This window comes from Amblyraja radiata, chromosome 1 (assembly GCF_010909765.2).
Source record: "Amblyraja radiata isolate CabotCenter1 chromosome 1, sAmbRad1.1.pri, whole genome shotgun sequence".
Classification (NCBI taxonomy): domain Eukaryota; kingdom Metazoa; phylum Chordata; class Chondrichthyes; order Rajiformes; family Rajidae; genus Amblyraja; species Amblyraja radiata.
Window position 1 is genome coordinate 21,173,257 of NC_045956.1, and position 245,220 is coordinate 21,418,476.

The 245,220-nt window shown below is 45.0% G+C and overlaps 3 protein-coding genes and 2 long non-coding RNA genes across 7 annotated transcripts; 3 read left to right on the forward strand and 2 right to left on the reverse strand.

Annotated features, from left to right (window-relative positions):
* The first annotated feature begins 8,791 nt into the window (after nucleotides 1-8,791).
* Nucleotides 8,792-9,535, forward strand: LOC116978912 (proline-rich protein 2-like). The gene has a single exon (XM_033030621.1). The coding sequence runs from the start codon at nucleotides 8,792-8,794 to the stop codon at nucleotides 9,533-9,535; it is 744 nt and encodes a 247-aa protein (XP_032886512.1).
* A 453-nt stretch (nucleotides 9,536-9,988) lies between these two features.
* On the forward strand, nucleotides 9,989-11,433 carry neurog2 (neurogenin 2). 2 transcript variants are annotated; one of them, XM_033018706.1, is made up of 2 exons: nucleotides 9,989-10,201; nucleotides 10,413-11,433. In XM_033018706.1, the coding sequence occupies exon 2, from the start codon at nucleotides 10,426-10,428 to the stop codon at nucleotides 11,062-11,064; it is 639 nt and encodes a 212-aa protein (XP_032874597.1). In that variant the 5' UTR covers nucleotides 9,989-10,201; nucleotides 10,413-10,425; the 3' UTR covers nucleotides 11,065-11,433. The 2 variants fall into 2 exon arrangements, with proteins under 2 accessions (XP_032874597.1, XP_032874592.1); XM_033018701.1 differs by having other exon boundaries at nucleotides 10,422-11,433.
* Nucleotides 11,434-74,120: 62,687 nt separating this feature from the next.
* LOC116971493 lies at nucleotides 74,121-75,654 on the reverse strand. Its single transcript, XR_004411506.1, has 2 exons — nucleotides 74,512-75,654; nucleotides 74,121-74,356 (listed from the first exon to the last, which is right to left on the reverse strand). It is a non-coding gene; the product is annotated as an uncharacterized LOC116971493 (long non-coding RNA).
* A 208-nt stretch (nucleotides 75,655-75,862) lies between these two features.
* On the reverse strand, nucleotides 75,863-213,846 carry alpk1 (alpha kinase 1). 2 transcript variants are annotated; one of them, XM_033018729.1, is made up of 14 exons: nucleotides 213,523-213,846; nucleotides 157,875-158,041; nucleotides 146,459-146,613; nucleotides 121,421-121,619; nucleotides 114,171-114,230; nucleotides 112,698-112,784; nucleotides 111,827-111,903; nucleotides 102,211-102,306; nucleotides 100,937-101,041; nucleotides 95,035-97,180; nucleotides 87,939-88,092; nucleotides 85,957-86,119; nucleotides 81,558-81,744; nucleotides 75,863-76,300 (listed from the first exon to the last, which is right to left on the reverse strand). In XM_033018729.1, exons 2-14 carry the CDS (start codon nucleotides 157,981-157,983, stop codon nucleotides 76,092-76,094), a joined length of 3,747 nt encoding a protein of 1,248 aa, XP_032874620.1. In that variant the 5' UTR covers nucleotides 157,984-158,041; nucleotides 213,523-213,846; the 3' UTR covers nucleotides 75,863-76,091. The 2 variants fall into 2 exon arrangements, with proteins under 2 accessions (XP_032874620.1, XP_032874628.1); XM_033018737.1 differs by lacking the exons at nucleotides 146,459-146,613; nucleotides 213,523-213,846 and having other exon boundaries at nucleotides 157,875-158,037.
* A 4,091-nt stretch (nucleotides 213,847-217,937) lies between these two features.
* LOC116971510 lies at nucleotides 217,938-222,243 on the forward strand. Its single transcript, XR_004411512.1, has 3 exons — nucleotides 217,938-218,251; nucleotides 220,925-221,044; nucleotides 222,214-222,243. It is a non-coding gene; the product is annotated as an uncharacterized LOC116971510 (long non-coding RNA).
* Nucleotides 222,244-245,220: the final 22,977 nt, after the last annotated feature.

Genomic DNA, 245,220 nt, shown 5'->3' on the forward strand with positions numbered 1-245,220 from the left:
AAGACAGCGTGTCGCCGCGTCTACCCCGTGGCCCGCACCGATATCCGTCACCGACAGGCAGGCAGCGACCACAACAACGAACCCTGGACAGCGCTCAGGACTGAGCTGAGGCCACAGCCAGAGGAGCAACACTGCGTCAGATTAGCCAGAGCACCTCGTCAGCCCCGCTCCTTAAAAACCAAGAGAGTTCCAGCCTGGAGAAAGAGAAAGCGAGGAGAAAATAGAGCACTCCCTTCTAACTGTTCCTCTCTCTCTGCAGGCTCAGACCCAGACTGAGCCGCCGGGAATAGCCCGAGACCGCCAGCGCCCCCTCACCTGCCCACAGACGGCGGGGAACTAGCCCCCACGTGGACTCGAAACTGTACCCACACTTGTGGTCGGGTAAACTCACACGAAGAGGTTTAGTTTCATGAAGATAACAGTGTGGTAATTGTTCACCCGGCGTCTTCTCTGATGCCACATTAGCCATACTTTCCTCTCTGCTCCTCCTTTCCTGCATGTATTTGTAGAATACTGAAAGGTTTTCTTAACTCTTTTTAGCCAATATTTAGTTTAGTTCCGTTTAGGAATACCACGTGGAAACAGACCATTCGGCTCACCGACTCCATGCTAATCAATGATCAGTATGCCAGTACTCTAGCTCTACCTCACACCCTAGGGACAAATTGACAGAAGCCATGTAACCTACCAGCTGTCCATCTTTGGGATGTGGTAGGAAACCAGAGCACCCGGAAAAAAACCCCACGCGGTCACGGGGAGAACGTACAAACTCCGTATAGACAGCACCCATAGACTGGATCCAATCTGGTTCTCTGGCGCTGTAAAGCTCACCGCCGAGCCGGACGGAGGAGGCCCTACAGTACTCCAGGGCTTACCTGGGATTACATGGACCAGGCACTCCACTCATAGCATGTGGACCGAACTTTTGACTTTAGACTTTTTCTTTTGTGAATGGTGCCAAAATATGCGACTTGCAAAAAAGTGACTCACTGTGCAGTGCATACGTGATAATAAAGAACCATTGAACCAATAAAGAAATTGCCGAACTTTGTTGCATTTCAAAAGGGTTTTGATACGCACATCACGCTCTGCCGTCCTTTCATGTTCATCCCAGAAACAAACAAGGAGGCTAGTTTCTTTAACACGACACTTAAATAGTCCGATTTAGTAGCTGGGGACACGATGTTGTTCATGAATTATATGCAATAACCTGGTATCAATAATCAGAAGAAAGGCTAATGATCATAGACATTACAGTGGCTTTAAGAGGCTTTTAGATGGGAACATGGATACGCAGGGAATGAAGGGGTATGGCTCATGTGCAGGCGGAAGAGATCCATTGGATTCCTTGGATGGTCGTCTGCTTCACCAGAAGGTATATTTTATTGAATTCAATCATGTACAATTGTACGAGGAAGGGTCCTGACACAAAACATCATCTATGTCCATCCACAGATGCTGCCTGGCACGCTGAACTCTGAACTCTCTGGCACTTTGTTTTATTTTACTCAGGTTTCCAGCATCTGAAGTCTTTTGTGTTTCATCCGTCTAATTTCGTTGTTCCATTTGTCCTTCGAATCCCCCCTTTATAGTATAGAAACAAGGAACTGCACATTCTGGTTTCCAAATAAAGACAAGAAGTGCTGGATTAACTCAGCGAGTCGGGCAGCATCCCCGATGAACGCAGATGGGTGACATGTTTTGGTGTTATTTTAGATATGCTCTGATTTTCGGTGTATGAATATTGAATTATCCAATTCTCTCCAATGTGTGGGCGTCACAGCGGTAGAGCTACTGCCTTACAGCGCCAGAGACCCGGGTTTGATCCTGATTACGGGTACTGTCTGTGCAGAGTTTGTCCGTTCTCCCTGTGACCGCGTGGGGTTTCTCCAGGGACTCTGGTTTCCTCCCATATTCCAAAGACGTGCAGATTTGTAGGTTAATTGGCTTCTGTAAATTGTTCCTAGTGTGTAGGATGCGAAAATGATATAACATAGAATAAATGTATGGGCAATTGATGGTCAGCGTAGATTCGGTGGGCCAAATGGCCTGTTTCATAGAAACATAGAAATAGAAAATAGGTGCATGAGTAGGCCATTCGGCCCTTCGAGCCTCCACCGCCATTCAATATGATCATGGCTGATCATCCAACTCAGTATCCTGTACCTGCCTTCTCTCCATACCCCCTGATCCCTTTAGCCACAAGGGCCACATCTAACTCCCTCTTAAATATAGCCAATGAACTGGCCTTAACTACCTTCTGTGGCAGAGAATTCCAGAGATTCACCACTCTCTGTGTGAAAAATGTTTTCCTCATCTCGGTCCTAAAAGATTTTCCCCTTATCCTTAAACTGTGACCCCTTGTTCTGGACTTCCCCAACATCGGGAACAATCTTCCTGCATCTAGCCTGTCCAACCCCTTAAGAATCTTGTAAGTTTCTATAAGACCCCCCCCCCCCCTCCCCCTCAGTCTTCTAAATTCTAGCGAGTACAAGCCGAGTCTATCCAGTCTGTCTTCATATGAAAGTCCTGACATCCCAGGAATACCATGCAGTATCTCGAAAACCTTGAATGCTTCAATTTTAGATACCCTGAAACAACCAACTCCCCTCCCCTTTCTTCTCCACCTCTTCAATCCATTTGTTTCACACCTTCCGTGTGGTTATCTCCGGCCTTCGTCCAGCCATCTGCCTATCAACCCCCCAATGCTCGTCTGTGTTCACCTGTTACCTGCCACGTGTTGTTCTCTCCTCTCGTCTAGCTTTCCTTTCCTCTACACTTTCTTTTCCCCGACTCTTGTTATCACTGTTGTGCCGAGGCGCGAGTGGGTAGCCTTCGATGGGGTTATTTGGACGTGACTTGCGAGCGCACGGCCAACAGCCTTCAGTCGGTCGTTTATTGTTTCGCTTGCCGCAGGTGAGCTGTGGTGTAATTCCAGCCTGCTTGACTGTGAAATAGTCAAGGGGATGTTACTGCATGTCCGAAGTATTTGTGCCTGGACGCCGCGACCTCGAACTCTCCCAGCTCTGCAACTACCGTAACTACGTGTAAATCGTTGCCTCCAGTCGTTGCTCGATAGGACACTTTAAAATTCAGGCCGACCTTTCTCCGTGAAGAAGGGTCTCGACCCGAAACGTCACCCATTCCTTCTCTCCAGAGATACTGCCTGACCCGCTGAGTTACTCCAGCATTTTGTGTCTTCCTTTTGCGATGTCAGTTTCTTTCGCCATTCGATGATCCTGTCCTGCGATTGTGCGCCACCACCGCTCCCCCCACCCCACCAATAATAGGAAGGATGTCACCAAAATAGAGAGAGTACAGAGGAGATTTACTAGAATGTTGCCTGGGTTTCAGCAACTAAGTTACAGAGAAAGGTTGAACAAGTTAGATCTTTATTCTTTGGAACGCGGAAGGTTAAGAGGTATTTAAAATGATGAGAGGGATAGACAGAGTTGACGTGGATAAGCTTTTCCCATTGAGAGTAGGGAAGATTCAAACAAGAGGACATGACTTGAGAATTAAGGGACAGAAGTTTAGGGGTAACATGGGGGGGAACTTCTTTACTCAGAGAGTGGTAGCTGTGTGGAATGAGCTTCCAGTGGAAGTGGTGGAGGCAGGTTCGATTTTATCATTTTAAAATAAATTGGATATGTATATGGACGGGAAAGGAATGGAGGGTTATGGTCTGAGTGCAGGTAGATGGGACTAGGGGAAAATAAGTGTTCGGCACGGACATGATGGGCCGAGACGGCCTGTTTCCGTGCTGTAATCGTAATACGGTTATATGGGTCAGACTGCATCTTGGGAAGGAATTGGATCTGAAGAATAGTCTGGGCCCGAAATGTTGTCGCCTGTTCATTCCCTCCACAGATTTGCCGGACCCTCTGAATATCTCCAACACTTTGTGTTTTACTCACGATTCCATCGTCTGCATTTTCTTGTGACCCTTGTCAGTTTATCGGAGCTTTCTACACGTTTGTTCTTTCTATGATCCAATGTTCCTATTTCTTGGACTTCCCTTGTGTTTAACTTTGTTGTTCCTTCATTACTTTTCCTGTGTCCGTTTTCTCCCATTGTCTTTGTTCTTACTTCGGACAATCCGATGCCTTTCTATTCTATTTTTCCAATCAAACAATTAGCTTTTCATTACTTCGTTGTGGGCCAGAGTCTATACTCGTCCCTGAATCAGAAAGTTGTGACTTAAATTACATCATAATTATCTAATCTGTTCAGCAGTTCATAATCACTTCTTAACAATTTTTTTACGCGAAGGGTGGTGGGTGTATGGAGCGAGCTGTCGGAGAAGGTAGGTGAGGCAGGTACTATCACAACGTTTAAGAAACATTTCGACAGGTTCGCGGATAGAATAGCTTCAGAGAGATATGGGCCAAACGCAGGTATGTGGGACTCGTGTAGATGGGACATGTTGGCCGGTGTGGGCAAGTTGGGCCGAAGGGCCTGTTTTCCACGCGTCATGACTATGATTCTATGTCTCAATAACACCTCGATTGAAGAACGAATGTGGTGAGCAATTGAAGATGAGGTCCTTTGGTTGAAATGGGAAACAGAAGCTCCCTCTTATTTCTCAGGATGGCACATATGCTAAAAAGAGAAATAGTAGCGAATCTTGTCAATATTTAACCCCGAAACAACACCTAAAGTTGACAGTTTAGTCATTTGTGTCGCTCTTTGTAAGAGATTGTGTTGTGTGAACACCCTCGGCGTCTGTCCGTCCACCCCCGCTCCCCAGCCCCCCACCCCCGACTTAATGAAGCTCACTTGCAAAGTAATGGCCTTTCCCCGCCTTTCTAGTATTAGCATTCCTGACAACCTCTGCCCACGTCCATAGCATCTGGGGCCAGGCGTTTAGCCAGATCATCACTTAAATAGCGTGCTAGAACGGCAAGAGAAAAGACGGAATATTCAACCGAAATAACTCACCTCCTAACTCTCCCAAACCAGCGAGTCAAAACTGCGAGAAAACTCCTTGCTGGTAGGTGTGTGCAATTCCAGCAACACTTCCAACAGACACAGGAAGAAAGCCATCGATTCGACTGATGGCCCACTCGCTATGCTAAACATTCACTCCTTCTATCTGCTGCAGTGTGTCCCATCTATAAAGATTGACTCCAGACATCTGAGCCAGGAATCTTCAACAGTACGTTTTCCTAATCCATGACCTCCGTTGCCTGCAGTCTGAGGTCCCCATCACCTCTCTCCCATCGGGCAAAAGGTACAGAAGTGTGAAAACGCGCACCACCAGATTCAGGGACAGTTTGTTCCTCGCTGTTGTCAGGCAACCAGAGAGCAGTGCTGAACCTCTTTGGTGACCCTCGGACTATACTTGATTGGACTTTACTGGTTTTACCTTGCGCTAAATGTTATTCATGTATCTATACACTGTAAATGGCTCGATTGTAATCATGTATTGTCTTTCTGATGATTGGTTAGCGCGCAACAAAATCTTTTTCACTGTACCTCGGTACATGTGACAATAAACTGAAACTAAAACTGAAACGGATCTGTTTCAATCGGCCATCTATCATACATGTGCCCAAAGAGACCAAGGTGACCTGCCTTAATAACTATTGCCCCCTTACCACCCCCCCCCCCCCCCCCCCCCCCCCCCCACCCCCCCCAACAACAGAACACCACGAACTACTTGGACGGCTTAAAGAAGGATTCGACCCAAAACGTCACCTATCCATGTTCTCCAGGGATTCTACCTGAACATTTAGTTACTACTGCACGTTGTATCCTTTTGTTTGTAAACCAGCATCTGTAGTTCCTTGTTTCTACTAGTAACTACCTCTTGCGTTACGTGTTTTCTTATTGTGTTTTGCACTAATATTTTTTGTGCAGTCATTTTCTTTTCACTGTTTCTTATAATTTATGTTTTACGTGTGGTCTGAATATATGCACCTGTGAAGGTGCTACAAGCAAGATTTTCATTGTTTCCTGTATCTCCCCGTACTTGTGCACGTGACAATAAACTCGACCTGACTTGACTTAAGAGTCTCGACCCGAAACGTCACCCATTCCTTCTCCCCAGAGATGCTGCCTGTCCCGCTGAGTTACTCCATCATGTTGTGTCTATCTTTGACTTAACCTGACTCGAATGAGAATAGCGATGGACACATGGAAATACAACTACCTGTAGAGTTTGCAGCTGGTCACATAGCATTGAAACCTCGTCCATTCCTTCATTGTCAGTGTCGACTTTCTGGTACACTCTACCTAGCAACATTATGTGGACACCTTCGCCACGCAGAGTGCAGCAAGTCAACATGTACTCTCGCTACCGTCTTCTCAAGAGCCGTTAGAAAGAAATAATAAATATCGGTCTTATCTGGGACATCCATAACTCATGACTGAATAAAATGCGCTTAATTGCTTGTAAATCGCCTTGGGACATCTTGAGATTGTGAAAGGTGCTGCCTAAATACAAACCTCTCACGTTGCCGTCTGGCAATACTTCATTCCGTCTGAAAGGGGGCACCGACCGAAACATCGTCTATCCATTCTCCCCATTGACCCGCTGCGTTACTCGAGCACTTTGGGTTTTTTTGCTCAAGATTCCAGCCTCTGCAGTTTTTCGTATTTTTGTCTATTTAGGTGTTTGTCTTTGTGCCAGTTCCTTTTGGCACCCACTTATATTGCGTCTGAAGAAGGGTCTCGATCCCAAACGCCCCTTCTCTCCAGAGATACTGCCTGCCCCGCTGAGTAACTTTTTGTGTCTATCTTCACATATATTATCTGATTTACCATTTCCCTGTTTTCATTTTTACTTTAAATGCCTGTTCTTCTTACATTGTTTTAATAACTATTTTCATCTTCCTATTATGCTAATCTCTGTCAGAATATTACCTTATATTTTCCATGTGACTTGTACTTTTTTAATCCATAGTTTTCATCCAAGAATTTATTCTTGACTCGCTTGTCATCGCTGGGCATCTGAAGAGCTAGTTTTAAATGCTCACACTTTGCTGATAATTTTTAAATGCAATAATTTGTACAATTATTTCACTCTCTCTACGCGCGTTTGTATCACATCTGCTTTCCGATTTACTGTTGTTACTCTGCATCACTCTTTATTTTCTGTGATACGTAACTTATTTTGCCTTTTATAAATTCATAATCTACTTTCCTACGAGATGTTCGCAGTTCTCACACTGCACGTGTATTTACTTGACTCTATGCAAGGTTGGGAACCTTTTCCATTTTTATTAATCTACATTGTATTTAACGTTTAAGTTCTCTTCAACCGCCGGTGCATGTCTATTTACCTCCTGTCAAGTACAATTCTCTATTATTTCCAACCGTTTGCTATCTGTAGGTATGTTGCAAAGCGTACCTGAAGCGTCGTTGAAGATCTGCTGCTGAGGCTGTGCGCGATTTTGGCGCCGTTTAGAGGGGGCGGGTTTAAAACGCGATTTTCTCTAAGCTGTTCCAATCGAAAATGTTCAGCCTAGTTAATTATTAACGAAAAATCGCTGGAAGACCCCGTCGCAAAAGCTATTATTAGGTTTAAAGGCCTTGAATAATAGTTATAGTAGTTTAAAAATCAATCTCTAAACCCGCGACCGCCAGCAACCGCAGAGTCTCATAAAGCAGACCACAGAAGTTAGGTTGTATATTTTTACATTAAAAAGGGCTTCTAAAGATCCCTTTATACTAAGTTTAATATTGCGAGTAGCTCAATTTGGGCCCATTATATCGCGCAGTATTTTTCTGGGCATTTGGGGCACAAATCTACCGCAATGTGAACGTTCTAAACCAGCGCGTTCCACAGGGACCCACTGGAAAGCTGATTTAAATGGGCATTTATTTACAGCAATTAAACACTAAATTCCTTCCATTTGGCCTATAAATTAATGTAAATGAGATTTAAAAATCATGTTTTATTGTGAATTATTTGTGAATATTATTTGGACATTTAGGCTATTTTAAAATGTTAATCATTTATTAAGAAATGGATAGATGTTTAGATCTAGTAATTGAAGTCTGAAATTAGCTACAATTAGGTAACTAACTAATTATATGCTTTAATTTCAGGTCATCCAAGTAAGATTATTTTATATTTGTTTCAGAATGCTTCAATCTATGATAACTGAAAATTTCATTCAGTTCTCTTAATTTTTAAGAAAGTTATGAGCTTTTGACTGTTCACGATCACAGCTTTTTTGTTATGTCCATAGAAAATCAATAGGGAACAAGATGCTCATTTCCCAGTATGAAAATGGCCATAACCTTTTAAATACTTGAGATATGAAAGTGAATTAGGTGTCAAATTAAACTTATTTTTATGCTTTATCTGATGGGATAAATTACAGACTTGATTTTTAAAATCTCAAAATTTTGTAACATTGCTACTATCTGTATCAATTTATTACTTGCATTATTTTCTCTCGTTGTTCTATTCAGGTAGTTCGGCGGTTCCCGGAGTCTTGCAATCAACCCTGTTGTAGGTCGGTGCGCAAGCAAGACTCTCGCTTTCTGTGCAACATGCCTCGCTCTGTATCACTATCTTCCCCCGTCCATTCTATACGTGCGCCAGCCTCTATCATCCCCTCCCCTCTCACACCATGTCCCTGCTCTAATGACCCCTCCTCCTCCCCCCGTGAAAGGGAGAGCGGCTCCCGAGCGCGTGGCTGGGCGCGCCGCGATTGGCCCGGGACCTCGCGCATTAATGAGCGGCACGCTCCGGCCGCCGCCGCCGTGTTCCGAGCGCGAGCCCCGGGACAATGGGCTCCCCCCCCCCCCCCCCCCACCCACATCACAATCACAGGTAATGGGAGCGACAGCGAGGACAATGGGACCCCCCCCCCCCCCTATCCCTGACAGTGGACGCGAGCCCCGGGACAATGGGACCCCCACCCCTGACAGTGGACGCGAGCCCCGGGACAATGGGACCCCCACCCCTGACAGTGGACGCACGCCCCGGGACAATGAGACCCCCACTCCTGACAGTAGGCGCGAGCCCCGGGACAATGGGACCCCCACCCCTGACAGTAGGCGCGAGCCCCGGGACAATGGGACCCCCACCCCTGACAGTAGGCGCGAGCCCCGGGACAATGGGACCCCCACCCCTGACAGTAGGCGCGAGCCCCGGGACAATGGGACCCCCACCCCTGACAGTGGGCGCGAGCCCCGGGACAATGGGACCCCCACCCCTGACAGTAGGCGCGAGCCCCGGGACAATGGGACCCCCACCCCTGACAGTAGGCGCGAGCCCCGGGACAATGGGACCCCCACCCCTGACAGTGGGCGCGAGCCCCGGGACAATGGGACCCCCACCCCTGACAGTGGGCGCGAGCCCCGGGACAATGGGACCCCCACCCCTGACAGTGGACGCGAGCCCCGGGACAATGGGACCCCCACCCCTGACAGTGGGCACGAGCCCCGGGACAATGGGACCCCCACCCCCACATCACAATCCCAGGCAATGGGCGCGAGTCCGAGGACAATGGGACCCCCCACCCCTGACAGTAGGCGCGAGCCCCGGGACAATGGGACCCCCCCCCCCCACCCCTGACAGTGGGCGCGAGCCCCGGGAATGGGACCCCCACCCCTGACAGTGGGCGCGAGTCCGAGGACAATGGGACCCCCCCATCCCTGACAATAGGCGCGAGCCCCGGGACAATGGGATCCCCACCCCACCCGCCCCCTACCCCAGACCTTGGGAGCGAGCGCGAGCACCGGGACAATGTGTGTCCCCCTCCCATCCCATCCTATCCCATCCCAGCCCATCCCATTCCATCCCAGACAATGGGAGCGAGCGCGAGCCCCGGGACAATGACACTCCCCGCCCCCTCCCTCCCTCCTCATCACAAACCCTGACAATGGGGGCGCGCGACGAGTGGCAGCGAGCGCGAGCCGCCCGCGCCTCAGCCCCCGGGGCGGCGATTGTCTGGCCCCCCAACCACCCCCCTCCCCCTCTTGTATATATAATATATAAAGCAGTGAAAGGCCGGCGTGTGCCAAACACACACACACCGCCGCTTAAACCGCAAGCTCGCCACAGCGCTGCTGATACCCGGCACCACCCCCACCCCCTACCCCTCCCAGGTCGCGTGCCACTCAGCTTGGCGCACAGCACTCCTGCTTATTGCGACTTAATTGATGCTCTATAGATATATATTTGCAAAAAAAGGCGAGTTAGACGGGTGGAAAAAAAAGGAGAGAGAAACAATTATACCAGGTAGGCGAAATTATCTTGGACAGCAATTTTTAACAAGTGCTTTAACACTTTTGAGACTTTAATTTAATATCCAGCATCATTCGGAAAGTAAGCTGTGCTTGCTTTGTTTGTCAATGTGATGTGTTTATATTGAATACAATGTGCCATAGTTTCACTAGTATGCGTGTTTGTTTTAACCATCTTTGAACTAATTTTCTTGTTTGGTTTTCAGCAGCAGCAGCATCATGTCTCCACAGTCTGATCGCTGTCCTTACAAAGAGCAAGCCAGTGGCAAGTACTTTGCCTGCCCGGCTCCAGCTTGTTCTCTCAGCTCAGCCGAGGAAGAGATCGAGGACACGTCCGCGGCCAAAGCCGATTGCAAAAGGCGAGCCCGGGGTCGCGGCAAAGCCCGGAGTCAGAAGTTGGTGCAAAGAATCAAAAAGACCCGGCGCATCAAAGCGAACAACCGGGAGAGGAACAGGATGCACAACCTGAACGGGGCGCTGGACGCGCTGAGGGAGGTGCTGCCCGCCTTTCCAGAGGATGCCAAGCTGACCAAAATCGAGACCCTGCGCTTCGCTCACAATTACATCTGGGCACTGACCGAGGCTCTGCGGCTCGCCGATCCCAGCGGGGACACCAGCGCCGAAGGGCCGGACAGGCAGTACCTGGACACGGGGCTGAGCAGCCCTAGCCCCGGGGCTTCGGCCAGCTCTTGGAACAGCTTCAGCTCGCCTTCCTCTTCCTCCTACACATGCACTTTATCGCCGGGCAGCCCCGCGCAGGCGGAAGACATCTACTTCGGGCAACCCGAGAGCCTGTACGCTGCCGCTAAACGCCAGTCGGACTTTTTGCAGGCCTCTTCATTCCATGAATTTATTTAAAGCTCGCGTATCTTGTATCAGAGACGGGGGAACCCTGTCTGTCTATTGCAATGAAAACAATGAATATGCCTATTGGCTGGGGAGAAAAAAAAGTTGGAGACACACTGTTTACATTTCTTATTAGCGTTTATAGGATTGAGATTTTGTCATGTATTTTTTAAAAAGAAAATGTATTTTTCACTGCTGATACACGTTAACCGCCGAGGTCCAATGGTACATACTTCGGCATCTGCCTTTCTTCCCAGAGAGAACTCTGTTGAAGGCTGTGGGAATTTGAACTGTCAAACCAAACTTTTCCTCGCTGCACTTTGTCCATTTCCCCAGGTTCTCCACAATGCCTTTTGTTCTCTGGGTCTCTCTTCCCCCCTCCCCCCCCCCCCCCCCCCCCCCCCCCCGCCACATCTCTCCCTTCTCTTTCTGCCCCCCCCCCCCCTTCCCCTTTTATCATCTCGAGAATAAGAGCGGCTTCACCAGCTGTCTAATGTGATTTACGGAAAAAGATGTTGTGCTACGGGACGAGGTTAGAAGTCATTGCATAATTTGTAGACTTTTTTTTGAATGAAAACGAGCGTGTAAATTTAGGTTGAGCGCTTTATCAAAGGCAGGGAGGGAGAGAAGGGAAACACAAGGAAGGAGGGTTCATGCATTATTTATCTCGACCTCCGGGGATGAAGAATTGCCTTTTTTTCACCCCAAGGGAAAAAAAATCAGGCGAATAAAACAAACCGACACGGAGGATTATGGCGATCATCTACACATGTGTTCACGTTTATTTATTATAAAAGAAAGATTTCATGCACAAAATGTATATTTTGTATATTTCAAAAGTTTATTGTTGCTATGTATTCGCCTGCAAATCAAATGGAAAGCGTTTTCGATTTATGCCTTTTAAAATAAAAAAAGTTTAACTTTCATATAAGTAAGTTGGCAAGTGCTTGGCTCATTGAAATAGTGTGAAAAAGAACAGCTGTACACGCAGCCTCTACTCGCTACTCGTTATTAGATTATCAGCAGACAGAAGACGCATTTCATATCGAATCTTTTCAGGGAAACGTGGGTCGCGGAAAACGGCAAAGTGACCGAGATAAAAGTAAATAACCCAAAAATAAGAAAAATTCTGATCAGATGTTTTTCATTATAGTTAGTTGGCAGTATTGCTGTTAAAAGGGAAAGCCCCCAAGACTTCATTGCTTTAAATCTAATAAAAACGATTACGGATTCGGGTCTCGACCCGAAATGTCACCCATTCCTTCTCTCCAGAGATGCTGCCTGTCCCATTGAGTTACTCCATCATTTTGTGTCTATCGTACTGATAAAGTCGTGAAAGATTGGTTTGATCCGTGAACAATACACACAGACTCCCCCACCCAAATTCTATGCAAGCGTATAAACTATCTACGATAAATATTTTCGTTCAAATTATGTATTTTAGCACCGAATCTCACACATTCGCAATTTGAAAAATCGATTAAGATTAGATGCAGAATTTGTGCTTTAATGGACATATTGGCGGTAAAAATAAAGCAATGGAAAACGGAATTAACGAATCTCAACAGGTTCTACTGTTGAAGTAAAACCAGTACACAATATATTATCTCTGCATTTTATCCGGCCATGCACGTTCCAATTTTCAGCATTCTGTTGAATATGGATCATAAGATCAGTGCACTTCTTCATTCCCCTTGTAAATTGGCACGTTCTCTGTAGATGTAAACCCCCTCTCCTTTGCTTCCGATCTATAGGACGTTCAAAAGATTATTGATGATGGTCTTGCATTTGCACGTGTCTGTGGATACCCAAGAGGGAAACGTTTCATTATTATCTGGTATCAATCTTCTCTCTGCGGCTGGGGTGAACTCGACAGCAACAGATCACGAGAGTTCAGCGTATTTAAATACGCCAAAAGCTCGGGAGTTCAAAGAGAGTCGCATCTGCTTCTGTGAAAAAGCCGTTTAAACTGTTTTAAGAATTAGAGTGGGGTTGGACAATTGAACTCGAATTAAGGAGAAGGGCGAATAAATGGTGAAACTCAGTTGAAATTTAAAATTAACTAGAAAATCCAACAGATGGTATCTCTATATCCGAGCTAGGATTTTATTTTCAAGTTACCTAAATGGCCCTTAAACCGAATGATGGATTAAGCAAAACATGGGACTCGAGAATAATTAATAGCAAACACTCCACGCTTTCTAATATCCAGCGATAATTTGATTAACGTAAAGAAATCCAGAATATCTTTTTGTAGGGGGAGGGGGGGTTAATTCAATATCACAAAAAAAAGATTATGAAGCTGACGTAAAACGAATAATTCCAAGCGTCTTAACGAGTGTGATTCCGATATAAACTATTGCAGTGTACGGTCTGAAATGCGTTGTCCTGGAGAATAATAACAGCCTTGTTTACCTGAAGCACTAGGGCAAGACAAGGATTGATAACTCTCCAGGATAGATTCAACGACGTCTCACGTTTAAAACATCAAATCCTTTCACCTTACATCATTAGATCGAACAAGCATAATTTTTCGTAATGGGCTAATTAGTCGAATGTTGAAACTCAACGTAAACGTATCAGTAAATAAACACTTTCAGCGGCTTTAACCTCACATTCAATAGGTTAAATGAGCATAATTGTGATCTGCACCACCTTCACATGTACTTGTTATAAACAGCCGCCTACCTCATCAGTTTGACATTGCAAATGTACACATCCATTTAATCGTATTCTGCACGAATTAGGATAAACAGTTGTGGTCTATCGCTGGATAGATTTCCAATAAATGAGATAATAATAATAATAATAATAATACATTTTATTTAATGGGCGCCTTTCAGACATCTCAAGGACACCTTACATAGTAATCGGAATAAAAACATATAATCGGAATAGAACAAGTAAAAAAGACATCACAGAGACACAAATTAAAAACCTCCAGGAACTATTTGAATAACTAGTTTCCAAAGCTATTCATTTTATAAAGATCTCCCACCAGCTAACGTTGCCAGAGAGCTGATGGGGTTTGAAGTCATACACACCTCAACGCCAGTTTTCTGATTTTTTTTGGAATGTATGCCATTTAAACTAAAAATGTACGTAGGTTAAATAACAGGTTAGAGACTCCTTTATTTAATAGTCCGATCAAAGGTCTCCTTGAAAAAAAGATCTCGGTCACAAAGCGAGCAGGCAAGTTGGGTGTGAGGGGGGCAGGGTGTTGGGAGCCTGGGCAATAAAATCAAATGTGTGAAAAAAGAATTAGTGAAATTTGGTTACGGGAATAAAACGTAAGGCTTCCAGCCTTGGGCTAGTACTGCGAGAGAGTCTGATCTATTGTTTTCCAGCTTGGCAGGAGGTTTATTATCTGCTAAATCATTCCCCAAAAGGTATTAGCATAATCACTTCTTTGATGTGACTTGTGTGTCAAAAATCAGCCATTGCCCGGGAGTGTAAAAACCACCAAAGCTTTTACGAAATTGACAGTGTAAGGCAGACGTCATAAATAGATTTAACCCACGGCTTGCCTGGATCCCTTTAATGATTAAGCACAAAGAACAACAAAAGACGAGCCTTTCGGTCTGGGCGTGATTGATCCGATTGTGTCTATTCTGATACTTGGGAGAGCACGTGCGTTTCTCGGAGGAAAAGGATTTCCACAGGCTCAATTAGGAACTGTCAACTCTCCGATCAATACGCATTTGCCACCATATCCTTACGTGGTTGCGCTCGACAGAGTTGGGTTATCTTTTTATTTATCAAAACCAACCTTTGGTTCAAGAGAATTTTGAAACACGCCACACGTTCTTGCATGATTGCGCTTTCGCAGTCAGGATAGAGTTTCCAGAATTTGAAACCAAATTGTAGCATGCAGCCTGACCTTACTCTTTATTTTGTTCCAGCGGTGCAATGGAACTGGTCATATCTTATCTGATCTGTAACTCACAATTGGCTTGAAGAGTGACCAGTAATTGAATCATCAAACACGTTTTCAACTTAGATGCTAAAATGTGTATGTACAGACAAGGGTACTGTTTGCTTAAAAGAGGCTGGGGTTAGACTCTCATCAGGTACCATCGCATACTGCAAAACCAATATCGACAAAAACCTTAAAAGTAAACAAAAAGTTATTTCTCACATGCTAACAATTCACTCGTGATTTATGTGGAAGACACCCCAAAGCATGTTGGAGGGTGGGAAACTTCAAAGAAAAGCAAATGAGAAAAGGAAGAGAGTGGATAATGTTGAGTTGTAGCCATGGTCAAAGAAGGCTTTGTGGAGCTCTTTGAAGGGGAGGAGTTGTCAAGAGGTTTTGAGGGAAGGATTTATAGGGAGTAGAGGGCATAGCAATTGTACCATGAATTCTTTCAGGTTTGCTGTTAGGGTTCAGGTTTGAGTTATGGAGGAAAGCATCAGAAGTTGCTAACTTTAAAGACCTTTTATTAATGGATTATTGCTACAAGTTAATTAATGGGAGTAGAGAGGTCACCGAAATAAATAAGTAGCCCAGATAGTGAAAGTTATATGCTGGAATATTTGCCCAGAGGACATTAGTGAGGTTGATGGTGGCAAAGCCATTGAGGGATTTGGAAATGTAGGTGAAGTTTATGAAGTTTTAAAATACTGTGCATCCTCACAACTGATCTTGTTGCAGTAAGAAAAGTAAAATATCAAATAACATTAATGTTAAGGAAGGAATAATTCTACTTTGCTTGGCCTTTTACAAATATTTGGCACGTGAAACTATTTTATAAAGAGCTCTCCAAAACACACCCACACAAGAATCATTAGATCCATTAGTGTTCAGGAACACTTTAGTTCACTTTACAGCACAATCCTCCCAACAATCGTCCAAAATATGAAAGAATCAGTACAAATAAACAGAATCCCCCAACATCTTCCAACCTCATTCTCAGCTCTGGAGCTATTGGGTGGTCAGCTGAGGAGAGATTGGACACCGAGTGTTTATATTCTCTAGAATTGAGACAAGAAACGTACGATTCTGATGATTGCACTGATAAATGCTAAGAAATTGTTTTTGTTAGGTGGAGAATGTAGAACATGATGGATAATATTAGGATGAGAAATAAGACAATGAGGATTGAGGTGAAGAAAAAAATATTTACTCAAATGGTTATAACTTATGAATAATGATAATTCATAGGCTTGGTGTGTTGTGGATGCTCAGTCAATAAGCCAAGGGTTCGAAACCTGGGGTAAATGTACCCCCAGGGACTTTAAAATAATAATGTTAAAAACGGTATGTTAAATTTTCCTCTTTGTCGGTTGCTTTGTTATGGTAGAAGTGTAAACTCAAATTACTGAACAAAACAGGGTGGGGGTAAATTTACTTTCAAAAAGTTGCCAGGGGTAAACGGGACGAAAAAGGTTGGGAACCCCTGCATTAAGTCAATTCAAAACTGCAATTAATACATTTTCAAATTGTTTAAGATCGACCAATTCCATTGTATCACTGAAACAAAATAAAGTGTGGAGTACAAATATATCCCCTTAGATTGTACTTTTTAAAACATGCAAAAATATATCTTTACTAAGTTAACACAATAATTCAAATGTTTCTTGAGCCAAATATAAGAGAGAGTTTTGCCCATAACATGACATAATCTATACAAAGAAACATATTCTCCCCAAATCCTCCAACCCCACTGTCGCCCACCCCATCATTCTCTGCACCACCCCATGTAAGAATTTTAGAATTTTGTTATTGGATTAACAGGAAAAATCAATTTTTAAACACAGGGATTCAAATTTGAATGGAATAATAATCTTTAGTGTTTATTTTGAAACAGTTCCTTATAGGTCTATACAGCTTTTAATTTAGTCATAAATTACAGAACTCTAATTGAAGAATCAGACTTAATTCTACACCTCAACCTGTTAGTAATACTTAAAATATAGGCACAAGGAACTGCAAATGCCGATTTACAGAAAAGCACAAAGTGCTGGAGTAACTCAGCATGTCAGGCTTAAAATGTTCATTCATTACTGTTAGATGAGCTATTTTAATTACATGTCATTGTGAAATATATGCCTGTTCACTGTTAACTCTATATTCCATAACCTACCACCTTCTATAAGGAGAGATTAACATTTCAGTAATCTATAAAATAACAGCAGTATTATGACAAATTGAAAATAAAAACTGTTTAAAAATGACAACTAAAAATTGTTCAAAAGAAAATGTATTTTAGTATTATACTCTGGGCTCCTGTAATTACTTTGTTTTTTTTTGAAAAAATATTATTCAAAGCTTTGGCTATAAGAACATTTAAAAACATAGACAGGTATATCGATAAGAAATGTTCAGAGGGATATGGGTCAAATGCAGGTAAATGGGACTTGTTCAGATGGCAGATAGACACAACATGCTGGACGGGCAGTATCTCTGGTTAGAAGGAATGGGTGACGTTTCTTCAGACTGACCTTCCTCATTCTGAAGAAGGGTCTCGACCCGAAACGTCATCCATTATTGCTATCTCGAGATGCTGCCTGTCCTGCTGAGCCTCCAGCATTTTGTGTCCATCTTCAGTGTAAACCAGCATCTGCACTTCCTTCTTACTGTATATAGTTCAGATGGGACATCTTGGTCGGCATGGACAAGTTGGGCTGAAGCGCCTGTTTCCATGCTGTATGACTCTATAATGGTGTCTCTTCTATTTCTCCTACCTTTGCTCTGCACCCCTCTTGCCCAGTCAGAATTGGATAGGATTCCCTTTCCCCTCGCTTTTCACCACATTAGACCCCACATGCGACGGATCATACCCTGTAAATTCCATCATTTACTGTAGACTTCCACCACCAGACTCCTCCTCTCTCACCCTTTATCTCTGTGACTCCTTGGTCCACCCTTCCAATACCATCAATCATGCCCTTCTCATGGCACTATCTAATGGGAGGTGCAAAACGTGCCCTTTTGCCTGTTCCCTTCGCACCATCCAGGGACCCTACGGTGAAGCAATCCTTTGGTGAAGCAGCAATTCATTTTTTACTTTTCAAAATTCTGCATGTTGCATTTGATGCTGACAATGTGGTCTCATCTAGGTTGAGGAAATTAATTGCCAATTTTTACTGTGACAATTTAAATCTGCCCCCTGCTCAGATACACCCATCTGTTCTTCCTAATCTCTTCCTCTCTGCAACTTAAAACCCACATCATTTTACTTTTTCAGATTTGATGAGGATTCTTCATCAAAAATTTGTTCTTGATCATTTTCTTTTCTGATGCTGTTTAACATGCTCTTTTAATTCAAAACAAGAGCTAATCATTGAAATTGCATTATTTTTTTCTGAAATGTGGAAATGTGGAAGTGATAAAAGGCCTAAATTTGTGCTCCATAGGAATGTCAATTTCTGCTGTACTTTGTATTCCTGATGATTCTTGTGACATTGCCATTTTGTGAATATTATGACACTTTTATGGCCACAGAGCATAACATCTACAGTATAACGTACATTTCAGCAACTTATTTTCACTAGCACTTCCCAAGGCCACAACTCTACTGCCTAGAAAAAACAAGAATATCAAGTGTGTGCAAGCACCATTGCCTTCAGATTGGCACTAGGGCATGCACCATCCTTGAGGGCCTGTCCCACCAGCATGCAACTGCATGCAGCTAGCGCGACCTAACGTGGTCGCTTGAGCCGTACGGCCTCACAGGGCCGGTCCCACTTCGATCGCCGGAGCCGTATGGAGTTGTACGGGGCTGGGCCCGACATCGCGCGGCGCTCCGAAAAACTGACACTGTCCAAAAATTCCGCCGGCAACGGCCAGCCGGCCCGCGTCCGCATTGAGGCCGTACGCAGTGCCTCGACGGGCGTATGCAGCGTCTCGACACCGTATGCAGCGTCTTGACGCCATACGCAGAGTCTTGATGGCGTATGCCTAGCACGTGGCGTTGCGCGATGACATCACCGCCCGGCGTGCCGTTGCGTGATGACGTAACCACCCGACGCCGTGCTCCCTGCATCCCTAAAAAAAAATGTAAAAGCCTGGCAAAAGGTGTGAATGGTTACCGCTCAGATTCAAAAAATTCATGAGCTTGTTATATCTTTTGAACCTGAAAGTTGGGTTCTTTACCATCAACACATCTGTTATTTTATCTTAATTCAGATTAAACAAATTTAGTTGCTAAATATGGATGAAAAATCTGGAAACAAGAAACAAAACCACATCTACATAGTAAAAATAGTTTACAATATAGGAATATGTAACATATTCCATATTAGGGAGGCATAGTGCACAGCGTCAGAGACCTAGGTTCAATCCTGACGACGGGTGTTGTCTGTATGGAGTTTGTACAATCTCTCTGTAACTGCGTAGGTTTTCTCTGGGTGATCTGATTTCTTCCCACACTCCAAAGACGTGCAGGTTTGTAGGTTTGTAAATTTTCCCCAGCGAGTAGGATAGAACTAGTGTATGGGTGATCATTAGTTGATGTGGACTTGGTGGGCCGAAGGGCCTGTTTCTCTAAAAGTATCTCTCCGCAGTATCTCTGAAACTAAAACTAAAGGAAAACATAATTTCAAGCATCATTACAATGAATGGTTGAGTAAGGATAGTGTTGATGATTTGACCATCAATGTCAATGATAACATTTTGTAATTCATCTTGGTTAATATAGCAATTCATATGAATTATTTGTAATAATTGTTTGCCCACACACTGCACATAGAATGTTAGGTTCACCTGAAAAATCAATAGCTTCTTGACTTCCTTTTCTTTTGCTGGTTTCTAATGTTGCACCATTATTTAAGAAGGGCAGCTTGGAGAAGCCAGGGAACTACAGAATGGTGAGTATGAGTGGTGGGAATATTAATTCATAAGGACATGATCCACCGTACCAGCTAGTGGATGTGCATGGACTGATTTATGGCCAGCATGGCTTTGTGGGTAAAAAATCATGTTGCACAGATCTAATAGTTCTTATTCAAGAGGTCACCAAGAGGATTGATGAGGGAAGGGTAATGGATGTTGGCTGTAAGGATTTTAGCAAGACCTTTTACAAAAACTTGCATGATAGGCTGGTCTGGATGATTCGATCGCATGGTATCCAAGTTGAGCTAACCCATTGGATTCAAATGTGTAGGAAGGAACTGCAGACGCTGGTTTACATCGAAGATAGACACAAAATGCCGGAGTAACTAAGCGGGACAGGCAGCATCTCTCGATAGAAGGAACGGGTGATGTTTCGGGTCGAGACCCTTCTTCAGGCTGAGAGTCAGGGAAGATGGAAACACAGAGAGAAGGAAGGATAAGGAGTGAAAACAAGACGTCAAAAGAGATGGAGATTGCATTTTATCTCAGTTTGCTTTGTTGTCACCTTCTCCTAGCTAACAATGGTCTATTCTACATTTTCCTTAAACTTCATCTCTTTTGATGTCTCGAGTTAGTATGTTCTCCATATGACCACGTGGGTTTTCTCTGGGTGCACTGGTTTCCTCGGCATCACAATGATGTGCAGGTTTGTGGGTTAATTGGCTGCTGTAAATTGTCCGCAGTGTGTAGGATAGATCTATACGGGTAATCTTTGGCTGGCGTGGGCTCGGTGGGTTGAAGGGCATGTGTCCATGGTATATCCCGAAATTAAATGAAACTAATCGCTTTCCTGTACTCCATGGCATTATTGCTGTTGATAAGGCCAACAACTTAAATATCGAGTTGGTGCTATGCTTAGCCACACAGTCATGGGTATATAGGGAGTGTAGAGTATGGAAATGAACACACCAGTGTTGAGGGTCAGTATGGGGGCAATGTTATGGCCAATTCTAACTAACTAACTAACTAACGTCTGCTGGTGAGGAAGTCCAAAATACCGTTGCATATGGAAACCCCAAGGTCAAAGTCCAGCTGTTTCGAGATGATCTTATTTGGTATTATGTTGTTGAACATGAGCTGTAGTCAATGAATAGCATCCTGACATAGGTGCTCTTATGGTCAAGGTGATCCAGAGCTGAATGTAGAGCAAGGGAGATGGCGTTCTCCATGGTCCTACATTTCTTATGCTCAATTTGCAGCATTTTAGATTGTCCAGAAGAATGGCAGAGAAGTGGACAATTACCATTCTCTGAAAGGACTTCATCATGGTCTACTGGGCCATGAGTTATTGAGACAATAACTCAATTATTGGGCCAATACTTTCTTCAGGACCGGAATGATGGAGGTTTCCTTCAAGCAGATGGGCACAGTAGACAGTTGACGTGAGAGTTTGAAGATGTTGGTGAAGACTGTGGCCAGTTAATTGATTTTCGAACCCATCCAGGGACTCCATGCACACTGGCTGCTTTCTGAGAGGTTACCCTCGTGAAAGCAGATCTGACTTCTGCCACTGAGATGGATAGGACAGAGCCAGTGGAGGATGGGTCAAGTCCTTGGGTGAAATTTTTTGTTGATCTGGAATTGTGAAGGATATCCAATAAAAACTGAATGTAACATTTGTTTTGGCAAGTAGAAGGGTCTCAACTTGAAATGTCATCTATTCCTTCTCTCCAGAGATGCTGCCTGTCCCGCTGAGTTACTCCAATATTTTGTGTCTACCTTCCATTTGTTTTTGGCAAGTCAGATTATATTATGCCATGGAGAGAGCAGCTTAGCAATGCCAGGGAATTTTATTCCATGACAGTCATAGATAGTTTATTGATTATATAAGTGCATGCTGCAAGCAAATTCACCAGACTATGAGTCCTGATTCCAGAATGTTGCCTGCATCGAAAGGCTTCAAGATATTTTTTTTAATCTTTAGGGCAAGCTGTCGTAAGGAGTTACCGACAAGCTTTTCAAAGAGCTGCTACAGTTGAAGGATGTGAGATTTGGTATTTATTTGCTGTTGACCTCTGTTTAATTTTGCCTTCCATCACAGTGAGGAGGTGTTTGGTGAACTCACTGTGGTGGATATTAAATTTGTGTTGATTGTGTGTTTTTGTCATTTTGACTGCAGGGAAACGAAATTTCGTTCAGACCGAAAGGTCTGAATGACAAATAAATAAATAAATTCAAATTCAAATAATTGTAGTTTTGCTGTAGTTGTTGTTATAAAAAAAATTGTTATAAAAAACAAATTATTCTCTTAATTTAATATTGTTTGACTATTTTTCCTCCATCATTGACCCAAATTCTTGAAACGTTCTCATATTGTATTGCCCTGCCCTGGAAGGTTTTCTACTCGGTGGCCACTGACTTCAATTGTACCAGAGCTCATTGAGACCACACTCTATCAAATGCAGCCTTGATGCAAATGGAAATCAGCTCCTCTGTCCTGTTTGGACCAAGGCTATGATGAGATCTGGGGCTGAATGGTCCATGCATCAGTGCACAGATTATCTTGTGTAAAACACTATTTTCTAATAGAAGGTAGACAAAAATGCTGGAGAAACTAAGCGGTTGAGGCAGCATCTATGGAGCAAAGGAATAGGTGATGTTTCGAGACCCTTCTTCAGACTGATGTGGAGGTGGGGGGGGCGGGAAGAAGCTATTTTTTAATAACTATTTTCTAATATGTGATTATACTTGTAGTAACGTTTTTAATGAATGAGAGTAAAGTGATTTAGTGGTTATTAACTAGGTCGGGATTTACCTTGCTATTTATGAACAGGATGTACCGAGGCAATTTTCCACATGGTCAGGTAAATGTCAATGTTGCCACTACACTGAACACCTTGGCAACGGCAAGGCTAAGTCTGGATCAAATCTTGTACCTAAAGCTAAGTTCCTCAATAGTCCCCTTGACTTACACCTTATAGGTGATGGAAAGGTTTTGGGAAATCAGGAGTTGATACACCATGCCAATACACAGCCTTTAATCAGTAATCTGAGGATTTATGTGGGTTGGATTTCCCTGCATTTTGTGGGTTGTGTGGGTTGGATTTCCCTCCACGCAAATTTGGAGAAACAGCACCTATTTTGCTTGCTGTATGAATGCTGAATTGTCTAATTTTAAGTGACCCCGCCAGCCCCCTTCCTCCGCCCTAATCATTTAAACAATTTCACAGTTTGTACCAATGTATCCCTCTTGTGATCACAGCCAACAATTGGCCTACCAGGGAACTTCCATGCCGGAGGTCATCTGTTGTCAGCCCTGATTTGTCCTTGTCATTTCTTACCTCTAGTACATCACCCCCAGCCCCAATTTACTTTCAGTCTGTAGAAGTGTCCCAACCAGAAACGCCACCCAAACATGTTCCCGATGCTGGGGGAGTTCAGAACCAGGGGCCACAGTTTAAGAATAAGGGGCAAGCCATTTTGAATGGAGACGAGGAAACACCTTTTCTCACAGAGAGTTGTGAGTCTGTGGAATTCTCTGCCTCAGAGAGCGGTGGGGGCTTGTTCTCTGGATACTTTCAAGAGAGAGCTAGATAGGACTCTTAAAGATAGCGGAGTCAGAGGATATGGGGAGAAAGCAGGAACGGGGTACTGATTGGGGATGATCAGCCATGATCACATTGAATGGCGGTGCTGGCTGGAAGGACCGAATAGCCTACTCCTGCACCTATTGTCTATTGTCTATTATCTATTGTCTATTGTCTATTTTTTCAAGACACGTTGCCTGACCCACTGAGTTACTCCAGCACTTTGTGTCTATCTTTGGTAGAAACCAGCATCTGCAGTTCTTTGTTTCTAGATACTTGAGTGGAACAGGTGGTGCAAATGAATAAAGGAAGAGGAGTGCAGATATAGCATCACATTGCACGTATATTTGGTGCTGCTCCAAGCAAACTTTCCTAATTCCACATTGAACAAAGAGGATGAATTGATTTTAGGAATTTTGAACAGCAATCACAAGATCTTAAAATGATGCAGTTTTGCGATTATGAAAACCAGAATTCACCAGAATCGAAGGCAGACAAAGCTGGAGAAACAAAACAAGAATTCACCAGAATTGAAGGCAGACAAAGCTGGAGAAACTCAGCGGGTGAGGCAGCATCTATGGAGCGAAGGAATAGGCGACGTTTCAGGTCGAGACCCTTCTTCAGAAATGAAGAGTGGTCCAGACCTAAAGAGTCACCTGTCCATTCTCTCCACTGATGCTGCCTGGCCCGCTGAGATATCCCAGCACTTTTTTTAATCAGAAAAAAATAGTTCACACAATTAAAAGGTATAGGAATGTGGTTCAATGAAATAGCAGAATATTTTTAGTCCTGTACAGTCAAGCGTACAGTTCACAATGTTCGTTGGGAGGACAAGATTTCTTCATATCTTATGCAAAGGGAAAATGATATAATATAGCTCTCTGTAACGGGTATAGCTTGGACCCAATAGCAGCACAGAATCAGGCAGGTATAGTTGGTAATTAACTTTATTACGAAACTGTAACACAGAGTAGTAACACAGGAATGGGTACACCGTACTCACACAGAGGCTCAGGATTGAGCGAGGGTTCCTGTAAAGGAGTGATATCTGACACACTGTAACCTTTACTAAGAGTTTATTATAGCACATGGCACACACGTCCCAGCACTGACTGCATCCAGCCTTCAGGCGTACCGGGACCTAGTGGGAGGAACGAAGGGAGGATACCACAGTTATACTAATATGATGGGGCGTGGTTAGTGGTGATGAGGTAGCTACATTATAGGTTGCATGCATAAACCATCTACATCCTTCCCCTTACAAATTAAACAAGTTACAGCAATGGCAGGTTGGTTATACAGTACCTGCAAAGCTAAGCAAACTCTCCATATCGAGCCGGAGGTTTTACAATCCGACCCGAGCGAGTGCGCACAGCACCCTCACCCTCCCCACCCGAAAGAATAGGAGGAGGGACAGGAACAGAAACAGGAGGGGGAGAGAAGGTGGGTGGAGAACCAAGCTTGGAAGGGGAACGGAGAGGCACAGGTGAGCCAGGGTTAGGTCGGGCCGTAGTTTCTGGTCAAGCATGCCAGTGACGAGAATGTCCCTGGTGAGCTGGTCGCGCATGGTTTCAAAACTGCACCGCTGAGCAAGGTAGCGCAGGTCAGCGATGAAACACTCGACAGGTTCGTCCGGCTGTTGCTTCCGTGAGAAAAACCTGGCCCACTCCAGTATGCGGTTGGAGGGCAGGTCGCAAATCTCCGCAAACTTGCGCAAAAGACATACCAGGTCATCGGCAGATTCAGCTGGCTCGACCGGCTGGCCGTTGTCATCCAGGACCGCTGGTTCGTAGATGAAAGCCTGAGCTCTCTTCATTGCGTCGGGACCGGCCAGGTTGAGCAGGAGTGAGGCTTTGACCGCGGCTGGGTCGTTCCGGTGCGCAATATTGACGTAGTGAGTGTAGTCCATCACAAAAGTCGACCATCGCTCCGCAATGTCAGCGTCAAAGACAAGGGGAGATGGCTTTCGGCATGAGGATGCCATATCAAAGGAAACCCAACACTGGGCAATCAGGGGACAAATAAAAGAAAACCGGTAAACGGGAGATGCGAGTTTAACTTTCTGACACCATGTAAAGGTTAGATATCTGACACACTGTAACCTTTACTAGGAGTTTATTATAGCACATGGCACACACGTCCCAGCACTGACTGCATCCAGCCTTCAGGCGTACTGGGACCTAGTGGGAGGAACGAAGGGAGGATACTACAGTTATACTAATATGATGGGGTGTGGTTAGTGGTGATGAGGTAGCTACATTATAGGTTGCATGCATAAACCATCTACAGTTCGGAAGAGGGGCAGGCAGGAGACGTAGTCGGGGTAGCGGAAGGTCCGGTAACCAGGAGATCCAACACACGATGCAAACAAACCAGCGAGGGACAGACGAAAGGAGAGTCGAAGCCAGGCAGGAAGTCGGGAAATCGCTGGAGAGTCTTACATGAATGCTGAGAACAATCTGGCACTGTGTGAACGGTGAGGAGAGTCTATATAGGCAAAAACAGGAAAGCAGACTATTATCTAAATGGTGGCCGACTAGGAAAAGGGGAGATGCAGCGAGACCTGGGTGTCATGGTACACCAGTCATTGAAAGTAGGCATGCAGGTGCAGCAGGCAGTGAAGAAAGCGAATGGTATGTTAGCTTTCATAGCAAAAGGATTTGAGTATAGGAGCAGGGAGGTTCTACTGCAGTTGTACAGGGTCTTGGTGAGACCACACCTGGAGTATTGCGTACAGTTTTGGTCTCCAAATCTGAGGAAGGACATTATTGCCATAGAGGGAGTGCAGAGAAGGTTCACCAGACTGATTCCTGGGATGTCAGGACTGTCTTATGAAGAAAGACTGGTTAGACTTGGTTTATACTCTCTAGAATTTAGGAGATTGAGAGGGGATCTTATAGAAACTTACAAAATTCTTAATGGGTTGGACAGGCTAGATGCAGGAAGATTGCTCCCGATGTTGGGGAAGTCCAGGACAAGGGGTCACAGCTTAAGGATAAGGGGGAAATCCTTTAAAACCGAGATGAGAAGAACTTTTTTCACACAGAGAGTGGTGAATCTCTGGAACTCTCTGCCACAGAGGGTAGTCGAGGCCAGTTCATTGGCTATATTTAAGAGGGAGTTAGATGTGGCCCTTGTGGCTAAGGGGATCAGAGGGTATGGAGAGAAGGCAGGTACGGGATACTGAGTTGGATGATCAGCCATGATCATATTGAATGGCGGTGCAGGCTCGAAGGGCCGAATGGCCTACTCCTGCACCTAATTTCTATGTTTCTATGTTTCTATATACCGGGTTAATTGGTGATCAGAGGCAACTGAGTGCAAAAGGTGAGGAGAGTTGGGCTGATGAGAGGGGAGTGGCAGGCAGGCAGGTGAGGAGAAGGAGGGACCGGTGGAAAAGTACTGGGAGGTGAAGTGGATGAGAATGAGGAGAGGGCAGATTGTGACAGAACCCTCCCCTCAAGGGACGGCTCCTGACGTCCCAAAACAAAAAAAAAAACAACAAAGAAAATAAACCCAATCCCACGCAGAGTTGGGTGGGAGGAGGGGGACCGGAGGAGGGCTAATATTCGTCCGAGACATCCATGTCCACATCCTCCTCCATAGCATTAGAGGAAAGCTCCGTCTCGTCGTCACTGGGCGCCTCAGACGGAAGAGGGGACAGAGTCTCAGGGGCGGCGACCCCTCTAGGAGTGGCGGACTTGGACGGCTGGTCGGGATGACGCCAGTGAAACTCCCTGATGAGGGAGGCGTCCAGGATGTGTCGAGCAGGAACCCAGGACCTCTCCTCTGGACCGTAACCCTCCCAATCGACCAGGTATTAGAGACCCCTCCCGCGACGGCGGGAGCGCAGGAGGCGGTGCACCGTAAAGGCGGGGCCTCCGTCGATGAGACGAGGAGGTGGAGGAGGAGGGACTGCGGGGACCAGGGAGCTCTCCCGGACTGGCTTTACTCTGGACACGTGGAACGTAGGATGGACCCGCATGGAACGAGGCAACTTGAGCCTCACAGCTGCTGGGTTGATGACCTTCTGGATCTCAAAGGGACCGATGAACTTGGATGCCAACTTCTTGGACTCCACCCTCAAGGGAAGGTCCCGGGTCGACAGCCACACCTTCTGGCCCGCGAGGTAGGTGGGGGCCTGGGTGCGATGACGGTTGGCAGCCATGGCGTAACGGTCCACGGAGCGGAGAAGAGCCGCCCTGGCTTGGGTCCATGTCCTGCGGCAGCGACGAATGAAGGCCTGGACGGACGGGCAGGAAACCTCTTTCTCCAGCGCCGGGAACAGTGGAGGCTGGAACCCGTAGGCACACTGGAAAGGGGAGAGCCCAGTGGCCGAGCTTGTCAGGGTGTTGTGGGCGTACTCCACCCACAACAACTGCTGGGACCAGGAGGAGGGATGCTTGGACACCATACACCGCAGCGCCGTCTCCATCTCCTGATTCTTCTTTTCAGTTTGGCCGTTGGACTGGGGATGAAATCCGGACGTCAGACTCACAGTGGCCCCCACAAGCGTGCAGAACTCCCTCCAGAACACAGAGGCAAACTGGGGTCCCCGGTCAGAGACCACATCGACGGGGAGACCATGGAGCCTGAAGACGTGGATTAACATGAGCTCGGCAGTTTCCTTGGCTGACGGAACCTTGGGCAGGGGCACGAAGTGAGCCATCTTGCTAAATCTATCGACCACGGTCAGGGTGGTGGTGTGACCACTGGATGGGGGCAGGCCGGTAACGAAGCCCAGGGAGATGTGGGACCATGGTCGATGGGGTACAGGCAGTGGAAGCAGATGACCCGCAGGAGCTTGGTGTGAGACCTTGTGCTGGTTGCAAACGGGACAGGCGTTGACAAACTCCCGAGTGTCCTTCTCCAGCGATGCCCACCAGAACCTCCGTAGCACCATCTCCTTGGTCCGCTGAATGCCGGGATGACAGGCGAGTCGAGAGCTGTGGGCCCACTGAAGGACGTCGGACCGCAGGGCAGAAACCACAAACAGGCGATCAGGAGGGCATGCGCTGGGTTCCGGCTGGTTCTCCAAGGCCGCCTTGACCCTCTCCTCCACTTCCCAGGTGAGGGAGGCAACCCTGTGCGAGGACGGGAGGATGGTGTTAGGGCCAGAGGCAGGCTCCTCCTTCGCCAAGAACTGTCGAGAGAGGGCATCGGGCTTCACGTTGCGGGACCCAGGTCGGTAGGAGAGGGAGAAGTTGAAGCGGGTGAGGAAGAGAGACCAGCGGGCCTGACGAGAGTTGAGCCTCTTGGCTGACTGGAGGTATTCAAGGTTCTTGTGGTCAGTCCAAACCAAGAAAGGCTGCTCGGTTCCCTCCAGCCAGTGACGCCATTCCTCCATCCCCAACTTAACCGCCAACAGTTCTCGGTTGCCTATGTCATAATTCCTCTCAGCAGGGGTCAGGCGTCGGGAGAAGAAGGCGCATGGATGGAGCTTCTGGTCCCCGGCAGCCCGCTGGGACAGAACAGCTCCTACCCCCACGTCGGAGGCGTCCACCTCCACCACAAACTGTCTCTCTGAGTCCGGAACTTGGAGGATGGGGGCCGATGTAAACCGTGTCTTGAGTGCCTGAAAAGCTTCGTCGGCCGCGGCAGACCACCGGAACGGAACCTTGGAGGAGGTGAGTGCCGTGAGGGGTGCGGCCACAGTACTGTAGCCACGGATGAACCGTCGGTAAAAATTGGCGAACCCCAGGAACCTTTGGAGCTGCTTGCGGGAGTCAGGAACAGGCCAGGTGGTGACAGCAGAGACCTTGGCGGGGTCCACCTTGATGTTCCCTTGGCCAACGATGTATCCTAGGAAGGAGACTGACGGGGAGTGAAACTCGCACTTCTCAGCTTTAACGAAGAGCGAGTTCTCCAGGAGCCGATGTAGAACTGCCTGGACATGGTGTACGTGTTCCTCCTTGGTCCGTGAAAAGATGAGGATGTCATCAAGATAGACGAACACGTACTTGTTCAACATGTCTCTGAGAACGTCATTGACCAAAGCCTGGAAGACGGCTGGGGCATTGGTGAGGCCAAAGGGCATCATAATGTCCCGTGGGAGTGTTGAAGGCGGTCTTCCACTCATCTCCCTCTTTGATGCGGACCAAGTGGTAGGCGTTGCGTAGTTCCAACTTCGAAAAGATGGTGGCCCCCTCCAGGAGCTCGAAAGCAGAGGAGATGAGTGGGAGAGGGTAGCGATTCTTCACCGTGATGCCGTTGAGCCCCCGGTAATCTATGCAGGGACGCAGAGATTTGTCCTTCTTCTCCACGAAGAAGAACCCAGCCCCAGCAGGAGACGAGGAGGGACGGATGAGACCAGCAGCCAAGGAGTCGTTTATGTATTTCTCCATGGCGCCTCTCTCAGGGGCGGACAGGGAGTAAAGGCGACCCCTAGGAGGAGCGGAACCAGGCAGGAGGTCTATGGCGCAGTCATAGGGCCGATGAGGAGGAAGGGAGGTGGCCCTAGACTTGCTAAAAACCTCCCCAAAGTCATGGTACTCGGCTGGGACCCCCGTCAGATCTGGAGCAGAACTGGAGCAGGTGGCCGGTTGAGGAGCTGAGGCTTGCTTCAGGCACACTTGGTGGCAGGAAGGGCTCCAACCCAAGATGACCCCCGTCCTCCAGTCGATGTTGGGGTTGTGTCACCGAAGCCAGGGGTAACGCAGGATGAGGGGAAGACGGGGAGACTGCAGGATGTGGAACTGGATGGTCTCATGGTGATTACCAGACAGGAGCATGCGCACTGGGACCGTCTGGTGAGAAACCGTCCCCAGGAGATGGCCGTCGAGGGCGTTGGCGGGAACAGGTTTAGGCAGGGGAACACAACTGATGCCTAGCTGGCGGGCTAGTTCCATGTCCATAAGATTTATGTCACAACCAGAGTCTATGAAGGTGGCGAGGGTGTGAGAATCATCAGACAACAGCAGACGGGCATGACAAAGAGGGCGTCGGGCAGAGGAAAGTTCAGAGGTTCGACTCACCAGTAATTCCTCCGCTACTGGTGAGTCCGGCCTTTTACTGAACACTTGGAGATGTAATGACCCGCCAGGCCACAGTAGAGACAGAGGTTCTCCCGACGCCGACGTTCCCGTTCCTCGGGGGTGAGACTGGTGCGACCCACCTGCATGGGTTCGGGTTGCCTCGATGGTTGCCCCGACGAGGGTAGTCCAGTCTCCGGAGGAAAACGAGCTTGAGTGGATAGCTGGTGGACCGCCTGTCCCTGTCGCCTCTCCCGACGTCTCGCCATGATGCGTCGGTCCAGACGGGTCGTTAGCTCGATAAGCCCATCCAGAGAAGAAGGATGGTCGTGGGACACCAACTCATCCTTGATATAGTCATTCAAGCCCAGCAAGAAAGCGTCACACTGGGCCGGGGCGTTCCAATCACTCTGACGGGCCCTGGTGCGAAAGTCGATGGCGAAGTCAGCAATGCTCTGGTTCCCCTGGCTCAACCCCAACAGACCTCCCACAGCGTCCGGACCCATCGAAACCTCACCGAACACCTTGCGAAGCTCCGCAGCGAAGGCCTGGAAAGAGGAGCAAGCCGGCGTGCGTCGCTCCCAATCAGCCGTACCCCACAGCCGAGCTCTGCCAGTCAGGTGATTAATGGTAAACGCCACTCTCGCTGCTTCCTGGGCGAAGGTGTAGGGCTGTAGGGCAAAGAGAATGGAACAGTTCGTGATGAATGGGTTGCAGCCCTCCGGGTCTCCAGCGTAGCGCTCCGGGGTTCCCACCCGGGGCTCATGTGATGATCCTGGCACACCGGGAGCTGGTGCTGTCGGAGCCGGAGGCGAAGCATGGGGTGTAGCCTGGGCGAGGGTGATCGTCAGCTGTTGGACCTGGGTGGCTAGTGCAACCAATGCTTGCTCCTGGTTTGACACAGCCTGTCGAACCTCGGAGTTGGAGGCAGTGAGCATAGCTTCGTGCTGCAGGAGCGTGTGCTCAATCCTGTCGAAGCGGTTTGACGGAGACGTTGTGTGCGCTGAGTCCATTGTTGGCCAGATTGTACTGTAACGGGTATAGCTTGGACCCAATAGCAGCACAGAATCAGGCAGGTATAGTTGGTAACAAACTTTATTACGATACTGTAACACAGAGTAGTAACACAGGAATGGGTACACCGTACTCACACAGAGGCTCAGGATTGAGCGAGGGTTCCGAAGAGGGGCAGGCAGGAGACGTAGTCGGGGTAGCGGAAGGTCCGGTCACCAGGAGATCCAACACATGATGCAAACAAACCAGCGAGGGACAGACGAAAGGAGAGTCGAAGCCAGGCAGGAAGTCGGGAAATCGCTGGAGAGTCGTGCATGAATGCTGAGAACAATCTGGCACTGTGTGAATGGTGAGGAGAGTCTATATACCAGGTTAATTGGTGATCAGAGGCAACTGAGTGCAACAGGTGAGGAGAGTTGGGCTGATGAGAGGGGAGTGGCATACAGGCAGGTGAGGAGAAGGAGGGACCGGTGGAAAAGTACTGGGAGGTGAAGTGGATGAGAATGAGGAGAGGGCAGATTGTGACACCCTCTGGCTGCATCTATTGTCACGAGTTGATTTTTCATAAAATTATCCAATAGATTTCCAATGGGTATTTTTTTCTTCTTTTCTTTTTTTACTTCAAAGCCTTCTACTTACAGTCGCAAAGCATGGGACTTTTTAATTCCCCGTTTTACATTTGTTCTGGTGGCACTCTAACATATGCCCGTGCTAACGCCCCGTTAACACGATCGCGCCCTCTGTTCTATCTAACCCTCTGGTTAAATGATTAAATTTAAGAAACGAGGGGATGATTGTCTGCGGCAAGTTACCATGGCTATATTAGGTTCTTTTTTTTATCTGCCCGATTGACTTCTGCGTGCACCTTCATTAACATTACTCGCTGAATTGCTGCTAATAGCTGCTTTTTGCTTGTTTGAAAGGCGGCATCTGTGCTTTCGAAGAGAGAAAGACTAAAACGGGGGGAAGCTGTTTACAAATCAAAACCAATTAAAGTGATGGGAACATATTCTGTTCCTAGCTCCATTGAAAGATTTCTTGACCGGATCCTTTCCACTTTAAAAAAAAAACTAAATTAATTCTCAACATATTTGGATGAATGAACTGTTATGCGGGCAATGATTTGGGTTAAAAGTTTTGAACTTGTAATGTGAATAGTTTTGTTTTCCACTTGGTGATTTCAACGTCCAGAGACGATAAGTACGTGATGCAAAGCCCCTGGCTTGTGGATGTCAGCTGCCCTGTATTAAGTGGGGTTGGCCAATTGCTTGTGACAGCTGAGTGTAGTGTTGGTGGCCAAGTCTGAACAGGGGCTCGCTTTGCAGATGGACAGGGATCGCCAATGGAAGATTTCACCCACCGCAATCTCGCTCTGAAGCCGGCGTCTCTCCACTCGTCTGCCCGGCTTCAGATCGCTTGCCCCAAACAGCAGGTCACGTCCTGTAGAGCCTGCCTGGTGTCTTCATTAGGAGACAGAGGGACGGTGCAGTTATGAAATATAAATCAATAGATTGCGCGTCGCGCCGGACCATTTGTGAACAATGTGCAACTGTAAACATGTCTTTGTCCTTAGTGTTATGCATGTATTCAACATGACCCCACTGGTTGTAGAACGATCGCAGAGATCAGATGCATCATGTAAACGGGAGGAGCCCCCCTTAAAAACAAAACTCCTTCGCTGTTTAACGTATGCATTTTATTTTTAGATGTTTATTATATGACTTCTAGTCCCCGCAAAAATATAAAAAGATATGTCGATAATGCATCTGAAACCATTAACATGTCGGATTGAATGCAGTTTTAGTATATCACACTTCTTTACCACTCGTTCTCTTATAATACAGACAATGAATCATATAAATAAATATAAAACGAATAAAATCCATCTGCCAAACATTTATGCTTAAGGGAAATGGTTTGCTGGATTCAATTAGCAAGCCAAACACTAAACACCTGTTACAGAAAGTAATACAAATAAATAAAACAAGTTCAAATCTATATCCCAATATTCTCCATATGTGTGTATGGTAATAGTTGATTAGTTACTTTAATTGTTTCTATCAATAGAGTTTTTAAAAATAAAGTGAAAGATTCTTGCCCAGATTTTGTGAATCTCTTGCCCAACATAGGTCAATCTCTTGCCCATAGGCGAATCGAGGACCAGAGGGCATAAGCTTACTGTGAAGGGGAAATGATCTAAGGGGTAACCTTTTCACACAAAGTGTGCTGAATGTATGGAACAAGCTGCCAGAGGAGGTAGTTGATGCAGGGACTATCCCAACATTTAAGAGACAGTTACACAGGTACATTGATAGGACAGGTTTGGAGGGATATGGGCCAAACGCGGGCAGATGGGACTGGTGTAGCTGGGACATGTTGTGGGCAAGTTGGGCCGAAGGGCCTGTTTCCACACCATATCACTCTATGACTTTATTTAGAAAATGCATTTATTTAACATGAGGAGCCTAAAACAAACCTGCTGCAGTAACTTTGGTGCCCCATTGAGAATATTTTATTGCTTATGGGTATGTGTATTTAAATTGGAGCAACGCTCATCCTTGTTTTTTATTAAATTCATGATTGCCAGAAAAGATGCTTGATATGAACATCACCAGCTGTTGATTGCTATCAGATTGCTGTTTGTGGAACCCTGTTTGTGATGTGAAGTTTGGGAAAAGGTTGCATTTTCTACAACAATGATCATATTTAAAATTGCTTCATGAGCTGTAAAATGCTTTGGGATGTCCCGAGGCTATGGAGAGTACAGAATGAATGCAAGTCTTTCTTTCATTTGAACACTGAAGAAAATAGCACTATTTTGAGTTATACAGTGTGGAAACAGGTCCTTCATCCCAACTTGTCCACACTGACCAACTTGTCCCATCTACACTAGTCCCATCTGCCTGCCTTTGGACCATATCCCTCTAAACCAGTCCTATTTTTGTATCTGTATAATTGTTACTTAAACATTGCAATAGTCCCTGCCTTAACTACCTCCTCTGGCAGCTCGTTCCATACATTCACCACGCTTTGTGTGGAAAGTTACCCCTCAGATTCTTATTAAATATTTCCCACTTCACCTTAAATCATGCCCTTTGGTTCTTGATTCCCCTACTCTGGGCAAACTCTGTGTATCTACCTGATCTATTCTTGTCATGATTTTGTACACTTCTGTAAGATCACCCTTCATCTTCCTGCACTCCAAGGAATAGAGTCCAGGCCTGCTCAACCTCTCCCTATAGCTCAGACCCTCAAGTCCTGGCAACATCCTCGTGAACCTTCTCTGTACCCTTTCGAACTTGACAACATCTTTCCTGTAACATGGTGCCCAGAACTGAACACAATACTCTAAATGCAGCCTCACTAACATCTTATATAACTACAACATGACCTCCCAACTTCTATACTCTCGGAAGAAGAGAGCAAAATATCGAAGAAAGGACAATGTAAAACATTGCAAACAAAATGCTAGTTTTTCATTAAAATACTTTGACTGTCTCCTAGTTTTTAGGAAGAAATTTAATTATTTTGATCCATCGGGTGGCGCCACCATAGTGGCTGCCTAGCCAATAGCCTGTCTGTCCCCTTTTAATTATTTAAAGTATGTCTTAAAAGTATGTTTTAGTGTTTCTTAGTCTGTTTTATGGGTGGGGGGGGATTGGGGGAAACTTATTTCAGTCACTTACCTCGATGGAGATGCGTGTCGCATTTGCAGCCTAACAGCATGGAGTGTTGCGGCCTTTCCTGAAGACCGGCCCGGAGCTTCAAGCCGCGGGCACAGGGCGGACTTACCATCTCAGAGCCTACAATCCTTTGCCATGGATCGCCAGTGAAAGTGCTCCGACCGCGGGGCCTGTGGACTTTAACACCGTGAAGCCCGCGGTCTCCAGTAAGAAGAAGCCGACTCGGGAGCTCCATGCTGCGGAGTGTTCCAATCCACCCCGAAGCCAGAGTTTCGATCATCCCGGCGAGAGGGCTTTGACATCAGACTGTCCGTAGCAGCGACTGCGGAGGGTTCATCCCCGACCACAGGTGAACAAAGGAGGAAGAGGACTGAACTTTATTGCCTTCCATCACAGTGAGGAATGTTGATTCCACTGTGGTGGATGTTTATGTTAAATTTTATTTTATGTGGCTGTGTGTATTGTTGCTTTTTACTTAGTATGGCTGTATGGTAACTCAAATACCATTGTACCTTAACTGGTGCATGTGACAATAAATGCAAACTTCAACTTAATATCAATTACTAATTTAATTGAATTGTAGAATTATTTGTTCAAAATCTTTCGATAATCAAGTGTAATTTTTTAATCTATTAATTCTTTTTTTCCGACGAGCCTTTATTCCCTTTCAGAATGTAATGGTGAGCCACATTGAACTGCTACAGTCCACTTGTATTGCAGGGGAAGGGATACTGAATTTGGATCTAGTGATGAAGATATTACATTTTCAATCCAGGCAGTGTGTAACATGGAGAATCGGCAGATGGTTCCATGCACCAGTTGCGTCTGTCCTTCTTGGAAGAGGAGGTTGTGGATTTGAAGGATGCTTTTGGACTAGGTGAGAAACTGCAGTGCATTTTGTACATAATAAATGCTTTACTTGCCATGTTCTGGTGGAGAAATGAACGCATGTTTAAGGTGGTAGACAGAATGCCAGCCAAGCAACTATTGAGATCATTGAGAACTGTTGGAATCAACACTCATCCAGACACGCCGAGCCTATTCTCTCATACTCCTGACATGTTTCTGGTGGAGCTACTACAGGTGGAGTGGTTAATAAGTGTCGCAAGGTGAATAACCCACTGTAGGATACCTGGCCTATAATCAACTCTTGTAACTGCTATTTATGTACCTCTATTCCAGTTGCATTTCTAGTCACTGATAACCCTCGGGATGTTGATGATGGAGGACTCATTGATAGTAGCACAATGGAATGTCAAGGGTAAGTGGATAGAGTCTCTGTGGTTGGAGATGGCCATTGGCCAACACAGGGTGAATGCTATGTCATTTTCCCGTCCAAACCTGAATGTTGCCTGACCTTGCTCCTTGCAGGTGTGGACTGCATCATTTGGTGGGGAGTTACAAATGGAATTAAACCTTGTGAACATTTGCACGATAGATGGAAAGTTATTGAGGAATCAGTTGAAGATGTTTAGGTCTAGAACGATGCCCTGAGGAATTAGTGCAATAATGACCTGTAGCTGAGATGATTGACTTCCAAACACAACTATCTTCCTTTTAGAATCACAGCCCAACTTGCCCATGCATTTAGTACATTTTCCACTTGCCATCCATTTGCTTTGGGTTAATCAGGATTCCTTGATGTCTCATGCAGCCGAGTAAAGCTTAGATGTCAAGCGCAGACTCTCTTACTTCAACTCTGGAGTTCTTCTTGCTTGCCCATGTTTTGATCAAGTATGGATTTAAACTGATCCTAATAAAACCTAAACTGGGCATCTTTCAGGAGGTGCATGGTGAATAAGTATCGCATGGTAGGTTCTTTTTTGTATTAATTATTGTCATGTGCACTGAGGTACGGCGGAAAGCTTTGCTATCCAGTCAGATCAAATAATACTTGACATAAATACAACCAAGCCAAACTCGAGTACAATACGTAGACTGAAGGAAAAGATACAGAGTGCAGAATATAATTCTCAACATTAAAGCGCAATAGTTCCAAAGACAAGTCCAGTGTCTGCGATGAAGTACAGGGGAATTGGACAGTAGCCAAGCTTATGGAAGCACCATCAAAAAACTGTTCCTGAGTCTGGTGGTGCATGCTTTCAAGTTTCTGTAATTTCTGCCCGACGGGAGCGGGGGAGATGAAATGACGGAGATGGGAAAGACCTACTGTAGGATTATGTTGGCTGCTACCCCGATGCAGTGTGGTGTGTGAATGGAGTCAATGGTGTGTGCAATGGACTGAGCTACATTCACAGCTCTGTATTTCTTTTGCCGTCTAGGGCAGAACTGTTTCCAAATCAAGCAGTGGTGCACCCCGACAACAAGCTTTCTATGGTGTATGTATAAAAGTTCGTAAGAGCCATTGGAGAGATGCCTAATGTCCTTAATCTCCTGGAGGCAGTGGAGGGGATGGTATGCCTGCGTCTTGCCTGTCGCTTCAATGTGGTTAGTCCATGATGGATCGTTGGTAATATTTCTGCAAAGGAACTGAAGTTCTACCTTTGATAACGGCTTCATCTATTTGCTGATGATTGTGGATGTGCCTGATTAAAACAATAATTAATTGCAATAGATTTGTCTGGATTTAGATAGGGCATACTTGGGTAATTGTCTACATTGTGAAGGAGATGTCAATGTTGAAACTCTATGCACCAGCATGCATTGGCGATGCAGTTACTTCAGGAGTATTAGGCTTTGTGTTGCAGGATATTGTCCGTGCCCTTTCCCAGCTTTAATCTCTCAGTATTTATGGGATTCTGCTGATCTCAGTAGACCAGCTCAGAAATTTGGCAGAACAGGCGGCACGGTGGCGCAGCGGTAGAGTTGCTGCCTTACAGCGCTTGCAGTGGGGTGGGAGATTGCAACCTTCACGTGGTGCACCCTGTTTTGACAAATGTAATCAACCTGGCGTGCACAAACAGAAGATCAAACAGAACAAGTTGTCTTACAACTTTAGGTTGTGCACGCCATACGCAAGAAGAAGAAGCGCTTGCAGCGCCGGAGACCCGGGTCCGATCCTGACTACGGGTGCTGTCTGTATGGAGTTTGTACGTTCTCCCCGTGACCTGCATGGGTTTTCTCTGAGATCTTTGGTTTCCTCCCACACTCCAAACATGTACAGGTATGTTGGTAAATTGGATTGGTAAATGTAAAAATCGTCCCTAGTGTGTGTAGGATAATGTTGATGTGCGGGGATCGTTTGGTCGGCGGCGACTCGGTGGATCGAAGGGCCTGTTTCCGTGCTGTATCTCTAAACTAAACTAAAATAAACAATGGTGAATGGAGTTTAATTCTGACATGTGTGAAATAATGCCGTTTGGAAGGTCAAATAGGGGTAGGTATATGCACAGGTGAAGAGAGGGATTTTAGGTTCAAGTCCATTGTTCCCCAAAAGTGGTAGTGCAGGTAGATAGGATGCTGAAGACGAAATGAAATGCATACTTTCATCAGCTAAGGCATAGAATAGAACAATAATGCACTGGAACAGGCCCATCAGTCCACAATGCCTGTGCCGAACATTATGCTCAGACCAGCTCATATCTTCCTGCACGTAATCTATATCCCTCCATTCCATGCATAACGATGTGCTTACACAAACGCCTCTTAAATGCCACTATTGTATCTGCATCTACCACCGATCTCAGCAGCACGTTCCAGGTACTCTCCACCCTCTGTGGGGAAAAAATAGCCCCACACATCTCCTTTAAATGTTGCCCCCCCTCCCCCCCATCACCGTAAAGGGATGTCTAGTATTTGTTACTCGAGTAAGTGGGACCCGTTGGGTCCCAGCATCACACGGGAGGGCTGGTCACCAACGCAATATTCCACCTCTCCACCAATTCCAATACTGCTCACCAGTGGGGGTGGGGGGGGGGGGGGGCTGTCTGTTGCGCAGCACAGTTGGCCAAAATTCATCTTGTGAACACAAACCTGTCAAAAAGTCGAGGCAAACAATTGGGCTGCAGACACCCGACAACCAAAATTCATCTTGTGAACACAAACTTGTTAAAAAAGGCGAGGCAAACAATTGGGCTGCAGACACCCGACAACCAAAATTCATTTTGTGAACACAGACTTGTTAAAAAAAGGCGAGGCAAACAATTGGGCTGCAGACACCCGACAACCAAAATTCATTTTGTGAACACGAATTTTTTTAAAAGGGCTGCAGCCACTTTACAGCCGCATCGAGGGGACTCACCATGGAGTAGACGTGCGTTCAGTGTTATTCGCAGCTCAGAGAGCTGTGACCCTCTCGCTTCCTGGTCTGGCAGAGACTGAGTGAGGCACGACACTTCCTGGTTTTATAGTCCCTCCCCCTGCCACCAGCGGGGGCAGCAGATAGAATGGGGAATTTTGTAAAAACATTAATATCTCCCATTTTTCATCGACGGAAAAAATCCTCCGCACTCATACGGCGGAGGGGGGCTCTGAGCGAGGTGGCCAAAAATGACGGCCGTAGGTGGCGGCGTCCTCTCGGAAATCGCAGCACAGTTGGCTAAAAGCGGTCAAGATCAGAGATTTAGTAATATAGATTCCTAAATATCAGGGAAATTGAGGAAAACATGCCATCAGCAAGACTGAGGAGGGGGTCACTTGACCTTCTATGCCGTCTTCACTTGACCGTCTACCCTATCATGGCTTCCATGATTTTATATACTGCAATCCACTCTCCCCGCAACCTCCATTTTCTCCTTTTCTCTGGTGTATGACTCTATAACTCTGACTTCACAGAAGTTGACAAGTGTAGGTTAATCGCGCCATTCTCTGACATCTTGCTGCGTACAGAGCCAATGACGTACAACACAATGGAATGGATTGTTTAATCTGACTTCCACTTTCCTTCCAGTTGTGGCTGAAACAGGCACAGCTCGGGAAACGTCAGTGGGACTGCGAACTCTCAAGTGAGTTTATCAGGCTGATCTGGGGGATGCACTTGGCCCTGTGGTGTACAGAGAGAGCCAAGTGACCGCTCCTCCTCAGTCTTGCTGATAACATTATTTCCTCCTTTTCACAGTTGGTTGATGAAGGAACTTTCTTTGTTTCATGGTTGTGCCAGGGAGTGGGAAGTAGCCTCATATTCACAGAAATAGAATAAGGCTAAAAGACATCTGAGGAAGCAGGAATTTGAACATTAAAATAAAAATTAAAGAGAAATTAGGATCAACTTCTGTGTTTATTTAATTGAATGCACCAAATAACTAATATTTGTTGGGTGGTATTTTGTGCAAACAATTAAATAGATGCTTTATCAAAAAACAAAGTGGTGGAGGAACTCGGCGAGTCAGGCAGCATCTGTGGCGGGAATGGCAGACAATGTTTACGGATGGGACATAATTTCCCTGATATTTAGGATGTGTCCCGACCCGACATTAGATGTGTCCCGACCCGAAACATCGTCTGTCCATTCCCTTCACAGAAGTTGCTTGACCCGCAGAGTCGCTCCGGCACTTAGTGTGTTGCTTAAGGTTCCAGCATCTGCAATTCCTTGTGCTCCAAATACAGTAGATGCATTGTATGGGCACATTACATTTCAAGAGAAATTCACTCAGTGAAGCATTACTACGGAAAAGTCTTGATGGAACTGGATTGCTGAGTATGAGTGTCTGCCTACCGATGTAAAGGTTGTGAGTTGCTAATTCACAACTTGGTTTGGTTTAGTTTAGTTTAGGGATACAGCATTAAAACAGGCCCTTCAGCCGCGCCGACCAACACTAATTCTATGTTACATAGAAACATAGAAAATAGGTGCAGGAGGAGGCCATTCGGCCCTTCGAGCCAGCACTGCCAATCATTGTAATCATGGCTGATCGTCCCCAATCAATAACCCGTACCTGTCTTCTCCCCATATCCCTTGATTCCACTAGGCCCTAGAGCTCTATCTAACTCTCTCTTAAATCCATCCAGTGATTTGGCCTCCACTGCCCTCTGTGGCAGGGAATTCCACAAATTCACAACTCTCTGGGTGAAAAAGTTTTTTCTCACCTCAGTCTTAAATGGCCTCCCCTTTATTCTAAGACGGTGGCCCCTGGTTCTGGACTCGCCCAACATTGGGAACATTTTTCCTGCATCTAGCTTGTCCAGTCCTTTTATCCAAGTTATCCAAGTTTTGCAACCTACACACTGGGGAAATTTACAGAAGTCAAATAACCTACAAACCTGCATGTCTTTGGAATTTGGGAGGAAACCGGAGCACCTGAAGAAAACCCACATGGTCAAAGGGAGAACGTACAAACTCAGCACAGCCAGCGCCCATGGTCAGGATCCAACTGGGTCTATGGCGCTGTAAAGCAATAACTCTACCGTTGTGCCGTGTTGAAGAACCAATCTCACTGGGAGGTGGTCAAGAGAGGAATATTTCATTATCAGTCAGTCATGACACTCATCCAGCCCCTCTTGGCAATGCTAGGTAACAAGTATTTATTCTGCTAACCGACCACTGTTAGACACAAGAAACTGCAGATGCTGGAATCTTGAGCAAAACACAAAATCCTGAAGGAACTCAGCAGGTCAGATAGCATCTTAGTTTAGTTTACTTTAGAGATACAGTGCGGAAACAGGCCCTTCGGCCCACCGAGTCCACACCGACCAGCGAACCCTGCACGTTAACACTATCCTACACTCACTAGGGACAATCTTGCATTCATACTAAGCCAATTAGCCGACAAACCTGTATGTTTTTGGAGTGTGGGAGGAATATCTCAGAGAACTCCCGCGCAGGTCACAGGGAGAACGTACAAACTCCGTACAGATAGCACCTGTGGCTGGGATCGAACCTGGGTCTCTGACGCTGTAAGGCAACAACTCAATCGTTGTGGGACTGTGCCATCCGATGTGGAGGGTGATCGATGGTCAGCGTGGACCAAGCTGTATCTCGAAACTAAAACTAAACTGATTTATTGAGCATCATTTGACGGTATCTGTCTGAAGAGTGGTCCTGACCCAATACGTCAACTGTCTTTTCCCTTCCCAGAGGACTGACACATTGGATAGTCAGGTACTGCTTAGACTAAATAATGCCATCTGACTATAAAACTGTGCCCTTTCAGAGTTGGAGGTAGAGAATAATCTAAATTATATGAATATATTCCATTTTAAGTAAACCTATGATGTTCTCGGCACAAAAAAAAAGTGATTTTTAGAGATTCAAGACGGAAACAGGCCTGTGGGCCCACCGAATCCACACCGACCACAATCACCCGCACACTAGTTCTATCCTACACACTAGGGACAATTTACAAAAGCCAATTATCCCACAAACCTGCATGTCTTTGGAATGTGGGACGAAACCAGAGCACCCAGAGAAACTCCACGCGGTCACAGTGAGAATGTACAAACTTCAGTACAGACAGCACCCGTAGTTAGGATCAAACCCAGGTCTCAGGCCCTATCAGGCAGCAACTCTACTGCTGCGCCACTGGGCTGCTCTAACTTCTGCACACTATTTATTTTTCTGGCTCACTATGTTTATGAATATGGTAGGAGCTGCACGATTCCTAAAAAATGAGGCTTTAATAGTTTATTGTTTAGTAAGGTTGAATTTGATCAAACATTGATCAAGTGTTGTTCATCATAATTTTAATGTGCTCTACATCCAACTCTGAAAGAGCATTGCCTTGTGGTTGTGTGCTAATATTTTTTTTGTCATAAGGGTGGTACGGTGGTGCAGCTGGTAGAGCTGCTGCCTTGCCACGCCAGAGGCCCAGGTTCGACCCTGAGCTCGGCACTATCTATGTGGAGTTTGCATGTTCTCCCTGTGACCGCATGGGTTCCCTCCATCTGCTCCAGTCCCCCCCCCCCCCCCCCCCCCCCCCCCACCTCACCTCCCCCCACATCACAAAATGTGTGGATTGTAGGTTAATTGGCTTCCGCACAACTGTTCCCGGTGTGTATGGAGTGTATGGGATAGTGGGATGATGTAGAACGAGTATGAGGAGATGCTTGGTGGTCAGCGTGGCCCTAGCAGGATAAAAGGCTTGTTTCCTAACCTAAAACTAAACTGATTTATTGAGCATGATTTAATTGAAATATTGTCTCTAAATTTTACATTTGACTAAATCAAAAATATTGTTCTGAATAATGAATAATATTATCGGGGATTCTCTCTTTCAATATTGCTTGCAGTTGACCTCTTGTTAATCTCTTTTATGTCATTGTTTAGATCTGTCGCATTGCTCTTGCAGCATTTAGTGAAGGGCAGGATGGTGGCACAGCGGTAGAGTTGCTGCCTTGCACTGCCAGAGATCTGGGTTCGATCATGACAATGGATGCTGTCTGTATGGAGATTGTGCGTTCTCCCTGTGACCACATGGGTTTCCTCCCACGCTCCAAAGAAATACATGTTTGCAGGTTTATTGGCTTTGCTCAGCTCCCTGCTGTACTCACTCTATACTCATGACCGCGTAGACAGTCACAGTGCGAACTCCATCATCAAGTTCGCTGACGACACCACTGTTGTGGGGCGTATCACTGATGGGGATGAGTCAGAGTATAGAAGAGAGATCGAGCAACTGTCCATATGGTGCCAGCGCAATAACCTGGCCCTCAACACCAGCAAAACCAAGGAACTGGTTGTGGACTTTGGAAGGAGTAGGAGGGGGACCCACAGCCCCATTTATATCAACGGGTCGATGGTTGAAAGGGTCAAGAGCTTCAAATTCCTGGGCGTGCACATCTCTGAAGATCTTTCCTGGTCCGAGAACACTATCAAGAAAGGTCATCAGCGCCTCTACTTCCTGAGAAGATTACGGAGAGTCGGTTTGTCAAGGAAGACTCTCTCCAACTTCTACAGGTGCACAGTAGAGAGCATGCTGACCGGTTGCATCGTGGCTTGGTTCGGCAATTGGAGCGCCCTGGAGAGGAAAAGACTACAAAAAGTAGTAAACACTGCCCAGTCCATCATCGGCTCTGACCTTCCTTCCATCGAGGGGATTTATCGCAGTCGCTGCCTCAAAAAGGCTGGCAGTATCATCAAAGACCCACACCATCCTGGCCACACACTCATCTCCCTGCTACCTTCAGGTAGAAGGCACAGGAGCCTGAAGACTGCAACAACTAGGTTCAGGAATAGCTACTTCCCCACAGCCTATTAAACCTGGCTCGGACAAAACTCTGATTATTAATAACCCATTTTCTGTTATTTGCACTTTATCAGTTTATTTATTCATGTGTGTATATATTTATATTATGGTATATGGACACATTTATCTGTTTTATAGTAATATGCCTACTATGTTCTGTGTGCTGAAGCAAAGCAAGAATTTCATTGTCCTATACAGGGACACATGACAATAAATTCACTTGAACTTGAAGTTGAAAAATTGTCCCTAGTGTGTAAGATAGTGTTAGTGTTGGTGTATGGGGTGGCATGGGCATGGTGGTCAGCTACAGAAGGCCACAGTATTTAATAATGATTATGTGTGCAATAATAAATATTTGACTTATTGGGCACATAAAATGGAAATACCATGTTTAGGTATAGGTGTGCTCACTTTTTCCATTTAGTTATAATATTAATGTTGGCATAGATAGGGCACAATGTAGTTCATTATGGACACATTAATTAGATTTTGATGACATTATGCCTTCCCCTGCTTACTGATATTTATAATGGGATGAAATTGAATTATCCTGCAACTGCAGGAGATGCAACACCTGTTCCTTTTCCTCCCCCCTCGACTCCATCCAAGGGCCCAAACAGTCTTTCCAGGTGAGGCAGAGGTTCACTTGCACCTCCTCCAACCTCATCTACTTTATCCGCTGATCCAGGTGTCAACTTCTCTACATCGGCGAGACCAAGCGCAGGCTCGGCGATCGTTTCGCTGGACACCTCCACTCAGCTCGTCGTAACCTACCTGATCTCCCGGTGGTTCAGCACTTCAACTCCGCCTCCCATTCCCAATCTGACCTTTCTGTCCTGGGCCTCCTCCATTGTCAGAATGAGGCCCAGCGCAAATTGTAGGAACAGCACCTCATATTTCGCTTGAGTAGTTTACACCCCAGCAGTATGAACATTGACTTCTCTAACTTCAGATAGCCCTTACATTCTCTCTCCATCCCCTTCCCCTTCCCAGTTCTCCCAATAGTCTTACTGTCTCCGCCTACATTCCATCTTTGTCCCGCCCCCTCCCCTGACATCAGTCTGCAGAAGGGTCTCGACCCGAAACGTTGCCTATTCCTTCTCTCCAGAGTCACGGCCTCACCCGCTGAGATACTCCTGCATTTTGTGTCTACCTTTGAATTATCTCTGGTTGTGCAGAAACTCCAAACAGGTATCCAAACAGGTATTTTTCAAAAATCATGTGGAAAATACTTGACTTTGTGGTGGAGCGTTTACAATAACATTTAAGGGGCTGTCTCACTTGGGCGACCTAATTGGCGAGTTTAGAAGAGTTAAAAAAAATGACGTGTTGAAGACCTCCTTCGACTATGTAGAAGACCTCCTTCGACCTCCTTCGACTATGTTGAAGACTAACTTCGACTAGCTATGACTAGCTACGACTAACTTCGGGAAAATTGGACACCGAATATTGGAGTGAAGACGACCTCCTTTGACCTCCCTTCGACTATGATGAAGACTATCTACGACTACCTTTGATTATCCTCGATTACCTACGACTAACATGCCGACCTACTACGACTAAACCTACGAGTAAAAAAGTATCGATTTTTTCCATGGCGATCTTTTTTTACTCGCGGGCATTTTTTAACATATTGAAAAACACGCCGCGATCTAGCTGAGGCCTCGAGTACGCGGAGACCACTCTCGAGCATGAAGGAGGTTAACGAAGACCTCCTGGGACCTCGTGTCTGCGAGTATGAGTCGAGGGCAAACTTGCCAGAACTCGCGGATTAGGTCGCCCAAGTGGGACAGGCCCTTTACTATAACATAATTGAAAAGACTTTAGGACAGATACATGGATATCAATGCTTTAGAGGGATATGAGCCAAACGTGAGTGTGTGGACAGGGCATCTTGATTGGCATGGGCAAGTTTAGCTTATGGGCCTGTTTCAATGTTGCCACTTTTTTGCCTTGCCTGAAAAGCACTATATAAATTCAATTTATTATTATTATTATTACTAGAACACACTCTCTCTGCCACTCCACACTATCGGGCGAAATTTGCACGTATGCAGGATGTTACCGGGATCAGTCTGATAACAAATGACTGAGTCACACAATTGATGACTAGGAGCTGCAAGGTGACTTGGATAGGCTGGGTGAGTGGGCAAATGCATGGCAGATGCAGTATAATGTGGATAAATGTGAGGTTATCCACTTTGGTGGCAAAAACAGGAAAGTAGATTATTATCTGAATGGTGGCCGATTAGGAAAGGGGGAGATGCAACGAGACCTGGGTGTCATGGTACACCAGTCATTAAAAGTAGGCATGCAGGTGCAGCAGGCAGTGAAGAAGGCGAATGGTATGTTAGCATTCATAGCAAAAGGATTTGAGTATAGGAGCAGGGAGGTTCTACTGCAGTTGTACAGTGTCTTGGTGAGACCACACCTGGAGTATTGCGTACAGTTTTGGTCTCCTAATCTGAGGAAAGACATTCTTGCCATAGAGGGAGTACAGAGAAGGTTCACCAGACGGATTCCTGGGATGTCAGGACTTTCATATGAAGAAAGACTGGATAGACTCGGTTTGTACTCGCTAGAATTTAGAAGATTGAGGGGGGATCTTATAGAAACGTACAAAATTCTTAAGGGGTTGGACAGGCTAGATGCAGGAAGATTGTTCCCGATGTTGGGGAAGTCCAGAACAAGGGGTCACAGTTTAAGGATAAGGGGGAAATCTTTTAGGACCGAGATGAGGAAAACATTTTTCACACAGAGAGTGGTGAATCTCTGGAATTCTCTGCCACAGAAGGTAGTTGAGGCCAGTTCATTGGCTATATTTAAGAGAGAGTTAGATGTGGCGCTTGTGGCTAAAGGGATCAGGGGGTATGGAGAGAAGGCAGGTACAGGATACTGAGTTGGATGATCAGCCATGATCATATTGAATGGCGGTGCAGGCTCGAAGGGCCGAATGGCCTACTCCTGCACCTATTTTCTATGTTTCTATGTTTCTATGACCTGTCCTGATTATGGTTAAAAAGATCCCATTAGATTCAAGGTAAAACTCTGCTTGCCATAAAGAAGGCTAAATCCAGCTCCCCTTTTGATCTGACAGACATCTTTCACTCTGTCCTCCATGGCTAGTGCACTTTTCCCCCATCGGCCTTGTGTATGTGTAAGCTGTTTAATGCCGTATATATGATGTTACCAAGTAATTTCTGAATTGCATTCTAGCTGATTAAACGGCTTCAGTAGTTACAATTGATTATTTCACATCAATTTGAATTAAAATGGGGAATCTGTTTCAGTGGAGTTGCCAATCCATGGTGGATTTGCCAATCCAGGTATGGAGGTGCAAGTCAAGTTTAGTTTAGCTTAGTTTAGATATACAGCGCGGAAACAGGCCCTTTGGCCCACTGAGCCCGTGCTGACCAGCGATGCCCGCACACTAACACGACCCCACATACATTAGGGACATTTTACATGTATACCAAACCTACAAACGTGTACATCTTTGGAGTGTGGGAGGAAACCGAAGATCTCGAAGAAAACCCACGAGGTCATGGGGAGAACATACGAACTCCATACAGACAGCACCCATAGTCGGGATCAAACCCGTGTCTCTGGCACTGTAAGCGCTGTAAGGCAGCAACTTTACCGCTGCTTCACCGTGCCGCCACGGTGGCACAAGCATGAAACTTGCCAGCACCTGTTCTTTGTTCAGGATAAACTAACAAGAAATGCCAGGTATAGGGAGGTTTCACGGCAGTCGGGTCACGACCCATGACCCGTGCTGTTGCTACGCTACTCCAAGTAGCGTACACGCAATGAACTGCAGGTAGGCACTTACCATTGTTTCCAGCGTAGCGGGCCCGTTAAAACCCGCTGAAATAGTCAATTTTTGCGCTGTAAATAATTATGGAAATCGGGATAAACGTGTGAGACATTTAGCCTACTTCAGAATTCCAAAAGTTAGGAGAAATGACGGTAGATAGAAGCGAGAGCTGAAGGGACAACAACAGCCAGAGTGCTTGGCGAGCATTGGCCGTTTGCTCACTGCATTTCATCAACAGTGAGGCATTATTTGTGTTATTTCTTGATTTCTTTGGCATCTAAAAAGTTTCAGAAGTGATAAATCTGGCTGTAAATTTTTTACATCACCCATGGTTCTCAAGTGGGTTTTTACATACAAAATGAAAACGCATCTGAAGAAAAATTTACAGCCAGATTTATCACTTCTGAGACTTTTTAGATACCAAAGGAATCAAGAAAAAACACAAATAATGCCTTACTTGATGACATGCAGTGAGCAAACGCGATAATCCACAATATTTTCAATTCCGATATCTGCACGGCCAATGTTTACCAAGCACTTTAGTTGCTGTTGTCCCTTCAGCTCTTGCTTCTCTTTACCTTCATTTCGCTTCACTTTTGGAATTCTGAAGTTGGGCACATGTCTCTCACACTTACCCCGACTTCCACAATTTTTTTCGGCGCAAATATTCAACATTTTGGCGGTTTTTAACAGGTAGGAAAGTACGCGTTTCTTGCATGATTAACATATACCGGAAGTTACGGATGTCCTCCAGATGGATTGCGCGGCTCCGTGTGTCAAGCCCTATGACCCAGTGACCTTACGTGCAACTCCCCTATAAATGAACAGGTCCTGGCTGTTTGCGTTCTGAAAAGTTTCTGAAAAAGTAACTTGGACATGAGTTTATTTTATGTCAGAATAGTGAAAATCATTGCATTATGGAAACCATACTTCAGACGTACTTCTATATTCAATTCAGTGTGCATTGAACAATAATATTCTGTTAGCTTTCCTGAATATTAGCTTTTGCAAATGATGCATGAAAACACCAGATTTCCCAGTATCTGTCTCTCTCTGATCCTCCCATCTAGATTATTTCAGGGCATGGTGGAATACTTTGCATGTGTTTATGTTTTGGTTTTATAGGTCACCAAGTGTCTCTGTCACACAGCGGCCTAACCCTGTTAATATGGGCACAATTAATTACTATTCCAACAAGTATTACTACAAAACAACATTGCATCTTGTGCAGTTCCACTTTGAGGTGAACTCTCATGATTTGGGTAGCATTTGAGCTTACGACTTCACTCCTGAGTTGTGCTGTGAAACTGTTTGACACTAGAGTAACTGGTCAGTTGTAGAGCATTCTGTGGAGTGCAGCATTGTGCCAGTCTTAATTTGTGCATCGTTTTTAAAGAACATTAAAATATGATGCAAAACATAACCCCAGAAATTCTATTGCCAATAATAACTACTGCCTTATTTTGATACTTTACAGCTCTTTTTACTGAAAACAGTAGATAATTGACCACTAGATGTACATTGCAATTGTGTTGACAACAGTCATTTCTAGTCACTGGTTGCAGTAATCTAATTACGCAATCTTTCTGTCAAAAATTGAACACAAAAGAATTTGTGTTTTCCAGGAGATACTAAACACACATAGTTTCTAATTTTGCCTTGAATCTGAGGAGCCCGTGAGAGACAATTAAAGCCATTTGGCCAGCAGCTGATTTCTGGACATGATCCCCTCAGGATGACCTCTTCAAAAGATTATTAAGCGCTTTCTTTTAATCTTATGGAATCTGGATGTTAATTAGCTGGGCATCTGGACTGGGAGCTGAAGCACATCTACCACTGAATTTAATCAATAGGGACTTTACTTCAAGCAGCTGATCCTTCTTTGGTCAAACTGAATATTTAATCATGAAATGTGCTGCCTTGCCATATATTGAGTGTCCAACTCAATCTGAAGCAGGGTCTCGACCCGAAACGTCACCCATTCCTTCTCTCCAAAAATGCTGCCTGTCCCGCTGAGTTACTCCAGCTTTTTGTGTCTATCTTCGGTTTTAACCAGCATCTGCAGTTCTTTCCTACACACTCAATCTGCATTGAAGTTTGGTCTTGGTAACCGTGTCACAAACGGGAGGGGATCTCAGAAATGTGTGATGATGTTTGAAGATACCTTAATCTTCAGGGTGTAGCAGATACCTTAATCCATTGAGGGTGTAGCAGGATTCAAAGGAAACCAGGAATACTATGATGGTGGAAATTAATGCATCAACTTTTTGCCTGGGCAGTTGGCAAGGTAATTATTTAATCCATCATGAAGTCAATTGATGAATGTCGAGTAGGGGTGTATAGAAGGTGTATAGAATAATTTGACTACTTTTAGAAGGAAACGTTGAACACATAGTTTATGTGCCCTTAATTTACAATGATTATTATGGGTGGGATGAGTTTGATACTCACTCCCCCTAATGAATGTTCCTCATGTTTTGAATGTTATATTTGTTAATCTCTATCTCTCTTGTTGCCAATCATTTTTGGTTTCATTATTTTCCTCTCTTGGCCAGTATGACTTGATATATAGATTGTGATAGCCCCCTTTCTTGCCTCCATCAGTTGTGGGTCTGTTCATGAATCAGACTCATCTTTAAAAATAAACTTAGACTGGTACTCTTATGCAGCAGCGAGGAATGCCTCATTTATAGAGAAAACTAGACTAAGTAGGACCCGTTGGGTCCCAGCATCACACTGGAGGGCTGGTCCCTCAACACAATATTCCACCTCTCCACCAATTCCAATACTGGTGGCCAGTGGGGGGGGGAGGTTTCTGGAGCGCTAGTATGGGTGTTGTGGGCTGAAGGGACTGGTTTCCAGAGGGCTAGTATGGACATTGTGGGCCAAATGGATTCTTGGGCTGGCGGCTCAGTCACTCAAGCCTGTTGAACTGGCAGCTCATTCACTCACGGTTGGTGGGCTGGCAGTTGACTCACGGCTATTCCTTGAAATTCTATTTCAAGCAGGGTGCAAGGCCACCAAATTCAAGTGCAGTTTCATACCATTTCAAGCAGGGTACAAAGCCACTAAAGACAGCGAGTCATGACCTCTCCATCTTGCAGTGAGCCACGCCCACACTTCTGGGTTTTATAGTCCCTCCCCCCTCCCCCCAGAAGGGGTGTGGCCTTCATGATGTGATTGACAGGAGAGAGAATCTCAACATTTTTTAAACACTAATAACTCTTTTATTTTTCATTGATGGGAAAAATCCTCGGTACCCGATGAGCAGAGGGGGACTCTGAGTAAGTTGGCCATAAATCACAGCCGTACGTGGCAGCGTTTTTTCTAAAATCAATATATAGCGCAAACAGGAAGTGGTCAAGATTAGACCTTTAATTATATATGGAAGGCAAGGCAACTTTAATTAGGCAAGGCAACTTTAATTAGGCAAGGCAACTTCAATTAGGCAACACAGCTTTAGCATTTCAAAACCACAGCTTTAGCATTTCCAAACCAAATGCAACACAGCTTTAGCATTCCCAAACCAAAGGCAACACAGCTTTAGCATTTCCAAACCAAAGGCAACACAGTTTTAACATTTCCAAACCAAAGGCAACACAGCTTTAGCATTTCCAAACTATATTTTCAAATCACATTAGGGGACCTGCCAAGTCAGTAAAACCACTCACAGTTTAGTAGAGATGTGTTCAGTGTTATTCATAGCTCAGACTGAGAGACGTGACCCTCTCGCTTCCCCCATCTTCCAGAGACTGACTGAGGCACTCAACACTTCCGGGTTTTATAGTCCCTCCAGAAGGGGCGTGGCCTTCAGGAGAGAGAATCTCAACATTTTTTAAACACTAATAACTCTTTTATTTTTCATTGATGGGAAAATTCTTCTTATCCTGCGCAGCATAGGGGGACTCTGAGTAAGATGGCCAAAAATCACAGCCGGAAATGGCATTGATTATAAAATCAATATACAGAACACCAGGAAGTGGTCAAGATCAGATTTTTAGTAATATAGATATTGGTCACAGGATTTATTAAGTTGGGGCCAAGTGCGCTGTCAGATTATGCAATATATCCCTAGACCCAACGTTGAACAGGAGAAAGGGGATTATATTGGAGCTTGGTCAATATTTATCCCCCAAACAAAACTCCAGACTTCTGAATCATTATTTAATTGTTGTTGTAGTAATTTTCCACGTGCAAATTGACTACTACTTGTACAACTGGGTCCACAATTCTAAAATATTGCAAAAACACTGGAGTGCATAGCCACTGGGCAAATGATGCTTTATAAATTAGTCTTTTGGTTTCTTAATCTCTGTTTATACTGTGCCAAATATTCTTTCGAGGCATTGGTGGGATGGGAAATTGATTTTTCTCTCCGAGCTTGCCTGATTGTTTTTGGTGGTAATTAAACTATCTATGAAAATGCTGATTACAACAGAGGAGAAAAAAATGGATGCTGATCAAAGGCTTGTGTGCAGAGGAGGATATAACGAGCTGGTTTTCATTTTGGATGGCTGATGCACTGGCCAGATCTCATCTCCATGATAATGGCGAGCTGTGACCTATGAGCACAACCAATGCTCACAGGCAGAAACAAAATGAATGTCCTGGCTTGACAAGGAGGGATTGATTAGGACAGGAGAGGTAATGGGAATCACTATAGGATTAGAGTGCAGGGGAACCAGTAAACAATGGGAATATTTTTGTCTAGGAAGGAACTGCAGATGCTGGTTTAATCCGAAGATAGACACAAAACGCTGGAGTAACCCAGCGGGACAGGCAGCATCTCTGGAGAGAAGGAATGGGTGATGTTTCAGGTCGAGACTGAAGTCTGAAGAAGGGTTTTGACCTGAAACGTCATCCATTCCTTCTCTCCAGAGATGCTGGCTGTGCCACTGAGTTACTCCAGCGTTTTGTGTCTATCTTCGGGAATATTTTTGTGGTACAAAAATGAGTACATATTGTAGGACCTTTGTTGCTTTTTCAACTGTGCTGCAGTAAGCCTGTTAAAGTTATGTGATTAAGTCCTTCATTAAAATACCAAATTGTGACACCAAATTCCACAGCAAAAGTTCCTTTCTTTTGTCCAGAAAAGCACAATTAAGTTCTATGAATAACGATAGTTATGTTACGGCTGTTATAGAGACCACAAATATCTGCCACAATAATTAGTGTCCACAAGTTTTGGCTTCAGCCAAAACCATCTACTACAGTAATTTAGTCAGATTCAACTTTAATTCAACTTTAGTCATTATTTGAAGCTCACCTTGTCCATGCAAATCACATCTTCTCACAATGAAGATAGACAAAAAAACCTGGAGTAACTCAGCAGGACAGGCAACATCTCTGGAGAGAAGTAATGGGTGACTTTTCGGGTCGAGACCCTTCTTCAGACTCAACACATTCCCACATTGAGTACACTTCCTACTGAAGCTGACTTTTTAGATTAGTTTGATGTTTGATGTGTAAATAATTTCCTGTCTTTAGGCATTTGCCAAATCTCTGGCAAAACCACACTCCCATCCTTAAATCTAAAATACTGTCAATTCCACAGCTTTGCAATTGCTATGCGCCTTCGACTTTGCTTTCATTTTCAATAGGTTGTGTCCAAAGATCTTATAGCAGAGATCTTTGGTTGTGTCTCCTGAACTTGATCATTTCTTTCCCCCTCTACCTCTTCCACGTTTGAGTTTCACCATCAGTGGTTCTGTCCCTGCCACGGCACTGAAAATGGTTGGGATATATTCGATGGGCTGAAGGGCCTGGTTCTGTGCTGCATTTCTATGAGTGACTAAAAATGAAGCTAACTAAAATTAGAAGTGGTGCCGTGATCCATTATCCCAACCCTATATTTCATCACACAGCCTTTAAAACGATCCACAAAACCAGACTTTGCCAAAGCCTCTATCCCTACCTGGAGCCAAATGCCACTGAAATAGTCAATCAGCAGCAAACCAACTACTCCACTCCACGGCACACTTCTGCTTCTATTCTTTTCGCTACACTGCTGCAGAGATGCACTGCCTCCAAGGGAAAAAGCTCTCCTCATTAATCTTTAGCACGTTAAGGACACATGAATATATTTTTGTCTGTTTAAAGTGATCCCCAAAACTGATAGAACTGCTGCACTTCAGGTTCCTTGCATCTTGTTAATATCCATTATTTGCCGATCCTTCTGTATCCAGTATAAAAATCCTCATTGCTTTATTTAATTTTTTCTGACCACTAGTCTCCTCCAGCTCTACGATGTTGCTTCCATTCCACTCTGACATTATGTGTAGTTGTACCTCCCTTTGATTTCTAATCGATGGCCATGGCTTCAGTTGCCAAGCTCAATGCTCCAGAATCTCCTCTTCTCCTTGGCTCTCCAACTCCCTTTAAAGGCTTCCTGAGAACTTGCCCTCTTTACCAATCTTTCAGTCATTGCTTCAAACATCATTGATACATTTTTTTGCATCTAACTTTGTCTGACTAAGTCTCTGGAGTACCCTGGTGCATTTGTAATCTTTCAAAAATGCTACTTAAATCCAAGTCATTGCATTTATCTTTATCTCCCTTGCGACAAATCTATCAGCATCTTATTCTCTCTCTCTTTTTGTGAGGATTTGCCCCTCCGTGTAGTTCTCTCCCTCTCCCTCTCCCTCTCCCTCTCCCTCTCCCTCTCCCTCTCCCTCTCCCTCTCCCTCTCCCTCTCCCTCTCCCTCTCCCTCTCCCTGTCCCTGTCCCTGTAGTAAAGTGGTCACAATAAGAGCACAGAGCTTTCTTTTCTCTTGCATTGGATGGAAGAGAACAATTCCAATTGGTGGTCCTAATCAATGCACTTACACTGACCTCCTCAACCATGAAACATGCACACACAGGCTACTTTTAGATTTAACAAAACACCCTTAAAGTGAATGTTACCTCCACAACTACCATTCTAATATTGGGTTTAGTCCCCTGCGGGTTCTGAAACCTCTAGCCTTTCAACCAAAGTATTTATGACACTCCAATAAATTTAGAAGAACCAGCAAGATCTTTGATAGTTTGAAGAAAGAAGCACATGGCGAAAAAGAGAATCATTGTCCCCTTCAATGCAGCTTAAATGATCAGCTTGAATCAGGTAGGCTACTCCTATTGATTGAAGTTTGAAAGCTCATAATGAAATTAAGGGTTTGGGTTCTGAGGTTAATGATGGGGAAATAAATACAAATGCTTCAGGTTAAAATGCTCCTTGCATTCTGGCTTAGTTAATCATTAATAGTAAAAGAAGGCTCTTTTCTGACAGAATAATGGAAACCCCTGCTACAAAGTCCAATCAAAGCCTACTGAAATCCACATGGCACCGTATTGCAAATGGTGCTTGGTTTAGATTAAGTTGTGCATAAGCATATTTCCTTTGCATCTTTTCAAATGTTTTTGTCTGGCAAGATGTTTTTAATGGAACATGGATGTGTTAATCTAATAAAAATAACTCCATAATTTATGCCATAGAAATAACATGGTAATGTAAAAGATATGAAAGTGCTGTAAGATTATTGTCGCTAACCACATTTAGAATGTGAAAAATTGAAATGACTGGAAATAAAACAAAATAAAATGTTGCCATTGTAAACAAAGGAACATTTTCATTTGTTTTTAGTTAAATTATACTCTTATCAGTCTGCTATTGCTCAGAACATAAATTACAATCAATGTTATTTTGATATGCAAGGCTATTTTTAAATGATTTCTAGGTATCACATGGAAACTTGGATCTTATTTCTATTGTGGATGCACAGGCTTAAAGATTTAAAATTTGATCACCAGTTTTGACCAACTCTGGAAAAAATGCTCTTCATCTTACAAACTAGCATAGGTACCACAGCTACTTTAAAGGTTATACATGTACTGTCAATGAACACACTGAAGTGACTTTTTTATAGTCCACTCAAGTTTAAGTTTATATTGTTCATCGTAGAAAGCATTTTATCAAGATGCATCACAGCTTGGTTTGGGAACAGTTCCATCCAAGACCGCAAGAAATTGCTGCGAATTGTGGACGCAGCCTGACCATCACACAAACCAGCTCCATTTATACCTCACACTGCCTCAGCAAGGCCAGCAGCATAATCAAGGACCAGTCGCACCCCAGCCACTCCCTCTTCTCCCCACTCCCATCAGGCAAAAGGTATAGAAGTGTGAAAACGCACACCACCAGATTCAGGGACAGTTTCTTCCCGGCTGTTATCAGGTAACTGAATCATCCTACCATAACCAGAGAGCAGTCCTGAACTACTATCTACCTCTTTGTTGTCTGGACATTGCTGGTTTTACCTTGCACTAAACATTATTCCTTTATCATGTATCTACACACTGTAAATGGATTGTTTTTAATCATGTATGTCTTTTTGCTGACTTGTTAGCACGCAACAAAAGCTTGTCACTGTACCTCAGTACACATGACCATAAACTAAACTAAACTAAACGGACAAATGCATATCGCTAGCAAATAGTAGCTTTTCCAAGGCATTGAAATTACTCCCAATGCCTGGGGCTATAATTGAGCAGCCTATTCAAAATATAGTCTGTCGAGTGTTTAGATATAAAATTTGTTTTAAGGTGATGAAACATAACAATACTGCTCTGAACATTGACCTCTTGATCTCTTTTAATATTGTTCCTTATCAATAGTGTGAGGGTCCTTGGCTCTATCTGCCTCACGGATCAGCTCATCTCTGAGTTTCTGTTTGTAGGTTGAAGTGCAGAATCTAGGATGAGCTGCAAGTCAGATGCAGGTGGAGCGGAAACAAGCTGGGCCAAATGGTCATCTATTTTCCATCAGCAATGGCTGAAATAAGTAACTGAAACCTATGCATTTAAGTAAGTGCCAAATATGATATATATTCTAATATATAACATATGATGAGCGTTTGACGGCACTGGGCCTGTACTCGCTGGAGCTTAAAAGGATCAGGGGGGACCTCATTGAAACTTGCCGAATAATGAAAGGCTTGGATAGAGTGGATGTGGAGAGGGTGTTTCCACTAGTGGGAGAGTCTTGGACCAGAGGTCGTAGCCTCAGAATTAAAGGACGGTCCTTTAGGAAGGAGATGAGGAGGAATTTATTTAGTCAGAGAGTGGTGAATCTGTGGAATTCTTTGCCACAGAAGACTGTGGAGGCCAAGCCAATGCAGAGATAGATGAATTATTGATTAGTACGGGTGTCAAGGGTTATGGGGAGAAGGCAGGAGAATAGGGTTAGAACGGAGAGATAGATCAGCCATGATTGAATGGCAGAGTAGACTTGAAGGGCTGAATGGCCTATTTATGTTCCTATCATATGACCTTATGATCTTGCTATTGAGGGAGTGCAGCGTAGCTTTACAAGGTTAATTCCTGGGATGGCAGGACTGTCATATGCTGAGAGAATGGAGCAGCTGGGCTTGTACACTCTGGAGTTTAGAAGGATGAGAGGGTATCTCATTGAAACATATAAGATTGTTAAGGGTTTGGACACGGAAGGCAGGAAACATGTTGGGGGAGTCCAGTACCAGGGGCCACAGTTTAAGAATAAGGAGTAAGCCATTTAGAACGGAGACGAGGAAACACTTTTTCGCACAGAGAGTGGTGAGTCTGTGGAATTCTCTGCCTCAGAGGGCGGTGGAGGCAGGTTCTCTGGATGCTTTCAAGAGAGAGCTAGAGAGGGCTCTTAAAAATAGCGGAGTCAGGGGATATGGGGAGCAGGCAGGAACGGGGTACTTATTGGGGATGATCAGCCATGATCATATTGAATGGCGGTGCTGGCTCGAAGGGCCAAATGGCCTAATCCTGCACCTATTGTCTATTGACCTTATGCATTAAAAAGAGTAAGTGGTTTCTTTATTTTACAATTTCAATTATTTTCTGGGAATTTAAGCTGTGTTTTTAACTAATTGTATTATTTTTGTACAGTTAAATGGGCTGTCAACAGATGGTCTGGGTAGTCTGGTGAGGGAGCCTCAAGATACGGCACCTGCACATGGATGCTGACTGTGATCTGCCCCACTTAGCAAGAGAACTCGTCGTTTAGAAGGCAGAGCGCAGGTTAGCCCTGGACAGTTAGGTCAGGTTAGTGAGGTTGAGCAGGCAGTGTGGATAGTGGGTTCAGGCAAAGGGACAGAGTCAGTAAGATCCAGCACATTGCCTTTGGTAAAATTGTGGCCCACTTGCCCACCTGACATAAGTTCAAGTGAGTTTATTGTCATGTGTCCCTGTATAGGACAATGAAATTCTTGCTTTGCTTAAGCACACAGAAAATAGTAGGCATTTACTACAAAACAGATAAATGTGTCCATATACCATGATCTAAATATATACCCACATGAATAAATAAACTGATAGTGCAAATAACAGAAAGTGGTTGCTAATAATCAGAGTTTTGTCCGAGCCAGGTTTAATAGCCTGATGGCTGAGGGGAAGTAGCTATTCCTGAACCTGGTTGTTGCAGTCTTCAGGCTCCTGTACCTTCTACCTGAAGATAGCAGGGAGATGAGTGTGTGGCCAGGATGGTGTGGGTCTTTGATGATACTGCCAGCCTTTTTGAGGCAGCGACTGCGATAAATCCCCTCGATGGAAGGAAGGTCAGAGCCGATGATGGACTGGGCAGTGTTTACTACTTTTTGTAGTCTTTTCCTCTCCAGGGCGCTCAAATTGCCGAACCAAGCCACGATGCAACCGGTCAAATCTTCCTACATGTGAACTGTCTTCTTAATAAATAAGAATGATGTGTTATTGTCGACCTTTAACTCTCTTGATGGTTGAAAGAGGCTCTTGGGGCACTTGTCTCTCTATTTTATCTCTGAGATGCTATAGTTTTAGAGGCCTAGTGATTTGAACTTAAATGTAAAGTGCCAACGTTACATGAATAATACAGGTTCACCAACTGGTAGTCCGGCACCTCCTTTAATCCAGACAAAATTACGAGAACGCACTTGAAATCCCCTCCCCGACTCCAGAGCCGGTGGGTGGGTTGAATTTTACCTCTGCAGCCAAGGCCCTGGTACTCTGGCCCTGCTGGAGCTGGCTGGTCCATTCCCATAGCTGACTTTAGCGGCTGGACTTCCGATCGGCCAGTCGAATTTGCCCCCTGTGGCCGGGGCTCTGGAACTCAGGCCCAGCAGGAGCCAGTAGATTCTGGAGAAGATACTGATGATTCCTTAGTCACTGAGGGCTTGTGGGTTAAGATGTCAGAATAGCTAGGTTAGTGAGTGCCATTGTTGTTGACCCAACAGCTGTGAAAGAATGTGGTAAATTTCCAAGTCAGAATGGATGATGTGGAAGGGAATTTATGGGTGTCAATGCTGCCCTTGACCTTCTCGGCCGTAAAGTCAGCCAGTTTTGGCGATCAGTCTAGGTGCATGGTTCCCTGAAGGTGGAGTCGCAGGTAGATCAGTTGGTCAAAAAGGCCTTTGGCACATCGGCCTTGATCAGTCAGAGTATTGTATAGAAATTGGGAGGTCGTGTTGCAGTTGTATAAGACATTGTTGAGACCACATTTAGAGTATTCGGTTCAGTTCTGGGCACCATTTTATAGGAAAGATGTTGTCAAGCTGGAAAGGGGGCAGAGAGGAATTACGAGGATGTTGCCAGGAGTAGTGGGTCTGAGCTTTTGGGAGAGGATGAGCAGGCTGGGACTCTATTCCTTGGAGCGCAGGAGGATGAGGGGTGAAATAGAGGTGTATACAATCATGAGAGGAATAGATCGGGTAGATGCGCAGTCTCTTGCCCAGTTCAAAGGTTCAAAAGTTCAAAGGTTATTTATTGGTCACATACACCTAGGTGTAGTGAAATGCTTCTTGCCAATGCAGCACATAAAGAAAGAATACAGACATAACATTAATAAGAGATTTAAACATAAAGAACATCCCCCCACAATGGCTCCCACCATGAGGGAAGGCACAAAGTCCAGTCCCCAACCCCAGTTCACCCATAGTCGGGCCTATTGAGGCCTCCACAGTTGCCTCTACGGAGGCCCGATGTTCCTGGCCGTTCTCGCCGGGTGATGGTGCTCCGGCGTCGGGAGAATCCTCACAGCGGCTTGGGACACCTGGAACGGCCGCTTCCGTACTGGAGGCCGCGGTTTCCGAAGCCAACAAGGCCGCGCCGGTTGGAGCTCCACTACTGGCGATCTCATCTAGAGATCCCAGGCTCCCGGTGTAAAGTCAGCGCCGCCGCCCGCAGCTGGCCGCTCCTCAGTCCCGCAGCTCCGCGATGTTGTTCCCGGCGGTCTTCAGCTCACTGGAGCTCCAGCGCGGCGACACGGGCAAGGCATCGCCCGCTCTACGATAGCGCTCCAGCGCTGTGCCGCTGCCGAAGCCGTGGTTCTGGGCGGTCCCCGACAGGAAACGCCGCTCCAGGCCCGCTGGTAGGCCGCGAGGACGGGTCGAAACTGCAGCCCGGAGAAAAGCTGCCTCTCCGACCAGGTATGGACCCTGAAAGGTAGTTTCCCCCTTCCCCCCCCCCCCACCCCCCACATAAAAAAGTCTAGAACTCCAGAAACAAAAACACTTTAACTAACTAAAAAAAAAAAAAAAAAAGAAAAGACGGACAGCTGCAGGCTGGGCAGCCGCGCACAGGTCAGCGCCCCCAGTGTAGGTGAATCGAGGCCTAGAGAGCATAGGTTTAAGGTGAAGGGGAACAAAGATAATAGGAATCTGAGGTTGAACAATACCTGCCATTTCCCTCCACATTTGTTGCCTCGCCAGTTGAGATACTCCAGCACTTGGTTTTGCTTCATAAAAGTGGGAACTCACTCGTTTGGTCTGGGGACAAGGTTAGTTTTGTGTTTGGGCCGGTTCCCGTCCAATAGTTTTTAAGCTTCCTTGCAAGATCACAGGGGCCCGAGAACCAGAGGATATAGGTTCAAGGTGAAGGGGAAAAGATTTAATAAGAATCTGAGGGGTAACAAGCTGCTAGCGGAGGTAGTTGAGGCTGGGACTATCCCAACGATGAAGAAACAGTTAGACAGGTACATGGATAGGACAAGTTTGGAGGGATATGGACCAAGCGCAAGCAGGTGGGACTAGTGTAGCTGGGACATGTTGGCCGGTGTGGATAAGTTGGGCTGAAAGGCCTGTTTCCACAATATATCACTGTGACTCTTGTTAAGAACTTGATTTGCCTCTGAAAAGGAGAACACAAGGAACTGCGGGTGCTGGAATCTTGAGCAAAATACAAAGTGCTGGAGTAATTCAGCGGGTCAGCCAACATCCGTAGAGCCCTCCATAGATGCTGCCTGCCCCGCCGACACTTTGTATTTGCCTCTGAAAAACTGTGATCGTTTTTACACTTTTCCCCCCCGTTTTGCATCAACGGCTTTGACTGCATCTTCACATCATTCCGTTTAAGCACTCTCTCTCAAGTCAAGTCAAGTCAACTTTATTTGTCACATATACATACAAGATGTGCAGTGAAATGAAAGTGCCAATGCCTTCGGATTGTGCAAAAACCACAGAGCAGAATAGAACAGAATCAGTATTTACATGTTAGAAAATAATTTTTACAAAAGACACAACACATCAGTAAATGTAAATTAGTCCCTGGTGAGATAAGAGTTTACAGTCCTGATGGCCTGTGGGAAGAAACTCCGTCTCATCCTCTCTGTTATACATTCTCTATGTGATATACCATCTGGGCCTACAGCGTTCCTCATGTTCACACAGGTCAGAGCCCTCCTCACGTCATGCTCGGACACTGAGAATGTGTACACATCCCCAGTGGTGGACCTCCCTCCAGCTCGCTAGCCAGCACGCTGGCGGTGTTGTTGTTAGGCGAGCTAGGGATGATGTTGCTCGTCTCAAATCGTGCATAGAAGGAGTTCAGGTCATCAGCTAGGGAGGTGCCGGCACTTCCGGTTGAGGGGGAGCTGCTCCGGTAGTTAGTTATAGTCCGTAGTCCCTGCCAAAGGCATCTGGTGTCCTGCTGCTCCATCTGCGACTCCATCCTGTCCCTGTACCTCATTTTTGCGTCCTTCACCGCCCTTCGCAGTCGGTAGGACTCTGCCTTGTAGTCATCCATATTGCCGGATGCCAGGCCAGAGTTGTAAGCAGTGGTGTGAGCATTCAAGGCAACGCGAATGGACCTGTCCACCCAGGGTTTTTGATTAGGAAAGATGCTAACCCTTACCGTGGGGACGATGTTATCGGCTATTGTTGCAATGAAGTCCGTGACCACTTCGGTGAACTCACTGACGTCTCTGGAACTTGCTTGGAAAATATTCCAGTCAAAATCACTCAGTGCATCTTGCAGCATGGCCTCTGAATGGTCAGACCATCGCTTTACGTCCCTCGTCACTGCCGCTTCCCGTACCATCCGTTGTTTATACTCCGGCAGCAGGAAAATGGCAGCGTGGTCAGATTTCCCAAAAGGAGGGAGAAAAACGGCCTTGTAGACTTTCCTGAACGGTGTGTAGCAATGGTCCAAAGTTATTTCCCCCCTGGTAACACACGTGATGTGTTGGCAGAAGTAAGGCATGACCTTTTTGAGATTTCACTTATTAAAATCTCCAGCCACCACCATAGTCGCATCAGGTTTCTTGGTGTCGACATAGCACATCGTGTAGGGCCGATAGTGCCACGTCGGTGTCCGCATGCGGTGGAATGTAGGCGGCTTTGACTACGTCTCTGTATCTAGAGAAACTCCACTTGGCATTAGCCACTGCTCCTTGGCATTTATCTATTAAAATAACTTCACGGATTAGGTAAACCCTTAAAACGAAAGAGCTGCAGGCCAAGAAAGAATGAATGTAACAGAATACACTTAACTAATACGTGGAAAGAGTCCGTAAACGATTAGAATGAACACAGAAGCAGTTGATACCAGTGATAAAACACAGCGAGTAATATCCAATTAGAAACTCCAACTATTAATGACTGAAAAAGACACAGAATGTTGGAATAACTCAGCGGGTCGAGCAGCATCCTTGGAGAACATGGATAGGTGACGTTTTGGTTCGGGGCCCTTCCTCAGAACACTGAGTTCTGCTTTATAGAAACATAGAAACATAGAAAAGAGCTGCAGGAGTATGCCATTAGGCCCTTCGAGCCAGCACCGCCATTCAATATGATCATGACTGATCATCTTAAATCAGTACCCCGTTCCTGCTTTTTCCCCATATTCCTTGATTCCTTTAGCCCTAAGAGCTAAATCTAAATCTCTCTTGAAAACATCCAGTGAATTTGGCCTCCACTGCCTTCTGTGGCAGAGAATTCCACAGATTCGCAACTCTCTGGGTGAAAACGTTTTTCCTCATCTCAGTCCTAAATGGCCTACCCCTTATTCTTAAACTGTGACCCCTGGTTCTGGACTCCCCCAACATCGGGAACATTTTTCCTGCATCTAGCCTGTCTAGCCTTTACGAATTTTAGCAGTTTCTATAAGATCCCATCTGATCCTTCTAAATTCCAGTGAATACAAGCCCAGGTGACCCATTCTTTCAGCATATGTCAGTCCCGCCATCCTGGAAATTAACCTGGTGAACCTATGCTGCAGTCCCTCAATAGCAATAAAGTCCTTCCTCAAATTAGGAGACCAAAATTGCACACAATACTCCAGGTGTGCTCTCACTAGGGCCCTGTACAACTGCAGTAGGACCTCCTTGCTCCTAAACTCAAATCCTCTCGCAATGAAGGCCAACATGCCAGTAGCTTTCTTTACTGCTTGCTGAACCTACATGCTTACTTTCGGTGACATGTACAAGCACTCCCGGGTCTCGTTGCACCTCTCCTTTTCCTAATCTGACACCATTCAGATAATAATCTGCCTCCTTGTTCTTGCTACCAAAGTGGATAGCCTCGCATTTATCCACATTATACTGTATCTGCCATGCATCTGCCCACTCACCCAACCTATCCAACTCACCCTGCAGCCTCATAGCACCCTCCTCGCAGCTCACACTGCCACCCAGCTTTGTGTCATCCACAAACTTGGAGATGATCGCTCCAGCGCCCTGCTTGATACTTCACGTTGGTAGTCGAAACAAATATTGAGTATGCATATAAATAGGCGCATAGCACACAAGGAAAAGAGTCTCCGAGCTGTCAGGTGTAACAAATCTGACTGTCTTCCGGATTAAATGTTATATCTGTATGTTTTGTAGTCACCTTCCCCAAGCTAACAATGATCCATTCTACATTTTCCTTGAGCCTCGTCCTCTTTGATGCCTCGTTTTTACACCTTACCCGTCCATATTTCTGTCTCCCTCTCCGCTGACTCTCCGTCTGAAGAAGGGTCTCGACCCGAAACGTCATCCATTCCTTCTCTCCAGAGATGCTGCCTGTCCCGCTGAGGTACTTCACCATCTTCAGTGTAAAGCAGCATCTGCAGTTCCTTCCTACACGTGTAACAAATGGCAAAGAAAAAAATAACACCGATAAAAAGGTAGAAAATAAACAACACAAACTCCAGCTGAGCTGCAAATCAGCTGTGTCTGACAATCATCAAAGCAGCCGCCGGTACTTTTTTTGTGTAGGAAGGAACTGCAGATGCTGGTGTAACCGAAGATATACACAAGAATGCTGGAGTAACTCAGCGGGTCAGGCGGTATCTCTCGAGAGAAGCATGGGCGACGTTTCGTGTCGAGATCCTTCTTGTTTAGTGAGTGGAGGGTGGAGGGGGGTGAAGTTAGAGTGGGTAAGGGGAGTGGAAAGGTTGAGTTGGGTTTCGACCCGTTCATGTTCTTCAAAAAATGCTGCCTGACCACCTCAGTTACTCCAGCACTTTGTGTACTTTTGTTGTTGTTGTAAACAGGCATCTGCAATTCCTCGTGTCTCTTAAATAAAAGTAGAGATTGCGTTGAAGTGTTGAGGACAGAGATCATCTCTGGTGCATTTCTTCATTGAACAAAAAGTACCCGTCTGAAGAAGGGTCTCGACCCGAAACGTCACCCGAAACTTCTCTCCAGAGATGCTGCCCGTCCCGCTGAGTTACTCCAGCATTTTGTGTCTATCTTTGGTTTAAACCAGCATCTGCAGTTCCTTCCTGCACAAAAAAAAGTGCCCGCTGCTGCTTTGATGATTGTAAGACACAGCTGATTTGCAGTTCAGCTGTAGTTTACTCTGTAAACCATTTCACGCTCTTAGGAAGACACCAGAGAAAAGTTACCCGTTTTTGTTGTTAAACCATGCAATGATAAGTGGGCCGCCTTTCCATGCACTCCCAGTGTCGGCGGGCGATACCTTCGGGCTGTGAGTGTGACTGACCTGTGTCACTGTGAAATGCTTTGGTGATCTTTAATGAACAGCGTGCAGTAGGATTTCCCCCCCAAGAGCTGTAGCAATTAACACCAACCCCAGCTTCACCGGTAGGAGCAAGTAGGGAAACTGCACGGTGTGAATGTGCATGCCACTAAACCCCAATTTGTAGGGAACACGATAGCGTCGGTGGGAATTGTTTGAGGTGGGGGCTGCTGTGTGACTTTCTTTAGGCTGTGGAGAAGAGGGCTGCACAGAATGGCCATTATAGTCTGCATTTGGCCACTGGCTTTCTTGTCGCCTTCATTCATGTGCACAGTGGCCAAACATTGTATGTTATCCGATGAATTACACTTTTTGTTCTTTCTCCCCAAGCCTTTCTTAATGCCCGTGTGCGTGACAGGTATCATTAGCTCATGCGGCTAAAACGGCTGCAGTGTGGCGGTTCTAAACAGCCCAACAACCGTTAAAAAGACAAATGGAAAATCTTATTACACACTCTGCTTCTTGATGGGATCATTAATACCATTCAGTTTTCTTATACTAAATTATCCATAATAAAGGAGATGCCCTCCCCCCCTCTATATATTCGAGTTGTTTTGTACTGATATTCACAGTTACAAACCTATTTCTGCAAATCTCAAATAAACCCAGAGTGGCCACAGTTGCCACTGCTTGACGAAAGGACAGAAATACAATTGTAGCAGTGACCAGTGAAAAGTATGCAGTAACGAATGACCCCCTCAGTTTGGTAGCAGCTGAAATGGCTTTTCCCCTCACAATGGTCAATATGCCAAATGCCTATGGTTGATGGACAGTGTGTGCAATGAGATTGCGAGTGTAATCCGAGCCCGCTCCCAGCTCACCTGGCAGCGGCCGAGTTTTCATGGAGCTTCCAACAGTCTCTGAAAAGGAGGATTACTCCTCTGGGTAATCCTGCTCGATTGCCGAACACTTTCTCATTATACAGCTGTGTGCCACCCCCATATTGCACTGTTGAAAATCCATTAAGGATTGATGTGGTGTTGTAGGGTGTGTCTTACAATAACTTGGGAATTTGCTATGGGGTTTAGATATGTCTGATGAGTATTTACACTTGCAATAGTTTGCAGGGTGCTGCATTTGCCCTGTAATCCAAAACATGTTGCAACTGTAGGCCAAATGGGAGAGAAAAGGATTCACGTGACTGACAAATTATTCACTCATATACACAGGCAGATATACTAAACTGGACTAATGCCAAAGCACAATAGATTTAATTTTGAAAGGCAAATGTTTTGGCTTGCCAGCTGCTGTGGTCTGCATTTTCCCAGCGAATATGCCACATGTTAATATTTTTGGCCAATGTGCTCTGATTTCAAAGTAGTTTATATATTACTGGAATACCTCCCAGGCCTCACTTAAACCATGTCATCAAAATATATAACTAACCTGCACAATCCTAATGCTTGTTTGGGCCTTTTATGGTCTGGACTGACTTATGACCTTTTATGGTCTAGCTTAGCTTCTCACTGAAGCCCCGTTCAGCTCCCATTGACGTCACAGGTTATAATAGAATAGATAGACTGTTGATGGTTTTTGTGACCAGTAGTCAATAGACAATAGGTGCAGGAGTAGGTCATTCGGCCCTTCGAGCTTGGAAGCTTCTGCTGGGCGAAAGGGCTTGAGATCACTCCTGCTATTCTAACTGCTGCTTAGCCAGGCAGTCTAAGGAGCTTCCACATCCCAGTTGTGATTCGTGGAAGACACCAGCATGCTCCAGAATCACTCCGGCCTCAGTGAAGGTGGACCCGAGTCATTGGATTACAAATGGTTGAAGCATTCATGGGCATCCTGAATCAAAAATTTTCAGTGGAAATATCTCACTCTGCATAAGGTCCTCACAAGAGCCAGGAGTCAACCTACAGTATGTAGGGCTGCCAACTCTCACACAATACACAATACACAATACAATTTATTTGTCACTTGAACCTCATAGAGGCTCAAATGATGCGTTGAGCGTGAGAGTCACGCATTTCACAAAATTCTCATGCTCTCACGCTGATCACAAATTTCTCACGCTCAAAAATCTGCAGGTGCTGGAAGTTCAAAATAAAGCAAAAAAGTTTTTAGAGGTGAGCAAAAACCACGAGGGGAATATATGTGAATGCATAGTTTTTTTCCCCGGGATATGTGTCAAGAACTTGAGGGCATTGGTTTAAAGCAGGGGTGCCAAACTACCAGCCCGCGGGATGATTTGGGGGGAAAGAAAAGTAGTTTTGTTTCTCCCGTGCAGATGGTGTGATAGGTGAGACACAGCAGTGGTCCCAGCACCGACCCCCCCCCCCCCCCCCGAGGCACCGCTCACACCTGACACCCTCACCTGCAGCGGCTCTGTCTGTGTCAGGTGCAGACCGGGTGAGAGGGGACGTCGGTGACACATCCGGAGCCGCGGGGATGAATCTCGGGCTAAGGCTCCGCTCCGATGCCCGACCCCCGGGTCACTGACCCTCACCTCCCCCGGACCCCAGCTGGACACAGAGCATTTGCCCGCATTCCTGGGAGGGGGGGGGGTAGAGGAAAAATCTCCCTGGGCATCGCCAAGTCTCCGCTCACTCCGGATGTTTACACCGCTTCACTGACACACACTCTCACACACACTGGCACACACAGGGTTTAAAGGGATATGGGCCAAATGCAGATAAATGGGACTAGTTTAGATGGGGCATCTTGATCTACACCAATAAGTTGGGATAAAGGGCCTGTTTCCATGCTGTAAGACTATGACACATTGTAGAAAGGGTGCAATTGCTCTGGAGACCATCCAGGGGTGATTTATGAAGATGTTGCCAGGGTGGGATTTTTTTTTTCACTTTGAAGAAAGATTTGATAACTGGGATTGTATTCTCTGTAGCAACGGAGGTGAAGAAAAAACTTAGTTGAGGTGAATAATATTATGAGAATAGGACCTGTTTCGCTTAACAAAGAGTGTAGGAAGGAACTGCAGATGCTGGTTTAAACTGAAGATAGACACAAAAAACTAGAAAAACTCAGCAGGACAGGCAGCATCTCTGGAGAGAAAGAATAGGTGATGTTTTGGGTCGAGACCTTCAGACTGAAGAGGTTGAAAACCAACCATAAAACACAATGACTGGGGATGTGTGTTATCCAACTAAGGGCAGAAATCAGAATCATGCGTTCATCTTTATTGACGTGACACCATAATAAATATATTACAGAAAAAAAGAATTTAATGGGGTGGCACGGTGGCGCAGCGGTAGAGTTGCTGCCTTAATACCACATGGGTCTTCTCTGGATATTCCGGTTTCTCCCACATCCAAAAGAAGTGCAGGTTTGTAGGTTAATAAGCTTCTGTAAATTGTCCCTGACGTGTAGGATAGAACTGGTGTATGGTAGCTTGCTGGTCAGTTTGAACTTGGTGGGCTGAAGGGCCTGTTTCCATATATATGTTTTACATATATATCTTAATTTCATTAAACCATATACGATTGAATGTGTAGCATTATTTTCATCTTGTTTCTATAGTCAAAGGGTAAGTTTGATTGATTTATTTTTGCAGAACAGTGATGGAAGTCCGACTCTTGCCCTGTTTCTCTGTTTTTTCTCTATATATATGTATAACAATATGAATTTTACTTCGGAGTCACGTGAGTGACTATGTGAAGACCCCGACAGCACGCATGCGCGACATAGCGTCTCACGCAGTGCAACAGCGACGGACGGGAGCACGATCTCTCCCACAACAAGTTTAAAAATGGGACCTCCAGGTAAGTAAACTTACTCTGAGGTCGTATTTTGGAACCCTTGTTCTGCTTTACTTTACAGAAATATGAACAAGGGAAGACAACCAAAGAAGGTCGTACCCCGTCCGACTGCGATGGACCAGGAGGATCCCAGCAGTGGGGGACGACCGGCGGCACCTGGACCGCACACGCTGTGGTCCTCAGTCACCGACAATATTCCCGTACAGCCAAGCCCAGCGCCGCTAGCACCACAGCTCGAACAACCGCAGCGGGCTGGAGGCAAGGCTAAACGGAAGTCGGACTGGCCGGTTTACTCGGACGAGTCCGGTGCGGAAGACTCACCACCCGAGAGTGGCAGAGGTGACGTTTTGGGCCGCATGGAAAGGCTCATGGAGCAAATGCTCCAGGGAGACTTGCTCCGGGAGATGGGGCAAGCTCGCCAAGGGAGCACAAGCACTCCCGCTCCAGTGCATTATCAAGCACTGGCCATCGCATCACCCTCAGCAGAGGGGAGCGTTGGTAACCAGGACTGGGCTGGTCAAGAACAGGGGTCACTGGCTGAAGAACACGGGAGTGTGCTGGGGGTACAGGATCAGGAAGAGCTGCTGGGAGTGGTGAACCGCTGCGCGGCAACACCGCGAGCGGGATGGCCGTTACAGCCTAAACTGGCAGCCAGTATTGACTACCTGTCCTTTAAACCACTCCAAGAACAGGTAGTCAATGACGCCTCCCGAAAATTGCATTTCACTCAATGTACCACCCGTTAAGTCAAATCTGGGGGTACATTGGGCAGGGTATCCGAACCCAAGAACTCAAATTGCAAAAAATACTGAAGCTCCTGACGTCGGCTATAACATCATATGCTCGTTCCGTGGACAGGGTTGACATGACAACCAATCAACAGGACACCCTGGCTCTACTGTGCAACACACAGTATGAGATCAACAACCTCCGGAAGGAGGCCATAAGACCTGCCTTCAACCCAAAATTCGCAGGACTGTGTAAAACGCCGACCTCACTGCCACAGATCCTGCTTTTTGGCAAAGACTTACCAAAGCAAGTCAAAGATCTGGATGAAGAGTCCAAGGCATTTGGTCTCATGAGGGCAGGCCCCGGAACGAGCAAAACCACGCAACCCAGACGGCAGTACCCCTATGCATCCACCAGTAGGCGTCTACATCATGGTACTGGTGAAAGCTCGGGGCCCGCATACCACCCCCGGAAGTCTTTTTTAGGACAGGGCCCAGAGCGGACCCCGTGGAAAATGCGCCACCCCCACACAGCACCACCTCGACAGACAAGGAACCAGAAGCCCAAGAAGTGAACATTCTACCAATAACAATGGAGGTAGGTGGGTCTGGTTCCTACCAGCACATAAAAGGTGGGGGGCCTTTGCTAACAGGGGGGAGGCTACACCTGTTTTTGGAAGCATGGAGGACTATCACACTTGACAGTTATATACTAAAACGTATTCAAGGATATAAAATTGAACTTATTCAAGAAAATATGCCACCAGTTCAGCATGCACCCCAAAGGGGATTTACCCTCTCACTAAAAGAAAAACATGAGAGACAAGCAGAACTGGTGAGGTTACATACAAAGGGAATCATAGAGAAATCTAATCATGAACCTTTGGAATTCGTATCAAATATATTTACTAAAACCAAAAAAGATGGTGGATGTCGCATCATCATTGACTTAACCACGTTGAATACTTTTGTTAGGTATATACACTTTAAAATGGAAACATTTGTAACTGCCAAACAATTGATTTCCAAAGGATACTTTATGGCAAGCATTGACTTAAAAGATGCATACTATTCAGTACCCAGTCATAAGGATCATCGTAGATACCTAAAATTTAACTGGATGGGGCAACAATGGCAGTACAAATCATTGCCTAATGGTCTAACATCAGCCCCAAGACTGTTTACCAAGATATTAAAACCGGCCCTGGCAATACTAAGAAAACAAAAACATATTGTCATGGCATATCTTGATGATATTTTGATAATAGGCAAAATCATGGAATTAGCTAATACAGCAGTATTAGCTACTAAACATTTATTTGAAACCTTGGGGGTTGTCATACATCCAGATACATCTAAGTTGACGCCATCCACAACTATGGACTATCTGGGATTCACAATTAACTCAGTCCACATGTCTGTAACGTTGCCAAAAGAAAAAGCAGCAGAATTGGCACAAGCCTGTAACAAATTAATGGTTAACAATCAACCAACCATTCAACAAGTGGCAAGAGTAATTAGGAAATTAGTAGCAGTATTTCCAGCTACCCAGTTTGGACCTTTGCATTATCAAAACTTACAAAGAGCAAAGGTGCAAGCGTTAAAACAACATGCAGGTCACTTTGACCGAACCATGAAATTACCAATCGAAGCAATATCAGAGTTACAATGGTGGAAAGAGAACATTTGGTATAGTTCCAGTCCCATCATCATCAATAATCCAACATTAACAATACAAACAGATGCTAGTGCTCAAGGCTGTGGAGCAACTAATACCATATCCAGTACAGGTGGTAGATGGACTAATCTAGAATCATCACTACTACAGACACTGGGTATAAACTATTTGGAAACGTTGGGTGCGTTCTACGGGTTAAAATCTTTTTGTTCAACTATGCACCATTTGCATGTCTGCTTACAGATTGACAATACCACAGTGGTGGCCTATATTAACCATATGGGCAGGATAAAATCAAAATCATGTGATAATTTGGTCAACACAATCTGGCAATGGTGTGTCGACAAACATATTTGGCTATCAGCAACTTACCTACCAGGTAAGCTAAATACAGTGGCACACACCAGGTCACGCAAATTCAATGATAACACCAAATGGATGTTAAACCCCAAAGCATTTGCTGAAATTACAAAGCAATATGGAACACCAAATATCGATCTCTTTGCATCCCGACTGAATCACCAGGTATCAACATATGTCGCTTGGGAAACAGACCCTGAGGCAGCGGCGATGGATGCATTCTCGCTGAACTGGGGAAACTATTTTTTCTATGCCTTTCCCCCCCCTTCTGCCTCATCAGTCAGGTACTACGCAAAATACAGATGGACTCTGCTTCAGGTATTTTGGTAGTGCCCGACTGGCCTACACAGCCATTGTTCCCAGTGGTCCTTGACAGGGTCATTGAACCACCCATGATCATTCCCAGCGGACCAGATCTGCTGATCCACCCTGTCTCAGGCGAAAGTAACCCATGCCATGACAGAATAAACCTGTTGGGTTGCAGATTCCCTTTACTGGACCTGGGATTGTCAAATAGGACCATGGACATGATGACAGCATCTCACCGTCTTTCCACCAAGAAACAATATCTCTCCAGTATCAGAAAATGGGAAACATACTGCTCAAGAACAGGGACAACATACAAATCAACAACCATAACTAATGTACTGTCCAACCTTCACCACGATGAAGGTCTGAGCTATAGCACCATCAATTGTGCTAGAAGTGCACTGTCAGCCTATCTGGGGCAGGCACCAGGACAACAGGCCAAGGGTCTCATCCGCTGGTGGCCAAATTAATGAGAAGGATCTTCAATACAAACCCCCCTAGACCTAGGTACACCAAGATCTGGGATGTCAGTGTTGTCCTGACATACCCAAGGGGATGGCCACCAGCCAGATCCCTCACTCTGGAACAGCTAACCCTGAAAACGGCTATGCTGATGGCGTTAGTCTCAGCACAAAGGGTCCAGTCCCTTTACCTACTCAGACTGGACAATATGGTCATAACATCAGACCAAATAACGTTCACTATTCAGGAGCTGGTAAAACAGAGCAAACCAGGACCTTCAGGACTCATTATGGAATTCCGGGCGTACCCACCTGACCCCCGTTTATGTGTCATGACACACCTATTACAATATATCAACACAACCAAAGATCCCAGAGGGAGAGAAAAGGCACTATGGGTCAGCTACAAAAAGCCACATGGTCGAGTGTCGTGTCAAACCATCTCTAGATGGCTCAAACAGGTATTGGGAGCTGCTGGAGTCTATACTGATATTTACACATCTCACTCCACCAGGACAGCATCTACATCGGCGGCTAACAGAATGGACGTGCCATTGGACCACATCCTGGCAACAGCGGGGTGGTCCATGGAAATAACTTTCCAAACATTCTACAACAAGCCAATAGTAAAACCTGTTTCATTTGCAGAGAGAATTTTAGACTCTGCAAATATATAATTTAAGCCCGGGGGAGCGTTATTTTCTTTGTTATTGTTTCAAATAAATATCATTATTGTTTTATAAACAGATTCATGTTTGATTACGATAACATACTTCCTCCCTTGGATGACTTCGGCAGTGAGTGAAGCATGGACTGTTACATGGAAATCACAGAGCTTTAAAATCTTCACGTAGTCACTCACGTGACTCCGAAGTAAAATAGTAAGATTAAATGAGAATTTAGCAGTTTGAAGTTTGATCTTTATTTTATGAGGAGTTACGATGAGGGATTATGTGCCCTCCACTCCCACCCTCAATTATAAAGGTCAACTGGTATCTTAGTTCTCCTTATCTTTACTATGTTTATTTCATTTTTTGTGGTGTTTCTGTGATTCCACACCGCTGCTTTGAAGTATGTCGCGCATGCGTGCTGTCGGGGTCTTCACGTAATCCCTCATCGTAACTCCTCATAAAATAATGATCAAACTTCAAACTGGTAAGTTCTCGTTTAATCTTACTATTATAATCAGATTTCCATACATGAATATAGTCATTCATGTGCTGCACCTGTTGATCAGAGCCTGGCTCTACTGTGGAATGTAATTAGGAATGTAATTTAGCCTAACCTTATTCATACCTAATCCAATTTAAAGCATAAATGTTGCATTCAAGTGTAAGTTAAAAGACTGCACCAGCTTGCACAATTTCAAGCTGAAAAATGCGAAAGCTCCCTACCGTGGAGGGGGGGACACCCTACGCTCCCCCGCAATTTATCATTCTCAATTCTCATCCAATGTTGGCAGCCCTGAGTATGTCAGGAAACAGCTGACGACAGTAGACACACCAAAAGCTCCGTGCAAATATCCCAAGTGAAGTGCCAAATATTTGTTTTCCAGAACAGCCATACCTTGAGTTGTTCCAATGTAAAAGCAACAGTAGCATCGAAAAACACAATGTGGAAAATTGTCCAAATAATAGAAACTAATTTTTAGCTGATCTTTTATTTGCATTTTCAAATCATGAAGAATTGCTGTAACCCTAAGGAAATTCAGCAGTGATTTACAAAACAAATCTTCAAATGATAACATCAATGCAAGCTCATGGTTCAAAAAAATACAGCTTGATACAGAAATATGCACTAAAAACTATAATCAATTAATAACTGTACATTTATTTTTTACGTATTATACATAGGTCTGCTGAGTGGAAGGAAATAATTGCAATTAATCTTTGATATGTGAGTGTTTAAGAAGGAACTGCAGATGCTGGAAAATCGAAGGTACACGAAGGTCTGAAGAAGGGTTTCGGCCCGAAACGTTGCCTATTCCCTTCGCTCCATAGATGCTGCTGCACCCGCTGAGTTTCTCCAGCATTTTAGTGTACCTTTGATATGTGAGTGTTTTACTTACATAGTTAAACACTAATACAGCACTAATGTTCAATGGATGGAGCAAGTAAAAACATTTGAAGAGTTTAGAACCAGATTCAAAATAAGGGGTACTGTAGGTCACATAGGATTGAAGAGTTGAAGTTTCAACACTGGGTGGGGATTTAATACATTGAGTCTCTGTGACTGATTGCATTTGATACAGAGATTGATCGAATTTGGGATATTCGAAAAAAGAGAAAGAGAGAGTGAGAGAGAGAGAGAGAGAGAGAGAGAGAGAGAGAGAGAGAGGAAGGAAGGAAAGGGTCAGAGAGATCATGACAAGAGAAACTATAGGATGAGTGAAAGAAGCAAGAGATGGAAGCAAAAAATGGAGTGAGAGATAGAAAGAGCGATGAGAAAGAAAAGATGAGGAAGAGGGAGATAGAGGAAGGGGAAACGAGAGAAAGGATCAATAAAGGCTCTTTATGTGACGACTATTTGCAAAGAATTTCACTGTGACTTGTCACATGTGACATAAAGTAAAGTATTCGTATTCAGTATTCAAAAAGAGAGAAGTGAAACTCCTCAAATAAAAATATCACCCTTGCCTAAATTCAACAAGGTATTCAGAAAAATATTCAGTGCTCTATATTCACTAATGTAAATATGACACATACACGGCATGTAATATAAGATCATCTTTAATCCACAAACAGACTGAACAGCACAGTAGCATGTTAGTTGTCACTGCATCCGGGCTGCTACCCGAACTGCGTAGCATAGGAAGTGGGTGTTAATATAAATGATACAGTAAGTGATGCTAACCTATATATGATTGGTTGTCATGCATAAACCAATCTACAACTAACTTTTCAAAGTCTTGCTTGTAAAGTTGAACGTCTTGCTGCTGTTATTCTGTGTAATGTGGCACTGCCTTCACAGATATTTACTAGGTGTATCCTGCATCCAGAGTAGGGTTGCCAACCTCACTGACTGACTCGGCCGTGCATGGGTGAATGATGAGTTGGCCCGGGTGCTGGACTGCACACAAAGCCCAGCCGGCGGGCCAGCTGAGGAGTTTTGGCTTGGGCGCCGGGGGCACGCGACGTCGCATGCCGAGTCCGGCACCCCATCCAACTCGTGAACCGATGATCGGCCATCAGTGTCGGCGGTAAGCGAAGGTCGGACAGCTGGCCGGGCTGCCGACCGACGGCGCCACGGGCGAGGCGCTGCTGCTGCACTCCAAGGGCTGCACTATGTCGGGACGGGTGAGGCGGGGCCGGATGTGGCGCTCCGTCCCGACAGTCCCCTCGACCCGAGTAGTAGCAGTCAAATACGGGACAAGGGTGGTCCTGTACGGGACAAACCAATTTAGCCCAATATACGGGATGTCCCGGCTAAGACGAGACAGTTGGCAACCCTACTCCGGAGTCAGGGAATGCACCACCACCTGCAATTAAGAGTAATCCTGATGCATTTGCAGGAATAGTGGCCTGTGGGTTGTTGGGAGCAATGCAAAGATCATCTTCTGCACCATTAAAGGAGATGAGACAAGATTCTGACAAATTCAAACATTCATCTCAAGATGGTAAAACTATGCTGAAGGTGTTTCCTCCACATTCTCCCTGACAGGGTTCTTCAGATTGAGGATGTGGCAAATCTCATTGCATTCCTTGTGCTGGCAGTTGAGAAAGTATTCGATGCCTTTGTCTGCGAAGTTTAATCCCCATTGGTGTTTTTTCACTGAGTGAATCTGAGGATCTGTGAGATAAATAAGGCCTTTGCCATCTCCAGTGATCCAGCCTGTGGAAGAATTTGGTGAGAAACTCAGTTAAATTGTTGACTTTCTCTTGAAAGTTCTCTTGAGACATACAAATACGGAAATTGGCAATTCAATCTGGATCTTATTAATTTAGGTGAAGCGTCAAACTGTTTTGATTCCTATAGTTTCCTGGGGAATGCCGTTCTTAGAATTTTAACTTATGTAGAATGTCATGTGCTACCTTTAACTGTGCAATAGAGCGGGAAGGTGGTGCAGCGGTAGAATTGCTGCCTTACTGCGCTTGCAGCGCCAGAGATCCGGGTTCGATCCCCACTACGAGTGCTGTCTGTACAGAGTTTGTACGTTCTCCCCGTGACCTCATGAGTTTTCTCTGAGATCTTCGGTTTCCTCCCACACTCCAAAGACGTACAGGTTTGTAGGTTAATTGGCTTTGGTTTGTATGCTTGGTATAAGTGTAAATTATCCCTAGTGTGTGTAGGATAATAATAATAAATTTTATTTAATGGGCGCCTTTCAGACATCTCAAGGACACCTCAAGGACATAGTGTTAATGTGCGAAATCGGTGGACCGAAGGGCCTGTTTCCGCACTGTATCTCTAAACTAAACAACCTTATGGGGACCCGGAAGGCTCCCGTGATGCGCTGCGCAGCTGCGGAATCGACCAAGAGCGCGGAGGAACCCGCACTGCCGAGGGCAAGGAGGGCCACTGAGAATGAGGAGGGACCCCCACAGCCAAGAGGGAGGAGGGCCTTCGAGAGCTGGTATGGATTTTAGTAAGGGTTTTGATAAAGTCCCTCATGGTAGGCAGATCCAGAACGTTAAGATGTGAAGATTCACAATGACTTGGACAAATGGATTCAGAACTGGCTTAGTCATAGAAGACAGAGGGTTGCGGGTGGAAGGTAAATATTCTGTCTGGAGGTCTGTGACAGTGGAGTTCCACAGCGATCTGTGCTGGGAACTCTGCTGCTTGTAATACGTATATAAATGACCTCAATGTAAATGTAGATGGGCTGCTGAGTTTGTTTGCTGATGACACCAAAATCAGCAGACGGTGAGGAATGCATTTGTCCAAGTCATTGTGAGTTGCAGAGTTGCAGAAAGTGAAGAATAGTGTCAGAAGATACAGTGTGATGTAGATCAGCTGTAGAAATGCTCAGAGAAATTACAGATGGAGTTCAACCTGAGCAAGTGTTGAGATATTGCACTTTAGGAGGTTGAATATTAAGGGAGTATACAGTTAATGACAAGACCCTTAACAGCATTGATGAGCAGAGGGACCTTGCAATCCAAATTCATAGCTCACTGAAGGTGCACGCATAAAAAGATAGGGTGATAAAGAAGGCATATGGTATGCTCGCTCACCTTCATTGCTATGGGCATTGAATATACGACTCAGGAAGTCATGATGCAGCTCTGTGCGACTTTGATTAGGATGCATTTGGAATATTACATGCAGTTCTGGTCCCCCATTATCGGAAAGATGTCAAGGCTTTGGAGAGGGTGCAGAGGAGTGTAACCAGAATGCTGCCTGCATGAGAGTTTCAGCTTCAGGTAGGATCGACTTGGATTGTTTTCTCTGGAACGTCACAGGTTGATGGGGGAGACTTGATAGGTGTATATAAAATGATGAGAGGAAAAGATAGTGACGGCAGCCAGAACCTTTTTTTTGCAGAGTGTAAATGTCAACACTCGAGGGCATGGCTTTAAGGTGAGAGGGGGATGTTTAATGGGATGTACGGGCAGGTTGTTCTTTGACAGTGGGTGGTGGGGGCCTGGAACGCATTGCCTGGGGTGGTGGTGGAAGCAGATACCATAGTGGCGTTTAAGAGGCTTTTCGATGGGCACATTGAAGTGCAAGAAACAGAGGGATGTGGATTATAGACAGGCAGATGAGATCAGTTTAACTTGGCATCATGTTCAGCATAAACTTCATGGGCCAAGGAACTATTCCTGTGCTGTACTGTTCTATGTTCTGTGAAAATTAAAACTAGGAAAATTACTGATTAACAAAGATGGAAATGTTATTCTGGGTTTGTCTGTTGTTGCCGTGCAATGCATGATGGTCCCCAGACGTGCTGTGGAATCTAACGAGATCTCCCTTGGCAACCATTTCTTGTATGGGGCCCAACACTCTGACCGCCAACTTCCTTCAACCTCCTGATGCTCTCCCAAACTTCCCATCCCATCACCAGTGATTGCTGAGAAACAAAGCCCACATCTCTACTGATGAACAGCAACAACAGAGGCTCATTTATACCATTGGGCCCCTCTCTCACTCACAGTTACACCTGCCCCCCAGGCCGGGTCTTACCCAATTTCCTCTGCATACATTGTGCTGATGCAGCCCTGATGGGTAAGGCCTTACGTCATGCAAGGTCGAGTCAGTTACACCTGATGCCATGGACCTCAGGTGATGATGAATTTCCTAGCAATCGCTCTACACCAGAACAGTCATTAGCTACGAGACCACAACCATTCTATGTGGGGCTGGGGCCACAGGAGAAATTCTAGATTCTAAGGAGATTTTTTAATAAGCCTTTTCTAAATCCTGTTCAAGCAATATGGCCTTTTTTTTCCTATTCTAAAATCATTCCATGAGAATTTTGACGTGCGAAATGGCAAGAAATAAATGCTCCAATTCCTGCCCCTGCCTCCTTCATTTCACCAGAAGGACGGCAGGGATTCAAGGAGGCAGCCCCTCCAACAACCTCTTGGGGGTAGTTGGGGATGGGCAATGAATACAGACCTTGCCAGCAATAAGCAGGTCCCAAAAATAAACAAAAGAAAAATAACTGTCTCAAAACAAGCACCACAGCTTCACAGGTGGAGTGGGTATCAGATAGGGGTGAAAAGAGAACCTCTAAAACATGGGGGGGGGGGAAAGGCCATGAAGTGCTGGAGTAACACAGCAGGTCAGGCAGCATCTCTGGAGGACATGGATAGGTGCCGTTTGGTTCGGGACTCTTCTTCAGACTCTTTACTCCAGCTTTTGTGGGGTTTTTTTTGTAAAAGAGCCTCTGCAGTTCCTGGTTTCACCAAAACCATGGCATTCACATGCTCTCAGTCTCAGCCTCATCAGGCCCAAGGTAGATAATGGAGGTGGACATGCCGCAAGAACACATGAAAGTAGGACCAGCGGTTGGCTACCAGGCTCCTCAAGCCTGTCTCACCTTTCAAGATGATGAATGCTATTCCATGCTAGCCTCATACCTCTCCTATACCAGTTCCTCATAACCCTGAATTCCCCGATCTTTCTTTAGACTTTTGAGATACAGCGTGGAAACAGGCCCCTGTAAAGAAGCCGATTAACCTACAAACCTGTACGTCTTTGGAGCATGGAAGGAAACCAAAACACCTGGAGAAAAACCCACAAGGTCACAGGGAATACATACAAACTCCATACAGACAGCTCCCATGGTCAGGATCGAACCTGGGTTTCTGGTGCTGCAAGTCTGCAATTTTACTGCTGTTCTGCCGTGCCACTGAAATATTTATCTATTACTACCTTAAATATCTCCCGTAATCTGGCTTCCACCACCATCCGGGGAAGAGAATTCCAGAGATTATGTTCCACAGCTATGTCCCTATGTTTGTAACTCTCCCACTAGTGAGAATATTTATGCTGTCAAGCTCCTTTCGGATCTTATCTATCGGAATGAGATCACCCCCATACGTTTAAACTACAAGTAACACCAACGCAAATTGCCTGCCCTCTCTTAATAGGTCAACCCTCTCATCCAAGGCATTAACCTTGTGAATCTCCATTGGACTGCCTCCAATGCCTGAAGTCTGAAGAAGGGTATCCACCCGAAAAGTAACCTATTCCTTTTCTGTGGAGATGATGTGCTGAGTTACTCCAGCATTTTATGTCTATCTTTGGTGTAAAACAGCATCTGCAGTTCCTTCCTACACACAACTATATTCTTGTTTTGGTCAGGGAACCAAATTGTACACAATATTCTCAATGTGGCTTCTTTAATACCCTGTACAACTATAAGAATGTTTCCTTATTCTTAAACTCCCCTTTGCTATAAAGGGGAAAGTCCCATTTGCCTTCTTAACTACTTATTAGACCTGCTGCCTATGTTAACCTATTGTGACTTGTGCAGTGAATTACCAAGATCCCTCGGAAGTTCAGACGTTTGCAGCCTTTTCATTCCTTTTACTGAAGTGCTTCACCTTTGCTTCCCCAGGTTAAACCATGTTTGCCAGGTTTTCACTCAATCTATTGATATTCCGCTGCATAATCCCCGTGTCCTCATCACAACATGCCATCTTGCCTTTATCATCAGCAGGTTTGGAACCTGTCTATTTCATTCTGCCTCATGGGAATGACACATGGGAGACACACTAGAACTGAGTGGTGCAGCAAGGAAAAATCGTTTTCAACATGGCCCCTTCCAAAAGAAAATGAAGAGAAAACTGAATTTCTTCTCGTGAAGTTCTGATAGCACAAACTCTAAAGCTGGAAACAACTGGTCACTTTTGTCAACACAATGACTTTCCCTGATGATAGGGAGTTGACTCCACAGTCAAAAAGGCCCAACAGAGGATGTACTTCCTGCGGCAGCTGAGGAAACACAATCTGCCACAGGCAATGATGGTCCAATTCTACGCGGCCATCGCAGAGTCTGTCCTCACCTTCTCCATCATGGTCTGGTGTGGTTCAGCCACCGAGCACGACATCCAGATGCTGCAGTGAATCGTTCGATCAGCTGAGAAGGTTATTGGCTGCAACCTTCCACCCATTGACGAACTGTACACTGCAAGGGCCAGGAAGCGAGCGGGCAAGATCATCTCTGACCCCTCTCACCCTGGCCAAAAACGCTTTGAAGAAATTCCTTCTGGAAGGCGAGTCCGGACTGTCAAAGCCGCCACGGCCAGACATAAAAACAACTTTTTTTCCCACGAGCAGTAGCTCTACTCAATTACCAAAAAACATTTTGCTCTGGTATTTTATTTTATTTGCATGTTTAAACTATAATGTTTTATTCTTAATGTTTTATGTTTTATTCTTTATTGTTTACTGTATGTCGTGTTGTTACTTTCAAGCGGAGCACCAAGGCAAATTCCTTGTACGTGCACATACTTGGCCAATAAATGTATTCATTCATTCATCATCGAGCAACTAAAACGCTTCTGCTTGACCCTGTGAATCTTGTTTGGATAATGGTACACACATGTGGTCGGTGCGATTCTATAACCATTAGAATTACTTGCTCATGGATTACGAAGGCTGCTATCATCTATTGGGTGGCATTTAAATTACTTACCCTGTAAATCGACCACTATTTCTTCTTGGTTTGAAAACTCATAGGTAAAATGTCCAAATGCAAGTCCATATATTGTTGCTTCATATTCTTTGCGAACATCCCTTTTGTTGTTGGTTAGTTTTATGAACTTTCCAAGCATGTATGGCTCTACGCTTACACACCCCACAATTTGGTTGTCTTCCAAAAGCTGAGGAAAAAGAAAGCCTGAAGTGAATGTTAGGCTATGTTGATATGAACGCCTCACAAAGGACACTTTCTTTCACAGATTTAACCTGATGAATGTGAAAGAAAATGAACATAAGTTTAATTTACCTTAGCAGTTTAACTCTTCATTAATGCACCAGTGAACGTCCATCATGAACAAGGCAGAACTGATTCAATCTTACAAGTACTTACAATCTATCCAAGGCTGGCTTTGACAATGCAACCACATTCTGCAAATGAATGAAAAAAACACACCTAGATTGCAGGGATAACTTTCCTTTGAGCGGCATTTTCTGGGCGGCACGGTGGTGCAGCGGTAGAGTTGATGCCTTACAGCGCTAGAGACCCGGGTTCGATCCAGACTAAGGGTGATTGTCTGTACAGAGTTTGCACTTTCTCCCCGTGACCTGTGTGGGTTTTCTCTGAGATCTTCGGTTTCCTCCCACACTCCAAATACGTACTGCTTTGTAGATTAATTGGTTGGGGTGGAAGATTGCAACCTTCACGTGATTCGACGAATGCAATCAACCCGGCGTGCACAATCAAATAAGATCAAATATAACAAGTTGTCCTACAACTTTAGGATGTGCATGCCATACGCAAGAAGAAGAAGGTTATTGGCTTGGTATAAATGGAAATTGTCTGCCATATCACTATTCATAACACATTTCAAATGTGGGCCACCATATCCATGAGCTTCATCTTTTCATTTTTTGTTAGCTTTTGGATAACATTTAAATTTAATGTTCCAAGGCTGGGAGCTCCGGGAACCACAGCTCCATGACGTTGAAGCAGCAAGCCCAACACTCCAGAGCTTCAAACGACGATCCAGGTAAAGTATCGCCCGCTCCGCAGTGAATCCAATATGTATTTTAAAACCAACTGTTTAATGACAACATACGGTAGGGTCTAAAAGTGTCACACTGTCACTGTTGGGTAGTCATGGTCCCCTAGTCATGGGGGTGGGGGATTGTGGGGGGGGGGGCTCACAAGTGAAATAGCTTAGGGCCTCTCTTCATCTAATTCCGGCCCTGCATTAAATGCCCATTTCAAAGTGTACTTGAGAAGAGCATGAGCCATCTTTTTAATCTACTGAAGTCAATCAATTGATGGCAACACAAGAAACTGCAGATGCTGGAATCCTGAGCAAAAAAACAAAGTACTGGAGGAACTCATCGGGTCAGGTAGCATCCATGTTGGTCATGAACAATCGACCTTTCAGGTCAGAACCCATCTTCAGTCAGAAGAAGGGCCTCAACTTGAAACGTCATCTATACATTCTCTCCACAGATGCTGCCTGACCCACTGAGTTCCTCCAGCACTTTGTTTGTTTTTAATCAATCTAGTGTTTGCAGTCCCACAAACTAGTGTTTGGATGTGAAGCTCCAGGATTTAGATCCATTGAAGAGATGCTCCTAACTCAAGCATAGTTAGAGAAGATTTAACAAGTGGTGGCATACCGACATGCTTGTTGCCCTTATCCCTCTCCATGGCAGGTGGGGTCTGCAAATTGGTGTTGGAGTAGGCCTGGCCAGTAAGATCAATGGTAAACATTGCAGCCACTGTGTTGGGTTGGATGGAGGAGGGGAGTGGGGGAGGGGGGGATTGTGGATGTGGTGTCAAGCAAATGGGCTGCTTTGACCTGGGAGGTACTGAAATTCTTCAGTGTTATTGGAGCTGTTCTTACCCAGGTAAGTAGAGGGTATTCCATCATGCTCCTGACTTGAGCCATATTCCATTGGGCATCCAACCTCGAACCTGCTTATGTATCCATAGTATAGGTGTGGCTGATCCAGTTATGTCTCTGGTTTACTGTAACTTCTAAGATACAGATGTATCTTAAGATACAGTGACTTGGTGAAGATAAGTGTTTGAATGTCAAGGGAAGGGAGTCAAATTCTTCTTTTATTTGAGAAGGTTATTCCCTAATGATAATATTACTTGCTACTTATCAGTCCATGACCGAATGTGGTCTGGCATTTGTTGTTTGCGGGCATGAACAGTTTCGCTCTCTGAGGAGTTTCAAAAAGTGCATTGAACATTGTGCAAACATCAGTGAGTATCCAGACTTCTGACTTAATGGTGGTTGGTTGTTGGTGGAGCAGCTGAAGTTGGCTGTTCTTACTTGACAAGGCTGGGCTGACTCCACTTCGCAACCCTCTGACACATGTCACATAAGAGGGACAAGAGCAAATAGATATACCGTCATTTGCAAGGTATCCTGCAAATCGAACAAAATCTTGAGTTGAAACCATCTCCTCAATTGTCTAAATCCTGGACATTGTTCCGAGGAACATCTGCAATTAGGGTTGGAAGAATTTACTTGCAACAACCACAAGAAACGTTTGAGCATTTTATTCACTTTAGAATTAGCCATGCCTCTGGCCAAGCCATTCCAGTGCAGTGCAGGAACAATACAGGCATCACCCTGATAATGTGGAACATTGCTCAGCTATCATGTTCATGTTATAGGAGTAGAATTAAGCCATTCGGCCCATCGAGTCTACTCCGCCATTCAATCATGGCTGATCTCTGCCTATAATCCCATTCTCCTGCCTTCTCCCCATAATCCTTGACACACTTTCCATGTTGTCCACAAAGGTAGGACTAGTCCATTCCAACAGATACAAGTCAGTGCAGACTCTCCCCTTTGATTTCTTTGGATTCAATCCATGAGGGCTTCTTGTTGCCATACTTCATGTCTAGTTTCATTTAATTTAGAGATACAGCACGGAAACAGGCCTTTCGGCCCACCGGGTCTGCGCTGACCAGCGATCCCTGCATATTAACATTATCCTACACCCTACATTGGGTCAATTTTTACATTTACCAAGCCAATTTACCTACATACCTGTAGGTCTTTAGAGTGTGAGAGGAAACCAAAGATCTTGGTGAAAACCCACGCGGTCACAGGGAGAATGTTCAAACTCCGTACAGAGAGCACCCGTAGCCGGGATCGAACCCGGGCCTCTGGCACTGCAAGCGCCGTAAGGCAACAACTCTACTGCCGCGCCACCGTGCCGCCTGCGGTTAAAGGCAACTTTGCCATTTAGGATAGTTGATTTTACTCATTCCTTTTGTACTTATTTGAACTAGGCTGGCATGAAGTGTGGAGTCAAGCAGTCCTGTTGCAAGTTAACCTGAGCATTAGCATGTTGGTTATTGCTAGTAAGGTGCTCATATGGCATAATTTCCCACCATTTTGTGAGTAGACCCGTTTTGATGGGACAATATCCGCCAGAGGGACTGTCTTGTTGTTGTGCACTATGTAACTCAGCCATTTCTCATGCTGTCGGGTGGGTGCCAGTGTTGTTGTTGTACTGGAAGAGGTCAGCTAAAGACTGGAGCAAATATCATCAGTCTGTTTCAGAGCTGGACAATCTCACAAAAATGGGTGCAATTGAACCTACTATACCACGGTATGTCCCAATAGTCATGTATGTTGGTGCGATTATGTGGGTGGAGGCTATGGGATATCCCTATACTCAACGATAGCAGGGGTCGTGACAAGTGCTGAATGTGCTGCAGCAACTAAGAATTTCATTGTTCTATCTGGGACATATGACATTAAAACACTCCTAGCTCTTGAAAGCAATTGTTTAGTTTAGTGACACAGCATGGAAGCTGGCCCTTCGGCCCACTGAGGCCATGCCGACCATTGGCCATCGATTACCCGTTCACACAATTCTATGTAATCCCACTCTCTCATCCACTTCCTACACACTAGGGGCAATTTACAGAGTCCAAATAACCTACAAACCCGCACGTCTTTAGGATGTGGGAGCAATCCGGAGCACCGGAAAAAAACCCTACACGGTCACAGGGAGAACATTGCAAAGTCCACACAGACAGCACCCGAGGTCAGGGTGGAACCCGGGTCTCTGGCGCTGTGAGCCAGCATCTCTACCAGCTGTGCCACTGTGCCGTCCCATTCACAACCACATTCAGACAGAGGTGCTGATCGGACAATCCACCTTGGTTTTCTGCTGAGATCACCATCATCACAGAAGGCCCAACCCAGCCAGCTTGAATCATGTTCAAGGCACCCTCAGTACGTTCATTATGATATATATGTTCCTCCGGTGAAGAAATCACTAAGATTAAGCCAACCCATTTGTCCACAGCTTCTACACATCACGCTTCCAACCTCTCATTTTTGAGGAGCTTCCAATTTATGCCTTTGACTCAAACTTACCAAGAGAACTGAGGATGGAATATAATATATTTGTGTTGGAACTTGCTGCTCGTAGAGCCTTTTGTTGAACTCCGTCACGTAGTGTTGTGCCGTCATTTGCCGTTCAACATCATGGAAATGGTAGGAGAGCTCTTTAGTATTTTTGTATTGTTTCCCAACATATCTGGAACAGCAAGGAAGAGCGAGTTAAGACACTGATTTTTGCTCTTCTCTTTGTGAACTTGTTGGGAATCAATCTATGCATATTTGAGGTTTAACTGTCGAAGCAAGTACACCTGCAGATGCTGGTTTACCTGGAAAGACACAAAATGCTGGAGTGACTCAGCGAGTCGGGCCGCATCCCTGGAGAATGTGGAGAGGTGACGTTTCAAGTCAGGAAGAAGTGTCCCGACCCGCTGCCTGACCTCTTGCGTTACTCCAGCATTTTGAGATTTCCTTTGCCATGAAAGAATCATTACACATATCAGAAACATATCTAAATTGGGAACCAAAACCTTCTTCAGTAGAATGTTCTATTCTCTCCTCAGTCTATCCACTGGACCCCAATCCAGAGCCTGCTCTGCCAGGCTGTTATTCTTAAGTCTTTTGTTTTCCACTTGCTTTTAGCTAACTGATTAAGGACGGCACAATGATACGGCTGGTAGAGCTGCTGCCTCACTGCGCCAGACCCATGTTTCATCCTGTCCTCGGGTGCTGTCTGTGTGGAATATGCACATTCTACATGTAGCCACATGGGTTTCCTCTGGGTGTTCCAATCTCCTCCTATACCCCAAAGACGTGCGGATTTGTAGGTTAATTGGCCTCTGTAAATTGCTCCTAGTGTGTAGGGAATGGATAACATAGAATTAGTGTGAATCGGAGATCAATGGGCTCTGTTTCCATGCTTTATCTTTAAACTAAACTAAATTAAGATAATGACCAAATTTGGACAGACTAGAATGGCACTCTTGTCAATTGAGCGATGAGTCAATTGAATGTATAAAATCATGAGAGGAATAGATCGGGTAGATGTAAAGAGTCTCTTGCCCAGAGTAGGTGAATCAAGGACCAGAAGACATAGGTTTAAGATGAAGGGGAAACATTTTTATAGGAGTCTGAGGGGTAACTTTTTCACACAAAGGGTGGTGGAGGTATGGAACAAGCTGCCAGAGGACGTAGTTGAGGCATGGTCTATCCCAACATTTAAGAAACAGTTAGACAGGTACATGGATAGGACAGGATTGGAGGGATATGGGACAAACACAGGAAGGTGGTGCCAGTGTGCCCGCCTGTTGGCCGGTGTGGGTAAGTTGGGCCGAAGAGCCTGTTTCCATGTTGTATCACTCTATGACTCTATTAGAAGGGGCTCACCATCACCTTAAGGGAAATTAGGGGTAGGCAGTAAAGGTTGGTTTTGACCGTGCAACCACATTCTGCAAATGAATGAAAGAAGCACCTAGATTGCAGGGAGAAGGCCGAGCAGCCACAAGGACGGATGGACAACTTTTCTATAGATGACATTTATGGGCAGATTGTTGGATGGCACGGTGGTGCAGCGGTAGAGTTGCTGCCTTACAGCACCAGACACCCGGGTTCAATCCTGACTATGGGTGCTTGTCTGTATTGTACATTCGCCCCGTGACCTGCGTGGGTTTTCCCCGAAACCTTCATTTTCCTCTCACCCTCCAAAGGCATACATGTTTGTAGGTTAATTGGCTTGGTATAAATGTAAATTATCCCTAGTGTGTAGGATAGCGTTGATGTGCAGGGATCGCTGGTCGGTGCGGACTCAGTGGGCCGAAGGGCCTGATTCCGCGCTGTATCTTTAAACTAAACTAAACTAATTCTTCCTTTACATATAACGGCGGCTTTGATAATTGATGCTAATGATAGGAGTCTTTGCACCAACGCCCCATAACCCCAGCAGGAATCATTTAAGACAACACTGCCAGAGAAAAAAAATAAGACGATAATATGATTTCAGAAGAGATGGAAATCAGTACCGGCCCAGTATTTCTTCCTGATGCAGAAAGCGTATCTCCAAAGCAGTCCTCTGGGCACCAGGTTTATCCACAACCAAAGGCTTTCCAACATACACCAACGTTTCCTGGGCAGTCCAAGTGTCAGTTTTTTTGTTATACTTAAATAATAGACCACCTGTAAAAATAGGCATAAACTATGTTTTTCATTTGAACAGATCTTGCATGCAAAGAAAAACAACATGGACTTGATCACCAAACACCCTGCGGTCTTACATACTCAATGGTGCAATTGGACTTTCAATAGACAATAGGTGTAGGAGTATGCCATTCGGCCCTTCGAGCCAGCATCGCCATTCACTGTGATCATGGCTCATCATCCACATTCAGTACCCCGTTCCTGCCTTCTCACCATATTCCCTTAAGAGCTCTATCTAACTCCCTCTTGAAAGCATCCAGAGAATTGTTCTCCACTGCCTTCTGAGGCAGAGAATTCCACAGATTCACAACTCTCTGGATAAAAAAGTTTTTCCTCATTTCTGTTCTAAATGGCCCACCCCTTATTCTTAAACTGTGGCCTGGTTCTGGACTCCCCCAACATAGGGAACATGTTTCCTGCCTCTAGCGTGTCCAAACCCTTAACAATCTTATATGTTTCAAAAAACACCTCTCATCCTTCTAAATTCCAGTATACAAGCCCAGCCGCTCCATTGTATCAACGTATGACAGTCCCTCCATCCTGGGAATTAACCTTGTTAACTTAGTATCCGAATGGATTAAACAGGAGGACAAGAAAATTGTGGAGGAGGAACTAATGCGACTTTTTTTGGCATGTGGAGCAGTGCTGAAACATAATTATTTGGAAATCAGTTTCCAAACTAATTACGCTGCCTCGGCAAGGCCAGCAGCATAATCAAGGACGACGCGCAACCTGGACACTCCCTCTTCTTCCCTCTCCCATCAGGCAAAAGGTATAGAAGTGTGAAAACGCACACCTCCAGATTCAGTTCCTTCCAGTTTCTTCCCAGCTGTTATTTGGCAATTGAACCATCCTACCACAACCAGAAAGCGGTCCTGAACTACTATCTATCTCATTGGTGACCCTCGGACTATCCTTTGCTGGCTTTACCTTGCACTAAACATTATTCCTTTATCATGTATCTGAACACTGTCAATGGCTCGACTGTAATCATTTATTGTCTTTCCGCAGACTGGATAGCACGCAACCAAAGCTTTTCAATGTACCTTGGGACATGTGACAATAAACTAAACTGAACTAAAGTTTGGGTAGCACTATGTTGCCATGCGAAGGTGATTCAATCTTTATGGACAACAAAATATTAATGGAAACCAAGGGCTCACGGAGTTGTTCAAAGCCAACACTTTCTGTTGTGAGACTCAAAATGCTGGAGTAATGACTCAGTGGGACAGGCAGCATCTTTGGATAGAAAGAATGGGTGACGTTTTGGGACAAGACCCTTCTTCTGACCAGCATCTGTAGTTCCTTCCTAAACTTTCTGTTGTGAGCTCCTCCGCACATCTGCCTTGTACAGCAGGGAGAAGGGGTCAAGGAAAGAGCGTTCACGTCGCGGCCCTGTTTCAACCAATCTTTCCACCACCACGCACAAGACGCACAAGAAGTGCAAGACAGACACTATTGTGCAGATGCCGAGAAGTGTGTTCAGCTCTGGCTGAACAACTTCTAATCTTGTGTGTGGACTCGATAAGAAGAAGAAGAAGCAGGGAAGACCCTGTGCAGTGGTACGAGTTCACATCTGAATGCCTCTAATGTAATTTCCGTTCTCTTTGGAGGAGCCCACACTGTCCGCTGGACAATGGGCCTGCTTTTGCGCACCTTAAAAATGATCTTCCTCAGTAGGTTCCAGGAAAGCACAGAACCGAGTGGGAATCCTGGGCTATCCTAGAATTTTCCTTCAGGCCCTCCCCGTTCCCTAGCAGTGACTCCCTCCAGTGGTTGCCTGAGATCTGTCCAGTCACCGATGTCCTGGCTGAACCTCCCTGACCCCACCCATTCCCAGACAAGACCTCACCGTGGATTCCGACACCGACTACTGAATGCACCACCCGGAATGCCAAAGGCCAGTCTTTCCAACTTGCATCCTCTGCCAATTGGCAATTACATGTTCCCTGCAAACCCCAGTCATCACCCCTCAACCTGCTAACAACCCTCGTCCCCCACTCCTTTCCAATCGCGGATGCTCTCCGAATTCCCCAGGTCATTTGCGTTGCCTTATCTTCAGCTGCCACACCTGTATACAAATTTACTTTCTGCACAGGTGCAGTGCACCAAGGAAAAGTGCTATTCCACTTAAACTGGATTGAGCTATTTAATTTCTATGTGTGGGAAGGAATTGTAGATGCTGGTTTAAACTGAAGATAGGCACAAAAAGCTGGAGTAATTCAGAGAAGGAATGTGTGACGTTTCGGGTCGAAACCCTTCTTCAGACTGAGACTCGGGGGAAAGGGGAATGAGAGATATAAACGGTGATATAGAGAGATATAGAACAAATGAATGAAAGATATGCAAAAAAGCAACGGTTCAAGGAAATGCTCCATTGTTGACTGTGGGGTTGGTGATACTATGTTATACAGACAATGAAACTCAACAGGACGACAGTCAAACTTGAACGACGACTAGGATGGGGTAGGGACGGAGGGAGAAGAGATACTTGAAGTTAGAGAAACCAATATACATTCCGCTGGGTTGTAAGCCAGCCATGAGATGCTGTTCCTCCGATTTGTGTGTGGCCTCGCTCTGACAATGGAGGAGGCCCAGGACAGAAATGTCAATATCACTCAGTCCACCTCGCCAACGTGATCTCCCGGTTGTCAAACATTTTAACTACCCTGCCCTTTCCCATACTCGGCAAAGTATGAAATTAAAAGGTCAATAAATCAATATATTTCTTGCAAGAGTGACCATACTTCATTGGATAGGTCACAAACATCGCCCTGAACATCGGTGCACCACAGGGCTGTGTGTTGAGCCCCTTCCTCTTCTCCCTCTACACTCTCGACTGCAAACCCACCCACGAGGCCAACAACATATTAAAGTTTGCAGATGACACCATCGTGGTAGGCAGGATCACGAGTAACAACGAGGCCGCCTACAGGACAGAGGTAGAGAACCTAGTGAGCTGGAGCCGTGAGAACAACCTGATCCTCAACGCAGCAAAAACAAAGGAGATGATCCTGGACTTCAGGAGGAGACCGAAGACCTTCGTCCATCAGCCCATCACCATTAACGGCGAGACAGTGGAGGCTGTGCAGAACAGCAGGTACCTCGGGGTCAACATCAGCCACGACCTGACCTGGACCGTCAACATCACGGCGACGGTCAAGAAAGGACTTCAAAGGCTTCACTTCCTGAGGTGCTTGAAGAGGGCACGTCTCCCACAACAGCTGATGGTGAGCTTCTACAGGTCAGCCATCGAGTCAGTTCTCACATACTGCATCACAGTATGGTACTCTGGCTGCACCGCAGAGAACAGGAAAGCTCTCCAACGCGTCATTAAGACTGCTGAGAGGATCACTGGCACCCAGCTCCCCAGACTGGAGGACATCTACCGGACCCGCTGCATCCGGAGGGTCAAGGGCATCATTAGAGACAGCACACACCCTGGACACGGCCTCTTCACCCTCCTGCCCTCAGGAAGACGATACAGGACACTGAGCGCCCGCACGACAAGACTAAAAAACAGCTTCTACCATAGAGCTGTGACACTACTGAACTCTATCCCCCTCCCACACTGATTCCCCCCTCTCTCTCACACACCCGCCCATACTCCTATATGTTTATAGTCTAATTTTTTAATAGTTCTTTTTTAAACGTATTTTTATACTCATATTCCTGTGCAGCTGGAGGACTGCTCCAACAAAATTTTGTTGTCTTGTACAATGACAATAAAGATTATTATTATTATTATTACAAAATGCTCTGTGAGGTGCTGAGGGTGTAAAAGACAGAATGTAATCGAAGGTAGACAAAAATGCTGGAGAAACTCAGCGGGTGTGGCAGCATCTATGGAGCGAAGGAAATAGGCAAAGTTTCGGGCCGAAACCCTTTTTTCAGAACATCAGTCTGAAGAAGGGTTTCGGCCAGAAATGTTGCCTATTTCCTTCACGCCGTGGATGCTGCCTCACTCGCTGAGTTTCTCCAGCATTTTTGTCTACCTTCGATTTTCCAGCATCTGCAGTTCCTTCTTAAACATGTACTTGAAGATCGTTCCTCTTTAAAGGGGTCCAATCCATGAAAATACACTTTCTGAAATGAAGGCTGAGATTTGCAGCAGTTGAATGGACTGATAATTAAATGATAATTGCCTTAATTTACCAAATAATGCGAATAATAACATCTCCGGAAGTGGCGGCGTTGCCCTGAAGCTGCGGCTCGCCAGCAGTCCGTTTGTCTTTTCTTTTTTGTTGTTGTTGTTTTGTGTTTAGTTTATATTGGTTGTGTATGTGTGGGGCGGGGGGGGTTGGAGAAACATGTTTTTGGTCTCTTCCTCCGGAGGGGATGCGACCTTTTCTTGCCGTATCCTCCGTCTCCGTCTGCGCTGAGGCCTAATAGCAGAGCTGGCGGCCTCCAACTGGGACCGACCTCGAGGCTGCGGAGGCAGAGCCAGTTTAGCGGCTGCGGCAACCCGACGTGGGCCCAGTGGACGACATCGTCGGGAGCTCGCAGGTCCCAGGTTGGTGACCTGTTTTCCGGAGCTCACACAACGACAGCTTCATCCGCTGGACTGGAGGGCGGCAGCTTCGTACGCCCCGGGCTGCGGAGTTTGAACCGGCCTGTTCGCGGAACTCGGATTTAGTCGCGGGACTTACCATCACCCGGCGGGGTCGCAACATCGGAAGCCTGGATCTCCTCAATGCAGAGGGAGAACAAGGAGGGAAGAGATAAGGACTTTAAGACTTTGGCCTTCCATCACAGTGAGGAGGACCTGGTGGACTCACTGTGGTGGATGTTGAATGAATGAATACGTTTATTGTCATTGCACAATACTCCGGTTAAAAAAAATACAAACACGACAACCATTGACACATATGTACACTTATTAGTAAAATAATAAATAAGTATTTAAAAAGAATTAAAAAGAATTTGGCGGCATTTCTTGGAATTACATTTTGCTTCCCCAGTGTTCTCTGTTGGAATTAAGCTCTTTTATCGCACATGGGTAGAAACTATTTTTTAGTCTACAGAGACCTGAATCGCCTCCCAGAGGGTAGCAGAGTAAAAAGGTGGTTGGCAGGGTGGGATGTGTCCTGCTTGATGTTTGTGGCCTGGCGCAAGCATCGGGCCCTATATATATCATCCAAGGAGGGCAGGTTAGCGTTTGTAATGCGCTGCGCAGTTTTTATAATTCCCTGCAGCACCCTCCTCTCAGCCACAGTACAGCTGGCAAACCACACCAGGATTCCATAGGAGAGGATACTTTCCACGGCGCATCGGTAGAAGGACAGCAGCAGCGGCTGTGAGACGTTTGCTCTCCGCAGAGACCTCAGGAAATACAGCCGCTGCTGTGACTTCTTCACGAGAGTGACGGTGTTCATTTGCCATTTGAGGTCCTGGGAGATGTTTATTCCCAGGAACTTAAAGCCAGTGACTCTCTCCACCATGTCTCCTTTGATGTATAAAGGAGCAGGTTCCTCTCTCCTCTTCCTCCTGAAGTCGACGACCAGTTCTTTTGTCTTTGATGGGTTTAGTACCAGGTTGTTTTTGGTACACCAGACGTTCAGTTTTTGGACTTCATCCCTGTAGGCAGACTCGTCGTCGTTGTTTATCAGTCCCACCACAGTCGTGTCGTCCGCAAACTTGATGATCCTGTTTGTACTGTGTGTTGGTATACAGTCATAAGTGTATATTGTATACAAGATGGGACTCAGCACACATCCTTGTGGCACTCCTGTGCTGAGCGTCAGGACTGGGGAGTAATTGGACCCCATCCTGACAGTCTGTGGGCGGTCTGTTAAAAAGTCCTTAATCCATCCGCATGTGTTTGCATTAACACCTAGATCAGACAGTTTGTCCACCATTCTGCTGGGGATGATAGTATTAAATGCAGAACTAAAATCTACAAATAACATCCTCACATATGAGCCAGGGCGCTCCAGATGTGTCAGTGCAGAATGTAGAGCTATGTTGATGGCATCCTCCGTTGACCTATTAGCTCTATATGCAAACTGATGCTGATCCAGGGTGGGTGGGAGTGAAGACTTAATGTGGGCCAGGACCAGCCGTTCAAAACACTTCATCACCGTTGAAGTGAGAGCAACAGGTCTATAGTCATTCAAGCTGGTAATGGATGTTTTTTGGGTACAGGCACGATGCTAGCAGTCTTGAAGCATTTAGGGACAGTGCACGTTGACAGAGAGAGGTTAAAGATGTCGCTAAAAACCTCCGCTAACTGGTCTGCACAGTCCCGCAATACTCTCCCTGGGATGCCATCTGGGCCAGCAGCCTTCCTGGGGTTGACCCTGCGGAGTGTTCTTCTGATGTCCTCCGTACTCACAGTGAGTGGCACAGTGAGTGCCAGGTCGTCAGTGCTGGGTGCGGCTGCAGGTGCAGGCTCCGCCTCATTCAGCTCAAAACGGGCGAAAAAGTGGTTGAGCTCCTCAGCTAGCGAGTTGTTACTGCTGCAGATCATCGGCCCCCCCTTGCCCTTGTAGTTTGTGAGTTGCAGAATGCCCTGCCAGACACGCCGAGAGTCCCTCTCGTTAAAATACCCCTCTAACCTTCTTCCATAGGCTGTCTTTGCCTCTTTGATGGCTCTCTTTAGTTTAGATCTGGCAGTGCTGTACAATTCATCACTGCCAGATCTAAAGGCTGAGTTGCGTTCCCTCAGCAGTTTCCTGACATCCCTGGTCATCCATGGTTTGTTGTTTGGATAGCACCCGACCTCCCTGTCGACAGTGACGTTGTTGATACAGTTCTGTATATAGAACATGACTGTGTTAAGTGTGTGTATTGTTATTTTATTCTATGTTATGACTTGAAGGCACGGAATTTCGTTCAGACTGAAAAGTCTGAATGACAATAAAGGAAAAAGGATACTTAACTTAACTTAACGTTTAAACAAAAAATGAAGAAATGACTTACTGTAAATGTCTTTGAGCCTGTGAGGGTAAAATACTCCAGTGTCCCTGATTCTCTCTGTGAGCCACTCATGGGTTACCCCTGCAAACAACAGTTTATAATCTTCATCGGTTATAACCCGTCTGTGAAAGGTCTGCCGCTGTTTGGAAAGGAACACAAAGGAACTGCTGCTGGAACTCATCGATGAGCTTATGTCGTTAGGGTTGGAACCGCTGCCTGAATAAAGCGACTTGCACCATGAGTTGAAGGATGAGCTGGAGTTGAGGCTACTGTTCAGAAGCTGTTTGCTCAGGATGCCATCAGTAGTTTCACCTGCAGTTGGTGCCGCCCTGATGCATCCTTTGGCGGGTTCGTTAATGGCTAGCGAGGATTGAACAGAGGAATTCTGCATTTGGGTTGCACCATGAGTTTCCTGCGTCTCCTGCTTCTTGCTTCCATCGGCTTGTAGAATTTCAGAAACTCCTTGTGGAGTTGGGAAATAATCGTTTTCTTCTGTTTCATCAGCAGTCTCTGCTGCAGGATCAACTGATAACATTTCCATGGATTTCTTTTGCTCTGATAGAGGCTGGCTTCTCTTTGCAAAGCCCCCTGAATTCTCACCATCGATTACGACAGTCTTTGCGGTATTCAAATGTGCCTGGGAAGACGAGTATTTTGCAAGGCTATTTTTATTTGTGCCCAGATGAAACTCATTCGCAGCATCCTGAATGTCATCCGCTGTTTCTGCATCAGAGTCAATCATCTCAAAGGAGCTACTCTCAATGTTTGCTGAATCTGAATGAGTCGAGGTTTTGCAAGGAGCCCTACAAGTCTGATCATGGTCATTTTCAAGCCTGTCACGTTTGTGGTCCTCTGCATTGTCGTCGACAGTTTCTCTATCAGAGCCGGCCATCTCGAAAGGCCTGTGTTCTCCTGAAGATAAAAATGGAGGAATTTTCTTCTCCGTATTGCCTGAAGTGCAATTAATGTTTGAATCCCCAAACTGTCTGCACGTCTGAGATATCTGTCGTTCTGACTGTGCAGTTTTGTTACTTAATTTACAATCTTCATTCTTGGCGCTGCAATCGTTCTGCTGATTCTCTTCCACTTCATCGGTTAAAAACGTGGAGCATTCTGTGTCCAGGGAGAGCAGAAGGTGTCTACCTCCGCTCCTGGGAGATCCACTGCCACTGCAAGCTCTCACTTCCTCCCAGCTGCTGGAAAGTCTGGATCCGGATGTTTTCAGCCAGGATTTGAAGGAGGAGCTGGAGCCGTGGCTGTCATTCAGATGGTCTCCGCATCCATTATTGCTGTCGTCCTTCCCCTCTGAAGTTACATCACCCAGTTTGTTATCAGTGCCTGTTACAGCATGTGGCTGGGCGTTCTCCGAGCTGGCATGAGGCACCTTGCCGTCTTTCCAAAGGCCTGGATATTGGTTCTCTGATTTGCCTGAGCTTGTTAATTCAGGGTTCCTATTCTGTAACTCTTCATTGCTTTGTGTCGCTTTTGCTTCTTTGGGTAGAGAATGCCGAGGGATATCACGATCACAAAGATGAGGGATGCTTGCCTTGGCATCAGCAGTATCTAGTTCCATTGTTTCAGTCTTGAACGCAGTTATACAGCTGTATTTTGGGAGCCTGCTGCTATTCTGATGTCTTCTACAACTGCTTTCAAATACCATGCATATAGTTTTGTGATACTGCTCGTGCCTTTCTAGAATTTTATCAAAGGCCATCCTTCCCGTCACTATTGGCTTATCCCAGTAATGTTTATAGTGGTCTGGGACATAGGACTTGCTATCGGAATTGCAGAGATTGGTTATTTGCAAAGAAACTTTGACTTGGCAGATCAGCTCCATGATCTCCTGCGCCAGACTTTCCTGGTTCCCCGTACTGTACAGGAACAATTTCCCCATTGCTTCTTTGCACAGTCGTCTCATCCTGGTAAGGATTTCGCTGTTACCTGTGAGCCACCTGAGCACAGTTGTAAGTGAGAATGCTGCTTTAACAAACCCATGCAGTTCATGCTTGCTTGTTATAACGTCTCCATCTCTCTTTGTAAGGAGCCCTATTTCAATAGCCTCTTTTGCCTGTTTAAGGTGGAGCTGGCTTTCATCCTTTACACCTCTCCCCTTGAAATTATAAGAAAGGAGGCATGTTCCATAAATGTTCTGGAGAGGAAGAAAAAAAGAGATTTAGTTAATGCTATTAACGTCAAGCTGTTCTGGTGTTAATGACACTTAAGGGCCTGTCCCACTTACGTGTCCTTGGCACGCAAATTACGCGACCTCATGGTCGCGTTGAGCCGCGACGGTCCAGCGAAGGTCGCGCGCAACTTAATTCGACCGCACAGCCGTCTGGAGCGTGTGACGTCATTTGAAGATGGACACAAAATGCAGGAGTAACTCAGCGGGACCGGCAGCATCTCTGGAGAGAAGGAATGGGTGATGTTTCGGGTCGAGACCCTTCTTCAGTCTGAAAGAAGGGTTAGGATTAGGGACCCGAAACGTCATCCATTCCTTCTCTCCAGAGATGCTGCCAGTACTGACTTCGCCGTAACCCATCTAAGACAACTGTCACCTCAGCAGTCGGCTCGCTAATGCAAGGCTCCGAGTGTCCTTTTGTGGTAAGCCGGTGAAGAATGAAGAATTCCCCAAGTACCTCAGAGTCACCCTGTATCGCACCCTCACCTATGGTGAACACCTGAAGAGGGTGGCTGATAAACTGAAAGCAAGGGTCAACATCATCAGGAAACTCGCAGACAACAGCTGGGGATCCAATGCATACACCCTCCGTACTGCAAGCTTAGCCCTTAGTCTACTCAACAGCTGAGTTTTGCTCAACAGCTTGGGCTAATAGCTGCAACACCAAACGAGTTGACACTGTCCTTAACTCTGCAATGCGGGTCGTCACAGAGACGCTTAAGTCAACACCTTTGCAGTGGCTCCCTGCCCCCCCTCATATCGCCCCTCCCAGCATATGCAGCAGGGAGAGGATGTTGAAAGATTGGTGCACCATCGAGGCTAACCCTGACCTTCCCATCCATGCTGGCTTGAACAATCTGCCCAACATGCGCCTGAAGTCCCGCAAACCCTTCTGGTCTTCCGTTAAATCCCTGGAAGACGTTGACTCCAAGACTGAGTGGCGCGGAGCCTGGAAAGATGCCAACACCAACAACGGAGAGGGCATCACATACCCCACAGTGAAACCACCGGGTTTTGATGTCCATCGCAAGCAATGGCTAACCCTGAACAGAATCCACACCCTCCATGTAAGCACAGCCCATCACCTGCATAAGTGGGCCCTGCTTGTGACTGCGGACATCCAGACTAGACCATCCCACACATCGTGAATGGCTGCCCACTGAGGCTTTTCCCTGGGGGCATCAAAGCCATCCACCCAGCAACTGATGCTGTCCTGGCCTGGATGTCTACCCTTGATCTTCAACTGTAGGCTGTGCAAGAAGAAGAAGAAGACTCCACCATTCAATCATGATTGACTCATGTTACATTTCAGCTCGTTGCTCGTATCATTAAGTAACAGTTTCAAGGTATTGGACTGACTGGATATTGAATAAATCCTGGCCTATACCTGAGCTGTGTTCTCCAACAGGAATCATTTTGCAAACTTGCCACATGAATGCAATGTGGATAGATTTTAAAGTAACTTAATTTAATGTGTAACTGCAGATGCTAGTTTAAATCAAAGAGGGTGGTGGGTGTATGGAACAAGCTGCCAGAGGAGGTAGTTGAGGCTGCGACTATCCCATCGTTTAGCAAACAGTTAGACAGGTACACGGATAGGACAGGTTTGGAGTGTTATGGACCAAGCTCAGGCGAGTGGGACTAGGGTAGCTGGGACATAGTTGGCCAGTGTGGGCGAGTTGGGCCAAAGGGCCTGTTTCCACTCTGTATTACTCTATGACTATGACTATGATTCCCCTTCCCATTCCCACACTGACCTTTCTGTCCTGGGCCTCCTCTATTGTCAGAGTGAGGGCAAAAGCAAATTGTAGGATCAACACCTCATATTTCACGGGCAGCTTACAATCTAATGGTATGAATATTGATTTCTCTAATTTCAAGTCACACTTGCATTCCCTCTCTCTCTGTCCCTCCCCCATCCTGGCCATCCGGCTAGTTTCACTGTTTGTATCCACTCATTATCACCTTCTCCACAGCCAACAATGGACCATTGTGGGCTCCACCTTTCCTTGCTCATCAGCGCTGGCTTTGATTTGTCCTTTTCCATACCTTTCATCCATTTGTTCTTTGTCCCTTTTCATCTCTGGTTTCTCTCTCCCTCACTCTCAATCTGAGGAGGGGTCTCGACCCGAAACGTCACCCATTCCTTCTCTCCAGAGATGCTGCCCGTCCCGCTGAGTTTAAGCGGCCTTTTCACGGGGCGAGTTGACGCAAGATGTCACCAGAGTGAAGAGGTCGTGGTCCAGCACGAGTCTCGCACGATATAACGGCAGTAGATAAAGAGTTCCCACGGTACTCGGCATTTCTGCTATTTGTGCGAGTGACTTGTCCGTTTCCCGACCTTTCCCGTTAAATCTTGAATGAACATCGTGAACTACACGTGACACAAATGATGTAACTTTTTTTTCACACACTATATATATCCTCCCTTGGTTGAATTGGCTCATTTGGAGACATATTTTACTGTATATGTGGGAGACACAGATGGACTGAGCTCAGTACCTCGGTCTTACTGTGTGTGGGAGAGGGGGAGAAAGAGACGTACACTCACAGAGGCAGAGTCTCTCAGCCTGTGTAAGAGGGAGGGAGAGAGAGAGAGAGGCACACACAAGGTGGATGTGAAATCTCACCTGCCTGTTTCAGTGACAGACACCCGCCGTCAGTAAATGAAGACACCCCCATCTGTCTCCCCCTCCTCTCCCTCGACTCCCCCACCTTTCTCTCCCAACTCTAGTCCCGTCCCGACCCCCTGGGAAACTGAATAGAGCAACAGTCAACTGCTGCCTGTGCGCTGATATGACAATAAAGGCTACTTTACTTTACTGAGTTAAAGAGTTCCCACGGTAGACTGTAAAACTGGGACCCTGGTTCTGGACTCCCCCAACAACCCTTCTTCAGACAGCCTAATCGGAATTGAGTCTGAAGATGTGTCTCGTCCCGAAACATCAGCTTTTTTTCTCCAAAGATGCTGCTTGACTCGCTGAGTTACTCCAGCTTTTTGTGTCTGTCTTCGGTTTAAACCAGCATGTGCAGTTCACTCCTTACACGGGTCTCTGTACAACATTGATTGGTAGCGTTCCGGACCCCTGGACCCGAGGACTCCGACCTGTATCTCTCAAAGAAGTACATGTGAAAAATTTCTCACGGACCATAAAAATGCGTAACCTTTCAGTAAAGTCCCTTTTAAAGTCCCTTTTAAAGATTATAGTTATTTTCTTGAATCTCATTAACATAACTCATGAATAAGTTGATGTCCATATGCGGATGCAAATCTTTATTTTTATTTATTTTTTAAATTCAATCCCACATAAGATAATTTTTACTCACCTTCTGTTCCCTCTGTCCAGCTTCCGGGTTCACCGTTCGCAGGAGTTCCCACGGTACCCGCAAGAGTTATTACGGATATCGCACTGGCCACTACGTTCATATAATGTTGCAATACTCAACCACAAGTGTACAAGTCAATCTTGGAGAAATTCAAACTTTCTTGAATTTTCTCCCGAGTGACCAAGTTACACGATGACCTGCCGTTAGCGCTACGGTGGTCCACGGTGGTCCACGAATGCCACACTGTTATCGCACGAGGTTCCCACGATGTTAAACTCCGGTTAACTCTTGCGTCAAGTCGCCCCGTGAAAAGGCCGCTTTACTCCAGCATTTTATGTCAGTGTATTGTTAAGATATTTCATGTCAATGTTAATGTATTTCATGTTGGGTACTCACCAGGTTTGTCAGCACATAGAGTGGATTGTACTGACTGAGCACGGCAGCCAGCTTGCTTGCTTCAGCAGCTGCCAGGAGTCGGTCATTGCACTCCTCAACCAGAATCTGGGAGACAATCAGAACATCAGGCTGCATTAATTTGGTCACTGAATACAACATGAAATGCATGTTTTCACATCCTGCTATAGTTAACGAACGTAAAGTGATGGGGTAGATGTGTAGCAAGGAACTGCAGATGCTGGTTTGCACGGAAGATGGATACAAAATGCTGGAGTAACTCAGCGGGGCAGGCAGCATCTCTGGAGAGAAGGAATGGGTGACGTTTCGGGTCGAGACCCTTCCTCGGACTCAGGGAGAGGGAAACTAGAGGTATGAAAAGGGACAAAGAACAAATGAATGAAAGGTATGGAAAACGACAAATTAAAGCCAGCACCGATGATCGAGGAAAGAGTGGAGCCCACAATGGTCCACTGTTGGCTGTGGAGAAGGTGATAATGAGCGGATACAAACAGTGAAACTAGCAGGATGGCCAGGGTGAGGGAGCGACAGGGAGAAAGGGAATGCAAGGGTCACTTGAAATTTGAGAAATCAATATTTATACCATTAGGTTGTAAGCCCTCAAGTGAAATATGAGGTGTTGATCCTCCAATTTGCTTTTGGCCGCACTCTGACAATAGAGGAGGCCCAGGACAGAAAGGTCAGTGTGGGAATGGGAAGAGGAGTTAGCAAGTTTTTAACAACTGGGAGATCACAAAGGCCAAGGTGATCGCCTAGTCTGAACTTGGTCTCACCGATGTATAGGAGACCACATCTAGAACAGCATGTTTGCTGATATATAGGAGTTAATGGGCAAACTCAGTGAGGTGTCATCAGAGTTTGAATCGCAGAATCATTACAGTACTAAAGGAGGCCATTGGGCCCATCATGTTCTTTGTAAACCAAACTAGTCACCGTTTAAATCACGTGTATTGTACTAAATGTGGCGACTTGAAAAGTGAGCTTTAGTTTCAAATGTGTGCCAATTTACTGATTCTGCTGCATCTAAAACACCACTCGAAGAAACAATAACATGAGAGATTAATCAGCACCCTTCACTACACAGAGAAGAAATAATACTTAATCCAGTATTAGTTATTAATAATAATCATTATTTATAATAATATATTATTATTAGACCAGACCTAGACTAATAAGTGTAGCATTGGCCTCCTTACATAACTCGTAAACATGTTGCACATACACTGGCAGAAGTAATAATAGTTAAGTATATTTACCAAGTCCATCTGCGGGTCCTTCTTAAAGCGCTTGTACTCCTCATCACTCATCGAAACTAGCAGGTCAGCCAAAATGCCCAATGACGTAGAAATTCCCTATAAATTATTTAATTAGTACAATTACAATTACAAATAATTAATTACAAATAAATTACTATTTTGCATAATTAGTATTATCTCCAAATGTGGTCAGATATGCTGTTGAGTTCTCAAAAGGGAACTGCAGATGCTGGAATATAATGTGGAAGATATGCTGTTGAAGTTGGTTTTCTAGAAATCTTTCTAGGAACCAGAAAGAGGAGAAATTGACATATTTATAAGGACATAAGATCATATGTAGATCATATGTAGTAGAATTTGGCCATTCAGCCCATCAAGTGTACTTCGCCATTCAATCATGGCTGATCTATCTCTCCCTCCTAACCCCATTCTCCTGCCTTCTCCCCATAACCTCTGACACCCGTAGTAATCAAGATATCACGAATCACTTGTACTAATCAAAGTATTTACTGGTACAACTTGTACACTATGTATAAGGTTTTCCTCATGTGTAGGTTTAGTTTAGTTTATTGTCCTGTGTACCAAGGTACAGTGAAAAACTTTTGTTGCATACTAACCAGTCAGCGCAAAGATTATACATGATATCAACCGAGCTGTCCACAGCGAACAGATACATGATAAAGGCAATAAACGTTTAATCCCAACCTCCGCCAACCCCTTGGTTTGAAGATAGACACAAAATGCTGGAGTAACTCAGTGGGACAGGCAGCTTCCTTGGTGAGAAGGAATGGGTGATGTTTCGGGTCAAGACCCTTCTTCAGGCTGAGAGTCAGGGAAAAGGGAAACGAGAGATATCGATGGTGAAGTAGAGAGATATAGAACAAATGAAATAAAGATATGCAAAACATCACCTATTCCTTCTCTCCAGAGATGCTGCCCATCCTGCTGAGCTACTCCAGCATTTTGTGTCTATCTTTGATTTTAAGCAGCATCTGCAGTTCCTTCGTACACAACCTCTTGGTTTCATTGGCCTCCCACCTCATTGCTCCCTATCTGACTGGCTTCTCTCTCTATGGGCTGGTTTGTCCACAACTAGCTGCATCTCCACTCCTAGAAACATAGAAACATAGAAACATAGAAATTAGGTGCAGGAGTAGGCCATTCGGCCCTTCGAGCCTGCACCGCCATTCAATATGATCATGGCTGATCATCCAACTCAGTATCCCGTACCTGCCTTCTCTCCATACCCTCTGATCCCCTTAGCCACAAGGGCCACATCTAACTCCCTCTTAAATATAGCCAATGAACTGGCCTCGACTACCCTCCGTGGCAGGGAGTTCCAGAGATTCACCACTCTCTGTGTGAAAAAAGTTCTTCTCATCTCGGTTTTAAAGGATTTCCCCCTTATCCTTAAGCTCTGACCCCTTGTCCTGGACTTCCCCAACATCGGGAGCAATCTTCCTGCATCTAGCCTGTCCAACATGATAAAGGCACTCCTGCTGCCTCGAAGGCACTTGCATTTTGCGCAGCCATCTTTGCATTTTGGTAAGTTAAACCTGTGAAAGGCAACACTATGGAAAGTGTTGTCAAACAGAGAGACACAAGGGTAGAGTCATATAGTTCCCTGAAAGCAGCAAATGGGATGCTGAAGAAGCATGTTTGGCACGCTGACCTTCATCGATCAGGGCATCGAGTGCAGGAGATGGGACATCATCTTATACTGTTCTGTATAAATCTTTGATAAGACCAAACTCTCAGTACTGTGTGAAGTTCCTGTTGCCCAGCCACAGGAAGAATTTTACAATGCTCTCCATAATATTTGGGACAAAGACCCATTTATTTTTTTGCCTCTGTATTCCACAATTCGATATTTGTAATAGAAAAAAATCACATGTGGTTAAAGTGTACTTTATCAGATTTTAATAAAGGCCTTTTTTATACATTTTGGTTTCACCATGTAGAAATTACAGCTGTGTTTATACATAGTCCCCCCCATTTCAGGACATCGTAATGTTTGGGGCACAGCAATGTAATGTAAATGAAAGTAGTCATGTTTAATATTTTGTTGCATATCGTTTGCATGCAATGACTGCTTGAAGTCTGCGATTCATAGACATCGCCAATTGCTGGGTGTCTTCTCTGGTGATGCTCTGCCAGGCCTGTATTGCAGCCATCTTTAGCTTATATTTGTTTTGGGGCCTAGTCCCCTTCAGTTTTCTCTTCAAGTTCAAGTTCAAGTTATATTTATTGTCACATGAAAGCTTATTGTCACATATTGTCAGCATATAAAAGTCATGCTCATTTGGGTTCAGATCGGGTGATTGACTTGGCCACTCATGAATTTACCATTTTTTAACTTCTTTGTTGCTTTAGCAGTATGTTTGGGATCATTGTCTTGCTGTAGAATGAACCGCCGGCCAATGTGTTTTGAGGCATTTGTTTGAACTTGAGCAGATAGGATGTGTCTATACACCTCAGAATTCATTATGCTACTACCATCAGCAGTTGTTTCATCAATGAAGATAAGTGAGCCAGTACCTTCAGCAGCCATACATGCCCAGGCCATAACACCCCCACCGCTGTGTTTCACAAATGAGGTGGTATGCTTTGGATCTTGGGCAGTTCCTTCTCTCCTCCATACTTTGCTCTTGCCATAAATCAGATATAAGTTAATCTTCGTCCCATCTGTCCACAGGACCTTTTCCCAGAACTGTGATTGCTCTTTTAAGTACTTCCTGGCAAACTGTAACCTGGACATCCTATTTTTGCAGCTAACCAGTGTTTTGCATCTTGCAGTGTAGCCTCTGTATTTCTGTTCATGACGTCTTCTGCGGACAGTGGTCATTGACAAATCCACACCTGACTCCTGAAGAGTGTTTCTCATCTGTCAGACAGGTGTTTGGGGATTTTTCTTTATTATAGAGATAATCCTTCTGTCATCAGTTGTGGAGGTCTTCCTTGGCCTGCCAGTCCCTTTGCGATTAGTAAACTCACCAGTGCTCTCTTTCTTCTTAATGATGTTCCAAACGGTTGATTTTTGGTAAGCCTAAGGTTTGGCTGATGTCTCTAACAGTTTTATTCTTGTTTCTCAGTCTCATAATGGCTTCTTTGACTTTCATTGACACAACTTTGGTCCTCATGTTGATAAACAGCAATAAAAGTTTCCAAAGGTGATGGAAAGTTTGGAGGAAAGACTAGAAGCTGAAGGGCCTGTCCCACGAGCACGTGGCTGCGTGCGGCGAGCGCGACCAAACCGGAAGCGGGGGCCACGCGGAGGTCGAGTTATCCCGTACGAGTTGACGTGAAGTTCGAGCAACGTCCGCGGGATGTTCGCGTACGGCCTCAATGCGGCTGCGGGCCGGCAGGCCGTTGCCGCGAGGAATTTTTGAACAGTGTCAGTTTTTCGGAGCCCCGCGCGATGTCTGGACCAGCTCCGCACAACTCCATACGGCTCCGGCGATCGAAGTGGGACCGGCTCCGCGAGGCCGTACGGCTCAAGCGACCATGTTAGTTCGCGCTTGCCGCATGCAGTTGCATGCTCGTGGGACAGGCCTTTGAGAGCTCTCTTATGCCTGTATTAAGGAGGCAATGAAACACACCTGAGCAATTATAAACAACTGCGAAGCCATGTTCCTCAAACATTATGGTGCCCCCTGAAATGGGGCACTATGTATAAACACAGCTGTAATTTCTACACAGTGAAACCAAAATGTATAAAAATGGCCTTGATTAAAACCTGACAAAGTGCACTTTATCCACATGTGATTTTTTCTGTTACAAACTCAAATTGTGTAGTACAGAGGCAAATAAATAAATGATGGGTCTTTGTCCCAAACATCATGGAGGGCACTGTATCTCTTGCATTCCCTCTCCTCCCTTCTCTCCCTCCCCTACCCTAGACTTCCTACCAGTTCCACTGTTCGCATCCTTGTATCCCTCTTATAATCACCTTCACCAGCTAACAATGGGGCATTGTGGGCTCCACCCTTCCTGGGATCTTCTGTTGCTGGCAATGATTTGTTCTGGCCTATTCTCGCCTCCAGTTTATTTCAACACCCGGGGTTACAAAGAAAGGCTGGATGGGCTGGGTCTTTTTTTCCAAGAGCATTGATGGATAACTTTATACAGGTTTATAAAATCGCAGTCATTTTCCCCAGGGAAAGGGAGTCTAGGGACCCGAGTCATAGATTTAAGGTGAGAGGGGGAAGATTTAAAAGGGATCTGAGAGGAAGCTTTTTCATGCAATGGGTGGTGAATATACAGAATGAGTTGATAGAGGAAGCTGTAGAGCAGATATAATTACAATGTTTAAATACATCTGGACAGATGTATTGAGAGAAAAGATTTAGAGGGATATGGGCCAAATGCAGGCAAATGGAACTGGCTTGGACGGACATCATGGTCAGCATAAACGACCTGTACTGAAAGACCTGTTTCCATGCAGTATGACTCTGTGACGATGCATGAGGTTTCTAGTTATAAGTTCCAATGGTCTGAATATTGAAAACATTAAATTCTTGAATTCTCTGATTACAAGTAATAATCCCCTATTCCCCCCTCCCCCCCATCCCAACCTCCCGCACCCCGGTGTGCCCACACTTCTCCCACCGTTCCCATTATCCTGCTGCTTTCCCCTCCTCCATACACTCATCTCCCATCTCCGTCCCCCATTTCCCTTTCCACCTATGTCCCCCCCCCCCGCCCCCGCCTTTACATTTCACTCTTCCTTTTATATCCTTAGCTGACACCCTTACATCTGCTTTTCATTTCCAGCCTTTGTCACTTTCCCCTCTCCCCTCTGCACCCAACCCTTCAACTGTGTACACCTATCACTTGCCAGGCTTTGTCCCACCACCGCCTCTCTTTAGTTTATTTGGAGATACAGACCCTTCGGCCCACTGAGGCGGCACCGACCGGTGATCCCCGCACATTAACACTATCCTACACACACTCGGGCCAATTTACACATGCACCAAGCCAATTAACCTACAAAACTGTACATCTTTTGAGTGCGGGAGGAAACCGAAGATCTCTGCGGTTACGGGGAGAACGTACAAACTCCGTACAGACAGCACCCGTAGTCAGGATCGAACCCGGGCCTCTGGCACTGCTAGAGCTGTAAGGCAGCAACTCTACCGCTGCGCTACCCTGACGCCCTTAACCTTTTTCTCTTTCGAAGTTACCTCCACCATACCACCAGTCTGAATTAGGATCCCAACCTGAAACATCGCCTATCCATTCTCTCCACAGATGCTGCCTGACCCGCTGAGTTGCTCCAGTATTTTGTTTTTTGTTCAAGATTCCAGCATCTGACGTCTCTTGCGTCTATTTTGTACAAGTTACAAGCTTTGCTTGCCAGGCTTTGCAGAGCTTCCAATCTGGGCAACAAATTTTCTGCGCGATGTACTGTTTAGAAAGTTAGCAGCTCCCATTTCCGGTGCTGAGAACTTTTTAGAGAAACAGCCTGGAAACAGGCCCTTCGGCCCACCGGGTCCATGCCGACCAGCGATCCCCGCACGTTAGCACTATCCTACACCGACTAGGGGCAATTTTTACATTTACCAAGCCAATTAACCTATAAACCTGTACATCTTTGGAGTGTGGGAGGAAACCGAAGATCTCGGACAAAACCCACGCAGGTCATGGGGAGAACGTACAAACTCCGTACAGACAGCACCCGTAGTCAGGATCGATCCCGGGTCTCCGGCGCTGCATTCGCTGTAAGGCAGCAGCTCTACCGTTGCGCCACCATGACCGATTTGATTTCTCGTACTGAAGAGTTCACCTAGTGATGCTTTCCATTCACCAATGATAGCACATTTACAAATATATGGATCGAAGTTTTATGGAATTGTCACAAAGAAGATAATAACAAGCATCTCATATTTTGTGTAGGCAGCTTACAACCCAGTGGTATGAGTATAGATGTTTCTAACTTTAAGTAACCCCTGCATTCCCTCACTCACCATCCCTCCCTCACTCAAGTCACACCGCTTCTCGTTCTCATCTAGCAAACAATGGCCTGTTTCCTTTATCAACGTTACCTTATTGCATATCTTTCATTCATTGTTCTATATCTCTCTATATCACTGTCTATATCTCTCGTTTCCTTTTTCCCCTGACTCTCAGTCTGAAGAAGGGTATTGACCCGAAACGTCACACATTCCTTCTCTCCAGAGATGTTGCCTGCCCCGCTGAGTTACTCCAGCATTTTGTTTCTATAACAATGTTTTCGTTATTTTCAAATTAAGCAACAAATGCGAGCAAGCATGATGATAAATGAATGCAAAATTAAGGAGTTGCTCCTTAACTCAGTTGCCATTTCTTGTGGGGTCACCATTGATTACCCACTTATTGCAAGTGTGAGGCCCATTAAATATGCAAACTCAGGTCCTGTGAAGTACAGAAGCCGTGATTGTGATTTTAGGGAGCAATTGGCCATGATATTGAGTTGTCGACACAAGAAACGGCCCATGATGGAATCTTGAGCAAAACACAAAGCGTTGGAGGAACTCAGCAGGTCAGGCAACATCTATGGAGGAAATGGACCGAGACCATTTTGGGTTGGGTCCCTTCTTCAGACTGATATGGAGTTGATATTACATTGATGCTGCTTTTACCAAACTGGGTCTGAAGGATAAGTATCAGATTATTTTTCTGGGGCTAAAATGAGTAGCCGCTTGTCTGAAGCAGTCTGGGATGTCAAATGGCGCAGATGGACTGAGTGGGCTGTTTTGTACTGACCAGGGCGTTTGGATTTATGTACCAGGATAGTCTTGCTGAGATGTATGCAATAAATGTATTTCACTGAACCTGGTAGACATGACGATAAAGAAACCATTGAACCATTGAGAAGGGCTCGACCCAAAACATCATCTATTCATGTTCTCCAGAGATGCTGCCTGATCAACTCTGTTAATTGATTAGAATGGGTGTCAAGGGTTATGGGGAGAAGGCAGGAAAATGGGATTAGGAAGCAGAGATCAGCCATGATTGAATGGCGGAGTAGACTTGATGGGCCGAATGGCCTAATTCTACTCCTCTAATGTGAACTTGTGAGTTGCTCCAGCATTTTGTGTCTTTTTTTTAGCTGCTTTAAACTGCAGCTGGTTCCCATACACTAATCTATGATATGGTTGCATAAAAGGTGAATCGGCCGGTTTCTATGCTGTATCTCTAAACCAAACCAAATCAAACCGTAGTGCACTGATATTCTTGGCTTCCTCCACAAGGATTAGACAATAGACAATAGACAATAAGTGTAAGAGGAGGCCATTCAGCCCTTCGAGGCAGCACCACCATTCACTGTGATCATGGCTGATCATCCACAATCAGTACCCCGTTCCTGCCTTCTCCCCATATCCCTTGACTCCGCTATCTTTAAGAGCTCTGTCTAACTCTCTTGAAAGCATCCAGAGAACTGGCCTGCACTGCCTTCTGAGGCAGAGAAATCCACAGATTCACAACTCTCTGGGTGAAAATGTTTTTCCTTGGCTCCGTTCTAAATGGCCTAAACCCCTATTCTTAAACTGTAGCCCCTGGTTCTGGACTCCCCCAACATCGGGAACATGTTTCCTGCCTCTAGCGTGTCCAATCACTGAATAATCTTATATGTTTCAATAAGATATCCTCTCATCCTTCTAAATTCCAGTGTATTGTCCGCCTGCGGCTGGTACTGAGTGCTGAGCTTCAAGTCAACCTAACACTGCAGCATCCTGAGCCGGTGAATCCTAGCTGGACATCCATTTGAAAAGTGTGTTTCACCAGTCCCGTGAGCTGGACTGGAGCAGGATGCAGGACGACTGGTGGATTAGGTAGCGTGATCTACAGCACTGACGCAATTAGTCGGGTACGGCGGATGAGGAGGACTAGAACTACCAGTCTATGTTTATCTAGCTTGGGGAAAAAGAATGCTGTGAAAGGATAAGATGAACCTTGTTTCTGTGATCCAATGACTCAATGACTATTGTGTTGGATTTAGTTTAATTTAGTTTAGTTTAGCGATAGAGCGTGGAAACGGGTCCTTCTGCCCACCGAGTCCATGCCGACAAGCGATCCCCGCACAGTAACACCGGCCTACTACACACACCAGGGACAATTTACATTTATTCCAAGCCAATTAACCTGTACGTCTTTGGAGTGTGGGAGGAAACCGAAGACCTCGGAGAAAACCCACGCAGGTCACGGGGAGAACGTACAAACTCCGTACAGACAAGCACCCGCAGTCAGGTTCGAACCTGGGTCTCTGGCGCTGTAAGACAGCAGCTCTACCGCTGTGTCACCATTACGCCACCGTGGATGGTCATGGTACCCGTGCCTCACTATTGGAGTATGAAGTGTAAAGGAGCCCATTATTCACCTGATTTATTGTGTCGGTATGTGTACAGTATGTGTACAGTCTATGTACAGTATGTGTTGCTATGTGTACAGTATGTGTACAGTATGTGTCGCTATGTGTACAATATGTTTACAGTATGTGTACAGTATGTGTACAGTATGTGTCGCTATGTGTACAGTATGTGTAAAGTATATGTACAGTATGTGTCGCTATGTGTACAGTATGTGTACAGTATGTATACAGTATGTGTACAGTATGTGTACAGTATATGTTGCTATGTGTACAGTATGTGTACAGTATGTATACAGTATGTGTACAGTATGTGTACAGTATGTGTACAGTATATGTACAGTATGTGTACAGTATATGTTGCTATGTGTACAGTATATGTACAGTATGTGTACAGTATATGTTGCTATGTGTACAGTATGTGTACAGTATGTGTACAGTATGTATACAGTGTGTGTACAGTATGTGTAAAGTATATGTACAGTATGTGTCGCTATGTGTACAGTATGTGTACAGTATGTATACAGTATGTGTACAGTATGTGTACAGTATATGTTGCTATGTGTACAGTATGTGTACAGTATGTATACAGTATGTGTACAGTATGTGTACAGTATATGTTGCTATGTGTACAGTATGTGTACAGTATGTGTACAGTATGTGTACAGTATATGTTGCTATGTGTACAGTATGTGTACAGTATGTATACAGTATGTGTCGCTATGTGTACAGTATGTGTACAGTATGTATACAGTGTGTGTACAGTATGTGTACAGTATGTATACAGTATGTGTCGCTATGTGTACAGTATGTGTACAGTATGTATACAGTATGTGTACAGTATGTGTACAGTATATGTTGCTATGTGTACAGTATGTGTACAGTATGTATACAGTATGTGTACAGTATGTGTCACTATGTGTACAGTATAACAATGAAACTCAACGGGACTTGACGACTTGAAGTTGCCTCAACATCTAAAGTGCCTTTCATGCCTGACTGCCTCCAGGCACAGACACTGCCAAGACCGACGAGGCATGTGTGAGTTGCCAAGGCTCTGCTATCATCCACAGAGCCAAGGGGTAAGCTGCTCTTTCCCTGTGGAAATTGCAGCAAGTTTGAAGGGAATGGTTGTTTTACTCTGTTCCAAGACCAGTGAGTATAGCTGCCGTTCAAACCTGATGGGTTGTTCAAATAAAGGGCTGCACAGTCAGGGGAAGAGAGGAGGGTTAGAATAAATGAGACAGGAAAAAATAAATCAAAACAGACCTTTTTATCTGGGCGAGGAAGCTCATAAAACCCCACAATGGAGGCCCAGATCAATTCCGCAGCTTCATACCACAATCCTAAAATGACAGAAACAAATCCAGCAAGATTCAGCACTCCCTTCACTGAATGTAGAATTATTTTTACAGTTCAATGTAAATTGGTACATCTATTTTTTTTTTTTTTCGTATCAAAAATAATTAATTTAATTACTATCACGATACAAAACCAAATCGTGGTGACACAACCACCGCCATATTACAAAATCACCAAATTATTCAGACTAAATTTCCAAACAACTATGTTACAATCCTTACATATATACTAAATAACTACTATACAACTATGTCCCTCTCTAACACCACCCGGGCGGGGATGTAACCCTGGTAAAGGGGCAAGCATCAGGCTCGGGCAAAGCTCTCTTCCACCTGGTGCCGTGACTGGCGGATGGCCAGCTTGGCCAGGCCATTGGTACATCTATTGGCTTTTTGTGTTTCCTCATATTTGGAAGGAAAACACTATTACGTCGGACCAGAATGGGTGAAGCCAGTCAGGCATTTTACAAGGAAGATGTATAAAGAAAAACATCTTCAGGAATGGATGGACATGAAAAGCTGGAGATGCTGTCTGACCCGCTGAGTTACTCCAGCTTTTTGAGTTAATCTCCGGTTTAAACCAGCATCTGCAATTCATTTCCAACACACATCTTCAGGTATGGGTCAGGCCGGTATGACAAGACAGTCTAGACCATTTAACATTCATTAAAAGGGCAAAATGGATGCACCAACTCATTCTTCACTCGCAAACTCCAACCAAGATACGTGATCCAATTCAGCAGCATGACAAATATATTAAACCTTGTGTCAGTTCTTACCAAGTTTTTGTAGTATTTGTCCCCTTATCTGAATGCTGACAGCCTGTACCAGTGTGCAATCGGTCTTGTTCTCGTAGACCCAAGTGCCTGAATGTCACAGTCAACAGTGGAGAAATCAATAGAAAAACCAAGCACAATATCCATTGGTCAGTCTTGTCATGCAGTTGATTAACTTTGCATTGGCAACTCAGTCCTTAACAAAGGGCAGCACGGTGGCACAGTGGCAGTGTTGTTGCCTTACAGCGCCAGAGACCCGGGGTTAAATCCTGGCTACTGGTGCTGACTGTATGTAGTTTGTACCATCTCCCCGTGACTACATGGGGTTTCCCCGGGTGCTTCAGTTTCCTCCCACATTCTGAAGGCATACGGGTTTGTAGGTTAATTGGCTTTGGTAAAGATTGTAAATTGTCCCTAGTGTGTGTCGGTTAGTGTTAGCGTGCGGGGATCGTTGGTGGGTGCGGACTCTGGCCTGTTTCTGCGCTGTATCTCTAACATAAACTAAACTAAGTAAGCCTGCATATATGGGAGAGATTAACTTTGCAGTTGATTATGAGTGGATGGAGTTTGACTGGTGGTAGGGAACGCGCATGAAGACCGTGCACCAGAAACATACGGTGGACCAAGAAGTGCCAGAGGGCTTGCTTGTGGTTACACAGTCACAAGTGAAGCCCTGCTTGATAATGCAAGGGAAGAGGGCTGTGGTGGTGGTGGACATTGGTGAGATGTGGAGAATGACAGCTTGGAAAGCCACCTCAACATGTAAATTGTAATTACATATAATTAATTGTTTGCATGAAAATAAACATCCTCAGGAGAATGATCACAATCTTCCATTAGGAGCTGTTAAGGTGAGATTTCTGATCTGGGAAATCAAACAAAAGCAAGGAATTTAGACTTTGGGAAGTTTTTAGTTTTAGAGATACTGCGCGGGAACAGGCCCTTCGCCCACGGAGTCCGCACCGACCAGCGATCCCCGTACATTAACGCTATCCTACTCACAGTAGGGACAATTTACACTTATACCAAGCCAATTAACCTATAAACCTGTACGTCTTTGGAGTGTGGGAGGAAACCGAAGATCTCGGAGAAAACCCACGCAGGTCACGGGGAGAACGTACAAACTCTGTAGTCGGGATCGAACCTGGGTATCCGCTGCTGCAAGCGCTGTAAAGCACCGGCTCTACCGCTGCACCACCGTGCCGCCCAGTTGGAGGAAAGAATCTAAAAACATATGCTCTCTGAAAACTGAGATGATAATTTGGTCTAACATCAGACTTGTTAATTGCTGTATTGGTAAATAAATGCAATAAGTAGCTTCTTTGTTTTCCTGTTTTATTTATGCCTGTTTGCAATTATTTATTGGAATTATTTATAATTTGCCTATAAATTCCTAAAATCAAAATGGCAAAACAATTAATTATGTATGTCTGTCGAAAGCATACACGAGATATTGTTATAAAAGTTATCACTAACCTGTTCCCCCACAATTATTGATCAGGCTGCTCAGGATATATTCAGCTTTCAGAAGTTTACCTGTCAATCATTTCGGGGAAAAAAAACACATTTATTTATGAAGTAATAACAGTGCAAATATATTTTTTATAAAAATCATCCCTGCAGACAATAGTATTGAGAAAAGGAACAGGGCTGGTGTGTAAGATGGTGGCAGAGTCATGCAGCAATGTTGTGGGAGGTCATGTCACTGCCTTAAGGGCCTGTCCCACTTACGTGTCCTTGGCACGCAAATTACGCGACCTCGTGGTCGCGTTGAACCGCGATGGTCCTGCGCAGGTCGGGCGCGATTACATGCATACGCACAGCGGTCTGGAGTGCGTGACGTCATTTGAAGATGGACACAAAGCTGGAGTAACTCAGCGGGACGGGCAGCATCTCTGTTGAGAAGCAATGGGTGACGTTTCATGCCGAGATCTTCTTCAGTCTGAAAAGAAGGGTCTTGACCCGAAACATCACCCATTGCTTCTCTCCAGAGATGCTGCCGGTCCCGCTGAGTTACTCCTGCATTTTGTGTCTATCTTCAATTTTCTTGGCCCCGCTCTGGGAGTAGAAGTGAGGGCGGATCCGGACCGCAATGGCCGTGAGCCCCAGGTCGAGTTCGGCAATCGTTTGCCTGCTTCTGCTGCTGTTGAAGGTGAGACGTTGCGTCGCGCCAGGGTCTTGGGCCTGTCCCACTTTGGCCGTCAGTTCCACGACAGGCCGTTGGCGCGTGAAGATTTTGTTCACTACTAAATTTCGGAGTCCCGTGCGATGTCGCGCACAACTACATACCCCTCCGCGCTTCTAAGTGGGACCGGCCCCGCACGACCATACGATGCCCGTATGCCTCAATGCGACCACAAGGTCGCGTAATTTGCGTGCCAAGGACACGTAAGTGGGACAGGCCATTTAGAGTTTAAGCCACTCGAGCTTGTTTCTGACCTCCGGTACTGTCTGTATGGAGTTTGCATGATCGTGTATGTGGGTGCTTCCAGTTTCCCCTCACATCCCAAAGACATGTTAATTGGCCACTGAATCGGCTACTCAGAATTGCCCCCAATGTAATTAAGTCGCAGGAGAATCAGTGTTGAGTTGATAGGCATGTGATAAAAAATACTTCACAGAGAAATAAGTGAGGCAATGGAACTGCTTTGACCTGGCTTAGCCTTGCTGGGCCAAATGGTCTTCTTCCACATCGGAAGAAATAAGAATACGATTACAATATGAGGTACCAAATATAATGAATATGTTATGTAGGATCCTTGTCTAAAATACAGAACCCTGCCAAGGCCCTATTGAGATCAGCTGTCTCCACATAAATAAATGGACCTGGAAATATTACTGTTCATTGCTATAGATTAAGTAATATATTTAAGGTGTACGTTATTTGATTATCTCTTTTTACTTTGGCCATTATTATATTATTCTACTGTCGAAGGTTTTCTGCTTTATTGGAGCTCAAAGATGGTTTCGGATAGGTCACAGGGGGTCACAGTTTAAGAATAAGGGAGAGGCCATTTAGGACTGAGATGAGGAAAAACTTTTTCACCCAGAGAATTGTGAATCTGTGGAATGCTCTGCCACAGAAGGCAGTCGAGGCCAATTCACTGGATGTTTTCAAGAGCGAGTTGGATACAGCTCTTAGGACTAACGGATTCAAGGGATATGGGGAGAAAGCAAGAACGGGGTACTGATTCTAGATGATCAGCCATGATCATATTGAATGGCGGTGCTGGCTCGAAAGGTCAAATGGCCTACTCCTGCACCTATATTCTATGTTTCTATGATTCTGTGACAGGAGAGGATCCACTGGTAATTCTGGCCAAATTGGAGCTGCCAGGACACTAAAATTGAGTAAAGGCTTCTGTGCTGCTAGGCCATTTGGTCAATTTAAATGTGCCTTTTGCAGAAATGGGACAAGCTGCAGAATGGTGCCAGTTTGTCTGGAGCCTAGATAAGAGTTGCAGGGAAAGAATGGGACAGCTGCAGATTCTTACAATTAGGTGTAAATTGCATGAAACGGATTGGGTGAATGCAAGCCAGACATACACATTGTAAATATTGTTGCAAAGCTTTACTTTGCTAGATGTTGATTGGGTTAAGTGTTGAGCATTGTCTGGGTTTCTTAAATATCCAAGCACATGTTGCATAATTTATCTTTGTTAACTTGCATCTAGAAACTTTGTCAGATACATTGTATTAGTCACTGTATTATTGGGTTAGGGAAATGTCTATCATGAACTGTGTTAATCGATATCTGTTATTGGACTGTATAGAGACCACCCCCATATGGTTCGGCCCCTCAAGGTTCAGGGACCTATAAAAGGCCGCTCCCACGAGGTCCTGTGGCGATCTTCTGGGAGAACGCTTGGGACTGCTTGACCCTATGGAGTGTCTCTGTTTGCACGAGGCTAGAAGGGCTTGGCCAAGCTGATTCAAGGATCGAACCCGCGGTGGTTAGTTATAGTAGTGGGGAACTGTTATTGTGTTTTTCCAAAATAAAGTTTAGATACGTAAGTGCTTGACTCAGTATTTTATTGACTGCAACTAGATTGGGGGAAGCTTAGAACGAGCTATTTACACCACGACCAAACACCTATGGGTGGACTTTCCAGTCAATGGTGAGGGCATGCTGCTGAGATGCAGCCTTTTGGAAGAAACGTTGGCTCAAAACTTGGCCGTCTCTCTTGGCACCCTTCTGAAGAACAGCAGGAATGTTTTTCCCATTTTCCTGCCCAGTAACTATGTTTCATTTAACCTCAGATCTAAACCAGATGACCTGCTTATTTACCTCCTCGTTATTTAAGGGTCCTTGCAGAATTGAAATAGACTGCTGTATTTCTAACACCACAGGAGTCAGGAGTCAAGAGTGTTTTCTTGTCATGTGTCCTAGATAGAACAATGAAATTCTTACTTGCTGCAGCACAACAGAATATGTAAACATAGTACTTGTGCAAGAAGGAACTGCAGATGCTGGTTTAAACCCAAGATATTCCCAAAAAGCTGGAGTAACTCATCAGTACAGGCAGCATCTCTGGAGGGAAGGAATGGGTGACCTTTTGGGTCGAGAGTCTGAAGAAGGGGCTCGACCTGAAACGTCACCCATTCCTTTTCTCCAGAGATGCTGCCTGTCCTGCTGAGTTATTCCAGCCTTTTGTGTCCATCTTCAGTTTAAACCAGCATCTGCAGTTCCTTCCTAAACATATTATCTGTATATATATCTATATATATACATACATATATACTGTATATACACACACGCCCACATGCAGACACACGTACACATACAAAACAAACAAATAATAATAGTGCAATAATAACAATAATAGTCTATGCAGTTCAGAACTTATTTGAAGGTTGTAGTGTTCCACAGCCAAAAGGCTGTTTCTGAACCTGGACGTTATAGTTTTCAGGCTCGTGTATCTTCTTCCCAATGGTAGGAGTGAAATGAGTGTGTGACCAGGGTTGTGCCGCTCTCTCATGATGCTGGCTGCCTGTTTGAGGCAGCAACTCTGCTACAACAGTGCTCCATTGCTTTAAAATCATGCTGAAAGATTTTTATATTGCCTTAAAAAGATAGTGTTGTTTGTTTATTAATACACAACACATTGGTATATAGAAATGTTCCTGAATCCTTCACACATTAGGTTACTTTTGAAGTGTGGATTTTTGTTGTGAAGATAAGCTGCCTTTAGTTTTCTCCACATTACCTGTCTAAGAAAGGAACCGACACTGGACCACAAAATTACACCAGATTGTTCAGTACACAGCCACTTAGAAATGTAAACATGCCCCAGTCTCTCCTTTCCTGCAGCTTCCTATTTTTACAGTGCTGTGGTTCTCAAAGGATTATGACCTGATCAATTGAATGAAGTAGGTGAGGCTTGTTAGCTCAGTGTCAGTGTGCTTTGTTCAGGGCCCATTCCAGTGAATTTAGACTAAAATCTAGACTGGTACTTTAAACTGATTCTTGATATGAGTGGGTGCAAAGGAGGCAGGGTGCATTTCAATGGTTCTTTGTTATCATATGTACCGAGGTACAGTGTAATTCCTTTCCGCATACAATTCGGTAAATTATTAGAAAATTTCGATTTTCCAGTATGCGTAGGATTCACAGAAACGGTTACAATTCAGGCGGAAGTGGTCCAGAGCAAACCTGTAGTTTGTTGGTTAGAGATGGCGTTTGACCCATCCATTCACCAGACCACTTGGGAGAAGTGAGGGAATGTGGGAAGACATTCAAATCTTCCATACACTCTCCCCAAGACTGCTTTCACTTCTGCAGGTCCAGGGAATCTGGCTGTTGAGAGTTAAATCCACAGGAATGAATTGCTGTATTGTAGCTCTGTATGTGCTCACAGGTTCACCCGCATAAGTTCAGAAGTACGGAATTCCTGAGCAGCTGATTGCCAGGAATTTTCTGGCCGGCTTATACACTTCTTCAAGTTCAAGTTTACATTTATTGTCACATGCACCAATTGGTACAGTGAAATTTGAATTACCATACAGCCATACGAATAAAAATAACACAATACACAATGGAATTTAACATGAACATCCACCCACAGCAGAATCAACGTTTCCCACCGTGAGTGAAGACAATAAAGTTCAGTCATCTTCCTCTTTGTTCACCCGTGGTCGGGGCCTTTTGAGCCCTCCGCAGTCGCCGCTAGGGCAGCCCGATGTTCAGGCCCTCTCGCCAGGATGATCGGAACTCCGAAATCGGAACGGAAGAAAATTCTTAGCGGCTTGGAGTTTCGGAATCGGCCACTTCTTACTGGAGACCGCGGCTCCCGAAGTCCACAGGCCGAGCTGGAAGGAGATTCAACTCTGGCGGCCCTCGGCAAAGGGATCCCACGACTCCACGATGTTAAAGTCAGCTCCGCTAGGAGCTCCGCAGACCACAGCTCCATGATGTTAAAGCAGCAAGGCCAACACTCCGGAGCCTCAACATGGCGATCCCCCGGTAAGGCATCGCCTGCTCCGTGATGGTAAATCAGTGCAGCGCCGCTGCTGAAAGGCCACGCCAATCCAGATGGTAAGCCGCGAAGGAGGGGGGGGGGGGCAAAGACGCGACTCGGAGAATAGTCGCATCCTCGACCAGGAAGTGACTGAGAAATGGTTTCCCCCTTACCCTCCCCTCCTCCCTCACATAAAAAGACTATGAAACCTCCAAAAACATTCTTTTAAACAGACTAAAAATAACAAAAAGACGAAAAAACAGACAGACTGTTGGCAGAGGCAGCCAATCGTATGGCGCCCCTGGTTCTTGGATTCAAACATGGAGGACAAGCGTCTACTGACTTCCCAGAATAACAATAAACCTGGACATAATTAGACCTGGTGCACGTTTAAAGCAAAGGAACGGCTGTGAAGGAGACAGGTAATTGGTGACAGAAATAAACTAATACCTATACTAGTATCAAGATTATCTAAGGTTGCAGCAGGATATAGATCCTGCCATTGCCTCACACAAGATGTGGATACAATTGGAAAGTTGGGTGGTGTGTTGGCAGATGGAATTTGATCCGGATAAGTGTGAAGTGATGCACATTTAGGAAGTCAAATATGCGTAGAATATAGTAAAAGATGGGCACAAAGAAGTGTTGATGAACAAAAGCCTGAGGGATCCCTGCACTATTCCATGCATGAGGCCACATGGAATAGGGTAGTGAAGATGGCTTCTGCCTATCCAATACTCCCTCACCTATCACCTGCCACACTTTGTCCTGGTCCTCCTCTCTTAGAGGTTTTCTTACATCCCTTGCCTGTCCCGCTGAGTTACTCCAGCTTTTTGTACCTAATCCAGTCTTAACAAGCTCTCAAAGCATTTCACACGGATTGAAGGTAGACAAGAAATGCTGGAGAAACTCAGCGGGTGAGGCAGCATCTATGGAGAGAAGGAATAGCGACGTTTCAGGTCGAGACCCTTCTTCAGGGGAGGGGGCAGGACAAAGAACAAATGTAGGTGGAGACAGTGGGACTAGTGGGAGAACTGGGAAGGGGGGGGGGGGGGGGGGGGGGGAATGAAGAGAGAGAGCAAGGGCTACCTGAAGTTAGAGAAGTCAAACTACCCAAGCGAAATATGAGATGCTGTTCCTCCAATTTGCACTGGACCACACTCTGGCAATGGACAGAAAGACTTTCATACGGATTGATAATGGGAAGGCCTCTGTTGCTCCAATCACCTTGGAGATGGGTTATTTCCAGATATTCCTGTCAAGACATCCAGTCATAATAAGAGCAGGCTTAGTGGGTATTCAACCAGTTCATTAGGGATTGGAGTAGAATTAGGCCATTCGGCCCATCAAGTCTACTCCACCATTCATTCATGGCTGATCTATATCTCCCTCCTAACCCCATTCTCCTGCATTCTCCCCATAACCCCGGACCCGTACTAATCAAAAATCTATCTATCTCGGCCTTAAAAAATATCCATTGACTTGCCGTCCACAGATAGTGAGCAACTGTGGACATTCTCGGCCAATATCTTGATAAATGAGAGTTTGGTATTATCCATTTTTATTCCCTTTATTTGTCTATTTTTAACTACAAACTGGATGCAACTTGAATAGCTTCTGTGCAGTGACCTTTCATCTTATGGTTTAAGTAGGCTTTTACCTAGCTATAGATCTAACAAAAGCAATCGCAAAATTGGGATCAATGTATTTAATAGTGACGTCAGACACTTCTCAGTTTGGTAAAGGCAACAAAGCAATGGGGACGTTCTCCAATTCAGGTAACTACAGGAGTGTGCTAAAACATATTGAGTTACTTCAATCAGCCAGCAGCTGCATTGTGTGTATAGTCAAGTGGCCATGCTGAAAAAATAAGTGAATGTGATGAAAGAGATAGGGAAAATCTGACAGAAAACTAATCTGTTGTATTAAACTCTTGATCAGAAGTATAGCAATTCAGACATCCCTCGTTTGAAATCGCCAGGGTACATTTATGAGACAACAAAGACACCAATTAGTATTTTCCACACCCATTCACAATCACTCTACCCTTTTAGCTCCAAGCCCTTTTCTCTCTGAGCCTTTGTGCCTCTTCAAAGGGTCAGCAGTGGGTTTGAAAAGATGGCACTATGCTCAGAGGAATGTCATTCTCCCTCTCCCTCTCCCCTCCACATCTCAAATAGAACAAAATGTCCTCTTGATTAGTCAAGTGCTTGTTAATTGGAGTTTAGCCACGAAAACACAGAGAAAGATCAACAGGCGTGACGTCACCTGAATTTGCAGAGACTCGGGCTTGGCGAATAACCACCTGTGGCGCGATTGGTATTGCCATGCAGCGTCTGTGCAAGGCCTTGGCGACCTGCAGCAGTTTGCTGGATGCATCGACCCAGTATAGAAACCTGTCAATCACGAAGACTGTGGCAGCTGCTGAAGCGTAGTCACCGACCGAGAGAGCGGTTTTCAAAAAGACCTGCGGAGAGAAAGTAGTTTAGTTTAGTTTAGTTTAGCGCCGAAACAGGTCCTTCGGCCCACCGATCAGCGCTCCCTGCACACTAACACAAGCCTACACACACTAGGGAGAATTTACACTTATACCATGTATACAAAACCCAAGACTATTAACCTACGTACCTGTACGTATTTGAGTGTGGGAGGAAACAGGAGATCTCGGAGAAACCCCTCGCAGGTCTCGGGGAGTATGTACAAAATCCGTATAGACAGCGCCCATTGTCAGAATCGAACCCGGGACTCCGGCGCTGCAAGCGCTGTAATGAGCCTGTCCCACTTAGCGATTTTTCAGGCAACTGCCGGCAACTGTCAAGTCGCTGGCAGTCGCCTGAAAAACCAGCAACTGGAATGGCGACTGTCAGAGTGGAACGCGCGCACACACACACACACACACACACACACACACACACACACACACACACACACACACACACACACACACACACACACACACACACACACACACACACACACACACACACACACACACACACACACACACCCACACACACACACACACACACACACACACACACATCGCTTCCTTCACCAGCCCGTTATGCAGGCAGTGGGACAGGGCAAGCGGGGAGGAGCGCTGTCTGAGTGAAATTCATACAGTGCAAAGCCAAGGTGGTACAGACACACACGCGATGAACAGGAAGGTTGGCGCTGTAAATAAGATGGCTAAAGCACAGTGTATGGTAAGTACTTAAGAGGGGGGAGAAGGGGGGAGAAGGGCAGAGATGGAGTGGAGACAACTTTTAAGAAGCCAGAGATACTCGGCTGTGAAGCTCGGCGGACATTAGCATTACCGGTCGCTTATCCTTGGTTCTGAAAACTACTATCTTTCCCAATGAGCCAATGAAATTCACCGGTCAGCACCGGCTACAACCTATGTGAACGTTCTACCTCTTGGCAACCCACTAGGCCCTCCTGGCGACCCGCCTACGGCACGAAAACTCTTGGTTCTCTCCGTGGCGGCTTTATTCTTGTCGCCGCTAATTTTTCAACATGTTGAATAATTTGCGGTGACCATAATGAGGCCGCGACTAGTTCCCAGAATGCGAGAACTCCTCATGACCATGAAGACGACTCCCCAACAACCACATGTGGCAACCATGTGGTGACTGCATAGTCTCCTGCAGTTGCCTAAAAAGTCGCCTAAGTGGGACAGGCCCATTAGGCAGCAACTCTACCGTTGTGCCACCATGTTTCCTTAAATAACAGTTCTCTGCAGTATAGATACTTAGGGTATCTCTGCAGTACAGTTAATTAGGGAGAAAAAAATGTCCAGTCGTCATCTCCAGTCCCACAAGAAGCCAAAACAGTCCCCTCCGGCTTTTTAATATATTGCAGTTTAACCTAAATGGCAGGATGAACAGCTTTGACTATATAATAACAAGCAACTCCACAAAGATGCTTCTAAAGTACGGGCGTTTCTGGCACAGTTCGAGAAGATTAATGAAGCATGTATTTTAAGGAAAACAACCTAATACTAAACCTGGGGAAATCCCATCACCATACCAACAACCCCTACCTCAGCCCTCTGAAAATAATAAAATGCACTGCCAATAATTGGAATTGACCAGTTGGAGGTGAAAGTTCAATGAAAGTTGAAGGAAGGAACTGCAGATGCTGGTTTAACCCGGAGATAGACACAAAAAACTGGAGTAACTCAACGGGTCAGACAGCATCAGACAGAAGAAATAGGTGACGTTTTAAATCTGAAGAAGGGTCTTGACCCAAAATGTCACCTATTCCTTTTTCCAGCTGTCTGACCCGCAGAGTTACTCCAGCTTTTTGTGTCTATCTTTGGTTCCATGCGTGGTGGGGTGGAAGATTGAAACCTTCACGTGGTCCGCCCTGTTTCGACTAATGCAATCAATTCGACGTGCACACACGGAAGATCAAATAGAACAAGTTGTCCAACAACTTTAGGCTGTGCACGCCACATGAAAGAAGAAGAAGTAACATTGGTGGTAATTATATCTTCAGCTGATAGTGTGACCCAGGCAATATTGGACGAGTATCCCCTCGCACATTTATTTTTGCTTCTGTATTTCAGTATCGGAGTAAAGAGGTTCTTCTGCAGTTGTACAGGGCTCTGGTGAGACCACACCTGGAGTATTGTGTACAGCTTTGGTCTCCTAATTTGAGGAAGGACATCCTTGTGATTGAGGCAGTGCAGCATAGGTTCACGAGATTGATCCCTGGGATGGGGGGACTGTCATATGAGGAAAGATTGAAAAGATTATGCTTGTATTCACTGGAGTTTAGAAGGATGAGGGGCTCTCTTATAGAAACATATAAAATTATAAAAGGACTGGACAAGCTAGATGCAGGAAAAATGTTCCCAATGTTGGGCGAGTCCAGAACCAGGGGCCATAGTCTTAGAATAAAGGGGAAGCCATTTAAGACTGAGGTGAGATAAAAACTTTTTCACCCAGAGAGTTGTGAATTTATGGAATTCCCTGCCACAGAGGGCAGTGGAGGTCAAATCACTGGATGGATTCAAGAGAGAGTTAGATAGAGCTCTAGGGGGCTAGTGGAATCAAGGGATATGGGGAGAAGGCAGGCACGGGTTATTGGTTATGGACGATCAGCCATGATCACAATGAATGGCGGTGCTGGCTTGAAGGGCCGAATGGCCTCCTCCTGCTATTTTGTATGTTTCTATGTTGAGAGATATACTGTGGGTGGCCGATTGAGTATTGCTCATGTTACACAGTCATGAGCAATTTAATTGTAATTAATTTATTAGTCAAGTACGTAAACGTACAAGGAATTTGATTATATGCTCCATACGTGAATGTACAGATACACAAGTCCAACCATGCACGCGGGCATAACAGATGATCTACGCATTAACACTCTATGCCGGTTGTTCAGATTCAAGTAACTCAAAGCGACGGGCCAGTAAGTCGGATGCAATTCCAGAGGATTAATCCAGATAAGGCATGGGTCTGTGCAGTCCATTTCAAGAGTGATGAAACTAAGTGAGAAATATATTTAGCATGATATGGTGAAAGACGCAATCATGTTTCAACCTTTCCAATCATAGTCTGATAAAGATTTGTTTTTTGAATTAAAATAAATATATCTTCAAGACTAAAGCTAAAAGTTCACCCTCCAAAATCTGGCAGGTGCAGCACAGACCCATATGTTACCAAGATTACAGATCAAAAATGTATTACTTATTGGCCTGGTTTTAGTGACTGCTTTATCCTATGATAAAAGATGACTTTTACACAGAACTATGTCTTGCTGCCCAGAATAGAATCCTCAGTCAGAGGTGAAGTAAAATAATAATCCCAGTGCTCCATTGTTCCAGCACCATCCAATGCAGAGATATATGGGTGGCACAACTCCCTGTATTGTCCCATGTGTAAACGGTGGCAACTAACACCTAGACAACACACCTCCTGAATCAGGTTCATGGTCTGGACATGGACTGGATTGGTATCTTTCAACAGGAGGCTCTAAACTGTGGCATTTCTGGCAATATCTCAATCAGTCATGCTATAGTGAAACGTGAATCAACGTTTGGGACGGATGAGTGGGGTAACAATGACAATAAAGTCAATGCAGCATGACCACGATGATGAGACGGAATGAATAGACCAACTGCTCCAATGACAGATCTTAACCAAACACTGAAAAATAATGTCAATACATGGCAGTCAGTGGGGAAGAAAGTGAAGGCGCAACATCATGAAGGGGAAACAAAAGTGTTCTAGTCGTGTCAGTAATATGACCATCCGATTTACTCCGTATCTGGTTAAGATGTAAGTGTTCCTCAATGATTACCACTTATTTAACATTCTACACAATGATGTTTTATTTATAGTGGTCCGCGCATTGTATTAGGAGCTAAATTAACAATTTGTCACAGTTTATATTTGGTGATGTTTCATAGGAAATGGAGTTATCATTGAACAGGAAGGATAATGGCAGTAGTATCTGTCATATAATGACAGTAGATTCTGTCAAATAGAGAATGCTGCTTTGGGGTTATATTTAGGTTACAGAAACATCAGCATGAACCTCTACATGATAATTGAGGCCATGTAACGAATTCCATGCAAAAATGATTTGTTAGAAAGCTATTGTCCCGTTTTGTTTAACAGTGTATAATGTTTCTCACTAGCTACCTCGTTTCCTTTTAAACATTCTCCAATAAAATGTTTAACTGCCCAATCAATGAAATAAAGTCAAAGGCAATTCTAATGCTACACGGGTTAAGAGTTGAAGCAGCCATTAAGAAGAATAATGCAGAATTAGGTGTGAAATTGGCAGTGAAAGATTAACATCCTTATTTGATCGAGGTTTGAAATATACATGCTTTACTAAATTAGTTAAAAAGCAGACAAACAATGCAAGACATAAATAATAATATAATAGCCTTCCAGTATCAGCTGCCTGTGACAAAATTAAACTCCACACAGTAAATAAGATACTTGCTTTATATCTGCATTGAATCATTTGGAGCTGTGTTGTTCCCACTTTGTTCACTGCGCCCCATGCCTGTCCCTTTTAAGCTATTGTGTCAGTGGAAACTCATTCCTCCTTCTTTTGGTCCATATGAATAACCCCTCTCTTCAAACTACTTTCCACCACTGGCAGGTACCCTTTAGCTCAGTTACGAATTTTAGCTGAGAATTCACGATTGCTGAAAACATTTCAACATGAATTTCACTCTGTACGTGGCTACTGCAAACATCTTATCTGCCATCTACATATTGATGAAAGAGATTCTCTAATGGTTAATTCAAATGGGATTTTATCGAAAGTATTATACTATTCTCTATAAACCATAACATTGTTTGATATGATTTGTCCCAGGAAATTATGTCTGGTTTGCTTTAATTTATTAAATGAACAATGTTTTAAAAATGTTTTACCTTGCTGTGCTGGAGTTGTAGGTACCAGTAAATAGTTGATAATGGTAATTATTTCTGAATACAAAGAAGTTGCTCTCAATTACAAGAATTATTTCTCATTCATTTACATGAATATTAAATTTTTAAATATTCCTTATACTAAATGTTCACACTACACTTTTTCCCCCAGTGTTGTTGATTCTATGGCTGCTGATAAATCATTTTGTTCATTAGACTGGTTGAAAATGGTCTATAATTCATAGAGTACAAAGTAATCGCTCTGAATGCCAACAAAGCAACATGTAATTTAACTCTTAAAGTGCTGGCAGACACAATCTCAAAAAGCTGGAGTAAATCAGTCGAGACCCTTCTTCAGACCCTACCCAAATGTCACCCATTCCTTCTCTCCAGAGATACTGCCTGTTCCGCTGAGTTACTCCAGCTTTTTGTGTTTATCTTCAGTTTAAACCGGCATCTGCAGCTCCTTCCTACACAATAAACTCCACAATGCCTCGGGCTAGAATATTTGTTTAGAGGCATAGAATGATACAGCGTGGAAACAGGCCCTTCTACCCAACTTGCCCACACCGGCCAACATCTCCCAGCTACACTAGTCCTACCTGCCTGCGCTTGGTCCATATCCCTCCAAATCTGTCCTATCCTGTTTCGCTTTGTTTTAGTTAATGTTGTGATATAAGAAACTTGGCATCCGCTGACAATAAAATACAAACAATTACAATTTAAAAATAAAAAACAGTATTACCCCAACCATCCAAAATTTCTAAATAAAAACTAAAAACTGGAAACATTTTATTCTGCTCCCTTTCTATCTCAGTTTATATTCAATGCCGGTTATCTCTCAATTGGCAGAACTCTGATCCGAGTCAGAATATTGTGAGTTCAAGCCCCACCTCAGATCTGAAGATGTGATTATAAGAATCCACGTTGATGTACCTGCTCAATACTAACAGAGTCATTTACTGTTGGAAGACGCTTTAAATTGGAGTCAAATTGTAAAATTCTACATAAAGTTATTTTGAAAGTAATGCACTGGGTACTGCTGTTTATCAATGTTTATGATAATCAATATCTATCCCTCAGTCAGCACGACCAAGTAAAACGAGATTATCTGGCCATTATCGCATTCCTGTTTATTGGACTTGCTGTAACCAAAGTTCGATGCCAAGTTTCTTTTTTTTAATATATTTTTATTAGAAGCAAACACATATTACAAACATTTCATGTATATCAGTCGTACATTGTTAATATTATCAATTGTGGATTGGTTCTGCTTCTAGTTTTTTTTTAAAGATAGGAAGTAAGAGAGAAAGAGGAAAAAAAAAGAACAGAAATGTCAAGATAAAAAAAAGAATGGAATGATTTACTAATAATACATCTTTGGAGATAGGTTCGTGGATTATAAAGTATAACTTTTCATCTAATCCTGAGTTCAAGCTTCGGTTAGGTTCCCGTGCTGAACCAATCTACCTCTTCAATAGTCAATGAATGGAGACCATATTCTAACAAAAAGTTCTTGTTTGTCCATTAAGACAAATCTGATTCTTTCCAGGTGTAGGGTCTCCGACATTTCCATAATCCACATTTTAATTGTGGGGGTTATAGGGCCTTTCCAAAATTTTAGTATTAATTTTTTCTCAGTTATTATACCGTAGACAAGAAAGTCTCTTTGGTTTGTTGTGAGTGTTAGACGTTGTTCTGTTATGCTAAGTATTATTAGTTTTGAATCGGGATCTAATTTAGTATTAATAACTTTAGAAATTATTCTACAAATATCAATCCAGAAATGTTTGATATTTGTACAGTTTACAAAAGTATGTGCTAGGTTAGCCTCTACATGCTGACATTTATCACAGATAGGAGAGATATGTGGGAACATTCTATTTAGCCAAGTTTCGTATATCACAAAATTTTGAAAAGATTTGAAAATGTTTAATAGCAATAGGTTGCTCTGGGTTTAGGAGTTGATTCCATTGGATCTGGAGTAACATACAGGCCAGCATATTGATTGAAAGATATCGTAAAGGAACAGACCTTTTGCCCCACCGAGTCCACACCATCCATTGATCAAACTAGTTCCATGTCATCCCATTTTCGCACCCACTCCCCATACACTAGGAGCAATTTATAGAGGCCAATTAATCTGAAACCCACACGTCTTTGTGGTTTAGGAGAAAACCGGAGCACCCGGAGGAAACCCATGCGGTCACAGGGAGAGCATATAAACTCCACACAGACAGCACCTTGAGGTTAGGATTGTTCCCAGGTCTTTGGTGCTGCGAAACTGCAGCACTACCAGCTGCGTCACCTTGTCGCCCTAATTATCCGGGCAGATTTCCCAGTAGGACACCAGTGAAGCAAATGTGACTTTACAATAAGGTCCAGGAGTGGCCAAACAATTCATCCTATCTTTGTCACCGGATGGGACCATGAACATTATCAGTTAGAATTTTCTTGGAGGCACATGGAAGGACCCATTTTAGTTGTCAATACATGACAGCTGCGCTGAAATAGTTCCTCTTGGGCCTTCCCTTTAGATCTTCCACTCGACAGTAAAGGGATCAAATCAAAGGAACTCTGTATGGAGTCACTACATATTGCAGGAGTATTATCAGTGAAGTAGCATCTTCTTTAACTGTGCCTCATGTGCTGCACAGTGGTGAAGCAGTGGAGTTGCTGCCTTACAGCGTTAGAGACCTGAATTCGTCCTGACTAAGGGTGCTGTTTGGACGGAGTTTGCACGTTCTCCTTGTAAACGCCTAGGTTTTCTCCAGGTGCTCCGGTTTCCTCCCACACTCTAAAGATGTACAAGTTTGTAGGTTAATTGGTTTCTGTAAATTGTAAATCGTCCCCAGCGTGTAAGACAGTGCAAGTCTACAGGGTGATCGGGTGTAGAGGACGTGGGTTCGGTGGGCTGAAGGGCCTGTTTCCATGCTATATCTCTAAAGTCCAAAGTCAGAACCTTTATCCCAAAGTGGAAATAATAAAGATGTGAGAGCATACAGTAGATATAAGACGGGAGGGGAAAATTTTAAAGGAGATGTGAAGGGCGTTTTATTTACACCGAGAGTTGTGGGTATTTATTACGTGCTGTCAGGAGTGGTGGTGGAGGCAGATATGATAGTAGCATTTAAGAGGCTTTTAGATAGGCACATTGATATGTAGAACGGAGCAGGATGGATTGTGCAGGCAGTGGAGATTAATTTCTTGGCATCATGTTCGGCATGGACATTGTAGGCCGAAGAGCATATTGCTGTGTTGTACTGTTTAATGTTCTATGTAAAGAAGGCTTCCAGAAGGATCTTTGATGTCATGAGGGAGGTGTCACTGCTCCAGCCTAAGAACAGTGCAACGGCTAGTAGAGCTGCTACCTCACAGCTCCAATGACTTGGGTTCAATCCTGACCTTAGGTGCTGTCTATGGGGGCCCGGAACAATGACATTTTTACATTCAGCAGTTTAGCAGGCACATGCACACATTACTGTAAAGCTGCTGCGATGAAGAATGTCATTGTTTCATTGTTGGTGCATAAGGCAACAAAGAAATGTACCAACACCCAGAGACATCACTCAGCAGATCAGCAAAGGTAATTGATGGTCTCTTTAAGGAGTGTGGGCAGGCAGTCCTTCATGCAGCTGAATGCCTGTTCAGCCCTGCAAGATTACCGCAGAGTGTAAGCTGGAGCACTGAGATGTGAAGAGGTAGCATCAATTTCAGGTCAGTTTCATACCCTAAACCTGACTGCATTCAGTTCTGTGTACGAAATGAAATGCAGATGCTGGTTTAAACACAAAATGCTTGGGTAACTCAGCCCAGACGTCTGAAGAAGGGTCTCGACCCGAAACATCACCCATTCATCCTATCAAGAGATGCTGCCTGTCCCGCTGAGTTACTCCAGCATTTTGTGCCTAGCTGCATTCAGTTCTGCTCATGATTAAAAGGAAAGATAGCCAGGAATAATGGGACTGAACTGGAGGGGGTGCAGAGGAGATTTGTGAAGTTGTTGCTGGAGCTGAAAAAGCTGCAGCTGTGGGGACCTATTGGATAAGCCAGGGTGTTTTAGAACATAGAACATCTCAGCACAGGAACAGGCTCTTCAGCCCACAATGTTGATACTAAACATGATGCTATGAGAATGCAGGGTGACTTGGACAGGTTGGGGGAGTGGGCAGATGCATGGCAGATAAAGTTTAATGTAGATAAATGTGAGGCTATCCACTTTAGTATCAAAAACAGGAAGGCAGATTACTATCTAAATGGCATCAAGTTGGGAAAAGGGGAAGTACAACAGGATCTGGCGGTCCTTGTTCATCAATCTATGAAAGTAAGCATGCAGTACAGCAGGCAGTGAAGAAAGCGAATGGCATGTTGGCCTTTATAACAAGAGGAGTCGAGTATAGGGGCAAAGAGGTCCTTCTGCAGTTGCACAGGGCACTAGTGAGACCACACCTGGTGTATTATGTGCAATTTTAGTCCCCTAATTTGAGGAATACATTCTTGCTATTGAGGGAGTGCAGCATAGGTTTACAAGGTTAATTTCGGGACAATGGGACTGTCATATGCTGAGAGAATGGAGTGGCTGGGCTTGTACACTCTGGAGTTTAGAAGGATGAGAGGGATTCTTATTGAAACATATAAGATTGTTAAGGGTTTGGACACGCTAGAGGCAGGAAACATGTTCCCGGTGTTGGGGGAGTCCAGAACCAGGGGCTACAGTTTAAGAATAAGGGGTAAGCCATTTAGAACGGAGACAAGGAAACAATGGAGCATCGATCAATGGAGCATCGATCAGGCAAGGGATCGCAGGCCCCACAGTGGGGTTCAAAGTCAGTCTCGAGCAAAGACACCAGCTCCTTGATGTTAGGCCGAAGAGCGACCGGAGATATGATCCAGAAAACAATTGCAGCTCCGGCAAGGTAAGAGGTTGAAAATAAATTCCCCCAAACCCCCCCCCCCCACACACATAAAACATACCAGAGAACAGTAACACATACTTTTAAAACGCACAAAAAAGACAGACAGACTGTTGGTGAGACTGCCATCGCTGACGGCGCCACCCGGTGGAATTTGCAATTACACTAATTAGACATTTTCCCTGTCAACTGTTCATTGCTGCAGCAAGGACAAACTTGCTGAATTACTTTCTAAAGTGTTTGTAAAAGTTTACATCTGTTTGAGTCGCCGCAAAATAAGTAGTTCAGCGACGGTTTGAAAGTTAGCATCGTTTGCAACCTCGTGAGGTCATGAGGAGAGGCAGAAATTAATGAACGCAGGCCGCAGCAAACATTTCCATTTCAAACACAGCAGCTCGCCATAATAGGAAAGGGAAAATGAATCCTTTTTAAATGCAACTTGAAGCTACCAATATCCCGAACGGTTCCTAAATAGAAAGGATGAGAGCTGCTCGGTCACCTGCTACTGAGGGACGTGTAAACCAGTACAATTTAATTTCTTGCCCATGTGTCTGGAATTTTAGAGAGTGTACATTTTTTTTAAACTTTATACTCCCCTCCTGAGTTCTCTTCTTCCTTGGGAACATGAATTTCTCATTTACTACATAAGATTTATATCATGTTTTGCATCCCCGAATATTCCCTCCCAAATCTCTGCAATTAAGCTTTTCAGGTTTTATTATCAGAGAGTGCTTGGGGCAATCAAACAGTGAGGCTAGAAATCAGAACCAATTTGTAAATTGCTTGTTCATTTCTGGGATATTACTGGTGATTTTCCTGATGTTTACCCCAAGGGAACTATTGACCAGATCTCCACCAGTTTATCTCATAGAAACAGAAAACAGATGCAGGAGGAGGCCATTGGCCCTTCGAGCCAGCACTGCCATTCATTGTGATCATGGCTGATCATCCACAATCAATAACCCATGCCTGCCTTCTCCCCATACCCCTTGATTCCGCTAGCCCCTAGAGCTCCATCTAACTTTCTTTTAAATTCAGTAGAGTAGAGAATAAGGGATCAGAGCAAGAACTGGGAGCAAAACTGGAGGGCAAGTTGGGTTTGTTTTGAGACAAGCAGATAATGAGGTCAGAAATCAAAACCAATCAGTATTTCCTTGTGTATTTCAGAGATACCGGTCTATTCGGGCTGATTTTTCATGTTTTTCTCTTAGACAACAGTGACCAGATCTCCACCAATGTACCTCATGTCGTCACAGGGCCACTTGTTAAACAGCAAAGGAAACAGTAATTTCTTGAAGTCCATAGGATGAATAGTAAGCATGGGGCTAACAGTACAGGGTTCCTAACCATGTGTTGCTTTGTGAGGATGTGGTGACCTCAGAGCAGCCTGCACCGCTCATTCCCCGCACAACTTTGTTAACTTGCCCTGCATGAACTTAAAGGCACATTTTACAAAGAATGGTGTCACCTTGTACATGATTGGTACAAAAGTCATGCCCAGTCTGATTCACTGGATTTGCCCAACTAAATTTCTAGAAAGACTCAAAATTACATAGAAATAGTTTGAATTAATAGTGAGAGAGAAAGAATGAGAGACACGGAGAGGAGAGTGAGAGAGAATGAATGTTTTATAATATGGAAACAATTCCTTTAGTTGATTTCATATTTGCCCAACATCAACCACCGATCTCTATATTACTAAAACTCTCATCTTGTTTGTTTGCCTGTTTGTTTGTTTGTACCTATATTTGCGCAAGATAACCTTACAATTTTTGGCCCACCTTACTCAACATTGTGCTGTGATGTAAATTAAACACGTTTCGTTCAGATGATGGGATATTTTACAAGTTATTGACATTTAAACTTAAAAAAAATAAAACAGCACCTCCACTTGCCCTGTCCCCACCCATTGCCCATCCCACTTGCCCTGCCCCAATTACCCCACCTCCCTTGCCCTGTCCCCATTTGCCATTTTACTTGACAGACATCACAAAGGACACCCCACAGGTCCTCAACTGTGCCTGCGCAGTTGGGGCCTTTCAAGAATTTCAAACCGCCATCTTTTTTTCCAGTAACAACGGTGACCCGAGGGCTCCATGGGTAAGTTTGCTTCTATTTCAATTTCTGGCCTCCTCCGGGCCATGGGCTGGGGATGGAGCCGGTGCGGGGAACTGGGGTGGGGAGAGGCCGCGCCAGATACCCTCGGCCTCTCCCTCCCCCTCTCCTGCTTCCAGGACGCTCGCTCCCACCCCCCACCCCCCACCCCTGAGAGCACACGTATCAAGCCCCACCCAGCTCCAGGACGTCACCTCTCCCCGGCTCCAGGACGTTTGCCACCCCCCTCCCCGGCTCCAGGATGCTCGCCCCCCCCTCCCCGGCTCCAGAACCTTCCCCTCCCTGATAGCCCCCGCTTCAAGCCCTCCCGACAGCCCCCGCTTTAAGCCCCCCCCAGACAGCACCAGCTTCAAGCCCCTCCCCGACAGCCTCTGCTTTAAGCCCTTCCCCCATCAGCCCCCGCTTCAAGACCCCCCGACAACTTCCACTTCAAGCCCCTCCCCTCGTCATCACCTGCTTCAAGCCCCCCCCCCCCCGACAACCCCCGCTTCAAGCCCCTACCTCGGCTCCAGGACACCAGCACCCCCCCAGGCTCCAGGACGCTCACCCACCCCCCCCCCCCCCACCGATAGCTCCCGCTTCAAGACCCCACATCAAGCCGCCCGACAGCCCCTGCTTCAAGTCCCCCACCTGTCAGCCCTGACTTTACACCACCCCCCCCCCCCACCACCCCCACGACAGCCCTTACTTCAAGCCCCCTCCCCCCCCCCCCAACAGCCCAAGCTTCAAGCCCTCCCACCGTCCCTGACAGCCCCCCGCCTCAAGTACAACTTCATCGGGGCCGGTGGTGGTTTACTGAAATTGTGTTTAGGCTGCTTTTTTAACTTAATGCGAGAATAAGGAAAAAAAGCGCTGCAGGATGGTCAAGGAATAACACAAAGGGACGTCGAGAAGCAGCACGAGCAGAAGGGTACAAGAGACGCAACAAGAGAGAACTCAACGTCTCGCAGATCAACGAGAAAGAACGCAAAGAAGAAGGGGTGAAGAGACACAACAAGAAACAACTGAACATCTCGAGGATCAACGGGAAAGAACGCAAAGAAGAAGGGATTAAGAGATGGGAGATGAAAGAACTAGCAGACTGGCTGAACAGCGGGTCAGAGATACAACAAGACGAAATGCACAACTCTCAAGGAGAAATCGTTCTGCTGATGACCAAGGTTTGCCCTCAGTGTCGAGCGTACCATTTTTCTGGAGAAACTGCCAACATTGGCTGTATGAAGGGTCAGATGATCATTGCTCCTCTGCAGGCACCGCATGATGAACTCATGAGATTGTATACATTTGACACACCATAAGCAAATGAGTTCAGAAAGAATATTAGACAATACAGCTGTCTCTTTCAACTGATGTCATTCGGTGCCAAGGAAGTGGTGCCACCTGGATGGAATCCTTCAGTGATCATCCAAGGCAAGATTCATCATTACCTTGGTTCATTGATGCCTCACCTAGACCAACAAAGTCGATTCTTGCAGATCTATTTTATGGACCCCCAAGATAGCATTGAATTGCGAATGGGTACACTGCAAAATGCTGGTATTCAAATGGAAATTGTTGCAATGCTTGAAAACTTGATAAGACAAAACAGCTCTTACATTCAATCACTTAAAATGGCAAAGGAAAGAATTGAAGATTTACCAGAGGCATCAATCGTCATTCATCCAGTTCGTCGGCCAGCTCTGGAACATGAAAGACGGTTTAATACACAAATTGCCAATGAAGTTTCCGTCATAATAGCAAACGATAATGACCCTGAGGCAACTTCATGGCACATTGTCTTGAAAGAAAGAAGAGGAGGTCTGCAAATCAATATGTCATTGATATGGCAGCTAAGATTGAGGGTGATAGGCTCAATTATATTCGCATGAATAAAGCATAGTTGAGATCAACAACTTACAATGGCTTCATGGATGCATTAAACGATAATGATGGTTTGGAAAACATCGTAAAGCGCATCATCCTCTCTTCGACATTTGTCGGTGGACCAAGATACATGATGGAACGATGCCAGGACGCCATGGTGTACGTGCAGAAGTATGGCAATGCTTCATTCTTCATTACGGTGACTTGCGATCCGAAGTGGAGTGAGATGCGACAGTGCCTCTTTCACAATCAGCAGTCGTGTGATAGACCAGACTTGATTGCAAGAATATTCGATCTGAAAAGAAAACTATTCATCAAGTACCTCATTGGACCACATGGCCTCTTTGGCAACTGTATAGCTTTCATCTTGACTGTGGAATATCAGAGGAGAGACCTGCCTCATTTGCACTGTCTGCTTTGGCTTGACGAAGCGAGTAAGCCAAGACCAAAACATTTTGACAGATTTGTGCAAGTTGAAATACCAGACCCGCAAGTTGATCCTGAGCTGCATGATTTGGTACTCAAGCACATGATTCATGGACCGTACTGCAACCACATCTCTCCATGTTGGAAGGATGGAAGATGCAGTAAGAGATTCCCAAGGCCATTTTCCGAGAGCACAAGGTGTGGAAATGATTCATATCCTCTGTACAGGAGAAGATCTCCAGACATGGGAGGATTTCAGGGACATCAAGAGGGACGCCGGAATCAACATTACTTCTGATTGGGCGGTGCCCTATAATGCTCAACTGTTGAAGTTGCTCAAATGTCACATCAACGTTTAGATATGCTCCTCTGTAAAGTCAGTCAAATATGTGATCAAGCACACCTTGAAGGGGAGTGATCACGCCGTTTTTGGAGTTAACAGGGGTGACAAAATTACAAAGTACTTGACTGGCAGATACATTGGTCCATCAGAAGCATGGCAGTTTCCTGAGGTCTCTACGGAGAGCTAACGTCTCACAGCCGCTGCTGCTGTCCTTCTATCGATGCGCCGTGGAAAGTATCCTCACCTATGGAATCCTGGTGTGGTTTGCCAGCTGTACTGTGGCTGAGAGGAGGGCGCTGCAGGGAATTATAAAAACTGCGCAGCGCATTACAAACGCTAACCTGCCCTCCTTGGATGACATATACAAGGCCCGATGCTTGCGCAGGGCCATAAATATCAAGAAGGACACATCCCACCCTGCCAACCACCTTTTTACTCTGCTACCCTCTGGGAGGCGATTCAGGTCTCTGCAGGCTCGCACCGGTAGACTAAAAAATAGTTTCTACCCATGTGCGATAAAAGAGCTTAACTCCAATAGTGAACACTGGGAAGCAAGAAGTAACTTTGAGGAATATCGCTAAATTCTTTTAAACTCTTTTAAAAATGTATTACTATTTTACTATTAACTGTACATATGTGTATTGGTTGTCGTGTTGTATTTCTTTTAACGGAGGAGAAGCAAATGGAATTTCGTTGCTCAGTTTTGTGCAATGACAATAAACATATTCAATTCAATTCAATCAATCCTTGGATTTCCGACTCATGAGAGATACTCCGCTCTCCCTCGACTCCAGGTACATCTACCGCAAGAACAACGACTCGTCATCAGAGTTGATGCTGTTCAGCAGGAGATTAATCATGATATCGCGAGAACGACTTGAACTGAATTCATGGCGTGTTCTCAAGAGCCATTTGCAGGAACACTGTACTATGCCGATGTTCCCCGATTTTACACATGGAACAATAGGAGATAGGAAAGAAGGAAGGTTGGGAAGAGAGTGGAAGATCATCCAGGTATTTTTGAAGCCAACGTTCTGGGACGAGTGTATACCGTCTCTCCAAGATGTGATGACCTCTACTACTTGAGACTGCTTCTCCATCACGTAAAAGGGCCAGTACCCTTCAATTCATTGAAGACACTTGATGGAGGAATTCATCCTTCCTTCAAAGATTTCTGCAGAGAAAGAGGTTTGTTGCAGACTGAAGACCATTGGAAACAAACAATGGAAGATGCTGACAGGACAAGACTCCCCAGTGCAATGAGAGATGTGTTTGTTGATTTGCTGACGAAAACCGAGAACAACAATCCTCAACAATTATGGGATCGCTTCAAGAATTCGATATCTGAAGATTACCTTGAAAGGGAACGGAGAACGAGATCAATCAGTGATCCTAATACCATGATTGATGAAAGGCATCATGATCAGGCTCTGTTGTATATTCAGGACAAGATTGAGAATCACAACAAAACAATGGTTTCATTTGCCACAACCAAGAAATGCAAGGATGCACCTTGATGGTGACAATCCAGAATTACTACAGGAATTGCAATACAATAGAACTGAACAACTGGAATTTGTTGAGGAGAATGAGCCTCTGCTGAAGGCTGAGCAGAGAGCAGTATGGCCAGGTGTGCAACTGCTTGAAAAGGAAGCTTCCTTCAATGTTTTTCATTGATGCACCAGGAGGAATGGGAAAAAACATTTATCACCAATTTGAACCTCTCCAGAGTTAGAGGTGAAGGTGATGTTGCTATTGCTGTAGCATCCTCTGGGATAGCAGCTACATTAATGCCTGGTGGAAGAACTGCACATTCTCGATTCAAGACACCGATGCAAGTGACCAAGGATACATTCTGCAACGTCGACAATAACTCCGGCGGCAGGTTTGATGAGGCAAGTGAAACTTATTGTTTGGGATGAGTGCCCGATGATTAGTAAGGAGAGCTTCGAAGCGGTGGACAGAACTCCTCGAGATGTATGCGGCAACACTCAGCCTTTTAGTGGGATTCTTACCATTTGTTGTGGCGATTTTCTACAACTCTTTCCTGTAGTGAAAAGTGAAAATTATGCTGATGTTGAAAATTCCTGCATCAAGAAATCCTACTTGTGGACACTTTTCACCAAGTTTCAATTGGAGACAAATATGCGATTGAGAGAGGGAGAAGGCGACTATTCTCAATTTTTGTTGAAAGTTGGAGAAGACAGGATTTAAAAGAATGAAGACGATGAAATTGAAATGCCACAATACATGGTTTGAATCAGCAAGAACACTGCAGGATTGGATTGATTACATCTCTTCCGCATTTGTCAATCCTGCAGAATTATTCTCCGACAATTGTATCTTGGTTCCGCCCAACGATACCATGAGAAGCATCAATTCTACATGTATCAGATGCTTCCCTGGAATAATTTAGGAGTACTTTTCTTTCAATGCTATCACTGAGGGAACTAATGCGACTCACTTCCCAACAGAATTACTCGATTCACTCGAGATCTCTGGATTACCACCACACAAATTGTAGTTGAAAAAAGGATCTTCATTCATGTTAATGAGAAACTTGGAACCCCCAAGACTATGCAATGGAACAAGGATGATTGTGGAAGAGCTGTACAATCATCTGATCGATGCAAGAATCAAGCATTTATACAAGATTCTTTGTGATATCCAGTCTGATGATATTTGTTATATAAATGCTGGGTTACCACTGCAGCATCTTGGGCGATATCACTGCCTGCTAGTTCAATGGAACAGGGCTGCCTTGCAATTATTTCCCAGCTCCAAAAGGTGTCACTGATGTGGTTGGGTGTAGAGCGATAGAAGGTGGTTGAATTAAAGAATGTAACTTGGAGAGTTTGCGAAATGAGGCTATACGCAAATTAGGGGAACAGCGCGTCATATTTCGCTTGGGAAACTTACTACTCAGCGGTATGAACATTGAGTTCTATCATTTCAAGTAACTCTTGCGTTCCCTCCCCACCACTCTTTTCTCACCCTCCCCCACCCTAGTTGTCCTACCAGTTTCACCGTTCGCATCCTGGTATCCCTCTCATTAGCACATCTTTCTTAGCCAACAACAGGCCACCCTTCGTTCTTTCAGTCTGAAGAAGGGTTCCGACCCGAAACATCACCTATTCCTTTTCTCCAGAGATGCTGCCTGACCTGCTGAGTTACTCCGGGATTTTGTGTCTATTTTTGCTGAATAAAGGGCCTGTCCCACTTACGCAATTTTTTCGGTGACTACCGGCGACTGTCACAGTCGTAGCAGGTTGCCGATAAAACGGCGACTGGACCCCCTCTACGACAATGTCTACGTCATCCTACCACCTAGTCGATGTCAAGCTACGGCAATCTACCAACATCCGGCGACTCAATCATCGCGACTTAGGACGTCCACCAATGACCACACCTATGACAACCTACCACCATAAAGGCGACAACCTACGACAACTAAAGTCAACCTACGTCCACCCCCAACAAGCTACGACAAGCAACGACCCTATCGGCGACAACTGAAGACAATTCAGTCGCCGGTACACAAAAAAGATGGAGAAACTCAGCGGGTGCAGCAGCATCTATGGAGCGAATGAAATAGGCAACGTTTCGGGCCGAAACCCTTTTTCAGACCCTTCAACGTTTCGGGCCGAAACCCTTTTTCAGACCCTTCAACGTTTCGGCCCCAAACGTTGCCTATTTCCTTCGTTCCATAGATGCTGCTGCACCCGCTGAGTTTCTCCAGCTTTTTTGTGTACCTTCAATTTTCCAGCATCTGCAGTTCCTTCTTAAACAATTCAGTCGCCGGTTGACGTAGGTTGATGTAGGTAGTCGCCAATGGAATTCACTGGTCAGCACCTGGCGACAACCGATGTCACCTGTCATCATCCTGGCGACAACCTATGACAGCCTACAACAGCACCTACGACAGGAGAAGACAGGCAACGTCAAGCCCACTGTCGCTGAAAGGTTTTTAACATTTCAAAATCCAGCGGCGCCAAGAGAAAAGTTACGACACTTGAGGAGCCAACTCACGATAATACAGGTGTCATCCCGCGATCATGTGGCGACAGCCTATTTTCCGGCTGTCACCAAAAAAATCGCCTAAGTGGGACAGGCCCTTAATACTTATTTTTTGGCCAGTTCCATGATTGCACACACCCTCTGTAGAAGTCTGGGAATTATATTAATTTCAACATGCGAATAAGGAACTCTTTCATTATAAAAGCCATCAGAGAAAAACTCGAGAACCAGTCTCAATCCTTCCATTTCTCCAGACCTTAGATCTCATCTTGTAATAATTGTTTTATTTCGGATCATCTTAATATTTTTTTATAATATAAGAAAAGTTACAAACTTCCAAGATTTCTAATAACCGATTTAGAACAGTGCAGTCCCCTTATCCGGTATCTGTACACTGTGGACGACTTACTTGTAATCATGTATAGCCTTTCCGCTGACTGGATAGCATGCAACATCAAAGTTTTCACTGTACCTGTGACAACTGTATACATTCACATGTTCACTGTACACGTGACAATAAACGAACTAAAGTAAACACATGAACACATCCTTCGGCCCACAGTGTCTGTGCCGACTATGATGCCAAAATATACTTTTGTGCTTAAACATGCTCCAATATCCTTCCAATGGTGGCGCCAGCATTGGCTGCCCCGCCAACAGTCTGTCTGTCCCATCCTCCTTTGTTGTTTGTTTGTATGTGTTAAACGTATGTTTTTAGTGTTCTTTAGCTTGTTTTATGTGGGGGATGGGGGGGGGGGGGGGGTTGCGGGAAACTTTTTCCAATCTCTTACCACGACAGAGATACGATATTTTTCCGTATCGTATCACCTAACAAGGAGGAGTTGGCGGCCTTTGCTGGAGACCGACTTCGAGAGCTCCACCGCTGGAGACTGCGGACTTAACATCACGGATCTCGTGATCTCTGTCGGGGATCGCTTTTGGGGCTCCAACCGCGGGAGCCTGCGGACTTTAACTCGTGGAGCTTGTGGTCGCTGGTTAGAGACTGACTTCGGGAGCTCCAAGCCGCAGGAACTTCGACCGCCCCAACTCAGGAGCTTTGATCGCCCTGACGCAGGAGCATCAATCGCCCCGATGCGGTGGCTTCGACTGCCCCGACCGCGGGAGAATAAAAGAGGAAGTTGTTTGGACATTATTGCCTTCCATCAGTGAGGAATGTGGGGAATCCGCTGCGGTGGATGTTAATGTTAACTTTTATGTCGTTGTTTTTATAGTATGGCTGTATGGTAATTCGAATTTCACTGTACCTTAATTGGTACACGTGACAATAAATTGACCTTGAAACCTTGAAACATTCATATGCTAATCTAAAAGTCCCTTAGACACCACTGTTGTATCTGCTTTAATCACCCTCCCGGAAGCACATTCCTGGGACCGACTACCCTTTGATAAAAACGTGCCCAGTGCAACTGCTTAAAACCTTCCCACTCTGACCTTAAAGCTCAGTCTTCTAGTATTTGTTATTTCCACCCTGGGAAAAATGTTCTGACTACCTACCCTAATCTGAGGAAGGACATTCTTGCCAAAGAGGGAGTACAGAGAAGGTTCACCAGACTGATTCCTGGGATGTCAGGACTTTCATATGAAGAAAGACTGGATAAACTCGGCTTGTACTCGCTAGAATTTAGAAGATTGAGGAGGGATCTTATAGAAACTTACAAAATTCTTAAGGGGTTGGACAGGCTAGATGCAGGAAGATTGTTCCCGATGTTGGGGAGGTCCAGAACATGGGGTCACAGTTTAAGGAAAAGGGGGAAATCTTTTAGGACCGAGATGAGAAAAACATTTTTCACACAGAAAGTGGTGAATCTGTGGAATTCTCTACCACAGAAGGTAGTTGAGGCCAGTTCATTGACTATATTTAAGAGGGTGTTAGTGTGGCCCTTGTGGCTAAAGGTATCAGGTGGTATGGAGAGAAGGCAGGTAGAGGATACTGAGTTGGATGATCAGCCATGATCATATTGAATGGCGGTGCAGGCTCGAAGGGCCGAATGGCCTACTTCTGCACCTATTTTCTATGTTTACCCCATCTATTCCTCTCATCGTCTGCTGCAGTCTACTGAAGAGTGAGAGAATCTGCAGAGAAATCCAAACTTTCATGTCCAATAACGTGAGTGACTGGACTGAAGTTTTTTTTTGTCATTTTATGTACAAACTGCACAGCCAGGGAAAAGAATCCAATCTAAACCATTTGCACCGTACCAACATGTGTGGCCACTGATCATTGGGAAAGGGTCATTTCAAAAATGAAAAAGGAAGGACATTTTTGCAGCTGATTGGAGTGAATCGCAGTCAAACCTGAGAATAATATTGCTTGAGGAATATGTAAACAATCTATGTAATCAATAAGTAAACAATAAGTTGCTTGAGAAATAAACATTAGCTACCTTCATCATTAAGCGATTCCTGATCCATACAAGTAAAAGGACGTTATAAAGCCAATTTTTCAATGCTAATTCTTTGCTTTTCCATCACAGTGGGGAATGTGAGGTCGTTGGAAAAACAAGATGGCCGTGCTGCCTGCACTGGTGAGGACTCGGAGTGAGTGCCGTGAGTGCAGTGATCTCGGTGTTTGTGGGGATATTGCTCCATGAGGATATCCAGGAGTCTAGTGCGAGTGTGGACGGCTCTCTGACTGTTCGGGTGGACAGGGACTGCGGGGAGAGTGACACCGGTCGGTACAACTCTTGTCACATCACGGTGAAGGAGCGCGTGTGTGGCCACGGACATTGAACTGATGGCTGTGGATCTCCGCTTATGCTGTGTGCCCTGGGGGTTCTCACACGCCGCTGCGGTGGCTGTTTAAGTCTATGTTTAATATTTATGTAGTGATGTATCTTGTTGCTTTTTTTTGTATGACTGTATGGCAAATCAAATATCACTGTACCTTAGTACACGTGACAATCAAGAACCATTGAACCATATTTACATTCCGGGAGCGGTGAAGCTCCTCCTCTGGTGTTAACAGAAGCAAACGGATGTGTTATAGAGAGATACAGCACGGAAACAGACCCATCAACCACTCGTTTATATTAATCCCACATTCCCATCACCCCCCAAATTCTACCACTCATCTACACATGGGAGGGGGGCGGGGAGGAATTCATAGCGGCCACAACCTAACCAATCCCATGCCCTTGAGGTATCGGAAGAAATGAGAAAAATCCATAAGAAATTCGTGCATCTACATAGACAGCACCTAAGGGCAGGATTGAACCAGGGTGTCAAGGGTTATGGGGAGAAGGCAGGAAAATGAGATTGGGAGGCAGAGATCAGCCATGATTGAAAGGCGGAGTGGACTTGATGGGCCGAATGGCCTAATTCTACTCCTATAACTTGTGAGCTTGTATTGCATGCTGTGTGGCAGCAGTCCATTCACAATGTCAGGCCATATGGGAGAATACATGAATATTTAATGAAGAGTGTGGTGGCACAAGAATTGGCTGGAGAAGAGAGTCCATTTTAATCCTAGTCAGACCCCCAGAAGACTGAAAAGTTATTTAAAAAAGATGCTAGAAAATCTAAAAGGAAAGCAAAAGTTGATAGTTTGGAAACAAGGAACTGCAAATGCTGGTTTACAAAAAATGACACAAAGTGCTGGAGTAATTCAGAGTGTCAGGCAGCGCCTCTGGAGAACATGGGTAGATGAGGTTTCGGGTCTGGAGCTTTCTAGACATTTCATAGAAACATAGAAACATAGAAATTAGGTGCAGGAGTGGGCCATTCGGCCCTTCGAGCCTGCACCGCCATTCAATATGATCATGGCTGATCATCCAACTCAGTATCCCATACCTGCCTTCTCTCCATACCCTCTGATCCCTTTAGCCACAAGGGCCACATCTAACTCCCTCTTAAATATAGCCAATGAACTGGCCTCGACTACCCTCTGTGGCAGAGAGTTCCAGAGATTCACCATTCTCTGTGTGAAAAAAGTTCTTCTCATCTCGGTTTTAAAGGATTTCCCCCTTATCCTTAAGGTGTGACCCCTTGTCCTGGACTTCCCCAACATCGGGAGCAATCTTCCTGCATCTAGCCTGTCCAACCCCTTAAGAATTTTATAAGTTTCTATAAGTTTCTATAAGATCCACTCTCAATCTCCTAAATTCTAGAGAGTATAAACCAAGTCTATCCAGTCTTTCTTCATAAGACAGTCCTGACATCCCAGGAATCAATTTCGGATTATCAATGCACAGAGTTAATATTTCAGATCAATGAATGGTCTATCATTCCATGCACCAAAATGTCAGAAAACAAGCCACTATTAAGTTGCTGAGAAGAAGGGGAGGGGGGTGGGTGGAGAGAACAACTAAAATGTCAGTGATAAGTATAAAAAACAACAGGAAAACTGGTTGACATAGATGGTGTTCGTGCTGGCAGAGAGAACTTGGTGAAGTCTTGTTAAATGGAGGTGATCTGCCTGAAGAAGGCGTGAATAGAGAGAGAAGACAGAGAACGGAGGGGAGAGAGAGAAAAGAAACACGGGTCTCACCATTTTTCAAATGGACGGTTTCTTTGATGTTTGGATGATCACATTCAATGGAGGAAAATTTGCTGGAAACACCATTACTGATTTTACACCGCCCTTACTTGTTGGTTACAACAAAGTCAATAATAGTAATATTGAGCAGACCGTAAAACCACTGTGTGTCACCTTCCCAATGAGCAAGATAAAAATTCCACGCATGCTTTTTCTTTGTCCGAATATAAACGGTTCAGTATTAAAAGGTAAAAGAAATATCACCCACAATTTAGTACCTGTGAACAATCAACATACATTTGATTATTGAAAATTATGCAGCTTAACAACAAGTTAATAGGATTATTTAAAAGAGAGATAATTCTTTGAACTCTGTAGAAAATTTCTAACTTTACTAATGATGATTCTCCCAAAAGATGTCCACAAAATGCAAATCAAGTGCCCAGTGCTTTCTTAATAAAACAATTGGTATCTCTGAATCTAAATAATATCACAGGGCAAAGTGCCACACTTTCTACCGCTTTTTGCAGGTTGGACATTCTTTCTTTCCACCACTTTCTCATTCAGAAGTGCACAATAGCAGAGGAATATAAATTACCAGCGGTGATTAAATAATAGTTCAAAGCCGATCGCAAGGTCTGTGCTGTTTACAAAGTATTTTTTAAGCAGCATGATGAAACATTTCAAGAAGAGACATTAACCTATGGGCTCGTATCAGTGAATGGTGCGAACTGGCATGTGGTTGGATTTTAGGCCTGAATAGTGTGTGACCCCATGATTTTCTTTGTTCAGCAATGGCAGCTGCGGTTATCAACAGATGTTTCAGCAATAAATAATTGGTATCATCTCAGAAAAGAGCCGTCTACCTGGGGAGAAGGCATAATACAAAAAACACGGGGTCGCTATTACTGCTGCATTAATCTCTCATATACACAGGTTTCTTGGGGAGTTTACTGCAGGTGTTTCTTCTGTGAGAAAGCCTTCTGATGCAGGCAAACTCTCTAAAGTTATAAAGCTTTTGTGTGGGATAACGAAGGTCAGGGGGAGCTATAAATTCCTGTCTTGGAGGAACAAAAACAGCTTTACTACTTTTATAGACAACCTCCTCCCCTAGTCCCTCCAAAAACAAAACATGCACAAAACATGACAGGAGTTAAAACACTCCAACATGTTTAGTGGAAAATTAAACTCAATGTGAACATAAAGAGAGAATATCTGTCTGCAGCTTTACAATAAAGTGTGAAATGAAATGAACACGGGTCATATTTTCTTGGAGGGGAAGCAATTTTAACTTAACGGTCATTAGTACAGAACTAACATGAAAACTTTGAATTGAATTCCTCAGACAGAATGGACTGTTTTTGTTTTGTTTGTTTCAAAAACTAGGGGTGGAGGGGGGGGGGGGGGGTGGGGTTGAGAGAAGCTCCATCTTTTATAATGATCCACACACTACAGCTTTCAAAATGCTTCGAATATTGGCTCATCTCCGTTGATGTGAGAGAGGTCACGTTTACTTGGCTAACAGGATGCGTTTGGTTTTCATACAGTGCTGCAAGAAAATAACAAAATAACAACTGCAAACATCACCCCCTCGTAGAAGATCTTGGAAGCAGTTGTGTGCACATGATAATGGTGCGCAGTTTAAGTGCGAAACTATTTTGGCTTTCACTTATGCATTTTTTTTTAATAAAAGGAAATGCTTTTTTTGAGAAACAGGTGCATTATTCATACCAACAGATCGGGCAGCTTCTCGCTGATGATATCTTTCAGGTTTGTTTTGTCTTCTGCGCATACTTCTTGTTTGTATTGCCATCGCTCTGGTACAAAGGGCCACTTCATTTCCTTTGCCTGTTTCAGCAGGGTCCTCAGATCAGCAGAGAGTGAAGCTAGGAAGGTCAGAGATCGTGTAAGGAAATCTCAGAGAAATAAAAGACACCTCAATTGCGAATGCTAAGATATGGCATCTGAAGTTGTGAAAGCACGTCCACTTGAGAGTAACTACAAGCTGCTCAATTCTTACAAAAGACTCGTAATGACGGTATGTCTGTCACTGGGCGCTTTTCTCTACCATGCCCTGCAGGTAAACAAACTCAATCAGCTCTTAAAAATGTTTTTAAAGGAAGTAAATCCTTTCAATGACACTCTATGCATGAAGAACCATAGCAGGAATGGAATGAGATGGTCATCAAAACACTTAGTAATGCACACTGTAGCAAAGTGCCTGCAATTTGTTTTAAGCACAATTTTCTGGGGCCATTTTGTGAGCTCTGCTTAGCCGATGACTCTACTGAAAAAAGGGGCATTGGTCCCTGAAGTTCCATGGCCTTTTCCCTGATCTCCTATTGGAGTTATGAAGGAGATTGAAAAAAAAAGGCTTTTTACAGCTTTTGATTTTCTTTTGGATGTCAGTCAAACTTCAGAAACTATACCCTACAAGTTAAAGTATATAAATTAGTGCTTGAAATAAAATTTTATCTCATGCCTAAAGTTAATCCACCCACAATAACACCCACCTACCTATTCATTTGCTTTTTTTCTTCAATCCTCGTGCTAATGAATAAAGATGGCTTAAACAAACTAAATTCTAAGTGATCGCAAGATAAGCTTCTTTCCTTTTTTTTAAAGAAAAAAAAAACTTTGAGTCACTGAATGACTTCTATAGCTTTGGATGTAAACTTAAGAAGATGGGGTAAGAAAGCCACAAGGCTGATCCCTCCTGTCAGAGAACTGTTCTGAAGAGTGTTTGCGGAAATTGGGCTTTTTTCAATCTTTGACAGAAATGACAGAGAGGAGACTGCATAGATATAGAAAGCCAATAAATTACGGCTATTAAATCTGACATAATACATGGAGCTATGTTTTAGCAGCAGAACAGGGAGACAAACATTCAAACTGGTTGAAGACAAATGAATACCAAGCATTAAAAATGTTTCTTATGCACAAAAGCATCCAGCATATTGATATCATCATGAAGAAGACACATCGGTGTGTCTATTTTCTAAGAACTTTAAAAGGATTCAGCATGTCTGGAGTATTGCGTACAGTTTTGGTCTCCTAATCTGAGGAAGGACATTCTTGCCAGAGAGGGAGTACAGAGAAGGTTCACCAGACTGATTCCTGGGATGGCAGGACTTTCATATGAAGAAAGGCTGGATAGACTCGGCTTGTACTCGCTAGAATTTAGAAGATTGAGGGGGGATCTTATAGAAACCTACAAAATTCTTAAGGCGTTGGACAGGCTAGATGCAGGAATCCTGCTCCCGATGTTGGGGAAGTCCAGAACAAGGGGTCACAGTTTAAGGATAAAGGGGAAATCTTTTAGGACTGAGATGAGAAAAACATTTTTTACCCAGAGAGTGGTGAATCTCTGGAATTCTCTGCCACAGAAGGTAGTTGAGGCCAGTTCATTGGCTACATTTAAGAGGGAGTTAGATGTGGCCCTTGTGTCTAAAGGGATCAGGGGGTATGGAGAGAAGGCAGGTACAGGATATTGAGTTGGATAATCAGCCATGATCATATTGAATGGCGGTGCAGGCTTGAAGGGCCGAATGGCCTACTCCTGCACCTATTTTCTATGTTTCTATGTTTCTATGTCTGAATACTCTCACAAACTTCTACAGATGCGCTGCAGAAAGTATCCTAACTAGTTGCATCATGACCTGAGGCATGGAGCACAAAAGTCAAGAATATTTAAATGTCATACGTATCAGGAACAGAGCAATGAAATAATTACTTGCTTCATAACCAGGTATCCAAACCGTAATAGGAAAACCCAAAGTATGTAGTGCAACAAATAGAAGGCCATGGTTGATCGTTGCTGATGTGGGGTTAGGGTGGTTCAAGAGCCTGGAGGTTGCAGAGAGCGGTAGACCTAACCCATTCCATCATGGGCATCGCTCTGCTCACCATCCAAAGCATCTACTGCCTGACGAAGGCTGCATCTATCACCAAATATTCCCTTCATCATGCCGTCTTCTCCCTGCTCTCATTGACCACGAGGTACAGAGGTCTGAAGTCCCACACTTCCAAGTTCAGGAACAGCTACATTCCTATAATCAACAGGTTCCTGAACTGACCAGTACAAATTAAATTAAATTAAATGTATTTATTTATATAGCACATTTTTAGTCAACTTGCATTGACCCCAAAGTGCTTCACATAATTACATCCACACACACAGGCAAAGGTGGGTGAAGTGTCTTGCCCAAGGACACACACAGGCAAAGGTGGGTGAAGTGTCTTGCCCAAGGACACAACGACAGTATGCCCCAAGCGGGATTCGAACCAGCTACCTTCCGGTTGCCAGCCGAACACTTAGCCCATTGTGCCATCTGTCGTCTAATCGTCTAACAAGCCTAATTCTGCCTTGAGAGCAGAACACCATCTTTTGCACCACCATGGACTAGTTTTCTAATTGTTTTTTGACTCTCTTCTTCTTCTAACTCTCGAGTAGTCTGTATAATGTATGTGTAATGTATATAAAATTTGTGTTTTTTTTGTGTTGTCTGGGACTATATGCTTGTGATTTTGCTGCCAGCAAGATTTTCTTTGTACCAGTACCTCCCTGTACTTATGCATATGACAATGATATCAGTCTGAAGAAGAGGTTCGGCCCGAAACGTTGCCTATTTCCTTCACTCCATAGATGCTGCTGCACCCGCTGAGTTTCTCCAGCATTTTTGTGTACCTGACAATGTACTCAACTTGACTTGATTTTAATTTTTATATCTAGACAATAATGGGCAATTTAAAGGCAATTACCCTATTTACAGTATTTTATGACTCGTCTTTCCCAGTAGAATGTCAATATGTTATCTGTTACAACGTGACCTTGTTCTTCATCCAACAACCAATGTTATAAGTTACCCCTGATGAGTGTGACATCTCGTTTGAATGTAGATAGCTTTCTGCAGTTTAATGGATTGGTGATGACTAGTGGACACAAATTAAAACAATGGAAAGGTAAAGGTCGACTGTATATTTTGTTAGGTACACAAAAATGCTGGAGAAACTCAGCGGGTGCAGCAGCATCTATGGAGCGAAGGAGATAGGCAACATTTCGGGCCGAAACCCTTCTTCAGACTGATAGGGGGTGGGGGGGGGGGCGGGGAGAAGAAAGGAAAACTTACAAAATTCTTAAGTGGTTGGACAGGCTAGATGCAGGAAGATTGTTCCCGATGTTGGGGAAGTCCAGGACAAGGGGTCACAGCTTAAGGATAAGGGGGAAATCCTTTAAAACAGAGATGAGAAAAACTTTTTTCACACAGAGAGTGGTGAATCTCTGGAACTCTCTGCCACAGAGGGTAGTTGAGGCCAGTTCATTGGCTATATTTAAGAGGGAGTTAGATGTGGCCCTTGTGGCTAAGGGGATCAGAGGGTATGGAGAGAAGGCAGGTACGGGATACTGGATGATCAGCCATGATCATATTGAATGGCGGTGCAGGCTCGAAGGGCCGAATGGCCTACTCCTGCATCTAATTTCTACGTTTCTATGTTTCTATGAAAAAGTTAGTCTTCTTTCAGCAGACAGAAATGAGCCTGTGGAATAGATATTTATTTGATATGGTGGGTAATTAGTTTCTGCACACCTTTGTGGAACCAATCCCTGATTAGTACAGAGTTGGCATCATATAGAAGGAGTAATCGGTTCATGGTGAATGCATAATGAAGTATTGACTGTGCGTTATACTCTCAGGAAATTCCATTATCTTCAAAATTTCATGAGAGAAACAGCGTGCTATCAGTATATCGTATGTTTAGAGTAAGCAAATAAAGATGAATTTCTCTCCCTTAATGCCCTTTTAACATTAATTCAATGAGAGTTTCTGGGTTGGCCTGGGTCAGGCCCTTAAATCCTAAAGAAATTTCAATCTGGGCTTCCTTTTACCCACCCTGTTTTCTACCCTGATCCAGAGGGGGTCCCCTGATACCCCTGGAAACATTACAGCAACAGACCACTACAACCTCATAATCATCAGAATCATAATCATACTTTATTAGCCAAGTATGTTTTGCAACATACGAGGAATTTCATTTCAACTTACATGGAATTTCACGGGCATGCACATTTATTAATATGTGCAGAAATCGGGAGTTGGATATTCACATGTGGGTCTGCAGAATGGATGAGCTAGAATAAGATGAATAACCCTTCCCATTTTATCGATCTTTTGCTATCAGATGACAAGCCCAAACATAAGTTAGGTAACCATCTTGGTACAACAGAACAGAACTGGAGGAACATCCGGCATCTAAGCATAAACGTACAATAATCCTCCAGCAAACTAAAAAGGAACAGCAATTATAGTATTTTAACAGGAGGGAAAAACATGACAATATAGTAACTACATTGCTATTACATATTTCTGAGTTTCTCCATTGTTCTCCATGGTGTTGATAAAAAAAACAATTGTGGCTAAGATTGTTAGAACTGTTATATCCCACTCATTAAGAATGAATATATTCAGAAATCTACCCGATTTAACTTCCAGAGAGAGATAGAAAATGTAACTCCAAAGGAGAGATTGGACAAATTCTGGGCGTGTACATCAGGAAATTATGGGTGTTCTGGTTATAAACTTCTATGTATTAAAACTAACAACTAAACATTCAGGATAAAGATGCTTGTGGTTTCCCAGTTTGGTCTCCGACTACACTTGCAAATTCTTAAAATGCACCCCTTATTTTAATTAAAAGGTAGACACAAAAAGCTGGAGTAACACAGCGGGACAGGCAGCATCTCTGGAGGGAAGGAATGGGTCACGTAGCGGGTTGAGACCCTTCTTCAGACTGGTCTCGACCAGAAACGTCACCCAATCCTTCTCACCAGAGATGCCGCCTGTCCCGCTGAGTTACTCCAGCATTTTGTGTCGATCTTCGGTTGAAACCAGCAACTGCAGTTCCTTCCTGCACCTTATTTTAATTAGGTTGTTGGCTCACCCCAATGGCCGGAGGGCAAGGCTACAGAGATCCTTATCCCACTTTCATTTTGGAAGACTGCACCATATCATTGGTGATTATTGGAGGCTCTTATACTCCTCTAACTGGAACATAATCGATTACGTTCTCTAGAAGATACAATCTAGAGGGTGAAAAAAATGGCCCATCCAGATGAGAAAGTTGAAGCGGCCCCAGCTAAGAGAGTAATAGGATTCCAATGTTTCAGGGAGGCCTTCATTAAGAAACAATATTATATTTGTATGTTGTGATTAACTACCTGCACCTCAGGTCACAGTGAGATTGATAGCAATGTCATGAGTATTCACAATGTCACAGTGAAATATCAGCAAACACATTGCCATCCATCCTCTCCTGATGCCGTTAATTGGCGCCCTCTCTAATTTCAGTTAAAGCTGCGCTTTAAAAAATATAACAAATGTCAATTTCAAATGCTTCATTTCTGTATGGAGCGGTGCCGTTTCTGCGCATTTAAAACAACATTTAAATGTGGTCTGAATGCTTTGCTATTAATAGCGTCATCGTGTAACATCGGCAGAACCATGCCAGTGAAATAAGATTGGAAAATATTGTTTTATACATTCTTTTTGTACTATCCAGCTTTCTCCCTGATAGCTGGGAGTACTACAGTCTATTTGTCATTATCTAGGCTGGTTCATAAATGATGGCCCTGAACCTGAAGTTTGGCCAAATCCGTAGAGATTGGCAATGTGCAAAACTGCGATTGAACACAGACAGGATTGTCCATATGTTGACATGATTTACAAGTCTGAAGGGGATTATTAATCAGAACAGCATCACATTATAGCTTAGCCATTCTTTGTCATCATCTAGTTAACTCCTGCTTTTATACTGGAAGCCACTGCTGAGTAGGTTGGTAGATTTGTTGTCACGGTTTGATCCTGACTGAGGGTGCTGTTTATGTGGAGTTTGCACATTCTCTCCGTGACCTCATAAGTTTTTTCCTGAGTTCTCTGTTTCTTCCCACATCCCAAAGATGTGCGTGTTTGTAGATTGATCAGCCTGGGTAAAAGTTGCCCCTTATGCGTACAGGCAGTGGATGCGAAAGCAGGATAACACCTACAGTAACTAGAGTGCAGGAAAGAACTGCAGGAGCTGGTTTAAATCGAAGGTAGACGCAAAAAACTGGAGTAACTCAGCGGGACAGGCAGCATCTCTGGAGAGAGGGAATGGGTGATGTTTCGGGTCGAGACCCTTCTTCAGACTGAACAAGTGATCGATGGTCAGTGTGGACTGAGTGGGCTGAAGGGCCTGTTTCCAAACTGTGTCCGTAAAATTAAAACTGAAAAAACTAAAATGCATATTAACTCTTTTTATTCTAATCCTAATGAACCGTGTTACTTATAGATTTGACTTTTCTAGTGCACTCTCTCTGGGTTCCTGCATCCTATCTTCCATGATCTTGAGATCATTTAAATTCTACTGCATGTGCCTTAACCTGCACATCAACCCATCATAGAAACATAGAAACATAGAAATTAGGTGCAGGAGTAGGCCATTCGGCCCATCGAGCCTGCACCGCCATTCAATATGATCATGGCTGATCATCCAACTCAGTATCCTGTACCTGCCTTCTCTCCATACCCTCTGATCCCCTTAGCCACAAGGGCCACATCTAACTCCCTCTTAAATATAGCCAATGAACTGGCCTCGACTACCCTCTGTGGCAGAGAGTTCCAGAGATTCACCACTCTCTGTGTGAAAAAAGTTCTTCTCATCTCAGTTTTAAAGGATTTCCCCCTTATCCTTAAGCTGTGACCCCTTGTCCTGGACTTCCCCAACATCGGGAGCAATCTTCCTGCACCTAGCCTGTCCAACCCCTTAAGAATTTTGTAAGTTTCTATAAGATCCCCTCTCAATCTCCTAAATTCTAGAGAGTATAAACCAAGTCTATCCAGTCTTTCTTCATAAGACAGTCCTGACATCCAAGGGATCAGTCTGGTGAACCTTCTCTGCACTCCCTCTATGGCAATAATGTCCTTCCTCAGATTTGGAGACCAAAACTGTACGCAATACTCCAGGTGTGGTCTCACCAAGACCCTGTACAACTGCAGTAGAACCTCCCTGCTTCTATACTCAAATCCTTTTGCTATGAAAGCTAACATACCATTCGCTTTCTTCACTGCCTGCTGCACCTGCATGCCCACTTTCAATGACTGGTGTACCATGACACCCAGGTCTCGCTGCATCTCCCCTTTTCCTAGTCGGCCACCATTTAGATAATAGTCTGCTTTCCTGTTTTTGCCACCAAAATGGATAACCTCACATTTATCCACATCATCCTCTTTGACCTTCATTTAACTCATCGTGATTTTAATACACTCATTCTCTTTCCAAATTCCTCCATTTGAGAAGTTTAGTAGGCTGGGAGTCTACTCCTTCGAGCGCAGGAGGATGAGGGGTGATCTTATGGAGGTGTGTTAAATCATGAGAGGAATGGATTGGATAGATGCACTGAGTCTCTTGTCCAGAGTAGGTGAATCGAGGACCAGAGGACCTACGCTTAAGGTGAACGGGAAAATATTTAATAGGAATCTGAGGGGTAACTTTTACACACAAAGGGTGGTTGGTGAATGGAACAAGCTGCCAGAGGAGGTAGTTGAGGCTGGGACTATCACAATGTTTAAGAAACATTTAGACAGGTACGTGGATTGGACAGGTTTGGAGGGATATGGACCAAGCACAAGCAGGTGGGACTAGTGTGGGTGGGACATGTTGTCCGGTGTGGGCAAGTTGGGGTGAAGGGCTGTTCCCACACTGTATCACTCTACGACTCTATGCCGTCATGATGTTCCCTATCCTTATCTCTTACCTTGAGCGGCACAGGAAGTGGAGCTGCTGCCTGACTATCTTTACTTTAGTCTTTACTTTAGAGATACAGCATGGAAACAGGACCTTTGGCCCATAGAGTCCGCGCCGACCAACGACCACCTCGTACAGATTCAGATTCAGATTCAAACTTTATTGTCATTGTGCTGTGTACAGTACAGAGACAACAAAATACAGTTAGCATCTCCCTAGAAGAGCGAACATAGAATATGAGCAATAAATAAATATATTTACGTACATAGTCATAGTGGTGCAATTTTTTTTTTCCTGGTGGAAAGAGTGTCCAGGGGGGAGGTGGGGGGGGTGATTGGCAGTCACCGAGGTACAGTGTTAATGTAACAGCCGCAGGGAAGAAGCTGTTCCTGGACCTGCTGGTCCGGCAACGGAGAGACCTGTAGCGCCTCCCGGATAGTAGGAGGATAAACAGACTGTGGTTGGGGTGAGAGCAGTCCTTGGCGATGCTGAGCGCCCTTCGCAGACAACGCTTGCTTTGGACAGACTCAATGAAGGGGAGCGAGGAACCGGTGATGCGTTGGGCAATTTTCACCACCCTCTGCAGTGCTTTCCGGTCGGAGACAGAGCAGTTGCCATACCATACTGTGATACAGTTGGTAAGGATGCTCTCGATGGTGCAGCGGTAGAAGTTCACCAGAATCTGAGGAGACAGATGGACCTTCTTCAGTCTCCTCAGGAAGAAGAGACGCTGGTGAGCCTTCTTGACCAGAATTGAGGTATTGTGGATCCAGGAGAGGTCATCGGAGATGTTGATCCCCAGGAACCTGAAGCTGGAAACACGTTCCACCTCCGTCCCGTTAATGTGGATGGGGGTGTGCGTGCCGCCCCTAGACTTTCTGAAGTCTACAAGGAGCTCCTTGGTCTTCTTGGAGTTAAGGGCCAGGTTGTTGTCAGCGCACCATGCTGCTAGGAGCTGGACCTCCTCCCTATAGGCCGACTCATCGTTGTTGCTGATGAGGCGAATCACCGTTGTAGCATCTGCATACTTGATGATGGTGTTAGTACCATGTACAGGTGTGCAGTCGTAGGTGAAGAGGGAGTAGAGGAGGGGGCTCAGCACACAGCCCTGTGGAACGCCCTGTGTTCAGGGTGAGGGTTGAAGAGGTGTGCTTGTCTAACCTAACAGACTGGTGTCTGTTGGTTAGAAAGTCCAGTATCCAGTTGCAGAGGGAGGGGTCGATGCCCAGGTCACCGAGTTTGGTGATCAGTTTAGAGGGTATAATGGTGTTGTATGCTGAGCTGCAATCGATGAACAGCATTCTTACGTAAGTGTCTCTGTTGTCGAGGTGGGAGAGGGCGGAGTGAAGTGCCGTTGAGATGGCATCCTCCGTACACTACCACTATCCTACACACTGGGGACAATTTACAATTTACAGAAGGCAATTAGCCTACAAACATGCACGTCTTTGGAATGTGGGAGGAAACCGGAGCACTGGTTCATACGTTCTTATTGAGAACGTACAAACTCCGTACAAGCAGCACCCGTTGTCAGGATCTCTATCAAGTAACTCTATCACTGCGCCACGGTGCTGCCCTTTTGAATCAATCTGCCTCAGGTTGAGACACAAAACGATACAGCACTGTATTGGGTGACTGAGTCCATGCTGGCCATCAACCACCAAGTTGCACTATTCCTACTTTAATTTGTAGGTTGTTGAGCTATTTTACTTGCTAAGTTCTTAACTCTGAAATCCCCCTGCTACCGTCTGCTCTTCCTTACGATACTGTTTATAGGCTGCCTTTTTCACTCGACTGAGTCAACTTCCCTAATACCTCCATATGTTCCTTGGGTATCACATTTTATCTAAGAGCATGGCTTGGGGTGTTTTGCTTACATTGAAAGCTAATATAAATGGAAGGTGCCGCCGTTGGAACTTGCCACACAATGAACTGCATAGCGTGGTGTTACCCAACACATACTCTGATATTGAGGACATCCTACGATTGTTCCCATTGTTTACACTTTTCTCATCGACAATTTTTCCAAGAGCTAACCACAGATTTTGTTGAGTGCTGGGGTGATGGGAAGTATGTGCAGTTTACAAAGAATACGCACAACTGCTCATTGACCTTCGATGGATTATGTTACAGAAGCACCAGGAACTATTTGCAAGGTTGTTAAAACAAGTGGTTTGTAACTTCTGCCATGTTTGTGCGTGGACCTGCATTTCAAGACTATGTGCATGACCGATTTATATTTTTAAATTCAATGACTTGGATTCCAGTCTCTTCCCTCGGCATGTTTTAATACACAGGCATTATAAGACAGGATTGTTCAATTCTGTATGATGTGAATATTTAAATCCAGTCTGCCTTGTATTTCAAGTGGGAAGAAACGGGCAGCGAGAAAAAGCTGGAACGTGGTGGTCGCACTTCGTACCAAATTGAGACTTTTCACCAAATGAAGCTGCTTCTGTCAAGGCTGAAGTCAGGAAATCACACTGTTTACACTGTTAACCCCTTCAACCCTGACTGAAAATCCAATTACTCACACAGCCTCCACACTAGGTGCACTATCTTCACCAACACAGCTGGGATTTGTGGAAAGGTGTGATGAATGCATACAGTTGATGGCCCACTGCCATTTGCTGAATGATTGGGTCTTTTGCAAAGCAGATGAGCCTGAGAAACGGCTCCATGAAAGGTTTTCTCGAACCCCCCTTCCTCAGTCATATTAATAGGCAGCATGGCTAGTGCAGTGTGTGAAAGCTTTTGTTTCCTTTAGGTTGGTAAATACAAAATGTATTGCAATTTGACATGTTATTAAATAGACACATTGTAAATCTAATGATTTTAGAAAGCAGTTTGGAAGTAAGCGAGCATACACGTGCTTGCAAAAACCAGAACCGATAGGGTATATGCTGTTTAACACTAGGACTTATGATAGTGCACTCAGAGCTCATCTTGGCAAAGGTTTGCCGACTGTTCTATTGCAGTAGCCACTCACTCCTTGTGTTTACTGGAGCTTAAAATGAGAACTGACAGCAATTCACAATAACAAAAATGTGCTTCCTTCCCTTCTCTGTGCTTAATCCCATTCATACCCTACAAATCCTGTGTAGGAAAGAACCGCAGATGCTGGTTTCAACCGAAGATAGACACAAACAGCTGGAGTAACTCAGCGGGACAGGCAGCAACTCTGGAGAGGAGGAATGGGTGACGTTTCGGGTCGAGACCCTTCTTCAGACTTTTATAATACTTACTTCTCAGCACTTCTCTGTCAGAAAAACTGTAGGGCAGAAAGTGGAGCTTCATGTCTGTGTGGTGGGGGGAGGGGGGGGGGGGGGGGGGGGGGCTGTTTGCTCGGCCTCTCTGAGACTCTCACCTTCACACTGCCAGTACTTTGTCTTCTCTTCTTCTGACGGTTCCGGTGGGGGTGCATTGAGGGCCTGCTTGCACTCCTGTAGAAGTGCCACCACCTCTTGGTTATTCATGACCACTCACTCGCCCGACCATGAATCGAACTTCCCTGGGTGTGGAGTGATCAATTACCTATGGGAGGACACAAAAGCCAAATAAAAGATCCTTCAGGCGAATTACCTGGTGAACAAAAGGGGAGAAATGATTAACTAAACCGTCGTCAATTATCGGTGGGTCTCAAGCCGGGCAAGATAATGCTCCAGTTACATCAAAATACACGCCAGGCTCCGCACACATTATCTGTCAGCTTCTAAACTCCTGACTGGGCTTGGTGCTGGGACATTGACAGCTGCGGCACTCTTTTCTCACATACTTATAGACACATTGCACACACTTCCCAGCACCTACATGACTGCTTTTTAAAAGAAAAAGATGTATTCAATGATTGACACTCCAGGGCAGAGTGGACATCCATCAAACAGGGCCATTTGTTCCAGCCTCGTACACAGTACTTCAAATGGACGCCGGGCTGTTTGTCTCAGCTGCTGGTGTTCTGAAATGTGCAGATATCCGCATTCCGACGTGCACCTGCCACCTTCTTTAAAGGACTCGGCTTTGACTTAGTTTTACCTCTGGTGCATCTTCCCCCTAACCATGAAAGGCTCAAAGGGAAGGCCAGAAAATCACTGATTCATACAACTCAGAAGCAGACTAGTTAAACAATTTTTTGTTTTTCTTTCAGGATTAAACTTAATTTTAAAATTAGGCTGGTACAGGGGCACATCTGGTAGAGTGCAGACTCTCAGCACCAGACAGTGGTTCGATCCTGACCTCCATTGCTGCCTGGGTGGCATTTGCACGTTCTCCTTGTGACCACGTGGGTTTCCTTTGGGTGCTCCAGGTCACATGTTATACAGGTGAGTAGAATTAGGGCATTCGGCCCATCAAGTCTACTCCACCATTCAATCATGGCTGATCTCTGCCTCAGAATCCCATTCTCCTGCCTACTCCCCATAACCTCTGACACCCGTTCTAATCAAGAAGTTGTCTATCTCTGCCTTAAAAATATCCACTGACTTGGCCTCCACAGCCTTCTGTGCCAATGAATTCCACAAATGAGTTCCACAATTAAACCTCCTTTCTAAAAGAGCACCCTTTAATTCTGAGGCTATGGTCTCTGGTCCTAGACTCTCCCACCATCCTTTCCACATCCACTCTATCTATGCCTTTCACTATCCTGTGTTTCAATGAGGTCCCCCCTCAACCTTCTAAACTCCAGTGAGTAGAGGACCAGTTCTTCCCCCCACACCCCAAAGATGTGCAGGTTTGTAGGTTAATTTGCCTCTGTCAAAAAAAGGCCCAAAGTGCAGGGAGTGGATGAGAAAGTAGGATATTATTGAACTAGTGTGAATGGATGATCGATGGTCAGCATGGTTCAGTGGGCTGAAGGGCCTGTTTCCATTCTGCATCTCCAAACTAAACTAAATCTTTATTCAGAATAAAAAGTATACAAAACAAAAACAATGCAAAATATCTTAATGCATTCATGGTACACAATAATACATTCAACATTGCCAGTCTTATACCCAGTGGTGTTAGCACCTTATGCAAAATACCCCTGCCACCGGGGATGATATCCTTTCCCTTGTTTGCGGGAGGTCACCACGCACTCAGCCCTTCAATATCCAGCAGCAGATGGACCCCAGACTGTAGTGCTCCCTCAGAGGCAGATTATTGCAAGAATGATCCCAGGAATGAGTAGGTTAAGCTATATTGAGCGTTTGTCGGCACTGGGCTTGTACACATTGAAGTTTAGAAGAATGAGTAGGGATCCTCATTGAAACGTACAGAATAGTGAAAGGCTTGGATAGAGTGGATGTGGAGAGGATGTTTCCACTAGTGGGAGAGTCTAGGACGAGAGATCATAGCCTCAGAATTGAAGGACTTTCTTTTAGGAATGAGATGAGGAGAAATTTTGTTCGTCAGAGGGTGGTGAATCTGTGGAATTCTTTGCCACAGAAGCCTATGGAGGCCAAGTCAGTGGATTTTTAAGGCAGAGTTATAGATTCTTGATCAGTACAGGTTTCAGGCGTTGTGGGGAGAAGGCAGGAGAATGGGGTTAGGAAGGAGAGATAGATCAGCCATGATTGAATGGCACAGTAGACTTGATGGGCCGAATGGTCTAATTCTACTCCTCTCACTTATGACCTTATGACTATTCAGCCCTGCATTTAGCATTGAACTCCCTCTCTGGCCCACCACCCCAACCTTAAACATCCCATACGCTGTCTGTTTTTCAGTCTACAAATAAGGGTGCTGTCAAATTTCAACACACATAAGTACAAGGAAGCAGCTCAAAACAAATACAATAATTAAAACAAAACGAGAAGTCATATTTCATTCAACTCTTGCCAGCATCTCAAAGTGCCTCTCCGTCACTTTTTCCTCACTGTGGAGGCAAATGAAAGGAATTGCCATTCTTGGCTGAATTTGCTGCTGTTGGTTCAGAAAGGGTTTTTATATCCAGGACTCCGGGAGAACTCTCATGATCATCATTGAATATTCTCCTGAATTTAGTTTTACAACCAGTCATGGTGACACAGATTCCTCCCATTTTGGACAAGTGGTGCCACCCTTTTTATGGAAGCAGAGGCAAGCTCCACTGTCCCAGGACTGTTTTGTGCCTGATAGGTAGCTGTCAGTGAGTGGCCCGTCCCAGTACATTGGAGACAGTAAGGACCACCTGATTTCATATCTCCCGATGGGAATGTAAATGGGCAAGGAGCATGCTTGCCTGAAACAAGTGGGCAGCTGGGTACAAGATCTTCCTTTCGGCCACAAATTTCAGAACCTGTTCCAACCATTTGCGAAGAACAGCCTGACCAGAGGTCCTTGTCAAAGTGCTCTAAAAAGACAAGAACTCGTTTTGAAGGGATTTTTTCCATGGCGCTGTTGGGAAGAGGAATGCTTCTCCTGGCACCACAATAAGGCTGATGTCCAGTGTCAGTTGCTGGGTGTCTGCCAATGGACTTCAAGATGTCTGGGGAAAGCAGCCAAAACAATCAAGGACCATTCTCACCTCAATCATCCCCTCTTCTCCCCTCTCCTGTTGGTCATAAGATACAAATGCTTGAAACCTTGGGACCACCTGATTCAGGACCAGCAATTTCCCCGCTGTTATTTGACTACTAAACAATTCTCCGATAAACGTGGGTGTAGTCATGATCTTCCAAAGTACCTCAGCAGGGACCTTGAGCTTTTTCTTAGTTCAATGCTAGCATTTATACCAAGAGGGCACGTATGCAAAAACAGGGATGTAATGCTGAGTCTCTATTAGGTGTTGATCAGGCTGCATTTGGAATATTGCGAGCAATTTTGGGCACCATATCTGAGGAAGGATGTGCTGGCTCTGGAGAGGGTCCAGAGGAGGTTTACAAGAATGATCCCAGGAATGAGTAATTAACTAACTTATGATGAGCATTTGTCGGCACTGGGCCTGTACTCGTACCAGAGTTTAGAAAAATGAGGATGGACTTCATTGAAACATACAGAATATTGAAAGGCATGGACAGAGTGGATGTGGAGAGGATGTTTCAACTAGTGGGAGAGTCTAGGACCAAAGGTCACAGCCACAGAATTTAAGCACGTTCTTTTAGGAAGGAGATGAGAAGACATTTCTTTATTCAGGGGGTGGTGAATCTGTGGAATTCTTTGTCACAGAAGGCTGTAGAGGCCAAGGCAGTGGATATTTTTAAGGCATAGATTTTTGATCTTTTTGATAATGCTAAGGATGCAGGAAGAGCGAAGGCAGGTGACTGGGAGAAAGGGGAGTAACCGTGGAGTGCAGGAGACCCAGTGGCTGTGCCAAATGAAAACAGGTACACTCTTTTGGGAGCTGACGGGGCAGGCGACACTTCCAGTACAAGCGGCGGACAGGTCAGTGACTCCAATCCTAGCGATGAGACTCGACTGGCGAGACCAACGTCGGGTAGAGCTATAGTGGTGAGTGACTCCATTGTCCGAGGTGCGGACTGGAGATTCTGTGGCCGCAGACAAGAATCAAGAACGGTCTGTTGCCTCCCAGGTGCCAGGGTTCAAGATATCACAAACCGACTTCAGAACATCGTCGAGAGGGAGGTTGAACAGCCAGAAGTAGTTGTGCACGTGGGCACAAACAACGTCGGGAAGAAGAGGAAAGAGGTTCTGCAATGCGAGTTTAGCAGGAGGAAGAAGACTGAAAAGCAGTGCTTCTAGGGTGGTTATCTCTGGATTGCTTCCAGTACCTCGTGCTAAAGAGGGCAGGACCAGGGACAATAGACAAAATAGATGCAGGAGTAGGCCATTCGGCCCTTCGAGCCAGCACCGCCATTCAATGTGATCATGACTGATCATCCGCAATGAATACCCCGTTCCTGCCTTCTCTCCATATCCCTTAATTCCGCTATTTTTAAGAGGTCTATCTAACTCTTTCTTGAAAGCATCCTGCCTCCACCGCCCTCTGAGGCAGAGAATTCCATACACTCACAACTCTCTGTGTGAAAAAGTTTTTCCTCATCTCAGTTCAAAATGGCTTACCATTTATTCTTAAACTATGGCCTCTGGTTCTGGACTCCCCCAACATTGGGAACATGTTTCTAGCGTGTCCAAACACTTAATAATTTTAAATGTTTCAATAAGATCCCCTCTCATCCTTCAAAATTCCAGAGTACACAAGCCTAGCCGCTCCAATTTATCAACATATGACAGTCCCGCCATCCCGGGAATTAACTTCGTGAACCTACGCTGTACTCCCTCAATAGCAAGAATGTCCTTCCTCAAGTTTGGAGACCAAAACTGCACACAATACTCCAGGTGTGGTCTCACTAGGGCTCTGTACAACTGCAGGAGGACCTAGTTGCTCCTATGCTCAACTCCTCGTGTTATGAACGCCAACATACCATTTGCTTTCTTTACTGCCTGCTGTACCTGCATGCTTACTTTCAGTGACTGATGAACAAGGACCCCCAGATCCCGTTGTACTTCCCCTTTTCCCAACTTGACGCCATTTAGATAATAATCTGCCTTCCTGTTTTTGCCACCAAAGTGGATAACCCTACATTTATCCACATTAAATTGCATCTGCCATGCATCTGCCCACTCACCCAACCTGTCCAAGTCACCCTGGATCCTCATAGCATCACAGGGAGATAGGGGATCTGAATGAGTGGCTGAGGGGCTGGTGCAGGAAACAAGGATTTAGATTTATAGACCACTGGGATCTCTTCTGGGGTAGGAGTGACCTGTACAAAAGGGGCGGGTTACACCCTAGCTGGAGGAGGACTGACATTCTAGCAGGCAGGGTTGCTAGGGCTACACGTGTGGGTTTAAACTAAATAGTGGGGGGAGGGGTTGACAAATTGAGTATAAAGGGAGTTAAAGGGAAGTGAGTACAGGAAAAGTTACAAAAGACTCCCGAATTAATGGGAAGGAAAGTTTGAGAAGGTATAAGTGAGTAAGGTCAGGGCCAATAGTAACCGGTGTGAGAGGGGAGGTGAATACCGAAGTTAAAATGTTGTATATGAATGCGCGAAGTATAAGAAATAAAGTGGACGAGCTTGAGGCTCAGTTAGAAATTAGCAAGTATGATGTTGTGGGAATTACAGAGACATGGCTGCAAGAGGGCCAGGGCTGGGAGCTGAATATTCAAGGGTATACCTCCTATCGAAAAAACAGACAGGTGGGCGGAGGGGGTGGGGTAGCTCTGTTGGTGAGGAATGAAATTCAGGCCCTTGCAAGGGGTGACATTGAAACAGGAGATGTGGAGTCAGTATGGATAGAACTGAGGAATTGTAAGGGTAAAAATACCCTAATGGGACTTATCTACAGGCCCCCAAACAGTAGTCTGAATAAAGGGTGCAAGTTGAATCTGAAGTTAAAATTGGCATGTAGCAAAGGTAATGCTACGATTGTTTTGGGAGATTTCAACATGCAGGTAGACTGGGAAATTCAGGTTGGTACTGGGCCCCAAGAAAGGGAGTTTGTGGAGTGCCTCCGTGATGGATTCTTAGAGCAGCTTGTACTGGAGCCCACCAGGGAGAAGGCAATTCTGGATTTAGTGTTGTGTAATGAACCTGATTTGATAAGGGAACAGGAGGTAAAGGAGCCATTAGGAGGTAGTGACCATAATATGATTTAATCTACAATTTGAGAGGGAGAAGGGAAAATCAGAAGTGTCAGTAGTACAATTGAACAAAGGTGACTATGGAGCCATGAAGGAGGAGCTGGCCAGTTGATGGAAAGATACCATAGCAGGGATGACATTGGAAAAACAATGGCAGGTATTTCTGGGAATAATTCAGAAGGTGCAGGATCAGTTCATTCCAAAGAGGAAGAAAGATTCCAAGGGGAGTAAGAGGCGACCGTGGCTGACAAGGGAAGTCAGGGGCAGTATAAAAATAAAAGAGAAGAAGTATAACATAGCAAAGATGAGTGGGAATCCAGAGGAATGGGAATTTTTTTAAAAAGCAGCAGAAGATAACTAAAAAGGCAATATGGGGAGAAAAGATGAGGTACGAAGGTAAGCTAGCCAAGAATATAAAGGGGGATAGATAGTAAAAGCTTCTTTAGGTGTGTGAAAAGGAAAAAATGAGTTAAGGCCAAAGTTGGACCCTTGAAGACTGAAACAGGTGAATTTATTATTTGCAACAAGGAAATGGCAGACGAGTTGAACAGGTACTTTGGATCCGTCTTCACTAAGGAGGACTCAATCAATCTCCCTGATGTACTAGTATTCCAAGAAATGCAACATTCTTTTAAAATTCTTTTTAAATACTTATTTATTATTTATACTAATAAGTGTACATATGTGTCAATGGTTGTCGTGTTTGTATCTTTTAACCGGAGGAGATGCAATGGAATTTTGTTGCACAGTATTATGCAATGACAATAAACGTATTCATTCATTCATTCATTCATTCATGTACCAGAGGAGCTAGGGTGGAGGAACTGAAGGAAATTCACATTAGGCAGGAAATGGTATTGGGTAGACTGATGAGACTGAAGGCTGATAAATCCCCAGGGCCTGATGGTCTGCATCCCACGGTACTTAAGCAAGTGGCTCTAGAAATCGTGGACGCATTGGTGATCATTTTCCAATATTCTATAGATTCAGGATCAGTTTCTGTGGATTGGAGGGTAGCTAATATTGTACCACTCTTTAAGAAAGGCGGGAGAGTAAAACAGGGAATTATAGACCAGTTAGCCTGACATCAGTGGTGGGGAAGATGCTGGAGTCAATTATAAAAGATGAAATAGCCGCATATTTGGATAGCAGTAAAAGGATCTATCCGAGTCAGCATGGGTTTATGAAGGGGAAATCATGCTTGACCCATCTTCTGGAATTTTTTGAGGATGTAACTAGGAAAATAGACAAGGGAGAGCCAGTGGATGTAGTATACATGGACTTTCAGAAAGCATTTGTTAAGGTCCCACAAAGGAGATTAGTTGGCAAAATTAGAGCTCATGGTATTGGGGGCAGGGTACTGCATGGATACAAAATTGGTTGGCAGACAGGAAACAAAGAGTAGGGATTAACGGGTCTCTTTCGGAAAGGCAGGCAGTGACTGGTGGGGTACCGCAAGGCTCGGTCTGGTACCACAGCTATTTAAAATATACAGGACTCAGAGCTGCTGTAGATTTGGAAGCAACAGCAGGAGAAGATATGCAAGAGAAAATACTGATTGGCTCTAGACCAAGTGGGAGGAGAGAAGTGAGTCAGAGGGGTGAAAGTTGAAAAGGAGAGGCAAAGCACAGGCAGACTTTACTCAGAGTTGCTGTAGATCAGGGAAGGTAGTGCATCCGTGGATAACAAGGGAAATCAGGGATAGTATCAAAACAAAAGATGAAGCGTACAAATTAGCCAGAAAACGCAGCCTACCAGAGGACTGGGAGAAATTCAGTCCAGCAGAGGAGGACAAAGGGCTTAATTAGGAAAGGGAAAATAGATTATGAAAGAAAACTGTCAGGGAACATAAAAACTGACTGCAAAAGCTTTTATAGATATGTGAAGAGAAAAAGATTAGTTAAAACAAATGTAGGTCCCTTGCAGTCAGAAACAGGTGAATTGATCATGGGGAACAAGGACATGGCAGACCAATTGAATAATGACTTTGGTTCTGTCTTCACTAAGGAAGACATTAACAATCTGCCGGAAATAGCAGGGGACCGGGGGTCAAAGGAGATGGAGGAACTGAGTGAAATCCAGGTTAGCCGGGAAGTGGTGTTAGGTAAATTGAATGGATTAAAAGCCGATAAATCCCCAGGGCCAGATAGGCTGCATCCCCGAGTACTTAACGAAGTAGCCCCAGAAATAGTGGATGCATTAGTGATCATTTTTCAAAATTCTATAGATTCTGGAGTAGTTCCTGAGGATTGGAGGGTAGCTAATGTAACCCCACTTTTTAAAAAGGGAGGGAGAGAGAAAACGGGGAATTACAGACCAGTTAGTCTAACGTCGGTAGTGGGGAAACTGCAAGAATCAGTTATTAAAGATGGGATAGCAGCACATTTGGAAAGTGGTGAAATCATTGGACAAAGTCAGCATGGATTTATGAAAGGTAAATCATGTCTGACAAATTTGATAGAATTTTCGAGGATGTAACTAGGAAAGTGGATAAGGGAGAACCAGTGGATGTGTTATATCTGGACTTTCAGAAGGCTTTCGACAAGGTCCCACACAAGAGAATAGTATACAAACTTAAAGCACACGGTATTGGTGTTCAGTATTGATGTGGATAGAGGACTGGGTGGCAGACAGGAAGCAAAGAGTAGGAGTAAACGGGTCCTTTTCACAATGGCAGGCAGTGACTAGTGGGGTACCACAAGGCTCAGTGCTCAGCTACTTACGATATATATTAATGATTTGGACGAGGGAATTGAATGCAACATCTCCAAGATTGCGGATGACACGAAGCTGGGGGGCAGTGTTAGCTGTGTGAAGGATGCTAGGAGGCTGCAAGGTGACTTGGATAGGCTGGGTGAGTTGGCAAATGCATGGCAGATGCAGTATAATGTGGATAAATGTGAGGTTATCCACTTTGGTGGCAAAAACAGGAAAGTAGGCTATTATCTGAATGGTGGCCGATTAGGAAAGGGGGAGATGCAACGAGACCTGGGTGTCATGGTACACCAGTCATTAAAAGTAGGCATGCAGGTGCAGCAGACAGTGAAGAAGGCGAATGGTATGTTAGCATTCATAGCAAAAGGATTTGAGTATAGGAGCAGGGAGGTTCTACTGCAGTTGTACAGGGTCTTGGTGAGACCACACCTGGAGTATTGCGTACAGTTTTGGTCTCCTAATCTGAGGAAAGACATTCTTGCCATAGAGGGAGTACAGAGAAGGTTCACCAGACTAATTCCTGGGATGTCAGGACTTTCATATGAAGAAAGACTGGATAGACTCGGTTTGAAGATTGTTCCCGATGTTGGGGGAGTCCAGAACAAGGGGTCACAGTTTAAGGATAAGGGGGAAATCTTTTAGGACCGAGATGAGGAAAACATTTTTCACACAGAGAGTGGTGAATCTCTGGAATTCTCTGCCACAGAAGGTAGTTGAGGCCAGTTCATTGGCTATATTTAAGAGGGTGTTAGATGTGGCCCTTGTGGCTAAAGGAATCAGGGGGTATGGAGAGAAGGCAGGTACAGGATACTGAGTTGGATGATCAGCCATGATCATATTGAATGGCGGTGCAGGCTCGAAGGGCCAAATGGCCTACTATTGGCACCTATTTTCTATGTTTCTATGTTTCTATTAATGATTTAGATGAAGGGATTAAAAGTAACATTCGCAAATTTGAAGATGACACAAAGCTGGGTGGCAGTGTGAACTGTGAGGAGGATGCTGGGAGGATGCAGGGTGACTTGGACAGGTTGGGGAGTGGGTAGGTTCACGAGGTTAATTCCCGGGATGGCGGGACTGTCATATGTTGATAAAATGGAGAGGCTGGGCTTGTATACTATGGAATTTAGAAGGATGAGAGGTAGTCTTAATGAAACATATAAGATTATTAGGGGTTTGGACACGCTAAAGGCAAGAAACATATTCCCGATGTTGGGGGAGTTGAGAACCAGGGGCCACAGTTTAAGAATAAGGGATAGGCCATTTAGAACGGCGATGAGGAAAAACCTTTTCACACAGAGGGTGGTGAATCTGTGGAATTCTCTGCCTCAGAAGGCAGTAAAGGCCAATTCTCTGGATGCTTTCAAGAGATAGTTAGATGGAGCTCTGAAAGATAGCAGAGTCAGGGGATATGGAGAGAAGACAGGAACGGGGTACTGATTGTGGATGATCAGCCATGCTCACAGTGAATGGCGGTGCTGGCTCGAAGGGCTGAATGGCCTACTCCTCCACCTATTGTCTATTGATTAATACAGGTGTCAGAGGTTATGGGGAGAAGGCAAGGGAATGGGGATAGGAGGGAGAGATAGGCCAGCCATGATTGAATGTTGGAGTAGAGTTGATGGGCTGAATGGCCTAATTCTACTATCACTTATGACCTCATGTGAAGCTATTCACTGTATCTGGGTGACTGTCCATTAGAAGGATGAGGGGCGACCTCATGTAAAACTTACCGAGTTGTGAAAGGCCTGGACAGAGTGGATGTGGAGAGTCTCGCACCAGAGACCGTAGCCTAAGAATAAAAGGATGTACCTTTGAACAGAAGATGAGGAGGATTGTTTTTAGTCAGAGGGTGGTGAATCTGTGGAATTCACTGCCACAAACGGTTGTGGAGGCCAATTCAATGGATATTTTTAAGGCGGAGATTTACAAATTCTTGATTTGTACAGATGTCAGAGGTTGTGGGGAGAAGGCAGGAAAATGAGGCCGAGAGAGAAACATTGATCAGCCGTGATTGAATGGCGGAGTAGACTTGATGGGCTGAATGGCCTAATTTTGCTCCTAGAATGTATGAACTTATCTTGGTACAAGTGACAATAATAAACCAATACCAATAGGCTATACTGAGCTGAAAGCTAACAAGTGGGTCCATCGGTGCATCAGACCTCTTGCTTGATCCATGGACCTACCATATACTTCATATCAGTCCCTTAGTGTAAAGCCATCCACAGCTGGCAGCTTGCACAGTAACATTCATTCAATAGAAATGGCAACCTTCATTGTTAAGATAAGTGAAGGTAGGTAGCTTGTTTCCTTCACGGTATTGTAATTAATTTAATTTTTATTATTCTGCTGTTACATGCATCTTTAAAGTAATCTATTTTAATATGTTATTAACAGTTTTAAAATATTTTGTTTGCATGCTGTCCAGTTAAATTGAATCATACTATACATAAGTAAAATCAAATCATTTTTTCAGCTGCTTTGAAAAAGCCTCTTATCACCAGCGACACATAGAAACGATGAAAATACCTTCCAATGTCATGTTGTGAAAAGAGCATGTGTGAATGGGAGGAGGTTCGCAAGTGGGGCCTTGGTTTCTACTGCCCATGGCCTAGATGCAACTTGCTGCCCATTCTGCCCCACAGAACAACCAATGTAGCGTTGCAGACCATTGCAATTTGACCCCAGATTTACTCATGCAGATATTTACCCTCTGGAGTAATTTCTATTATCTGCATGCCATTAATACAGATGGGAAGCATAAAAATATCAAAGCTACGAGAGAAAGGCCATTTGCAAAAGTCCTAAAAGTTTTAGATTTCGAGATACAGCACGGAAACAGGCCCTTCGGCCCACCCAGTCCGCGCCTACCAGCGATCCCCGTACATTAACGAAAGGACTCTCCCGACGCCGGGGCAAGACCACCCGGTGAGAACGGCCAGGGACATCGGGCCTCCGTACAGGCAATTGCGGTGGCCTCAATAGGCCTGACTTTGGGGTGATCATGGGGTGGGGACTGGACATTGTGCCTTCCTCCACAGTGCTATCCACTGTGGGGGGATGATTTTTTTTGTCTAATTGTCGTCCTGTAGGTCTGTGTCCAAGATGGCTGCCGTGAAGAGAGAGTGGACGCTGGCGCGCTTTGGCTGCCGCTGCTCTCTTTTCACACTGTGTTTTTGATTTTCTGTTTTTGGATTATAACCATATAACCATATAACCATAGATTGAATTCTGTTTTTAATTTGTGTCACTGTGATGTCTTTAATTACTTGTTTTATTCCGATTATATGTTTTTATTCCGATTACTATGTAAGGTGTCCTTGAGATGTATGAAAGGCGCCCATTAAATAAAATGTATTATTATTATTATTATTAACACTATCCTACACACACTAGGGACAGTTTTTACATTTATACCAAGGCAATTAGCCTACAAACCTGTACGTCTTTGGAAAGTGGGAGGAAACCAAAGATCTCGGAGAAAACTCACGCAGTCACAGGGAGAACTTCCAAACTGCATTCAGACAGCACCTGTAGTCAGGTTGGAACCCGTGTCTCTGTAAGGCGCTGTAAGGCAGCAACTCTACCGCTGTGCCACCGGGCTGCTCCAGGATGTAGAAACTTATTGTTTGAAAGGGAATATGATTTAAGGGCCTGTCCCACGAGCATGCGACTGCATGCGGCAAGCGTGACCAAACCGGAAACGGGGGCCCCACGGGGGTCGCGCGGAGGTCGAGTGATCCCCGTACAGGGCCGGTCCCACCAGCATGCGACTGCATGCAGCAAGCGTGACCAAACCAGAAGCGGGGGCCGCGCGAAGGTCGAGTGAGTGACGTGAAGTTCGAGCGAAGTCCGCGGGAAGTTTGCGTGTGACGTACGGCGTCAAGACACTGCGTCCACGTAGAGACACTGTGTCCGGCGTCGAGTCGGTGGGTACGCCGTCGAGGCGGCTGCGGGCCGGCAGAATTTTTGAACACGGTCAGTTTTTCGGAGCCCCGCGCGATGTCGGGACCAGCTCCGCACAACTCCATACGGCTCCGGCGATCGAAGTGGGACCGGCCCCGCGAGGCCGTACGGCTCAAGCGACCACGTTAGGTCACGCTTGCCGCATGGAGTCGCATGCTCGTGGGACAGGCCCCTTAATTTCGTGTTTAATGGCACAGAGCTGAGACGGGTATCTTAGTTTCCTCAGTGGAGGCACATTGTAGTCCATGTAATTATGATGTTTCAATTACCTGGGATGTGGTTTGTTTTCAGGGTCTGTGATTGACTATCTGTCAATCTCAGAGAATAAAAACACATCTAAATGCTTCAGCAGTTTCCTGAAACTGTTACAATTGTCTTCCATGTCCGCCGGGCACTCTGTCAGTAACGCTGACACCTGATGCCCGGAGCTCTGATGAAACAACAAGTGTTATTGTGAGGGGCAGATGTGTTAACCCTTGATGGAAGAACCTTGTGTGTATCCTAGGTCAAGGTGAAGAATCACTGCCATCTGCTCCCTTTACCGCTCAGGCATATCTGAACGAAACAATCAGCTCGGCATAGATCCACCTTCTGCTTCTCACCTAGCTCACAAACAAAGGTTGGACATGACATTGAGCAAAACAGGATGTGCTGCAGTAACTCAGCGGGTTAGGCAGCATCTGGGGAGGGAATGGATAGGCAACATTTTGGGTCAGGACACAGCATTGAATTTTTATGCTGTAGTCTTGAAAACCAGCTGAAACTTTGGCTAACTCGATTCAATGAAAGCTTCTAAATAAATGATCTGGAAAACCCGAAGTGAAACATTGTCGTGACTCGCAAACAATAGACAATAGGACTAGGCCATTCGGCCCTTCGAGCCAGTACCGCCATTCAATGTGATCATGGCTGATCATCCCCAATCAGTATCCCGTTCCTGCCTTCTCCCCATATCCCTTGACTCCGCTATCTTTAAGAGCCCTATCAAGCTCTCTCTTGATAGGGTTCATGGCCCCGACCACGGGTGAACAAGGAAGAGGCCTGACTGAACTTTGTGCCTTCCACCACAGTGAAGAATGCTGTGGTAGACGTTTGTGCTAAATCTTATTGTGTATTATGTGTTCTTTTGTAATTGTACCGCTGCTGGCAAATTCATTTCACTGCACCTTCGGGTGTATGTGACGAATAAAGTTTACTTTTGACTTTTTTACTTTTTTGAAAGCATCCAGAGAACCGGCCTCCACCGCCCTCTGAGGCAGAGAATTCCACAGACTCACAACTCCGTTCTAAATGGCTTACCCCTTATTCTTAAACTGTGGCCCCTGGTTCTGGATTCCCCCAACATCGGGAACATGTTTCCTGCCTCTAGCGTGCCCAAATCCTTAATAATCTTATATGTTTCAATAAGAATCCCTCTCATCCTTTTAAATTCCATAGTACACAAGTCTGTATCCCAGGCGTATTAGCTTTAAATTTTTGATACTTGTGTACAACTCCCTCCATGATTTTGTTCTTCTATTCCCTTCTGATCTTCACCGGCTATATAACCGTGCAAGATGTCACCGACCCACACCTCTAATTCTAGTCTCCCTATTATTTGCCATTGTTAATAGCTCTCCCCTAAGCAAATGTACCAGCAGTTGTCAATGCTCCAGGCTCGAGAATTTTCTCTCTAAAACATTTTGCACCTTTAGACTTTACTTTAGACTTGAGATGCAGCGTGCACTAGCGATCCCTGCACATTAACACCATCCTACACACACTAGGGACAAATTTTCAACTTACCAATGCTAATTAACCTACAAACCCGTACATCCTTGGAGTGTGGGAGGAAATCAGAGTACCCGGAGGAAACCCACGCGGTCACAGGGAGAACGTATAAACTCCGTACAGACACCACCCGTAGTCAGGATCGAACCTGATGCTGTAAGGTCTCTGGCTTGTAAGGCAGCAACTCTACCGCTGCACCACCATGCCGCCTCCACCTATCTCTGTTTTTTCAAGAAGCTCCTTAAAGCCAATGCCTTTGACTAAACTTTGAATCATCTTCCCTAATATCTATTGCATAGTCATACTATAATTCTGCACAATTTTGGAAACATTGCCAAACAAAATTGCAGCATGACCACGAGGGCAGATGATTCAAAGTTTGCACCAATGTTACTGAGATTTCTATTCTATTGTCAAAGCATGGGTAATATGCAGCTACTATCAAGGCATAAGTAAACCTTCCAGATTTCCAAAGGTGGTGTGGTACAGAGGTGTAGCGGTAGAGCTGCTGCCTTACAGTGCCAGAGACCCAGGTTTAATCCTGACTACGGTGCTATCTATATGGAGTTTGTACATTCTCCCTATGACCGTGTAGGTTAGCTCCGGGTGCTTCTGTTTCCAGCCACACTCCAAAGACATACAGGTTTGTGGGTTAATTGGCTTTGGTAAAAAATCCCCAGTGTGTAGGATAGTGTTAGTGTACACGTGATCACTGGTGATCGAACGGCCTGTTCCGGCTCTGTATCTCTGCAACTTAAACGAAAGTCTAGCATCCAGAAAGGCCAGCCTTCTGTAACCATGTGAAGTAAGTTTCCCACTGGCATTAGCATTGCCACAGCGTTAAACTACGCACGCACAAACATGTACACACATGCACAATCACGTGATAGGTGAAAGCAATCCAATGATCACAATGGATGGGGAACCATGCTGATCGCTCACACATGTTCACACAGAGGCCCAAGAGCCGTTGGAGCAGTCGCAGAGGGAGGAGCAACACCCGAGCGGTAGGATTTAAACTCGAGCGCGAGGCTTGCTTCTTACAGAGGCCCGAGAGCCGTCGGAGCAGTTGCAGAGGGAGGAGCTACACCCGAGCGGTAGGATTTAAACTCGAGCACGGGGCTTGCTTCTTACAGAGGCCCGAGAGCCGTCGGAGCGGTTGCAGAGGGAGGAGCGCCAAAATCTGCAACGTTCCATCGCATTTCAAAACAAGTGGGCTTGAGAAAGCCGCTGATTGGTGGAAGCAGACAAGAGGGAGCAGCTGATTGGGAGTCAGATCCCTGCTGATTTCTTCCAGCAGTTTGTATTGTATTGTACTTTGTATTGTATTGTATCCTAGGTAAGAGGGGAGTATGAGTGCCAGGGCAGTTTACTGTTCTGGATGTCAGATGTGGGAAGTCAAGGAATCTGATACACAAAAAAGCTGGAGAATCTCAGCGGGTGCAGCAGCATCTATGGAGCGAAGGAAATAGGCAACGTTTCGGGCCGAAGGAAATAGGCAACGTTTCGGGCCGAAACCCTTCTTCAGACAGGAATCTGATAGCCTTCCAGATGTCCACATCTGCGCAAGGTGCGTTGAGATGGGGCTCCTAAGGGACCGTATTAGGAACCTGGAGCAGCAGCTCGATGACCTCCGTATGGTGAGGGAGAGCGAGGAAGTCATTGAGAGGAGTTACAGAGAGGTGGTCACTCAAAGGCCACAGGAGGCAGGCAAGTGGGTCATGGTTAGGAGGGACAAGGGGCAGAGGCAGGGACTAGAGAGTACCCCGGTGGCTGTACAACTTGACAATAAGTATTCCTGTTTGAGTACTGTTGGGGGGGACAGCCTTCCTGGGGGTAGCAACAGCGGCCGGGCCTCCGGTACAGAGACTGGCCCTGTTGCTCAGAAGGGTAAGGAAAAGAAGAGGAGGGCATTAGTAATAGGGGACTCTATAGTTAGGGGGTCAGACAGACGGATGGCAGTTTGCCTCCCTGGTGCCAGGGTCTGGGATGTGTCTGAACGTGTCCAAGATATCCTGAAATGGGAGGGAAAGGAGCCCGAGGTCGTGGTACATATAGGTACCAATGACATAGGTAGAAAAAGAGAAGAGGTCATGAAAGAAGAATTTAGGGAGTTAGGAGGAGAGTTGAAGAGAAGGACCGCAAAGGTAACAAGCTCGGGAATACTGCCTGTGCCACGCGATAGTGAGAGTAGGAACGGAGCGAGGTGGAGGATAAATGCGTGGATGAAGGACTGGTGCAGAGGGCAGGGATTCAAGTTTCTGGATTATTGGGACCTCTTTTGTGGAAGGTGCGACCTGTACAAAAAGGATGGGTTGCACTTGAACCCGAGGGGGACCAATATCCTGGCGGGGAGATTTGCAAAGGCTACGGAGGAGACTTTAAACTAGAACGGTTGGGGGGAGGGACTCAAATAGGGAAAGCTAGTAGTCAGTGTGTGAGGCAGGAGGCAGAGAAGGGTAGCACTCTGACCCAAAATGTAGGGGAGAAAGAAGAAAAAGACAATAAACAGAGATACAAGGGGGTGGGTTTCTTAAATGTGCATATTTTAATGCTAGGAGCATTGTAAAAAAGGTGGATGAGCTTAGAGCCTGGATTGACACCTGGAAGTATGATGTTGTGGCGATCAGTGAAACATGGTTGCAGGAGGGCTGTGATTGGAAACTAAATATTCCAGGATTTTGTTGCTTCAGGTGTGATAGAATTGAAGGGGCAAGAGGTGGAGGTGTTGCATTGCTTATCAGGGAAGATATTACAGCAGTGCTTTGGCAGGATAGATTAGAGGGCTCGTCTAGGGAGGCTATTTGGGTGGAACTGAGAAATGGGAAAGGTGTAGCAACACTTATAGGGGTGTATTATAGACCGCCTAATGGGGAGCGAGAATTGGAAGAGCAAATATGTAAGGGGATCGCAGATATTAGTAGTAAGCACAAGGTAGTGATTGTGGGAGATTTCAATTTTCCACACAGACTGGGAAACACATTCTGTAAATGGGCTGGATGGTTTGGAGTTTGTAAAATGTGTGCAGGATAGTTTTTTGCAGCAATACATAGAGGTACCTATTAGAGAAGGGGCAGTGCTGGACCTCCTGTTAGGAAATGGGACGGGTCAGGTGGCGGAGGTATGTGTTGGGGAGCACTTCGGGTCCAGTGATCACAATACCATTCGTTTCAATATAATTATGGAGAGGGTCAGAACTGGACCTAGGGTTGAGATTTTTGATTGGAGAAAGGCTAACTTTGAGGAGATGCGAAAGGATTTAAAAGGAGTGAATTGGGACATTTCGTTTGATGGGAAGGATGTGGAGGTGAAATGGAGGACATTTAAAGATGACATTTTAAGAGTACAGAATCTTTATGTCCCTGTTCGGTTGAAAGGAAATAGTAAAAATTGGAAAGAGCCATGGTTTTCAAGGGAAATTGGACACTTGGTTCGGAAAAAGAGAGTGATCTACAATAATTATAGGCAGCATGGAGTAAATGAGGTGCTTGAGGAGTATAAAGAATGTAAAAAGAATCTTAAGAAAAATATTAGAAAAGCTAAAAGAAGATATGAGGTTGCTTTGGCAAGTAAGGTGAAAGTAAATCCAAAGGGTTTCTACAGCTATATTAATAGCAAAAGGATAACGAGGGATAAAATTGGTCCATTAGAGAGTCAGAGTGGACAGCTATCTGCAGAGCCAAAAGAGATCGGGGAGATATTGAACAATTTCTTTTCTACGGTATTCACCAAGGAGAAGGATATTGAATTATGTGAGGTAAGGGAAACAAGTAGAGTAGCTGTGGAAACTATGAGATTCAAAAAAGAGGAAGTACTGACACTTTTGAAAAATATAAAAGTGGATAAATCTCCAGGTCCTGACAGGATATTCCCTAGGACATTGAGGGAAGTTAGTGTAGAAATAGCAGGGGCTATGACAGAAATATTTAAATTGTCATTAGAAACGGGAATAGTGCCGGAGGATTGGCGTACTGCGCATGTTGTTCCATTGTTTAAAAAGGGTTCTAAGAGTAAACCAAGCAATTGTAGACCTGTTAGTTTGACGTCAGTGGTGGGCAAATTAATGGAATGGATACTTAAAGATAATATATATAAGCATCTGGATAAACAGGTTCTGATTAGGAACAGTCAACATGGATTTGTGCCTGGAAGGTCATGTTTGACTAATCTTCTTGAATTTTTTGAAGAGGTTACTCGGGAAATTGATGAGGGTAAAGCAGTGGATGTTGTCTATATGGACTTCAGTAAGGCCTTTGACATGGTTCCTCATGGAAGGTTGGTTAAGAAGGTTCAATTGTTGGGTATTAATGGTGGAGTAGCAAGATGGATTCAACAGTGGCTGAATGGGAGATGCCAGAGAGTAATGGTGGATGGCTGTTTATCAGGTTGGAGGCCGGTGACTAGTGGGGTGCCACAGGGATCTGTGTTGGGTCCACTGTTGTTTGTCATGTACATCAATGATCTGGATGATGGTGTGGTAAATTGGATTAGTAAGTATGCAGATGATACTAAGATAGGTGGTTTTGTGGATAACGAAGTAGATTTTCAAAGTCTACAGAGAGATTTAGGCCATTTGGAAGAGTGGGCTGAAAGATGGCAGATGGAGTTTAATGCTGATAAGTGTGAGGTGCTACATCTTGGCAGGACAAATCAAAATAGGACGTTCATGGTAAATGGTAGTGAGTTGAGGAATGCAGTTGAACAGAGGGACCTAGGAATAACTGTGCACAGTTCCCTGAAGGTGGAATCTCATGTAGATAGGGTGGTAAAGAAAGCTTTTGGTGTGCTGGCCTTTATAAATCAGGGCATTGAGTATAGAAGTTGGGATGTAATGTTAAAATTGTACAAGGCATTGGTGAGGTCAATTCTGGAGTATGGTGTACAATTTTGGTCGCCTAATTATAGGAAGGATGTCAGTAAAATAGAGGGTAGTACAGAGGAGATTTACTAGAATGTTGCCTGGGTTTCAGCAAATAAGTTACAGAGAAAGGTTGAACAGGTTAGGTCTTTATTCTTTGGAGCGCAGAAGGTTAAGGGGGGACTTGATAGAGGTCTTTAAAATGATGAGAGGGATAGACAGAGTTGACGTGGATAAGCTTTTCCCATTGAGAGTAGGGAAGATTCAAACAAGAGGACATGACCTGAGAATTAAGGGACAGAAGTTTAGGGGTAACATGAGGGGGAACTTCTTTACTCAGAGAGTGGTAGCTGTGTGGAATGAGCTTCCAATGGAAGTGGTGGAGGCAGGTTCGATTTTATCATTTAAAATTAAATTGGATAGTTATATGGACGGGAAAGGAATAGAGGGTTATGGTCTGAGTGCAGGTAGATGGGACTAGGGGAGAATAAGTGTTCGGCACGGACTAGAAGGGTCTAATTGGCCTGTTTCCGTGCTGTAATTGTTATCTATATTACTAAAAGTCTGTTCTTGACCGGTTTTGGCCATCTGTGCTGCGATTTCCGAGAGAACGCCGCCACCTACGGCCGTCATTTTTGGCCACCTTGCTCAGAGCCCCCCTCCGCCGTATGTGTGCCAATTATTTTTCCCGTCGATGAAAAATGACAGAGATATTAATGATTTTACAAAATTCCCCATTCTCTCTGCTGCCCCTGCTGGCGGCAGGGGGGAGGGACTATAAAACCAGGAAGTGGTGTGCCTCAATCAGTGTCTGCAAGCTGGAGGAAGGCAGAGGGTCATGTTTCTCTGAGCTGTGAATAACTGAACACATGTCTACTCAAATGTAAGTGTCCTTAGTGGTTCTAAAACGCTTGCAGAATGTGTCTATTGGTTCTAAAATGTTTGCAAAAAGTGTTTATTGGTTCTAAAATGTTTGCAAAAAGTGTCTCTTTTGTTTCTACAATGCTTGCAGAATGTGTCTCTTTTGGTTATAAAATGTTTTATTAGGTTCTCCCCTCCCCCTTTCCTCTCCCCCCCTTTCCTCCCCCCCCCCCCCCCCCTCCTCTCCCCCCCCCCCACCTCTCCTCTCTCCTCCTCCCCCCTCTCCTCTTCCCCCTCTCCTCTCCCCCCCCTCCTCTCCCCCCCACCTCTCCTCTCTCCTCCTCCCCCCTCTCCTCTTCCCCCTCTCCTCTTCCCCCCCTCCTCTTCCCCCCTCTCCTCTCCCCACCTCACCCCCCTCTCCTCCCCCCCGCTCCTCCCCTCCTCTCCTCCCCCCCCCTCTCCTCTCCCCCCCTTTCCTCTCCCCCCCCATTCCTCTCCCCCCTCTCCTCTCCCCCCCTCTCCTCTCCTCTCCCCCCTCCTCTCCCCCCCCTCCCCCCCTCTCTCCCTCCCCTCTTTTTCTCCCCTCCATCCCCTCCCCCACCATTCCTCCCCTAAACCCCTCCCCTCCACACACCCCTACCCCCTTCCCTCCACCCTCCCTCCCCCTCCCTGCTCCCCACCTCCCCTCTCAGCACACCCTCTCTCTCCCCCTCTTTCCCCTCTTTCCCCTCTTTCCCCTCTTTCCCCTCTCTCCCCCCTCTCTCCCCCCTCTCTCCCCCTCCCTCTCCCCCCTCTCTCCCTCTCCCCCCTCTCCCCCTCTCCCTCCCTCCCCTAAACCCCCTCCCCTCCCCTCCACACCCCCTACCCTCTTCCCTCCTCCCTCCCCCTCCCTGCTCCCCACCTCACCCCCCTCTCAGCACCCCCTCTCTCTCCCCCTCACTCTCACCCTCTCTCTCTCCTCCCCTCCTCCTCCACCTTTCCCCCCTCACCCACCCTCCCTCTTATCCTCGTCTCCACCCCACTATCCCTCTTGCCCCTCTCTCTGTGTCTCTGTCTCTCTCTCTGCCTCTGCCCCTTCTCTCTCTGCCCTCACTCTCTACCCCCGCCCCCCCCCCCCTCTCTAGATGTGACCAAGTTGGGGGCTATGCGTCAGTAGATAGGGTGGTTATGGGGTAAAAGGAGCAAATTAATAATATTAATATAATATCAAGGGGGTAATTAGCGTGAGTGCGGGGGGGGGGGGGGGGGGGGGATAGTTAGTGTGTCTGACGCTGCGTTCCGCCTCCCCCCCCCTCCCCCACAACCGCACGTTGGGGGAACGGACCCAACGGGTCTGCACTTGGTCTGGTATGGTTATATGATTCTAAAGTTGTTACTTTGGTTCCATGTCATCTAAATAAAATTCACATTATATGTTCCTGTCCAGTGCTCACAGTGGCCAAGCCTCCACAATAGAAGCACAAGATCATCTGAAAGAAGCAGAATTAGGTCGTTCGGCCCATCAAATCTACTCCGCCATTCGATCATGGCTGATGTATCTCTCCCTCCTATCCCCATTCTCCTGCCTTCGCCCCATAACCTCTGACACCTACTAATCAAGAAGTCAAGAAAAAGGAAAGCAAGAATGTTCTGTGACACTTCTCAGGAAGGGTGCAAAAATTGAACATAGGAGATTTATATTTTAGTGTGTTCCCCCCAAGATTATTAAGTTCTGAAACGTTACTTCATGTGTTCTCAAGATTTGAAGACTATTCCAATTCATTCTTTAGGTCAAAATTAAATCTATTTTGAGTCCAGTTTATTCCATTGAGATTTAACTCTGGATATACAGCAATTAATTGGCCAGAAATCTTTGAGTAATCGTGTGTGCACAGCGGAAGTTGCCAATAGAATTTGTGAGAGGTATAATGAAAGATCTCACTGAAGCTGGACTGTCATAAAAATCTATTTGACTGGTTGGAAGCTTGCCATCCTTACCGAGCCAGTTATGCTTCAGTCCCATATGGTGGACGTTTAATATCCTTGGGGCAAGTAGGGGGATCTCTTCCAAGAGCCAGGGCAGCACGGTGGCATAGCGGTAGAGTTGCTGTTTTACAGCGCTTGCAGCGCTGGAGTCCCGGGTTCGATCCCGACTATGGGCGTTTGTGCGTTCTCCCCGTGACCGTGTGGGTTTTCTCCGAGATCTCCGGTTTCCTCCCACACTCCAAAGACTTAAGGGCCTGTCCCACGAGCATGCGACTCCATGCGGCAAGCGCGACCTAACCAGAAGCAGGGGCCGCGCGGAGGTCGAGTGAGTGACATGAAGTGCGAGCGAAGTCACGCGTGACGTACGGTGTCGAGGCGGCTGCGGGCCGGCAGGCCGTTGCCGCGCGGAATTTTTGAACACGGTCAGTTTTTCGGAGCCCCGCGCGATGTCGGGACCAGCTCTGCACAACTCCATACGGCTCCGGCGATCGACCCCGCGAGGCCGTATGGCTCAAGCGACCACGTTAGGTAGCGCTTGCCGCATGGAGTCGCATGCCCGTGGGACAGGCCCTTAATAGGTTTGTATGTAAATTGGCTTGGTATTAGTGTAAATTGTCCAAAGGGCAATCAAACATCAGCAGGTGAGTATCACGCAGTGCTGATCAAGTAAGGATGGTCTGAAGAAGGGTCTCGACCCAAAACATCACCCATTCCTTCTCTCCAGAGATGCTGCCTGTCCCGTTGAGTTACTCCAGCACTTTGTGTCTATCTTTGGCAGATTTCCTTTCCTGAATAAACATCAGTGAATGAGTTAAATTTCAATGGCAATTTAATGCCTTTATTCGATATTTGGAAAGATGGATTCATATTCTCCATTTGCACGGTGAGTTTGGAACTTATGCTCTGGATTATTAAAGCAGCAACATGCACTGCACAAGCTGAACATTGAACACTGCCACAGTGGGCAGCTGAAATGGAATCCAGCACTCTCTGATGAGGCTGACTGACACTCTCCTTTGTGCCAAGGACCCACGATTTCACCAAATCTTCGAACAATATTGCACAAAGATTGGTCATAGACTCACACAGGGATACAGCATGGAAACAGACCCTTTGGCCCATCTACCCTCTGCTAACATTAACCTCACATTAACTCTACTTTTCTCCTTGCACCACATTCTCATCAACTCCCCCTAGATTTCAGCGCTCACCCACACACACTGGGGGAAATTGACAGACGGCAATGAACCCACCGATCTACACATCAGAACTGTCCCCTCCATCGACTCCTTTAAGTCGAGTCTCAAAACCTATTTCTACTCCCTAGCATTTTTGAGTCCCTCTGAAGGGGCGCTGTAAACAGTTTATGTATGTATTGTTAGGTCTGTGTACTGTTGTATGTAGCACATTAGTACCTTCACTGATGTACAACACTTTGGTCAACGTGAGTTGTTTTTAAATGTGCTATACAAATAAAATTGATTGATTAAATGGGTGGGGAAACCAGAGCACGCAGGGGAAACCAGCGTGGTCACGGTGAGAAGATGCAAACTGCACACAGGCTGTACCTCGGTACACATGACAATAAAAAACTAAAACAAAGGAATGTAAAAACTCCATACAGACAGCACCTATGGTCAGGATCGAACCCGGGACTCTGGCACGGAAAGGCAGCAACTCTACTGCTGTGCCACCGTGTCGCCGTGTGATGTGATGGCGCTGGTGGGAGGACAAATGCAACTTACCAAGATGTTGCCTGGGATGGTGCAGTTCCGTTGTGAGGAGAGACTGCAAAAGCGAAGTATGTTCTCCCTGGAGCACGGGAGGTGAAGAAGCAACATTATTAAGATAGATAACATTGATAAGGGATATTGATGGGGTAGGTTGCAAGTGGGGATATGAGATGTATCTTCTTTACCTAGAGAAGTACCTGATGGCACTGCATGAGAGAAGCCGGGTCATTGACAGCAATGAAGAAGGGTTTCGACCCCGAAATGTCACCTTTTCCTTCGCTCCATAGATGCCGCCTCACCCGCTGAGTTTCTCCAGCATTTTTATCTACCTTCGAATTTTCCAGCATCTGCAGTTCCTTCTTAAACAGGCAGCAATAACAAAGGTACACAAAATTGCTGGGGAAACTCAGCGGGTGCAGCAGCATCTATGGAGCGAAGGAAATAGGCGACGTTTCGGGCCGAACCCCTTCTTCAGACTGATGGGGGGTGGGGGGGGGAGAAAGAAGGAAAAGGGGAGGAGGAGGAGGAGCCCGAGGGCGGGCGGATGGGAGGGTGGGAGGAGACAGCTAGAGGGTTAAGGAAGGGGAGGAGACAGCAAGGGCTAGCAAAATTTAAAGTTAAAGATAACAAAGTGTCTTCATAAGCACTTGAATCACGGGCATAAGAGGGTATTGGGAAGAGTATTGAGTACCAGGGTCGGGGCTGTACAAGTCACTGGTGAGACCACACATGGAGTAATGTGTAGGAAGGAACTGCTGGTTTAAATGGAAGATAGAGAAAAAAAGCTGGGGGTTCAGGGCCCTTCTTCAGGCTGGTTAGGAATAAGGGAAATGAAAGATATATACAATGATGTAGAGAGATAAAGAACAATGAAGGAAAGATATGCAAAAATGTAATGATGATAAAGGAAACAGGCCATTATTAGCTGTTTGTTGGGTGAAAACGAGAAGCTGGTGCGATGGGCGGGGGATAGAGAGAGAGAGGGAATGCCGGGGTTTGCTGAAGTGAGTGAGAAGTCAATATTCATACCACTGGGCTGCAAGCTAACCAAGCGAAATATGAGATGCTGTTCCTCCAACTTGCGTACTGTGTGCAGTTCTGGTTGCCTAGCTATAGGAAGGATGTCATTAAGTTGGAAAGGGTACAGGAGAGATTCATCAGGATGTTACCTGGACTTGCAAGCTGGAGTGAAAAGGGAGAGTGGTTGAATAGACTGGGATGTTTTTCTCTGGAGCATATGAGGCTGAGTGGTGAGATGTACAAGATCAAGATGTTATTGAGATGTACAAGATCATGGATAAAGTGAATGCTCACAATCTTTTTCCCAGGGTAGATGATTCTAAAACTAGATGGCATAGGCTTCAGGTGAGATATTTAAGAGAGACGTCTAGGGCTACTTTTTCCACACTGAGCTTTGACCATAGCGGTAATGAACAGTGAGATTAACCTACCAGTCTGCAATATTCTCCCTGTTTTTTCCTTTTTATAAATCACACTTATTTTCATCCTTAAATATGGTGGTGGGGGTTGGTCGGGGCGGTATGTGGTGGTGGGGGATGGTCGGGGGGGGGGGGGTCGTGGGGGGTTTGGTCGGGGGGGTCAGAGGTCGGGGCGCCGGTGCAGTGCGGTCAGTGACTCTGGTGGGGGGACGGAGGGACCAGACGGTCCCCAACTCTGCTGCAGCTGACGGGAACCTTGCCGGGTTTTCGGCCCGGTGTGTCCGCTGCCCGGAGCCGCGGCCCTGCTCCACCCGGCCCCGTGTGTGTCTGCTGCCGACCTACAGCCCGTGACAGTGTGGCCGCACATGGGTAGGGTGGGCGGAGGGCGGCCGTGGCCGGACAGCGCTGACCCCGAGGGGCGAGCGGGGGCTGTCCTGAGGGATGCGCTCCGTCGGCCGCTTACACCTCGGTGCTCGGGTTCAGAGCAAAGGTACTAGAGCATTTGGTTCAGAGCGCTCAGTCACCCTCCACAATTATTTGCAGCGCAAAAGTCGACCATTTTGGCAGTTTTTAACTGGTAAGAAAGTATGCGTTTTGTATGTTAACAACCGGAGGCTGCCGTGTCCTCCAGAAGGATTGAGCTGCTCCATGCGTCACGCCCTTTGACCCAATGACCTTACGTGCAACCCCCTATAGCCCCAAGTGTTTAGGGAATAGATATGAAAGTGGGATAACAAAGAACTAATGTGGTCAAAAGCGCTGGAGAAACTCAGCGTGTGCAGCAACATCTACGGAGCGAAGGAAATAGGCAACGTTTCGAGCCGAAACCCTTGAAGGGTTTCGGCCCGAAACGTTGCCTATTTCCTTCGCTCCGTAGATGCTGCTGCACCCGCTGAGTTCCTCCAGCACTTTTGTCTACCTTCGATTTTCCAGCATCTGCAGTTCCTTCTTAAACAAAGAACTAATATGAACAGGTGATCGGTGGTCAGTGTGGAAGTGGTGGGCTGAAGTGCCTGTTTCCATGCTGTATGTTGCAATCATTCCAATCAAAAAGCAGGAATGTGGGAAGGGGGAGGAAAACGCGATAACGGAAGGAACCTAATTCCTAAAAATTATTTGTTGAAAAAAAGCATAGGACCCATCGACACCAGGGAGAAAGGAATAAGGTATTGTATTTAGTGGTTCCCCCCTGTCACCCAATGCACAGGTTAACCCACGGTCGAATAACTACAAAACAGGCACAACATACGGCAATATGAAAGGAAGCTTAACCAGGGAGCTTGTCTTTTAAAGCATCGATAGTCCCCCTGATCAATATTATTTGTACCAGATGGATTTGAGCATGTGATTTATTATCAGCTGTACATAAAGTTGTGCAATTGTTTGATTAAAAGACGCTATCATGGAACAGAGGTGTTGCAGATTGAAAGCGCAAACAAATATATTAATTGTAAATAACTTATTTCCATCTCAAACTGCAGATGAGCTTCTATGGATTGCTTTAATCAACGTTAACTTCAGGTGTTTATTTTCAACAGTTCCCACTTTTCATTTCTTGTGACAATCTCATAAGGATTCAATTAATTACATGCAGAATAAAATTAAAAGCCTATTGTAGGGGCGGACTTTGCGGTTTTAATGTGCCACTAACGGAGAGGGATTCTTCACTCCACATTGGAGCCCTTTATGAGCGCCGTACAAAACTGGGGGAGGACCTCGCTGGCATTAAAAAAACCAGCAGTGACCCAAGAGGCAAACTGCATTTACATTAGTTTCTGACAAGAATCAAATTAGGAACCTTTTGGACACAAGAACGGGCTTCTAGACGGCAACAGATGGGCCTGAATGTGCTCCCTAGGCAAACTATCAGCGACATCTGTAGCCTCCGAATTCTGGTAGCTTCAACCAATTAACAGGAAAGAAAAGGAGGCCTCTGCATCCACCCAGTCGAAGCACCAGCACGCACATTATTGAAACTGAGCCGGGCACGGGTGAAATGAGGATTAATCACAAAAACAAAAATCCACAGAGCTGCACAGAGGCACTGAAAGAGCCATAATGGAGATATTCAACACGCTAAATCGGATTTTTTTATTCAAACTCTTTCTATGAAGGAAATTTAATCCATAAATTGTATTTCTCCAGTCTCTCATTGCTCATCGTTTGCTCTTTAATAAAAGGAGAACTCGTCTTTATCTAATTGGATTTTTTTTTTTTTGGGGGGGGGGGGGGGGAGCATTGGCAAATAATAATGTTGCTGCAAGTGATAATAGTGAGGACGGAGAAGACCAAGGAGAAGTAAACTCGTTGCCTCAGTTAATCTGATGATGCCTCAATACAATTCTATTTTGCCCGGCTGTGTGGAGTTGCTAACACCCACAGTTCGAGGTATTCTTTTTCAATGTTAATGAGACCAAGAAGGGTTTCTCCTCTCATACATATGTATGATCTCTGGACGTCTGCTGTGGCAAACACATGGAAGTGTAAGAAATAAACCCGCTGACTGTGCCCGAAATGCTATGAACTAATAAAACCCTGCTCCCAACATGATACCTGCTTTTAAAATACAAAAAGAAAAAGTACTTTATTTTTTGTAACAAAATGGAGGCTACAATTAAACTTCTATAATTAAAGAAGATGTTTTAATTTCTACGCAGTTGGAGGCATTCCTTATCAGAGTACGCTCCCGATGCAGGAGCTGATCACCCCGACGCAGAGGAACCAAACGCCGCTGGCTACGGGAATCAAGATCGTCCCGTCAATGGAGAGCTCGAGGCCCCCGACCGCGGGAGAGCAAAGAAGGGAAGAGATTCGAACATTTTTTCGCCTTCCATCACAGTGAGGAATGTGGAGTCTCTGTGGTGGATGTTTATGTTAAAATGTGTTTAGCGTGTTCTGTTGCTTTTTATTTGTATGACTGACTGGACAAATGAAATTTCTCATATGTTGCAGAACATACTTGGTTAATAAAGTATTATTGTGATTGTAATTGTGATTGCGATTGTGATGTCAAAATGAGCGCTGGTACATAAATACTGGCTATGAAGGTTTGAGAGGAGAGAGTCGAATGAGGACAGAAATGAAGAGAAATCAAGAATGAGGAAGGGGTTTATGGATATTGGCTACGTTGAATCAGGAACTGGTTTTGAATATTTATCTATGTTATCCACGTAAATACCTGGATACCAGTAGTTACTGGCACAATCAAATCAAAGTTTCTCACGCCTCATGTTAACTCTCTTCAAATTACTCTCACATCTTTAGTTCCCCTCGATTCAGCTGCTCTCAGTTGGCTTCTTGGTTGGAACACAGAACAGTACAGGAACAGGCCCTTCGTCCCACAATGAACGTGATGCCAAGTTACATTAATCTCCTCTGCCTGCACATGCTTGTTTAAATATCTGTTGATGGCACAAAACTATAAGGCCACACTGGCAGACGAACCATAATCAGATAATTGCAGTAACGCCCATTGAGGTTAAGTGAGCCATGTGGTCCAAATAGACCTCCTGGGATTCCCATCATTGCAATTAGCATTCCTACACCCAAGCAGGCTTCTTTTTCAGCTGCAATTTTTTTCTTAAACCACCAAGCCGTCAAAACATCCGAGAGATTTATTATAGCTCCATATTTCCCTTTACAATGCAGGGGAGCTGCAGAGGATTGCCCCAAAATTCTTCCTGATTAGCAGCATGGAACGCACAGGCAGGTGGCACAAGTGTGGATGGGGCATGTTGGTCGATGTGGGCAAGTTGGGCAGAAGAGCCTGTTTCCACACTGTATGACCTTATATAACCAACAAAGCTCACATCTTATGCAAAAATCAAGTAAAGGCTAAGAGTGCAGACATTGCAGGCAATGGATCTATAACCCGCACCCAGGCTGCTGATTGGTTGAATTGATTGAAAAATACAGCATGTAAAATGGGTTCAAGTAGTCCACATGGAGAACGTGCAAACTCCACCAAGACAGCACCCGAGGTCAGGATTGAACCCAGGTCTCTGGTGCTGTGAGACAGCAGTTCCACCAGCTGCTCCACAGCGCCTCCTCCTGTGTTTATGCTTCCCCTCGAGGATTCTGCATCAAAGTGAAATGTCTTAAGCTAATGTTGGCTTCACTGGGGCTGTCTGCATCTCATATTGTTGGGTTTGGCCCCAGTATGAGCTATCAAGTGTCATTGGCATATGATCCAATTATCGCCTTTTGCAGTGAAAAAATATCCTACCTTCCTCCATAACAAGGCTTAGGCAGGAAGAGACCTAAGAAGGATAAATGTGACCTTGGAGAAATATAGATGCAATGGGAATAATACCCTGAACCAGAAGCCACAATTCAAAATATCCAATAATAAATCCAGGTAGATTTTTAAAATATATATAAGGGACTCCTTTTAAAAATGAATCATAAAGTAGAGTGTATTAACAACAGGGATTCTGTTATACCCCACACAGTCTACAAAGTCTACAAAACATTTCCTGGTTTAAGCATCCCTTGGAAAAGGTTGACACAGGTAAATTTTCCAAAGAGATAAAATACTGGGAAATTGGCCTATGATTTTGCAAATCACAGATAGTTCGTTCTAATTAGTTCCGGGATATAAAATAGGATTTTATAATCCCAGCAAACAGGGGATATGCATCATGTTCCACAGAGTAACTCAGCGGGACATGCAGAAAGGACTCGAACTGAAACGTCACCCATTCCTTCTCGCCAGAGTTGCTGCCTTGTCCCACTGAGTTACTCCAGCATTTTGTGTCTAACTTCGGTTGAAACCAGCATCTGCAGTTCCTTCCTACACATGTTCAACAGAATGATTCATACTGTGCCGGTCATGGCAATGAGGAACTCACACATGAGGTTTCATCACTCTTCTTCAATACAAAGTTTAAGTTGCATCAGTATACAATCCCAATTTGCTTATCAATTCTTTGAAATCGTCTTTAAATTGATATATTTCTCAATATACAAATAAACAGCAATTATTTTTACGAGATCAGTTTCACAGTGAACAAACATTGCATCACAATAAGTAGACATCCCGTACATGCGTCAGAGGTTATGGGGAGAAGGCAGGAGAATAGGATTAGGAGGGAGAGAGAGAGATCAGTCATGATTGAATGACGACTTAATGGGCCGAATGGCCTAATTCTACTCCGAAACCTTACTCCAAACAATCCCTTCACTGATAATTCCTACGCGTAAATCTGATTCCATTTCCTTAGACTACATCTCATGCAGGTCAGCATTGGCTGGTAGACATCGTTAACCATAAGTTCATAAATCATAGGAGCAGAATTAGGCCATTCGGCTCATCACATCCACCCCGCCATTCAATCATGTCTGATCTGTCTTTTCCTCTCAACCAACAATATTCTACATCATCTCGTTTCCCTTTCCCGTGATTTTCAGTCTGATGAAGGGTCTCGACCCGAAACGTCACCCATTCCTTCCTATCCGCTGAGTTACTCCAGCATTTTGTGTCTATCTTCGGTTTAAACCAGAATCTGCAGTTCCTTCCTACACAGCATTTGAGCAGGGAATGGACAGGCAACATTACAGGTTGGGACACTTCTGAACAAGGAGTCTGAAGAGTGTTCTGTTGCCTGGGCCACACGGTCTACCGAAGCTGCCTGGCCCGCTGAGTTCCTCCAGCACTTAGTGCAAAATTCTCATTTCTGGTTTTAATGAAGTTGTGTAGCTAATCTATTCTTTTGAAGCAGGCGGATCACCGAAGCTTTTTGAGGAGGCGGGATCTGTATTTATCAATGTTTTCATCCCTGTTTCATTGCTCCCTGGGAATTCTGGCATGGAAAAGGGAACACAAAGAACAGAACCTCTAAGTATGATTTGGGAGTGTGGGGATGGGAAGGAAATGTAGGCCCCAGGGGTTTATCTCAACTCTATTTGTCCCTTGCCAACACTCCACATGACCTGGCGCGGATACTCTGTAACTTTGTCTGCACCCTTTACGTAGCGACTATTTGCATACCTTCGGTACGCAAGCAAATAATTTCACTGTGACTTGTAACATGTGACAACAAAATATTAATTCAATCATTCATTCATTCATTCATTCATTCATTCATTAATTCATTCATCTCTCAACCACTCCCTCCCCACCCCCACAGTTATCTGACTGCCCAGACCTCCCACCTCCCCCCCCCCCCCCCCCCCAATCTGCCAGCTGCTCCCCAGTCTGAAGAAGGGCCTCCACCCAAAACGTCACCCATTCCTTCTCTCCAGAGATGCTGCCTGTCTGGCTGAGTTACTCCAGCATTTTGTGTCTATCTTCGGTGTACGCCAGCATCTGCAGTTCCTTCCTACATAGCTCCCCAGCCCTCCCTGCCATCACCCTAGAAACACAATCATCCTCGAACCTCCACATTTACTGTTCAAAGCTCCCTCACCTCCCCACTGTAATCGCAGTAACACATCCTTGGTCAATCTGCCTGAAATTCAGGCAATTCCACAGGCAACAATAAAAAAAAATCACACATACCATCACTTTCAGATAAACTGTACAGGCTAGTATCCTCACAATATATGTTCCAACCCGGCAAGTTCCCATTGCATGCATTTTTGAAGAAATTGGACCGTAATCAACTTTTCTTCACCTAGAACCTGCCTGGAAATATAACCACTCCTTAAACTCCTGCCTCCTGCTCTGGTTTCCCAGAATTATACACAGCATTGGATGTGCAGTGGCCCAGTACAACTTGATATAGTTTCCTCTCCATTTTAATTTAATTCGAATCTCTCCAAGTATCTAATTTATTTCTCCCACTCTTATTGATGTGCGAGCTTCAATTTGCAATCATCATGCAAAGATCCTCCAATCGGCACGGTGGCACAGCGGTAGAGTTGCTGCCTTACAGCGCCACAGAGCCGGCTTCAATCCAGACCAGGGTGCTGTTTTGCATAGAATTTGTACGTTCTCCCCGTGACCTGCATGGGTTTTCTCTGGGTGTCCCACATTCCTAAGACAAAAAGGTTTGTAGGTTAATTGGCTTCGGTAAAATTGTAAATCGTCCCTAGTGTGTGTAGGATGAGCGTTCGTGTGCGGGGATCGCTGGTCGGTGTGGACTCGGTGGGCAGAAGGGCCTGTTTCCGTGCTGTAGCTCTAAGCTAAACTTTCATTTCCCACATTACATAGAAACATAGAAAATAGGTGCAGGAGGAGGCCATTCGGCCCTTCGACCCAGCACCGCCATTCATTGTGATCATGGCTGATCGTCCCCTACCAATAACCCGGGCCTGCCTTCTCCCCATATCCCTTGACTCCACTAGCCCCTAGAGCTCTATTTAACTCTCTCTTAAATCCATCCAGTGACTGGGCCTCCACTGCCCTCTGTGGCAGGGAATTCCATAAATTCACAACTCTCTGGGTGAAAAACGTTTTTTCTCACCTCAGTCTTAAATGGCTTCCCCTTTATTCTACGACTGTGGCCCCTGGTTCTGGACTCGCCCAACATTGGGAAATTTTTTCCTGCATCTAACTTGTCCAGTCCTTTTATAATTTTATATGTTTCTATAAGATCACCCCTCATCCTTCTAAACTCCAGTGAATACAAGCCTAGTCTTTTCAATCTTTCCTCATATGACAGTCCCGCAATCTCGTTACGTTCTTGCTATTTAAGTAGTAGTCCCAGCCGGAGATTTCCCCCCCCCCCCCCCCCCCCTTGCGTAGCATGTAGGATCTCATGGAAGCTTATTAATAATGCAACTTGGCTACATGGAAAGGAGATGTTTTAAATAATCTGGCACCAGAAACAACATTTACTGTCAGGTAGGAATCTGACATCTTGTGGCCAAAAGGCAATACTGCACCCAATCAATTTCCAGTAAGTGGTTAGCATTGCATCAGAAAAATGAATTTCCCTATTGATAGGACCGAAACTGAGTTTACACAAGTGATACTTCAACACACAATACAAAATGAAACTCCATTCTTCTACATTCAAATAACGTTATCATCAACTTGCTATGTATACTATATCCATACAAGAAACCTTTCCCACAGACTTAAACACAAAGTCCTGGAGTAACTCAGCGGGCCAGCCAGCATCTGAGAAGGGAATGGACTTGTGACTTCTTCTGAAGTCTAAAGAAGGGTCCAGACCTGATACACTAGCTATCCATTCCTTCTATCTAGAGATGCTGCCTGCCCGCTGAGTTACTCCAGCATTTTGTGTCTATCTTCGGTTTAAACCAGCGTCTGCAGTTCCTGCCTACAACAATCAAAGACAAGGCAAAAACAAGACAAAGGACATTTATTGTCACATACACCGTGTGATCGTTAGTTACTCCAGCACTTTGTATTCTGCTTAAGATTCCAGATCTACAATCCCTTGTGTCTCACTTTCCATGGATGTGTGAAATGACTTGTTGCAGTGCCATATTAAAAAAGGGCAAAGGAATAATCTGATGTGAATGAGAAGATGGGACATACACCTCAGATCTGATACACCTCATTCCAAACTGATGGTGGGCGAGACTCTCGGGTGCTGAATCAGGTCATGTTCATTTAGTTTATTAGTGTTGCATGTGCAGAGTACAGGGCCTGTCCCACTTGGGAGACCTCCACCGCGACCTCTGGCGAGTTTGCCCGCGGCCCATAGTCGTGGGAAGGTCGCCACGATGTCGTAGGAGGTTTTCGTCACTCTCCTTCGTGGTCGAAAGTGGTCTCCGCGTAGTCGAGGCTTCAGCTAGGTCGCGGCGTATTTTTCAAGATGATAAAAATTGGCCGCGACTAAAAATAGGTCGCCGTGGGAAACAACGATATTTTTTTAGTCGTAGGTCTAGTCGAAGCTGGTCGTAGTCAGTTGTGATGCTAAGACGTAGGTAGTCGAAGGTAATAGCTCCAGGGTGAAAAAAAAGTCAGTAGAAAAAAAAGGTGATTTAAACAGCAGAACGTCACCTCTGTCACCCCAGGGCATGTTCATTCATAGCTGGAGAGTTTTTTGGAGAGGAGACTTGTGTTTTAGAGATGGCACCAAAAAGGCAGCAGCACATGGGGAAGGCACAACCCTCAAAAAAACTGCCATGCAGGTGTTGCCCACCCAGGAGTAGGAGTGGCAGGAGGTGATGCCACAGGAGGTGATAGTGCAGGAGGAGTTAGCCCTGCATGAGAGACCCCTGGAGGAGGAGACTAGGGTGGTAGTATATGTCCCCACCACCACCCCATCCTTCACTGCCTCATTTGAAGGCAGCAAAGCAGCCCTTTCTCCTGTGTCTGACACAGCATCAGAGGCAGATGCCCCATTGGTGGTGAGGGAGGGCTGGAGGAAGGTTATGCCCTACACCTTCACCAGGCAGCAGGAGGGGGACCTTGAGGAATGGTTCCAGCAGAATGCCATCCTGTACGAAAAGGAAAATGAGGGGTACAGGGACAGGGACAAGAATGGCATGCTTGCCATCCACTGCCCCACATGTGTGCTTAAAGTTCCATCTTTTGTCAAAGCCCAGCGCCACTCTCTTCCAGTCATCTGGTGTACTGGGACAGTCCATCACCTCATCTCCATTCACCCATTGAGACCTCTTCTTGTGCTTCCTCTTCACCCTTGCTCTTCCCCTTCAGCATTTCTTAAAAGGCTGCTGAAGCAAAAGGGCTACTGCAAACAGCAGTAGTTGTATTTTTACTAACATCCTCCAAACTAGTTCCTTCCTTGCTTGCATGGTTCAGAATGATTTGCCAGAGACCATCCTCGAGTAAAACGTACATGGTCGAAGCCAGTCTTCAACATAGTCGAAAGAGGTTGAAGGAGGTCGAAGGAGGTCTTCTTCATGGTCAAGGGAGGTCTTCAACCTAGTCGTAGGAGTTCGTACACATAGTCGTGGAAGGTCATAGAAACATAGATACATAGAAACATAGAAAGTAGGTGCGAGAGTAGACCACCAGGTCCGTCGAGCCCGCACCGCCATTCGCTCATGGCTGAACACTAAACAGACACACTTACCCACAAACAGTAGACACAAGACACAGAACACAAGACACTACCCTCCCCTTTATACCGCTATCACCCCTCTCCACCCCAAAAACCTCGTGATCTCCTGGGGGAGGCAAAAAAACGGATAAAAACCCAGGTCCAATTCGGGAAAAAAATCCGGGAAATTCCTCTCCGACCCCAATCTAGGCGATCGACACTTGTCCAGGAGATCACTCAGGTCTTACTATACTAACCATACCTAGGTCCATATCCCTGCCCTCTCCCCGTAGCCCCTTATCCCCTTGGCAGCTAAAAAACCATCTATTTTAGTCTTAAATATATTTAAAGTTTCTGCTTCCACTGCTCCCTGGGGCAGTGAATTCCATAAATTAACCACCCTCTGGGTGAAGAAGTTCTTCCTCATCTCAGTTTTAAAAGAGCCCCCCCTTATTCTGCAACTATGTCCCCTAGTTCTAGTTTCCCCGATCATTGGGAACATCCTCGGTGCATCCACCCGATCAAGGCCCCTCACGATCTTATATGTTTCAATGAGATCGCCTCTCATTCTTCTAAACTCCAAAGAGTAGAGTTCCAGCCTACTTAACCTTTCCTCATATGTCAATCCCCTCATTGCAGGAATTAATCTTGTAAACCTTCGCTGCACTGCCTCCAGGGCTAGTACATCCTTTCTTAAGTATGGACCCCAGAACTGTACACAGTATTCCAAATGTGGTCTCACTAATACTGTGTACAGCTGCAGCAAGACCTCCGTGTTTTTATACTCAATCCCCCTAGCAATAAAGGCCAAAACTCCATTGGCCTTCCTGATTGCTTGCTGCACCTGCATACTAACTTTTAGTGATTCATGTACTAATACCCCTAGATCCCTTTGCGTTGCATTACAACGCAGCTCCTCCTCATTTAGAAAATAACTTGCCCTATCATTTTTTTTCCCAAAGTGAATGACTTCACATTTATTAGTATTAAACTTCATCTGCCAAGTTGTTGCCCACTCACCTAGCTTATCTATATCCTTTTGCAGACTCTTCCTATCCTCCTCATCCCCTACTTTTCCTCCCATTTTTGTATCGTCCGCAAATTTTGATATATTACACTTGGTTCCCTCCTCCAAATCATTTATATAAATTGTGAACAACTGGGGTCCCAGCACCGACCCTTGCGGAACCCCGCTAGTTACCGGTTGCCATCCCGAGTATGAACCATTTATCCCCACTCTCTGCTTCCTATTTGTTAGCCAATCCTCTACCCATGCTAATATATTACCCCCAATTCCATAATTTTTTATTTTTAGCAATAGTCTCTTATGTGGCACCTTGTCAAAAGCCTTTTGGAAGTCCAAGTATACCACATCCACCGGTTCCCCTTTATCCACCCGGGTTGTTACTTCCTCAAAGAATTCGAGCAAATTCGTTAAACAGGACTTCCCCTTCACAAAACCATGCTGGTTCTGTCCGATGAAGTCATGTTTATCCAAGTGCCCCGTTAGTGTTTCTTTAATAATTGTCTCTAACATTTTACCCACCACCGATGTTAGACTAACCGGTCTATAGTTACCCGCTTTCTGTTTACTTCCTTTTTTAAATATAGGTGTTACATTGGCCATTTTCCAATCCACTGGGACCGTTCCTGCCTCCAGGGAGTTTTGGAAAATTATCACCAATGCATCCACAATCCCCACCGCTATCTCCCTCAAGACCCTTGGATGTAATCCATCAGGCCCAGGGGATTTATCCTCCTTCAGTCTCATTAATTTCCCTAATACCACCTCCTTGGTGATCTTAATAGTATTTAGCTCCTCCATTCCTACCGCCCCCTGTTTATCCAGCGTTGGAATATTTTTTGTGTCTTCTATGGTGAAGACTGATACAAAATACTCGTTTAATGCCTTTGCCATTTCCATGTTCCCCACCAACAACTCTCCAGTCTCACCCTCCAATGGACCAACGTTCACCTTAGCCACCCTTTTTCTTTTTATATAGCTATAAAAACTCTTACTATTAGTTTTTATGTTGTTTGCTAAATTCCTTTCATAGTCTATTTTCCCCGTCTTAATTAATCTCTTAGTTATTTTTTGCTGACCTTTAAATGCTTCCCAATCCTCTACCCTCCCACTATCTCTGGCTACCTTATATGCCCTTGCCTTCAGCCGAATACTATCCTTTATAGTTTTACTGAGCCATGGCTGACTGTTCTTACCCTTACCCCTTTTTTTCTTCATAGGAATAAATTTTTCTTGAAGGTTATACAGTAGACCCTTAAACGTACACCACTGCTCATGTACCGTCTTATTCTTGAGTCTGCTATCCCAGTCAACTTTGATCAGCTCAGTCCTCATACCTTCATAATCCCCCTTATTTAGACTAAGCACCCTAGCCTGAGTTTCAACCTGCTCCCCTATTTGAATATGGAATTCGACCATATTGTGGTCACTTGTTCCCAACGAGTCCCTAACTATGACATTTTTAATTAATCCTGCTTCATTACACAGGACCAGATCCAAGATTGCCTCCCCCCTTGTCGGTTCTGTGACATACTGTTCTAGGAACCCGTCTACATTCTATAAATTCTTCCTCTAGTCTACCCTGCCCAGTTTAGTTTGCCCAATTAATATGAAAATTGAAGTCCCCCATGATTACAGCAGTTCCCTTTTTACATGCGTCAACTATTTGCAGATTTATGTTCTGACTAACAGCGTCACAGCTATTTGGAGGTCTATAAATTACACCCACTAGTGTTTTTTTCCCCTTGTTATTCTCTATCTGTACCCAAGCTGTTTCACTATCCTGATCCTTCAACGCAATATCCTTCCTCTCTATTGCCGTTATTCCCTCCCTTATTAAAAGGGCCACCCCTCCTCCCTTTCTTTCCTGTCTATCTTTCCTAATTGTCGAGTACCCCTCTATATTTAACTCCCAGTCCTGATCCCCTTGCAGCCATGTCTCCGTAGTGGCCACGATATCATAACTATATATACTTAATTGCACCGTTAATTCATTTATCTTATTACGAATACTCCGTGCATTTAGATAAAGCACTTTCAGATGATTTTTACTACCCTTCCTTTCCGTTTTTGCCCCTTTTACATCTAGAGCTTTATCTTCACCCATTCTGTCTCCTGTCACATTTTGACTTTCCGCTTCCCCACTGATACCCTGCTCTATTTCCTCTACCCCTGCCGTTATTACCCCCCTTGATACCTCCCCCCCGCTACTTAGTTTAAAGACCTCTCTACTGCCCTAGTTATATGATTTGCCAGGACCCCAGTCCCAGCACCGTTCAGGTGAAGTCCGTCCTTACAGAACAGATCCCCCCTGTCCCAGTACTGGTGCCAGTGGCCCAAGAAACCAAACCCATTATTCCCACACCAGTCTTTGAGCCACGCATTCAGCTTTTTAATTTTACGTACCCTCGCCGATTTGGCCCGTGGCTCAGGTAGCAATCCGGAGATCAGTACCCTCGAGGTTCTGCTTTTTAATTTATTCCCTAACTGCTCAAACTCCTTCAGCAGATCCTCCTTCCTCGTCCTTCCTATGTCATTGGTCCCCACATGGACCACGACCACTGGATCCTCCCCCTCCCACTGCAAATTTCTCTCCAGCATCGCAGAGATATCCTTAACCCTAGCACCGGGTAGGCAACACAGCCTTCGGGACATGTTCTGCTGGCCGCAGAGAACCTTATCTACCCCCCGAATAATACTATCCCCTATCACTACGGCATTTCTTCTAACTCCCCCCTCTTGAATGGCCTCCTGATCCACGGTGCTGCAGCCAGGTTGCTCATCCCTCCCACAGCCCCTGATCCCGTCCTTACATTGAGTAAGAGCCTCGGTCATGCTCGTCAGGGACAAGGGCTGTGGCTCCTGCCGCATCTCCTCCTGGTTCCCCCTACCTGCCTCGCTTATGGCCACACCTTCCTTTCCTTGCTCACTGCCTACTGAATTAGTTAAACTGGTCGGTGTGACCATCCCCTGGCACAAAACATCCAGGTAATACTCCCCCTCCCTGATGTACCGCAGCGTATGAAGTTGGGTCTCCAGCTCATCAATGCGGAGCTGGAGTTCCTCTAGCCTCAAACACTTACTGCAGCTGTAGGGATCTTCTACATCAATGGTGTCGACAAATTCCCACATCTCGCAGTATTGGCACATCTCCTGACCGCCCATCTTATATAAATAATTAACTGGTCCTATTTAAGAATCCCCTACTGTATTGATACACCCCTTATTTATATAATCCTACCTCCTATAAATGGGAAAGTACTCACCCCAGCCGTAAATTACCTACTGGTTTGGCTGTCTAGTGGTAATTCCGTCCGCTCTTCCTGTCTGGTCCACTGCTCCCTTGCAGTGCGTGGCAAACCTCTTTGCCTCTGTTTTATATCTACAGTGCGTGGCAAACCTCTTTGCCAACCTCTTTGCCTCTGTTTTATATCTACAGTGCGTGGCAAACCTCTTTGCCTCTGTTAGTCTCTGTTAGTCTCTCGAGTCTCTCGAGCCGCGGCTCCGTCCGTCCTCCCTCGGCGACAGCACCTCTACTTGTTTTCCTGCAGACAGGCCAGGAGAAGCCAAAGATCAGCAGCACAAACAGCACCTGCCCGAAACCACCGTTTCGTAGGAGGTCGTAGGTCACCGCGACCTTGATTTTTTTAAAGTCGCTTAAGGTCACCAGAGGTCGCGGTGGAGGTCTCCTAAGTGGGACAGGCCCTTTACAGCGAAATTATTCTGGTTTGCGTGCTATCCAGTCAAGAAAGACTATACATGAATGCAATCAAGCCATCCACGGTGCGCAGAGAATAGATAAAGGATACAATATTTAGTGCTAAAATATAAATTGAAGTCCAATTAAAGATAGATTAAAGGCCTCCCATGAGGTAGATGGGAGGTCAGGGCTGCACTCTGACTGATGAGAGGACCGTTCAGTTGCCTGAGAATAATTCAGGCCCGATTTGATGGGCTTGAATTATTATCAGGAAATGGAGGTCAAGAAGCCTGGGCAGCACGGTGGCGCAGCGGTAGAGTTGCTGCCTTACAGCGCTTGCAGCGCCGGAGAATCGGGTTTGATCCCGACTACGGGTGCTGTCTGTACGGAGTCTGTATGTTCTCCCCGTGACCGCGTGGGTTTTCTCCGAGATCTTCGGTTTCCTCCCATACTCCAAAGGCGTACTGGCATGTAGGTTAATGGGCTTGGTGTATGTGTAAATTGTTCCTAGTGTGTGTGGGATAGTGTTAATGTGCGGGGATCGCTGGTCAGTGCAGACTCGGTGGGCTGAAGGGCCTGTTTCCATGCTGTATCTCTAAACGTAACTAAATTAAAGTTGTTTGGGATGTTGTTGGGATAGCATAGGGCGTGCTATGTGAATGAAGCTCCTGTAGCAGGCTCTCAGCACTAAACATTAACCATTCTTTTACATTGCAAAACCCGTTGGCAGCTTCCTGTGGTTTGTTCTTTGCTATGTCACTGAAAATGGGTTTAAACTCGTGTGAACTGCCTTAGCAACAATATCCGGGTCAAAGTAAAATATTGTGAAATCCAGTGGCAGCTCAAGCCGACACACAATGAATCAATTCTTGTTCAGGGCTCCTTTAGCACTGTTGGCAGGGAAACCTGGCCTGCCAAATCCCAACCATGGGTGAGAACCAGAAGAACATTGACTTACTCTCACACTACTGACCTGGGAGAACCCAGAGTTAAAAACGTAGCTATATTACTACCCCCCCTTGCACCGACACAACAGTGAACAGCGCCTGACACCTTGAAATAAGGGTCCTGACCCGTAACAATCTAAGGTCATAGATGATAGGGGAAGAATTAAGCTATTCGGCCCATCAAATCGATTCCACCATTCAGTCAGGGCCGATCTATCTCTCTCTCCTAACCCCATTCGCCTGCCTTCTCCCCATAACATCCGACACCTGTATTAATGAAAAATATATCTATCACTGCCTTAAAAATATTCACCTACTTGGCCTCTACAGCTTTCTGTGGCAAAGAATTCCACAGAATCATCACCCTCTGACTAAATAAATTCCACAGAACGCCCTTTAATTCTGAGGCTCCGACCTCTAGTCCTAGACTCTCCCACTAGTGGAAATATCCTCCAAAGAGGGAAATATCTCCCACCTCGCGTGTCCATGTCCTCCAGAGATGCTGCCTGCCTTGCAGAGTTACTCCAGCACCTGTGTTCTAGCCCCAATCCCCACCTTGCTTGCAGGTCGCTTCCAATTCCTTCCTTTTGCTCACTATGAACCGAATTTCTAATCACATACCCAACCCTCCACTCCACCCCACACTGATGGCAGCCTTCCCTTTCCTGGATTTCATCCTTCCCGACTCCCCGAATCCTCCTCATCCATTCCTGGCTGTGGTTTCCCCCTCTCCTAGTGCAGACAACCCCCCCCCCACCACACACACACACACACACACACACAGACACCTCGACCAATGCTGGCAATACATCTAACATGGACTCTACTGTGATCCCTCATGCCTTACTCTGAATCCCATTGCCAAAAGATAGACCAGCCTAAATGCAACCTGTCAAACACGACCTTGGGAGAAGAATGCATCTTAATGTGTCTACCCCTGTGAGTCCCGTCGAGGAAGCTGCTTCAGCTGTTTGATACCACCATAGGTCAATAGTTTTGAAACCTATAATATTTTGAACACAGTAGAGAATCCATTTGCCTAGGCTATCCCGGCTACAGATATTGGGGGGGAAAAAATCGAGGCCGATTCTACAGTGGGTAAAATGTGCCCTCCTGTGGCAGGGGAAAGTATTACAGAAACAGAGTAGTTTGCATGTATGTAATATTTCTAACTCAGAACGGTGAGAAATCGTACCCCGAAGAGAGAAAACTGAATTCTTGAGAGTGTATTTTGGAAGATCCTCTGTCTACTGTCTGTGAATGTCAGGCAGAAGCCCTGAACAACCAATGTCTCCAAGTCTTAGATCATCAACAAAACACAAAATATTGTAAATATACAATGTCAAGCAGCATAAATGGAAGAGTCTGAAGAAGGGTCCTGACCAATAATGCGACTTATCCATGTTCTCCAAACATGCTGCCTGACCCGCCGAGTTACTCTAGCACTTTGTGTCTTTTTTTGTTGACCAGCATCTGCAGTTTCTTGTGTCTTCAAACAGAGTTTCAGGTTTGATACTCATTCAATGACTGAATCATCGAAAGCTACAGCATGGAGACAAGCCATTCAGCCTACAGAGTCCACGTTGACCATCAATCTCCCGTTCACACTACTTCTACATTATCCCACTTTCACATCCCATCCCAAACACCAGGAGCAAATGATAGAGGCCAATTAACCTACAAACCCACAGGTGTCGGAGAAAACTGGAGCATCCCGAGGAAAACCCATGCAGTCACAGGGAGAATGTGTAAACTCCACACACACACACAAATTGAAATTCAGTTTTATTTATTATTGTCACATGCACTGAGGCACCATGAAAGGCTTTTGCTTGTGTGTTATTCAGTCAAAGAAAAGGCTATACATGATTACAGTCACGCCGCCCACAGTGTACAGATAAAGGATAAAGGGTACAACATTTAATGCAAGATAAAGTCGTAAAAAGATAGTTCAAAGGTCTCCAATGAGGTAAATGGGAGGTCAGGACTCTAGCTGATGAGAGGACCATTCGGTTGCCCGATTACAGCTTGGAAGAAACTGTCTCTGAATCTGGAGGTGTGCGTTTCCAAACTTCTATACCTAGTGCCTGATGGGAGAGGAGAGAAGAGGGAGTGACCGGGGCAAGACTGGTCCTTAATTATGCTGGTGGCCTTGTCAAGGCAGCATGAAGGAGAGATGGTCAACGGGAGCGAGGTTGGTTTCCGTGATTGTCTGTGCTTGGATGGAGCTGTTCCCAAACCAGGCTGTGATGCAGCCAGATCAAATGCTTTCTACAACACATCTATAGGTAAGGGTTGTTGGGGAGATGCTGAACTTCCTCAGTCTTCTAAGGAAGTGGAAGTGTTATGGGCCTGTCCCATTTAGGCGACTTTTTATGCGACTGCAGGAGACTCTGCGGTAGCCAAATATTCGCAGGTGGTTGCCGGCGATTTGCCTTCATGGTCGTGAGGAGTTCCCGCATTCCTACAACATGTTGAAAAATTAGCGGTGACCAGAATGAAGGCGCCATGGAGAGTAGCAAGAATTCCCGTGCCGTAGGTGGGTCGCCAGGAGGTCCTAGTGGGTTGCAAGGAGGTCAAAGGTTCTCGTAGATTCTCGTAGGTTGTAGCCGGTGCTGACTGGTGAAGTTCATTGGCTCATTGGGAAAAAAATGTAAGCAGTAGTTTTCACAACTAAGGAATAACCGGCCAGTAATATTAAGGTCCGCCGAGCTTCACAACCGTGTATCTCTGGCTTCTTAAAAGCTGTCTCCACTCCTTCTCCCCCATCTCTCTCCCCTCTCCCCCGTCTTTATAAAGGACTTACGTGACCCTTCCCGTACACTGTGCATTCACCGTCTTAATTACAGCGGCAACCTTCCTGTTTATCATGGTGTGTGTCTGTATCACATTGGCTTTGCACCGTGTGAATTTCACTCAGACAGCGCTCCCCCCCGCTTGCCCTGTCCCCTGCCTACATAACAGGCTGGTGAAGGAAGCGATGTGTGTGTATTTGACTCTGACAGTCGCCTGAAAAATCGCCTATGTGGGACAGGCCCATTAGTGTCTGGTCCAGGACAAATTGCTGGTGATATTTATTCCTAGGAACCTGAAGCTTTCAACCATCTCTACGTTGGTGCCATCAATGTATACAGTACAGTTTGTATACAGCTTCGCTTCTTGAACAGTTGAGTGCCTCAGAACGGAGGAGAGAGAGATTAAAGATGTCCGTAAACACTCCCGCTAGTTGGTCCATGCAGTTCCAAAGGGCTCGGCCAGGGACTTCGTGGGGGCCAGTTGCTCTCCATGTGTTCACCCTCAGGAAGGCCGATCTAACTTCTGCAACAGTGATCACGAGAAAAGGCATATTCGAGTCTAATGGGATGGATGTTGGCCTTCTCCTCAAATTGAGCATAGAATGCAATCAGTTCATCAGGGAGGGCCGCACTATCACCAGCGATGCTGCCTGACTTCGCTTTGCAGTATTCAGGCCTTGCCACAGTCGACAAGTGTCCGAGTGATTGTACTAGGACTCACGTTTGACCCTGTCTTGTCTCTTGACATTCCTGATGACTTTGCAAAGATTGTAGCACGATTTCTTGCACCGCCCGGGATCGTTTGACTCTAAGGGCAAAGCTAAATTAGACGCAGAGGTCTAGCCTTCACCTGGGAATGAACCTCACTGTTCACCCATGGTTTCTGGTCGGGGAACACTCGGATTGTCTTCTTTGGCAAGCACTCCTCTACGCGCTTACCAATGTAGTCAGTCACGGCAGTGGCATTCTCATTCAAGTTGGTCGGTGGTTCCCTGAATAGGGACCAGTCCACTGACTCACAGCAGTCACGTAGGATGCCATCTGTTGCTGCAATGATTTTCTGTACCAGATCTTCCCGCGCCAGTTTTTGTTTGTAGGCAAGGTCAGGATCAAACCTGGGTCACTGGCACTGCGAGACAGCAGTTCTACCAGCCACACGTTCAACACGGCAGCAACACTTTTTAGGCACCCAATACCTGGCATCATCATAGCTTGTGCATGTGTTGATGACTTCAGCTTGTAAGATTCAGTAGACTGTGGCCAGACCAGCAAATTAAGTTTGTTTTTCCTTATAGGTTCTTGCTTGTACAGGCTGTAGGCAGGATATGACTACATTAGTGATCATGGTGTGGAGAATGTGACCAATGTAGATATTTGCAACTGCACCTGACCTTATTCTTTTACACATTATTCATGAGAAAATCTCCAAAACTGAACAAACCGCAGGCCACAAACCGCCAGGACTTATCTTGGGCCACAGTCCGCTCCAGCTCAGCGGCTCCCCCTGTAGGCCACGGTGCGGCTCCCCTTGTAGGCCATGGAAGCCTGTCTTAGGCCCCTTTTTGCCCTCCTAATTACCTTCTTAAGTCCCTTAAAAGACTTCTTAAAAGCCGATTGATCACTGCTGCCTAGACCTGATGTAAGCCTCCGTTTCCCTGACCTAAGCCTCAATCTCCTTCATCAGCCAGGGTTAATAAAAAACCTTCATCTTGCAAGACTTTTACCTGCAAACAGCCTCTCCAAGTCAACCTTTACAAGTTCCTGTTTAGTGCCATCAAAATTCTTCACCTTGTCCCAATTTAGGACTTTAACTTGTGGACCACTCCGATCTTTTTCAATCATTATCTTGAAACTGAAGGAACAGTTCTACAGATGCCAACGTTTTTCTCACACTCGTAATCTATAAACAGGATGTACCCTCATCAGATGTTTACACACAAGGATGATTTTCCCAATGAGCTTGGCGACAGATCAGTTGTGATTAGTGCCTTCGTCTGGATCCAAGATTGCATGAGGTTTCATTTTAATGTCTCCTGCTAATATTACCTCCCATAACAATCTTGTAACTTCTGGTAAAAAAGAAACTGATAACTTTAATGATATTTGTCCCCACCATTTTCATGCCTCACTCGGCTGCAATAGGGCATCAATGCCATTCCGAGGAGCAGCATTATAGAACCACGGAGAAGTTAGATAACCCCATGTAGAATATAAACTAGTTGCTGCCTATATGGACCCATGATGTATTGTGGCCTCCTTGCCTGGCAGCAGCTGTGGAATATATATATATCTATCCCTTCCCATCCAAACCACCCCCTCCCCAGGTACTTTCTCCTGCAACCGCAGGAGATGCAACACCTGTCCCTTTACCTCCCCCCTCAACTCCATCCAAGGACCCAAACAGTTTTTCCAGGTGAGGCAGAGGTCTGCCAACCTCATCTACTGCATCCGCTGTTCCAGGTGTCAACTTCTCTACATCGGCGAGACCAAGCACAGGCTCGGCGATCGTTACGCTGAACACCTCCGCTCAGTCCGTCTTAACCTGCCTGATCTCCCGGTGGCCCAGCACTTCAACTCCCCCTCCCATTCCCAATCCCAATCTGACCTTTCTGTCCTGAGTCAGAGTGAGGCTCAGCGCAAATTGGAGGAACAGCACCTCATATTTCGCTTGGGCAGCTTACACCCCAGCGGTATGAACATTGACATCTAACTTCAAGTAACCTTTGCTTTCCCTCTCGCCATCCCCTCCCTCTTCCCAGTCTCCCACCAGTCTTACTGCCTCTGACTACATTCTATCTCTGTCCCGCCCACCCCCCTGACATCGTTCAAGTTCAAGTTTATTGTCATGTGTCCCTGATAGGACAATGAAATTCTTGCTTTGCTTCAGCACACAGAACATAATAGGCATTGACTACAAAACACATCAGTCAGAAACGTCACCCACTCTCTGGTCCTTCTCTCCAGAGATGCTGCCTGTCCCGCTGAGTTACTCCAGCATTTTGTGTCTGCCCTATATATATATATGTGGGTATGTGTTTATATGCACACACAACTGTTTTCACTCGGTTATCATATTGTTTCCAGTGTACGATATTTACATATTGTGTTGTGCTGTAGCAAGTAAGAATTTATTTGTTCTCTCCGGGACAAATTTGACTCTTGACTTTCTTGAATCCATGGGACAGAGAGTAACGGCATTCTGTCCCTAGATCACATGATCTGCTTTCTGGCAGCGCACTTGATTGTGCAGAAAACTTGAAACTAAAACTATAAAGACAGGTTCTGTTTCTAATGTCGTGCAAAGGAGGAAGCAATCAGCCACAAGCATCACTGGGAATAAATCTGTGCGAAACACCAGTCCCATTTTTATTTTAAAATGTTTGGAACGTACGCAGAGCTGGCAAGGCACCATGTATTGCTCATTATTAAATACCCTTATGCCCCTGTCCCACTTCGGAAACCTGAACGGAAACCTCCGGAGACTTTGCGCCCCACCCAAGGTTTCCGTGCGGTTCCCGGAGGTTGCAGGTGGTTGCCGGAGGTTGCAGGTATTGGAAGCAGATAGGGAGACTGACAAAAACCTCCGGGCACCGTACGGAATCCTTGGGTGGGGCACAAAGTCTCCAGAGGTTTCCGTTCAGGTTTCCTAAGTGGGACAGGGGCATTAAGAAACTAGTGGTGGGCTGGCTTCTTGAACAGCACACAATAGACAGCTCTAAGCTAAGAACATTGAACAGACTTTGTGGAGACAGGGTTATTTATTTACACTGAGGACAGCCTCTGCCGTGTATGAAGGAACAGCAGATGCTGGTTTAAATCGAAGGTAGACGCAAACTGCTGGAGTAACTCAGCAGGACAGGCAGCATCTCTGGAGAGAAGGAATTTGGGTCGAGACTTCTCCTGTGTTGTGTGGCAAAACCAATAGAGCCAGTCAGAGTCAGCCCTGACCTTTGGTGCTATCTGTGAGAAGTTTGCACATGGTCTCTGTCAAGCTACCAAGGAGTCTTGCCCTCACTCTTCCAAAATGCACTATCTTGATTAGTTTAGTTTAGTTTAGAGATAGAGCGGAAACAGGCCTTTCAGCCCACTGAGTCCGCACCGACCCGCGATCCCCGCACATTAACATGATCTTACCTACATGCGTTACGGGCAATTTACACTTACACCAAGCCAATTAACCCATAAACCTGTATGTCTTTGGTGTGTGGGAGGAAACCGAAGATCTCGGAGAAAACCCACGCGGTCACAGGGAGAACAGGCAAACTCCTAACAGACAGCACCCATAGTCGGGATCGAACCCGGGTCTCCGGCGCTGCAAGAGCTGTAAGGCAGCAACTCTACCGCTGCGCCACCGTGCTGCCTCAAGACCCTTCATGTAGACCAAATTTAAAAAAACCCGGACCTGGAGCTGATTCAGCTCAGACAGGTAGTTCTGGCCCCTTACATTTGTTCTAATAGTAATAAAGCTACAATTTCTCAAAACATCATCCAGCGTGCACGGACCTACACAAAGACTCTTTTTAACAAACATTGAATACAGAATCCCATATGTCTCTTTATAGCCCCTTTATGTGGCCTCGTCTATGTGTTCCCACTGTGATATGTTCTGCTTCTGTATTCTAATAAGAATCTGACCTTTTAAAAAAATAAGTTCACCACATGGTGGAGTAACTCAGCAGGTCAGGCAACATCTCTGGAGAACATGGATCGATGATGTTTTGGGTCGAGACCCTTCTCTTGACCTGAAAAGTCACCTGTACATGTTCTCCTAAGAGGCTGACGGACTTGTTGAGTTACTCCAACACTTTGTGTCCTTATGTGTACTATACAGTATTTGCAGTTCCTTGTTTCGGCTTAAAAAAAATGTTTGGCTCCAGGATGTAGGTATAACTGGCAAGGCTAAATTTCACTCTTCATTCTTGGTTCCTCTCAGACATCAGGAAACAACCAAGTGTAGCAGATTCATTCCCTGAACTATATCTGCCCGTTGACTTGCCCCTGTACTAAAGCTCTTCCACTGGTCCTCATCGTTGAATTGATTGTACTGCTCCCCAGTCAGCAACGGAGCATTATTTTCTGCTTAGTTTAGAACATTGAAGTTTCCTGTTTCGTATTTCGTCTCTCATCAGTACTTTAGAAAAGGGGAAACCACTTTGGTTTTGAAATGTAGTTGGCGATCAATTTGCAAAAGCTATCCGAGTTCCTCCAGCCTTCTCTCAGAATCTGCCACAGAAACCAAAATTATTCTAAACAGAAGGGTTGAGGCCCGAAACGTTGCCTATTTCCTTCGCTCCATAGATGCTGCTGCACCCGCTGAGTTTCTCCACCTTTTTTGTGTACCCCAAATTATTCTAATTTGGTTTAATGTGGTCATTATTTGTCTGTTTTATAGTTTTTGTTTCCTTTATTTTAAATGTCAATTCAGTAATTGTTGACACTTTTAATGAGTAATTTAAACATGTCACTTTTCTACCATTTAAGTATACCTTTCATTCAGGGACTTTTAAAAATTATTCAACAAAATAGAAAACAGCACAGGAACAGGCCCTTCGGCCCACAATGCCTGGGCTGAACATGATGCCAAATCAAACTAATCCCTACTGCCTGTTCATGCTCCATTTCCCTCCATTCCATCCATATTCATGTGCAGAATTAAAATTAAATTCCAGGCACCTAGCATGCTATGCGTAATAAACCTGCCCAGCATGTTTAACAATTCCCCCTCAAACTTTATAGCTACGGCCTCTAGTATTGGACATTTCCAGCCTAGGAAGTAGATCATGGCTGTTCATCCTATCTATGCCTTTCATAATTTTATAAACTTCTGTCAGTTCTCTCCTCAGCTTCTAATGTCCTGGAGAAAACAATCCAGGTTGGTCCAATATTCAAAGGGGTTCCAATCAATAAAGTTGAGGTGGACCTCTGTGTGCGGTTTTGTGATTCTGACATTGCCTTTATGCATAGGACTGAAACAATGCACTCTCCTTGCCCTCTGTCAGGATCTGATTAATATACTGGAGGACATGGTTGGCAATCCTGCGTGCTAAGGCCAGGGCAGTAAGTTTTGGCTTTGACTCTATTCTGGTCGAGCCCACGGGAATTCTAAGTAACAGAGGGATCATGGTATACAAATAAACGGATCCCTGAATGGATATGGATCAGCTGCAGAAACGGGTGGAGAAGTGTCAGGTGGAATTTAACCCAAGCAAGTGTGAGGTGTTGCACTTTGAAAGGATAAATGTAAGGAGAGAGTACACAATTAATGGCAAGACCCTTAACAGCATTGATGTGCAGAGGGATAATGGTGTCCAAGTTCTCCCTGTGACAGAGAGTCAGGGCGGCACAGTGGCGCAGTGGTGGAGCTGCTGCCTTTCAACACCAGAGACCCTGGTTCGATCCTGACTATGGATGCTATCTGTACAGAGTTTGTACGTTCTCCCTGTGACCACGTGGGATTTCTGCAGCTGCTCCAGTTTCCTCCCACACTCCAAAGGCATACAGGTTTGAAGAAGGGTCTCGACCCGAAATGTCGCCTATTTCCTTCACTCCATTGATGCTGCCTCACCCGCTGAGTTTCTCCAGCATTTTTGTCTACCTTCGATTTTCCAGCATCTGCAGTTCCTTCTTAAACAAGTTTGTAGTTTAATTGGCTTTGGTAAAAAGATTTAATTTGTCCCTCGTGTGTAGGATAGTGTTAATGTACGGGGTGATCCTAGTCAGCGCAGACTCGGTGGGCCGAAGGGCCTGTTTCCGCACTATATCTCTAAAGGTTCATAGCTCACGAAAGGTGGCAGCACCAGAAGATAGGGTGCTATGGAAGGTATATGATATGCTTGGCGTCATTGCTAGGGGCTTTAAATAAACAGTCAGGAAGTCAAGATGCAGCTCTATCGGACTTTGGTTTGGCTGTATTGGAGTATTGCGTGTAATTCTAATCACCACATTACTGGAAAGATGTGATTAGAGGGTTTCAGCCACAGGGAGAGGTTGGATAGTCTTAGATTGTTTTCCCTGGAACATCGGAGGTTGAGGGGAGACTCGATAGAATTATATAAACTGATGAGAGACACAGAGAGGGTAGAGTCAGAGCCTTTTTCCTAGGGTGGAATTGTCAAACATTACAGAGCATAGCTTTAAGACTAATTTATTTAGTCAGAGGGTGATGAATCTGTGGAATTCTTTGCCACAGAAAGCTGTAGAGGCCAAGTCAGTGGATATTTTTAAGGCAGAGATAGATAGATTCTTGACCAGTACGGGTGTCAGAGGTTATGGGGAGAAGGCAGGAGAATGGGGTTAGGAGGGAGAGATAGATCAGCCATGATTGAATGGCGGAGTAGACTTGATGGGTCAAATGGCCTAATTCTACTCCTATTCCTTATGCCCTTAAGATGAGATGAGAGTTTATTGGATGACCGGTGCAATTTATTTACACAGAGAGTGGTGGGGGCCTGGAATGAACTGCCAGAGAGAGTGGGGAAGGCAAATACAATTGTGTTGTTTAAAAGGCTTTTAGATACACACGTGGATGTGCATGGAATTGCAGGATATGGATGATGTGCAGGAAGATGAGATCATTTTAACTTGGCATCATATTCGGCACAAACATTATGAGCCAAAAGGCTTGTTTGCAGTGCTGGACTGTTCTATGTTCTACAAATGTCTGAATGTGGCAGTAAAGGCAGACAGGGTGGTGAAGATGTTTTGTGGGATACCTTCATTACTCGGCATAGAACACAAGAGTACGGGCTTTATGGTACAATTTTATAAAACAATGGTTAGGCCACAGCTTAGTTTAATTTAATTTAGTTTTAGATACAGCGTAGAAAGGGGCCCTTCAGCCCACCAATTGCACGCCGACCCGTTCGTTAGTTCTATCCTGCACATGAGGGAAAATTTACAGAAGGCAATTAACCTAACGTCCTGCACGTCTTTGGAGTGTGGGAGGAAGCCGGAGCACCCAGAGAAAGCCCACGTGGTGGCAGGGAGAACATACAAACACCGTACAGACAGCACCCATAGTCAGGATCGAACCCGGGTCTCCGGCGCTGTAAGGCAGCAACTCTACCTCTGCACCACCGTGCTGTCCTGGAGGGATACTCCGCTCCACAACACTCCACAGCTGCATCACCACACTGTAAGAAAGATATGTTAAAACACTAGAGACAGCGCAAAGAGGTATTGCCAGGATATTGCCTGCGATAGAATGTTTTAGTTATGAGGATGAGTTGGCTGACGAGGTAACTGAGGGAGATACATGAGATTATGAGGGGCTTTGAGTGAATAGTTAGCAGAAAAAATATTCCCATGGCTGATGTATCTGAAACTAGAGCTACAGGTTTAAGGTATAAAGGTTTAGAGATGATCTGACGAAGAATGTTTCCAGCTTGGTGGCTGGATTCTGTAATGCACCGGCTGAGGGGTTTGTGGACACAGTTAATTTCACAATGTTTAAGAAACAAGCACTTGAATAGCCAAGGTAAGGAGGCTGTGGTCCAACTGCTGGTAAATGGGATTAATGTAGGTAGGTACTTGATGGCTGGCAAGGTGGGCCGAGAGGCCAGTTTCTGTGCCATATGGCTTGGTTCTCTGAGGCTGTCTCCACCATTACTGCCTGACCTGTCGAATGTCTCCACCATCAGCTCTTTTTTATCACTTCCTTCACCCCTTTCATCAACGCTCTCCAATTTCTTGCAGTTGAAAAATCCTTATAAATCTTCAATGAAAAATTAAACAGAGAAGGGTTGGAAGGAATACATCATAAAACATGAATATTGTGGCTCCTTTTGGAATATTGTGAGCAGTTCTCCGGATATTAGGTTTGGGCCTCGTATCCGAGGAAGGATGTGCTGGCATTGGAGAGGAAGTTTATGAGAATGATCCAGGGGATGATTTGGTTAATGTATGAGCAGCATTTCTGGCTCAGGGCCTGTACTCGCTGTAGTTTAGGAGGATGAGAGGATATCTCGTTGAAACCAGCTGAATAATGAAAGGCCTAGATAGAGTGGATATGGAGAGGATGGTTCCAATAGTGGGAGAGTCTAAGACCAGAGGGCACAGCCTCAGTAAAAAATTACGTATCTTCAGAATGGAGATGAGGAGGAATTTATTTAGCCAGAGGGTGGCGAATCTGTGGAATTCGTTGTCATAAGACAGCAGTGGAGATGAAGTCATTGGGTCTTTTTTAAAGTGGAGATTGACAGGTTCTTGTTCAGTAAGGATGTCATTGGTTATGAAGACAAGGCAGGAGAATGGGGTTGACAGGGAAAAATAGATCAGCCATGATCAAGTGGTGGAGCAAACACAATGGGCCGAATAGGCTAATTCTGTCCCGTCTTATGATCTTTTGTGCTTTTGAATGCTGGTACACGTGCAATGGCTAATGACAGGTTCATAAAGCTGATGACATTTTTTTTCAATGCAGTTGCTGGTAATCTAAGATGATGCCTGACCTGCCGTGTTGTTTCTCTTTAATTCTCAGGGCCAATAACATGTTAACTGTCAGAAATGTTGGTACACACCTCAGGAAGGATACCTGGGATTAGAAACATAGAAAATAGGTGCAGGAGTAGGCCATTCGGCCCTTCGAGCCCGCACCGCCATTCAATATGATCATGGCTGATCATCCAACTCAGTATCCTGTACCTGCCTTCTCTCCACACCCCCTGATCCCTTTAGCCACAAGGGCCACATCTAACTCCCTCTTAAATATAGTCAATGAACTGGCCTCAACTACATTCTGTGGCAGAGAATTCCACAGATTCACCACTCTCTGTGTGAAAAATGTTTTTCTCATCGTGGTCCGAAAAGACTTCCCCCTTATCCTTAAACTGTGACCCCTTGTTCTGGACTTCCCCAACATCGGGAACAATCTTCCTGCATCTAGCCTGTCCAACCCCTTAAGAATTTTGTAAGTTTCTATAAGATCCCCCCTCAATCTTCTAAATTCTAGCGTGTACAAGCCGAGTCTATCCAGTCTTTCTTCATATGAAAGTCCTGCCATCCCAGGAATCAGTCTGGTGAACCTTCTCTGTACTCCCTCTATAGCAAGAATATCTTTCCTTAGATTAGGAGACCAAAACTGTACGCAATACTCCAGGTGTGGTCTCACCAAGACCCTGTACAACTGCAGTAGAACCTCCCTGCTCCTATACTCAAATACTCAAGATACTATTTTCCAAGGCGCTGGAAGGCTTAGTGTTAAGGTGAGAGGGGCACATTTTAAAGGAGACGTGTGGGGCAAGATTTTTTTATACTGAGATTGATGGGTGCCTGTGATGTACTGCCGGAGTGGTGGTGGAGGCAGCTCCCATAGTGACATTTAAGGTTTTTTTTGGATTGGCACATGGGTATGCGGGCAGGGCCGGCCTTAAGCCGATTGGACCGATTGCTGCCAATTGGGCCCCGGGCCTAAGGGGGGCCCCGCGCTAGAGTAATCCAAAGCTCCACTCTAGGATCGTTGGAGTGATCTACTGTCGGCTCGGGTAGATCTACCCCGGGTGGAGGGGGGAGAGAGGGGTGTAGGGGGGAGAGAGGGGTAGACGGGGAGGGGGGTGTGAGGGGGAATGGAGAAGGGGGAGGTGGGTCGTTCGCTCACGGCAGCGCTCCTGCCCCTCCAGTCGCCGTGCTTCACGCACACAGCCCCGGCTCCACCCCTCTCTCTCTCCAGGGAGACGCGGTGAACAATACAGACAGGGCCTGGCTGGGGGTTGGTGCAACGTTTACAAACCTCGGCCTCAGCTCACACCCATCCGCGCGGACCCTGGCATCTGCTCCTGCTGCCGGCCCTCTCCCTCCCTCTCCTTTCTCTCTCTCCCTTCCTCCTCTCCTTCCCTCCCTCCCTTCTCCCTTCTCTCCTTCCCTCCCTCCCTCCCTCCCTCCCTTCTCTCCCTCCCTTCACTCCTTCCTCTCTCTCTTTTCCTTCTCTCCCTCCCTCCCTTCTCCCCTTCCCTCCCACACACACAGATAGCTAACACACACACACAACCCGCACAGACAACTAACATACACACACAACTAAGTTAGGATGGGGTAGAAGCCCAAAGGGTAGGATGGGGCTGAAGCCCAAAATTTAATGCCTGGACTGGTTTATCGCCAACAGTTATTGGTTTGCCAGAATCTAGTTAATGAAATTACTTTTTTTTTCATCAAGAAAACAAGTGGTATTGTAACTATGTACTTTTCAGAGGTGATCTTCACATTTTGTTCGTTACTTGTAGGCTTACATGTATGCAATTTTATATTAAAATGTAGCTTAGATCTGTTTGGTCCATTAACTCGCAAGCACTTTTTAAGCGCACGTTTTGATTACTTTCCATTCTACCATAGAGATATAAAGTCTATAATAGACTTTATTTGTAATTCTATGATTCTAGACCTTGGCTGGGAACCTGGGGCTCACCAAAATTGTTCCCAATTGGGCCCCGCACCTCCTAAGGCCGGCCCTGTATGCGGGTTACATGGAGCACATGCAGGCTGAGGAGATTAGTTGATCTTGGCATCATGTTAGACACAGACACTGTGTGCCGAAGTCCTGCCGCTGTCTGTACTGTTCTATGTTGAGGAAGTGGCTGAATCACCAGCCCCTGTTCTGATCAGTAATGAAGGAAGTGGGAATCGCCAGCTTGCCCAATATTGCACAACACACTGAGAGCTGGGTTACTGCCCCGTGTGGATGATTTCACTCAACACCTGTCGCGGATTTGTTTTCAACTTTTGCTCAGTAAAATGTTCATGAGACTAGACTACGGACCTTACCTTTCCTGCAATCCCCGCCTCTTCTCTGAGTTCCTGGAAGTTCCCGCGTACTTTTCCTTCCAGCTCTCGTAACAAGCCGCCGGACCTTGTTACATCTCACTTGGGGAGCATTGTAAATTCACGAATCCCAACGTAAAATCCTTGGCCCCAACAGAGCCTTTTAGACATTCAGCGGCTGGAGCGATGATTTCGGAAACTCCCACGTTCTCCACCGCCCGCAGACAGCCACAGGCCGGGGATTTCCTGCATTTCACCACAGCAGCGGTAATGGCTCGGAGCTCACTCACTCACTCCCTCCCTCCCCCCACATCACACCACCCTTCTTAACCCTCTCCAACCAGATCGCCCCTTCGCAGATTCCCCCTCTCCTTCCAGACCTCCCTCTCCCCCCTCTCTGTGCCTCGCTCGCTCGCTGCCTTAAATCTTTCCTCTTTTACTCTTCACCCTGTCTTTTCCACTTGTTCTCACCGCTCCCCCTCATTCCGCCCCACATTCCTTCTCATTGCCCCACTCTTTCCAATTCTCCCTCTTCTTCCCCCTGCTCCACAGCTCCCCCTCTACGTATATCCCTCTCTCTACACTCTCTCTCGGCACAGTTGTGAATGACATTTGGCTGGGAGCTTGAAGGTGGTGCATGCTATTAACTTCAGAGACAAGGACAATGTTCTAAGATAGCTGGTGCGGTGTGTGGTGTGGCGGTGGGATGTTGGTTTTAGAGATTTAGGGGGGGGGGGGGGGTGGGGTGTTGAAATGAGGTACCAACCTTTGCTTTCCCCCATAAAGAGATTAAAAATCCCACACCCAGCATTTGGCGGAACTGGGCAGTTATCTCATGAGATCTGGGCAATCTTGAAACCTCACCCAATATCGTAAAACCGATCATCTGATCCTTATCACATTACGGATGTTGGAACTGTTATGCCCCTGTCCCACTTAGGAAACCTGAACGGAAACCTCTGGAGACTTTGCGCCCCACCCAAGGTTTCTGTTCGGTTCCCGGAGGTGGTTGCCGGAGGTTGCAGGTAGTGGAAGCAGGTAGGGAGAGTGACAAAAACCTCCGGGAAACGCACGGAAACCTTGGGTGGGGCGCAAAGTCTCCAGAGGTTTCCGTTCAGGTTTCCTAAGTGGGACAGGGGCATAACAGATAGTTTAAGCCACTGTCCCACTTAGGAAACCTCTGGAGACCTTGCGCCCCACCCAAGGTTTCCGTGAGGTTCCCGGAGGTTTTTGTCACTCTCCTTAATGGTCGAAAGTGGTTTCCGCGTAGTCGAGCTTCTTCTATGTTCTGGCGATTAGTTCAAAAAATTAAAAACTGGCCTTGACTAAAAATAGGTTGCCGTTTTAAAAATCAGTATTTTTTTAGTCGAAGCCGGTTGCGATGCTAGTTGAAGGTGGTTGCCGGAGGTTGCAGGCAGTGGAAGGCAAGACCTCCCTGGTGGAATAAAACTGGGTGAAAAAAAGGTTAATATTAACATAAGCATGTGACATCTGTCACTCCTGGGCGAGCTCAATCATAGGTGCAGAGTTCTTTTAGCAGAGAAAAGTTTTTTTTCTTACAATAAAAGCCTCCCAGGTTTTTTTTAAATCATTCTGAACCATGAGAGCAGGGAAGGAACAAGTTAGGTGGATGTTACTAAAAGTACATCTACTGCTGTCAGCCGCAGCCCTTTTGGGAAAGCACAAGGGTGAAGAGGAAGCAGAAGAAGAGGTGTCAGTGGCTGAAGCCCTTCTTGCAAAGAAGATTGATGCTTGGACAGTATGATAACCCGATGAATGTGCTGCAATAGGAGGATTTGTCTGCATTTTAAAATTTTCTACGAATCACACCTGAGCTGTTTAATGAGCTGATGGAAACTGTGGGTCCCCTGCTGGGGGAAAAAGGAGACCTATATTCGTAGAAAGTTTTCCTAACTTGTTCATTTCTGGAGAGAAGGAATGGGTGATGTTTCCGGGTAGAGACCCTTCATCAGACTAGTTAGGGATAAGGGAAATGTGAGATCTAGACGATGATGTAGAGAGATAAAAGAACAATGAATGAAATATATGCAAAACAGTAATGATAAAGGAAACAGGCCATTGTTAGCCGTTTGTTGGGTGAAATCACTATCAAGATGTTTTGTTTGATGTTTAGGATGAAGAAGAGAAGATACAGTGCATTGAGAAAGTATTCAGACCCCTTCACTTTTTCCACATTTTGTTACATTACAGCCTTATTCTAAAATTGGTTACAGTCATTTTTTTTTATCATCAATCTACGCACAATACCTCATAATATAAAAGCGAAAACAGGTGTTTAGTAATTATTGCAAAATAATTAAAAATAAATAACTGAAATATCACATTTACGTAAGTATTCAGACCCTTTGCTGTGACTCTCAAAATTGAGCTTTGGTGCATCGTGTTTCCATTGATTATCCTTGAGATGTTTCTACAACTTGATAGGAGTCTACAAGTGGTAAATTAAATTGATTGTACATGATTTAGAAAGGCACACACCTGTCTATATAAGGTCTCACAATTGACAGTGCGTGTCAGAGCAAAAAACAAGCCATGAAGACGAAGGAATTGTCTGAAGGCCTCCGAGACAGGATTGTGTTGAGACACAGATCTGGGGAAAACATTTTTTGGAGCATTGCAGGTCCCGAAGAGCACAGTGGCCTCCGTCATTCTTAAATAGAACTTTGAAACCACCAGGCTCTTCATAGAGCCTGGCCAAACTGAGCAATCGGGGGAGAAGGGCCTTAGGATAGAGACTTACTAACATATTCAGGGAGGTGACCGAGAACCCGATGGTCACTCTGACAGAGCTCCAGAGTTCCTCTGTGGAGATGGGAGAAACTTACAGAAGGACAACTATATCTGCAGCACTCCACCAATCAGGCCTTTATTGTAGAGTGGCCAGACAGAAGCCACTCCTCAGTTAAAGGCACATGACAGCCCGCTTGGAGTTTGCCAAAAGGCACCTAAACAAGATTCCCTGGCCTGATGAAACCAAGATTGAACTCTTTGGCCTGAATGCCAAGTGTCACGTCTGGAGGAAACCAGGCACCGCTCATCACCTGGCCAATACCATATCTACGGTGAAGCATTGTGGTGGCAGCATCATGCTGTAGGGATGTTTTTCAGCGGTAGGAACTGGGAGACCAGTCAGGATCGAGGTAAAGATGAACGGAGCAAAATATAGAGAGATCCTTGATGAAAACCTGCTCCAGAGCGTTCAGGACCTCGGACTGGGGCAGACGTTCACCTTCCAACAGGACAACGACCTAAAGCTCACGCCCAAGACAACGCAGGAGTGGCTTTGTGACAAGTCTGTGAATGTCTGTAAGTGGCCCGGCCAGAGCCCGGATTTGAACCCGATCGAACATCTCTGGAGGGATCTGAAAATAGCTGTGCATCGACACTCCCCATCCAACCTGACAGAGCTTGAGAGGATCTGCAGAGAAGAATGGGATAAATTACCCAAATACAGGTGTGCCAAGCTTGTAGCGTGATACCCAAGAAGACTTGAGGTTGTAATCACTGCCAAAGGTGCCTCATTAAAGTACTGAGTAAAGGGTCTGAATACTTATGTAAATGTGATATTCCAGTTATTTATTTTTAATTATTTTGCAAAAATTTCTAAGCACCTGTTTTCACTTTTTTTATTGTGGGCTATTGTGTGTAGATTGCTGATTAAAAAAAAAGGAGAATTTAATCCATTTTAGATAAGGCTGTAGCGTAACAAAATCTGGAAAAAGTGAAGGGGTCTGAATACTTTCTCAATGTACTGTATATCTTCATTTTGAGGGTGGTGAATCTGTTGAATTATCTACCACAGAAGGTTGTAGGGGCCACATCACTGAATATAGTTAACATGGAGATAGGTTTTCAACGTATGGAGATGGAGATAGGTTTTTAAACACAGAGACATCTAGCAGTATTGGGTGAGAGTGGGCACATGTTATTCGAGAGGAGCAGCATTGCCGGAGTAGACTCAAGGGGCTGCATGGACTTCACCTGTTCCAACACTTCAATTGTTATGTGGTAAATCAATGTCCAGGAGAGAAGAGGCATTGCAAACTTCTGAGTGGCAAATGCATCCAAATGAAAATCATTTATTTTCTGAAGGTGCACATGACCTTCAGGATTTCACTCCACTTTATTTTTAATCTTGGGAAAAGGCGCTGCAGAGAATGTAAAATAAAATATGAAAGTAATAATATTTTACAACACCGTATGAATTAAAACGAAGCTGGCGTTTCAATACAATTCAGAGAAGTTGCAAACTGAAAGCGAGACAATCTTCAAGGTTTAAGAAATAACCAAAGGCAGGATGGCAGTTTTTGTGGAGAAACATAAAATCTGATCTGAAGAAAGCTCCCAACCAGAAACGCGGCCTGTCCATTTCCCTCCACCAGATGCTGCCCGGTCCTTTGAGTTCCTCCAGCAGTTTCTTGGTTTGTGAGCGTCTTTATATCATATTTCTCATGTCAGCAGTTTTACTCGGCCAGGTATCACGCCCGGAGCGAGGAACAAAGGGAGGTATCAATCACAGGCGAACCTTCTGTTGTGTTTGGATATCCCTGACGCCAATCATAGAGAGGACGAGCTTGGATCGCAGGGCGTTAGTTAAAAACAAAGATCTTAGAGCGGTGGGTTCACGGCGTTCACGGCGAGCTCATCTGAGCTTTGGCGTTGTCCGTGAAGCCGCTGTACAAACTCGGGGCGTTTCTGTGGCTTGTGGCAGGTTGGTGAACCGGGAGTGGGTTGTTGAAGACAAACCTATAGGTCTGTAGTTCGGGTCGGGAGCTGGGTCGCGGGTTCACTCGTGATTATTTTGGGTATGTGATTAATCTCGTGATTAATAGATATATTTCATTTTTAACGGTTTAATTCATAGACGGGTGGATTTCCAGAGAGGACTGATTTTTTTTTGGGGGGGGGGGGGGAGAGGGTGAAGGATGTTTTTAATCGAACCTCAACACTCGCGATTTTAAACATTTTTGTGCATCAGATCCTGAAGATACTTAACAGCCTGCCCACTCCCCAACAAATGTCGCTCTCTACTGCTCGCTTGTGGTTTCAGTTTCAGAAATGTGAGGATGAGCTGAATTTTCAATGGAAGCCTCTTCCTTCTTCCTCCCTCGCCCCCACCCCGTCCTTGAGCACCCTGAAGGCAAACATTGCCCACCGTGATAAATGTGATCACACTCGGCGGTTGCTTTGGTAATTCCATACAACAAATATCCCATGAATGTAACAGCGGATAGCGGCAGATATCAATACTATTGGCCAACAATTATAGTCTAAGATTTCGGGACACCAGAGCCTGCAGATACCGGAGTCTGGGGAAAGAACACTGCTGGGGGAATTCTTGTAGGAAGGAACTGCAGATGCTGGTTTAAACCGAAGAGTGACACAAAAAGCTGGAGTAACTCAGGGGGTCAAGCAGCATCTCTGGAGAGAAGGAACAGGTAGCGTTTCGGGTCGAGACCCTTCTTCAGATTCACGACCCGAAACGTGACCTATTCCTTTTCTCCAGAGATGTTGCCTGACCCGCTGAGTTACTCCAGCTTTCTGTGACTATCTTCTATTGCTGGAGGAACCCAGCGGATCCAGGGTAGGGCGGGGTGGAAGAATTGTGGACGACTCGGGTCGAGAACTGTATGAGGAGAGAGAGCCGGTCGTATAAATATTAAGAAGGGCAGGAGTAAGACATAGGCAGATGATAGGAAATAGAAAGAATGAACTGCGGATGTCCTTACATCAGTAAAAAAAAAGAACTGTAAAAAAAATCAGTAAAAAAAAAAAACAGTTAGACAGGTACATGGATAGGACAAGTTTGGAGGGATATGGACCAAACGCGGGCAGGCGGGACTTGTGTAGCTGGGACATGTTGGCCGGTGTGGGCATGTTGGACCGAAGGGCCTGTTTCTACACTATCACTCTATGACTAACTGCAGATGCTGGTTTATACCGATGATGGATACAAAGTGCTTGAGTAACTCAGCGGGTCAGGCAGCATCTCTGGAGAAACAGGATGGGTGACGTTTTGGACCGGGATCCTCCAAACTGATAGTATGAGGTGGGGAGGAGGGGGAGTGAAGAGCTGGAGGCGAGAAAATCAGGTGGTAAGTGATAGGTGGACGGAGGAGATGTGAGAAAGATGGGCAAATTGGAGTGAGGGGGGGGAGGGTACACAAAATAACAGTGCTGGAGGAACTCAGTCAGGCAGCATCTGTGGAGGGAATGGGAAGATGACATTTTGTGTAAGCACTCTTCCTCAGACTGATTGGACTGGGGAAATGAAGCTGGGAAGGAGGCGTGGGTGGGACAAAGCCTGGCCTATGTTGGGTGGACACAAACAGCAGGAGTAACCGGCATCTCTGGAGAAAAGGAATAGGTGACGTTTCGGGTCGTGAGGCTGAAGAAGAGTCTCGACCCGAAAAGTCACCTATACCTTTTCTCCAGAGATGCTGCCTGACCCGATGAGTTAACTCCAGCTTTTTGTGCCTATCTTCGGTTTAATCCAGCACCTGCAGTTCCTTCCTGCACACGTTGGGTGGAAGTAGGAGGGGGTGGGGGCGATTGGCAGATGAGGAGTTATTGACATGGGTGAGAGGTGAATAGGAGACGAGGGAGTCAGATAAGGAAAGAAGAGGATGAGTAAAATGTAAAGCTGGTGCAGGGATGTGGGTGGGAGGGGAAAGAGGACGGAATAAAAGTGAAATGTGGGACTAGGGGATGGGAGATGAATTTACAGAGGAGGGGAGAGAGCAGGGCGACTGTGGTGGTGGGGAATATATGTGTCCACTAAGTTGATAAAGGGGCAGAGGGAAAGGGTGAGATGTATAATTTGAATTTGGAGGTCAATGTTCGTAGAGTCTGAAGAAGTGTCTCAATTCCTTCTCTCCAGAGATGCTGCCTGTCCCGCTGAGTTACTCCGGCTTTTTGTGTCTATCTTGTGTCCTTCCTGCACAGATGATAGCTGAGGCCGATCCAGAGATTGCTGAATTAATGGAGGGCAGCTCTGCTGCGTTTGTGATGGCGTGGACATGGGGTCCATAAATTAATCTTGATTTTGTACGTGACAGTGTCTTTGATCTAATTTGCGACAGTTGACGGAGAGAGGAATGGGGATTAGTGATAAATGAATAGAGTTTCGAGAGAGAACTATTTTTGATATCTCTAATATTCAGCAAATATGATTGTGCTGTACTGGACAAATACAAATTGGGACCTACATGGGAAGAAACGGCTAAATCACAATTTTGACAAACTTCAAAAAATAAATTTAGGAACGTATTGATTTTTTAAATTTAAGAATGGAGTAAATGGTAGTAGATTAACCCCACATAATCTAAAGGTTGTTTACCAGTAATTTGCTGTGTTTTGAAAAATTTCACTTCATTTTATTCAGGTGATTGCTGATTTTTTTTAAATCGCAACCTCTGTGTTGCCTTTACCTGCTGCAACAGGGCATTGAACAGGGGAGCAGGCTGTTGGAGTCGGCAACTGCTGGATTTCCTCATTTAACTGCGTAAGTGCAAATCCCATTGTCGAATGCCAGTTTTGGGGAACAATGAAGAACAGATCATTGAGGTCACGGACTAAGCCATGAGTGTTGGGAATGTGTCCAGAGCCTAAGGTTGGGTGGATGGTGGTGGGGTTTATGGAGGTGGAAGGAGTGCAGTTGTGTGGAGCTGGGGTTAGAATGAGAGTCAGGAGCATGGTTAGGGCTGGGTATGCATATGGTATCTGGAGCATAGCCAGCAGCCCTTTATTCTGACCGTGCCATCTGGTTCGAGGATCTCCGGAGAGGAAACATCCTTACAGAATTTCGTCTGGGAAACCTCGAGTTCACTTCTTAACTACAGTTGCCAAACCAAGCTATGATGCATCCCAATGGAGCATTGGTAGGTCTTTGGAGAAGTGCCAAATGCCTTTGGTCTTCTGAAGTAATAGAGATGTTGGTGTGCTTTCTTAACCATTAATTAATGTAAGCACTTAATTTAAGCTGCTGATTTCTGCACTCTCTATAAAACTAAAGATCACCTTTTCTAATACCACTCTAGTAAATACCTTCTCCATCCTGAGTCTGCTATCCTCTCTGAAATGTGGTGCCAAGTGCACTGGTGGGAGCATATTGTTAAGATTGTGTGGTTGGTTGCTTTTTTTATTGCAGTAATTTCAATTTAAAGAGACATGCAAGTTCAATTTCCAAGCTCTCTTTTCTTGCCAGGTCCTTTAATGCCTTCAATTTGGGAATTTGCAGGAATGCGAGTAAAAATCCAAACTTTGCTTGGGTGCAAAAACAAAATAAAATATTTAACTGGAACACTAGCTGCATTGTTGGGAATGTATTAAGAGGGAAGATTTTATTTAATAATTGTAAACATCAAACATTGGGCCAAAGAAATGAGCTACTGGAGGAGTTCAGGCAGTTGGGTGGCATCTGTGGAGGCAAAGGGATAATTGACGTTTTGGGTCAAAACCCTGCATCAGGATTGGGAAACCTTGGCTGAATATTTCTGTCAATTGTTAGAACATTCACATTCATTGATGTATATTAACATTCACATTTTGCATTTCAAAACCTCAGGACTTCCCAACCATTTTAGCGCATTTTCATATCCATCAATTTATTTTTGTTGTGATGCAACCACTTGCTGTGGAAGGAAAGACTAATTATAATTATTATTTCCACAGACATATAAACTGGCAGCAGCATGCACTTCGAAACTGCCACAACAGAAGAAACAATACCTTCTCTTCACATAAGCATCTACCATCCACAGGCCGCAGTATTTAAATCCCTGAATTTCATTGAGAAACAGAAGTTTCGGGTGGATGAATCCATAAAGTTTGGCCGCGAGACTAAAATATGCTATTTTCCTCTGGTGGACAGGCGTGCATCACGAATTCAGTTTGCAATTCAAGCTTTCCGACACAGTGACAGCTCAGAACTCTATTTTGAAGTAAAAAATACAAGTGTGAGGGCTCCACTTTCTGTCAACGGCATTGTTCTGGGTCACCTGAATAGGATTGATCTGCCAAGGAACTGTATTTTGCAATTTGGTGAATACCAATTCCACCTTGAAAAAGACAACGGAGAAGACAGAGAACACTTTGAAATCTTGCTTACACTCTCCCTGGTTCCATTCTGCAAGGAGCCTATAGTGGAGACTCTACCTCTTCCCGTGTCTGAAAGTGGCATTTCAAATGATTTAAATATGCCGGCAGCCCAATGCCATTTTAAGTCTGCAGTGGAGACTGATGAAAATGAACTTTAAATAAACTAGTGCTTTAAGATAATTATGTGCCCCATCCTATTCATAACCATAGTATGAATTTAAGCCAAGCAATTCTGATATCATGATGTGTGGGTTTAGCAATTACATATTCCCAGGATATTCAAAATACTGCAGATGAATATGAAATTAAAGCAGTAAATACTGGAAATAGGAACTCAAATATGTGTTTCCAATGATGACCTTTTGTCAGAGTCAAATCTTTTTTCGTAGAAGCAATGATGTTAATAGATTGCTGCTGGTTTTTAAATGGTATTCTGCTGTCATCAGTACACGGCTCATTGGTTAGATGCGTTGCTTATATATCTATCACTAAAATTAGTAGTGGTGAAATTATTGTATCTCATTTACTGTCACACATTGTATACACAGATTTGTAGGGATTAATTTAGAAGGTGTTAAGAATTTGTAATACTTGAGACGGAGACAATGAGTCAGCCAAACCACGGTTTAAGTTTTCCATTTATAAAACGTCTATAAGTTTCTGAATAAAAATATTTTTAGAATATTCAATGTTATTCCTATTACTATTCCAATACATTTTAATTTAGTTAAAAATAGAAGGTACTGCAGATGCTTGAATCTTGAGCAATGGTTCTGGAAGAATTCAGTGGTTCAGGAAGCATTGAGAGACATTGTGTGGAAACTGGAACTATGACTCACCAAGTGCATGTTGACCATTGATCACCCGTAGACTAGTTCTTATGTCATCCCACTTTCGCATTCTACATACAAGGGACAATTTACAGAAGCCAAATAAGCTACAAGCCTGCACATCTTTGAGATGTGGGAGGAAACTGGAGCACTTGGTAAATCCACGCAGTCATAGGGAGAAACAGCACCCACGGTCAGAATTGAACCTGGGTCTCTGGCGCTGAGGCAGCAGCTCTGTGATGTTATTCATGGAAGGAATGATGATGTTTGGCCGAAAACCTCCTTAATCTGTCCATTCCACCCACAAATGCTGCCTGTCGTGCAGCACCTTGTTTTCAAGTTCAAGTTTACATTTATTGTCACATGCACCAATTGGTACAGTGAGAATTGAGTTACCATACAGCCATACGAATAAAAATAACACAATACACGATAGAATTTAACATGAACATCCCCCACGGCAGAATCAACGTTTCCCACTGTGAGGGAAGACGATAAAGTTCAGTCATCTTCCTCTTTGTTGTTCACCAGTGGTCGGGGCCTATGGACCCTCCGCATTTGCCGTTGCAGCGGCCTGATGTTTCGGGACGTCTCGCCGGGATGATTGGAGCTCCGGCGTCGGAACGGAGAACACTCTCAGCGGCTTGGAGTTTCCGAATCGGCCAATTCCTAACGGAGACCGGGGCTCCCGAGGTCCACAGGCCGAGCTGGGCGGAGATTCAACTGGCGACCCCGGTAAGAGGCCCCAGGACTCCGCGATGTTAAAGTCAGCACCGCCCGCGGCTGGAAGCTCCGCAAACCACAGCTCCACTGTGTTAAACAGCTGGCCCTACACTCCGGAGCTCCACACGGCGATCCCTGGTAAGGCATCGTCCTGCTCCGCGATGGAACCCAGTGTTGTGCCGCAGCTGAAGCTCTGGCTGGTCTCCGGCAGGAAAGGCCGCGCCAATCCAGATGGTAGGCCGCGAGGAGGGTCGAAGATGGGGCTCGGAGAAAAGACGCATCCTCGACCAGGTAGCGACTGAAAAAGTTTCCTCCCACCCCCCCCCCCCCCCCCCCCCCCCCCCCCCCCCCCCCCACCCCCACAAAAAAAAACTGTGGTTGGCATGCAGAATTTACATGCAAAATACATGCAAATAGTAGTACTTGTGATAGTATAATTGTTCCAGTGAATCTGGCGAGTTTCAGGGGAATATAGGAAATGAGGTCTCAGTGAGTTTATAGTGTGGTAGACATGGCCCAGTTTAAAGGGAACAACAGTTTAACAGGAAATCTGGTCCATAAGTTTAAAGGGAGTGCTAGGATACATTGGCCTGTATGCCAGAAACCATCAGGATTGCTAAATTATTGGAATGCGGATCATTGATATTACTGTAGATAGACACAAAGTGCTGGAGTAACTCAACGGGTCAGGCAGCACCTCTGGAGAAAAGGAACAGGTGATAATAATAATAATAATAATAATAATGGATGGGATTTATATAGCGCCTTTCTAATACTCAAGGCGCTTTACATCGCATTATTCATTCACTCCTCAGTCACACTCGGTGGTGGTAAGCTACTTCTGTAGCCACAGCTGCCCTGGGGCAGACTGACGGAAGCGTGGCTGCTAATCTGCGCCTACGGCCCCTCCGACCACCACCAATCACCCACACACATTCACACACAGGCAAAGGTGGGTGAAGTGTCGTGCCCAAGGACACAACGACAGTATGCACTCCAAACGGAATTCGAAAAGGTGATGTTTCGGGTCACCAATCGAGACGCTTCTTCAGACATCTGTAGTTCCTTCTTGTTGATATTACTGTGTGTGGTACTTGTGGAAATAACAATCAGAATATAAAATGTTATATTTACTGAACAAATAGTGGATACCAACCTAAAAGTAACAACAGTGAGGCTGTGAATCCAATATTTCCCTCAGTGTAGTAATCTTTGCCAAACGTATACATTTCCTCAGTTAACTGATTGATTCAGTGTTGCAATCGCAATGATTGCAATGCTACTGCTGTTAGCCATTATGTACAACTCTTTCACACATTTGTGGTTTAATGTGGAAATTCTAGAATTAGAAACTTGCTAAACTCGAGTAGGGCGAGACCATCAAGCTGGCTTCACCAATTAATAAGATCTTAGCTGATCTTATTATAACATCAACTCTGCATTCCTCCATGTAAACCTTCCCTCTCCCCACCCTTGATAATAGTATACCCTCTCTCTAACTTAAACATTCAAAGACCACTTTGAGGAAAAGGCCGGCACGGTGGCACAGTGGTACTTGCTGCCTTACGGTGCTTGCAGCACCGGAGACCCGGGTTCGATCCTGACTCCTGGTGCTATTTGTACGGAGTTTGTATTTTCTCCAAGATCTTCGGTTTTCTCCCACATTCCAAAGACGTAAGTTGTAAGTGTAAATTGTCCCTAGTGTGTGTAGGATAGTGCTAATGTGCGGGGATCGCTGTTCGGTGTGGACTCGGTGGGCATTTCACACCTCAGTGCATTCCTGACATCTCTTGCAGCATAGGAATCGGAAATAAATTGGAGGTTAGAGGTCACCTGGCCGTCTACTAGTCAAACTGAGCTGAGGAGCCAGGTCCTCATACTTCATAGACAGTCTGAAGAAGGGTCTCGACCCAAAATGTTACCCATTCCTTCCATCCAGAGATGCTGCCTGTTCCGCTGAGTTACTCCAGCATTTTGAGTCTATCTTCGGTTTAAACCAGTGTCTGCAGTTCCTTTCTACCACATACCATATGTCCTCGTGACTTCATGAAGTCCTCAAACTTCATAGCTTGCGACTCTACTTTGGTATAGACCAGAGAAACATGCAGTGTCAACCTTTGACATGTATAGAAGTGGCAATTGAATATAGATTGCAATTTAAAAAAAAAAAAAATCATATTAATACCAATACTTGTGTTCCCATTATTTCCTTTTTCTTTTGCAATAAATACTTTTCTGTATCTTTAATCAGTTCAGTGTGGTCCTTTTTACTCTCATTGCTTCAGTCGAGCTCACCTGTATTTAAACTAATAATGAATTCAGGTGCATTTGTCATTTTTAGTTGGATTTTCCCTGAAATAATTTTCTTGAATATTCAGGCTCATAAATCGTAACTAAATTATATTGGTTCAAGCACATAATGTTCCAAACCGTCAAGTATATTCACTAAAAAACATTGCCTCATTTGGAAGCCAGCGTGTTCTGCTTCTACCAATTAATGTTGAAACTGAAGTGTACGGTTCTCAAACGACTTTTGCAGCAAAACTCTGGATTTTAATAGGTGATAAACATCTCCCACCCAATTATATAAATTATTCCTCTGAGTTTCTGCTCCCACCCTACTCCCGCTCGCCCAGAGATTAAATCTTGCTTTGTCAATGCTGTGCAATTGAATAAAGTCCAGTTAGGAGGTGGAAAAGAGAAGATGAAAATGATTGCCAACTGTTTCCTATTTAGATCTTGGTTTCCTTCCCATATTATGTGGTTGACTGGTAATGTCAACCAAAATCAGTCAACTCACTCATTTAGAAAGCCAAAGTCAACACCTCTGAGCGACTTGTAATGGAGTACTGTAATAAAATTAGTTTTCAGTGCAGGCATTGTTAACATAAAAACAAGCACTATCTGAAAGAAGGATTTTCCACATGAGTATTGACATGAGGATCCACCAAAATTATTGTTCAATATGCCACAGGTCACTTGGGTAGTTATGTACGAAGGAACCACAGATGATAGACATAAAATGCTGGAGTGACACAGTGTACAGGCTCTGGAGAGAAGGAATGGGCGACGTTTCGGGTCTGAAGGGTCTCGATCCCAAAATGTCACTCATTCGTTCTTTCCAGTGATACTGCCTGCCCTGCCGAGTTACTTCAGCATTTGGTGTGTCTTGACTTGGGTGGTTTCTCCATTCGGCTGTAGGTCTGGTTCCACCCTCTCCTGATTGATCCAGAAAGATAGCTTCATCTACGCCCAATCTCTTTAGCTTGCTAATGTGGAAATTCCTCACAGGTTTTTGTTTTCCCTTTGCCACTCCTCACAATGTCAGTCAGATCCCAAAGCATTCCCTTTGTACCTCTGAGGTTCATAATCTGATACCTTAGGACAGAGCTGTGTGTGAGAGAGTGAAAGAGTCAATGTGTGTCAGGCTTTACAGCTAGTGGTGTGACAATAGGAACAAGTGTGGTTGTGTGAATTTAATTATGGCAGCATGGGGTAGTGAGGGGAGAGGGTCATGAAATTAAACATTAAGACTTGATCAATGATACCCCCTGGAATAGATTCATTACACATATTGATATCTGGGCTATGAAGACACTCAGAGCAGTAACATTCGGAATATGAAACTAGATTCACTATATTTTTACAACCAGAGGAATTTCCATCATTTATTAATACATAAGATAGGTACGTTGCAAAACTTACCTTCAGCCGCGCTGCAGTTCTGCCGCTGCCCGTGTGCGCGACTTTGGCACCTTTGAGAGGGGGGCGGGTTTAAAACGCGATTTTCTCTAGGCTGTTGAAATCGAAGTTGTTCAGCCTACTTAGTTGCTGACGAAAAATCGCTGCGAAATTCGTTCGTTGCATGTATTTTTAAACTTAATTGGGTTATTTAATTGTTAGAGTAGATTAAAAATCATCCTCTAAAGCCGCGAACCCCGACAATGGGACGATCTCATGTAGGGGACAAGGCATGGTAGGTTGTTTATTTTTACATTAAAAAGGGCTTCTTAAGATCCCATTATATAACATTTTATGTTGCGAGTAGCTGACTTAGGGGCCCATTCAATCCTGCAGTGTTTTTCATGCCATATGGGCTTCAAATTCACCGCAATGGCAGCGTTCCAAACCAGCGCGTTCCACAGAATCCCACTTGCAAGCTGATTTAAATGGCCATTAATTTCCAGCAATTGAACACTAAATCCCTTCCATTTGGCCTATAAATTAATGTCAATGAGATTTAAAAATCATGTTTTATTGTGAATTCTTGTGTGAATGTTCTTTGGACACTTAGGCTATTTTAAAAAGTTAATCTTTCCTTAAGAAATGGATAGATGTTTAGATCTAGTAATTGAATTTTGGAATTAGCTACAATTGGGTAACTAATTAATTATATGCTTTAATTTCAGGTCATCCAAGTAAAATTGTTTAATATTTGTTTCAGAATGCTTCAATCTATAATAAATGAAAATGTCTTTCAGTTCTCTTAATTTTTAATAAAGTTATGGCCATTTCACTGTCCTTGATCACAGCTTTTGTGTTAAGTCAATGGAAAATCAATAGGGAACAAGATGCTAATTTACAAGTATGAAAATGGCCATAACTTTTTTAATACTGAATATATGAAAGTGAATTAGGTGTCAAATTAAACTTCTTTTTATGCTTTATCTGATGGGATAAATTGCAGACTTGATTTTTTAAATCTCAAAATTTTGTAACATTGCTGCATAAGATTGTGAGCATGATCTGGTATCACAGGGTCTTTGATCACCCATTGTAGTTTGGCTTGGAGTGATCCATTCACCATAAACAAGGTTCTATACACAAGATGCAACTAGAAAAGCATCCCCAGACAAACTAAATATATACATTTTAAAATATTGTTTGAACATTGAGGAATATTTTTAACTAGTCAGAAATAGAGAACTGGTGTTGAAAGGGACTAAACTGTACAGTGCTGATGTCGAAATTATTGACAAGTAACATGCAGGTAAAGAAAACAATGAGGAATGGGGACAGTATGTGCAGGAAGGAATCAAAGATGGACACAAAATGCTGGAGTAACTCAGCGGGACAGGCAGCATCTCTGGAGAGAAGGAATGGGTGACGCTTTGGGTCAAGACCCTTCCTCAGACTCCCACAGACTAGTATGTTGGCATTGCATGAGGATTGAGATCAAGTATAAAGACATCCTACTGTAATTATATAGATATGTGGTGGGTCTGATCTCCTTAACTAACGAAGTATATATTTGTTATGGATTGGCTCATATTAATTATGGATCAATATTTATGTCTGGGATGGGAGCTTATGATGAAAGATTAAGCAGACACACTTAAGACTTTCTTGAATTTAGGAAATGTGAAGTAGACTTATCAAAGTGTATGAAATGGCCGGGATGGTCAAAGAATAGTAGCAGCATTGCCCCCATAATGAAGGTACATACTGACTGATGAGGCAAGAGCGGGTTAAACAGGACCTAGTCTGCAACCATTAAAGTGTTTGTTTATATACACACAATTGGTTTGTTTATATACACACTTCACGTTTTTCTATTCTCTACCATCTATTTTTCATCTTTTTCCCCTTTCTATTGTTTTCTTTTTCTTGTCTTGCTTACTTTCTTCTCAAAACATAAAAGTAGAGGTTGTACATAGAATGGATTACGGTATGACATAGTTGGCACCTAAAATTAGGTTCCACTGTACTGTTTTGTACTGTATTAACTTCTAATAAAATAAACAAAACAAAAAAAAACAAAAACAAAAAAAGTGCCTGCACAAATCTACACAGCAAAATGAGTCAGCAGCTGCAGCGGACATGACCAGTCATGCAGTGGACATGACCAGACATGCAGCTGTGCTTCCAGTTCCCGTGTCTACATGAGTGATTTTCTGACACAGCATCTTTTGGTCAAGATATGGTGGCTTCCAAACAGTTCACATTAAGACGTTACTCTCTACCCCCCGGCTTCAAAAGTCTTCAAATAGGTCCCCTGAAGCTTCTGGAGAAATAGCGATAAGAAATCTAAAATGAGGCTTCCCATGAAGGAAATCAGGATGCAAATGACTTGGCCAAGTAAGAGATTGGTTTGGATCTGGCAAATGTGTTTCTCCCAAACGAAAATAATTAGCCGTAGAAATCGATTCTTGAATCCAGTCATTTTGGTTTTGATTTATGTTAAATTCATTGCCATTTTAAGTCAAGAAATTTAACTGTAGGCATCATCTCCTCTGCAGCTCATTCCTATCGATCAGAAACCCAGACCATGCTTACTTTGCTCAACTGGTTCTCAGCCCACTGGTCTCATTTCTCACCATCCTTCTCCCCTTGTTCATTCTCTTCTCATCTGCATCTGTACACTTCTCATGCCTTGTGTTAATTCAACAATTTCTTCTTTCCTTTTTTTCCCTCTCAATCTTTCTTGCCACTGCCCTGCATTTCACCCTCCAATTATCGACGGGAGTGGAGTTAATCTTCAGAACGAATGGCAAGTTGTTCAACTTGCACCGATTGCAGTCCAGCCCAAGTGGTCACGTGGACCCCAGTTGTTCAACTCGGCAGATTGCAGATTACGCGGGTTTGTGTACGCTAAAAGGCTGGTTGATGCTATCACCGAAGTACATGAGAGAACCAGCCTAACACCAAACATACATAAAGCAAAATATCCACTACAGCCTAATCATGACACACCACTCTCCACATTCCAGCCTCGCTGCCCACGTCAGAATTATTCAGGCTGCTTGCAGGGTAGACATTAGACTGAGAATGGACACTCTATTCTGAACTATGCCACATGAAAACATTTAATGATGTACTTAAAATCCCCTAGAACAAATGCAACATCCCCACTGATTCCTGCAAATGTTTTGGCCTATACACAACACAGATACGGAGCATTGGAGATAGTACTGGGAAGCTCCAGTCAATTCATGAAGAGCATACAGCAGCCCTGTGTAGATAACAGTTCATCACCTCCTCTTCATATATATTTTTACATTAGAAATCGTACTGGAAATTATCCATTTGTTGTGTTACAGGCTGCAAGTAATGACAATTAAACACTCTTGACCCTTGACCTCAAACAACCCACAAGCCTGCCTAATCGGGCAGGGTCTGGCTCATCTGTAAAGAGTGAGAGTTTCACACTGTGGCTCATCAACTCCCACTGAATCCATAAATCCTGAGCTGAAAACAAGTCTTCCTTAAAGAAAAGGAAGACTATTTGTTGCTTCTTTACACTGGGGAGACAAACGATTGGGTGACTACACTACGAAATATCTGCGTCCAGTCAGCATAGACAAATCAGATTCCAGTGGCCTATCACTGTGACTCTCTTTCACACCATCCTCCTTTACATCTGCGAGACCAAGCGTAGACTACGCAACTGTTTGGTCGGATACTTGTGTTCCATCTGCAAATGCTTTCTGGATCTCCTGGTTGCTAACCATTTTAGCTTCTCTTCCCATTCCCATATTGACCTTTCTGTCCTGAGCCTCTTTCATTGCCAGAGAAGTCACATGTAAACCTGACGAACAGCACGTCACATCCCGCTTGGGTAACTTCCAACCCAATGGTATGAACGTTGAATTCTACAATTTTAGGTAAACAACCCCCCTCCCCCTCTTTTCCCTGTGCCCCACCTGGATACACACCTATTTCTCCCTTTCCCCTTGCATTCCATCCTCTCGCTTCACCTTTCACACCTCTTCTATACTTGTCTCCTTACCCCACTTATTGTCTTTTCATTGCTGGCCTTTATCCAGTTATCTGCCAACCCCCCACCCCCCCACCCCCCCCCCCCCCCCCCCACACCTGCCAACATGTCCCAGGTGCACTAGTCCTATCTGCCTGTGGTTGGTTCATATCCCTTGCCTGGCTTAGTCCTGCCAATCTCTATTCCAGCTTCTTACTGCCTACTATAATCGAGCTGAAGGGTCCTAACGCAAAACTTCACATACACATTATCGATACTGCGTGACCTGCCAAGTTGCTCCAGCATTTTGTGTCTCTTTGAAATAGAAAGTGCTTCTTGGTGTACAAATGTTGCCTGACCACTTATTTCGTATTACCTGGATGCTATTTTTATTTCAGGATTCAAGTCTGCAGCTCTTTGCTTCAGCAGCCCCAAAGAAATTAAAAGAGGATCCTGAAATCAAAGTCAGCTAGAGTTACAACAGGAAAGAAAGTTTCTAGTGAGCATGCAGATGTAGTGTTCAGCACCTCTTCATGTGTACAAGATACTTTGCACCCCAAATCCGGGCTTATATGAATTTTATTTTCCCTGTGTTCATGGATGGCATATAGGCTGAAGTCACTGCTCAGAAGCATAATTCAACTTGTTAAAGTAATGGAGGATGAGGTACAGCGAGAATATCAGGCAAATGAATCCAGTATGTGTATTGGTTGCTCAATTGATAAAAATGTGAGAAATGAGTCTCAATGAGTGGAATTCTTTGCCACATAAGACTGTGGAGGCCAGGTCAATCGATATTTTTAAGGCAGAGATAGATACTTGATTAGTACAGGTGTCAAGGATTATGGGGAGAAGGCAGGAGAATGGGGTCAGGAGGAAGGGATAGATCAGCCATGATTGAACGTTGTAGATTGATGGGCTAAATGGCCTAATTCTGCTCCTAACACTTATGACCTTATGATCTCTATTAAAGGCAATTTACACACTGTGATGTGCTGAATTAGCTTAGACTATCTTAACTCAAATGCAAGATGATTTTCGATGTATGCAGGGTCACAAAGAAAGGGGGAAAATTGTGGACAAATTACATGGACCCAGGAACTCAGACATTACTATTTGGATAGCTGAGAGATCTATAACTAAAACAGATTAGAAATGAACTAGCTAATTAAAAAGGTATACCATAAAAACTGTAGATGCTAGAAATCCACCACAAAAGAGTAATGGGAATTCTCAGATCAGGTAGCATTCCCGGCAAGAGAAGTAATTACCTTTTCAGGCCAAAGGATCTGAAAAAGGTCTTCAACGTGAAACATTATTTCTCTGTCCACAGATACCACACGAGAATTACTAACATAGAAAAAAAAATGTTAACACAGATAAGATCCAGAAGGGAAACTTTGAGAGTCCTCCGCACAAAAACATGAAAAATTCACCAACATTTTTATTCCTGTGCACCATAAGCAAACTTTTACTTATAAAAAGAAACTTTTAAAACATATGTTGACTAATAGATGATAGCTGCAATTAATCTAATTATATTCTGAACTATCAATCACAACAATAAATCCCCCCAATATACCAAGAATTATTACAAGGCAACATGTAGGTTACAGTCTACATCCACAGTATCTATTCATTCCTTACTAAGGACAATGAAAATAATATGACACCAATGCAACCTTCTTGAGGTCTTCACTAACAAAGCCCCTTGTCCCATTGAATTTGAACCACAATCTCATCAGTCAAGGCTGGTAACAGTGGTTAATCACAATATCACCATTTTGTAGATTGGGAAAGAAGAACCATGTAAAGGACTGTAGCAGTAATTCATTTTGGGTGGAAAATCATACTCCTGTCATTCAGTTTAAGTAGTATCTTGGATAGAAGTGTTTTCCCCAGAGCTAATTGAAAATGCAAGAGGATAAAAAGGTGTACCTTGTGGAAGGTAATATGTAATGTTGGTAGCATGCAAGGATTGGAATAATTAATGCCATACTGATTGATAGAGACAGCATAGAAACAGGCCCTTTGGCCACCGTCCACACTGACCATTGAGCACATTTTCACAGTAGTTGTATGTTGTTCCACTTTTGCATCCACTCCCTACACAATTTACAGAGGCCAATTATCCTACAGACACGCATGTCTTTGGGATGTGGGAGGAAACCAGAGCACCCGGAGAAAACCCGCGCAGGGAGAAAATGCAAGCTCCACGCAACCATCCGAGTGGTGGCGCCATCGAGTGTGGCTGCCTCGCCTGCAGCTGTCTGTCCTTTCATTCTTTTTGTTATTTTTTGTCTGTTTTAAAGTTTGTTTTTGGAGGAAATTAAGTCTTATTTTGTTTTTCTTAGTCACTTCCTGGTCGAGGATGCGACTATTCTCCGAGCCGCATCTTCGCCAATCTGTCCATTCCACTCACAAATGCTGCCTGTCGTGCAGCACCTTGTTTTCAAGTTCAAGAGACATTTATTGTCACATGCACCAATTGGTACAGTGAGAATTGAGTTGCCATACAGCCATACGAATAAAAATAACACAATACACGATAGAATTTAATATGAACATCCCCCACGGCAGAATCAACGTTTCCCACTGTGAGGGAAGACAATAAAGTTCAGTCCTCTTCCTCTTTGTTGTTCACCCGTGGTCGGGGCCTATGGACCCTCCGCATTTACCGCTGCAGCGTCCCGATGTTTCGGGTCCGCTCACCGGGATGATCGGAGCTCCGGCGTCGGAACAGAGAACACTCTCAGCGGCTTGAAGTTTCCGAATCGGCCACTTCCTAACGGAGACCGGGGCTCCCGAGGTCCACAGGCCGAGCTGGGCGGAGATTCAACTGGCGACCCCGGTAAGAGGTCCCCAGGACTCCGCGATGTTAAAGTCAGCACGGCCCGCGGCTGGAAGCTCCGCAAACCACAGCTCCACGGTGTTAAACAGCTGGCCCTACACTCCGGAGCTCCACACGGCGATCCCCGGTAAGGCATCATCCTGCTCCGCGATGGAATCCAACGTTGTGCCGCAGCTGAAGCTCTGGCTGGTCTCCGGCAGGAAAGGCCGCGCCAATCCAGATGGTAGGCCGCGAGGAGGGTCGAAGATGGGGCTCGGAGAAAAGACGCATCCTCGACCAGGTAGCGACTGAAAAAGTTTCCTCCCGCCCCCCCCCTCCCACACACATAAAAAAGACTAAGAAACCTCCAGAAACATACTTTTACACAGACTAAAAATAACAAAAAGGATGAAAGGACAGACAGCTGATGGCGAGGCTGCCGCACGTATTATAAATGTTTGTTGATATACATGCAGTATTTACATGCAAAATACATGCAAATAGTAGTACTTGTGATTGTATAATTGTTCCAGTGAATCTGGCGAGTTTCAGGGGAATATAGGAAATGAGGTCTCAGTGAGTTTATAGTGTGGTAGACATGGCCCAGTTTAAAGGGAACAGCAGTTTAACAGGAAATCTGGTCCATAAGTTTAAAGGGAGCGCTAGGATACATTGGCCGGTATGCCAGAAACCATCAGGATTGCTAAATTATTGGAATGCGGATCATTGATATTACTGTAGATAGACACAAAGTGCTGGAGTAACTCAACGGGTCAGGCAGCACCTCTGGAGAAAAGGAACAGGTGATGTTTCGGGTCACCAATCGAGACCCTTCTTCAGACATCTGTAGTTCCTTCTTGTTGATATTACTGTGTGTGGTACTTGTGGAATTAACAATCAGAATATAAAATGTTATATTTACTGAACAAATAGCGGATACCAACCTAAAAGTAACAACAGTGAGGCTGTGAATCCAATATTTCCCTCAGTGTAGTAATCTTTGCCAAACGTATACATTTCCTCAGTTAACTGACATTGATTCAGTGTTGCAATCGCAATGATTGCAATGCTACTGCTGTTAGCCATTATGTACAACTCTTTCACACATTTGTGGTTTAATGTGGAAATTCTAGAATTAGAAACTTGCTAAACTCGAGTAGGGAGGGACCATCAAGCTGGCTTCACCAATTAATAAGATCTTAGCTGATCTTATTATAACATCAACTCTGCATTCCTCCATGTAAACCTTCCCTCTCCCCACCCTTGATAATAGTATACCCTCTCTCTAACTTAAACATTCAAAGACCACTTTGAGGAAAAGGCCAGCACGGTGGCACAGCGGTACTTGCTGCCTTATGGTGCTTGCAGCACCGGAGACCCGGGTTCGATCCTGACTCCTGGTGCTATTTGTACGGAGTTTGTATTTTCTCCAAGATCTTCGGTTTTCTCCAACATTCCAAAGACGTAAGTTGTAAGTGTAAATTGTCCCTAATGTGCGGGGATCGCTGTTCGGTGTGGACTCAGTGGGCATTTCACACCTCAGTGCATTCCTGACATCTCTTGCAGCATAGGAATCGAATTTTTACTCTCATTGCTTCAGTCGAGCTCACCTGTATTTAAACTAATAATGAATTCAGGTGCATTTGTCATTTTTAGTTGGATTTTCCTTGAAATAATTTTCTTGAATATTCAGGCTCATAAATCGTAACTAAATTATATTGGTTCAAGCACATAATGTTCCAAACCGTCAAGTATATTCACTAAAAAACATTGCCTCATTTGGAAGCCAGCGTGTTCTGCTTCTACCAATTAATGTTGAAACTGAAGTGTACGGTTCTCAAATGACTTTTGCAGCAAAACTCTGTATTTTAATAGGTGATAAACATCTCCCACCCAATTATATAAATTATTCCTATGAGTTTCTGCTCCCACCCTACTCCCGCTCGCCCAGAGATTAAATCTTGCTTTGTCAATGCTGTGCAATTGAATAAAGTCCAGTTAGGAGGAGGAAAAGAGAAGATGAAAATGATTGCCAACTGTTTCCTATTTAGATCTTGGTTTCCTTCCCATATTATGTGGTTGACTGGTAATGTCAACCAAAATCAGTCAACTCACTCATTTAGAAAGCCAAAGTCAACACCTCTGAGCGACTTGTAATGGAGTACTGTAATAAAATTAGTTTTCAGTGCAGGCATTGTTAACATAAAAACAAGCACTATCTGAAAGAAGGATTTTCCACATGAGTATTGACATGAGGATCCACCAAAATTATTGTTCAATATGCCACAGATCACTTGGGTAGTTATGTACGAAAGAACCACAGATGATAGACATAAAATGCTGGAGTGACACAGTGTACAGGCTCTGGAGAGAAGGAATGGGTGACGTTTCGGGTCTGAAGGGTCTCGATCCCAAAATGTCACTCATTCGTTCTTTCCAGTGATACTGCCTGCCCTGCTGAGTTACTTCAGCATTTGGTATCTGTCTTGCCTTGGGTGGTTCCTCCATTCGGCTGTAGTTCTGGTTCCACCCTCTCCTGATTGATCCAGAAAGATAGCTTCATCTACGCCCAATCTCTTTAGCTTGCTAATGTGGAAATTCCTCACAGGTTTTTGTTTTCCCTTTGCCACTCCTCACAATGTCAGTCAGATCCCAAAGCATTCCCTTTGTACCTCTGAGGTTCATAATCTGATACCTTGAGACAGAGCTGTGTGTGAGAGAGTGAAAGAGTCAATGTGTGTCAGGCTTTACAGCTAGTGGTGTGACAATAGGAACAAGTGTGGTTGTGTGAATTTAATTATGGCAGCATGGGGTAGTGAGGGGAGAGGGTCATGAAATTAAACATTAAGACTTGATCAATGATACCCCCTGGAATAGATTCATTACACATATTGATATCTGGGCTATGAAGACATTCAGAGCAGTAACATTCGGAATATGAAACTAGATTCACTATATTTTTACAACCAGAGGAATTTCCATCATTTATTAATACATAAGATAGGTACGTTGCAAAACTTACCTTCAGCCGTGCTGCAGTTCTGCCGCTGCCCGTGTGCGCGACTTTGGCACCTTTGAGAGGGGGGCGGGTTTAAAACGCGATTTTCTCTAGGCTGTTGAAATCGAAGTTGTTCAGCCTACTTAGTTGCTGACGAAAAATCGCTGCGAAATTCGTTCGTTGCATGTATTTTTAAACTAAATTGGGTTATTTAATTGTTAGAGTAGATTAAAAATCATCCCCTAAAGCCGCGAACCCCGACAACGGGACGGATCTCATGTAGTGGGCAAGGCATGATAGGTTGTTTATTTTTACATTAAAAAGGGCTTCTTAAGATCCCTTTATATAACATTTTATGTTGCGAGTAGCTGACTTAGGGGCCCATTCAATCCTGCAGTGTTTTTCATGCCATATGGGCTTCAAATTCACCGCAATGGCAGCGTTCCAAACCAGCGCGTCCCACAGAATCCCACTTGCAAGCTGATTTAAATGGCCATTAATTTCCAGCAATTGAACACTACATCCCTTCCATTTGGCCTATAAATTAATGTCAATGAGATTTAAAAATCATGTTTTATTGTGAATTCTTGTGTGAATGTTCTTTGGACACTTAGGCTATTTTAAAATGTTAATCTTTCCTTAAGAAATGGACAGATGTTTAGATCTAGTAATTGAATTTTGGAATCAGCTACAATTGGGTAACTAATTAATTATATGCTTTAATTTCAGGTCACCCAAGTAAAATTGTTAAATATTTGTTTCAGAATGCTTCAATCTATAATAACTGAAAATTTCTTTCAGTTCTCTTAATTTTTAATAAAGTTATGGCCATTTCACTGTCCTTGATCACAGCTTTTGTGTTAACTCAATGGAAAATCAATAGGGAACAAGATGCTAATTTCCAAGTATGAAAATGGCCATAACCTTTTTAATACTGAAGATATGAAAGTGAATTAGGTGTCAAATTAAACTTATTTTTATGCTTTATCTGATGGGATAAATTGCAGACTTGTTCCCGTGTCTACATGAGTGATTTTCTGACACAGCATCTTCTGGTCAAGATATGGTGGCTTCCAAACAGTTCACATCAAGACGTTACTCTCTACCCCCCGGCTTCAAAAGTCTTCAAATAGGACGCCTGAAGCTTCTGGAGTAATAGCGATAAGAAGTCTAAATTGATTTATTCCCATGAAGGAAATCAGAATGCAAATGACTTTGCCAAGTAAGATTGGTTTGGATCTGGCAGATGTGTTTCTCCTAAAGGAAAATAATCAGCCGTAGAAATCGATTTCTTGAATCCAGTGATTTGTTTATGTTTTGTTAAATTAATTGCCATTTTACGTCAAGAAATTTAACTGCTGGCATCATCTCCTCTGCAGCTCATTCCTAACGATCAGAAACCCAGACCATGCTTACTTTGCTCAACTGGTTCTCAGCCCACTGGTCTCATTTCTCACCATCCTTCTCCCCTTGTTCATTCTCTTCTCATCTGCATCTGCACACTTCTCATGCCTTGCATTAATTCAACAATTTCTTCTTATCTTTTTTTCCCTCTCATTCTTTCTTGCCACTGCCCTGCATTTCACCCTCCAATTATCGACGGGAGTGGAGTTAATCTTAAGAACGAATGGCAAGTTGTTCAACTTGCACCGATTGCAGCCCAGCCCAAGTGGTCACGTGGACCCCAGTTGTTCAACTCGGCAGATTGCAGATTACGCGGGTTTGTGTACGCTAAAAGGCTGGTTGATGCTATCGCTGAAGTACATGAGAGAACCAGCCTAACACCAAACATTCATAAAGCAAAATATCCACTACAGCCTAATGATGACACACCACTCTCCATATTCCAGCCTCGCTGCCCACGTCAGAATTATTCAGGCTGCTTGCAGAGTAGACATTAGACTGAGAACGGACACTCTATTCTGAACTATGCCACATGAAAACATTTAATGATGTACTTGAAATCCCTTAGAACAAATGCAACATCCCCACTGATTCCTGCAAATGTCTTGGCCTATACACAACACAGATACGGAGCATTGGAGATAGTACTGGGAAGCTCCAGTCAATGCATGAAGAGCATACAGCAGCCCTGTGTAGATAACAGTTCATCACCTCCTCTTCATATATATTTTTACATTAGAAATCGTACTGGAAATTATCCATTTCTTGTGTTACAGGCTGCAAGTAATGACAATTAAACACTCTTTACCCTTGACCTCAAACAACCCACATACCTGCCTAATCGGGCAGTGTCTGACTCATCTGTACAGAGTGAGAGTTTCACACTGTGGCTCATCAACTCCCACTGAATCCATAAATCCTGCGCTGAAAACACTTTTCTTTAAGGAAGACTATTTGTTGCTTCTTTGCACTGGGGAGACAAACGATTGGGTGACTACACTACGAAGTATCTGGGTCCAGTCAGCATAGACAAATCAGATTCCAGTGGCTTATCACTGTGATTCTCTTTCACACCATCCTTTCCTCAGCCTCCTGCACCGTTCCCAACAAACCTGACATAAACTTGAGAAACTGCTCATCTCCTCAGTAAATTATTTACAGCCTTGTGAATGGTCATCAACTTATTCCTGCCCACCAAACCTACCCCCTCCCCAGGAGATACAACACCGGCATTATATCTCTCTCTCTCCCCCTTCCGATCAATCCATCTAGGGACCCCAGCAACCCTTCCAGGTGAGACAGAATCATGTGCACCTCCCCTAACTTCATTGACTGCATTTGGTGCTCCCGATGTGACCTCCTTTACATCTGCGAGACCAAGCGTAGACTAGGCAACTGATTCGTCGAATACTTGTGTTCCATCTGCAAATGCTTTCTGGATCTCCTGGTTGCTAACCATTGTAGCTCCCCTTCCCATTCCCACGTTGACTTTTCTGTCCTGAGCCTCTTTTAAGGCCAGAGAGGCCACACGCAAACCCGACGAACAGCACGTCAACCCAATGGTATGAACGTTGAATTCTACAATTTTAGGTAAACAATCCCCCTCCCCCTCTTTTCCCTGTTCCCCACCTGGATACACACCTATTTCTCCCTTTCCACTTACATTCCATCCTCTAGCTTCACCTTTCACACCTCTTCCATGCTTATCTCCTTACCTCACTTATTGTCTTTTCATCGCTGGCCTTTGTCCAGCCATCTGCCAACCAACCCTCCCCTCCCCCGTCATAGGGTGACCATTTGGCCCAACTTGCCCACACCTGCCAACATGTCCCAGGTGCACTAGTCATATCTGCCTGTGGTTGGTTCATATCCCTTGCCTGGCTTAGTCCTGCCAATCTCTATTCCAGCTTCTTACTGCCTACTACATTCGAGCTGAAGAAGGGTCCTAACGCAAAACGTCACATACACATTATCCAGGGATACTGCGTGACCTGCCAAGTTGCTCCAGCATTTTGTGTCTTTTTGAAATAGAAAGTGCTTCTTGGTGTACAAATGTTGCCTGACCACTTGTTTCGTATTACCCGGATGCTATTTTTCTTCAGGATTCATGTCTGCAGCTTCTTTGCTTCAGCAGCCTCAAAGACATTTAAAGAGGATCCTGAAATCAAAGTCAGCTAGAGTTACAACAGCAAATAAAGTTTCTAGTGAGCATGCAGATGTAGTGTTCAGCACCTCTTCATGTGTACAAGATACTTTGTTCCCCGAACCCGGGCTTATATGAATTTTATTTTCCCTGTGTTCATGGATGGCATATAGGATGAAGTCACTGCTCAGGAGCATAATTCAACTTGTTAAAGTAATGGAGGATGAGGTACAGCGAGAATATCAGGCAAATGAATCCAGTATGTGTATTGGTTGCTCAATTGATAAAAATGTGAGAAATGAGTCTCAATGAGTGGAATTATTTGCCACATATGACTGTGGAGGCCAGGTCAATCGATATTTTTTAAGGCAGAGATAGATACTCGAGGCAGAGATAGATGATCCAGAAGGGTTTGAGAGTCCTCCGCACAAAAACATGAACAATTAGTACAGGTGTCAAGAATTATGGGGAGAAGACAGGAGAATGGGGTCAGGAGGAAGGGATAGATCAGCCATGATTGAATGTTGGAGTAGATTGATGGGCTGAATGGCCTAATTCTGCTCCTAACACTTATGACCTTATGATCTCTATTAAAGGCAATTTACACACTGTGATGTGCTGAATTAGCTTAGACTATCTTAACTCAAATGCAAGATGATTTTCAATGTATGCAGGGTCACAAAGAAAGGGGGAAAATTGTGGACAAATTACATGGACCCAGGAACTCAGACATTACTATTTGGATAGCTGAGAGATCTATAACTAAAACAGATTAGAAATGAACTAGCTAATTAAAAAGGTATACCATAAAAACTGTAGATGCTAGAAATCCACCACAAAAGAGTAATGAGAATTCTCAGATCAGGTACCATTCCTGGCAAGAGAAGTAATCACCTTTTCAGGCCAAAGGATCTGAAAAAGGTCTTCAACGTGAAACATTATTTCTCTTTCCACAAATACCACACGAGAATTACTAACATAGAAAAAAAAATGTTAACACGGATAAGATCCAGAAGTGAAACTTTGAGAGTCCTCCGCACAAAAACATGAAACATTCACCAACATTTTTATTCCTGTGCACCATAAGCAAACTTTTACTTATAAAAAGAAACTTTTAAAACATATGTTGACTAATAGATGATAGCTGCAATTAATCTAATTATATTCTGAACTATCAATCACAACAATATATCCCCCCAATATACCAAGAATTATTACAAGGCAACATGTAGGTTGCAGTCTATATCCACAGTATCTATTCATTCCTTACCAAGGACAATGAAAATAATATGACACCAATGCAACCTTCTTGAGGTCTTCACTAACAAAGCCCCTTGTCCCATTGAATTTGAACCACAATCTCATCAGTCAAGGCTAGTAACAGTGGTTAATCACAATATCACCATTTTGTAGATTGGGAAAGAAGAACCATGTAGCAGTAATTCATTTTGGGCGGAAAATCATACTCCTGTCATTCAGTTTAAGTAGTATCTTGGATAGAAGTGTTTTCCCCAGAGCTTATTGAAAATGCAAGAGGATAAAAAGGTGTATCTTGTGGAAGGTAATATGTAATGTTGGTAGCATGCAAGGATTGGAATAATTAATGCCATACTGATTGATAGAGACAGCATAGAAACAGGCCCTTTGGCCACCGTCCACACTGACCATTGAGCACATTTTCACAGTAGTTGTATGTTGTTCCACTTTTGCATCCACTCCCTACACAATTTACAGAGGCCAATTATCCTACAGACACGCATGTCTTTGGGATGTGGGAGGAAACCAGAGCACCCGGAGAAAACCCGCGTGGTCACAGGGAGAAAATGCAAGCTCCACGCAACCATCCGAGTGGTGGCGCCATCGAGTGTGGCTGCCTCTCCTGCAGCTGTCTGTCCTTTCATTCTTTTTGTTATTTTTTAAGTCTGTTTTAAAGTTTGTTTTTGGAGGAAATTAAGTCTTTTTTTATGAGGGGGGGGGGGGGGAGGGGGAAACTGTTTTTCTTAGTCACTTCCTGGTCGAGGATGCGACTATTCTCCGAGCCGCATCTTTGCCCCCTCCTCGCGGCCTACCATCTGAATTGGCGCGGTCTTTCCTGCCGGAGCTTCAGCTTCGGCGCAGCACTGGATTCCATCGCGGAACGAGCGATGCCTTTCTGGGAGTCGCAGCGTTGGAGCTCTGGAGTGTTGGGACTGCCGACTTTGAACACTGTGGAGCTGTGGGGTGGCGCTGACTTTCCAGCTGCTGGCGGCGCTGACTTCAACATCACGGAGCCTGGGATCTCTCGCCGAGGTCACCAGCGTTGAATCTCCGCCCAGCTCGGCCTATGGACTTCGGAAGCCGTGGTCTCTGGTAGGAAGCGGCCGATTCGGAGGCTCCGGGCCGCTGAGAGTGTTCTTCCGTTCAAGGGCCTGAAACAAACATCGGGCCACCTTTGCTGCGACTGCGGAGGCCTCAAATAGGACCCGACCACAGGTGAACAGAGGAAGAGGACTGAACTTTGGTGCCTTCTCTTAGTGGGAAACGTTGATTCAGCTGTGGGGGGATGTTTTTTATGTTTTATGTTAAATTCTAAAGTGTTGTGTTTATCTTTTGTGTGTTGCATGGTAACTCAAATTTCACTGCACCAACTGGTGTATGTGTCAATAAATGTCCTTTGACCTTTGAAGCCTGGGTTGAACCAGGGTCTCTGGCGTTGTGAAGCAGCAGCTATACCAGCTGCACACTGTACCGCGATGCAAGAACCATTTTTGTGGATGTATGCTTCCACAGATTCAGATGTCAAATTTAGCAATCCATTTATGTATTTCTGAAAAAAAAAGTATTACAAGGTAGAATCTTGTATTCTCCAGATTTGCTCCAGAATCCTGTGACTGATGAAAGCAACACAACTCATTACTTGGCACAAACTCCGGGACGTTGCTGGTGACCATATCTTTGCAATGAAGACCTTGTGGATTTAGGTGATTGTTCTTCTATATGGTGGCGTTGGCAATTCTGATGATCACATTGTAATATGTCCTCCTGCTCGCTGTGTCCTGGCTGGGGCACTTTGAAACTAAACTGCAGTTTAATTCCTGCTGGTCTTTAAACTATTTGAAAAAAGACAACTTCAAGGCCATGAACAGTGAAGGAGAGAAATGCATTCCAGAAATTGGGGCGAGGCAGGAAACAAATTGTCAGGGATCACAAGTTTAAAAAAAAATGTGACAAGGAAAAAACTGATTCCCTCCGTATTCATACATCAGTGCTAAATTAACATAGCTGTTCTTATTAGTGAAATAATCTTCCTGATATCTTGTTTAAATATTGCACAGGATGTGATTGTGTTTTGAGATGGCTGTGGAAATATTTTCATTTGGTGTGCAGGTAGTGGAGACTAAATCTCACAAGAAAAATGCAGCAGTGGTGCACGCAGGTCCACTGTTTAAACATAAATACAAACTATGTCGCTGCCAGGTGAGTTTGATATGTTTGTCAAAATGAAAGCCAACATATTAAAGCATGTTGGTCATTACTGGAGAAGATGAAAGATTTGGGATTAGCTGTCAGTTTTGAAATCAAATTCAGCATCACAGCAGAAGCAGAAGCTCTTCAACCTCAGCTTAGACAGGTTGTGGTCTGCTGGTAAACTGTTTAATCCTCTGTTAAAAGAAATATGTTGTTACATCAAAACATAGAAGTAGAAGTAAGCTATGTCACACCTTGCACCTGGTTTGCTATAGAACATGAACATGGCTGATCTTTAATCTTGGCACCAGTTTTATGCACCTGCTCAATAATGACTAAATTTCTTCATCAATAAAAGAATTGATGAAGAGCTTTAAATTCTTAAAGTCTCACAGCAAGTTTTCTCCTAGCTTTGAATTTATTTTGTAATATATATAGACTGAATAATCGTTGCTACTACATCTAACTGATGGAGATTCAAGAAGTCTTTCACAAAGCAGTACATTATTT

Bases quoted from the DNA above. Each gene is read 5' to 3' on its own strand.
- LOC116978912 (XM_033030621.1), top strand. From the start codon at position 8,792: ATGGGAGCGACAGCGAGGACAATGGGACCCCCCCCCCCCCCTATCCCT.
- neurog2 (XM_033018706.1), top strand. From the start codon at position 10,426: ATGTCTCCACAGTCTGATCGCTGTCCTTACAAAGAGCAAGCCAGTGGC.
- alpk1 (XM_033018729.1), bottom strand. From the start codon at position 157,983: ATGAATAACCAAGAGGTGGTGGCACTTCTACAGGAGTGCAAGCAGGCC. The intron at 146,614-157,874 runs GTGAGAGTCTCA...TGACCTTCCTAG, and splicing joins AAAGTACTGGCAGTGTGAAG to CTTCACTCTCTGCTGATCTG. The intron at 112,785-114,170 runs GTTAGTGATAAC...TGTGACATTCAG, and splicing joins CAATAATTGTGGGGGAACAG to GCACTTGGGTCTACGAGAAC.